This window comes from Anopheles arabiensis, chromosome 3 (assembly GCF_016920715.1).
Source record: "Anopheles arabiensis isolate DONGOLA chromosome 3, AaraD3, whole genome shotgun sequence".
Classification (NCBI taxonomy): Eukaryota; Metazoa; Arthropoda; class Insecta; order Diptera; family Culicidae; genus Anopheles; species Anopheles arabiensis.
In genome coordinates, this window is record NC_053518.1 from 57,669,735 (window position 1) to 57,958,092 (window position 288,358).

At 40.0% G+C, this 288,358-nt stretch overlaps 20 protein-coding genes, 1 long non-coding RNA gene and 1 pseudogene across 37 annotated transcripts; 13 read left to right on the forward strand and 9 right to left on the reverse strand.

The window, feature by feature from the left end:
- The first annotated feature begins 558 nt into the window (after positions 1-558).
- On the forward strand, positions 559-94,288 carry LOC120900458 (pleckstrin homology domain-containing family G member 5). Of its 6 annotated transcripts, none has more exons than XR_005739204.1 (16): positions 559-3,170; positions 71,859-71,948; positions 74,732-75,199; positions 76,938-77,029; positions 80,113-80,204; positions 80,284-80,567; positions 80,670-80,832; positions 80,971-81,065; positions 86,476-86,610; positions 86,735-87,061; positions 87,500-87,751; positions 88,682-88,753; positions 89,079-89,707; positions 90,888-90,995; positions 91,428-91,915; positions 91,947-94,288. XR_005739204.1 is itself a non-coding variant. In XM_040307490.1 (15 exons), the coding sequence occupies exons 1-15, from the start codon at positions 1,635-1,637 to the stop codon at positions 91,774-91,776; spliced, it is 4,692 nt and encodes a 1,563-aa protein (XP_040163424.1). In that variant the 5' UTR covers positions 559-1,634; the 3' UTR covers positions 91,777-94,288. The 6 variants fall into 6 exon arrangements, 4 of the variants coding, with proteins under 4 accessions (XP_040163424.1, XP_040163426.1, XP_040163425.1 ...); XR_005739205.1 differs by lacking the exon at positions 91,947-94,288 and adding an exon at positions 91,134-91,205 and having other exon boundaries at positions 91,428-91,540; XM_040307490.1 differs by having other exon boundaries at positions 91,428-94,288.
- Positions 12,229-14,961, reverse strand: LOC120900459 (protein snakeskin). 3 transcript variants are annotated; one of them, XM_040307494.1, is made up of 4 exons: positions 14,839-14,961; positions 14,545-14,728; positions 12,719-13,045; positions 12,229-12,629 (listed from the first exon to the last, which is right to left on the reverse strand). In XM_040307494.1, the coding sequence occupies exons 2-4, from the start codon at positions 14,593-14,595 to the stop codon at positions 12,534-12,536; spliced, it is 474 nt and encodes a 157-aa protein (XP_040163428.1). In that variant the 5' UTR covers positions 14,596-14,728; positions 14,839-14,961; the 3' UTR covers positions 12,229-12,533. The 3 variants fall into 3 exon arrangements, with proteins under 3 accessions (XP_040163428.1, XP_040163431.1, XP_040163430.1); XM_040307497.1 differs by having other exon boundaries at positions 14,545-14,721; positions 14,839-14,955; XM_040307496.1 differs by having other exon boundaries at positions 14,545-14,875.
- On the forward strand, positions 37,756-65,857 carry LOC120900460. Its single transcript, XR_005739206.1, has 3 exons — positions 37,756-37,781; positions 39,785-39,969; positions 65,765-65,857. It is a non-coding gene; the product is annotated as an uncharacterized LOC120900460 (long non-coding RNA).
- An 18,128-nt stretch (positions 94,289-112,416) lies between the features above and the next one.
- On the forward strand, positions 112,417-124,506 carry LOC120902984 (anoctamin-4). The gene is made up of 12 exons (XM_040312126.1): positions 112,417-114,976; positions 117,477-118,000; positions 118,460-118,859; positions 120,784-121,089; positions 121,153-122,106; positions 122,205-122,369; positions 122,436-122,749; positions 122,860-122,999; positions 123,085-123,290; positions 123,409-123,514; positions 123,577-123,945; positions 124,142-124,506. Exons 1-12 carry the CDS (start codon positions 114,380-114,382, stop codon positions 124,258-124,260), a joined length of 4,200 nt encoding a protein of 1,399 aa, XP_040168060.1. The 5' UTR covers positions 112,417-114,379; the 3' UTR covers positions 124,261-124,506.
- A 560-nt stretch (positions 124,507-125,066) lies between these two features.
- On the reverse strand, positions 125,067-126,647 carry LOC120902985 (tubulin polyglutamylase complex subunit 2). 2 transcript variants are annotated; one of them, XM_040312128.1, is made up of 4 exons: positions 126,179-126,647; positions 125,969-126,072; positions 125,740-125,907; positions 125,067-125,674 (listed from the first exon to the last, which is right to left on the reverse strand). In XM_040312128.1, exons 1-4 carry the CDS (start codon positions 126,202-126,204, stop codon positions 125,085-125,087), a joined length of 888 nt encoding a protein of 295 aa, XP_040168062.1. In that variant the 5' UTR covers positions 126,205-126,647; the 3' UTR covers positions 125,067-125,084. The 2 variants fall into 2 exon arrangements, with proteins under 2 accessions (XP_040168062.1, XP_040168061.1); XM_040312127.1 differs by having other exon boundaries at positions 125,969-126,647.
- Positions 126,648-129,398: 2,751 nt separating this feature from the next.
- LOC120900675 (alpha-endosulfine) lies at positions 129,399-132,071 on the forward strand. Of its 3 annotated transcripts, none has more exons than XM_040307994.1 (3): positions 129,399-129,622; positions 130,473-130,591; positions 130,674-132,071. In XM_040307994.1, exons 2-3 carry the CDS (start codon positions 130,520-130,522, stop codon positions 130,989-130,991), a joined length of 390 nt encoding a protein of 129 aa, XP_040163928.1. In that variant the 5' UTR covers positions 129,399-129,622; positions 130,473-130,519; the 3' UTR covers positions 130,992-132,071. The 3 variants fall into 3 exon arrangements, with proteins under 3 accessions (XP_040163928.1, XP_040163927.1, XP_040163929.1); XM_040307993.1 differs by lacking the exon at positions 129,399-129,622 and adding an exon at positions 129,710-129,831; XM_040307995.1 differs by lacking the exon at positions 129,399-129,622 and adding an exon at positions 130,175-130,295.
- A 309-nt stretch (positions 132,072-132,380) lies between these two features.
- Positions 132,381-133,647, reverse strand: LOC120900673 (viral IAP-associated factor homolog). Its single transcript, XM_040307991.1, has 2 exons — positions 133,252-133,647; positions 132,381-133,147 (listed from the first exon to the last, which is right to left on the reverse strand). Exons 1-2 carry the CDS (start codon positions 133,255-133,257, stop codon positions 132,455-132,457), a joined length of 699 nt encoding a protein of 232 aa, XP_040163925.1. The 5' UTR covers positions 133,258-133,647; the 3' UTR covers positions 132,381-132,454.
- Positions 133,648-133,759: 112 nt separating this feature from the next.
- Positions 133,760-135,119, forward strand: LOC120900674 (protein crossbronx homolog). Its single transcript, XM_040307992.1, has 4 exons — positions 133,760-134,054; positions 134,126-134,190; positions 134,285-134,388; positions 134,458-135,119. Exons 1-4 carry the CDS (start codon positions 133,987-133,989, stop codon positions 134,905-134,907), a joined length of 687 nt encoding a protein of 228 aa, XP_040163926.1. The 5' UTR covers positions 133,760-133,986; the 3' UTR covers positions 134,908-135,119.
- LOC120900672 lies at positions 134,976-137,785 on the reverse strand. Of its 2 annotated transcripts, XM_040307990.1 has the most exons (6): positions 137,257-137,785; positions 136,837-137,077; positions 136,499-136,774; positions 136,117-136,419; positions 135,611-135,775; positions 134,976-135,532 (listed from the first exon to the last, which is right to left on the reverse strand). In XM_040307990.1, exons 2-6 carry the CDS (start codon positions 136,960-136,962, stop codon positions 135,179-135,181), a joined length of 1,224 nt encoding a protein of 407 aa, XP_040163924.1. In that variant the 5' UTR covers positions 136,963-137,077; positions 137,257-137,785; the 3' UTR covers positions 134,976-135,178. The 2 variants fall into 2 exon arrangements, with proteins under 2 accessions (XP_040163924.1, XP_040163923.1); XM_040307989.1 differs by having other exon boundaries at positions 136,837-137,785.
- An 11,020-nt stretch (positions 137,786-148,805) lies between these two features.
- Positions 148,806-149,789, forward strand: LOC120901074. The gene has a single exon (XM_040308779.1). The coding sequence runs from the start codon at positions 148,806-148,808 to the stop codon at positions 149,787-149,789; it is 984 nt and encodes a 327-aa protein (XP_040164713.1).
- A 7,759-nt stretch (positions 149,790-157,548) lies between these two features.
- On the forward strand, positions 157,549-180,054 carry LOC120904686. 4 transcript variants are annotated; one of them, XM_040314900.1, is made up of 7 exons: positions 157,549-158,681; positions 170,238-171,016; positions 171,127-171,253; positions 174,239-174,359; positions 174,828-174,904; positions 175,889-176,270; positions 176,537-180,054. In XM_040314900.1, the coding sequence occupies exons 2-7, from the start codon at positions 170,459-170,461 to the stop codon at positions 178,026-178,028; spliced, it is 2,757 nt and encodes a 918-aa protein (XP_040170834.1). In that variant the 5' UTR covers positions 157,549-158,681; positions 170,238-170,458; the 3' UTR covers positions 178,029-180,054. The 4 variants fall into 4 exon arrangements, with proteins under 4 accessions (XP_040170834.1, XP_040170836.1, XP_040170835.1 ...); XM_040314902.1 differs by having other exon boundaries at positions 157,549-157,886; XM_040314901.1 differs by lacking the exon at positions 157,549-158,681 and adding an exon at positions 168,996-169,383.
- Positions 180,055-180,937: 883 nt separating this feature from the next.
- LOC120904687 (sodium- and chloride-dependent glycine transporter 2-like) lies at positions 180,938-183,800 on the reverse strand. Its single transcript, XM_040314904.1, has 7 exons — positions 183,675-183,800; positions 183,300-183,534; positions 182,801-183,224; positions 181,818-182,556; positions 181,522-181,731; positions 181,274-181,444; positions 180,938-181,191 (listed from the first exon to the last, which is right to left on the reverse strand). The coding sequence occupies exons 1-7, from the start codon at positions 183,702-183,704 to the stop codon at positions 181,090-181,092; spliced, it is 1,911 nt and encodes a 636-aa protein (XP_040170838.1). The 5' UTR covers positions 183,705-183,800; the 3' UTR covers positions 180,938-181,089.
- LOC120904688 (ankyrin repeat, SAM and basic leucine zipper domain-containing protein 1) lies at positions 183,687-194,532 on the forward strand. 3 transcript variants are annotated; one of them, XM_040314906.1, is made up of 6 exons: positions 183,687-183,808; positions 185,238-185,559; positions 192,825-192,929; positions 192,988-193,455; positions 193,534-194,021; positions 194,096-194,532. In XM_040314906.1, the coding sequence occupies exons 3-6, from the start codon at positions 192,843-192,845 to the stop codon at positions 194,433-194,435; spliced, it is 1,383 nt and encodes a 460-aa protein (XP_040170840.1). In that variant the 5' UTR covers positions 183,687-183,808; positions 185,238-185,559; positions 192,825-192,842; the 3' UTR covers positions 194,436-194,532. The 3 variants fall into 3 exon arrangements, with proteins under 3 accessions (XP_040170840.1, XP_040170841.1, XP_040170839.1); XM_040314907.1 differs by having other exon boundaries at positions 183,690-183,808; positions 185,218-185,559; XM_040314905.1 differs by lacking the exon at positions 185,238-185,559 and having other exon boundaries at positions 183,711-183,808.
- Positions 185,571-188,131, forward strand: LOC120904689 (uncharacterized protein K02A2.6-like). The gene is made up of 2 exons (XM_040314908.1): positions 185,571-187,900; positions 187,951-188,131. Exon 1 carries the CDS (start codon positions 186,487-186,489, stop codon positions 187,789-187,791), a length of 1,305 nt encoding a protein of 434 aa, XP_040170842.1. The 5' UTR covers positions 185,571-186,486; the 3' UTR covers positions 187,792-187,900; positions 187,951-188,131.
- A 47-nt stretch (positions 194,533-194,579) lies between the features above and the next one.
- Positions 194,580-195,680, reverse strand: LOC120904690 (exosome complex component RRP42). The gene is made up of 2 exons (XM_040314909.1): positions 195,523-195,680; positions 194,580-195,453 (listed from the first exon to the last, which is right to left on the reverse strand). Exons 1-2 carry the CDS (start codon positions 195,577-195,579, stop codon positions 194,599-194,601), a joined length of 912 nt encoding a protein of 303 aa, XP_040170843.1. The 5' UTR covers positions 195,580-195,680; the 3' UTR covers positions 194,580-194,598.
- A 2,404-nt stretch (positions 195,681-198,084) lies between these two features.
- LOC120901075 lies at positions 198,085-199,161 on the forward strand. Its single transcript, XM_040308780.1, has one exon. The coding sequence runs from the start codon at positions 198,085-198,087 to the stop codon at positions 199,159-199,161; it is 1,077 nt and encodes a 358-aa protein (XP_040164714.1).
- A 51-nt stretch (positions 199,162-199,212) lies between these two features.
- On the forward strand, positions 199,213-202,489 carry LOC120901076 (uncharacterized protein K02A2.6-like). The gene has a single exon (XM_040308782.1). It carries the CDS (start codon positions 199,286-199,288, stop codon positions 202,487-202,489), a length of 3,204 nt encoding a protein of 1,067 aa, XP_040164716.1. The 5' UTR covers positions 199,213-199,285.
- Positions 202,490-211,053: 8,564 nt separating this feature from the next.
- LOC120903521 lies at positions 211,054-212,809 on the forward strand. Its single transcript, XM_040313002.1, has 3 exons — positions 211,054-211,076; positions 211,191-211,498; positions 211,554-212,809. The coding sequence occupies exons 1-3, from the start codon at positions 211,072-211,074 to the stop codon at positions 212,522-212,524; spliced, it is 1,284 nt and encodes a 427-aa protein (XP_040168936.1). The 5' UTR covers positions 211,054-211,071; the 3' UTR covers positions 212,525-212,809.
- LOC120903520 (protein piccolo-like) lies at positions 212,787-215,912 on the reverse strand. The gene is made up of 13 exons (XM_040313001.1): positions 215,735-215,912; positions 215,244-215,354; positions 215,045-215,152; positions 214,932-214,985; positions 214,816-214,869; positions 214,643-214,756; positions 214,471-214,584; positions 214,299-214,412; positions 214,126-214,239; positions 213,953-214,066; positions 213,772-213,837; positions 213,534-213,590; positions 212,787-213,468 (listed from the first exon to the last, which is right to left on the reverse strand). The coding sequence occupies exons 2-13, from the start codon at positions 215,350-215,352 to the stop codon at positions 212,933-212,935; spliced, it is 1,554 nt and encodes a 517-aa protein (XP_040168935.1). The 5' UTR covers positions 215,353-215,354; positions 215,735-215,912; the 3' UTR covers positions 212,787-212,932.
- A 1,009-nt stretch (positions 215,913-216,921) lies between these two features.
- Positions 216,922-218,119, reverse strand: LOC120904573 (uncharacterized protein K02A2.6-like). Its single transcript, XM_040314664.1, has one exon. It carries the CDS (start codon positions 218,100-218,102, stop codon positions 216,933-216,935), a length of 1,170 nt encoding a protein of 389 aa, XP_040170598.1. The 5' UTR covers positions 218,103-218,119; the 3' UTR covers positions 216,922-216,932.
- A 21,479-nt stretch (positions 218,120-239,598) lies between these two features.
- Positions 239,599-241,757, forward strand: LOC120902953 (endochitinase A-like). Its single transcript, XM_040312053.1, has 4 exons — positions 239,599-239,826; positions 239,889-240,126; positions 240,233-240,324; positions 241,245-241,757. The coding sequence occupies exons 1-4, from the start codon at positions 239,788-239,790 to the stop codon at positions 241,425-241,427; spliced, it is 552 nt and encodes a 183-aa protein (XP_040167987.1). The 5' UTR covers positions 239,599-239,787; the 3' UTR covers positions 241,428-241,757.
- A 16,735-nt stretch (positions 241,758-258,492) lies between these two features.
- LOC120904499 lies at positions 258,493-262,394 on the reverse strand (annotated as a pseudogene).
- Between the last annotated feature and the right edge of the window lie 25,964 nt (positions 262,395-288,358).

Sequence of the window (288,358 nt, forward strand, 5' to 3'; positions counted from 1 at the left end):
TGTAAACTGTGAAATTGTCCAGCTCAACGCTTACCACCAGTGCCACTGTGGGTAGATTGTGTTATTGCGAAGGAATAAAAAAGGCAATCACAACAATCTATGCACGAGTTGAACAAATCATCGGATTGAATCAAACCTGATCACTTGACTGATCGGCCTGCAATGGGACCAGTGCGTAAGAGAGAAGTTCTCTGAGAGACCATGTCTCGTGACCGAAGCGCCCGGGAGAAGAACCCTGATCGTTCCGCAGCGTATTTGGTCGCTCTTCAATCACCGGGCCAAGATGTCATTGCGAGCTCAGAGCACAGCATACAACACATGCACAGATCCACGTTTACATTGTGGATCTAACACCGAGCTTGCCGTCGATGATCGATAATGTGCGTGCGTACCGCTACGTAAACAGCTGATTAATTAGCGGCACAGCGTCTCCAGCATTGACAATTGTTTCAATGTGCGTGTAGCAACCAGTGATCGCACACTGTCAACGCGCACACTGGCAAACCGGTTGCTGACTAAAGCCAGCGCGCACACTGGCAGTGCTGGTGATGCAGCGATCCGAACCATTGCATCGCTTACCCGCTAATGGTGCGAATGCTGTGACAGCCCAGCAATCTGCCGGACAGACGGATCGCAAGCGACGTGTATCGGGTCTGTTGGTGGTGACACTTTTACAGCTCGTTAAGCTATACATTGAGAACGCCTGTTATCGCGCTGGTAGGAAGAAAGAGTGTTGGCGCGACGGTACGGTGTCGTGCTAAACGTTGTCGTACTGATAAGGTGTAAAAACTATTCCCCGAGCATGCCTTACATACTGCCGCCCTTTACCTTACGGTACTGTATGCTGTGGAATGTGTACGCTCGGCCAGTGTGCCGCGCTGACAAGAGTTGTGCGCCAGTGCAGGTGCCAGTGTGAAATCGATGCCAGGAAAATAAAGTATTCCGAGGCAAAAGATATTGGTTATCAAACGAAGACGTAAAGTGCAAGTATCCAGCAATCTTTTTCGGTCTGAAAGAGCTCATTGTGTGCTTGTGTTGGTGCTCGAAAGTACACAGTTTGTGTATGCCAATTGTACTGTTTACTCCTTCGTGGCGGTGTAAAACAAACAAAGCGCTAAAATACGTATGGTTGAGTGAGACGACAACTCTCTATCGCAATGCAATGGAGATAGCCAAGGGATAAGGGCGTCCGGTGTGTCAAAGAGCTGGTTATATCAGCAGCAAGAAGAAGTCCCCCCAAAAAGTGTACACGAAAACATAAGTGGTTGCGTATGTGTGAGTGTGTAGATGACGACCTGACAAAGACTCTCAAGGTATCTACAACGCGTTGATGGCAAGAAACATTCTTCGTGTTACGCCACCCCTTTGCCGACAGCTTCTAGTTCCTTCTCCTGAACTGACCGTTGCATCTAACAAGAGCTAGATAATGGCTACACAACACTGTGTGTAGAAAAGGTTGACTAGTCCACGGTTTTTAATTGCTGCAAAGAAAAAGTGTTGCTGTTTGGTTGTGATCGAATGGGATGGAACTAACCGTGCCTTGCACTTGGGAAGCGTGAAATACTTTTATAACTCTTTGCTAAAGAATATACGTTGGGGTAGGTTTTAAGGGTCAGCAGCAAAGGAATCAGAGCATGTTAAAGATGATGAATCGCGCGAAAAAAAATAATCATCAAAGCAGCCAGCGCAGCAAGGACGCCAAGGCGGCCCGAAACGGAGTGGGCGCAGGTGCGAACGTGGGTCCGGCAAAACCATCTCTGGCGCAAATGGGACCGCAGCCAGCGGCAAGCGTTCCAGGTCAACCGACGGCCCCCAGTGCCAGTGTCAGTGGAGGTGGACGTACGAAAAAAGTGAAACAAACGTCCGCGAACAAAACTGCTGCTGCTTCTGTTGGTGGGACGGCACGGCGAGCACGTGCCACAGCAAAGGAAACGATGCCGTCGAAGGCTAACGAATCAACTCGGTCCGAGTCTAACGCCGACAATGGCGTTGGAGGCCTGGCCTCGGTGTCGGAGCAGCCGGTCGGACCCAAAATGGAACGATCGAATAGTTTCTTCCTGACGCGAAAGCTCTCAAGCCTGTATAGCAAGCTGAGCGGAAGCCGCGAAAACGTGTCCACCACCAACGCGGTCTCGCCCGTAACCGAGGCGTTGCCGTTTCAATTTGTGCGCAGTCGCAGCATGTCTTCGATACAGTTGAAGCGGGCGTACCGGCGCAGCCAGAATGAGTCCACTTTGCAGAATCTGCACGAGGATGCGATTTTGGAGCGATCGGAAAGCACAGAAGAAACGGCAGCAGTTGCGGGGCCGGAAGTGGCTACAGCCGTACCGGAAGTAACACCACCACCGATACCTCGGTTCGAGCGATCCAACAGCATTCTTGCTTCGATAAGACGCAAAATTAGCTTCCGCTCAGATAGACGCTCTTCGAATGTATCCAACTGGAGTGCATCGTTGCAAAATCTACGCCAAGAAGACTTTATGATCAGCTACGATGATCTAAGCTTTATAGATTACGATCAGTTCAATAGTTACGAAACAAATATTTTGAAAAGGCGGTCTAGCCGTGTACTGGAGCCTGGCACCAAAGGATCATTCATGGAGGATATATCTAGCTTAACAAATTGTGCTAAGAGCGTGCCGACCTCGGAGCATTTAGAAACAGTCCCAGTTACTGAAGCTACCAACGGTGGTGTCGTTAGGCGAAGAAGGAAAAATGACACTCTACTACGGACGACACTTATTCGGAAAAGTATGGATGTGGAGGGTAACCTCGATCGTGATAAGAACGTTTACCGCAATAGTCTGGATGCGGATAAGCTGATGTGTATTAGTAACGTGAATCGAAAATCGTTTCGTTGGAGTGCGGACGTTGAACGAGATGTTGTAGCGCTTGATCTGGAGAGTGCAGATTTTGCAGATGCCAAACCTCTAGCAAAATTGGTTACCGGTAGACAAACGCCGCCCCCTCCATATGATGTGTGTGACAGTGGTATGATCGACGGAAGTGAAAGTGTCAAATTGAGTGCGATATGCGATAGTGCGGGTAACACCAGAAGTAGTGTCGGCTATGTCAGTCGTAGTGAAAGTTTGAAACGATGCCGATCATATGGTGGTGAGGGAGGCTTTGCTTTCGAGGAAGGATTTGATCGTCCTGCTAAACAGATAGAGGTGAGTAAAAATCTTTTATCAAGCAATAAAATGACATACCTTAAATACTTTAAATTGTGTGCGATAAAATTCATACGAAGAATTGCAATTGTTTGTGCATAGAAATTGACTATTATGTAGTCTAGCTGATACATATAAAACTTGCTTGAGTACGAGAATTTTGAGCGGATTTATATGTGTTTTTGTAATGAGGGATTTGCGATACTGTTGCACACTTAACTTGTAATTTTGAATCACATATTATTATTGGCGTCTGTTCCCTCATCTACATCATGTTGGCATTATTAGCCTAAAATCAGAGTATCGAAAGAAAGCCCCTGAAAGGAAGCTGAAAGTGAAGACCGAGGGACAAGTGGCTACATTGCTGGATTAGTTTGGCCGGGTGGTCGATGTAACTGGCCAAACAGTGAAATAGTAGTTTGGAAATGTGAACGAACCTACCAAGAAGCAGCATGGAAACTTTCGCGTCCACTGGCTCCGCAGTGGCAAGCAGTGAAACTAAATCTAAATTCGATAATGTCAAGCAAATTTTGGCTGAATTTTTGTACATCCTCTTGCTGCGTCTCATCAAAATTTTCTGGATGAACATGGTACAAAAGCACTACTACATCAATTTTGTCGAAAAAACTGAGGAGAAATTGATAAAAAATCGAAGGTAGATCTTAAAACATACCTGCACGCATGTCGTTGTCCGCCATGGTGAAAATTAACCAGATTAAATCAACCTAGTAATTAACGAACTTAACAAAATACCCGTCGTAGGTTCGAGCCCCGAATGGACCGTGCCCCCATACGTAGGACTGACTATCTTGCCGATGGTAATCAATAAGTCACTGAAAGCCATGCCCACTAGTGGTACTGGTCAGCCTTGACCGACAACGGTTGTTGTGCCATAGAAGAAGAACTAACGAAAGTTGCTTTTGTTTGCTTAACTCAGATTAACGGTTTTTGCAGTCCGACAACCCTGTTTGGGATCAAATTTCCTATATTTGTATCGTTTCATGTTTAATCCTATTGGGACTAGAATCTTGCCTGATAGCGATATAAATACGCAAACCTAAGAATGAATCAACGTAAGCAGTGCGACTAAGACTAAAGTATTTTTATGTAAGCTATTGATAGATTGCAAGATGACTATTTTCGGAATGTCGTACTTGTGTGTGTTTTTAAATGAGAGTCCCATATCTATGGTGGGAAACGCGAACAGAACCTATTAGCTTCTTATCGTTACTTGAGCAGTTCTAGGTATAGTATGGTTGGGTTTTTGTTAGGGGTTGGGGTGGGGGTCTATTTGAGGCTTATATCCACGACGAGCATGTTGTTATAAGTTTTGTAAGTTGACGACCACAGGACCGTACCTACACTGAATCATAATTTTGAAATTATGAAATCAATAATTTGAGGGATATTATCATACATATAACAGAATTTGTTTTTTGTGAAGTTATCTCCTGTTTTTCTTTTTGGTAAACCATGTGCCATAGGTTCTATGAACTATTGCTTGTTTGAAATAACAATACCTAACAATAATGAAACACATGTCAAATATTAAACTAAGGATTACAGCAACGCCATCTATCAAAAGACGTGAGGAAAGTCATTCGTGAGGAAAGTGAAATATTTTCTTCTTAATTATGATGTGTAGTATAATGTGTAATTTTAATAAAAATTGTTTCAGCGTTCGCTAAATGACATCCTCAAAATTTTACTTTATACTCTGTTATTCAAAACAGCACAACAGAAAAACTCTTTTGGTGAACAATGCAACTTGCTGACTGTGCAAATTAAGGATGAGCGGCACAACCCGCACTTACCGGGTTGGAGCCATTTGTATATATTTCGAATTCGTTCGGGTCGACCCGTAAGGTGCAACTAGGTTCAGTACGTACAAGCAAGCATAAGCGATTCCGACTCGTTGGTGCAGCGAGTACAGGTCAGGCCAATGTAGGTTCAAGACGCGACGCTGTGACGGATTAAGACAAGTGGAGGCCCTATGCGGTCACACAAATGTAGGCTTGGCTGAAGCGTCTAGCAGGAAAATGTTCTCAACAAGAAAAGGATTGAGTAGCAATTTTACTTGCGAGCAGGGGGTGGGTTCCCTTTTTAAGGCCCCTCAAGACCACAAGACCCAACGCGACCGCTTAGTTTGCTTAGCGCACAATCCGCCACTGCCCCTATGGCTCGACCTGACCCTTACTCGCAGTACCAACGGGTTGGAGTCACTTATGCTTGCTCGCACTTAATGATCAATCGGGTCGACCCGAACTCGCTGCACCCACGGGGCGAATTTGGTTCTGGCTCCGACTTAACGTAACGTGGTGAAACCTATAGTTCATATTTATGTTAGGGGGACAGCGTAAGGTCGGTATCCTTGGTCATTTAGTACGTGGGGCAGAGTGAGTGCTCCTAAAGAGTTTGATAACAGTTTTGTTTAGAGCCTCCCTCATCTACCCAAATTCGCGTGAATAAACTCAGAGTTAATTATTAGGATTGGTGGATTAAATCTTTAACCAAGTCTTCAGAAGTTATAATAACAGATAACAGATAAGAAGAATAATGCACACTTATGTTAAACAGATTGATTAATCTGTCACGAATCCTGAACCTTAATATACAGTGGCGGTCACCTAAAGTCGGATGCCTCATATTTCAACCTTTTGTCTTACTTTGCGGCATTGTTTTTCTATTTTTGTTTTTGTTTTTATTAAGCAGTAATTAATATATTATTTAGATATATTAATTACTGCTTCCAATTGGTTGAACATTTTTGTTCCTGGCTTGGTTAGTGAGCATGTTTGAACATGTTATAACATGAATCGTATCTATCTTCATCAAGGTAATGATTGAGATTTCGTGCCATACGCGCTGATGCATCCACATAATTTTTTAGATACCTTACAAAGTTTAACGATTTTAAACGTTGAATAAAATAATCAAATAACAAATAAACATGAATATGTTTTCAGGATTTTATCAAACTGTGCGACATTTTCCGATTCAAATCTAATGATTTTGTTTTATGTATGCATCAAACATTCTAAATTAAAAATAAGATTTTAAGGATTCCTTGACCGTTTGCCTTAAACTTTGAACAAAATGTCACTTCCTTACTAGCAGTAAATGCACTTCCTGTATCAATGAACCGCAAAAACGGATGCTTTGAAGACTCTCCACATGGTTGTATCCAAATATTTCCTTAACACGTTCAGCCCGGTGCTGATTCTTAGAACACCATTCTTTTACTTGCCCACTGCTGTAGTATGTAATGTAGTATGTTTCTTTAGCAAAAGACCAATGGCAGGCCCCAGTGCATACTTCTACAAGATTTAATAACTTTAAAATTATTTATAAAAATAATACCTTCTTCAATACTACGCTGATATTTAAATTGGCTGATTCAGACCGTAGAGCGCTTGGCCTAGGTTATGTAATACGTAGATGACCATCCAAACTAGCCGATGGACCTTTAATAACTGAAATAAAATGATTTAGGAACCATACTGGTCAATATTGTCAAGCTTCGTGGTCATTTTGCTATGGAATGGAGACTGTCAGACTTTCAGTGAACCGCATTAACTCCATACCTTATATCACAATTATCAATTGTGTTCCGAGATTTTCAAAGAAATCGGTCTGATTTTTTGCATGTGCATAGCTAAAGAATGTTCTCAAAGACGCGAGAAGAAAGTTTTCCGATAGGTGGTCTAGGGAACTGTCCATGGTGCTGCAAAGTCAGATAAAAGGTGAAAATATGATGTGTCCGACTTTAGGTGACCGCCACTGTATGTTCGGTGAGCGATTACCATGGATCATCATGAATGTAATACCATGCTCGTGCGTATGTCCACGATGATCGTTCAAATGCTTTCTAGAGCTTCTACTGCAAATTCTCACCACTATTCAAAATATGTGGGCAGTTCTATCGGATGTACGCGATCTTCAGGTCTATGTCTCGATTTTGTTATCATTCTCGTTGGTGGAAATCGGCTACCAAGTCATAATATGCGTTATCATGATCGCTTGTTGAGGATAAAAAAGAGTGTTATCGCTATCTTGGATAACAGATGCTATTAAATGCAATACCGTTTTGAATCAAATTACGGACAGCTTTCCAACTCTGAACATTATTATGTTTTTCTTTAATATCTTCGTATTCAGCCCCTTGCCATGTCGATTTTCAATTTTCCATGGTTGGTATAATGCACTAGAATCATTAAAAAAGAATATGATATCTTGCAGGCGATCACTTCGGTCAAAATGAGCTCTGTTCGTGGCTGATTAGATGTAAACAACTATTCCTAAAACAAATTGCGAAGGAAGTATGAGGAAAGATTTTGTGAGAATAATTGGACAAAACACACAGGAAAATCATTACATAGGTTTCCAAATAACAAAAAAAGGGATGAGAAGTGGATAAAACATTACGCGTTGGAATTTTAGGAGGAAAACAAAAAGGAGGTCCAACAGTTTTTTGCTAGTGTCAAATTAGCTAATCATTAGAGAGATGATGCTAGCACCGACAAACCGACGTGACACTTCGAACAAAATTAGCTTCAAAAGTTGTCTCCTTATTTCAAATGAAAATACGTTAAACACTAGCGCCATCTCTATAATGATTCGCTTACTACACTGACACAGAGGAGAAACTGCTAAAACCCCTTTTTGTTTTTCTCCCCAACTTCCAACGAAGAATATTTTCCCCACTTCTCACATCATTTGCATTGATTTCCAAACCCATCAAATGATTTTTCTGGGTATTTTGTCCAATTATTTTCATAAAATCTTGCCTAACACTTCCTCCGCCATTTGTACTTGGAAATGATGTTTCCATCTAAACAGACGCGAACAGAGCTCATTTTGACAAAAGTGATTGCCTTCATTGCAAATGACAGTACTTTCGTGTGGGACAGTTTTGTAACGCAAGTGTCTCGTCGGTTTGTTGGTGGTGCTAGTGTGTAACGTATTTTCATTCCAAATTAGGGGACACATGTGGAAGCTTATTATGTTCGAAGTGTCACGTGGGTTCGTCGGTGCTGCTTGTGTTTTAGCCTAGTATGCTAATTTCACTAAAACAGAATTAAATATATTTATTTTATATGTTTAGCTCTTTAACAAGATTTTAGGTGTTCAATGATAGTATTGATACAATGCGGCTAGTTTCAATAGATGCATGCGCATTTTCTTGCTTTTTGCTATATGTTTAAAAGATATGATATCAATCGATAAGGGGTAATATTTTTCCCATTATAATTAGATAAACAATTTTTTTCTATGCATGTAGCTCTTATAATAACTAATGAACTTATTTTGCTCAAATTTCAGAATATTTTTGTTTTTATTTTAATTGTTTAATTTCGATGCATTTTCTGTATGTTCAAATACATCGAAAATCCTATTTGGTCTACTATTGACACAATTTTTCAAAATTGTTTGTCTGACTACTTTGAAATTTTCAAAATAGCTTCCTTAAACTCATTTATATCGTAAACTTGCCCGCATAGCTGAATAGTTTACGCAATTAGTCCGTAAAAATAATAATGAGGATTTACAAAGGTAGTATCAATTAACATGATTTGCTAAAAATTGGTCATTTACATAATGCTACATCAACTAAAACAGGTAAAAAACTAAAAATATATTTGATATGCGCGCAAAAAGTATTCGTATATTCGTAGGGTGGTATATGGGCCGGTCTGGTAGTACAGTTGTCAACTCGAACGACTTAACAACATGCCCGTCATGGATTCAAGCTCCGAATAGACCGTGCCCCCATACGCAGGACATCAACTAAAACAGGTAAAAAACTAAAAATATATTTGATATGCGCGCAAAAAGTATTCGTATATTCGTAGGGTGGTATATGGGCCGGTCTGGTAGTACAGTTGTCAACTCGAACGACTTAACAACATGCCCGTCATGGATTCAAGCTCCGAATAGACCGTGCCCCCATACGCAGGACTGACTATCTTGCTTATGGTATCAAAAATTAACTGAAAGCCCACTTCACTGTACTCACTAGGCAGGCAGGCCTTGACCGGCAGCGGTTGTTGTGCCAAAAGAAGAAGAAGAAGATATTCGGGGTTCGGCGTTATATGATCTGTTAATTTGTTTTCGGGTGATATGGTGTATTCGGCAAATGACAATTCTTTGTATTTTCTCTTGCTCTACTGACCTTGAAACATGTGGTACTTTTTAAGTAAAATTTCCCAGTACTGGGACTAAAAGTACTTGCAACATGCATGCAAGAATATATTTCCCAATTTCTTTTCTTATCAATTTGAATAATTTTTCTAGCTCAATTTTCAACATTGAAGCCTTTAGCGTCCGAGTATATTATTATACTCGTCCAGAGTAAATATTAGCTAGAAAAAACACGCAGCCTCGACTCAACACGGACTCTATAAGGGACATTGCTGTCCAAAAGGAATTCAAAGCCGCTTTAGACGAGTCTCTACTACCAGAAAACAGATATGAAACTACGAGCGAGAGGTGAAGCGATATGCGGGAACTCGAGCAAACCAGGAAGGTGTACGGACCGACACGAAAGTTTTACCAAGCGATAGCAGGTCACCAAAACAACGTTGTACCTAAGGTAACCTGCTATCGCAACAAGGATGGAGATCAGGTTAGTAGCCAGCCAGAGGTCCTCTCGTGGTGGGCTCAGTACTTTGATGAATTACTCAATGACCAGTTTAGCGAACAGCTAGAAGCACCACTAGCAGATAGTGTCATGCTACTGCCACCTAGCATAGAAGATACACGAAAGGCTATCCGTCTGTTGAAAAATAACAAGGCACCCGGAACCGACGGAATCACAACTGAACTGGTCAAGAATGGAGGTGCACGACTAGAAAACGAGATTCATCAAATTGTTACTGAGGTGTGAGATAGCGAATCAATGCCTTGTGATTGGAATCTCCGCATCATCTACCCCATATAGAAGAAGGGACTGCAACAACTACAGGGGTATTACGGTGTTGAATACCGCATATAAAATATTCTCGCTGATCTTTCAGGATAACCTTGTCCCGCACGTCGAAGAGATACTCGGAAACTATCAAAGAGGATTCCGAAACGGAAAATCAACCACTGATCAGATCTTCACCATGCGGCAGATCTTGGAGAAGATGGCTGAATACAGAAACGACACATACCATCTCTTCATAGACTTTAAAGCCGCATATGATAGCATAGCCAGGGTAAAACTGTACGACGCTATGAGCTCATTTGGAATTTCGGCCAAACTGATAAGGCTAGTTAGAATGACTATGACCAACGTCACATGCCAGGTGAGGGTGGATGGAAAACTCTCAGGACCTTTTGCTACCACCAAGGATTAGCGCCAGGGGGACGGGTTTGGCTCTGCAGGCGGCAGAGAACCTCGGATTGTAGATAAACGAGGCAAAGACCAAACTGATGGTGGCAACATCAGCGGGCCTACCAATCAATAATTAGAATCTACGTAGATGTGACGTGCACATAGGTGAACGCACTTTTGAAGTCGTTCCACAATTCACCTATCTTGGGTCAAAGGTCAGCAACGACAATAGCATGGAAGCTGAGTTGCGTGCAAGGATGCTTGCTACCAATCGGTCATTCTACAGCCTGAAAAATCAGTTCAAGCTAGGACTAGATAGCACCTATATAGTATCGGTTCTCACATACGCCTCTGGGACATGGACACTGTCCAAATTTGTCGAAACCCTCTTGGCCGCGTTCGAGAGGAAGATGCTCAGAAGAATACTTGGCCTCGTATGTGTGAAAGGACAATAGAGGAGTCGCTATAATGACGATCTATACGAGATGTAAGGCGACTTCACTATTGTGCAGCGTATCAAGCTCGCCAGGCTCCGGTGGGCTGGCCATGTTTTAGGCATGGAAACAGACGATACCTGCCCGTAAAGGCTTTTTAGGCTGTCCACAAGGACATAGGAGGCAAGGTAGACCTAAACTGAGGTGACAAGATTTCGTGGAGGCGTCCGCCATTAAGACCCCTATAACAGACTGGCGGACGAAGGCGCGAACACTTACAAATTTTGGAATTGGTCCGGAAGTCATATCGGTCCTGATACTGATCAGGAACCCAAAGCGGTCCTAGAACTCATCTCATAACGTTCACGATGCTGATGTTGAAAAGATATTGATCCTAGTTATCATCATAATCCTATGCCGGTTTCCTAAACTTATACAAACCGCACACAAATCCCGAAAATTGTCTTGTTCATTTATTGTTCCTGGAACTGATACTGAACCTCTATGCGTCCAGCAACTGATTGCGTACGCATTCTGATTATAGAACCATCTCGAAACCATACCAGTCTTTGTACTGATTCCAAACCTGCACCGGCCCTGGAACCGATAACAAACCCATCCCGGTTTTGTTACTGACACTGAACTCATGTAGGTCCTGGAATTAATACCAAATCCATACTGGTTTTGGAACTGATAACGAATCCATACCGGACCTTAGATACTTGACAAACTCATATCTGTCCTAGAATCGATCACAAACCCATACTGGACCTGGAACTGATATTAAATTTTTGCCGATCCTGCAACCGATCATGAACCCATTCCAATCCACAACCAGGATTCGGTTTTATTCCGGTCCTGAAATTGTGATTTGACATATCCTGGATTCATAACGAAACGTATACCTGTTCTGGTGCTGAATTGATTCTATAGCTCCTCAAACCGTTAACGGCAGTATATGTGCAGCAATTTTAGCTGGACATTATATGTAGGATTGAGTGCAGGAAGCGATCAAAACAAAAGATATGGCATTTTTACAAAGGAATTGTTTAATTAATTTATCATAGCTGGACATTATACGCATAATAAGTTATACGAGTGAGTAAAATTTCTTTCACAGCATTTACTCAATCAAAATTCCTTAGGATGAAACATATTTAGGGCTCAAAATGTTTTAGTTAAAAACAAAACGTAAGCTGCAGAAGAAAACGTTTATACCTATCAACAACACTTTTTACCTCAGTAAATTTGCCTGGACATTGACGAATGTGTGTAAAACTTTCATTATAAAAGAACTACAGTCAGGTTGTTATTTTTGTGGTTCGGTGGTAATTCCTACCTTTTCATTTATTTGTCATTTATAGGAATCATTTGAACATAATTGTTGCAAGGCTATTGTTGTTGTGGGATTGAACTTTTGCTTGAAAAGGGCGGATATTATGAGGAAGCATAGAGCTACGCTTCAATGCCTTAAGGTATACGTTCTCTTGTATAATAGTTACCAAAGTATATGAATCTAAGTAATTAAAATAAATTCCTTAGCCTCACTAATCGTACAAACACTACATTCTAAACAATGTCAGCAATGTTCACTTATGGTGTATTCTAAAATTAGGCATATTTAGTGTAATGAATGAAGGCAAGCACAGAATCTGCTAGATAGAGGGCACCGTTGATGACACACAAGGCACCTAATGCCAATCCAGCCTGAAATATAAAGCAAAAAGTGTTATCCTTGCGATTTGTCTAATCTCAATCTATTAGATCTCAATCCATTTATCTACTATTAGACTTACCGTTCTTTCGGAAGTGATGTTTTCAAAGTCGTGCTCCGCTAGATAACCGTGCCAGTAGTGTAGTGCAGTACCACCGACAGCAACCCACATGAACGTACCGACCACGTTCATGATCGTGTCGGAAAGCTCGTACTTATGTTTGGTGGTACCGAAACCAAAAGTAAGTAGCTGCACTCCGGTATAGATGATAAAGCCGACAAATACACCTGACGCGACGATTTCTGCATCTGGGCTCTTCTCCTCGTTAAGGTTCCAGGTACCACCGATACCGAGGAAATCTCCTCCATATCCCGTTCGGTAAATGATCAGTACTACAATGTTGATGACCTGCAAAATAGAATCGACAGATACACCTTAAGTAATGGATCTAACATGCACACTGGGTCTCCCCGTAGGGTATCATAAACATTGTGTCCAGCACTAATGTTGTTTGCGCAATTTAATTTGGGAATGCATTCTGCTTAGATTGTGTCCGGGGTTTTATGTTTCACGTTTCACGACCGAAGGTCGTTACTGGCAAAAAATAGCATTCTGTCGAGTGTTCGGATCCCTTCTTGTGTGTACGTAAAATCGTGCGTGCGAAATAATCTTACTCGGTCCACCGTACCGTAAAAATAGCTGTGAAGAAAAAAGTTAAGTGCAAAGCCGTAACAATGTAGTCCTTCCATTGAAATGCTATAAAGATGGAGAACGTATGTGCTATGCCCCATTATGATACAGGAAAAAATCAATGTTCTACCCTTTGTTAACCAATATTTGTTCTGGTGTCCATTGATGCACATCCATACAACTTTGCGTTTACGGTTCTCAACATTGGTTTAGATGTTCAATTTTCTTCAAAGCAACGGTTCGTAGATCGTTGGTATCATTTTATGGGGCGATAAGGTGGAAAAAAGCAACCCTCAATTGGTTACTGTGCTGTGTGCTTTATGCCAGTGTATGGTCCCATTCTTCCGGTATGAATGTTACGTCCGTTTTTTATTCCATGTTAAAAAAAAATGAAAATTTGGACTCAAACTTGAACAAAATCGAAATATTAACAGTGCAATAAAATTTTACTCACCGAAGAATAGATATAGCTAAACATATTAGAGGAATTGTGTTTGGACTGTGCCGTAACCTACCGTAAGAAGGTAGACAAGTGGAGTTGAATATTTTTGCCATGCCGTCATGAACGAACATTGCTAGTTGTTAGTGGTCACAATCCTTATCTTATCACTTGTGCGAACGCAGTGTTGGATACGATAACCCTTTTTTCCGAATTGACCTGCTAGTCATCAAAATGGCATAAGCTCACGCATATTTGATGATAGATCGTTTACTATAAACTATTACTGCTTTTCCCCAGGCAAATCCGAGCTTCGTAATACGACCATAATATTTGATAGGGTAACATAATGAATGTATTTTATAAATTATTCAAACAAAATATTTAAAAAATTTTTGACTAGCTTCGATAGAAACATTATCTATGTTTTAGCATATAAATCGTTTCACGGGGAGTGATAACATACAACACTTTTCTATGGCACTTTAAGTTAAATATGTATAGGGTGTGGTCTTTTTGTTGATTGTAAAATAGACCTTTTAAAACCAATATCTTGTGCATTAGCCAATTGTGAGACATGATTTTGATAAGGAAAATCTTACGTTCTTCTTTTTTTTCTATGATTTTTCTTGCGGCATTAATCACAGCAGAGTTTTAGATGATAGTTAAAAACGACACTTCTTTGAGCTTGTGCATTCCAAAAATACTGTCGTTATATAAACTAATTTATAAGACATTGTTCACTGATTTTAACCGTAACTAACTAATATATGCTCACCACTTTGAACACTTTTATAAAAATGGAACCAATCGTTTCCGCAGACACCATTTTGATGCGTGGGACAGTTGCGTATAGCAGCGAAGGACCACGATGACCACTTGTTGTTGCGACACCTGTAGCGTAACCTCAAATTAGCGGTTTGGCTGTTTAATCTTTTCACTGCTTATGCGAGGACTGGGATCTAAAGAACGATAGAAAAAGGATTCAATCTGTCACTATCAGGGTGTTGTGCGGTACGATGGTGGTAGAGGAAATCTTTTAGGATCGTCAATACGCCGTGCACGTACGCACCTTCTGACGAATGAAACGGTTGAATTGACTCTGCCCAGGGAACGATACTCATAACCGCATTTCTGTATTCACTATCGTTGTCACCAATACCACCTGCTTATCAGCGTAGTGGGTACGGTTTGTAGATTAGATAACGGAAAATATGCTCAGTTTCTAGGTAACTAACCAGCGACACCTTCCTTTACATGACCTCCAATGTGTCTGTATGTGTGGTGAAGCCACACGTTGTTGCAAGAGATAAGGTAAGTTAACCGTAGTGAGTAATATCCGCCCAGTGCAAGGTGTAGACAACTCGATACCAGTAAAGAAATATTTCAAAATACTTGGAATGTTTGCGGGTGAAATCTATTGGCATAATGATGCAGGTCATCAGTTATATATGATAGGTATTTTATGCTTCGTTGAAGTATTTTGAGAGGAGGTTTCACTGATGTGCTGAAAGTGACTAAATTGTGAGATTTTTGAACAACGAGAGAAAGTTAAAACAAAACTTCTAAACATAATTGAACAGCATCAAATAACTAAGTGATTGTAGAACATTTGGGCTCCAACATTATAGAAAACTTTAGTTATGGCTATTTACATCATCTGACAAGTTATTTAAAATTATCGTTTTTTGGTTGTATGATAAAAACCTTGAAGGATATATCAATTCAAGGTATATTTTGTAGGGATAGTTGTGATGACTAAGATACCATGCATTGCAACTGAGTATTATGATACGCATGATTCATTGTAGATGTCGTTGTATATAGCTCATAGCTGTCTTAGTATAATTGATATTAGGCTAAAGCAGCGGTCAACAAACTGTTTAGGTAAAGTGCCAAATTTACTAAATGATCGAGAGCCGCGGGCAGGTGGAAGATTTTTAAAAATCTTCTTCTTCTTCTTCTTTGGCTCAACAACCGTTGTCGGTCAAGGCCTGCCTTTACACCTCTTGTGGGTTTGGCTTTCAGTGACTAATTGATTTCCCCCCATAGCAGGATAGTCAATCCTACGTATGGCGGCACGGTCTATTTCGGGCTTGAACCCATGATGGGCATGTTGTTAAGTCGTACGAGTTGACGACTGTACTACGAGACCGGCCTAAAATAACTATTGTTTTAGCGTATTGTATTGTTTTAGCGAATGCCGAATATCTCTCGTCGTAAATCCCGTTCGCTTCGCACCAGGTCGTTTGTGATCGTCGCCAATCTGACATGTTTTGTTTCATTTTTATGTTACTTCATTTCGAGAGGGCCACATAAGACCCGTTGAATTTAACAAATAAATATCAAATATCAAATATCAAGTAAAGTCGCAAGCAAAACTTTAAATAAATTTACTGCCACCAGACTTTAGTTTATCTTCTTTACACAAAGTTTCGTATGCCACTTCCTCCATTCTTAAAGAATTATTGTCGTGTTGAAACAATGTGTTATTACATATGCGAATATTGAACACTAGTTCGACCATACTGATTGGTCCGTCATTGCACATTACGATAATTTAAGTTGAAAGATGCAACGGTATAAAATTTCATTGTAAAATTGTAATTTTTATACTGAATATTTAATAGACTAATAAAATAATTTTTATAGACTGAATAATTTTTATAGATTCTTCCCATCGTTCAAAATAAGTAGAATCCTTTCGCGGGCATGATTGCATGTTGCGGCGGGCCGGATTTTTCCGACCGCTGGTCTAAAAAGTTGCTCATCAATGATGCTAAAACACATTTTTAGCAGCATATTGAATAATACTAACTAATTTACCATATAATTTATTTGCATCGAAGAATACAAACAATTGTTTGGTTATTGCAGCGCGTAGCTACAACCATCCTGAATATAAATTAATTTTCGTTGACACCTGTGTGTACTATGCTCCATTTTAGATTAGCTACTCAACAAATAGCCGTGCACTTTCCATTGATAATGATAGATACTCAAAATGAACAATTACAACGAAAATAATTTGTTTCAGCGACTCAATACGTTACGATCGCTATGTAAAGTGTTTGATTTTGGATACGGTCGCCATGTAGTTTGATGATCATACAATCAGTGTTTCGGTGACATGTATGGAGGTAGAATAAAACTTTTGTCGAAGCGGACTTTTCAATACTTGATATTCCAGGGGATCATAGTAACCCAGAGGGGTTTCCCTTACTGGAAACGTTGGAGTTTAGAAGCCTTACCTTGGGTAGGTAGACATAACTAAACTCAGTATCAGATCAATTTTCAGTTTAATTTTCAATCATTTATTTTCTTCGGAAATTAATACAATTTAATGATCAATCAAAGTACGGCACTAACTACGCTACCGAGCAAAAACATTTACAAAACTAATAAATTGTACTAGGAATGCAAATGTTTTTGCTTTTATGCAAGATTTTCCTTGTAGCAAATCAAAACGGCCCGGTCTCTATTTAATAGACACGCTGGATCTTACAAATTAAATTTTATTCTTATCTATTCTATCCGGTTACTTGATACGTATTTATATCAGAAGCCTGACATATGCTGGCAGTATGTAAGTGTTATAACCAAGGAATAAGAAGTACCTCTTTTCTTTTCTTCTGTTTCTTGCAATCCTATAAACACATAACCGATTGTACATCAGGGTTTCATTGATTGTAATTGTTTCATTTAGTTTTATTGTCAATATTGACAATATTTGCCAAGCTGCCGATAGGCATAACATTTTCACCGGCTATTGTTACGGGGGTTGGTTGCAGGTAGCGATATGGTTTTGCTAGCTTGCATATTATTCGTATAACATTCTGGATAAGAAACATGAGCCCATTGAATGAAGATAGAGTGGAAAATTGTGCAAATTTAATCACGAATTCAAGAATGTAATCACTTAAGAATATTTGACAAGGGTCCTTTTTGGGAACGAAATATAAAATCGACCACACTGATGACCGCATCCCACCGAGAGCCCTTTCGGTCTAGCGATGGATTTACACTTCAAGGAGTATGGAGTATCGACGATTTTGTTGTTGCATGAATCGTTCAGCGCCAAGGAGCGTAGTATTTGTGGGCGTTAGAAATTTGTTGAATATTTATGTAAATCAACCGTACCCTTGGTCTGCAAAGGACATCCTCGCAAAGTTTATGTAGTGTCGGGACGAAGAAAAGGACATAATAAAGTGCTTCAATGTTATTGGTTGATTGTCGCAAACGTTTGCAGAGATAATTTTTTTTACAAAATAAAGCGCTGATCGTTCTGAGCAATGTAGACACAAAACGAAGTATCTTGTTCATAACAATACTTCTATATCAGCTTGGGAATATAAGGACAGATGATCGATTGTGTGCAATAAGCAGTAAACACCCTAGCGAATAAAGTCACCATATAGTGTTATTTCACAGGAGTAGGAGGAGTTTCATGACAGAAATCGTGCCATGGCAACAAGGCTAATAAACACCTTAAAATGTGTATACTCTCCCTGTTTTTCTTTATTTGCCTTTGCTAACGATTGAGCACGTTGTTGTGCCGTGGCTCGGCTAACGATAATTCTCCTGGTTACTTACTTCTCAGCTGCAGCTTTCCATCAATGTGCACACTAGTGATGGGTAAATTCAACACAAATCCGGAATCGCTTCCGAATGAATCCACCAAAATTGGAAGCGGTTCCGGAAGGTAGGTGCAAAACTCTGACCTCGGAGCCGTCTGGAGCCGTCCGGAGCCGTCCGGAACCGTCCAGAGCCGCTAGTCGGCAGCCGGAGCCGGTCGGAGCCGTCGGAACCGATGGAGCCGTCGGAGCCGTCGGAGCCGTCCGGAGCCGTTGGAGCCGTCGGAGCCGTTGGAGCCGTCGGAGCCGTCCGGAACCGTTGGAGCTGTCGGAGCCGTCCGGAACCGTTGGAGCTGTCGGAGCCGTCCGGAACCGTTGGAGCCGTCGGAGCCGTCCGGAGCCGACGGAGCCGGTTGTAGCCGTCCGGAGCCGGTTGGAGCCGTCGTAATCGTTGGAGCCGACGGAGCCGGTTGGAGCCGTTGGGGCCGTCGGTGCCGTTGGGTCCGACCGGCTCCAGCTGCCGACTAACGGCTCCGGACGGCTCCGAGGGCTCCGGGTGGAATCGACGGTTTGAATTATTCGGAATCGGAGCCGGAGTAGCAATGCTCGGAAGCGATTCCGAGCCGTGGGTGCGATTCCGGTGACCCATCACTAGTGCACACCCGTGATGCATCATTTGTCTCCACTCTCCACGCTTGAACACACAGCCAAACAAGGTCCGTAAGATGCCCCGCTCAAATACGAGCAGATTTTTAGCTTCCTCCGCTTGGATTGTCTAAGATTCATGTCCATAGAAAATCATTGAATTGCTTTGGGCGTTGCTACTTGGTTGGTTTATCGATAGAAGGTTGTGCCACGCGGTACATTTGGACACTCGAGAAACGCAGAACAAACCGGATGCGTTGAATAGATTCCAAGTGGGTTAGAAGGGGAAACAGTTGAGAGTCTTCCTACTACCGAAGCATATTCCAGCATCACATACTACCAAACATAACAAAATTAAATATAAAATATTATGTTAAAATCTTACTTACTTACTTACGCCTCCACACCGTCTTGCCACCTCAATTTGGGCATACCACGCCTCCTCTGTCCGTTTTCATGCGTACAACATGGCCAGCCCACCGGAGCCTGGCGAGCTTGATACGCTGCACGACAGTGAGCCATAAATCTCGTATAGATCGTCATTATAGCGGCTAGATTTGGATTATTGATTGGTAGGTTCGCTGATGTTGCCACCATCATTTTGGTCGTTGCCTCGTTTAGCTGAAATCCGAGGTTCTCTGACGCCTGCTCGATCCCTTGGAAGGCTTCTGTTACATAGGAGAGCTGCAAACCAATGTTATCTATGTCATCAGCGTATGCCAGGACCTGGGTTGAATTAAAGAAAATGGTTCCTTAAGTCTCCATAAAGGACAGGAATGCACCTTGTCAGATGAATGTCTCAGGGCGCTAGAGAGGGCCATCCGTGACTTGCGGTGAGTAAAATATCGTGTTTTCAGGAAAAAAAATCCTATGAAGTTGTATCAGCTTGATATACAGATGGTTTAAGCTACTATTTAAATATGTATACAGTATTCATGTCCGGTCTCGTGGAACAGTCGTCAACTACCACGACTTAACAACTTGCCTATCATGGATTCAAGCACCGAATGAACCGTGCCGCCATACGAAGGACTGATTATCCTGCTATGGGTAATCAATAAGTCACTGAAAGCCAACCCCACAAGTGGTACAGGCATGCCTTGGCAGACATCAACCACTTTTTTCTTTTTCTTCTTCTTCTATGATGTGAGATGTTATATCACGCAGTTTTGGTTTGAGACCAGCAACTTTTAGACCAAATTTTCCAACTTTTAATCCAAATTTTGAAATATTCTGATTTGTTTATTTGTAGTTCTTTAGATGTTTTTTAAGGAATCTGATTGTCCTCGCTTTTTGTTAGTTTCTGTTGAGTTTTTGCTGTTGATTATTTCGAGTTGGTTTCCTTATTGACAGGTGGTTTTTAGAACGATATTCTTTTTCGTTTATGAATTTGATAACTATAATAAGTGTTTTTGTCTCCTTTCTCTTTCATGATCTGCTAAAATTTGGTTCGTTTATTTATTTTTGTTTTTCTTCTTTTTGCGGAATACTTCTGGGACAGGTAAACACTCTGTGTGCTCCAGTGTCAGATTCATTACACATGCTTCATATGCTTCGAAATGGGCAATTAAGCTGATCTATCTACTCAATTTATACTTAGATTAAGAAAGCCGGTCTCGTAGTACAGTCGTCAACTCGTACGACTTAACAACATGCCCGTCATGGGTTCGATCCCCAAACCGACCGTGCCGCCATACGTAGGACTGACTATCCTGCTATGGGGGGGAATCAATTAGTCACTGAAAGCCAAGCCCACAAGTGGGTACAGGCAGGCCTTGACCGACATCGGTTGTTGAGCCAAAGAAGAAGAAGACTTAAGAACTTTAACACGGATCACTATTATCCATTGAATGAGAAATAAACAATAATAATAATAATATTTATGTCCTTCTTCTTCTTCTAATTGGCGTAACGTCCTACGTCATGCTACGACATGCCGGCCCTATACAACCACGCAGCCGAATATTCAATTCTTGCTACGGGGTGACGGTCCATTCTAGGCCTAAACCCATCACGAGCATGTTATTATGTCGTTCGGGTTGATGACTGTACCACGGGACCGCCCCATGCTTATTTCAATTGTCTTCGTTTTATGTAGCCTGAAATTACTATAATCGTGCCCAGAGATAAGACGTTTAATCGTTTTTATACTTTTTGGTGGGATTTTTAGTTTGTGGTGCCACATTTGGTTTGGAATCGGTAGAATTGTATCTATAGAGAATATTTTGCATGCCAAGACAGCAAAGCGGGTTGCACTTTGGGGCGGCTCGAACAAACCGCGGTCATAAGTCATTTTTGTACTATTTACGATGTATAGATATGTACATGAGGCACACCTGCCCTTGGCTGGGGAATTGCCCACGTTCATCACGTCGGTGCACTGTAGGATTGTAAGCATACATGTACGCGTATACAGTTGCCATCCTCGTCGAGCGACACGTTAGGAATGTGATGGTGGATGTGAACATCATTAGATGCGTGTGCGGCTGATCCTAACACAATGACGGCGGATCAATTGCAAATCAGAGGTGCTTGAGGTCAGATCATTCGAATAATAAAAAATGCTATCGCTTTATCCATAACGATATGTCATAACGAATTTTGTCTGAAATGGTCTATTTACTTCTAAAACATTATTTTAATCATTGGAAATCCAGATGGCGCCACTGCACAGCATTTTTTCAGGGGTTTTTACATGTTACAAATGTTTTGGCACACAATATAGAGACATTCGGCCCAATAAGAAGGCCGAACAAGGAGATCATAGCGCCATACTCAAGGTGTTGGTCTTCATACTCTTGATAAATACATTTATATTATATTTATATTTATATTACTTTATCTTGGTCGGCATTTTTAAAGAAAACTAAATAATGGAAGAAGTTTGTTTTATCCTATTGTAAATTTTCTGTGATTTAAAGTTAACGCAACGTTTTCAATTCCTCTTATTTCCGCTTTTAAGCCGTATGGTTCATTTGATATATCTTCGTCAATAGCGCTGAAATCTCCCGCGTTAGATACAAAACATGTTTTAAGGTCTCTGGACCTGTTGTTACAAAATGTCAGGTACATACACAATATTGCAGCTTTTCGAAAAGTACTTAAATCCCGAACACGCCGCAACGCCAAGTACAGGGCGTTCTGTTCTTTGTGTGGTAGTCAAGGTGAACGATTTTTGTATGGCGCACCGTGTAACGGCGCGCGCTCCATACATGTTTGAATGCATTTTTACATATGAGGTTTAATAATTTTTGACGGCATGTTGACTACAAAAAATAAGGTGTGGAGAAAAAATTGAAGAAGTACAGAAGTGTAAATTTTTCAATACCGAAGTTTAAAAATATGGTTTTAGTACGATTTTTCAGTTTCTAATAAAAAAAATGGTGCTAAAACAAGAAAGATATATTTTTATTTATTTTTCATTAATTCATTAGCCTCCCATTACAAATATTCACACCTAAATTCATTATGTGAAAATAGGACAAAAGTCGGAGGTAAAACGTAGCTTGGAAAGAAATTTCAACTTTGACCAGTCATAACTTCTGAAGTTGAAATGATAAGGATATACAGGCGTTCCCCGAGTTACGACCCCCTCGAGTTACGACGATTCGCAGATACGACGATTTCGATTTTGACAGTTGAAAAATGTCATTGAGACGAAATATATATTTTTTAATTTCTGTGCAGATAACCGTTACAAACATATTTCCTCAGATTCCACAACACCCCGATCTTGAATATCTATGTCGTGTAAACGGCTTTTGGAGGGAAATTAATACATTATCGTACATTATTTTTAATGAAATATACGATTTCATAGATTCCGACTCTTCAATTTCTGTTATAAACTTTATATTCACAGATATTCGACATACGACTATTTCAACTTACGCCTTGCTTTAGGACATTTTTTCTGTCCCAAATACAGTCGTATCTCGGGGGACACCTGTAATATTACAGTTTTTTCTTAACTAACTATTTAGCTTCGTAATAAACACGATATTTTTTCTTCCGAGAATTTGTTTTGGGACATCCGACCGCCCTTGCTCTTCTGTGGGTTGTAGCGCCGGATAAGTAAGTAAGTAAGTGTGCAGGGGGTGGTCTTAGAGCGGCCAGTGACTATTCTGAAAGATTGATTGAGTAATGTATTCAATTTGTTTTGCTTAGTTTTGTTAGAGATACTGCTTATAGAGATAATGTATTCTACAGCCACAACAACCACAACAAAAACCTACCAAAGAAGAAGATGATTCATGAAAAATGACCCATGTTTATAAAGTTTTTTTTATAAATTTCTTCAAATACTGTCAAAAATAAGAAACCGCGTTTTTTCATCCAAATAAGATGAGAATCGCGTAACTTGGGCATGTTATTGAGTCGTTCGAGTTGACGACTGTACCACGGGACCGCTCCATATACGTTGTATATAACTAATTATACCAAGGATTTACGAAGTGTTGTCTAAACATTACACATATGGGGACCATACTGGAACAACCCAAGTAACATTTTAAATCTTATCATAGTTTTAACGTTGTTGTTACGGTTATTCCATTCCGTTTGACGTTTGCGGTGAACGGTCGTGTTTAAGTTTGCTCCGTACAAATCAGATAATTTTTGCGTTATTGTGATTGCGCTTGTAGTATCACTAGTTTGAAAACTCTGAAAGTAGAGTATTAGCTGCAGTAGTATGCTGTAACACTTGATTAGTGGCATTAAAATCGGTCTGTTTCGGGTATAATTTCCTGTTTTTGTCGTGCTCTGCGTCGTGCTATTGCTCGTCAATTCACCATGACTCACTGCCGGATTTGCTCACTGGACACCGAGGAAGCAGTTATCATATGTGGCGGTGACTTGAACATCTCCCCGCCTCATCGAAATGATTAGTTAGATGAAGAACGAAATATCTCACCTACTAAATGAGTTGAAGAGAGAAATGATTGCAGAGATTGATCTACGAATACGCACAAACTATTCCGAATATCCTCACACACTCACTAGGAACCATGCCACTAACACTTCACAGTTCAACGAAAGATTGGCTTCCACTACTACACTGAACACTACGCCTGTACATCCCGTCAAAACTATTCACAACACCACGAGCTCTTCGGAAATGCCGCCTGGATGTTCTTATACACGCAATATCACTCACACTCTTTCATCTACTTCACCACGCGAACAAACACAACAAAGAATCGGTGTTGACAGTGCTGCTTCGGCTAATCATTCCTTTAAGCATCGAAACGCATTGCTTACGCATTGCAAATGTTGAGCCACGAGTATGGATGTTTATCACTCACATCGCACCGCACGTTACTGAAGAAGATATGACAATTTTTATTACCAATCGCCTTGAAAATAAAAATTGTATGGTAAAAAATACTTCCTCGTGATCGCGATCCTGCAACGCTTCGATTAATCTCAGTTAAAAAATTGCCTCTAGCCCTTGCACTCCTCTCTCAAACATAACAGAGACTGTGGACTCAACTGAGAACCCCTACGAATTCTCTTATAGCTGGTGCTATCTACCTCGCACCGGATCGTTGCAACAACACCCACACAATAAATGCTTTATGCTCCACTCTTCGGTGTGTGCGGGATAAATATACTGATGATACAATGATCCTTATGGGGGATTTCAATCAGTCTCAGCTCGTATGGAGCACATAAAATGAAAATGTTGCAGTTTTAAATACATCGGAATCCCGGATTAATCCTTCCTGTTCCGTTCTCCTCGATGAACTCAACTATGCAGGACTGTCCCAACTAAACTGCTACATGAATCCGCATGGTTCTATACTGGACCTTATTTTGGCTGATGATGGGATTCCTTACCACTTATTAAAGTTGGAGCTCGCTCTTGACCATTGGATCCAACCCGACTCCTACCACCCGGTGATTGCTCTCCGCATATTTTCTGAATCAAACCACGCTACAACACCACAACATACATCAAATATCCAGAGTCGGAACTTCCAAAAGACGACGTTGACTAGAGCCATATCACCAGAGACCCGGATCTCAACCAAAACATTTTGTTGTTTACAAACAAAATCACAAGCTTTTTCGATCAGTTTGTCCCTCGTTATCGGACCCCAACCAAGCCACCCTGGTCTAAATCACGGTTAAAAGACCTGAGAAAACAGAAAAAGGCTCCATAAAATGTTCCGTCAACATAAGAACGAGGTCAATAGAAGAATATTTATTAAAGCTGCCCGTCTGTACCAGACATTTAATCGCTGAGCCTACGCCAACTACGTAAGAAAAATAGAAAACCGATTTAAAAGGGATCCAAGAACGTTTTTTAGTTTTGCTCGACAAAAACGAGATAGTAACAGACTTCCATCAATGATGCTTCTGAATGGAAGATCGTACACCGGTAATGTTGAAATCAGTCAAGCATTTGCTGATTACTTTTCATCAACATACGTGATTAACTCGCCACCAGTCACCAATGCTATTACGTCCAACCATATACCTGATGCTGCCGACATTCCTCTTCCTGTTCTGTCTGAAGCTGACATTGCCTCAGCTATCAACGAGTTGAAGCTTTCATTCGCTGCTGGGCCTGACGCTATACCCAGAGCTATTTTCAAACGCTGCAGAGATGCTTTAACTCCTGTCTTGACCACATTGTTCAACAAGTCTTTGCAGCAGAAATGCTTCCCTCAAGCCTGGAAATCTTCATTCATGTTCCCGGTTTACAAAAATAGAAATAGAAATGATATATGTAATTACCGTGGTATTTATATGTTATGTGCAGTCAGCAAAAATTCGAGATCACCATTTCGAAACACCTATCAAGTGGTTTTAAAAATTTAATTTCCAATGATCAGCACGGCTTTCTACCCAACCGCTCAATTGAAACTAACCTTATCTCTTTATTGAGCACCTGCTATCCTGCAATGGACAACGGAAAACAGGTAGACGTAATCTACACCGACTTCAGTGCTGCCTTTGACTCCGTAAATCACTCAATGCTAATTTCAAAACTATCAAGCTACGGAGTAAATGGGGCGCTAGTTCATTGGCTCTCCTGTTATTTAAGTCAGGGGCCTCCAAACTTTTCAGCTCGCGGGCCGCAATGCTTAAAAAATAACTATGTTGAGGGCCATTTGACCCTACCTTTTGAAAAATTGTTTTATGCAGATGATATTATTATTATTATTTATTATGAAAATGTTCCTACCGATATCAGATCAAACCGATTGTTTTACTCTTCAAAACTGTTTAACTCGATTTAACTCATGGTGTAATTCAAATTGTATGCGTCTCAACATATCTAAATGCTCTGTTATATCCTACACTAGAAAAAGAACCCCCATTGTTTACGATTATAAAATTGATGATAGATCAGTGCCGCGTAAAAATGTGAGTTGCGATTTAGGCGTTCATTTAGATAGCAGACTAACGTTACAGAACCACTATGAAACAATACTTTCAAAAGCTTTCCGTTTGTTAGGATTCATTTTGCGTGTTGCGAAAGACTTCAAAGATCCATTCAGTATAAAAGCTCTGTATTGTGCAATTGTCCGTCCTACCTTAGAATTCGCTAGTATTATTTGGACTCCGACACAGCAATAATTAATAGATAGGCTAGAATCGGTTAAACGCAAGCTCACTCGTTCATTGTTTTATCGTCTCCCGTGGTCTCGTAATTCTGTTTGTCCCTCTTACCGTGCAAGGTGCCTGTTATTTGGACTAGAACCTCTGCAACATAGAAGAAAGACGGCACAGTGCTTATTTATACACAAACTTGTTAGCGGATCTTTAGACGCCCCGTCAATTCTGAGTAAATTGAACTTTCAGGCCCCCAGTAGAATGTTAAGAACCAGGACATTATTCAACATATAATTCAGATCGACTAATTTTGGATCTAACGATCCTTTATTAAAAATGATAAGTGCCTATAACTCGCTAGGAAACAATGTCAACTTGAACTGAAACTTAAACAATTTACGGACCTTTTTACATAGCTTAATATGACGCTTCCACAGTTTATGTTGTTTTTTTTATTTGGTTGATTGACAGTTAAACTTCTTGTGTTTTTCGATGCGTTTTTGTTAGCACTGTTCTTTAGCATTAACTATAAAAATAAGTATGTTATGTAAGCTTATGCCAGCTGGATAACTTTCGGAATAAATAATAATAATAATAATAATAATAATAATAATAATAATAATAATAAGCCTCCCTTTTTCATTTGAATGTCTTGTATGACCTAATAAGACTATAATATAACTCTCTTAAGACTGATAGGGCCCATCTACAGAACTCTGTTAAGACTACTTGTTAAAACCATTTCTAGACCTTTAAGATGTGAGGTGTAAATACATTATCAAAATAACAGCTTTTTGCTATGGGTATGCCGGTCTCGTAGTACAGTCGTCAACTCGTACGACTTAACAACATGCCCGTCATGGGTTCAATCCCCAAATAGACCGCGCCGCCATACGTAGGACTGACTATCCTGCTATGGGGGGGAATCAATTAGTCACTGAAAGCCAAGCCCACAAGTGGGTACAGGCAGGCCTTGACCGACATCGGTTGTTGAGCCAAAGAAAAAAAAAAAATGTTCTTGAGACGGCAATGAAGTAATGATTATGAAGTCATAATAATGGTTGAGAATTATTTGATAATTATGATGTTGTCTTCATTTTTTTCTGATTTTGAAATCGCTCTAGTATGAGCAGAAATCCATGCCAAGAAAATTTCACTGTTGAAATACAATATAATAATTTAAAAAATATCAAATGGCCCTAATAATCAGCAACTTTTTAGTATGAAAATAAATTATTTCAAAAATATAGTTTTCATTGAAACGCCCTCAATTTGCACAAAAAGCTTTTTTAAGGTCGTGGTATAATAAAAATGACGGGTAAAACATTTGGAAAATTGCCATTTTTCTATTTGCCTTGTAAAATATGAATTGGTTTATAAACATGACTGACTCATTTTGGATACACCAATCAATAATCTTATGCATTAAAATGGATTCCATTGGCTTAAGATCAAGAGGACTTTCTTGATCACAAGTTCAGTCGATTTGTAGTGCTGTATGTGTGGCTAAGAGAGTTTTAAACAGAACATAGCTTTAGTAAGCACTTGTGCAGACTAACAAGTTTCAGGACTCTCCACATACAGGTAGTGTCTGAGATACACGGATCCTGGTATATGCAAATTTACACAATCGTGGGTATCTGTATTTGACAGTTCTTTGCACAAATTTAATTGATTTTTTACAACATATTAACTGATGCAACATGATTGAATAGTAACTACCAATTGCAAGCAAAAGGAACTTACTTACTTACTTATCCGGCGCTACAAGCGCTTTGCGGTCTTGGCCTGCCTCAGGAGTGTCCGAAAGCGCTCACGGTCTCGCGTCTTCGCCTGCCAGTCCGTTATCCCGGCCTTAATGGCGGACGCCTCCACGCCATCTTGCCACCTCAATTTGGGCCTACCACGCCTCCTCTGTCCTTGTGGACGGCCTAAAAAGACTTTACGGGCTGGGTCGTCCGTTTCCATGCGTATAACATGGCCAGCCCACCGGAGCCTGGCTAGCTTTATACGCTGTACGACAGTGAGGTCGCCGTACATCTCGTATAGCTCGTCATTATAGCGGCTCCTCCATTGTCCTTCCACACATACAGGTCCAAGTATTCTTCTGAATATCTTCCTCTCCAACCCGAATCAGAGGGTTTCGTCAGATTTGGACAGTGTCCATGTCTCAGATGCGTATGTGAGTACTGGTATTATATAGGTACTATATAGTCCCAGCTTCGTCCGTCGCGACAGGTTCTTTGAGGTGAACTGCTTTTTCAGGCTGTAGAATGACCGGTTGGCAGCCAGCATCCTTGCGCGCAACTCGGCTTCCATGCTATTGTCGTGGCTGACCTTTGATCCCAGATAGGTGAATTGTGGGACGACTTCAAAAGTGCGTTCACCTATCTGCACGTCACGCCTACGTAGATTCTGATTATTTGTTGGCGGGCCCGCTGATGTTGCCACCATCACCAAGCAAAAGGAAAAGAAACTTAAATATACGCAATATGAAAACCGCTTCTTGACGATTTGCGTTAATAGCATATCTCAGATACAAACTGTATATATTGTTCCAAGTTCCCTTCATTCAAGACTTAATAATCATTTAATAAGATCAGTTGATCTTGATGTCCCAGTCTCAAATAACTAGTCTTAAAACATGCTTAAGAATACGTTTACTAGATAGTTAAAGCCAGGCATCTTTTAAGTCATATAAGACAGTCTTATAATCGCCTTCAGAACGTTTTAACGGTTTAACAATTTTAAAGACTGTTAAGCATCTTTAAAAGACATGTTAAATCTATGTGGCTTAGTACACTCATAGTAAAGCATTCTTTAGACATGTTTAAGTCTAAAAGCTATAGGAAATGTTTCTTGGGAATGGACATACCAATCTAATCTGATACGTTGAGCCTAAAAATGGAAATAAATAAATTATTAAATTAAATTAAATTAAATTAATTAATATCGTAATTAAATAAAATAAATTTAAATGTAACCTATTCCAAACTGAAAAATAAAAAAAAATATTTTTCATGGCATGATTGTATGTACACCATTGTTGAAATCTAAAAAGGCTTAACGTAATCGTCATCTAGGTATAGAGTATACGATTCGGTCGACGAATATTTCCGCTGTCACAGGCTGGAATTTCATTTCTCTTCGACTCATCAAAGTGAACATTATTTCCAATGGCAGTTCATTACAGCCGTTAATGGCTGAGTATTCATTAAACAGAACTTAGTCTGTTAATGGTAGAGTTTACTCACCTGTGCAAGGGTTCCTCAATATTGTTACCATTTGCATTAACACTGCTCGTAGTATTATAAACCTGGCTTAATCCGGTACAGGTAGAGCGTTGCGGATGTCTCCAAACCCTCTATTTTTGGCATTTTAAATGTATATTTCTACTGACAAAATATTTGCCAAAAGACTTTACGGCTAAAGCTTCGCGTCGAGGCCAAATCTAGACCGGCTCATTGTTTTCAAGGTCAAAGTTTACTGTCTGCCAACACCATCTTCAGTCAGCTTGAGCTACTGTATTAGCTTAACCGAACGTAAATATGTGCTTTACGTCCTTAGGATTCTCCTTTTAAGAGGATCCTTGCCTCAAAGCATTTACGATGTTCGTTCGTTTACCTCTTCGTTTTTAGTCGTATGGTGGAACGTGAAGGTGCTGGCTGTCAACGTCTTTTTTGTTTGTTGCCGTGTCGTCTTCTACTGATCATGACTCACTTTTACAAGGTTTTAGGCTGCGGATTTAAAATGAACAAACGGGAAGGTGAGCGCGAGGTGTACTGCTTGATCCGAAACTTCAACATACTTTCACTCGAGATTCTTGCGGGCTAGATATTAATTTTTCATACCTTACACTTCAACGTGGCCCATTACTCAAACCAATTCTCTCTTGGGAGGGCACTCACCAAACAATGCCCATACTGCTCATCCAAAGCATTACACCTATCCGTCCATGCCGTCGTCCTTGGCAAAAGCGATGGTTCCGTAAGAGGGGAGCACCATTCGCTACTGCCATCATTGTCACTTCATCTTATCAGAAAATATTCCGGAATCGAAAGGATGAGGACGCTGACGAAAAGACAACAACCCTCATGGCTTCAACATTTGTTTGCTTTTCGCCACGCCTCGTGCCTATCGCCCTTCCTATTTCTGTCTGCATCTTGATGTCACTCACCAAGGGTGATAATACGAACAATCTTGAACAAGAACGGCCTTTCGCATGCCGCTACATTTATATAGGGCACCATGCCTTAAATCCTGGTTCAAATGTTTTACACCTTAGATGTAAGGTTTCTACATAGGGTATTTTCTCTCAATTCAGGCAAGCTTTGTCGTAAGAGAGTGAATGGAGAAAGAGAAACAAAACTGATTTCTGGTTCGTTTTTTTTAGTTTGTATCGTGGAGATTTTAGTCACGGGAGAGTAAACTTTACCTTTACAGTTTTGTCATCGTATGTTTGGGAATTCTTTTTTCATCCCTTTTACATTGGAAACGCTAAGCCGTTAACAGTAACTGCTCCTTTGGGAAAAATAACTTATAATCGAGATTGTGTACCAAATCGCCATAAAACCTTTGATACGGTTTAGTTATTTTGATTGATTCCAACGATTGTTGCTAGGATTTTAATTGATGCACAAGAAAATGTTGGCAGTGTAATATCAATTGCTTTTTTTTTCCTTCTTGATTACATCGAGCTTTTAACTGTTTGCATCATAAATTAGAACAGTGCAAGGATATTTGTATTACCAAATTATTTTCAACTCTAATTGGTTATGGAAAATAAAAATGAAAAAGCATATATTTAAACAGTAATTGAATTTGATTTAAAGTTATTAAGATAAAAACATAATATTATCCACAAACCTACAAACGACTGTATTGTTATATGCCCTTGAACGGTTCGTGTTGAAAACATTTATTTGCCACGAATTTTCTTCACAATCACGCACATGTTTCAACCAATGTATAGTTTTTGTTTTGTCCTTTTAAATTATAGTTAAAGAAGGAGATTATTTTTACTTTTCCCTTAAGTGTATCGTGTTTAGTTTCGTTTGTAGTTGACAAGATCTAAATTTTTATACCACTTGATTTAGCGTCACCGAAGCTCAATTTAATGTGAACAATGCTTGAACTATAAACGTTTCATTCAGAAAGATGTCTTTTCGTGTTCTATTATTATTATGTGGATAATGGAATGGAATTTGGATAAGACAATGCGTAGTAATTATGTTATTTGCACCTTCCTGATTTTACACTTGAGTCTTCGTTTTGTACAAGCTCTGTTATTCTATTAAGGACGCAGGTGTTAGATTACGCTACGCTTGAACAAGTCAAAAATAAACAACATCATATTGATAGCTAAACATGGCAAGCACAGGGATAAAGCTCAAAGAGATCAGTTATGTCGCATAGCAAGAAATCCAACGCGAACGATTAGTGTTTGTTTATTTGCTTCGCTATACACATGAGCCATGAAATGAGTGGAGTCCTTTATGCGTACAGTTCCAAAGAGAGAAGAGACTGAAGTGTTTGCGTGATGGTGGTAAAATCTTGAAAACAGTCTTTACATAGCTTGGCGTGAGAAATAATTTAATTGCAGAACACGCTATGCGTAGGTGATAATTAATGATTAATGATTAATGAATCTTAATAATTATTTATTAATTGATTGATCTACTAAACCCAAATTACAAAATTCTTTTTGTGAATAAGTAAAACCTAATAGCTTAATTATGTTTCATCTTTTTTATTAATATTTCCAGCAGATCAGGTGGTCATAGTTGACTAATATAATCCGATTTATGATGATGATGATAATTTAAAAAAATAATAATAAAGAGACAAATACTATTATCATCCTAACCATTTAAAAAAGTTGTGGGACATGTTGGAGACCTCATTCCTTCGTTTGATCAGCGTTGCGACGGGAGCAAACTGGATATTCTTACACGAATTGTGTGTTAAACTGGCAACTAAGCCATCCTTGGCCGTTAATCTAACGAAAGGAGCGGTTTGATCCAAAATATCAAATAACCCATTTATCTGATCAGTGCATTTAATGATGACCAATAAAATAAGGAGAAGAAGTGGGTCACATTTTGTAGATGGGTCATGCTGCAGTTCTGTATTTTTTGATTTTATAAAATTGGGGCTCTTTACGTTTTAAGTAGATGGGCTGAAATTTCAGCCTGTCAGCTGTTTGCATTGTATAGCAGTTTTCGAGCAGCTATCTAAGTTGGTAAAATATACAGGTGGGCTTATCCCAAGGTGTACGAATTTAGAAGGCAGATTTTTATCGCTTCTGTTTATGAATGAAGATTTTAGGAGTGTTTTGTGTATTCGTCAACCCTCCAGAAAGCTTGTTTGAACAAATTTGGTTATAAAAACCACCTAGACTACATACACTTTGATTCTGGATTCCATCACCAGATCTCTATAATGCACCTTGGGATAAATGTAAACACCACCTTGTTTTGCCATTTTTCGAGCAGGTACTCGAATCTAATTCTAGCTTTGAGGCTAGAATAATGTAGACTGAAAATTGCAGGCTAGTTTTATGTGTGGTTTTGTATGGTTTACATGATTTCAGCCTGTAACTGTCAAACTCCATACTAAAAGCTGACTAGAATCGTGAAGGGCTGTGACAATTTTTGAGCAAGTTGTACTGATATGGCACATCAATTGATAATTTAAATTTTGATCAAAAGGAAAAAAAACAAAAGATTCAAAATAATTCCAAATTGTAATATTGAATCAGAATTATATCAATTAATAAATTAAGTTGCTTAAACCAGCAAGAACATGCAAAAATCAACAAAAACTAACTGTTTATTGGCTGGTCATCGCGTGATTCGATTTACACGGATGTTCAAGATACGCGGTTCGAGCTTATATCGGGGACAATATGTTTTTGGCAAAACATAAATACGAATAAATTGAGATAGAAAGAACGAAAGGACAATTCATTAGTTAACAATTAATTAATTTACAAAGCATATTTCATAACACGAACTACATAATCAAAATGTACTTATAAGTGAATTTATCCAGGAAAATTATTATTTTCTTTTTTTGATTTCTTTAATATTCAACCGATTCAAAGAACAAACCCAGAAATAAACTTTTTTTTATTAAATAGAATATTATCAAACAATATGTTTGCAGTCAGATGTTTGAAGAGCACAACATAGTGCACGGTGCTCGGTGAAGTAACAGAAATATACATGAGCTTTTTATGACGCACTTCAACGTTTGTCGGTCTGCTTACCCACCTGATATTTCGTTTCGTAGAACCGTCATTTGAGTTCTTACTCTCTCACCGTTGCAAAATCCTTCTGCTTTTGGTCCTTCTAAGTCCTGCTGATGCTGAACCTTGCTAATCTAGCGTTCTGCTGCAGGTAACGTAATGCTTTACTGCTGCTTTCAACCGTGCTACGAGTGGTTGGGGGAGTTTTGTATGGGAGTATTTTGAACGGTGTAATTTTTTCCGTGCAAAAAAACAACACGAATCAACATAGCAAGCATATCTTGTTGTTCCAAGCACGCGATAGTGCTCGACGCAGTGACCGGGTAAAGCTTTGGTAAAGGCCGATAGCAATACTGACCATCTTGAATAACATACCAGCATATCGGCCAACACCTGTGAAAACGAAAAGCTAGTACTAGTAAGGAGAACATACCAACTGGATAAAATCCTACGTACCTCATGGAGGAAAATTGGCGTTTTCCTCGCATAGAGTGAGTTGGATTTTTTTACGAGTTTTGTGAGTGTGTGTTTGTTCGCGTGAATTAAAATGGCTTGAAACTTTGATGAGGATAGTGGAGGTAGTGGTTCAGCTGGTAGTTGAAAAACAAGCTTACTATCTTCAAGACGTTGTTTCAGCTTCTGGGTTTTCTTGGCTTTCCGTCTGTTGGAGGTTAAGCTTTCCTCATCCACCGTTTGCTACTAATGGTTGAATCTGGAATGAGCTCTATTTTTGGACTTTCAGTTTAGATAATAAAACTGTCACAGTTGCTACTGTAACAAATCTTTACCAAGGGAATATAAGCGTATCTTATCGTTCGAGGTACTAGTATGATATAATTAAGATGCAGTCAAAAACAATTTTATTATTAATATAACGAAATATTTTTCTGTTAAAAATGTTAAAAATATAAAATAAGAAAAATGACCGTTCTGTTCTATTCTGAAGGATAAAATAAAACAATGGATTCGTTTGGCTTATTTGTATGTAACATCTGGAACTACCCATTCATACCTTCATGTTATTTTATAAGAACATGTTATCGAGAAATAATAGTAGGTTGGTATGTTTTTGAATCCCCACTGTGCTATTTAATTTTTTTTCAACAGCTTTTTTTATTACATATGTTCATATATAATATAAGAAAATATGTCATACATGTATCTATTTCATAATTAACAAATATACTCAGGCTCGTAGCGTAGTGTTGGCCGGCCACCATCAAGAACGCCAGGGGAGTAAATTCAATACATAACGTTTTCGCAGATTTTTTATGGATGTTTTTTATGGATGCCGATTTTATTTTGGATTTGACTCATGAGCGTTGCAAATAAATGCACATGATAAGGAAATAAATATAATATTTTTCAATCCCCTAAAATCTGTGTCATGGGATGCATGCGTTACGGTTTAAGAAAATATAGATAAGTGTATTAGATTTAAGCACGTATTGAAAGTTGTAGTGGAAAATTAAATACATTTTGAAGAACCAACAAAAGTTATCAGGAATTGTAATTAAGCAAAAACTCAAACTTGAGACGGTTATGATGCATGCAGGAGATAAAGATGCATGCAGGCAGGCTGAGAGGGTAATTGAGGTCAAAAAAGAGTGTGGTTCCTGATGTTGTTCAATGGTTTAAAAAATGTGCTTCTTGAGGTGAGCCCATGAGCGAGATTGTTTTTTTTTATAAATTGCTAACATGATCAGCCGTCTCCAATTACACTGTTCAAAATCAAGTAAAAAACGAAACTTATGGAAAAAGTCACCTCAGCACAGAAATAACAACAGTGGGGAGCGCCATGTTTGTATGTTTGCCAAGGACGCCAGGATACCACGCTACGTCTCTGAGTATATTTGCACCGTAAAGCTTTTTAAAAATGAAAAAAACTGATGTTGTATCCAACATTTTTTTATTAGTAATAAATCTTAGATAAAAAGTAACGTAGGTACAACATTTACATAGGAAACATATAAGTTTTTCTATAGTTATAGGCTCGAGGTTTTAGTAATCGTAAAAACTGTTAGTAGTAACAGCTCTTGACTCTCCTGAAGGTTGGGATTGTTTTCCAATACGTTAAATGCAATGAAATTAAGAGCCGATTATTTATTAGTTGTTTATTTCTTGTCTTTTCTGATTGCAGGTATGTTTTAAGTGACTGAAAAACAGTATTCCCCAGTTGCAGCGAGCACTTTAAAATCTTTAGTCCATGGGGATCAACAAGGTCAGCAGACCATTGAAAAAAGGATGGTGGAATGGAGTTTTCTAAAGGGTCAACTTCTTTATCAAAATTGTCATTGGAATGATATCTACTGATCATGTCGACGAATGGTTAACAAGATCAAGTAAAACGTTACTTAAATCTGATAATACGTGGAGTTTAAAATGGTAAATAGTAAAATGAAAATAATATGCACCTATTACCCCAACACAGATTTGAGAAGAACGGAAGTATATTTGAAATATGTTTAGTCTAATGGTTTCTTGGGACTCAAATCGAGAAAATCACGATTTCATACACATTTCTAATTCCATCAGAAAAGTTTCATGTTGATGCTGTGGAACTTTGAAAGTAATTAAAAAAAAACTATAGGATAATTTGGGAATGTGCTTTGCTAATGTCTTTTACAGGATGGTATGGTAAAGTGCAGACATAACACACATTAAGGTTATACTAGCATCGATACCGATTTCGGTGAATTTTGTCATTGGAAAAAATAATGATTTCTAAAAAAGCATGCTTAGAATAATTCACAATAAATGAAAGGCCAGTGCCGATAACGAGATGCGTCCTGATATTTCGTGAGCGAACTACAAAGTTTAATCAATGGTTCCCTTCAGTATGAATCAGATGGTTGGTTCATCCCTACACACTCCATGTTTGTGTGATATCACATAAAATAAAACTACCCCAACCTAAACCCTACTGTGCATACAACTTTATGCTGATCTCAGCTCATTGATGTGATGTTTCACCCGGCGAGTCTGTATGTTTTTTTTCTACCGAACCCTTCTTGAAAGCCTGACAGAAGCTTTGTAAGGTTCACTTGAATCGGCTACGATCGGGTGGGAAAGTGAGTGCTCGTGCGGAACGTTAAGTGTATAAAATCAATAATCAGACGAAGAGCAAGCAACCAGCAGGGAACACTTCTTGCACAAACGAGTTGTAGGGATTTTTTGAGAGCAGGAGAGAATTTCAGTAAGGGATGAAGGAAATATTTGATAGCAGGAGGGGTTACTACACCGGTTTTGAGGTAGTTTAAAAAGGAAGAGAAATTATTTTCATTCAATGTTATTTTCCGTACGTGAAGTTTACGTTGTAGTATGCTTTTTTACCATTCTAGATGGTTTGGCATTGATGATAGTCTTGTACTGTTTTTTCCTAATTGTTTGATACAACATTATTACACTTGTTATATACAGCTTTTTATAATAATGTATCGAATTAGTGCACCACGTGTTCTGATGAAAGTTGTCACAGTTAAAATCCTCCATTCTATTGTCATTTCACTCATTTCAAAATAGGTAAAAAATAGATGTTTCTTTGAAATATTTTTTAACTTCCACTTTTTAGCGCATCAAACATCAAACAAACCGAGTGAAGCGCCGCCTAATTTCCTTTTTTTTAAGTACTTCTATGAGCTCGAGAGCCGACCATGTTTTGGTCTGATCCTTCTGTCTACAACTCAAATCACATGGTACCAACACATGCAAAACCATCGAAAGCTTTACCGGTTGCCTGCTTTGTTCTCGCAAGAGCTTTTCATTCATTTCGCGTATCCTTTCACCTTCCTTGTGTTGACACCGCAGTCAGATGGTTTTCCCGAACTGCCATTTAGAGACAACGAATTCGTTCGGCGTAGTTCGTCTTACGTTCGGGTGTATGACGAAGGCGTTTGAGATTGGCTCTGAGCAGAAACCATCGCATACGATTGTACTTTCAGTCAGTTCCATTTTCACAGCCCAATCGGTAACATCTACTTGTCTGTATGTTTCATAGTGTGACACATAGACATAGACACACACACACACACACACACACACACACTTAGTTATATAGCCAGCTCTACTGGCAAATCTCCGTGACACAGGCTTTAATCGTTCACCCCTTTGCCTGTTCCGTTTTCAAAACAAAAGTTGCATCATGGTTGAACTGCTATAGTTACTGCAGTGATTTGTTCATGTTGCAGAAAACACGGACAAAGCGCTCGGAAAATGTCGTTGACATTGCAAATTATGACGAGTACGTGTAGAGGACACGTTAGAAGTACATTCGATGCCGTCTATAAAATTATTACACCGTTTCACAGATCTAATCCAGTGCAGTTTCAAGTTTAAACTAAATTCCCTTTAAGTGTTTGACTTACGATGTTTCAAAAATATGGTACAAAGATTAAATAAACAAACACGTAAATGGAAAGTCATTTACGTTTGTTTGGTTGTGTTTAGTTTCGGACTGTCCGCTAAAGAAAATATAAATAAATGAAGTGCGTAGTGGCGAAATCAATGTCGGAGTTATCAAACCACGGTCAAATCATTCAAAATTCTGTTTCTGTGTGTGAGTGTTGTGCCTCAGTTCCTCGATACCGAGAATGACAAAAGGTGTCCCTTGCCACACGTCACTGTTTTGGAATTAAACATGTTGGCTTCTCCTAGCATTCGCTTTTATGGTCGTGATGAATGAATGCAGTGCAGTTCATGAAGAAGAATCTTGTGGATAAATGTTGCATGAAAAAAAAGTGATAATAAGAAGTTTATTGTACATAGCCACACAATATTTAATAAATATCAATCCAATCAGGAAAAGAATTATTGTATAGTTATTATGGTTAATTTTAAGAGAAGATATTCAGGTCAGCATACATTCAAACAATATCCCAGCCAAATTGATGAGCAGTGTAATCGTAGCTCGACCCACAAACCTAACAAACAAACGCCTCCTAGACACGCTGCGACCCTTTGAAAATCAATATGGCATGCTTATAGCTTTGGCAAAACTTAACGTTGATCCGCAGCACGTGACAGTGGTAACACTTTGCTGTGGTGAGCGACACACATCAACGGAATCATTATGTTGAAAATTAAGGCTATACTAAAGCCAATCGTATCATTAATTATCGGTTCCTGCATATTTTGAAATAAAACTATCTCTGAAAGGCTATACCATGAAAAAATTGACATTTAGTTATCGTGGATTTGTTTTGCATTTTTTATTGAATAAAGAAAGCCGCTGCAGGTGTATATTGGATTACAACAAGCAAACAACGATACAAAATTAGGAATGTGTAGTTCATCGATCGTCTCTAAACCTGGGAGAAGCCGAACATTCGCGGTGTTATAGCCTTCGTTACGAAACGTTCGGTCAAGGGTCCAAATGACCACTAAAATCGAAAGACAAACCTGACTACAATAAACTTTCGTGTGCATTTTATTCAAGAAGGGTGAAATCAAACTTATGAAGGGTAAAAAACCCCGACGGCAAAAGCAAACGAAGTTTTCGGAAGTTAAATTTCCTCCTCCTTTCCCGTTCCAAATATTTTCTTGAGGTTAATGGTAGAAGAGTTTACGGTTCGAATGAATAGTAGCTATTTGTCATGTGTTTTAATGCTTTTTAAATGGGAAAGATTGTCCTATATGGGCTTTAGAAGATTCATCGCGGGCTTTGCATATCGATGGTATACAAAATCATTGGCCCAAAAACCTTTATGTATACAAATGTCTTGTTATGTACCTTTATGTCTTGTATTTTTATTGGATCACGATAAATGTGTTTTGATTAAGTGTTACAACTGTGCCAATTGTTGCCCATAAAACTCTCATAGATGATTCATTTATGTTATGGATACAGTTATGGATACAGTTATTCTATAAAATCAATATCTACTATTTTGTTGCATTACATCTTATTTTAAGATATACTTCATGTGGATGTTACTTAGACAAATATCGTATCAACTTATGTCAGATGTGTTACATTTATTACTCCTTAGATAACTTGATTTCTCAAACCAAAGCGTCTACTTAGAGTGTAAGTGTGGTTGGTGTCGTGTAAATTTACAAATCTATGCTTTGTGAATAGGCTATTGTTCGAAAAATAGCTTGTTTAAATAATAAATGTCAGTGAAAAAGCAATAAGGAATATCTGAATATTTAAGTGGAATGCTGCAAAGTGAAGGTAAGATTAAATATTATGTACTTGACTAGGACATGTGGAAGTTAGAGATTGGTTTTTGATGCAGTTTGAAGAATGGTTATAATAAATCTATTTCACCCAAAATTAAACTACAGCTTCAGAATGAAGTGTATCGTTAAGATATTAAAAAAAACATGATTATACATGTGCTTTCCGCTTGAAACTATTAGTTTATCATGGAAATACGCATTATGACATTTTAACGTATGAATAGAAACACTTTAATGGCATTCATGATGATCAGTTACTAAACAAAGGAAATCACATAAAAATAAACAGTTCGGCCAATATTGCTTAGTGAATATTGTAAAAAAAAAACAGAATCAACGGTATAACTTGTGCAATACCTATTTAATTTTTTTCCAATTGAACATAAAATGGTTGAAAAACTACAATAAACATACATCAACATACATACACAACATACAGATTTACTTTAACGTCATCCAACGACATTTTCTGGACCATTACTGGGATTAAATATTACTGTTAGCGCTACGTTCTACGGTGTGCTTAGAATCTAGACAAGAATTACGTTAGTTGAACATGAATACGGCTCAGGACTCACCTGATTCAGTGGGTAGCAAAAGCTATTGCAACTATAGCACCAACTGTACGTCATCCTCTCGTGTGAGCTATCATTTTGATGATTAATGTAGCAGAAAGATTTGAAAACAATTCTGCACATATAACAAATTTCTAGTCCTTTCTATTGCAAAATGTATTGCATAGTTTATGCAATGGTACTTCTCGTGGGAACGAATGGCAGAATATACTCTCATCCTTCAAGTACTGATGCTCACAAGCATATGCCTGGATGAGAGAATTATATTTTTTACTTTTATTCAATTGAACTTGTACCAGCTTGATGTAATTGTATGACATTTTTGCTTGGGAATACGATACATACACTGAGAACGAAATACGTCACAGTGGGAAATAATCCTGTGCTAGCACAGTAGTGCCGCTGGTAGCGTATTTGATAGTTGTGGATTTGATGTCTGGAAGGTATTTGTTTAAATTAACAAAAGCCAGCAGTTGGTTTCGCATCGTGGCTGAGACTAAGTAGCTAATCGAGATTGATATTTTTTTCAATTAAGAAGTACATACATTTTTATTACGTGTGCCTTAAACGTACTTTGGAACAATTCAATTATTCTCGAACTTAGCAAACAAGAACGAATATTTGTATTATCTCATCAATGATATTGCATTTAAGAGCATACAACATTGAGATGTAGCATATTGAAAGAATCTACGAAAGAAAAAACTGACATAATGTCACATCTTCTGTTCTCCCTTTGTTATAAATATCCAAGTTCGAAAACGGTCTACTCTACTGTTCTTTAGATGACTGTAGTGTCATTGATACAAATTGAATTTTTGTCGCTCTGCAAACGTCGATAATGTGTAGCGTCTCGGCAAATGATTTATCTTACACCAGGGAAAAATAGACGGAACACACACACATAGAACCCAATACAATCGTAATCTAATCGAGATTCTTGTGGCACGGACAACCACAATCATTGGCCACCGTATCGGAAGAGGCTCGTCTATAATTCTCTAGGTCGGAAATAAAACAGTTTTGTGATAGAACGGTGAACTTTTTTTAACCGTCACACGTACACGGAAATGTGTTCTCAGAAATGGACGAAGTATAAGAAGGTTGTTGGCTCTTTCCCTTAGACTCTTTCCCTATTTGTAGAATTCATTGTTCTTAGAAGACAAAAACACGCGTAAAATAAAAGAAGTATGTTTCTTATTCCTACTGCAGTTGCATGTGAGTGACATTGTGTCGATGAAACAGAAGTTTAGCTATGATCTTTGATGAATTACCACATACACATATTTTATACGTCTTCATTGGACGATTTTCTTTGAAGTAGAGGAATTATAAAGACGATTGTGAATTTAAAGAAATCCGCTTAACATCGAGTTCTTCAATGTTGGTTTTTAAAGTGTTTGTAAAGTAATCGATTTTGTGAGTGTTAATTAGTTATTGATAGTTAGTTAGAAATATGTTATTTTTCAAGCAATACGGGACAGCTGTGCCTTCCAAAAAAAGATAATTATTATTTTTTTACAATATTATTTTCACTGTCGAAGGCACAATAGCTGTAGATATGCTACGAAATACCGTTATGTTCCAATGCCATTGAAGTGTTCCACCGCAGCTGCAAAGCGTGTAAATAGTACAGTCTGCTCCCGAGTTACGCGGTTTGTGCGTTCCCGTGGAATCCGCGTAGCTCGAATATTAGCGTAAAACGAATTTCACGGTTTTCGGAGAAAATACAATTGATAACTCTGTAATTTTTATTTAATCTAGTACTTTTATACACTCTATCACTCATTTGATATGATTCATGCCGAACATTATGATAATTTTGGCCTTTTAGTGGATTAAATTTATTAACAAAAATGCAATTTATACTGCATTGGACAGTTCTTGAAGTACATTATATTGATTTGACGATTGATCTGTCAAATTTAGAAAACCGTGTATTTCCGAATTTTCGAGAACCGCGTGACTCGAGAACATACTGTATAGTTAAAAAGGAATTGTGTTGTGTGGCTAGTCTGTTACTGATGTTTTTGGTAGCCATTGAAACAATACCCGAAGAAAATTTTCTGTGATCCGATTAAGCGCCCGCATGGAACCTTAACTTTACTCAACAAATACCTTTTGATGATTTAACAACGGTCAAATGAACGCATAGTATTTACTCCAACCTTAATCAATACGTATTAGCCTCAGCTAGCTATTAGGTTAAGTAATCGTATGTAAGTGTAATATGAATAACTAAATCTGATTGAACCAAATTGGCCTACCGGTCCAGCAAGATAAGGAAATAATAACACGAATATGAAACAGGTTAAAAATGTTTAATGCCTTACCGCATAACAAAAATTCATTTTCGCACCACCATATTTTGATTCACCAAAACAACTACAAAAAATTTATATTTTTTGTTAATTTCAAATAAAAATAAATTATTACCCATAGCTTCTCTCCTTCAACGTAACTATTATTTAAAGAAAATAATGTGTTTGTTTTTTAATTATAATTTGCAGCCCTTTTGCCAAGTAGTATTCTAGTTTGATTTTTATACGCTAAATTTTCTCCCAATTTACACAATAATACCACCACAAAAAAGAAAGGCCCTAATTCAGGTCGAAGTCTATAAATAGATGGGTAAGACGAATGTTTCCATCATTCGATTGCCATTTGCTATTGTGGACGACCAGGCGTATCCATTGAATAGGTTGTTTTGTTCATGGATAGAACAAATATGCTTGTAGTGCTCGATGTCTATTAATGCAGTGGGGCTGTGCCTGCGTACGGTACGTTGTGGAGTGAATAGCGAAGGAGCATGCTGAGCAGGAAGAAAATAATTTATTTGACAATTTATGATCATCTTTGTGCCCAATTCCTCATTCATTGTCAAGTGTTTTTGAGGACTTCTTTTTCGTTAACAGATTTTGATGGTGTGTGTGGCAAAAATAGCCTTGAGTTTGGGGCTGAAACGCTTAGGCTATGTTGAAATTATTGTTTTGTTCGTGAACTTCGCGAATAGAATGACGGTAATATTAACAAATGTTTGGTAGAGTTTTCTTTATCAAACTTTCTCGAATACGACTAAAGTGTTCAAGTCTAGAAAAGTTTTTTTTGTGCTTTTACGGTATAGACGAAGGGCACGCATTAGATATCGAGAGTAGAATGGTAGACAGTATTCCAAGAAAATACACTTTCATTCGAGGGAAAGGCAAACCGAATGGTTGATTCAAGAATAGCTTGGGGAGAAAAGCCACTTGCTATTAGGTGAAAGCTGAAAAACATTCATACGATTGATTGTGTGATAGAAGTGTGGGAATCAAATTGTGGCACAAACGGCCTTAGCCTATAACCGCAAACACGGTAAGACGCGGAACAAAATGAGGTTTAGGGTTACGAAAAATTATATCGAATTGAATTCAGGCAGGCGTAAAAGCGGATCTGATGCGGGAAATAATTGACTTCAAGTCGTAAAGTCGAGCCACAGGATCGTCTTCAAGATGGTTCACTGAGTATATGTGAGTATGTTTTGGAAATAGGTTTAGCCGTGTAAGCATTAAGTCACAAAAGAAAAGAACACAATAAGAGCCGAGAATCGAATGGAGATTATTTTTGTAAGTTGGGTAGAGTCATTTAAATTGCACGATTAACATAGTCATGAAATTTGTAAAGAAGATGAAATTGACCTCGTAACAGCATTACTTAAGTTATCGAATTAAAATTGAATGATATGATTAAAACGATCTGAAGCATATTGTTGCATAAATCGTATGTACAGTTTGTAACTCGTATTACGTATGTGTAACCAATATAATCGTTTTTTTGTTTGTTTTTTCATTTAATCACCGGTCAATTATTCATCGCAATCACGACCTCAATGTGACAATACATTAGTGCTAGGGACATTACCGAAAAAGCATCGTATATTATTCATGACAAGGTACACTCTTAAAAGGATTCTTCATTACCATATGTGATGGAAAAGCATTTGTCGCAACGGTTAGTAAATGCCCAAAAATCTCATCACATCTCATCAACCTTTACGAGCCCCATTATTTATTAACACTATGATAATAAAACAAAATGTTAGTTATGTCACCTTTCGAACCAATTACTCCTTCATAGTTCTTTGAGTTCCACTGTGATAATGGAATTTTCATTCGTTAATACTTCAAACCATCCGTTACAAGTAAAGTTCAATAGACTTGTCGAAGAAAAATTGCCAAATGATCCTTAGATCATTTTCAGTAAAGCAATTGGATAATCTAAACTCTTCTTATTGAAGCATCAGAAAGAAGGTCATCTTTAATGCATCCAGTGAACACTGTAACATACGAAAGAAATTGGCGCCAAAACAGAACAACAAGCCATGTAACGTTCTATTTTTTCGATCATTTTTTTTTGCTCCAACTGCCCACTTCTGAACCTCGCTTAATTAACCAATAAAGTAAACATGTCACAAACCGTGTAGCCGCGAGCTTGTCTGGACAGATGGACGTGACGAAGCGAAAAAGAAACCGCTTGCTAAGAGCCTCCGGTTTCACTGCCGTACCATTATGGTGTAGGTCACGCCTTGCAAACATCCCTTGGATGTAGGGAATACAGTTACGTCAGCAGTAGTGGGGTTTTAGCGCTGCAAACATGGTCGTTCTATTTTGCGTTAGAAAAATTATTGATGCATGTGCCCTTCTTGTGTTGAAGTAAAAATCTGAGAAAGCAGAAAGTAGCCTGTAGGAAATACAAAATAAATACACTTTCTTAACTATGGTTTATGCTTATATTTATTTGAATGCAAACTTAATTTTTATCTCGAGTAAATAGTATATAATATAGATAATTATATTTTTTGTCATTTATCAGAAAGATGAAAGATTTTAAATAGAAGCATATTTTACTTTGGCATGAGGAGCAATGAATTGAGTGATGTTAAAGTTGGGCTAGATTAAAGCATAAAATCTCTTATTCAATTGTCGATTGCAAAATACTGTCAAAATGTTCTGTCCGACCACTGCTTGGTCAACCAAATGCTCTGCAGCAGTAATAATCATAATAGTTGCGGCCATTAGGAGTATAATAACAATAACTGTAAGAATAACAATCATTACGGTCATTATCGTCATCACGAAAGTTTGTAGCTGTTAGCGAGCATCCGGCACACAATCATTCATGCGTGGGAACCGGGGAAAACTCTGAAACGAAGTGTGGCGGGAAAAGTAAACCTGAGAATAGGACAACGAATGCATCATTTGGTGATTTGTTGGAGGACAATTCGCATCGAAAGTGTGTGACACGTTCCCAAGGGGCAGAACAAAACCATATAATCTGTACGAATCAGAATTCTCAGCATAGTGTTCGGCTAACGCAATGGTTGTCATTTCGACAGTGTCCGGACGTGAAACTGTACACTATTCCCGTTTTTATATACGAATAAATTTTATTTCGTTACCAAACAACTTTGGTGATGAGTGTTAGGCACAGCGCAAAATTTATATTTGCACACGGTATCTAACTCAAGGTAATGTGTGGCTTAAAGCTATTCGTTTGACATATGAAACGTTATGTTAATAAAGATATTTTTTAACTAATAACAATACTTTAATTTAATTGATGTGGTGGAATGGAAATGCCGCACAAGGATTTTCAATTGCTAACGGGAACCATGAGAATAGTTATGTTATGTCAATTTTTATTTTATGTCACAGCTGTTATTTGTTTTGTTTGGTGGTGGTCTCTAAAAACATACCTATTACTTAATTCTGACGGAAAAAATCATTTCATCAATACGAATTGCAGTCAAAATTGTATGAAGATGAGCATATTGCAACTGATGCACAACATACATTTGTCTGAAGTGTCAAATGTGGGTTTGCACCCGCCATAGTGCATTTTCCAGTACCACATTCAGTGATTCTGGAACTAAACCATGCAAATTAATGTTTAAACATGGTTGAATCGATTTTCATAGAATGAAACTGAAAATTTATATTTTCTTCCTGTAAATTTTTGTTTTAGATAATCTATCTACCAAGCGTAAGGAATTTCATACGTCAGGCATCTCAACATCTGCACAACTTTAAACAAAAAATGTGCTTCCCTTTGTTTTGATGTATAAAAAGAACATTAGTCATTAAGCAATACGGCAAAGCCGTCCCTCCTGAATAAAACAAAAAAAGAACATTAGTCACAAATATGGTTGCACATATGTTATCGGCGGCATAATAAAAGAATGTATTAGAACTCAGGAAGGATTGATTTTGAGAACAATGACCTTCTCGAACCCATTATATCCGGGGCATTTAATTTAGAGATTGAAATCATGGTGGCAAACTCTTCCATTTATTTATGCCACTTACCATGATTAGTTATATATATTCTCGAATTGATATATGATATATTTTCGAATTAGTTAGCTGCAGTATTCTTTGCTAGTGCAGGTAGAAACGAGAACACATAATTAATATTCACAAGTTAATCTGTTTCACGCTTTGGAAGCAACGCCTGATAGAAATAAAAAAATACAAATTACTTAAAATATACACTTCTTAATTTCTAATTTTATACTTACATTCATCCACATCTGCACTTTCGTTGCTGAAAACGTTAGTAGAGTAATACAGTAGGTGCAATATGTAAAATATAGCCTGAATGCTTCGATTGTGGTAATAATTACTGTTGTGTTAAATTTATAAAATCGATTTTTTTTTCAGTTTCATATCTATTGTTTTTTCTCCAGAAAATGTTTCTTTCTCATGATATTTTATTTTATTAAAATTGTTCGTTTTAATGTTCTACAATTTGATTTAATTCTTATGCAACACACTAACTCTGTTCGTGGTGATTCGCTAAAATCGTATTTCAGTTTTGTTCCAGAAAACTTTTACAGTGTGCAAAGTTTTCATTAAGTTATAATTGAAGTATGTCTTAAGCACATTAATTCGCTAACATACTAGAGTCAGTGATATCTAAAACTGTACTGTAGTGTTATTGCGAAGTTATTTCATAACAATGTTCACCATAACAATGTGTTTCATAACAAATTTCACCTGATATTTAATATGGTAATAATATGCGTAATATAATTATATGTTTTCGTATTTTTCTTTTGAGATGTTATTCAATTTAGCAGAAAGTTATGAACTTGTGTTGAACAGAAAGTTATGAACTTGTGTTGAACAACAAAAGAAGAATTGGAGATGCATGTACAGGAGATGACTTTTGCTTCTAGTTTTATTTTCTGTTCATTTTATCAGCAGCATTTTTCAATTTTAGGTGAAATTTTAAGAGTAGCTCATTTAATTTACAAACTGTCCAAGCTAACAGTGCAAGAACCCTTTAAGCGTAATGGCAGTTTTTCCGCTTAGTATTCGACATAAGATCATACATCCTGTGCTAAACCAAGTCGTTTAAACAGATTGAAGGTTACATGTCAGTCTGGGTCATTCAGTCGGAATGGTGGCACATTGAATGTCAGTGGTCGGATTTGTGGTTACGGTCAATTTCACCATCTTTCCAGAGTTCCTACGCTCAAAACGATACCCAAGCGCTCAACCTTGTCCAGCAGATTTCAGTAGTTTTTTTTTCTAGTAGCGGGTAAAAAGTTTAAACCGTATCATCAAGGAATGGAATGGAATGAAACAGGGATACCAATAGAAGTGAATTGTGCTGCCGCCCATTTCGATTCGTCATTCTGCTTGCTAGCTGTGCTATGCGGAATTGCTTTGCCTTTCGCTATCGGGATAAGGCAGAAAGGGTCAATCTTCTTGAGAATCTCTTAACGTCGGTCAATCGAGTACTTGAGCAAACGATGACAACATGCCGAAAGTGAATCACTTTTTCAAACGATTGAAAAATAAAAGACTAGAAGCGAAAGGCCGCTCACAGATAACTTCTCTTTAACAGGACTTAATGTAGGAGAAAGCCGAAAATGGAATTTGAATTTTATTTTAATTTATTTGTCAGTAGATTTCATACCCTACAAAACAAACTCGTTTAAAATATCAGCTGTGCTGTGTTGAAAGTGGTACTATCGGATGATTCAATTCAATAAACTTTTTTCCTGCCATTTTCTATGTTTTGCTTGCATTCAGTACGTGTTATGTATTTTAGCATTTAGATTATTTTGTTTAGGTTTTCTTCAATTTACAAGAATTGTGACAATTCCTAAATTAGGTACAGTCATCCCGAACTTGTGGTACAATTGTCAAGATCAACGCTCGAATAAATCGTGCTTCACTCCTCATATATTTCTCTTAAATTGCATGTATCATTATAATTTGAATAAGAGAATTATTTAAACTCTTAGCTGATGGCATAGAGAATATTCAATAGTTTTCGACAGCCTTACCGTATCCTTCACTTGTTGACACTTTTTGTGTGTTTATTAGTCAGTTAGATGTTTAGTAATTTTTTGTAATGGATTAGTTTTTTATGTTCAGTTGTAAATTTTTTTTTATTTGTAATAAATCTTCAATAAATCTTCTGTTTGGGATTTTTATTTAACGATAAATCAATTAGAAATAATATTGAAACTTTATATTTTCGTATCACAAGAATAATAATAAAAAAGGATGTGATTTAAAAAATGCAAAAAAATAATAAATAAATAGCATTCTCACATACTGATGACGTAAAGCATATTTTGGGAAAGTTAAAAAAAAACATAATGAAACAAATTTCATCGCAGATTTTAGTTCTATTCATGCATACTTTTTCTTCGGAAAATACAATTTGTGCGGTGCACCGACCAAAGGACCGACTCAATGCCGTATTCAAGTAGCCGTAGCCATTGTTTGCAGCATAATGACGGCCCGTTGCCGTAATGCGATGAATCCTGGCAGGTTTTTGCTCGCTCGCGTCTGACAAACGGTTTGTCACGCTCGGTTAATTATCCCGGTGTGGAATTATGGTGCCTAGCGGCAGCAGTGCACCATGCAAAGGCACACTTGTTTGCTTGCTCGTCGTCACCTTCGGATCTGTTTGAGGCATAATGAAACAATGCAAACTGTCTGAAACGGAATCGTAAGACGATAGCTCCCGAATAACGCCAGTAGCGTGGAATATTTTGACACGACCATTTCAGTGGCTGTCAACAACTAGGTTGAAAGGAAGCTGAACTAACATAAAGAGCAGTGGGAAGGATAGCCCATTAATTATCTGTGGCGAAAGGAAATTGGGAGCCGCCGGCGAACAATTAAAGGTGAAAAGAGAATATGATCCATTGCTTCACTGTTGCTGTACTTTTAAGCTACCAAGCATTTGCAGGCAAATCAAACGTTGGACCAGCATATTGTACGGTTGGTGCATAGAGAAACAATGAGGAGATTTTTTAAGGATAATCAGGAAATGATCCGCGTGAATATGACACGGAAATCAGGAACAAAAGACTCTTTTAAGGATGTATAGCTTAATTGTGTAGCTTAAAAGCACGGATATTTTTCATGAAAATGTACTTACTTGTCTAATTTAATGAAATTCTATTCGAATGTATATGTATGAATGTGTTTACTCAATTTATGACTATACTTTAAACCGTATTCGTGTACAAAATTTTAAAGCCAAAGTTACAATGTGGCAATAAAAAAATCGAGAAAGCCAAAATCGCGGGGCGTTTCACTACACTTTAGTACTGTCATTCGTTGAACGATGCATGACATTGCACAGTGTATTGTGTGTTGTACACTTGTACCTGAAGAGAAGTAACATAAATGCGAATAAAATAACACAAAGCACTATAGGAGCACTTGAGAACCACTTTCTTTGACAGTGGCTTTTTAGGTTTTAGGAAAGATGTGTCATACAGCCTGGTTTATCTACTTCATGCAAGGGACTTCTATTCGACTTTCTCATACCAATAGTTCGACACCGATCCAATGCCTATCCTGGGGCGCATCATACCTGAGCAAAAGGGGGAACTGCTTCGGTTCCGGTCGTTCATCAAAGACGGACGTTGGAAAGAGGAGAAATCTAATCAACTTTTTATGCTACCCAGCGCTCGCTCTTGCTTACCGAATACCGTAGATGACATTTTCGATGTCATCTGCTGGCCTTAGATTCTAGGAATTTCAGTTGCATCCGGCAGGATATTCTATCCCTAATGGGGTCACCATTTTGCTAGAGGAACTTCGATTTTCGTATGTGGTACGAGTAAGAATATAAGGATGAAAGAAAGAAAAAGGATGAAGGAAATGAAGAAAAACACAGTAAGAAACACGACATGATTAAAATAAAAAAAATATGAAAGGTTTAGCATAGAGTTGTATGTATGTTTAAAAAAACAATCAGAATTTGTTGGCAGACACAATTTCGTATTTCGTTGTCATGTTGTTAATGCAGCGATTAAACAATACAAAAACAAAGAAAAATATAAGTCCTTTCAATGTTATCAAAAAATAATCGCACATCGCTCGTCTGTTAAACTGGTATTACTAAAATATTTCTGTTGAATTAGAATTGAAAAACTGTATGGGAAAAACTGTGCACATAATGTTAAGGATGTATAGTCAAAATACACTCATCTTAAATCCACTTGCTTACTTCATATGAAACCCAAATTTTACACATACCCAATGTGTATGATGAAAATTTTCTTAAGCTGCCGCATAAAAGTACCTCAAAGAACGGGTTAAATATACTGGTTCACTTGTTATCATTGACGAAGCGGAACGAAAATTTGTGGCACGCGACTGTAAAGGGCACAGATTGGATTTGGGTTTCCAACCGCTCTTCAAAGCATCATAATGATAGCAAAAGTTAATTCCAAGCCGCACATTCTCAATACGCTTGAAATACCACTTGGTCGGTCATGAAACTTTGTAAAACCTTTCGCGGCTAAAGCCGTGCAAAGTTTTTTTTTATGAGAATCATTGGATTCGGTGTGGTACCACAATGTAGAGTCTTTAGACGATGATGGTGGTACTGGATTTTACGCAAAATGCACGGGCAAGTGGCAAAGTTCGGAGCACAACGTGCTGGAGTTGATGTCAGTAACTAAGTTAAAAAGTGTAAAATAGCTTTTGAAAGCGCGTAAAGTGTTAACCATGTTATGTTGTGAGTAATGTTGGAGAGGAAGATGTTTGTAATACCGCAATATATAAAACATTTTAATCATTTTAATGTAAAGTGCGATGCATTACAATTGAAACCTTTTTTATTAAGATGGAACGGCCCGGCCGTTGCTGAAGAATTTATATAAGTACGAAATCAAATTGTCCAATTTATTTTCCTTGCTCGCAGGCATAACGGTTAGCGCAATTAAGGTGTTTTTGATTGCAATTTTGAATTTCCTTACAGTCGGCTAGATAAACTAGTATTCAAGTACGTAGTTTATTTATCTAGGTATCATTTGTTGTACTACGAAATACACTTGTTATTCTTACTTGGCGCAAAAAGTCTTCCTGATAAAAAGGTCTGCCATTTTCGTGTTTGATTATCCGTGACTGATTGTAGTCGAAATGCTGATGTATCTAGGCTATTGTTTTTGTGTAAAAATATTTGATTTGAGATTTGATGCTGGTCTCTAATTTTCAAGACATAATCATCAAAAATTTTCGCTTAGTTGCCAGCAATTGATGCAGGCTTATGATTAGGTATTTTAAGGATCAGGTGTTTTTTCCTTTTCCAAATTCAAAAGAGCCTCACAATCTTATAAAATGTTCTATCAAATGTTTCAATAAAATGCACTGATAACATCCGATTTCGTCTTAAATTCTTCCTTACAAATTTAATCGATTGATTAACCGTCCCTAATATTTCCATAAGAATACCATGTATGATAATAATTTTGATTGATTGTACATTCTTTTCTATTTTGCGTTGTAAATGACTAATATAAGCATATGAACCATATGTTCGAGTAATTACTGCAACAAGCTAACTTACTGCTAGCTTTTGAAGTAAGTGCGTCATTTATCACGTAAAGAAAAAACACATTTGTAGTTTCAAACATACTGCTAGTGCAATTCATCATTTTTACTCCAGGGAATATGTTTACGAATGTAATAGTAAAAAAATATCCGATTGCGCTACACCTAATAATTTTATAATGTCTACATAAGCCTAGAATTATCGCTTAAATCCTTTCCGCCTTAGAAACCCGAAAAGATTTTAAGCTGGCATTTATCATCACAGGCATCACGATTGCCGAAGAAAAATTATTTGCAACCATAACTTGGTAATTACCAGGTAGTGAATTTTTTGTTTTTGCTATTGATAATAACTCACAAATTATTGAAGGTGTTGTGAATACAGTGACAATATGTAGCAGTTAGATCGGTGAGAGTATTCCTAATAGGTAAGCTGCATAATCATACTCACCGATATTTAGATACACTATCTACCTATCTACCAAATTTGATTCTAATCAATCTTGTAGTTATCGCGTGATTCAAGCATGTACATACGGACCGAAGTATTACTCATGTATTGAAACAACATTAAAATGCAATATAAATATGTTTAAATGTTGCAATATACTTATAGAGGTGTAATTTGTTTCGCGTCTAAACATGCGTTGCAAGTTTACTACTCCTCTGCATAAAATTTTAAAAGACCTCAGATTAAATCTTTTTGGATTGTTGCTCTTTTTCGATGAAACCTGAATTTTACATATGCTGTCTTTTATCTCATGTTTCATTAAAAGTTTTAATATGTATAAGCAATGGTTTTAAAAACCATTGCACTGCATCGAATTATGGTTTCATCACAGTTTTCCTAGAATGCACGATATCTTATGGTGGGTAGAATAACGAAAAAAGCAAGCAGCAAGCTAGCAAAAAAACCTCATTCATTTAGTGGAGCATAAAATCATCGTTCATAAGCTCCATGGTTCCTGGCAAGACATGGTATTCGAGAGTGGTTCAATCTGCTTTCCTTCTTCCTAACACCGGAACAATCTCTGTCATATGAGATGTAGTCAAGAGCTTTGTTGCTTGAGTAAAAAAGTTAAAAGGAGTGTGAATGACATTAGCTCCCATATCGATAAAATCTTGAAACCGTTAGATTAAGATCTTGAAAATCAATTTTACCTCCATTTGCTTCCATATAATAGATTACTGAAGGCTAATAACACCACTTCACGATTGATTGTTTATTAAATTTTCATTGTATGTTACTCGTAGGTCGCGCTTCTCCTTGTATGTTTAAGATTTTAAGCACAAGATCTTCTCTAACTATAGCCTTACAAATTCTCCTTTAGCAAGGAAATAGTCTGGCCCGTTTATGTTCATTAGAAATATACGTAAATGTGAGATTCATCTTATATTCAAGTAATAATATAAACTGCCCTTTAGTAGCTATGCTGAATTGCATTTGTTTAAGTGTAAAGAATGAATAAAAAATTAAGGAAATGCTTTTCTACTTCACTAGAAATAAAAATTGTTAGGATCTAAGGATCTTGTATTTGCTCAGTCAGAAATGAATGAATTTTTACATGAAAAGCCTGTTGATTTCCTAGGTGTAAAAAATCATTCTATTTCTGAACTATTTATAGAGTGTTGATTGTTCTAATAAAGTTGTTAAATACACTTTTTGCATAGTTTCATCCTGACATAAATTTTGCTCTAAAACGTTGGGTACATTGTCAAAATGTCTGTAGAGCAAAATAAACGTTAATCATATCATTAGTCATTTTTAATCAATAAAACGATAAATGATTTAAATTATCCACTACTGTAAAACAGCTCCTAAGCTTGTCAAATTAATAAAAAAAACGTATGGTCAAAATGTGTCAAAAACTACATTATAAACTACATTAGAAACATGGCATCAATCATTGCCAGGTTGCCGTGTTGAAAATGATTACGGTGCCATGAACAATTATTGTGGTCGAGAAGAGATAAGCCACTAACAATAGCCTCGTGCGCAATGTGTCGTGTAGCTCACATCGTAAAGAGACTTGAAAACTCTTGTAACACAATCTTTAATACGATTTTCATTGAGCATTTAGTGAAACAATTCATCCTGGTCTTTTTGGATCCCTGCACCAAAACAATATATTGATTTATTTAACAATATAAATGAAATGAAATGTCGCTTGCCAGCTGTAGGTGAATCGAAAACTCTCAGTAGTTTATGCTACCACCAAGGGTCTGCGTCAAGAAGATGGACTTGCTTGTCTCCTATTTAATTTTGCGCTAGAGAAATCCATCCAAGACACGAAAGTTAAGACTTAGGAAACCATAAGTCAACTCAAATCCTGTTGATATACTCATCAAGCCTACTAAGGGATCGGGGCGCCAGAGAACCTCGGAACCTAGTTTAACGACACCAAGAACACGTTTGATGGTAGCACCACCAGCGACTGTACTAACAAGTCCACTGACGTAGTAAAACGCACTTTTGATGTTTTTTTCACAATTTCATCTATCTTAGGTCGGCACTAACAACAGCATGGAAGCTGAATTACAGTGGAGCGCCGTTTATACGGGTACCTTTTATCCGGCTTTCCGTTTATCCGTGCTGTTGAGAAATGACAGCTCAATACAAAGGTGACATTGCGTTATGGAGGATATTCGAAAAAGCGGTTATAAGAGCACATTTTCATAACAAAACACACTATAATTCATGGCAAATTTCAAATTTTCTCGTTGGAAAAACATGAAGTTAATAAAAACTGGGTTATTTTTATCAGAAAATAAGAAAATTTTCCAAAACCTAATCAGGAATTGGTAATAAAATAATAATTTGACTCATTACCCGTGTTATTCGTGCGACGGTCGATCATAAACCTATATCGCACCTTTATCGCACCAGAACTCACATACGGCCAAGGACTCTGTAAAAATTTAACAAAACTGTCATAGTTGCGTTCAAGGAGAAGATGCTTAGAAGGGTACTTGACACCGTATGTTTAAAAAGGCTATGAAGTTGTACGAGCTGTACGGCGATCTCACTATTATGCTACGTATCGCTAGCTTCCGCTAGGCTAGTCATGTTATATACATTTATAAACGTATACAGTTGTATACATTGTTATATACGGACGACATAACCTGTAAAGATTTTTTTTTCGATTGTTCGCAAGGACAGAAGGGGTAGGGTAAATACAAATAGAGGTAGCAAGATGTCGTGGAGAATTCCGCCATTATTTGTGTATGTATTTGTATTTCAAATTTACTGATCAGCCTAAATCAGCCTAATAAGGGTCTTAAATTTAAGTTATAAAGTAACGAAATATATACATATACATATACAACACTGCCCTAGCTGCTAAGTTTCTTAACACCTCAAGCAGACTAAGACCGAAAAGCCGTTGTAGCGCCAGATACATTGGTAAATAACCAGCACTCATTGCATGTCTTGCATATGTTACTTACTGAGGTGACGTTAGTTGTATTAGAATTCAGAAGCCTCAATGTGTTCCTCGGACTAAGAGTGCATTCAGATGTATATACAGGGTTTTCCGATTGAATTAATAACGTTTCTCATTGATCGCAACCTCATTGAACTCGATGTCAATCTTTTTCGCGGCATCCATCCATACTGTACACATTGTTCCATTAGATGTCAACAATGGCTGCTTCAATGTGATACAATTCAAATGAAGACTGTTTCGTGCGGCTTGTAAGCAGTGTGTGTTGCGCCACAAATTTTCCTATTATTTTGTTGTTTATGTAGTTTTGAGCTCAGTTCATAAGCGGTGTACAATTCTCAATTGTTTCTTTCGTTTTATACCGGGCACAATGTTACCTGTGCAACATAGTTATTGTGACTTGGCGATTCAAAAGAGTTGTTTGTTTACGTATAGTTGAGCACTGTTAAATCAGGAAGTATACACTAAACGTTCTAACAAAAATTAGAATATGATGTAACCGAACATTTAATTACATTAACATACTCACTAAATATTACTCTACGTTGTTTACATTATCGATTTTTCCATTTTACTAACGAACCTTTTTGTTCAAATCAAAACCATTAAAAGTAAAATCGTTGTATTCTCGAATTGATGATTGAAAACAAAACGTTAAATGAAAAAACAACAACAAGAAAACAGTCCAAAAAGGAATTATTTTTTATTATTTTAATCATTTTTTAGTAAGTTGACATTCAATACGGAACTCTATTGGTGTACAACACTCTGCATTGACTCCTTATGGAGACAGATGTCGGTTGCTCGGTATGCAGTCTCTCGAAGCTCGACGCTCAAACACACAAAGCGTGTTCATAGCTTCAATCCTTCTTCCCCGCTGCACTGTAATGGGTCGGACTCACCAGTAGGCGACCAGTTTAGATTAGGGATTAGTATTTAAGACAACAATTTTTGTACATACTCGTTTTGAGCAAATAAAGTGTAACATTAACACTAACCATTACACTTCATATATGATAGCCATAACAAAATAAACAAAAAGTGCTTGACTCGCTCGAAAACATAAACAAAAATAGCCTGACATTCAAAGTGTTCAAAAGGACCAGGTTATGGAAGTTTTATAACAAGTCCTTAAAATTGTCTATGATCTGGCATTTTTGTTGCTATATTCCTGTTCCGCCCTGAAATAACGTTGTTGTTCTTTAACAATCGTCGTATAGCGATTTTATACTACAATTGTTTTTTCTCAAAATAATGTTACTCGCTTTCAGCAAGCATCAATTAAGCAGATTGTGGATAAAAATCAAGAACAAAAATAACTTGGATATATATGAGGTACTGGGTAATGGATATGTTTAATACTTTACTACATATAGAGTAAAATATACCTTACATACTATTTTACTCGATGTTCCAATTCCATGAGACATAAGTTATATTTTTAATGGTATGAATAGATGCACAATCTTATGAAGACATACCTATCGACAAAGCTACATAACACCTTGCCACTAAAGCTAGAATGATGGCTTTTGGAACAGCATAAATAATACTTCTGATTTTATTGCTACCTTGTTCAGTGCCTCAGAAACTTTTTCCGCTTATTACTTTTCATGGTTAGGGTTCCTCCAGGAAGTAGGCAATCGCGTTTGATCGAGTACCGAAATTGCCAAAGTTTTTTCCTCAACTTCGTAGCATCGAATTCACCACACCATCATTACCTGTACGATTCGCCTGTGGGATATAATTAACTATGTTCGATTTTCACAGGAAGCTTACTCGACAGTCTGGTGTTTTAACTTTGCTTTTCCGGTACATATTATCACGTCCGGTTGTATAGCCAATTTCTAGAAATTATAAATGACATAATTGAGCAAAATGGTACATTTTGATGAGCCAATGATTTACCAGGATGTTGTAAAGATTTAAATGCCTTTTACAATGCAATAATAGAGTAAGGTGATTACTCCGTACAGGTAAATGGAAGCATCAAATTATTACAAAGTGTGTGCACAGCTATTTTATATAAATACTCTCGTTTTCATTACAAGACCTTTTTTACACTGATGAATGAGTTTACGGGAATCTTTGAACATTATTGTAGTAATGCTTAACAAAAACTAGACGTTGAAAGTTTTTGAAGGAATTCAAAGTAACATGATTTACTTGGAACAAGCTTTAAGTAGAAACTAGTGTAAATAAGAAAATGAAAAGATAAATCAGAAGCAGGAATCAAGTGATATTTGGAAAAGAAAATTATCGCAATAGTTTTATAATGTAATCTTCTCAAACATTTACAATATATCGCCTTTGCGTTTATGTAAAGTGGTTCAATAAATTGATGATACCTTCAACTTTTTATTGAAAACATTTCAACCAGCTAGACCAAAAGTTTTTAAAATTCTCTTTCTGACCATCGAACAATAAAAAATGTTAAAGGAAATCTTACATTACCAGGATTAATTTAATTAAACAACTGATGATACATGCATGTTTCCGTGGCAAAACGTACAGCATTTGAAATTATTATTTTTTTATTATTATAAATCTTATAACCAGTAAATCGTGTCATACCGTAAGCAGTAGTCCTAATTAAGCGATTAATATTTTAAGCGCTTTTTGTACTGGTTTCCATAAGCTTTCTTTTTTATATATGTATCTGTAAGTCAAATTAAAACAACTATGCCAATATGATATTCGCTAAACTAACAAAATTTTTGAAATAATTGGAACTATAAGAACTCAAGTTGTCTTGTAAAATAAATCCTATGCCACTCCATCCATCCTATCAATTCAGTGAGCCTCTGTATAAGACATAAAACTTTCTCAAAATCATAAACAGCAATGGATCCTTGATTTCTCAGGATTAATAACACGACGCCCTAGATAAAGTTTACCCTAAGGTCATTTGAGGCAATTACGTTGTACGCCGAAGAGATACGCAATAGATCCTTGTTAGGATTGATGATCATCCGCTTGGGTCTGTTAGTAGTGCATCAAATTAATTTCTTCATTTCAGTGGTTCATAATTTAACGCGCACCACATGCATCCATGTTGAGAAGGAAATAGCGGAAGTACCATGGCAAGGTTGACTGTGGTTTAATTAAACTCTACTTGACCCTTGTGTATTGTCGTTTTATTAAGCACTTATTTCTTCTTCTTTATTTTTGCTGCCATGACTTACTTGATGTATATAGTGTAGCATTAACTTTAGTATAGAAAAGTGTAAAGAGATGAATGTAGTCGCAAGACTCAAAATATCTATAAACAAATCTTACTACTACTATAGAAAAGCGCATATTTTTTTGTAATGTAATGTTGTTGTAAGAATTGCAAAACAATCAAACACAAATTCAACAAAAAAAGTTTTGTCTTGCTATTTTGTTATTGGAATGACCAAATTAAAAAAATAGTGACAAAAATGTTTACTTATTTAATATTTTTTATAAAGCGTGTAATATTTATTTAATGATAAACTAGATAACTAGCTTCAATAAATTTTTCGATATAGCTATAATTTCCTCCAAAATGAGCTTTGAATTAAAGTATGCTACGTATATAGCTTATCTTCTTGTGCTTGAATTAAATTTTTCACAATAGAATCAATAATGCTTTCTATATGATCCATATGGCGATGAACCAACCATTAATCGCTTCGTGTTGCATTTGATTTTCGGAAATTGGCTATCACTCACAGGCTGTTGTTGATGAAGATGGATCAATATTTAAACCAGTTTGTTGGATGGCTTAGCATCTCGATTTTGCTCTTTTTTCTTCTACTTTATTTCTATTTCAATCTCATGCTACTTCTAACATCCTTTTTATATTCTGGGTTGTGAGAAATCTTTCACAAACTACATAAAATATGAGATCCACTTATGCTCAGTATTTTTTTTTATCAAAAGCCCAGAAGCTTTCTATAATATCGATGAATTTAGCTGAGGTGCAATTCTGAGATGAAATTTGTAAGCTTGCAAAATAAACCAGTCATTGATTGATGTAGACAAATTCACTTGATCAGCAACCACAAATTAGTTTTATTTGTATATACTTCCTATGTGTTGATGATGGTGATATGTTCGAGCGCTTACCTTAACTTCAAGCTTGTCTATGCTCGAATAAGGCAAGGGCCTTAAAACCCAAAAGCGAATTAGTTAACCCATGATGTCAAGTGGGAATAATAGCTGTATATTTACGTACGAATATCTCCATACGACTGTAACGTGTTTTACTACATCGTAGGCCAACGAAGATAGAGCTCATAGCTTAGCAAACCTGTGAACATTTCGCAAAATGATGACAATTTTCATTGGAGAATCCGATACGGAACTAAGGACAGTTGGTGTTTATTGAGATGGGAAAAGGAAGACCGTTGTGAAAGAGGACGAATTAATTGTCAACTTAGGTGCGACAAGATTCAAGCTCCTTCGAATCTAGATTTCTCTTCCCTTCGATGGGCGTTTCGGTAAACACCAGAAGACTTATTCTCCAGAAGTGTTAACATACATCCCTGATTACAAACTCCCAATTAAGACAGTTTGATTAAAACTAAACAAACTGTAGGACACCACCACCAAATAGAAAGCAGGTCGGCAGCACATTGCTCAATTATTATTTACTTTTTGTGAGTGTGACGTAATTAAGCTAACCTTTTCTTCTTCTTTGGCACAACAACCGTTGTCGTGGCTTTCATTGACTATGATTACACATAGCAGGATAGTCAGTCCTTCGAATGGGGGCACGGTCCATTTGGGGCTTGAATCCATGATGGGCAAGTTGTTAAGTCGTACGAGTTGACGACTGCACTACGAGACCGGCCAATAAAGCCAACTACATTGAGAAAATCGTCTTTTTACTACAGAAGTCATGTTTTTAAAAATGGAAACTTTTTACTGTAACTGTTCAAGATTTTTTTCATGCAAAATTTCGATAAAAAATGGCATTTTTTGTGGTTATGTTTATTTGTATATATAATTTAAAAAAAATAAATAAATTTTCACAAAATTGGACTTTGTGTTATCAGTTTTATAAGATAAATTTATGAGCGATATGTTGCATGTGAGCATTGAAACTAGCCTCATCCGAGCAGATTATATATTATAATGGTAATCAGAATGCGATAAAAGTTCTTCTATATTCTCAACGTATGAAAAACCAAATACATTATGTATGACGCTTATAAATGTTTTATTGCCTGCACCTCATCGTTTTCTTCAACCATACATACATCTTGCATACATACACCGAACTAACAAACAATATGTTATCGTATCTGTAAAGCATGAGCAATTGCATCTATGCATTTATGTGCACTCTTTTCTTACCCAGCCTAAGCAAGACTCACTTTACTAACGAGGGACAAAGAGGCGACAAGTAATCCGATTCCATAACAAGAACCCCTTCCGTCACGTTTACCCAATGCTTCCTTTATCCATTCAGTTTATTTTCTGTTGTTCATTTACAAAACAAATAATAGGGTACAAGGGTTCTCCCACCTTTCTAAGTACGCGTGTGTATAACAGACCATCGTTTCCTACCAACCTTTTGCTTTTTTTTGCAACCGTAGCTTCCTTTAACGGCTGTTTATCAATCTTTCTCTTTGAGCGGGTATTAAAACGGCAAATATTCGATCTCATGCAATACATCATATTTCCGTTCGTATTTGGCAATCAATCATCATTTCCCCACCTTCACTCAAGACTTACTGAATCCATAAAACGGTCCTCATAATCAATACTAATAAATCCGTTTGCGATATTTATTATTTACTTCCAAGAAGAACAACTGCCCAACTAGCATACGTATGAAAAAAACATATACAAGATTACTAGAGGGTATGATAATAATGTCACTATATTTTTAAATTCAGCCACCAAACCAGACAGTATGTTTCCAAGTTACGCGGTTCTCAACAAACACGAATTCTTAGATACGCGGTTTTCTATATTTGACAGATCAAATGTCAAATCAGTACAATTTTCTTGGACAATTGTCTAATGCTGTATAAATTGCTTTTTTGTTTAAAAAAGTAATTCGCTTGAAAGCTAGAAATATCAGAATTTTCAGTTTTTTACCATTTAGAAAAACATGAATTTGACTTACGCGGAACGGACACATAATCAGACTGTAAATTGTCTGATACCTTTGAAAAATTTAAAATACCGTAGTTTTTTTATTTACAGCAAAACGAGAGACTATTTCCTAGACTACGACCATGAACGCCTGCAAACATTGTACAATAAACTCTGAGGTAGTTTTGTCGTAATATATTAAAAAAACTGTGCAAAACATAAAACATATCAGCGTTGAAATTATATTATGCGTTGGGCGACCTAAGTGTGCAATCTGTGAATGTGATTTTTATGCTAAAGTTGATAAAAAATGTGTTAACAATTTTATATTTTCAGTTTTTATATTTCGTATTTAATATGGTTTGAGTCAGTCTGGTGATACAGTCGTCAACTCGTACGACATGCCGGTCATGGGTTCAAGCCTAGAATGGACCGTGCCTCTTACGTAGGACTGTAATCAGTAGTAAGTCACTGAAATCCTGGCCTACTAGTGGAACCCAGGACGAGCATGTTATGTTGTCAACCCATGCCTTCTACTTATATCAAAACACTCAACTGGAAACCAAATGAAGACGTATCATGAAGAATGCACTTCATCAAAATCAAAAACTATAGTTTTGGCGATGTCCGGTAAAAAGTAAGAGATAATGTAGGCTAGTTTTCAATAAAACAATAAATTTTACCGATATTTTCTTCATATGTCCAATAATCAGAAGCTGGGGCTGATTATAGTTTTATACAGCTGTGTCTAACTCATTTCATCAGAGGGCCGCAAGTGCAGATTTTCAGTGATTCGCGGTTGAGAATAGTTGAGAATAAAAAATATATCTCAATATTTATATAAAATACTGTTTAAAATCATTATTGTTGAACAAATTGACTTTTTGCACTCCTCGCTTCAAATCTGGAAACGTTTCTTCTTTAAAAATTTGCGATGTTATTTTTCATTGTGCTCTTTTATACTTGTTTAATATACTTTTAAAGTCACATGAAATTTCTTTTATCCTTATTATTAAAATAGGATATTTTTCATTTGTTCCGTTCTCACACGGCAGTTCTATTAGAAAATATCGCTCAACCCCACTTTTTCACTGAGGTAGGGGAAATCTTGCTGCCTGAAGCAATCCGAGCTATCCATCGCTGGATGAATAACAAAAATATTTGCCTGCCTTTTTGACAGTTCAAGAGAAAAATTGTAATAAATCGTGTTTAAACATTAGTTTTCCCTAATTTTCAAGTCCCAAATGTTCTGGTAGTATATTCATTTCTTATAACAAGAACCCGTTGTTTATGAATAATTTTGTTAAATTACGATAATTTTATTCGACTTTAAAGATTGGCAAATTTTTTTTTTGACACTTGAAGGGAAATGATTTGCGAATAAAGGAAAGGACTGTGTGAGCAAACCCATGAATTAGCTATGTATTGCAGGACTTCGGCATTTCGTTTATTTTAATCCTTAATCTAAATCCTTTTATCTTAAGCATAATCATTTCATTTTGGTTTTGATTTTTGGGGCGGTTGCAAAGTACAATAATTCGTCTTGTAGAATCTGAGATGCAAATAAATTCAACTTGGCTACAAACGCTTTCGATTAGTCGTACATATTGGATATTAACTTATTTTTATGGTAGCATGATTATGAAAAAAACAGAAGGGGCTCAAAATCGGATATCAAAGTTGTAACATACTAAGGCCGGAGCCGTGCAGATCCGTTCGGAGCAATTCGGAGCCGACTGAAGCCTTTACTCGGCAGTCAGAGGCATTAGCGGAATTTGGGGCAAGTGTGCCATACGGGGCAAGAGTGCCACCAAGCATTTTTCCTTAAAAAATTTAGTTTAATGATCAATTGTGTATACAGTTGGTTGCTTTCCAATGACTAAGTATTCTGAGCCTAATTTCATATAGACCAATGGATATTTCCCAATGTTTTGAACTTATTTATATTGAGTTTCAAAATAGAGCAGAATATTATAATTTTTTAATCCAGCCAAATAAGCTCTCAAAAATCATGCGAACAATCAACCGAGAAAATATTTACACCACCGTATAGCTGAGAAAACGTGTAATTTTTAACTAACCCCAGTTGAAAAAAACTTTTTTTTTGTCACTGAAGAATTCAATTTCAAAAAAGCTACAACTTTTGGTGCAAGTGTGCCATCTCTGTTTGGGGCAAGTGTGCCACCATCTTTCATAGGCGCGAGCTGTCAAAAATGTAAACATTGTTGTAGCGTGCTGCGGAATGGTGCGCTATTGTGAGCGGATTCCACGCCAGAAAAACAGAACAGTAACAAACCATATTGTGGTACAATTGGTGGTCAAAAAGGGTTCATTGGTGACTAAATACATGTAGGAATACATACACTAGTGGTACAAACGTAATAATTTCCAATTATCTAAGAAATACGGTTATTTTAACCAGGTGGCCGTCTTGCCCCATACTAGTGGCACTCTTGCCCCATAGCCCAAAAAAGAACGTCTTTTTGGATCCTTTTTAAAACACTTCAAAAATTGTTTTGTTTGCACTTTTTTCAAGCGAAACTCATTTATAAGTGAGGAAATAGATGTAAAATGGTTATGACATTTAAATCGGCTTTTGAAAAACATGTTTTAATGAGTTATAACTTGAAATGCTTAAGGTGGCACACTTGCCCCAAGTTCCGCTAATATTGGTAGGACCGACCGGAGCCATTTCTGACTGCAGACTAGCCGCTCCGTGCGACAACCGATGACTCCAACGGTTCCGAGTAACTCTAGACGGCTCTATAGGCTTCGGACGGCAACGAGCGAAATTGTTGGTTTGACAATCCATCACTAGTTGTTGTAAAGTATCCAAGTGTGTGTATCTTGTCAACCCTATTTCGGTTCTAGACAGTTGACGCAAATCTTTTTTTCCATATAGAATGTGAATCGAGTCTGCACAAAATTATGCTAATATTCAGAATATAATCGAAGCATAATACGAATGAGATTGCATTCGATATAATGTATCTTAAGGGTCTCGGTTGTTCTGTACGTACGTGTAGAATAAGTTTGTTTGATGTAATGGGAACATAATTGTTAATTTAGAAAAATATAGCAACACAATGATTATTCTTCTCTGTAAAATTGAATACACGACTCTGTTATTACTTCGACTAATAGTAATAACAGATTTTTGGTTTGCACTGCTGTCAGCACTTCCCAAAATACTCTCGCGGGCCGCCAGTTTGGCATACCTGGTTTAATATATCATCATAATCAAGCCATGCTTTACTCAATACATGTTTTGTTATCGAGTCATGTTGATATATTTTCATTCTATTTCTTTTTACAAACGTTATCGTCTCTATTAATTAAAGGAAAACTGCTCAATGAAGTTTTAATCAAATTCTCATCCTTCGTAAACCAGTAATTGCAAAAGAGATATCGATCGGTTGAATATTGATTATTCATTGCAGTTGTAGTTGTTAAACTGGACTAAGATTAGTGGTTATTGCTGTAGAAGTGTGAATGACGTTGAAATTATGTACTCGCACAGTGCATTTTTAATAGAGACTACTTATTTTTCAAGAGACATAAATCTCAAGTTTTTATGTAATATTAAAATAGGTAATTAAATTTCAAATTATAAAATGTTGTTTATATGTTATATCAAAACGATCAAGATACATTCATTATGCTAGGCTGGCAACAAAGCATCACAAATTTGACGTTCTGTTACATAGTGTGAGGGTGAAATAGTATTTACTGCATCAACAACCAATTTGCCAACCAAGAAGCTAAAACTGAAATGACCATGCTATTATAATACGATTTACTTCAATGGTTTGCCAGTTACGTATCATGTTTAAACTTTTCAGCTGGAAACAAGTGACCAAGGACAACACCTCTCTATCGGAATGAATACATTTCACACAGCAAGCCACCGGAAGCGAGTGAGCTATCGAATCGGGTACAGTTAGGCCCAAAATTCGCACAGGAAGTAGTGTCGTTTGCAAGGCAGCAAACTGAAGCGGGGTGAAATGAAATGGCTCAAACTCCTCTTGGGATGACACGCAAAAGTCCGAAACATTCGACACGTTGGGCAAATATGTTGGAATAATACACCCACACACTCCTTTCCAGTTTCCCACGTTGTATCCGTCACATTAATCAGGTGTGGTGTTTTGTACTGGGAAGGGCCATATCAAAGCAAGACCTTTCCACCAACGATGGATGAGAACGTGCAACGGAGCAACGAAAGTATCAAACAACGAAATCTGGTGCATAGTATCGAGCAGATATCGCCTATACGGGATGTCTATTCGATTCTTCCAGAGTCGAATGTGCATTCAACCGGTCAGTCCCAAACGCTTCATACGCAACCGTCTACATCATCTTCTCCTACGCATATATCAAATACATCACCCAGTGCAGCGACATCGCTGTCAACGTTACTCTCCCCTACTAAAATTAGTCAAGACGTGAATCTGCAGAGTACTTCGAAAAATGGAGCGCATCAAGAAACTTTCTCGAATTCGCTCGCTACCGCAACTCCCGCAGGCTTTAGCTTAATTTTGCCGCAAAACCTAAACAGAAGCTTTGATCAAACGGCTGCTCAATCACCGCCAAAGTATCAGATTTATCATCAGTTTAGCCGCATATCCAGCACTACGCAGCAGTTCATACAGCGACAACAGCAACAACAATTACAACAGCAAGAACAACAACAGCAGATATTTCATCCTCAAGCTCAGCCACTGCAATTGCAACAGTCTCCACAAACACAACCTGCCTCACCGGTTACCAACTATCAAACACCACTGTTTCGCAAAGCTAGTTATGGCTCATCACACTATGCACATTATTCAAACGTCGATCCGCTCACAGTGAACGCGGGTACCTTATCTGCTCGACCCAACAACACCTACCATCAATATCAGACTACTCACCAATGCTCCAAAACCGTGGACCAACGAAGCAATAATCCTTTTATACTCAACTTTAATAACATTTCCGGATGTTGCCTAAAGAACTCACCGACGTCCTCTAGCTCTCCGCCAGCCACTTCTCCAACTGACCGATCAATAACTTCCGCGCCCATCACTGGTAATCCACAATCCGTAACCAGTGGTAGTTCATCGTCAGCCATCACGGCGATTGTAACTTCCGGCACGAAACGGACACGATCTTTGCTGCTCAAATCGACCTCACCGTTACAGCAAACCACCCATAGTTCGCCATCGCATACTGTCTCTTCGCCACAGGGTCCACCCGTTCCACCGAGGCTATCACACATACATGCTATTGGTTCTGTTAGTCCAGCAAATACCGGTCCTACGTTTAGTAACCATCCGTCCATTGAACCAATATCAACTACAACAAGCAGTAACGCATCGTCAGAGGCAATAGTTATGTCTTCGATCGTTACCGGAACATGTTATGTAACGCCTCCAACTCCTGCACCGTTAATTCCCAGCGATAAACACCGGGAGTTACCTTCGATGACTTTCGGTAGCGTGACACCTATGGTCGTGTCGAACACTCTGCCCGATTCAACAACATTAACAGCATTAGGGCACAACAAAACGCCAACAGATGGGAACGAGAGTGGCTTGCTGACAAAGGAGATGATAGACAAAAGTGTGCGTAAAAAACGAGATGATTTTCTCAGGACAACTATGAAAATATGTTTGGTTGTATCTCCTCCGTCAAAGCTACAGGTAAGTGCTGTTGGTATCCACTTATTGAGTAAGAGACAGCAACATAATCATTGTTTAATTTAAACTGTCATTGCAACAATATCGCATTACACAAGACAAAAAAGTAACGTTTTATTCAAAATGACAAAGAAAGTATTATTTCTTTTCATATAGAATGAATTTTCTCTCAGCATCGATTGCATTCAAATTGGTCTTGACTTTATGACCATGCAGTAAAACTATAAAGATACCTTTCACTTAAATTCTATTCCTTGATTTGTATGCTTTTGTGATTTGAAAACCAGAACTCTAGTATGACAAACAATATAGTTTGTGCTGTGTTGTGTCCACGAAAACATTCTAGCTATTTCGATTATTATCTCCTATCGCTTACTAAATTTTAGATTTTATCTTGAGTTTGAACATTGCTTCCAATATTACTACAATTATTTTTTGCCCAATAATGACTAATTGGCCATATCATTTCGTCAGAATGTCAACTCGCATCACATTAGATCGCTAGGTTGTTGCGTTTTAACATTTAAACGAAGATTAACCTATCTAAAGCATTGAAGCAAGCTTCCACTTAACCAATTATAGTTACACCTGAATTATGCCTATTAGAATAAGAGATTTGTATAATATTGTTGTAAAAATTTCCAAGGTTTTACAAGGCCTATAAATGCTTTCTAAGCGTATTCATTGCTTCGCCACTCAATTGTACCTGTCTGTTACATCGTATATATATATATATATATATATATATATATATATATATATATATATATATATATATATATATATATATATATATATAGCTGGGACCAACCAGTGCATTTTCGATTATATATATCGATATATAATCGATATAATCGATATATATATATATATATATATATATATATATCCCAAAATCGAAATGAAAATGCACTGGTTGGTCCCAGGGTTTATTCGGTAGATGCGACGGATCCTACAAGGCTTAACGGGATCGATTACCAACAGTCCTCTCGCAGAAAGTCGAATTGTAACTGTCCTCTGGTAGCATGGACTGATCCGGTGGAAAGGAAGAAAAAGAAGTGAACAAATACCGGACGTCAATTTATATATAAGTTACTATTAATCGAGTTTTGCTAATGTTGTGACGTGTAGAAATGACGAAACGGAGATACTACTTGTATGCTAATCGCATCGTGACCAAATTATGAAGATGAAACATGTGATTTGTTTACATGTGGTTTTTAAACCTGACTTTCCGTGCCATCATAAATAAAGTACCATGCGTCTCCATTTCTAGTTTTTTGTTATTATACACTAGCTAACCCGGTAAATCTCTTTGTTCTTGAATAACTAAAATACAAATACGACTAACTACGTAATAATATATAAAAGTCAGGTGTACTGTATATATATATATATATATATATATATATATATATATATATATATATATATATATATATATATATATATATATATATATATATATATATATACTAGCTGGCAAGGATTGTATCGTGCCCGTCAGGATCCGATCATCGAGTGTAAACCGCCAGGAAACCTCACACCAAGTGTCAAAGTGCTGTATACAACACAACAACAATCCTTCTCTTTGTATTGAAGTTAGAAAATCTTTATTAAATTAAGTTTAGTGTAACATCTGAACAATTTCTAAGTCTTAAAACCTATTCTCATACCACCATAAGGTGTGTGCAAAGTTTCGTCGAAAATGATCCAGCCGTTTCGGAGTTTGCTCGCAACAAACACCGTGACACGAGATTTATATATATATATATATATATATATATATATATATATATATATATATATATATATATATATATATATATATATATATATATATATATATATATATATATAAGTCGGTTAACGTTATACATATTGAAAACATACACATATAGTGTACAACATTTATAACAACCAGAAATGAATGATTGTCATCAGTATTGTAGTGTAGATCAGTCATCAGTATTCATTATAACAATATTCAATATAATAACGAAATAAACTTTGTACCATATTATTTATTTCATGCATACCATACGCGTGTGCTTGGCGTTGTAATGTGCTGTTGTAATATTTGTTACATGCACAAGTATAACACATTTAGCAACACACATATTCTTACTAGCTGTACTTACAACTACACATCTACGAAACACATCTGAGCGTACATCTCTACATAAGCTCCCACAAATGGTATCTCTTTGCGTTACGTACATTATTATTTCACTTCTAACGAGCAATACGCTTTTCTTATTGAACGGTACATCTAGAATTATATTTACTCATCGCTTACCGCTGGCTTTTCTTTCTGATGATTTTCCACTTCTCAGTTCTCGACATCCCGCGGAGCAAGGTTGTCATTTTTCAATTTAAATTTATTTCTGGAAACATGCTCTCTTACTGAGCCGATCTGATGTTGAACTCCTAATGCTTCATCCTCTTCGGATGGCGTTGTGTTTCTACGCATCGTTTACCTTTCGTTTAGGGTGTCCCTGCTAAACTCTTGAAGCGACTACCCGTGGCCATATTCGAATGAGTTCTCTTTTCACATTCTTCCTGGTTCAGTTGCTTCCGTACCACATTTCATCGCACGATTAACAGAAGGCGAAGCATTTTAATGTTGAAAATCACAATGAATTTCATTAATAACACATTTTCGTAGTCAAACGGCGCTCGGCTGCCATAAATTGTTGCAGAGCCCTCCGGGCAGGACATCTGATCCGTCGTTACGTTGCTTTGTTCCCTTCACGCTCCTGGTTCAGCATTCCGGCGAGGATGCCAATGTTGACTTCCAGCACAAGCAGCACAAATATTGCGGAACAGACAGCTTCTTCAGACTGGCATCTCTTTCTTTCCACAGTTTTCCAACGTTACAGAAATCTAGACTATTTAGTTATTTATTCCGGCAACATGCTGATAATAGCTCTGCGTCAGCTGAGAATTACGGAAATCGATTATGTTTGCTTCACCGACTTTTGAACTAATGCTGAAAACTGGACAGCGAGAACAGTTCGTTTAATTTAAAATGGTAATCAAATCCGGAACCTCGCTGCAGTACTCGATCACAACCCACTTCATTGAATAATTTACAAACACGAATAATACTCATTATTTCTATTATTTAAATTATGGAATACTGCCATTAATGTTATAAAATACTAAAATCACTTTTTTGTTATTGCATTCCTGTACTACTTACTGCAATGATTCATTATGTGACCAAGCTCCTTGGTTCCATATGATTTTATGGTCGTTTCTTTTTTGCAAAACAGCTACATTCATGATGATAGTATTTCATCTTGTCGTACTTTTTACGGTAATTATCACAGGCATGGCTGCGTCTGCAGCGAATACTTTTTTGACCGGTCTTTGTTTGGTACGCATCGCTGAAAACTTTTTTTTGCTGAACATTTTGTCATTAAACTGACAAAGAAAAAGGAAAACCCAAACATTATATTTTACATTCGTGACAGATGATAGGGATAAAGTCGACGATCCTCTCGCTGTGAAATTCGTTTTCCTTAAACAAGATAAGATTGCTCATTTAGAGATGTTTTAGAGAGCCTCAATTAGCATCCGTCTTGGGATTGCTGTTTGCCCTTTGACATTTTTATACCATTTGCAAATGTTGAAACAGCCAACATGATCCATAAAAAAAGTTGAAGAGCTGCCTTGACTGTTTCATTTGCATATTGAAATGCATTGAAACCAGTTAAAATCAGGATCATGAAGTAATTTAACATTTTTACATGCAATTTGATGTATCATTTATACTCGTTTTTATTGAATAGAAACATTTGCACATAAGCTCTATATAATTTTCGAGCAATAATGCCAGACAATAAATGGCCAATATCATATAATTTGATTTGGCACTAATGAAAATTACTATTCCAACCTGCCAGCCTGTAAAACTTCATTGCGTATACACTTGGAGTTTCACAACTTATTTTGGCAGATAATGCTCCACAAAACATTTACGTTTTGAAGCAATTTATGCTAACGCAAGGTGAACGAACAAAGCAAGTGTGAGCAAAGGCCGCCAACCAGTGATTGATGACTACAGAAAATATTTGCAAAGTGTAGGGAATGATCTACATTATCTCTAATGTCTCTTGTTTGTTTTTGTTTTTGTTTTTCTTTTCCTGTATGTCTCCCACTCTCTACTACTTCTCATCTGTCATTGGAATTCCATCCTGTGCATGCCATTTGTGCTGGAACTTGGCTGGTCGGTTGGTCGTGCTGGCAGATGAAATCTTTGAGCCTTACCCACCTGGATGAAATCGAGCGTCAGGCAACGGCTCCAACAATTATAACAAACGATCCTCACGTAAGGAAGGTATGTATATAAAAAAAAATGATCTCAGTCTTACTTGTATAGTAGATTTCTTTTATGTAGGTTGTCATTATTATGTTTTCGTTTAAAAACGATACTTATAAAATATGTTATATGTATGTAACTAATAAATTAGCTCGAAATAGTAGTGCTATGTTCATAAAAAAGCTGAATTTGTTTGTTTGTTTGTTTGAAATAAAGCTTTATTCTGTTAATGTCAAAAGTGACATGTAGAAAATTTTGAGGACGAGATAGATTTGTACTTTATTATATTGCAAATATGGCAGATCTTTTTAAGATTAAAAAAACTCTTAAAAAAGTTTCTCTCATATTTATTTCAAAATTAGAAAACATGTGGAAGTTCTTTCCAAGACACACAAACAAACACACACGCGCGCGTTTTACTAAAATTGATTGGTTTTTATACAAAAGAATGTTTGACACCAATTTTACATAACATTCACCAGCAATACTTGCGTGACCATAATATTTAGACATCGTATGCTATTGGCAATGTATAGCTATAAATTGAACTCTATGTGATTCGACGTAACGCATCGTGGGTGTTTTGTAACACAATAACATTTGGTGCCAATGGCCCATCTTCTTCCATGATAATACATTAACGTGAACAAGCATTTTCTCTTTCAGATATTAATTATTCAATAGTCGCGTGGTCAACGGTTTCGAATAGACACACTCTTAACATCATGAAATTATGTCCTTTTGCGAAGAGCGATTATAGCTGGGAGTGTTTAGTAGTTGCTTTGCAGTGTTAAGTAAAACATATTTGTATGTTGCAATCACATTCCTTCATAATTTTAGCATTTTAAAGTAATTTGCTAATAAAACAATTTATACAAAAAATCTTCGAGAATTCGTTTTTGGTGTCTTATTATGGTATCCTATAAATATCCTATCAAGCTAAAATAAAATGCTTGATTTTGATTTTGATAATTTTGTCTTTGTTAAATATTAACCACAGACTTATTCAAATACTGCAGGCCTGACCTATATTATTTCCGGAACCTTGCATGTAACTAATTTTTACCAGTAAACATATATATCTGCAAATATAACCAACATAACATTTTCTTAAGTATGTTTTTTGAATAATTCGATTACAAGTTTGCATTTTTTGTTTTGTATTTGCTTTAACTGTACGAGCAAGTTAAATGGTCCTTTCCCCTAATTGAATTGTGATGAGTTATTTTTAAACACTCTTCAACCTTGATAAAATCGCCCTTCTTTCATACACGTTACAAAACCACAACGTAGCGCACACAAAGGTTGGCATTGAAGAGGTATTGTAGTATTTTCCAAACTACACACACATTCTTAGGATCTATTCTACCATTCTTTACTTCGCTTCGGAAGTTCAATGTGGTGTGTCCGGATGCAATGGTGTAGCTTCGCCTAATCACGCATTAATCAGTAATGATATTCAAGGACATTCTTCAGAGGTTGGAAGACTCGTAGCGATAGCTGGCACTTGTGAACGTTAAATCACATCAAAATAATCTTCACTCGACTCTGCATTCAACGAATAGTGTATCCAATTTCTTCTATATAAAAGTTTTTTTTTTTAACGGAAGTATTGCAGAAAATATATTTCAATTAAATTTATACACACTACAGCTTATATTTACTAGGCGTATTTGACTACTTATTAAAAGATAGTTGCACGTAGCTGCAAGGTAGATTAACATAATTGGTATTAGTAAAAGTAAGATAATAAAGCAAATTAATAGCGCATCCCTACTTGGTAAATTGATTGATAACATTCTTTCAGACACGTAAAGTGCCATTTAAATACTACTACTTTCAAACTACTGTTATGTCTGTTCGGACACCCAATGGTGATATAGGAAGATTCGTAATTGCATTTGGCTACTGTAATGTTGCATGTATGTTTTTTTGTTTTCTTTTGTTATATTAGAACAAATGAAACAAACAATTTTAAAAAACCACAACAGTTTTTTAATAACAGTTTAAAAGTATAACAGTTTTATTTTTATTAATGCGTTAAACTTGAATCTTTAATTTCCCATAGTGGTTTGAAATATATATATATATATATATATATATATATATATATATATATATATATATATATATATATATATATATATATATATATATATACATATCTGGCTTACTTTTAAATTAAAAAAGAGATTAAAATGTATTTATAAAATTAAATAGATATTTGTTGAATAGATAAAACAACATCAAATAAGGCTTATAATAAATTTACTAATGTATTTCATAAATTGTGACGATAGTTGTCGAAAAGGTTGAAGCTGGTGGCGTTCTAAATTTATATCGTTAAATGTTGAATGTTTATTAAACAGTAAATCAAATGTAAATGTAACATACACTTAGTATTTAAAAAAATATTAAATAATACTCTAAATCAACACAACGTAAATCTCTCTTCTCTTCTCTGTCTTTCTCTCTCTTTCTCTTTTTATCACTCGCTCTCTCCATTAACTATCTATCTCTCTCTTGTTTATACTGTTTGTTATTAATTTTGTAATTATTGAAATTGTTTCGGCTTTGCACACAAACATGTGAAATGTACTCGTTATGTTTTAACTCACAAATTGGTTTGGTTATGGGTTTTGTTTATTTGTGTATTATTGTACAAAATTTTCGATTTGCTCATTTTGTTAATTTAACCAATATACGTTTCTTATTGGATACTTTCTGCACTATTTGGCTGTGGCGATCCACTATCACTATCAATATCATTTGGTATCAATACTACGCTTGCTATTGCACAGAGTGATAATTCCGATACGTCTAACACTTCGATTGCATCCGCGAGTGGATCAGCTGGGTATGGCGGCAACACCGTGTCGGGTGGATCATCCACTCACGCCGTATCCCCGAAAGACGTTTGTCTAACAGTCACCTCGGGCAGTGCGTTGATCGACATCAGCAACAGTGATGGAGGATGCATTAATCCTGCCTACGACAATGGGGAGGGGTCCCAACGTCGCCAGGCGGGGAATAGTTTCACAGTCAGCGAGGTAGACGCTAGAATCGTTCAAAAACAAAACAGCACAGAAAAAGTTCACGAATGTCAGAGTTCTGGAACGTGCTGCATGCTTTCGTCACCTTCCTGCGTAAAGGCTGCGCTGGGCTATTCGACTAAACTAGGCGGAACCAGCTCAACATCTTCGCTCAAAAAGAAATCCTCCTCCTTTCTGCATCGGGAACGCAAGAAGCCGGTTCTCACTCGCAGCCAAGTGAGTACATTATGTGTTTGTGGTAGAGGATGTAAGGATTTCCAGGAATAAGAATTTCTTGGATTTTTTTAAAACTTTTGTTTACTTAATATTTTAAATCATGGATTATCTTCATAATATGTAAGGTTTTATTGAACTCATTTTGTATACGTGAAAGATGTTTTTATTCGTATTTTTTTGTAATCAGATTGAATCCCATACAGCAATCAAATGGTAGTACGTCCTTTTTATATCATTATATTTAAATATTTTGGATCATTTCATAATCATATTATATCATATCTTCTATTAATTATAAATATTATTACACAGAGTTTTCTAGCCAGCTCAGCACCATAGGCAAATAATTCAAATGCTTAAAATACTTTTAAGCAATAACAATGGCATTATTTCAGTAATAACAATGACATTTCGAATGATCCATAATTGGTTGTTTGGACGTACATTCGATATATTGTCGACAATGTAGAGAAATCCTATAAGCAGGCCACGTTATAGAAGTGTCCAATCATTTTGATGAAGTAAAATAGTGATTAATTTCATAATAATTTTGTAGCCGACTTCTTCTTTTCCAACACAATGGTCATGTTCAGACTTGGTCATGAAAGCCTAATACAGGCTTACTAGATTAATTATCAACCGAAGAGGGCGATCTCGTGGTACAGATTTATTAGGTATGATTTATCAACATGCCTGTAATGGGTTCAAGCCCAATATATACCGTACCCCCATACGTAGGACTGGCTAGCCTGCTATGGGTAATAAATAACTCATTGAAAGCCAAGCCCATTACTGGTACAGGCAGGCCTTGACCGACAACGGTTGTTGTGACAAAGAAAATGAAGAAGAAGAAGGATAGTCGGCATTTGCTGCAGGGTATGAACTTGGAAAGAATACCACCGAGACATGAAAAAATATAACTGAAATATATGCTTTCTATTATTGCATGAGTTTCATTCTAATCTTTAAAAACTTTAAACATTTTTTGGTATGCTTCAATAACAATTATAGCAAAGATATATGTCGTTAAAAATGAAGTCAAAACTCCTTACTCAAGTCTCTCTTTTGTATGATTCTAAAATATAATCAGTCATGATTAGTAATTGTAGATTAAGTAACGCTTTGAACATTATTCGTAATTTGAAAATAGTGTAAGTAGTCCAGAGTATTAAGTATTCACAAATGTTCTAATGTTTTGTTTTACCTAAAATTACACCTAGATTTCTAAACTTTTCTAGTGTTCTTATATTTAATAAAATATTTAATTAGAACATGTTCTTTTCCTATGTTAATAATTTCATATCATGGTTTTGTTACGTTTTCAGTAAGGTCTATTGGTTTGGTTTAAGTTTTTACAGACGGGAAATCATTTTAGAGATGCACAGTTATACCAGATTTTACAGTTATACTATCAGCTGTTGTAGTATCTATTTAAAAATACTTTTTTTTACTGAAAATTCACTGTCACAACTCTTATTTTGATTATTATTTTTTGCATTGAATACAAATAAAAATAAATTTCTCATTTTTCTTTTACCATGTCACATCACACAACAAAATAATCTGCAATGTTTGTCAACATCCGATGGATAATTCAATATACTCCGATGCTACTGAAATGGCTGGACGTGTCGATATCACTTTCACGTGCTTCATGGTTGATGGCACTTGAAACTTGTCTTAACATGATTATTTACATGGTACGGTGAATTATTCTGCCACGTAAATTTGATGATAGGTTTCAAGTTCCGAGTATTTCTCTGTTTGCTTTGAGAGCGACCAAAACGATCCAGGAGTGCTAATACCGGCTACGAAAGGAGTACGACTTGCGTAAGTATCCAAATTGTATGTCCTCTTTGATTCCGCGTATAAGGAAAGTGCAATGAGATATGAATTTCATTCAGAAAATTTGTTTGTATGTTGAATGTATGTTTGAAAGGTTGATGAATTTGTTACCTTTAGCTAATGATTGTATTTTTTAAGAAGTTAATGATTGTATTTATTATTCTACTTTTCTTGGCGTAAATAGTTTAAGTGTTGTGTCGGTCTATGCAGGCTTACGTATACTTATGCATAACATTTAATCACATAGTCAGTTTTTGTTTTGGATGTACGGTCCTGTTGAGAATCGAACACGCCTAGCGTTATAGGAGTAGTCAAGGCTATAGACTTTTCAAAGATACAAACTTCTAATAAAAAGAATGTATCCAAGAAACAATGATTTTATAGCTTGTGTAAAATAACATTGTCAACTTTACTTTGTTGACTTATCTTTACCAAATAATTAAGCATATACTAATAATTTAGCAATTGCATATTACACTGAATAGTAAATAAGGTGCATACATTTTACTACTTCACAAACATTTTCAATTATTTAAACTTCTCATTTGATTAATCAAATAAAAAAGATTTTATAATAAAGTTATAATTAAAATAATAAAACTACCCAGCTAAAATATATAAAACATTAAACATTATTATTTAATTACTAGTATGACAACTAAAAGCCGATCTCATGGTGCAGTCGTCAACTCGTACGACTTAACAACATGCCCGTCATGAGTTCAAGCCTCATATAGACCGTGCCGCTATACGTAAGACTGACTACCCCCTATGGGGGGTAATCCAAAAGTCACTGAAATCCAACCCCACAAGTGGTACAGACAGGCCTTTACCGACAACGGTTGTTGAGCCAAAAGAAGAAGAAGAATGACAACTAATAATTATACGTTTATGCGTACCTACAGTGGTGGTAGTGCCAAAAGTAGTGCAAGTTACGTATGAAAATTTTTAATTGAATAAGTTATGTATGTGAGTGTGCAATTTTCTTTGTTTTTTTTACACATGGTTTATAAGTTAAATAATGCCATTTCGTTAGGATGCGGCTAAAAAAACAATAGACTTTATTATGGTAGTGAAACACAAAAAACGAAAATTAATTCTTTAATTAATTGATTTTAATTTTAATTTAGTTTTAATTTTATTTAATTAAAACGAAATAACAATAATTAAGATATTTAATTGATGTACTAAAATCAATCGTGTAATGGCTATATTTTGTCAATTATTGGTCATTTACCATAGTACCATAGACAGAAAAAAAAGGACAGAAAATAGAAAAAATGTCCCTATAGTGGTTAAAGTTATGAAATCAACAAAAACAGATCATTTTGAAAAAAAAAATAGGAGAGGATGTTAATAGGATTTCACATAACCAGTTGAATGAAAAAACGAGGTCAAATCAGGCACACAGTTCCAGGGTTATGTTGACTACAGTCTTTATACAATGCTACAGCCATTATTGTTTGTCAATCAAACTAATACATTTTTGACGATTGAAGTTCGAAGAAATTCGTAATAATGACCGAAATCCTAGCTATTCATATCAAACAAGCTCAGTTTGATTCCTTTAATAATAACTATTTATCGGATTTTTTACTACTACCTCTATAGCAACAGAATACGACAACTATAAGAACCATACCACCATTGAAATGATATTTTTCTCAATGTTTTGTGTTAATGGTATAATGGTTATGTTTGGTGACATGTATGTACCACTACAAATTGTAGCAAAATTAGTACATTCACCCTAATTGTAAAAAGGTACCAAATGGTTTTTTGAGGTTTTTTTTGTAAAAAATTATCTGAATTATCAAGTAATGGCTGTGTGATATGTAACATGTGTTAATAAAGTAGTATATGTTTTAATTCTGATTTAATGTGTACTTTCTGTAAATTGCACATTAGCTCTAAGATTCCAAGGAAATCTCATGTCATGAAATGTACGTAAAAAAACAGTATGCAACAAAAAGCAGATCATAACACCGTATGGTACAAATTAAATGTGAACATAAAGTACATAAAACGCAAATGGTACCACGTGGCAGAACAAAAAGCAAATAAAATCCCAACGACTCTAAGGGAGAAATTTTTCAAGAATAAACAGGAATGTAGCTTCGAAAGCACTCGACTGGAATGTCTGGACCAGATTCAATATAAAGCAAGTACTCGCCCATCTGTATTGTGTCTTAGTTAAATAGACTTGGAAATTATAAAGTCTAATAAAAAGTTCCGTTATCTTCTGAACAAATCAATGAAAATAATCAAAGATTAACCGAACAAAATAACGCTACTAAAACGCGCCACTTCTGCAAACAATGCTTCAGATTCTGGATATCTTAAATTAAAATTATTCAAATAGATAAAGTAAATAATTTAAACAAAATAAATTTTAATATTGTTTTTGTATGATAAATATTAGCAGAATTTGGCGAAAATGTCCCAACCTGGCACCCTAAGGCTGCCAGTTGATACACTGCGGTTAACGAAGCTCAGTGTTCATTTCGAACTGCCTAGTTATTTCGAATAATTCGGTTTATCATGACTTATCATTACATTCTCAGCTGGTTAAAGTAAAGAGACACTCCCACCCCCAAATAAATAAGTTAAAGTGACCTCTCGTATAGTTCACTTCATTGAAATGACCCAATCGTTTTAGAAAAAAAAAACTTGTTATTAAACTCGACTCTATATTTTGTGTGAAATGTAAAGTAATAAACTGTTTTATCAATCTGAAACAAGCTTAACTAACAGATCAAAGATTCAGAACTATCCCCTGAATACGATTGTAGCAAATATAACGAAATATGAAAAGTGAGAAATATATCAAATTAACTCCTATAAAAAAGACAAACTACTCAAATGCGGATTAGTTATAAATTCTGAAAGTCTTTAGGTCGGCATAACCGCGGGGTAGGTTCGTCAACAAAGGAATGGAATCGTTCTCTTTTGAACTTATAAAAGTTATTGGAAACATTTCATTTAGAAGCGGATTCATTTTTAAAATTTCAGCAAAGTATGAAAAACTCATGAATATTTACTTATGCTGTTGTCATTATATTTTACAGGGAATGTTTACGTGCCTCACTTTCTAGACGGAGCTTGAGTTTTTCCCAAATTTATGTGACCGATAATGGATTTAATAATCCGCACGAAACAGGTAACATTAATGGGATATTAAATTTTCTCTGAAATTAAAAAAAAAAGTAATAATTTCGGTATGATTACGATATCCTTAGGCTTACGGTACACAGAACCACTCGATGCCAACATGGACATCTCGGCTTTGGCAGGTCGTACGCTAATTGTATCAGAACGTGATGGAGCGCCTAATCGGAGGACTGGCGGGCATCTAACACTGCAAAAGGCAGCTTCAGTGGGCAATCAACCGTCAATAATGTCGTCGAACAGTAAACTCTTTACATCCACCTCCACCGATGACAACTATGACCAAAGCCCTAAAGCATCGTCAGCTTCCGGAAAGCAATCGAAACAAAAATGGACAATACCATTCGGATCGAAGGTAGGCAATCAATTGATTAACAGTAAATTTATGACAACCAACGTTTTTTTTCTTCTATTTCTGTCTGATTCTCTGATTCTACTTTTGATTCGTTTTTTACAGGGACCACAAAAATCAAAGCTTTGCGAACTGCTGGACAGCTATAACAAAGAAATTCCTAAATCGACGTCTTCCTCCAGCAATTTCAATAACCCCGAGTATGTAGACGCTTTAGTTGGCCTTAGAAACTTACCTCAATGTTGGACGGATATCGTCAATTGCGCTGGTGAGTCGAAACATATAAGCAAACTCAGGTTTTTAACGTTTCCTAGTACAGCATCTAAATGCAAAATCATATTTATCTGATTTGTTTGTTTTTTTTTCTCTTAACGTTATGATTGCTTATTCTGGTTACTGTGCTAAGGGATGAGTGAGGCGGAAACAAAAATTCAATCCGCCATCTGGGAGCTGGTGACGACCGAAGTATACTACATTCTTGCCCTGCAAACGGTAACAGATGTAAGTACGGGGATTTTTTTTTGTGCGAAAAAGGTTGTGGGATTAAGTAAGTTGAACCCATCCTCCAAATTTATTTCCTTGGTCCACTAGATCACTGTGGAATTTTGGGTACATTAGTATGAGATAAGATTCTTTATGCCATCCAATAAGGGATTCTGATAAGGATAAACGCTCACGCAGTAGTTTCCCAAAACTCCCCAAATGGATCGCTTGAGAAAACTTTTGGCCTCTGGTCGAAAGGAAGGTTTCGCGAAGACTACGAGCAAATGAATAGGTTTAAGTTTTATTGCCCCATATTTCTGCTGGTAGCAGGTGTTGTGGTTATATTTCTTTTGCATAATCCTGCAAGGGTACCAGCATAAATTAAATCCGAGATCCTGCAAACAATAACGCTCAATCCACGTTATCTTTGATAATGGATAATCATCTAATTTTTTTTCTATGTAAGAAAAAGGAAAAATTGTTTCATAAAATTACATTCCGCAAAATACAACAGAAAAATTAATCAAATAATTACGTACCCTACCTCATGTACACTATACGTATAGCAATGCATTTCCTTTTCGTAGTGTTTTTACTGCTATAGTTCGGCCTTAAACCCTATTTTTGTGTAATAATAATTAAACAATTTGAAAAATGACTAACGACATTAAATCACATTTTGCAAGCTTTATACAAACAGCGCCTACCATAGCTATATGGACAGTCGTTTTTCGCAATTGTGTAATTTTTCAAAATGTTAAGACCAATGTTCATCACTTATTACAAAAAAAGGAATTTAGAGTCATACCATTACTATAAAGATAGCTCGAAAATAGGGTTTTAAAACTAACTAATGCATTTAAAAATCTTCCAAAAATACAAATAGAACATTTTAGGAAGGTTTACAGAAATACATTTTTTAAACGATTTTAAAAGTGTTTTTATTATTTTTGTTAGGTTTTATGAGTTTTATAAGGACAATATCAAAAACATTTTTTTAAATATTTTAACATTTTCTAACGCAATTTGTTTGTAGTTAATGATTGTTTTGAAAATACAAACCTAAGTATGTTAAAATATTTTGAAACAATTATTTTAAAATGTCATGAAAACCTTATCAATTTAATGAATAGCGGTTCAAAACTGATCCGATCAAACAAAAGCGGTACAAAATCCTCAACAACGACTTTTTAGCAGTATCCAAATGTTTGCTATTGTTACATGCATAGTTAAATAATGTAATCATAATCTTATTTTTTTTCCTCCCTTTACCATCGATGTTCTTTTTGACTGTTATTTATTCTTCTTCTTTGGCACAACAACTGTTGTCGGTTTAGGCCTATATGTATCACTAATGGGCTTGGCTTTCTGTGGCCTATTGATTACCATAGCAAGATAGTCAGTCTTATGTCTAGGGGTTTGGTACATTCGGGGCTTGAACCCATAACGGGCTTGTTGTTAAGTCGTACGAGTTGACGAGACCGGCCCATGCCCGCTATTTACAGTTATTATAAAAGATCCTATTTTTCGAAGTGACGTTATTGTTATACGACCCAAAGTTCGTTTTTTTGTAATAAGTCATGTAAAAATAATTTTGAAATTAAAAAAAAATGTATATGAACATGTGAATAAGTATTTTGTACAATTCATAATTCACTTCATATTTTTTAAAATATTGGAACACTGTGCATAACTGGGATAAAAGGTATGAAATGTATGCAGTCCACTGAAAGTCGGACAGTCTTCATTTCATATCAAAATGACCACGTAGCATGCCAATATTGGCCAATATGGTCCTAAAATCATTTGATATTAGTTGTTATAGGTATACATTAGATATAAGTGTAAACAATATAATTTATTAAATTTCATAATATTTTTCTCAAATTGGTTTTTGAATTCTTTATATTGCTGTTGTTATAGAATTATTAAGGTTTTGCTCCTCTTATGTCTTTTTCGGCTCTTTGTTGAATTGTTTATGTGATGTAAAATTGTCAAAATCTGCTCAAATACCTTGTGAAATTATCATGATTCCTACAAGAGTAAAAATGTATGGCTTACAGACAACAATAGATGCGTTAGAGCACTTTATGTGCACTGTCAAAAATTGATGCTTTAGCGAGAAAATTTGGTGGCAACGACGTGAACTTTCAACCTTGTAGTAATTTTAAGTAAATTGCAAAACGATAAAAAGACTGTCCATATAGTTATGATAGGCGCTTTACAACGCCGGAATGACTTGCCGGGTAAAATCCGGTCCGCGGGCCAAAAACGGCCCGCCGCAACATTCAATCCGGCCCGCGAAAGGATTTCCCTGATTTTAAAAGATGGACACTGATTGGCGCTGGATCTGGAAAACCTTCACCAGCTTCAAATTATCGTCACACTGACGGTCGATGCTGTACTTGTTGGTTCACAACAAGGTGCCGCACGGACTACTGCTCGTAAGGATGAATCGTGCTAGCTCAGCCTGCTCATTATGCTCCCGGATAGAGACTCTGGAACACATGTTTGCCCTATGCTCAAGGGTATCTAGTGCTTGGAGCATATTAATGTAGGCTATAGAAGCCATCGTTCTAAACCACGATCATAACTTCCTTCCTCTTACCTATTTTAATACACACTAGCATAAGTAAGAGGATTCCCATATTAAGTTTGTTTGCAAATTACATCATCCACATTTGCTGGAAACAACAATGCTGTGATTGATGAAGATATTCTTAAATGTTCTTTGTAAAACCTGTACCTATATTGTAAATTGTATTAAAGAAACAATTTTTATGAAAAAAAATGATAAGACAATATTTGTGTGCAAATTACTGAACAACTTTTGCAACTATCAATATCGTTATATGGATTAACGGACCAATCATAAAGGTCGAACTCAATGTCAAATGTCCCGTATGTAGGTCTGGATCCAGTAATTTTATCAGGAATCAGATAAGTTCGTTTCTTTTCTTTGAGAAAATGGAAGCTCTATTGAGACAATCCGGAGGCCGGTCTCGTAGTACAGTCGTCAACTCGTACGACTTAACAACATGCCCGTCATATGGGTTCAATCCCCAAACAGACCGTGCCGCCATACGTAGGATTGACTATCCTGCTATGGGGGGGAATCAATTAGTCACTGAAAGCCAAGCCCACAAGTGGGTACAGGCAGGCCTTGACCGACATCGGTTGTTGAGCCAGACAAAAAAAAAAAAAAATTGACGATCAGCCTGATCACGGTGTTCCAACGACAGTCGAATGGACTAGCGGGCAGCAAATCGAACAGCAAAATTACGGAATAATGTCAATTATTTTTAATCAATCAAGGTATGATCGAATTGTTGAAGCTTTTGATAGTTGAACAGCTCAAAAGCTCAAAACATATAAAAATGTAAAAAATTAAATGTTCTTGGTCGAAACTTCATCCGATTTTCCGACCTGCCGTTCGACTTGCCGTTCGAACACCGTAATCAGGCTGAATACTTCTCCTTTATTGAAAGTAGTCCCGTTTCAAGAGGGCCACATACGGTCCGTCGAATTTAATAAATAAATATGAAAATATCAAATTTGATAATAAATTCAACGTTCAACGCGGTTTTCTAAATTTGACACATTAAATGTCAAATCAGTACAATTTGCTTCAAGTTCGGTATAAATTGCATTGTAAATATTAGAATTTTCTGCACGAATCATATCAAATAAATGATAAAGTGTATAAAAGTCTAAGTTAATTAAAATTTCCGAGAAATCAATAGTATTTTAGTCACAAAACGTGAAATTCGACTTACGCGGATATTCAAGTTACACGGATTCGTCGGAAACGCAGAAACCGCGTAACTCGGGAACAAACTGTAATTACTTTATTTATACACTTATAGAACATACATAATAAATAAACTCACAATACACGTTAAAACAATACGATACGTGAGGGCCGCGCACCAGTCGCACTGAGCGCCCCTGCCGAGAACTCCTGCTTGATCGGCTCCCTAACACAATCTACCAGGTGCACAGCATAGATGGATGGCATTTACATATCAAGACTTATGTGACCTGCAGTTTGACACACTTTATTGAAACTGTATTATAAAAAAACACCTATATGTATAATCATCTTAAACCCACTGTTTTGTGTCACATTTATAAAAATCTATGTTATCTTTCCAATATTTAGCACTTCTTTCTTTATATTGGGCCACATTTCTATGTCAAGTATAGAGCAATAATTGGTATGCTCTTTGTCCCGTTCAAACATGTATGTCAAACATGTGTTTTATTCCCTATTCATCCTGTTTAATTCTAACGCCTCAGTGCCTTTTGCATGTAAAGGGTAGCTTTTTAACGAATATAAATTTCATAAATTTACCTACATGTATATCGAATCCCAAATGCTATCGGCAGAAATGGTACAAGTCACTACCAATATAGAATAATTTTGACACATTTCTGTGCGAGAACCTTTGTTAACCTTAAAAAGGTTTCAAGTGTGAACAAGCGGGTAACAAGCTGGCATTATATTTTCAAAACCCTGTTATCCCCATTTTTTTAGCCAAAGGGGCGAATTGTATTCATTTTGCTTTACGTAGGGCTAAAAGGCGAAAGAAAGGCGTATGACAAGTAAATGATTTTCAAAATCTTCTTTGGTGTTTGAGGTATCAGAAAAAGAAAAAAAACTAACGCAAAGAACATCGGATTCAGGACAATTACATGGCTTTTACGTTCCGCATATTTTAACGTGAAGCGTATATTGATTCTAATCGATACGTTTAGCACATGCTTCCAGGCATTGATTTATTGCCTCATTAAAGAGTGGTTCTGCACGGGTTTCCAGAAGTGCAGAAAGCGAAAGGCAATCGGTAAAACGGTGATGGAAAACATAAGATAGAAAAGGCAGAAAAGGCACACCTGGTTTCACAGATGCAGGAAACAACCATTCTCATCTATCGCCATCCGTGTACGTGTACAATTCTATGGTGTGACTCCTGATTGTTCCTGTTCGAGCAGACCGATGAGTCAGACACAAGCTACATGTTGCACGTTAGAATGTGTGAATAATTTATAGGTCGGAATCTTCTTTTGCGTCAAATTTAAATAGGTATGCAATTCAATCGGCACCATACTCGATCGATGAAACGAAATGGTTTGGTATCCGAAGAAATCCCTTCCCTATAGTCGATTACGATGTGTTTTATTAACTTTTATTAGGTAAACATTTTCTAAAACATCTAAAAATTGTAAACGTAATTTATAATACTTTATATAACAAACACGTTACAATTCCAAACTAAACAAAAAACCACAACAATAAACACATTTTGTAGGAAAGTTACAAAAATCTATACTTGGGAAACATCTTTCATGGGACTCATGTTTCAATACCAAGCAATAAACACACATAAAGTTGAAGTTATTGAATACAACATACACATATCTTTTGCAGCTATTTCTCGCTTGTTTAGAAGACATTCAATCGCAAAACATTCTTACTGATGTGGATCAAAACAAACTATTCTCGAACATACGAGACATCTGGGAGGCTAACCTACGCTTCTGGACACTGTACCTTCACCCAATGGTACGTACATATTTCTAAAATGTGAAAAATGATAGCAGCAATGCAGATTATAAAAGCAATAAAATTTAGTATTTTTTGCTGTATTTATTAAATGGAGCTTTTCAATTATTTTATCACTTTACAGGTAAAACACAGTCAGCGAACAAAAGACCCAATGAGCATATATTACTTCCAAAGGGGCTTTGTCGATTTCGCAACCATCTTCACGCCCTACACCAAGTACTGTGCTGAGCAGAGCACCTGCCAATTCTATTGCAAAGAGATGTACCACAATAATGCGCTATTCATGACCTACTGTGCCTGGTGCGAATCGCAGAAGATGTGCAATAGGTTGCGACTAGCCGACATTCTGGTACGTCCAATGCAACGACTAACCAAGTACGGACTGTTGCTGGCGGCTATCAAGAAACATATCAACGATGAAGCAGAAGGCGAAGCAATTGATGCAATGGTAAGCTTAACATTCCTCCAAGGAGCTCTCCTTCTGTAAACTTCTACAATTCTTTAAGGCAATCAGTATTTTTTTTCGATAACACTTGCAAAAGGCCTGATGCAATTTCTAATTTATTTAATCTAGTCTTACCAGCAATGATAAACTATATAGATTAAATCGAGTTTTCTCTATGAAATTGTTGTTGATGGATTAGTTCGAACGATTGTGCATTGTGTCGTTTGAAAACTACCCAAAAGGTTGTCTTCATTCTCATTCATTTTCTTCATCGTTTATGACTATCGGCATCAAAATGGCTTAGTAGTATCATGTAATTGCTGCTATCCTCATGCGAAGTTTATTTAAATTATGTAGCGTTCATGTGAAAAATATGCATTTTAGCATGAATTTAACATATTATTCGATTCTGATTGTTTTTCTAACCCTCTTAATGTTCAGATACATTCTGTAGAAGAGTTCGTCGCGGGAGTAAATTCTCATCTAACAACACGACAGGAAAGCGAACGTTTAAAAGGAATAAATGCCAGGATTGACTGTTACGAGGTAGTCGATTCAAACAACGAAACTCTGGATCGTTTGGTTAAACAGCACAGTATCATGTTCGACCTGTGTCAGCCGATGCGTGGCATCGACCATGGGCGAAAGGTGTTTGTGGAAGGTGACTTGAAATACAAAGATGGTACTGGAAAGGTAAGAGCACTATGTCAAAATTTCACAGACAAAAACAGTCGACGTGAAACAAATGTAATGTTAGCTTCTTAAATCGATCTTATAAAATATATGCGAAACTTTTCTATAGACATTTTAGAAAATGTCTATAGAAAAGTTTCGCATATATTTTGGTGTTTACTTTACTAGTCTGTTCATTCATGTTCTGTCAGTTGGTGCAAAATAATAAATAATGATAATACTTTCACACACATTTATCATTTCTCTGTTCCATTAGACGTAGGTACATGGAACACACTTGCAGCTTAATTATGTACAGCAATCATAATTATGCACACCAATCATTTATCTTCTCACTCAATATGTTCATCTCCCGTTGTAATAAATCGTTCCTTTGCTCTGCAAACACTCATAACATGAAATGAGATGTACATCCCACTTGCATTTTGCATTGTTGGCAACGGTAGAGGGTTCACTGAGGCACATTATTAATTTCTGTATGATTTGCTTTCCAATATCCACATGCAGGATTTCAGCTCTTTTAAATTATTCTACTGACTCCACTGCCCTTCAGATTGTTTGATTGCGTCGAGCTGCTGCGCTCGTGGGTTTAATCGACCTTAGTCAATAATGGATGGAGAACATGACTTAATTTTTATGTCAATTATTAATTTGAACGCTGTTTCAATCACCGAACGGAACAAGATTAAAACGGTTTTGCATGAATCAATTTAAAATTGAAAAATAATTAATACGTGGAAATCGAAAAGTTGCATTAGGAACGAAATACTCATTCTGATATAGAATGCTTAGTTATGGTTGTATGTATACTTAAACAATATAAATATATGTTGCCTTTGATTGCCAATTAGAAAACAATATGATTGAATTAGTGGAAAACTAGTTGCAAAGTGATAGTCGACGCTGATATTGATTTTCTTATCATTTCAGATGGATGTTCATTGCTTCCTCTTTACAGACTTTTTGCTAGTTTGTAAAAAAAATAAGAACGATAAACTAAAGGTAAGTTGTGTGTGTGGTAAACTAGGGATGCCAAACATTTCACAGCACTTACTTGACCCACTTATACAAGAAAAATATGTTTTTATATCTTAACGATTTTAAAACGTTAAGCACATGCATTAGAAACTTAATAGCACAGCGAGCATTCCAAATAATTTATTCAAGTTACGTATTATTTTCAAGAAATTATGTCTCCATGCACTATTTTACGTGTCTCATACAATTTTTGTTCCCATTGAATATATATATATATATATATATATATATATATTTTATATATTTTTATTTTTTATATTATATATATATATTTTTTTTCTTTAATCAGATCGTACGACAACCATACATGACGGACCGTTTGATGGTGCAGCTCAAAGATCAAGCGATTTACTGTTGCTATGTGAATGAACTAAACATGGTCGTAGCTGCATTCACGTTGCAAAGCGCCAAAGCTCAGCATTGGTACGATTCAATAACAAAAGTAAAACATATCTACAATCGTATGAAACAAGGGACGTTCGGTGACGTGAGACAGTATGGGAACATTATCAACATCAGCAACAGCTGCAACAACTCTACCAGCAATAGCAACATGAACATCAACAATGATAATATAAGCATTAAGAAGTCGCCTCTCAACAGCTCAATCGGCAGCCGTGTGAGCAGTTTGAACAATAGCCATAGCGGATCAGTCGATCTGAACGAATCGAAGCAGGTATCGATTGATTTCGAGAAAACCAATTCTCTGTCTAGCGATGAAGGTGCAGGCGTGGTCAATGCGGTGACAGGAAGTGGACTGGTGATGATGCATTCAAAATACGGAGCTGTCAGCAGCCGCAAACCGAAGAATACCGTTTGCACTATGCAAACAAAATCATCCAACTCATTGACCGTTCAACCGTATAGTGGACTGGGACAGAGCATGCCAAACTTAAATCTGAATTCAATCCAAAATAGGTCAGTACTTGATAGTATTTTTTACATCCTTCTATAACTCATATACTTTAAATATATAAATTCATTTTCGGTTTTTTAATATGCGAAGCATCGTAGGATGTAATATGTTCAGACCGCATGAAAAGGTTACTGTAGACTTCATAATATAGGAATATCATCCGTAGAACAATTATGTTTTTGTTCTGCAGCATACTTATTTCTATTTGCATCTTGAAACAATTCTTGTACCTCTTTCTGAGAAATAACTTCATCTTCTTCTTCATGGCGTGATCAATGTTTTTGGTCATGCTGGTCTAAGCTTTTCTTTATAGCATAGTGAATTAGTTAGTATACGAAATAAATAATCTTATAGGTGGTATTGCTGATATGTATTGGTACTGAATTTACCAGCGATAAAAGAGCACTATGCATTGCGTCTTCTAATCGAGAGAGGCTCAAGGCCTAGACACCGCGTAACATATGGACGAAGATTATTGCGATCCTACCAGGAGATTAGGCGACTTATTTAAAAATTAAAAAAAAGTTTTAAATACGCAATTTTCTCTCCTATTTGGCGTAATCGTCCCATGCGGACATGCCAGTCTATACAGGCTTTCGGGATGTTTTTTTACTATTAACACGTTTAGCCTGATGGCAGTCCCCAGGGCCAGTTAGTGAACTTTCCCGTATGTTGGTGGCAGGCCTTGGGAACTCCCATTTGTCTTTTGTTAGGGAAACAACAAACATTGCGAAAAACTGTATTCTACCCAAATATATAGCAGCGATGCGCAGGTAGAAAAATCGTAATTCTAAGAATTATTGTTGTTGACAACAATTTTATCGCAAATATTATATTATAGCAAAAATTTCAATTTTGCCTCATGCTTATATTGATTCAAATTAAACTGCTGGTTTGTAATGCCGGCGTAACGGAAAGTTGACGAAAATCAGCACCGGGCTAATCGTGTTAAACACGATCCCTGCTTTTCAATTACCCCATGCGAGATCAATGAAAAGAATCAATGAGCCCAATCATTTCCGGATAGTCAGTATGTTAGACCAACTACATTAGTTTGGACGAACGAAGAAGAAAGAATCTGATATATTGCGGTACATAGATAGATGAGATGTATTAATCTTCAATCATTAAAGAATGGCATTAGGTAACTTAAAAAAAATGTCTATCTAAAATTCATTCCAGCAATACTCTCTCGGTGCCTGGGACATCCAATAGTCAATCTCATTCTGGAATGGTACTGCTTTCTCCCAGCCAACGGGGTATTTCATATCCTCCTCCATCTCCTACTAGGTTAGTATATAAATAGAATCTTTCATTTGTTTCATTTAGAAAACTTTGTTTATTTATACAATGTTAGTTTTATGTTCCCATTATTATGTTTTTATATTATTTTTTTTTATTTCGATGGAATCGATTTTTTATTTCCAGATCCATAAGTCACTGTTGATGTAGTACTGTAGTAGTTCTGTTGCAGTTTGATAGCTTAGACTAGCACCTTTGGTTAGTATTTATTTGCAAATAATTCGACGTGTGCCTTTCTGTTCTCTTGTACTTTTATTTAACATTACAGTTTAATAGTATTTTCCTTTCTATTCATCGTACAACAACCAAACGTCAGTGTGTGTTGCAAACATATCATTCTAATACGTGTTTTTTTTCAATTCCGGTTTATCCCTGTTTCATTTCATGTGGCTCTGGTTCTTTGAACTTCAACTTATAAAGGGCAACGCTGCGTCGCGGGTTCGCATTCTCTACGTCAATCAAAAACCCACCGTTAATCAAAACACGCAACGTGTCCTCGCAGCAAAGTTTCGCGCTGTCACAACAACAAAGCTTCAACTCGGCTTCACTCGCGCAACACCAGCAGTGTCTGCCATCGCCATCTAACACCTCGCACGGCGCTCCTAACAATTCCGGAACAAATTCTGCTATCGAAGGATGTGCCGTTGCAAGCGGGCTCACGTTGTCTTCGGCGAATGTATCGTTTTTCAAACGTAAAAATAGCTTCCAAAGTGTACCGAACAACAGCGCCACGAGCAGTGTGGACCAAAGTTTGCCTAACGAAACCTAAGCAATCCGTGCCGCTTATTTTAAACAAACCCAGGCATACTGAAAGGCGAATTGATAAGTGCATCCGTGAAACGCCATTATCAACTGGTTCATTTCTCCCTACCTTATCTTTGTTGGCTGCTGCATCGCCAAGTGCAAACGTGCATCGTCAAGTAGACACTTGTAAGGAAGTTAGTAAATGATAACATTGGTTAGCTACAACAACCTAAAGACGTATTGATACCATTGAACTCATCCTGTATATACACTAGTACCATTTACATAGGTAATTTATTTGCCCTATTTGGATGCGCTCGATAAATGCAATTAAGAAGTGCATAAAGGAAATCTAACTATAATGCATTTTACGCCAATTGTACTTACCTACAAAGGCTGAAAATTTGTATAATTTTTGTTGTGAAAAGCAGTGGCACACATCAACAAAAAAAGGAAGAACAAAACAAAGCTGTGAATTTTAAGGTGAAATTACAACAGCCACTACCGCGCTTGGCAACGTGCATGATAGTGGTGACAGTCGTAATGAATCCTTTAAATCGGCCTTTTTTGGCGGATTTTTTCTCCGTTCCCTTTCGATATCCTTGGTGCTAACTTTATGCTTGTTTTTTAATTGTGCAAAATAATGAGTAATGGAAGAATATAAAAAATATTTATTAATTTATGTCATTCAATTATGAGCTTTTTATTAGTTGAAGCTGCCTGAATGATTAACAAGATGATATTTTTAATTGAATCCTTCTAGTCAGCATGACCTTCGGCAGAGTACAAAACGTACCGATTCATTTAAGTGCGACACACGTATGGTGTATATGGTTTTGTGCTAAAAAAAGTCAAATTTATGAAGTTTTGAAGATTTTTTAATTTCATTTCTTCATATTTGCTTAACATTATCTATACTTAACAACTTTATGAATTATTGTTAGTTTAGAAAATCTATTGTGTACATATTACGATTCAACGTATTTTATTGTGAACGAGAGGAATGTATTTTGAGGTAATAACGAATAAAAAAACTTAGTCCTGTTTGTAGCTTAAGTGACATCACAGATTGTCTTAATAATTTGACTAGTTTAGCTCAAACTTGCAATTAAAGAGGTTTAAATGCAATAGTTCAGTATACAAAAGAACCATTAAAATCTTAATCACTCTGCGTAATCATAAACTAGAAAGCAATACCAGTTTGCATGTCTAGATAACCGAGTGGTAGGTTTTATATTTGTTTGATGGGTAACTGCAATTTATCAGAGAGGACGGGCGGCATAGGGAGCAGGATAACTATGCTCCCTTTCAAATTGGCTCTACAACTGTTTTTTTAGTATGTCTTGGGACTGTGACTTATAGTGTGACTTATTACGAGTGATACAGTCTGGTCAATGTGGTTCGATCTATTCGAGATTTGAGCTTAGCTTAGATTTGAGCTGGCACGTTTGCTAAATGGTTTATAGACGACCGAATAGAGGAACAGGCCCAGAAAGAACATTATTAGTATGAAAATTGGTACACAAAACTATAAATAACTAATACAAATTATAATAAGTCAAGAATGTATCTGAAACACTTTTTTTAAGATAATCATAACTCACAGTAGTGGAACGAAAGACAATGGCAATGAATTTTAAATCTAGTTCAACTTTACCAGCAATGCGTTCTTTAGTATTTTCCCCAGTATAACAGGGTTAACCTATGTTTTCCGTGCGCAGGTCGCATTGGTACAAAATAGGAATAGTTGAAGACCACTTTTATCTTATCTTAGTTATTAGATGGTCGTTAATACCATATCGCAAATTTATTTCCAGCTTGCTTGATTTTTCTAATATTGAAATCATCTAACAATACAAAAAAATCCTCTAGTTTTTTTTTCCAAAAAGAAACTTAATATTTTAAATTTTGAAATATTAAAAGGCTCTCGTGAGTATCGTTCAGCACGCGCGTATTTGTATGGGTAACACTTATAGTATGAAGGCGGCATAGGCCAGAAGACCGAAATAATAATACTAACATTCCATTTCACCTGTGTAGTCTGGCTTTTGTGTGAAAAAAATAAAACGGCTCTAATTAGAAAGTATCATGCTGTACATTTTATAGAAGGATAAGGTTTTATGCAATGCTCGAAGAAATAGGTAGAAAATGAAAAGTTTTATTTTAATTTGTATGTTGAGAAAAAACTAGTTTGACAGTTATTTCAACAAAACACTTAATAGTATTCTAAAATTTTAAGAAACACAAGTTATTAACATTAAAAAAACCAGAATCTTCTTTTTCTTATTCTATTTGGCGTAACGTCCTACGCCGATATGTCGGCTCATATATATAGGCTTTCGAGACTTATTCAGTACCACGCAACCGGAAAGTCAGTCCTTGTTACGGAGGGTGGGTCCGTATGTGGTTAGAACCCATGATAGGCATGTTGATAAGTCATGCGAGTTGACGACTGTACTACGGGACTGCCACGTAGAAAATATATTAGAATGCATCAGTTAAACTGTGACTAATGGCAGTATCACATGTATGCTGAACAAATGTGTATTTTTTTTATTCTATATAACACGTACCATACGTTGTTGAACGTCAGCTTTTTTGATGACGAATGAAACATCTGTAAAATTAACTGCAAGAATCTTTTTTATATGGTAGTCGTTTCAGTAATATTCAAATTCAACCTATTCAGATTTTATTTCCAAACGGTTGGAAAGCTGTCTTAACGATGAGAGAGCGATGTCTTGACGCTTACATTGTTGGTTCAAATGAATCGCAGAAAAAGATCTAGAGCCAAAGCCTACATTAAATAAAAATTGATCTTCCTGTTTTTTCGATATATTTTATCAGCAATTGTAATTTTATTTTTGTATACCGTCTTTCCTCGAGTTACGCGACACTCGAGTTACGCGAATTCGAATTACGCGATTTTTTTTTTATTTTTGACAGTTCAAATGTGAGATTAGTACTATTTTCTCCATCAATTTTCATATGAAAAAATATTGCATTTTTCCATAAGTTTTAAATCACTAAAAAGACAGAAATAACCGAATTTTCCACACCAATTCACTCAAAATAAGTAATAAATTACATAAATGAACTAAATTAAATTTAAAAAAATATGATTAATCAGGTATATTTTGTCTGTAAAACGAGATACTCTACATACGCGAAAATCCGAGTTACGCGAATATCTCCGGAACGCATTATTCGCGTAACTCGTGGAAAGACTGTATTTGTTTAGATGAAATTTAGAAAAATGTGTTTAACATAACTATACCGCTCAAACTATGATTTTGCAACATTCAAGTTTTTTAGTCTTAAATGTAAAGTATTGATTTTTTCCTTGCTTTTACAACTGAGCTATAATTTTGTACTTAAATTTTACCATATAGTAAGATATCTTGCTTTAATTTTTTAGTACAAGCTCCAACTTCTAAGGCGATTACTACAGAAATTGTTCATCAAACCTAGTATAAATATTTTGGTTATTAGAGACGATTTCCAAGAAAGTTTAGAAAAAAGTAAACTTTTATAATTTCATCCGCTTGCATGGCTCCATTGCAAAATGCTGTATAATCGTGCCACTGCAAAGGTACAAAAAGTGCTTTAAAAAAAGAAAAATAATCGCCAATCTGAAACACGCTTAATGAAGTTTAGGACTAAAAGGGTAATAAATGGTGAGATGTGGAATATATAAACCAAAGAATTGTTTGAGACGAGTGGTACATGCTACCCCCAAGAAGTATTAGTAACATAGTGATCGGTTTTTGGAAATTAATACAAGTATCCTTCATCCTGGCTACGTTCTGCGAGCACAAGGTGGGTAAGCGTTTCTTTCTAAAACTGTCATTCCAATGCCATCGCAATGGAATATTGTTAGCATTTTAATAAGCGTGTCCCCACAGAGCACACAAATGTCTCTCGACCGGGCCATACGTTGGTACCGCGTTGCGATTTATTTGTGACGCTTTCGCGCCAAACGCATCAATGTACAGTTTTATAATGATACTCAACTAAATCATTCTAATAGGACTGGAATATATCAGTTTAACTGTAGTTTACAAAAAATGCAAACTTGAAAACATTATATACAAACACACGAATATACATGCAAACAGACATGATATATATATATATATATATATATATATATATATATATATATATATATATATATATATATATATATATATATATATATATATATATATATATATATATATATATATATACATAACTATATAGATATATATATACTTATACAAGTACGAAAAGAAGATTTGTCTTATTTAAGCATGTTTATGCTATATTTACAAAATTTGAATCACAAAATCAAACTATTTGAATGTTAGCAAATGATTCAAGCGAGAACGCGAAGTGTAAAAAATATCCAAAATCAAATAATTTGGAATTTTTGGACAATTCAAACGAATCGGGGTTTTTATTTTCATTTCCACTTTGATGGAAATTCCATACCACATAGCACATAATGCTGAACGCTACATGAACGGTTCTAAGCATGGTCAAAATGCTTTTTTAATACTAGATTAACATTATCAAACAATAGCAAAAGTTGAGCAGAAGATTGACAAATAATCAAAAATCAACGATTGCTTCACATTTCAAATCGGAACAATTTTCGATGACAGGTTATGTATTGTCAATGTTTTTAAATGATACAAGCTCAATCGTTTCAACTGATATTTTTAACTATTGAAATGCATCAGGCATTACTGGGTATAAGTTTGAGCTATGGAAAAATAAGCATTAAACTGTAAATCAAATTACAGGCAACATAATCATATGCTTGCAATATAGACATTAAATTTGAATTCCTTAATTGGAAGCAAATTTGCTAAATAAGCAAAACTGAACTCATTCAAAAAGCGGACCTAAAATATCAAACCATGGAATACAAATCAACATTAATAGAGAAACAAACATTGTGCAATCAAAGAACAAAAAATAAAATCAAAATACTAAGCAAAAGTGCAGTGTAAAATGTTAAGTGCAGTGAACGGAATACTAAAAAAGGACATCCATTGAAAAGGAAAGAAATAATAAAATATTGTAAGTAAGCGATTGCCTCACAGTCAAAAATTTATGTTTTAAAGACAGACATTACTTACTTACTTACTTACTTACTTACTTACTTACTTACTTACTTACTTACTTACTTACTTACTTACTTACTTACTTACTTACTTACTTACTTACTTACTTACTTACTTACTTACTTACTTACTTACTTACTTACTTTCTTACTTACTTACTTACTTACTTACTTACGCACTTACTTACGCACTTACTCACTTACTTGCGCCCACTTGCGCCCACACTGCCCACTTACCCACTCACTTACTCACTCACCTCACTTACTTACTACCCACTTGCACTCACTTGCTTGCACCCACTTGCACCCACTTGCTCACTCACGCGCGCCCACGCGCTCACTCACTTGCGCTCACTTGCACTTGCCCCACTCACTTTGCTTGCACCCACGCACCACTTGCTCACGCACTCACTCACGCACCCACTCACTTGCACACACTTACGCGCTTACTTACTTACTTACTTACTTCACTTACTTACTTACTTACTTACTTACTTACTTACTTACTTACTTACTTACTTACTTACTTACTTACTTACTTACTTACTTACTTACTTACTTACTTACTTACTTACTTACTTACTTACTTACTTACTTGCTTAAGCACTTAAACACTTAATTACTTACTTGCTTAAACACTTAAACACTTAATTACTTACTTACTTTAACACTTTATTACTTACTAATTTTCTTACTTAAACACATAATTACTTACTTGCCTAGGATAAATGTACCAATAGTGGTGCAATTTGTGGTGGTTCAGATGTATTTTCATGGATTTAAAGTGTCAGAAACGACAATTACTGAATATTTCAACACATAACAGTTGGAATATGTTTTATCTTCGCAATCAAAACCATTTTTACCCTGAAATACATCAAATTTACGAAAAAATACATATTTTTGTGACTGCTTCGTTGTACCTATAATGGTGGTATGGTTCCTATAGTCGTCGTATTGTGTTCCTATAGTGGTGGTAAACAAATATGCCTCAAAACAGTGTATAATATCAATATAACTTAGTTTTGAGGCTGTTTTCGTATGAATAGTATGGATTACTGCCATAATAATGATATCTTTCGTAATTTGATCGTAAAAAATGTATGAATTTGGTTGATGAAAATATTGACTGAAGTACTGAATAACACCTGTCGTCAACCACTACTCAGAAGAGTTTGCTCGATTTGAAGTCGATTTTTCACTCAGCCAGATAAGCGAATTTTGGCCTTTGTTTCACAAATTACTTACAGAAAACTAATTTTTGTTGCTTATTTTAATGAAAACAGTACGACATGTCAAAAATGTCGTCGAAAAAAATCTAAAATTAGCTGTTTTTATTGATTTTAGAACTAGGACCACTATAGGAACATGCCTGTTTTGTGTGCCTATATCGTAAAAAACATTTAAAAATACGTAAATATGGTCAAAATCCAATGAATTTGAATAAAACAATATAATTTGATAAGAATTATGCTAAAAAACTGATAATTGCGTTGTTATGTGGTCATTTAGAACGTTAACAAGAATATGAGTATCGTTATGAAATCCTAAGGATTTTGGAAAAATGTTGATACCTTTCACAAAATAATGGATTTTTCGGTCACTAAGAAACGGAATGGCCCAATTTCTTTTTTAAATCCTTTGTAAAAGGCTAGAGAACATTTCACACTATCATAAATAACTTAACTACTGTTAATTTATCGTATGAGACGCATTTTAGTGCAATACCACCACTATTGGTACTAGCACCACTATAGGTACGTTTACCCTACTTACTTTCAATTTTGTCCGCGTACAGTTTTTGTGCGGGCTAAGTCGTGGCGCATCGTCCTTCGGCATCGTCGTATAATTATCGTTCGTTTCACAGTTAGTGTCCAGGACGGAGATTCTGGTTCTGGCTAGAATCTACAATTTTCGCTTTGGATAAGTCAACAAATAAACTATAAATTATGTTATAATAAATATTAATACAGGGGATTTCAGTCACTTCCGCATGTAAACATTGTTATTCAAATGTAAACGTTGTTTTTCATGTATCATTTGAAAATTTTATAAAAAAAACTAGCTGGTCCGACAAGCTGAGTTATTCCGAAAAAACTTAAATATTACATTATTGCTTTTTTATTTGAGATAGTTGTATCGTGCTCGTATCCCCTCAGGATCCGATCATCGAGTGTAAACCGCCAGGCACCTTACACAAAGTGTCAAAGAGTTGTATACCACACAACAACAATCCTGCTCTTTGTATGGGATTTAGAAAATCATGAATAAACTAAGTTTAATGTAGCATCTGAACGATTTTTAAGTCTTAAAACCTATTCTCATACCATCAAGTTTCGTTGAAAATGATCCAGCCGTTTCGGAGGTTGCTCGCAACAAACACCGTGACACGAGATTTATATATATATATATATATATATATATATATATATATATATATATATATATATATATATATATATATATATATATATATATATATATATATATTTATTTTATGTATATATATATATATATATATATATATATATATATATATATATATATATATATATATATATATATATATATATATATATATATATAGATATATATATAGATATATATATATATATATATATACATAGATAGATATAGATAGATAGATAATTATTGATAATTAAGTTTCCAAACACTCACCATTCTCGATATATTCAACTCTTTTAAGAGGCGAAAGAACTCCGTAGGAGCCAAAGCCTCTCTAAACCATACTAACTAACTATTCAACTCTTCAACTTCAATTCATGAGATTCAGTACTTATGAATCTTTTTGATGTCCTTTTCCTGTCGTACGATGCCGTCTTCATTAAACCGTTATTTCGGTTATTTGCTGCGAAGTAGAGGTATGCCAAATGAACAAGAAACGTACGGCTCATTCGGTTCACTTTAAAAAATGAATGAACCGGTTCACAAAAGAAGAACGCTATGGTTCTTTTGAAAAATCAAAGTTAAAAAATTCATGAAAATAAGTGCAAACATTCATGATCATTTGCAATAATGAACAGCAACACCATCCAACATACACACTTTTAGAGACAAAACAATGGTCTATTTTAAACTATTTGTGTGATTTGCTTTAGAGGGTTAAATGATAAAGTGTTAATATTGGCTTGCTTTCATATGATCAGACAAACGAATTAATCTGTAGTTCTACCGATTTTCGAATAGTGTACTGGTTCACGGACTTTACAGGTATTGCTGTTTACAAAAGAACGAAAGAACCGAAATCACGTTCACAGCAATTAACGATTCGGTTCACTCATGTTCACTTAAAAGAACTGAAATGAACACCTCTAGTGCGAAGCCGGTGATTCGGAGCCGGCTTTATTTTACCCATTACTAATCTCTATTGTCCCGACCCTATTTCGTATTTCATTTAGCCGAAATGAAAGAAGTGTTTAAAGTAATAATTTTACTTTAAATTTCAGTTCAAATAAACTACTTCTAAACAACAGCAGAAAAAACCCGTTACAACATAACTGTGCGCAGTATATTCTTTTCGCTAAGCATATTCATTGGACGTAGTCCAATTATTTTGCTCTATAGTAGAACAGTACATGACAAATCATGTGTAGAACAGGACGAGCTCCTATTTTCCATATCTCGGCAGGTGTCTCTGAGACCTTGAGGCTGAGTTTGAAGGACTATCAGTCATACGGACCTTTATACGAATGATGTCCCAACTTATGTCGAATCACTTTTCGTTAGGGGCGCATCTACAACGAATAGACCTCACTCCAACTAAAGTATGCATCTGCGGGATGGGATCCACGATATGGACCATCTCTTATTGTCCTGTGATAGAGCTCGATACTGCTAGACCTTCCTTGCTCAAAGAAATCGAAAGAATCTGAAAACAGCCTGGTTATTCGTGATATTCTGGTGGCTAACGATCTACCATACATGTGGTTTATCAACCATTTCACGAGAGATTACGGCTTTTGTGTCCAGTATACGTCTAATGTTGTGGAGAGGCTGCTCGATTTTGCTTGTGTTGATTTGCCCAAGCTCGAGAGACTGATCTCACTATTTGACGAATCTTTTGACTGCTCAAACATTTTAACTCTTGACCATGCCGTCGATGATTTCTCTCAGTTTATGCGAATGGCACTGAATGAATGCGTCCCCATCAAAAAACCGTATCGAAGTCGGGCCTGCTGTTACCGCACACTACGTACACTGAAAATAGCGAAACGTGCTGCATATCGTAACTCGCGTGATCGAAGGAGTCCTGCTTTTCGGGTTTACTACAACAGCGTCCAAGCATTTTATCGACATTATAACAGCCCCCGCAGGTACCTGCGTAATATTAAAAAAGCTGCGCGTGCATCCTCAACGCTTCTGGAGCTACGCAAACAATAAGAGCAAATTTTTCGGCTTCCCAGGTTTGAGCTGCTACGTTTTAAGGACACTTTTGTTCCTGACAACATGCACCCCATGGTCCTTCATGCTGCACTTACTAACAAACCTGCCAATGCACTTCATCCCATGCTACCGGTCATTAATACCTCGTCAGTCACCCGCGTAATAGACCGCCTAAAGATGTCCTACACCGCTGGCCCTTATGGCATCCCGGCAGTGATCCTTAAAAAGTGCACTGCGTCGATTGCTCCGTTACTAGCAAAAATCTTTGCGGAATCGCTACGTTCATGCACCTTCCCTGTCTCTTGAAAGGTCTCATGGTTAACATCAATCCATAAGAAAGGCTGCAAGAATGAGGCTTCTAAGTATCGCGGCATTACATCGTTAAGGGCCGTTGCGAAAGTGCCGTTGCGAAAGATCTGGCATCCCTCAAGGCAGCAATCTGGCTATTTGTCCTTCACATAAATGATGTTTCCACAATCCTTCCTGGGTATAATAACCTGCTCTACGCGGACGACACCAAAATCTTTCGTCAAATCCAGGGACAAGATGACCATCGGATACTCCAGGCTTCACTGGAAGACTTTTATAACTGGTGCACGCGAAACTCCTTAACCATTTGTGTTGATAAGTGTGTTACCATTAACATCATCTGTTCGCGCTCTCCAGAGCATTTCGACTACACGCTAAACGGGCAAACTTTGCCGAGAGTCGATTGTGTCATGCACTTGGGTGTTCTCGTCGAAGCGAAACTCACGTTTGAGCAACACCTTGATCACGTTGTGACAAGATGTAGTCATTTGCTACGTTTGGTCGTTAACCCAATCTGCACCAAAACTCTGTATTGTACTCTTATTCGGTCAGTGCTGGAGTATGGCAGCGTTGTGTGGTGGCCCTCCTCTGCTCGGGAGGTTGCGCGCGTTTGGAGTCCATCCAGCGTAGGGCTACCCGTTTTGCGCTCCGTTCGTGGGGGAGCAATAATGACAATGACAACACGACAATGCGTTTTTTGCTTGGCTTACCCCAACTCGACGACCGGGCAAGACTGGCATTCATCGTTGGGCTTCTCAACGGTAGCATCGATTGTCCGGCTTTGCTCTCGTCGATACAGCTATACGTGCCTGCAAGAAACCTCCGCCCTCGGGCGATGCTGGCCATCCCGGAGACCAGTACCGCCTTCGCCACCCGAGACCCGTTCTTGCGCATATGTCTTGCTCTGAATGCGGCAGCTGATGCGTATGAACCCGGCATGACGATATCAAATGTGTTGAGTCGCATTAATTTGCTTCGAGCATCTCGTCAGAATGTTTAGCATCCTTGTGATTGTTGTGTAAAAGCGTGTGACTATGTAAAAAATATATGTTATATTCGTATTGTACTCCTACATATATCGAGTGGGCTTATGAGGTCCGTCGATCATTTAATAAATATACAAATATACAAACCAAACCACCCATTTCAACCAACCAAACAGCATCACCGGACTATCACAACCATAACCGACAGCAACAGAACATAACCCCACAACCAGTAATAGTATGAGATGAACCCACACACCAAACATCCATAGAACCCGACACCACACCTAAACTTGTTGCTATTACATTCAGCAGATTATAAGGCCTTTAGCCTTATCTAAATTTACAGGAAACAAAGGTCCTGAGAACAATATCTCATGATGTATTGAAAATATGACGGAAGCCGTTATTATGTCAATTTAAATTAAAAAATAACAGTGCGCACACAAAATTGTACAATAGGACAAAATTGAGCGCACACAAAATTGTGCTACAACACAATCCTGTGCGTACACAAAATTGTGAAGAGCACAAAATTGTGCGCACACAAAATCTCGCTTTAACTCAAAATTGTGCGGTGACTAGTGATGAGTCAAGTAGCACTGTGCCACCACGCACACACAGCACAGTAAAATGTGCGAGCACAATTGCACATTTTATAAAATTGTCGTGCCACATTTCGCACATTTTTTGTGTTCCGCACGATTTTTGTGCTCCGCACAGTTTCTATACTCCATTTTTCATGATAATTTTACTCTCCAACTCCGCACAGTTTGTGTGCTCCGCACAGTTATTGTGTGCTCCGCACAGTTTCTGTGCTCCGCACAGTTATTATGCGCGCACAATTACACCGCGCTCTGACACCAATCGAACAAGACACGACATTTGTTGTGAATTTGATCGGTTCGAGACGATGTTTGTCTTGTTTGTTCGAGATTTCGACGGGAAATCCTCACGTTTGTTCGACTCTGATTTGCTGGTTATACCAGCGGCACACGAAGCGTAAACTCAAAAAGTTCACGCTTGAATTGTATGGGAGAGCATAAACTTCCCGTCAAAAGATTATAGAGTTGTATGGCTTAAATCCAGTTTACGTCAAAGTTTACGCCTCGTGTGACGTCCGTATGATGTCTGTCCGTATGATCAAGGTGGAATATAGAGGAGGTGTCTTCTTAGCGTTTGGCATGTTGCCATTTTGAGATTCAGTTTGACAACAGCCGTCGATATTTGTGTACAGGCAGCAGCTGCATTATAACTTGTAAAATGCCGATTTATGGAGTGTGGATACAAAATACGTCTTTTAGTGCTAAACAAATGTTTATCAAACGAAAACAATTCATTTATCATATCCAAATACCAGTAACATTCGTCGCATTTGACAACTGCCGTCGATCCTGGTTTTGTGCTTTTTTCTAAAGCCTCGATGTCCAATTGTTCTACATGACGACACCTCCTTTCTACCCACTTTGCGTATGATGTTGTAACGGGTCGAAAACACTTCGAAGCAGTCGGCGCTGTTTTACCAGATCTACCGTTGTTTCTTCTTCACTGTTACTATCGTCACTTACGAAGTGGGAGAAAATCATTTCAAAGTTTTAAACAAGGATTGTTAGCTTGATAAACGATCGTGTCTTAAATAAATTTGTTTACGTTTTTTTATTTTGATTTTGAACATTTTGACACATCGACAAAGGCTTTCACACAGCTTTAACGAAAGAAAAAATTTAACGAAACTTGTGTATCACAAGAACGGTTTCAAAATGCATATCGATTTTCCGTTTGTCTTGACGCACTTGTCTTGTGTCATTTCCGTTTGTGTTTAATAATCAGGCCTAATAACTGTGCGGAGCACACAATAACTGTGCGGAGCACACAAACTGTGCGGAGCACACAATCTGTGCGGAGCACACAAACTGTGCGGAGCACACAAACTGTGCGGAGCACACAAACTGTGCAAACTGTGTGGTAGCTGTGCGGAGCACAAAAAGTGTGCAAAGCACACTAACTGTGCGATAACACAGTAACTGTGCAAAAATTGTGCGGGAACACAGCTACTGTGCGACCACACATTAAGTGTGGTACTACGCACACACAGCACAGTAGACTGTGCGTGGTACCACAGCACCACACAGTGAAAAGTGCTACTTGAACCTTCTGGTGACTGGTGACAAGTGTAGTTGTGTTACTGTTTAGCTCCTTGTGTTTTCCTGTAAAACGTGTGATATAAAGAGCTGAGCGCTCAAAAAAATTTCACAAGTGCTGTTAAATGTTTGCAAACTCTTTCGGTGTCACTGTTGATATTGTGTACGTTGTTTATTGTGCAAAATTACGGGTGGATTGTGTGGTCAACAGCGTTGTACGTTGAGACGTCGATCCTTCCCGGTGTAGATATTTGTTTGTGTTTGTGTCCGACCAAATTGTTGTGTGTGTGACACCGAAGAGTGTGTGTTTATTTTTGCTTGAAGACGCCTGCGTAGATATCAATGTAAGTATAAATAATTGATAATAGTTTCGCCCGTGATTTGTTTTTCGGCATGGAGTGTTTGAAATGCTCCGCCGTGATCGTAAACGGCGATGACCCGATCGTTTGTGCCGGGAGTTGTGGGTTTAGTTTTCACCGTCGGTGTATTACACCCACACTCAATAAGCCTGCGGTAAAACTTTTAAGTGAGAACCGCAATGTTGTATATATTTGTGACATCTGTTTGGATCAAAAAGCGGGCTTGGTTGATATGGAGATTGATGCAGCTAAATCGAATGATTTGCTTGCACAAACATTGAGGGATTTAGAGGTCAATGTGAGCGTGTGGATATCTAACGCTTTAGAGAGAGGAATCGAGACTCTCAAAACTGAGCTTTGCGCGCAAGTGGAGCGTAAGTTGGAGACAACATTGCGTGAAACGTTAAGTGCTATAGAAGCCTCAAAAATGTCTAAGGTGGCTTTGCGTGCAACTTCTGACACTATGAAAACCAGCGAAACAGTGCAAGAAATAAATTTAGAATCATGGGCGACAGTCACTAAAAAAAAGGAAGAGGACAAATAGTGGGGACAGTAATGTTCAAACTATTATTAATAGATTTGACGAGGGAAACAATAAAGTTACTCCCAAAATTAGGAAAAATGACGATATGAAGGAGTCCATGGGAAAAAATAAAAACAAAAATAAGAATAAAACACTGGTTATTGTTCCTAAGGTGGTTCAGTCTTGCGATACGACAAGAGCTGATCTACGCGCGAAATTGGATCCGAGGCGACAGCAAATATCGGAATTCCGTAATGGCAGGGACGGTCAAGTTTATGTTCAATGTTCTGCTCAGGCGAATTTAGATAATGTTAGAAATGAAGTAGAAGGCATTTTAGGAGACGGGTATTTGACTTCCTTGCCAATGGCACGAGTAAAAATTATTGGAATGAGTGAAAAATATTCTGAGTCCGACTTAGTAGATCTTTTGAAATCTCAAAATGAGTTAATTCCCTGGAAACAGGTGAAAGTAATTGGAATGTTTGAGAGTAAGATCTACAAGTACCAGAAACACAACGTGGTATTGGAAATCGACAATGAGACTGATAAATGTTTGGAAAAAATCGATAAAATCAATATTGGTTTTGATCGTTGTAAAATTTCTAGGAGCATACATGTTATGCGTTGTTTTAAATGTGGTCAGTTTAACCATAAGAGCACTGAATGCCAAAATAAGGAAGCTTGCTCAAAGTGCAGTGGTGAGCACCGAACGTCGGATTGCACCTCGTCCATCCTAAAGTGTGTGAATTGTGTTTTGGCTAACACATCTAGGAACCAGAAACTACAGGTACAACATGCGGCCAATAGCTATGAATGCCCGCTATTTAAAAAAAACAGGTAGAGAGACGAATGCAACTTTCTCAATAGCAGGGAGGGGTGGAATTAGGGCGGTTCAGAGAGATTTTATATTTCAATGTTGCCGGTCTTTCATCTAACTATGCTATGTTTCGTGAGACAGTAGAAAAAGTTCAACCTTTGTTGGTCTTGATCTCGGAAACTCACGTGACCGAGGAGGAAACATTTGAGCAATATTATATAAAAGGTTATAGGGTAGTGTCGTGTTTATCACATTCACGTCACACAGGAGGTGTTGCAGCTTATGCCAGAAGTGATATTGTCCTTAAAGTGATCTTAAACGAGTCATTAGAGGGCAATTGGTTTCTCGGTTTAGCGATTTCTCGGGGTATGACGGCAGGAAATTATAGCATATTGTATCACTCACCTAGTGCAAGTGATTCAAGGTTCGTAGACATTTTGGAAGAGTGGTTAGAAAGGTTTCTGGATTTTAGTAAAATGAACATTGTCGTCGGTGATTTCAATATTGACTGGGTGAATGTTGAAAAATCTGGGAAGCTAAAAAGCTTAATGAATTCAGTAAATATGATCCAAAAAGTCAACGAATTCACACGAATTGCTAGGCAGAGCAGAACATTGATTGATCAGGTTTACAGTAGTATTGACTCAATCAAAGTCACTACTGATCCGCTATTGAAAATATCGGATCATGAAACACTTGTTTTGACCATAAATGATGAGCATTGTAAAACGGTTCAACGTAAAGTTAAATGCTGGAATAGGTACTCGAAACTTGCTCTTTGCAACAATGTGTCACAAGGCTTACATTATGTCGCGTCCAACTTGGATGAAGCAGCTGACTTGTTATGGAACACGTTGAAAAATGCAATGAACACCTTGGTGGAAGAAAAGACAATTGTTTCAAGAGAAACTAGTAGGTGGTATACTTTGGATCTTGCACGTATTAAACGGAAAAGAGACAAAGCGTACAAACAATTTATTAGAACTAACACAGATTATGATTGGACTGAGTATACTACACTCAGAAATTTATACAGTAGAAATCTTAAAAACTCACGCAAAAATTACTATAGCAGTGAGATAAATAAGCACAAGGGAGATAGCAGAGAATTGTGGAAAGTGCTAAAAAGCATGTTAAGGCCAGATGAAGCACATGTTTCTATTGTTAAATTTGACGGTTTGATCGAATCTGAAGACTCCATCATCTGTAACAGGTTTAACTCGTTTTTTGTCAACAGTGTTTTGGATATAAATCAAAACATTGATGATGTTAATGAGCCTTATTATTTGTCGCATAGAGAATCTCCACGAAACCATTTCAGATTTCAAAAATAACTCTTAGTCAGCTAAAGATTATTTGTTTCAACCTGAAAAAAACCACAGGTATAGGGAACGTGAGTTCAACAACCATACAGGATTGCTTTCATGTGATAGGAGATGACCTTTTGATAGTGATAAATGAATCTCTAGAGAGTGGAATTTTCCCAAAAACATGGAAGGAATCATTGATAATACCTATTCCTAAGGTGAGTGGAGCTGCCAATGCGGAGGATTTTCGTCCTATCAACATGTTGCATGTGCTCGAAAAGGTGCTGGAGACAGTAGTTAAGGAGCAATTGGTTCAGTTTCTGAATGGAAGCGAGCTGTTGATCCGAGAGCAATCAGGATATCGGCAAGGACACTCTTGTGAGACTGCTCTGAATCTTGTACTGGCGAGGTGGAGGGTGTTGATGGATCGGAGAGAATCGATAGTTGCTGTTTTCTTGGATCTAAAACGGGCATTTGAAACAATATCTAGGCCATTATTGCTTTGTACCTTAAGGCGTTTTGGTATTGTGGGAGGGAGCTCAGTTGGTTCGAAAGTTATTTAAAAGACAGAACTCAGAGAACTTTATTTGGTAACTCTGTATCAGAGCCTATAGAAAATACCCTTGGAGTTCCGCAAGGAAGTGTTCTTGGACCAATTTTGTTTATCATGTATATCAATGACATGAAACAGGTTTTGAAGGCTTGTGAGATCAATCTTTTTGCTGACGATACTGTTCTGTTTATCTCGCACAAAGATGTCAAGCAAGCAGAGTCTCTGATTAATATCGATTTAAACGCTTTGGATGGATGGCTGAAGCACAAAAAGCTGGCATTAAACATTAATAAGACTTGTTACATGGTGATGTCTGCGGGTGTATTGGACGAACCTCCATCTATTGTCCATCGGAACGAATCGAAAGAGTTAGACAGGCTAAATACTTAGGGGTAATCCTAGATGACAGGTTAAAGTTCCTCGCTCACATTGACTGGGTCATCGCTAAAGTGGCTAAGAAGTGTGGAGTAATAAGTAGATTGGCGAAGGATCTCGACTTCTTTGGGAAAGTTCACCTCTACAAATCATTGGTATCGCCGCACTTTGACTTTTGCTCGTCCATTCTTTTTCTTGGCAATAAGGGGCAAATTAAAAGGCTTCAAACGTTGCAAAATCGCATCATGAGGTTAGTACTAGGGTGCGGTCGACGTACGCCGACCACTGTTATGCTAGATATTCTTCAATGGATGTCGGTAGAGCAGAGGATTGTATACCAGACCATGATCTTTATTTTTAAAATGTTAAAAGGCCTGTTGCCTGGGTATCTGGGGGAGAGCATAATTCGGGGGTACGACGTATACCGGCACTGCACACGCAGGGCTAATGAGCCGAGGGTACCCAACTTGCAGTCACAAAGTGCCAGAAACTCTTTGTTCTTCAAAGGTATTCAACGGTACAACAGATTACCCGGAGAAATAAAGAATGCCAGAAACTTATTTGATTTCAAACGTAAGTGCGTCATTTATGTTAAGCAAACTGTGTAACGTGAAATATGTGTAGATGTCCTATGTCACTATGTAATGTGTAACTACAGTTGTCATCACGATCTTGATGATGATGATAAGATTTTTTCTTTATATATGAAAATTTAAATTAAAAAAAAATATATAAGAAAGAGACAACACAGGTTTGAGACACGCGCGCGTTGAAGTGGACATTCGGAATCTATTTGCCAACCATTGGCACTAGTGGAACTGGCCATATGCATGTTGCAGTTGTGTTCCGATAAGTAGTGCGCCGGATCCACTAGTTGGTTCTTGGCGAGCTACGTAAGGGACACATTAAATTCTCCTGCTTCGGAAGGTAGTGCCCTGGAGCCAGCCGTTGGTGCCAGAGACCCTGGAGTCAGCGGTTGGCACTAGTGGAACTGGCCATATGCATGTCGCAGTTGTGTCCTGATAAGTGGTGCGCCGGATCCATGAATTGGTTCTTGGCGGACTACGTAAAGGATGCTAGGGAATATTCGATGGAGTATGACCCGTTTTTTCTTGATGAAACTATGTTGGTCATCTTGGGTGTGTGTATGACTCGGACGGTTCCTCTGAGAGTTTTCCGAAGCCACCACTTGCTCGTTTTTTATTTCATAACAACTATTAGAGTAGAATTATCTTATAGATACTTTCGTCCTTCTCAAACCTGTGTTGGGGTAAGAGGTGGGACTTATCATCATCATCATCATCATCACTAGCGGTGACACAAAAATTCTACCACCATTTTATTGAGTGTGCATTTGTGCTCGCACACTTCACTGTGCTGTACGTGCGTGGTAGCACGGTGCTACTTGACCCATCACTACCTGCTAGTGATGGGCGTTTCGGAGCGCACCAATGGCTCCGGAGCCGGCTCCGCACCAAAGGCTCCGAAGCTGGCTCTGCACCAACGACTCCGGAGCCGGCTCTGCTCAGGAGCCGGCTCCGCACCAAGGGCTCCGTAGCCGGCTCCGGACTAACGGCTCTGCACTCACGGCTCCGTTCCAACGGCTGCGGAGCCAGCTTCAGGCCCACCGTTCCGGGGCCGGCGACGAATCAACGGCTCCAGACCAACGGCTCCGAACTAACGGTTCAATAGAGACATCATTGTAATAATAATATCATTGTAATGATAGCGTAATAAAAAAAACGAATATATCTTCTCGCACGTGTGGAAACCAATACACGATGTGATTGCAGTATTGACTTGCATGACGTTGTGTAGCATTCGTTGGTCTTGCCTTTCTTAACAATATTCAAAAGTCATCGATGTTTTTTTTTGATAAATTCTTTTAAACATGACCTACTCCGCTATTTACGGATTTTCTCGATTGAAACTTCATTGAAAAAGTTATTTTGGTCCTTTGTGTTAAAACCGGCTCCGGAGCCGTTGGAGCGGAGCCGTTGGTGCGGAGTCGGCTCCGGAGCCGTCGGAGCGGAGCCGGCCCCGGAGCCGTGGGTGCGGAGTAGTGATGGGTAAATTCAACAAAAATCCGGAATCGCTTCCAAATGACTCCGCCAAAATTGGAAGCGGTTCCGGAAGGTAGGTGCAAAACTCCGACCTCGGAGTCGTCTGGAGCCGTTCGGAACCGTTCGGAGCCGTCCGGAGCCGTCCGGAGCCGCTAGTCGGCAGCCGGAGCCGTCCGAAGCCGTCGGAGCCGTCCGGAGCCGTCGGAGCCGTTGGAGCCGTTGGAGCCTTTGGGTTTGTCAGAGCCGTCGGAGCCGTCCGGAGCCGTCGGAGCCGCTAGTCGGCAGCCGGAGCCGTCCGGAGCCGTCGGAGCCGTCCGGAGCCGTCCTGAGCCGGCGGAGCCGTCGGAGCCGTTGGAGCCGTTGGAGCCGTCCGGAGCCGTCGGAGCCGTCGGAGTAGTTGTATTAGTCGGAAGCATTCTGAAGCGCATTAATTTCCAGAAATTAGTGATAATTTTATTGTAAAAAACAGCTTACGAGTAAATTTTTCGTCGTTTATTGATATGAAGTTTTTTTGTGTGTTTTTTTTTCAAAAATAAAGCCAAAAATAATTGTTTGCTCCGTATATATATATATAGGAAAAAAAAATGAATAAAATTAGGAGGTCAAGGAGCAATAGAACTATGACGGGAGGTGGGTTTGATAAAATACGAATCAACGAGGCAGACGAGTGTAATTATGGCAGTTTTGCACGGTTGTTTACATCGACTAACGTGTATGGTTTAGGCCGCACTTGTTTTTTACCGAATAACATGATGGCACATGGACAAGACAAAGAATATAACTATCAATCATCCGTCCATCTTTTATGAAAATAATGATCAATAATAGTTTGAATTCATAGTTTTTCCCTATATATACGGAGCAAACAATTGTTTTTGACTTTATTGTTTAAAAAAAATACAAAAAAACTTCAGAGCAATAAATGAAGAAGACTATTTTTTTTACTCGTAAGCTGTTTTTTAAAATGAAATCATCGCTGATATCGGGAAATTAAAGCGCTTCAGAAGACTTCCGACTATTACAACGACTCCGACGGCTCGAACTGGCTCCGTCGGCTTCGACGGCACCGACGGCCCCAACGTCTCCTACCGTTTCCGTTGGCTCCAACGACTACAACGGCTCCGTCGGCTCCAACGACTACGACGGTTCCGACCGGCTCCGGACGGCTCCGTCGGCTCCGGACGGCTCCAACCGGCTCCGTCGGCTCCAACTGCTACGACGGCTCCGACCGGCTCCAGCTTCCGACTAGCGGCTCCGACGGATCCAACGGTTCCGACGGCTCCGGACGGCTCCGACGGCTCCAACGATTCCGGACAGCTCCAACGGCTCCAAAGGCTCCAACGGCCCCGACGGCTCCGGACGGCTCCGGACGGCTCCGACGGCTCCAGCTGCCGACTAGCGGCTCCGGACGGCTCCGACGGCTCCGGACGGCTCCGACGGCTCCGGACGGCTCCGACGGCTCCGGACGGCTCCGGACGGCTCCGACGGCTCCGAACGGCTCCGGACGGCACCGGGCGGCTCCGACGGCTCCGGGCGGAATCGACGATTTGAATTTTTCGGAATCGGAGCCGGAGTAGCAATGCTCGGAAGCGATTCCGAGCCGTGGGTGCGATTCCGGTTACCCATCACTAGTGCGGAGCCGGCTCCGAAATTGTTTGGAGCCGGTCGGAGCCGGCTCCGACTTTGGAGCCGTTTTGCCCATCACTATTACCTGCCATACATTTTAACAACATTCACAATGTTTCAATAGAATATTATTGACCAGCTATAAACTTTACGCTGTTGAGTCGACTGTACGCCCTTACTAATGATTTCGTCGTTTTGTCAATTTTATTTCAAAATTTTATACGTTTGCTGTTTACTTCCACTCGAACACCAAGTGTGTGCAACTCAGTAATTTTACACTATCCCTGTTATAATTTATTTTTAATCTGTTCTTATTATTTGTGGTTACACACATATTTCCACTACCGTTAACACGTGTCCTTTGCCGTCGTCGATGGGTAGGTCGCTGCAATTCATCATTAGTTTCAACACTCAGTACGCAGCCCACAAGCCGACAGATTGGATGTGTTTCGTGTCCTAGAGAATATGTTTGAAATAGGTTCATTCATTAGCAAGGGTTAAATAGTTATTTACTTTGACATGCGCTAACGACAGAAGTGTTCTCTAATATTTGTGAAAAGCTATCAGTTTTTAATAAAACTTTGACATGTGTAATTAATTACCAGTAACAAGGAACATAAATCTTTTGAAGAATGAAATCAGTTTGATTAACAGTGTAAAGCGTTGGTAATATCTAAAGGTGTCGAAATAAACGTGTCAAGTGGTGGTTGAAACTATGAAAAAATATTCTTTATTCAACAAGAACAAAATTGTTTCATGAGTTATATGAACCACATTCGGCCATCAATCGTAAGGATAAACCTGTGAGTCCTACTAGAAAAGAAAATCACATACATTATTTATTCACGATCGAACAAAATCGATAACGTTGCTGCTCAGGACCTTTCTTTAGGACCACCTGCTGTGCCTGTAACGGACAACATTGATGATGCGTGTTATCATCATGAAAACATGGGGTCCGTTCACGAAGGCATACACGGCACAGTGGAACCCATCAAAACAAAACATTGTGGTACACAGTTAAAAGATGCGTGGCAATCGCGTGTTGACAATTCTACACACCATCAGTTCGTTCCATTGGTATGCGTAGCCCTTTCCGTATTGGTGTCACTATTACAGGACTGACCATCCTTAGGAGCAAGCTACTTTCTACCGATCCGGTGAATGTGGCCTTTTTCGATTTTTCCCGGTGACGAAAGCACGTGTCGTCAGTTACGGCTAGCGAGCGCGGTTGGCCGATATGGCAATATTGATTCTAAATCAGCGACTGGAACGGTTCCGGAGAAAGTTGTTGGAGAACGAGGGAGATCCATTACGACACAGAGTAATGTTTCCGTGCCGACATGCAACCCAACACATTTATGGAACCACAACGAACAAGAGTATCCTCAGTTGGATGACGGTGGTCAAGCTAGACGAACGGCATTGTTCGTGAAGTGTTCCAAATGCATTCTGGATCATCGAAAGGGGCTTATCATTGGCTTCAGAATCGCAAGTGTTAATGAAATCCACAACATACCGCCACTATATTTATGTACTATATAATGTGCCAATTGTGTATTGCAACTGTGAAGAAGAATGTGTATTTACGAATGTTTTAGTTGATTTGAATGTTATTTAAATAAGCTAAATATTAGTTTCAACCTAATGAACGAACAAACTAAAAGTCAAGTCAATGCAATTTTTCTATGCGTGGGATTCGAAAAAAATCATAAAAATCAAGCAAAACATCATGACGTGCACTAACAAAAGAAATTGCAGATTACCGTTCATCGATCGATACATGGTAAATGTTTTATGAAGTAAATGCATTTGCTCCGCCCCGATGCGTGAATAACGAGGGCAAATAGATGTGATTGGAAAGAAAAGTAAAAGCAAGTTGTATGTGCAGTGTATCGCCAGTGTGATAAGCCGTTTTTCCAGATCAGTTTTCTGTTAATCATTTCGTACAGTGGAAACGAGTGTCATCATAGCTGCACGCAATCAATCGCATGCAGCTAGAATAGTAAAAGAAGTGAAAAACAACAATTTATTGAGACTGCTATTTCTGCGATGCACGAACTAAGATCACACAGCTGTAGGAATTCCCGTGCTTTAAGTTACAACTTTAAGAAAACTACAGTCGAATGTAACGAAACGTCATACATAAGACAACATTTTAGTTGTTCCAGTTGTCATGTAGCTATAGAATCAAGTATAGACAAACAACAAACCTGCAGATGTACCGATAATCAAACGAGCTATGATACACAAAATGGTTTACCTTTGCACGTGCGTAACTCAGTCTTAGATTCCACGCGAAGAGGATCGCTTCCTTTATACCACTGTCAGACAACTAATCATATGGCTACTACAAACAATGAAGAGGCCACCGACGGTTTTAATCATTTTGCTGTAACTGTTGATAATAGTGATAGCTTTGAAGTGTTAATGCCAAACTGTGTTGAGCAGAAAAAAGAACATCCGTCCCGTGAAACCACCGTAGCGGAACAGCAAACGAGAGGCCCACGTACTGTACATTCCAGTCCTGTGGGAAACACTCGCTATCGGCGATACAGCCAGGACTCGTGCGTCCCGGCCTTCGAACGATTATCCGTTGCAAGATACGCCAAAAATGCTACGCTTAGCGATAGCTGCCACAATATTAGGGTAAGAAACATTCTTGAAGCATAAGAAATATAGAGCTTTTTTTTACTTTTTACACCAACGGTTCTTACTTATTTATACTCCGTATGGGCATATAACCCTGTCTCGCATTGCATGCAGTGTACATTCACCATTACTGTACTTTTATTAACCAAGATATTATTCAGTTTTATTAACCAAGGTATTGCACAAAACAGTATATTTCGGTTTTGGTATTAAACAATGTTAATGGGTATTTTTTTATTGAGTCATGAACACAAGCATTAGGAGTTTAATCCACTGAAGTCACGTTTATACTTTATATACAAATTGCATAAGACATACAATAGTTTAAAAATATTTTTTCTAGAACATAGATAAAAAAATGCCAAACTGTGTTGAGCAGAAAAGGAACAGCTTTTAATGGTGCTTTTTATGGCGAATCTCGAAACGTGAAAATGTCTATACACATTTCAAACAATCAGAAAATATATGAAAAACGCAATAATTATTGCTCGATAATCGAAATAATAAGTAGTTATTTAGATTTGTTAGTAATGTTAAACCACGTTACAAACAGTATTTTACATTTTGACTAAACAAAAACTATAGAAACTCAGTTTTGGTGGCGAGATACATGGTTCAAAGGCAACAGATACCGCGTTCAGGGATAGGTACATGCATAATAACGGATCCCAAGCGCCAAATGATGTCCGAGACTGTACGATGGATTCTTGTTTGATTGGACCTACTGCCATTTTGGACCATTCGTTAACTCGTATGACTTAACAACATGCCCGTCATAGGTTCAAACCCCGTGTGGACCAAACTACCATGTGTTACACATGATGTGTAGTATTGACCATCGTCTTATGGGTAAACGAATAAAGGCATTCCGTGTAACCAGACATATTGAGACAATTTCACGCCGTGAAGCGAAATATTTGCGAAAATATTTGCCGTGAAACTGATTGTTTTGTATGATTGTTTGTGCCTGTTTTGAGATTGTTTTGTGCCGTTATAGAACGCTATGGAATGTAGAATTTTAATTTGGTTGTTGGTAGAGAAACTAACCGCCAATCAACTTCGCCAAATAAGTAGCATGCAGAGCATGACGCCTGTGCTCTTATGTTGATCTTGATGATGAACTTGCAACATGAACATGATGATGAACATGAACATTTTAATGATAATAGTAACGATGATAATATTCCGCAAGTATTTGCTACATTTAATGACACAAATTATTATAGTTTACATTGTTCTTCATTCCCAGTTTAAGCTCCGTTTTTTCTCAAAATTTTAACCTAAACATAGAATACTGCGTTCCTTAACTATATATACTACAATTGCATTGATAAGTATTGTGATTAACGTTTGATTTGCTCTATGATAAACGTCACAAACTTCCGTGACATTTGAATATGAACGAGGAATGGTAAAAAACATGTTTAACAAAATGCATATACGTTTGTAATTCTTCTTCGTGGCGTAACAACCTACGCGGTCATGGTGGCCTCTACAAGCTTTTGGGACTTATTAGTTAATCACGCAGTCAGTCAGTCCCTTGCAACGGAATGTCGGGTCCATATGAGTTTTGAACTCACGTTGGGCATGTTATCAAGCCATGCGAACTGACGACTGTACCAAAGGACCGACCAATTACAGAATCGATTGATATTAAGGTCTGATTTCCCAATAATAAATTATTATGTTATATCATACGCGTAAATAAGAGTCCAATGATAGAGAGACTATAAGTAATGTGTTTGTTTTTTTTTTTGTTTTCAGAAGGAACGAGGTTATTGCTGTAAAATAATAAATTAAAGTACATTTTATTTGGAAATGGTACCGACCAATTGCCCTCTATTCTTATGTATTACTATTATTACATTTTCAAATCTCAGCCAATTCAGAATCTATAAGGATATGCAACGTGGAGAACATTTAAAAATTTATAGTCGTGTACATCGATTTAATGTTGTCGTGTATAAGATTCGTGACAATCTGTTACGGATTGTTAATGATCCTTTGTACACTAAACTATACTGATTAAGATATTTTTTCAATTTTTTATGTAGTGTAATGTGGCGCGTCCAAACAAAATTCAATACTATACAACCACTTTCAATGAATACATCTTTAAAGTAAAATATCTTAGAATTATTATTTGTTAATTACTTTAAATTGCCAACACAAAATTACTGTAATCAGAGCCGCTTTTCTTTGTTCGAAGGTAATATGAGTACAAAGTATTGTAAACCGTTTTTCATTTAATTCCTAGCATGGCTATTGATTTCGATTGCTTTGTTGGCCGAGTCCGTCAACATTCGATTGCCACAAAATCGATCTCACTGAAACGTAACGATAAAATTCCACCTTCTTACTTGAGAACTTTCCGGAGCTACGCTATGAAACGGGCAATACGCTGACCCGATTTCAATCGAATATGCACCAATAATTTCACGTGTGAGCCGTACTTACTCTGTCTACTTACCATTTCCATTATTTTCCCTTCCCGCAGCAGATGTCCCAACAACATCATGCATCCATGCGACATAGCACGGACAATTTAAGATCTATTAATAACCACCAGGGCTCCATTACCACAGGACTTCTACACAAACGCGAAGGGAGTGAAATGGCAGCGGTTGGTACTGGAACCGGTGTAGGTTCTGATCTGACCAATCACGGAAAGACAAAATATTTCATGCATCGCATGACTGCCCAAGACTTGGGAAGCGGTCTTGAACCGTCTTCCTCTCAGGACAGTACAGCCTCGCCGAGCTCGACAATTCCACCGAAGTCGCTTGAAGTTGTAGTAGAAGCTGACCCTGCCACCATCAACGGGTATGGGGGAATGGTCAACGGAGGTGTATCGTCTGCCAGTCCGAAAGATAAAACCTTCATTGATAAATTACCTCCCTTGGAAGACATTATGGAAAGCCCCTTGCTTAAGACACCGGTCGAGAAGTGGCTCCAGACCGAGGATCGACTGTCCCGTGAGGAGGTCGCTCCACCATATGGTACAGAGGAGCACAGTCGTAGGTAATTCCACGGTTTGTTGTTTTTCAATTGAATGTTCCAAAAGTGCACTCAATGTGTTCAGTGGCCAGTTTTTCCAAGAAAGCTATAGGCAAGCACATACAAGTTAAACAATCATAATGAACGTTACGCTCGATCTAACACACAAGAACGAAGGATGATCTCAAAACCAATGGTTGATAATCATGCTGATATAAATGGTATAAATAACGTCAGATTTCAATCATCATAAAGTCGAATAATCAACCGTTGGATATTGGGGGACCAGGGCCAGGAGTTTTTCTTTGCTAATTGATGTTTCATGTGTTTTTTTTTTTATTTGTAATTAGCTCTCTGTATGATCTGTTGCTTTTCTTGATTTATACTTTGTTGGCTTGTCTGTGATAATAAAATAAATAACACGACTAATTGGCAATGTTATTGATGTGTTGTCGTATTAACAATGTTGCATTACATATTCAGTCCCGATCTTTACAGCAATCTATTTGGTCCAAAAATAAATGCCAGTGAAAACATACCTGGTACCCCGATGGATACGCCAGACATTGTATCAGAATTCAATAAAAGTTTTAACTCCAGCACAACGAGCATCATCAACGAGCGACGACGATCGTCCTCCAAGCTGCTCGGGCTGACCAGTGACCGTGATCCAACCTCAGTGGGTGGAATAGGAACGGGAACGCACAGCTCCTTAAGCGATCAACCGACTGGTGGAACCACTCAAGGTGGCCAAGGTTTCGGTGGAACGAGCGTGGATAAAAATAGTTCCCTTGGAAAAGGAAGCCTACGAAATCTGCTCAAGTTACGCAAGGCTTCCGACCAGTCACAAGATACGCGCCGCTCCAGTCAGCAGGATAAAGAGGTAATTTTATCGTGAGCTCTAACAATCGCTCGTGATCAGACGTCATATGTGTGTCGCAAATGATTACTTGAAATTTATCATAACTGCTGCCCTTAAAGCAATAGAAATATCCCTCACCCAACCATAGGATGCGGAAAGGTGGAATTCTATTATTAGTATCCGAGCATTGCGTTCCGCACGAAAAGTGCACACCGGGTTGTTCTCAGTCTTGGCTACGACTTGGATTGGTTTTTTACCTTTCGCAATACTGTAGAAGTGATAAAAATAGAAGAAAAAAAACTAATATCCTTTAAGCAAAAAAAGGAGAAATATCTTATTGAACTTAACAATACATTAAAAAAGGCTTTATTTCCTTACTATAATAGCCAAAATCAAGGTCCAGCTATATCTCAACTGTAGTCTAGATCTAGAATGTTTTAGATTCGACTCGCGAGAACTTGTTAATCTTTCAAATTTAAATGACGAAATAACAATAGCCCCTCCATGTATTTTGTGAAGAGATATGACTCTAGATAGTCGAAGTCTATCTCAGAAAGAATAACCCTCTGTATGCTTTTTAAAATAACTGTTTGAACAGCATAGGAGCATACAAGCTTTTTTCGTAAAATAGAAGAAGAAGAATGTTTTATGTTTTGCAATAAGATCAAAAATTCCTTACTGATTGATTTTTTCTTAATTTATTTTTTATTATTTTAGTATATCAATTATTATATTACTTAAGTATATAGGACTGGATGAAAGGTTATGGAAGTTTCAATTAGTATCCATCAGAACAGAAATTTGATTCAAAAAGAAGAGAAATCAATATCATTTTTGATTATACTAAAGGTGAAATTCTAAATTTATCATGATAAACTTATCCCGTGAAACCGTTGTGCAAAACATTTAATCAGATACTTTAGTTGGAAGTGTAATGAGAAGTATCGATTTTAGCTGCTAAACAAAAAAAACTCAATGAAAAAGCAAACTCACAGTGACAGATAAGTAAAGAATTAACAGAAAAGTTTGGAACAATTAGCATATCAAATTCGTCTATGATGAGAACTTCCGATGTATTAAAAAACATGAGCAACAAATTCTGCAACAAAATCAAACCATATTTATGAAAATTCTTGATGTGGCGTCATAAGCTACATTATAACTAAGCTCCAGCTACAGTCACTAAAAACTAAAAAATAACACAATGAGGCAGAACTCCGACAACACACTGATGATTCTCTCGATTTTTTGGAAAGCTTCTTTATATGAAATGTCATAAAATGTTTCAAAATATTTGAAATGTCGTTACAAACATCTGGATTACTAAGGGTTAGGTCTTCGATAAAAGCATATAAAGCAGTCAGTATGATGTACAGCTCTGAAACTCTACAGTACAGTTGGTTGTTATATTGAAAAGAGATAAAACCATTCCATCGAAAATGGAGAATTTGTGAAAACTTAAATCATGTAAATCATGTAGAATATGCCATATTTTTTCTCTAAAGAAGTATTATATTGATGCAATTTTTTAACGATGACACGTATATTCATTCCATTAATGCTCATTATGTGTTTAAAATAAATGTTTTATGTCTTAAAAACACAAATTTATCAAAAGTGCTGCCTTCATGGTATAAAACATATTGTTATAACATTTTGAATTTAATAATTCTCAATTAAAAGGGTAGTCCCAAAACTATTGCAAATGAATATTATGGTGCATTTATTTCGTTTAGTATGATCTCGAACACTCCTCGCCAAGATTAATATCAGAAAGAAGGTAGTCTCCTGAGATACGCAGTACTTATACGCAGATTCGACCTTTTTCGGTCCCCAATAATAGTGTATCTCGAGGAGCGCCTGTACTTTCAGAATCAATTATGATATGAATATCAATTTTAGGAAACTAGGAACAATATCGCAATTCTGATTATTGTTTTTGCAGGGACTGGATCCCGAGTCTCTTATGTTCCGTGATGGACGGCGAAAGATTGACATGGTACTGTGCTACGAGGAAGATGATCAAGGTGTTATGACCGAGTTGGAAGCTCTGAAACGACACCAGCGCAAACTGTTTCAGGAAAATCTCATCCGCGAGGGGTTGGAATTCGAGGTGGAGGACAAAGCACAAGCCTTCGATGGCAAAACATACTTTGTCAAAATTCACATACCCTGGCGTACGGAATCCCGTTATGCAGAGGTGATGAATTTAAAGCTACCTGTAAAAAGATTTATTACAATCAGCGTAAAGGTCAGTATGAGCTGAGATGGGAATCACGAAATTGGGCTGAATGATTTTGTTTTTATACCACAGGAAGAGGAAACTGCACTTCGCCGCCAACAAAATAAAATTCTAAACTACTGGAACAGGTTCATGTCTATGACCGAGTACAACCACGAACGTATCGAGAAGGAGCCTTCCTTTTACTCTGCAACGGCCAACGGAAACCCGGAGGAACAGTTCATCGTGAAGGATCGTTGCACATCCTATACCAGCGCTCAGCGCAGTCTGATAGTTATGCAAATCCTGATGAGAACAAGGTTTGACGAAACGGAGAAAGTAAACAATGTTGGCATTCGTCGGCTGCTGAACGATGGTACCTACCTCGCCTGTTTCCCTTTGCACGAGGGTCGCTATGATAAAGACCATTCGTCCGGTGCGCTATTCGATCGACGGCTTCTTTACCTCGAATGGGCAAGACCGATCAAGTGGTACAAGAAACAGCCCCTTTGCCTTGTGCGAAAATATTTCGGCGACAAAATTGCCCTCTATTTCAGCTGGCTCGGTTTCTACACCAAAATGCTATACGCACCGGCCATAGTTGGGCTGTTCTGTTTTCTGTACGGTCTTGCCACGATGGACTCTAGTGATAACATTCCAACAAAAGAGATATGCGACGAAAACGGACCGGGAAAAACCATGTTATGCCCGTTGTGCGATCGAGCATGCAGCTATCAGCAGCTTCATGAGTCTTGCTTTTTCGCACAGCTCACCTATCTCTTTGACAATCCGTCCACCGTGTTCTTTGCGATCTTCATGTCGTTTTGGGCAACCACTTTTCTGGAGTTGTGGAAGCGAAAGCAATCAGTGTTGGTGTGGGAGTGGGATCTTCAGAATATTGAAAATGAGGAAGATATGCGACCAGAGTTTGAGACTACCGTCAAGACGTTTCGCATAAATCCGGTCACCCGAGAAAAAGAACCTTACATGCCGACGTGGACCCGAGCAGTCCGCTTTGTAGCTACATCTAGTGCTGTTTTGTTCATGGTATGTATCATGCGTGACCGTGTGAAGACCCTTTGAGTTGGTATGGAGTGATTGAATTTCTATTTGTATTTCATAAATCTTTTTGCACATTGTCGCAGATTTCGGTAGTTCTTGGAGCTGTTCTTGGAACCATCATTTACAGAATTTCGCTCGTTTCGGTCATCTACAGCGGTGGGGGATCATTTTTTCGAACGCATGCCAAACTGTTTACTACCATGACTGCGGCGTTAATCAATCTTATCATCATCATGTTGCTCACACGTGTAAGTGCATCATATTTCTACTATCCAGCTAAGATCACTTACTCTTACGATCTTCAAACTGAACAGATATACCATAAATTAGCCCTGTATCTAACCAATATGGAAAATCCGCGCACTCAAACAGAATATGAAGACTCCTATACGGTGAAAATATTCGTGTTTGAGTTCATGAACTTCTACAGTTCATTGATCTATATAGCATTCTTCAAGGGGCGCTTCTATGACTATCCCGGCGATGATGTGGCCAGAAAAAGTGAATTTCTTCGGCTGAAGGGCGATATTTGTGATCCAGCTGGATGTCTCAGTGAGCTTTGTATTCAGCTAGCTATAATTATGGTCGGCAAACAGTGCTGGAACAACTTTATGGAATATTTTTTCCCGTAAGTATAGACTTTATGGACTTCATACAAATGGAGTTCACATTTACTAGTACGTGCCTTCCAACAGTGTTCTGATAAGTTAGCCTCTCCACTCCTTTACCATCCGTTAGTGCCTTTTACAATTGGTGGCGTCGGCGAAAGCACAAGCAGCTTACAAAGGATGAAACCCATTTGCACATGGCATGGGAACAGGACTATCATTTGCAAGATCCAGGAAAATTAGCTTTGTTTGACGAGTATTTGGAAATGAGTACGTAGTGCAGAGCTTGCTTGAAGCTTTCAAACGAAACTGTATCCTTCGTGTATCATGCTTTTTTGTGTATATTTCTTTTCAGTCGTTCAATACGGATTTGTTACACTTTTCGTAGCTGCTTTTCCATTGGCGCCCTTATTTGCACTACTTAACAATATTGCTGAAATTAGGCTAGACGCATACAAAATGGTAACACAATCCCGGCGCCCACTCGCAGAGCGCGTCGAAGACATTGGGGCTTGGTATGGTATATTGAAAATAATAACGTATACAGCTGTCGTGTCAAATGTAAGTATTGCATTTCAAACCCAAATATGGGAGAATAAATTCTTCATTCTCCTCAAAAGCTTAGGAGAATAGCAAATATTTTAGTTATTATTTCGTTTAATGTTTATTTCTATAACAGGCATTTGTTATTGCTTACACTAGTGACTTTATCCCACGAATGGTCTATAAGTACGTGTACTCACCACAATTTTCGTTGCATGGATATATTGAGCACTCGCTTTCAAGTAAGTAACAAATACAAAAAAGTATCACAAATAAAAGCTACAGGTCTGATTTCTTTGGGCAGCATTCAATACCTCCGACTACAAAGAGGAATGGGGTACTAAGACGGAGTCGGACCCGGACACTTGCCAATATAGAGGGTATCGTAATGGGCCAGATGCTGACGAGCAGTACGGGCTTAGTCCACACTACTGGCACGTGTTTGCAGCGCGTTTGGCGTTCGTTGTTATATTTGAGCATATTGTATTCGTTCTAACTGGTATTATGCAATTCATCATACCGGATATACCAATCGAAGTAAAGACACAAATCCAACGTGAACAACTCCTTGCGAAAGAAGCCAAATATCAGCACGGATTGAAGAAATCTCGTGAAACCGATTATGAAGAAATTCTACATACACTTCGCGAACAAAGTAATAACAGCAGACAAGGTAATTGAACGTGATGAACATGAATGTGTGAACATTTTTTCGTATACCAGCATATTTTAGAAATTGTATTATTTTGTTATAGGTTCTCGTGATCCTCATTACCACTGATGTAATTTAAATTTTTGCTTGGATTTTGCTTTCTTTTTACTGTGTTTGGATAAAACTGGTAAATAATTCAATACCATCTGTCATACAGGAATGCGGGGCAGCTGGGCACGCCGTCTAAGCAGACTCAGCGATGGACTTGACGCTCATGTTGAAGTTCCCAACCGGCCAAGGCACTCATTAGAATCGACTGTTTGGGAAGTTACCTAGCATTAGCTGCTGCCCCTGTTCGTCTGACTCAGGCAGATTGACGAATGGATGACATGATAATGAGAAACGCACTTTAGTTGCAAGATAAAAGTTTTCAACACTACTTACACGTAAATCAACACTATTTACACTGAATCAATCAATACGTAAATCGTATCACGTAGTAGTACGAAACGATTACATTAAAAACAAATGAATTCATTTGGCGATTTTTTGTGCAACAATTCATAGATTTTATAGGTAAAAGCTTATAGGCATCGTCCATGAAACAAAATTACTTTAATTAAACATATAGGTTTTTATTTTGATAACAGTATCATTTTATTTATTATTCTTATGACGAAAAGTATCGAACCACTGCGCAAAAACGTGTTCAAAAATTCATCTCCATCCGAGACTGAAATCTGTGAAGGTGCTTTATTTCTACTTATATGCTTATATGCGTACTTAAAGTCAATGATTAAATTTGAACGAGTTTTCATATGTAACAATAGTTTTTTTTTACTTTTTTTTAATGCAAGCAAGAGAATAATGTAACTTGTAAGATAAAAAGCGTACAACAACCGGATGATATTTGGACGTATTGAAAAAACACATTGCTTACGGAAATCATATCTTGATCTCTATCGAACGGTTCATTAACATCGAAAATCGATCGTCAAGCATTGGTTCCACATCGTCATTCACTACATCACATATTCTGACAGCGTGAACTTGTTTGTAAAAATTGTAAATTGATTTAGACAAATATATAAAACTCGAAGTACAGTTACAGCGTTGTGGCAATGCAAATAGTAGTGAAAATATACCCGTATACAAAGTATCTAATTATTCAAACGCATTTTCTGTGTCTGACGCGAGCAGCGAAGCTTTGTCCGAAACACAGCCGGATCTAGTACATTATATGGAGGATTCTCATTAATGCAAACTATATTTTTAAGCCTGCGATTATCGTTTTTCTCTAAAAGATGCGGTGCTAGTAGCAGAAACAGTTGCTCAGTCCAAGCAGGCAAACCACAGCTGGAGAAGCACAATTCCCAGTACGGTAGCCCCAGATGAGCAATGCTCATTCGCAAGTACTCTGTGAACGATTCTGCAAGAAATTGCCAACGTAACGAATTTGTCTCGAGGAGAAATATTTTTGGGCTTGAACTTTCCGGAGTTTCGTACACAAGACACACCTTGGCCAGGTTTGCAATCGTGCTGAGCTCAAAAATTTTGCTTCTTGAATTAAGATTAAGGTGATCGAGGTTTCCCGAGCTAAGATCAACGTAATTCGATTGCCGGATGATGGGTGGAACTGTGAGAGTCGTATTTGGACTAACGGTTAGGATGGTGTCAATGTTGTCCCTTACCAAAGTTATTTGTATTAAATGTGGAAAGTGTATGTGACCAACACGTCTTACATCGTTGGCTGGAAGTAAAGAAAAGAATTGGTTAATTAATTCTGCTGGATTATAAATAATCTTCAAGACTCACGCGAATATTGGTAGCTCCAGTAAAAATTGAATCCATCCGTAGAAAGATAAAATCGCTTCATGTCGTCCGGAAGATAAACATTGTGCCTCGATTCCCATGCTGTAACTTGAGCCTTTTCGCATGGCAGCCGTTTCTCGAGCGTCACGTTGGTTATTCTTGGAATATTATCTATAATGAAAATAAATGAGGTATAACGAACGCAACCTCTTTTCCATGACCAGTGACTTACTCAACACTTTTGCTAATCCCAAGGAAAGATTTTCGTAAAACATATCTTCCGTATCATTTCCGATTTTAAGACCGGCCATTATGAAAGAAATCGACCTAAGGACACTAATAAACAGTGGAAATGTGAACGTTGCTAAGGTAACCAACGAACTTAAAAGGTATCGCAATGTGCGTGACATCCAAACCACAGAATACATACTGATACACACACCTTATTTGGAAATCGGAATATTCCATTCCAAACACTGTAGTCTGAAGTGATTATTAAGTCTTTGCATACGATTCTAATAAAACAATTCTCCGGAACTTTAGAGCGATCAGCATTTTCCTGTTTATTTTTATTTTTCTTTTGTTAACGAATTGTAAATTGAAATTTTGAACATTTGCAATTTCTCGTACTTATTACTTGAGTGCAAATAATAAAGTAGTTATTTCCTTGATAATCGCATTTCGAACTTCATCGGTTTCGAAAATGACCCACAGAGCAAGACGAGAGTTTTTGACGTTCGAAAATAGCTGCATCTCACTCATTTTCTCTAGCTGTCGTTTACTAGTTTACAGTGCTTGTTTGAGGTGAGCTATTGTGCTCTCCCTCTCCCACTTCGCTTTAAGCACTTCGTCAACCTTTGTCCATATGCTTTTCGTTGTGTAGGTGTGTATACAGTGAACCCTCTCTTATTTGACACCTCTCCAATTTGAAAAACCTCTCTTATTTGAACATTTTGCACAGTCCCTTGATTTCCAGTACATTTTTGTTCCTCTAATTTGGAAAACCTCTGAAATCTGTGTCCCTCTTATTTGAGTATGGTGTTGCCATGGTTATTGAAAGATGTATGCTCAAATTAGCGATTCTGTTCGCAGTTTCCTATAGCAACAGTTAAGGCTGCATACTAAATGTTCTGTCTCTTTCTTGTCTTGTATGGACCTTTCATTCACCTTCAACCTCTGTAATTTGAAAACCCCTCTTATTCGACAGTCCCATCACCTCTCAAATAAGAGAGGGTTCACTGTATTGTCGCTCGATTTGTCGTGCTGTCTCTTTCGCTCATGAGGAAGCGTGAAAAAATGTTAACAAACTCAGCGATGATGTGAATTAGATATGCACAATTTTGTTGATATTTTGCACTGAAATTGACTACAGTTTAGTGCAAATGCTTTTAAATTAATGAGTAAGGAACGTAGGAATGCTGCGCAACGCCGTTTAAACACCAGATTAACAACGGGTGCTATTCTTCACCTTGCAGATGAACAAAATGTGATGCTGTGCGACAAGAGGAACGCTGTATGAGATGACCTGCATTTTTATGTTGTATTAGTTCGGAATTGTTACATGGTACGCTTATCCGGATGTGTTTGTTTGTTAAAGTGCAACCAACCTTCCACCGGTATCGTCATGGCGGAACAAATCCGGCGCTGTGGCCCCACCTAAGAGAGTTTTTGGTGTGCCAGGAGAATCGCAATGACTGCAAACATCGGTTTCCCACGTCGTCATTTACCGGCATTCACATCGACGGAAAGTAAGAAAGACACCAATAAGCGGAGAACCACAGGTAGCTTCCGATATGTTTTGTAAGGGCTGCACTCTGTGTTCCGTGAAATGAAGGTATCCACAAAGGTATACAAATATGTGCATACTTTTGGTTACATGTTTACCTCATCTTCCTTTTAGACGGACTGCTTACGGTTGAGCTCATCTGTTCGCGATATTCAAGTGTTGCTGGTCTACCAAATTCAGCACTCGAGCTTGCTGTGCGCATTCTGCGCACAGCGTCGTACGTCATTTAGGAGCGCCACAAATGTGGTCCCTAATTTTTTAAAAAGATACGTAACACGCTTTGCGAACTACGTTTTGGTAGAATTCGATTTATTCCTTTTTCTTTTAAGCCGCGGAACGGTGAGTTCGGGAGAGACGCGAAAATTAGTGTTGTTCGTTCGAGAGTTGCCGGAGAAGAAGTGTTGGGTAAGCCGGACGGATATGCGCGTGTCGGTGTTGAAACGTTTAGGACGAGAGAGAACGTGTATGGAGCAAGCCACCGTTTTTATAGCTGCGGTGCAGCATGCTACCACTGTTTGTCCTGCTCTAGCTTTGTGTGCAGTCCCTGCCTAACTAGCCCGTTAAACATTTTCTGTCGGTAGTTCTAGGTGTGCGCACCAGATGGCGCTCTGGTCGCTACAGTCATGTGGCATTCAAGCAACCTTTTGACAACGCATGCGTCCGCTGTTCAATTACTGGAAATATCCGTCAAAATATCCGATTATATCCTACAATGGTTAATCCTTTTTTCGATACAACATGATCGAGCAAACCGGAAAGTCCAATTCGTTTGACAAAAAAAGCGCGTAGAGAAATCATGTAATGAGAACTCCGGACACATGCGCACCTGCTGCACCCACTGGATGAAATCGATTCCGATTGGCAAGCACTCGACTCCGGAAAATGAATCCTTTGTCCGACCACTAGTTTTAACATGTTCAGAGTATTTGATATGTTAATACTAATGGTGGGATGCGAACTGAACTTGGTGGTGGGACTAAGTGGGTGGCAAAGATAGGTGTGAAAGGAGGCAGCCAACAAACTGGAGAACGGTTGACACACTTTTTGCATGTCAACTTGATACTCTTCTGCGTCTTGTTTAAAGACGAAAATTGTGCTGGCAATTTAAATTGAAATATACAATAAATAGTAACATTTTACAAAAATGTCCTTTAACTTGTCATTTGTGGAAAATGAAAGATTTGACAAACTTGAAATGAACTTGAGGCAAGGTAGGTAATTTTTATCCGATGACATTGCTCGGAAAATGACAATGCAATAGCACATATTACTTTCATACATAAAGTGGAGTATCATGCATGATCTTGAAAAATGTTCATTTTTTCTTATTTAAGTTTCACCTATACCTATGCTTGTTTTATGGCACACAAATGGCCTCGTCACAACTGGCACATAATAAATACATGACTAAAGGCACCGTTTAAGGATCAATGCCGGCTTTCCCCGATTCCCTCAGCGTTAAGATCACCCGCAAATGAATACTGTACATAAAAAAGCCACCACCGGATCAGCTGATGCAATAGCGGAACATGTATGAGCAAGTGAGATGGCGGATCGCAGATGCTAATATAGGGCACACACATGAAATGCAGGACCATGAGAGGTAAATGTGGTAGTGGGGGAGGTAGTGAACTGTATTTATTTTTTTGGTCCTTTAATTTTTTTTCTTTGTCCACCAACACAATCGCACACCAGCGCGAGCTTTTTGGCAGCCATCTTGAACCCTCAAAAACCCTCGCTCGAAACGTCAACAACCGTCACAACTACTTACAAAAAGCATCGCCAGTGAGGGAAAATCGCACCGATTTGGAGCGTTAGCGAGCTCGCGAAAACTGGTTTTTGGTTTGCGGGAAGCCTCGCTCGAAACGTCAAAAACCGTCACAACTATTTTCGGTGTCCGTTCGAGGCCGCATAAAAAAACGCATAGCAAGAGAACTAGAACAAAAGTGCGAAAAAAAAAATTACGCGACGGGAAACACACAGCGTATTGCGATATTATTCTATAGAACCCGATCACAGTTGGTAATATTCCACCTTGTATGATTAACAAAACTGCCGTGCGAAGAAAATAATCATCTACATTGTACATACGATCTCAATGTAAGTAGAGTGCACGGTAAATACTCAACATCTGTATGTGGAAGAAAACAAGCTTACGGCATCCATATCGTTCGCGTCGTCCATTGCCGTTTCGTATGCGTCCTGCATGTCCGTCCAGTGTGTGTGTGCGGTTAAAACATGTTGAAGGATATTTCTAGGCAGAGCTGACTGTTCGAAGCGTTCTGATTGGATAAAACTTTTTTTTATGTGTAATGTAATTTTGTTATCTTAGCTGTGGTATTAATCTTTAATAAATAACACCAAATAAGAGGAGTATCTTCAGTGCCCAGGAAAAAAGCAACATTAAATGCTAAGTTTGTGCACCTCGCCATGCTCATCTGCTGAGAAAAACCTACGCAGTAAAGATGTGTGGTTGTTCAATAATCAATCAAAAATGTTGAGATCAAACGAACACAATGCTCACACCAGTTTGCATTTTGGAATATATGATTAGAAGGGTAGTTTAGTTGAAACAAGCTCATACGTGCACAGTTTGCCCTGACTGCACAGCAGCTAATTGAAGCGTACAACACTGACATAAAGCTACCGTTCCAAGGATATCCATTCTCAATGCCCTTCAGTAGTCGATTGCCGAGTGTCGAATGGATACAATTCACTGTTTAGTTTTGGTCAAATACAGGGTTCGATGAAAAACAAACTTTTTTGTCGAGAGGTTAGATGTTAGAAACATGTAAAATTTTATCCTGCACATGTTCAAACATGTTATAATGGGTGTTTGCTTGGTTTATTTTTCCTATTGGAAAATAGATTATTTCTTCCTTTCATAAGCAGCCGCGTATAGTGCAGGTTGTCACATGCATGTTTATAATAATGCGTGCTTGTTTTTCAGCTCTCACAGATTGTAACAGAAGCATTGTTCAGGGCATCACAAGCATCATGAGCGCTGAAGAAAGCACAGAACAGCAGACCGCTATTGCTGAGGTAGCAGAAGATCAGCAATCTGAGGATGTAAGTAATTCTATAAAAAAAAATGTCGTTGTTTGCAAAACATGACCACCCGTCTTTCACCACTTGGCAATACCTATTACAGACCCCTCAGGAGCAACAACAGTCGGTCAGTGAGCTGGAAAAGCAGGAAGAGGAAAAGATGAAGGCCAAGTACGGCTCAAACGTTGGTATGGGCGGTCCGCGCGGATTGGGCGGCCATTCTGCGTTTCTGCAGAAGCGTCTACAGAAAGGTCAAAAATATTTCGACTCCGGCGATTACCAGATGGCCAAACAAAAGGGCGGCGGTGTAAAGCAGGTGTTTGCGAACAAAGTTCCAACCGGTGAAGCGATACCGACTCCCGAAACGGTGCCGGTGCGAAAAACGTCCATCATTCAGACCTGCAACAAGTTTCAAAGTTAAAGTTTCAGCAATGTTTCCAGTGATCTTGTGCGAATGAGTGATCGTGGGTAGAACGTGGGGGAGCGGATGTTGTACGGTGAAGGGGAAGAGCTGCCGGTCAGTTGTGGATGGGTTGACGGAATGGAGCGTCACAAGGCTGAGTTTTGAGAAGAGATTTGGCTAGAAGAAAAAAATTGCTGTACATGAACGTACACAATGTCACAAGCGAATGCTCTATAACACACTACTACGTCCGTGGTGTTTCTTTTTCTATTGTAAGGAATTGTTGTAATTTCATTCTTTCCCGGTGTCTTGAGTTTTACCGCGATTCAAATTCTATCGGACCCGTTTGTATCTATCACCAGTGTTGAACGAAAGGAAAGCATCTTATTAGGACCGAACCGTCGTCAAACTTAATCTAGTGCAGCTAGTACCACTAAAAAAAAGTGCATTGATTTAATTACGGTCAAAATCTAAAAATCGATGATTGAAAGTTAAAAAACAAAAGTTCATATATGTTCTCCCTTAACTGTACGATTACGCTCCCCCGCCTTTGCTGCGTTATTGGTAAATATATCTTTAATAATTGGTAATGTACTTGTAATCCTCAGTGAATAGTTCACGGGAATGTTGAAGCAGAATAACATGTGCGACATACTGTTGTAGGATTGAGGACCGAATGTTAGCTGAAAGTTCTAACCCCGACGGTGTACGTATGCTATTAGGTGTAATGTGTGTTTAGGTAAGCTAGCGAGAGAGAGAGAGAGAGAGAGAGAGAGAACGTCGTGCCAGGATCCACCAATATACATCTCCGTCATACGCAATTCACCTCCCCACGAACCCGCCCCCCCCTTTCCCACTCTGTTTCCATCCTCAGAATAACACTTGGAGCTCCACATCATACTAGCTTTCTAAGTGCTACGCATAGGAAGCAACAATGTTCGATCAAAATGGATAAAATCAGCAACGATTATATGTTCATAGGCGTACGCATTTTTAACATAAATGCACGGGGTCGTTTTTGTAGGGAATGGATTGGATTGAAACACACTCACAAATAAAAAAAACTGATGGTAACAGGTATTTTGTTAAGCAATCTGACTTTATCGATGCATTGTTAATGGAGAAAAATACATAGATATGTTGGAGGTAATGTTCCATATTAAGTTTGTTAAAATGATTTTGTTGTTTCTATTGACAGCGTCTTTACAGCAGATTCTGTAATGGCGCTGGGTGCAGTCAGATGGATCTGAATGAACGATTATTTCTTCTACCTTTAGTCCAAACGAAATGTAATTCCTATGCATATGTGAATTGGTAACTTTGTCTTGGAGGAGATAAATGTGTTTACTTAATGTTTTGCTGTGGTTCTATTTTGTGATATCAATAGAAAAACCACACGTATTCGCATTCAATAAATAGCAGACGTTTTTATTAAATTTTGTAGAAAAATGCCGACATCTTACAAGACGCGTGGTCTCCTCCTACCAATCATTGTTGTTCGATAGTTCCGCAAACAGTTTGTCTTTGATCTTTTTCGACTCCCGTGGGTCCTCCTTGATATTACTCTCAATTGCTTTGGCCTGTCCGAGCATATACTCCAGCTCGTCGCACGTTAGATTAGGTCCACCAAGCTCGACGGCCCCAATGAACTGTTTCTTCAGCTGGCCCTCGTAGTACACGAAGATGGTCGGCACATTTCGTTCCGGATAGTTGGCAATGCACGTGGTGGCGATTGCACGTACAAACTTCGTCATCGGAAAAGCCGCGGCCAGCTGTGTCAAATGTTGGTTAATGAGCGCACAGAACGGGATACCACGGCTGTACAGGTGCAGCACAACGTAGATGCCTTCTCCCGCCTTCGTCACTTCCTCAACGTAGTCCTGGCCCGAAATTTCCCGCACCGTGCCGAATCGTGCCCTGCTGGCGGCCGCTTGCATTTCCGCGATGCGTTTCTGCCGATACTGCTGCAGTACCGCCTCGTCCTCCGAGTCCTCCAACTCATCTAGCTCATCGAGATCGAGCTTCGACAAGTCTTTTCCATTCTGCTTCTCCGCGATGGTGCTTTCGATCATGCCAATGATTTCATCTTCGGTGATTTCTTTCTCCTTGGGCTTCTGCGGTATGATGCCCTTTGCTCGCAAGATATCATTCCACTCGGTATCTTCGTTAGGATCCTACAAGTAAACCAACAGATGCAGCAAATGAGGTCAATGATCATCCAATGCACGTAGCCCCTTAACTTTACTACCATAAATGGTCAGGAGTTTAGTACACTTGCCTGCATTGTGAGATGGGAAAAGTGAGCAAATATACGCTGCTACGAGGGAAAGTCCTTTAGGTTTGATGAGCAGCTGTTTCCCCTCTTGCTACGACGGTACGATTTTACACTTGTAGAAATAAAGGTATATTTTAGTGGACTCTTTTCTCTACGAGAACGCAACGATGCATGCGGCCTGCACACGATATTATGAGTCAACCAACGTGATTTTGACGTGAGGTTATTTATCTTTTTTTAATGTCGGCGAACTTACATCGATTCTTGTTGCTTGCTCTAAGCAATTATTTGATTCACAAAACATGAAATAATCATACAGAAATCAAATGCTTAACAATACGGATGCCAGTAATCGATTTAGATATCCGATAAAGGGGAAAAAATGTCTGTTATTTCCAATGTTTGTCATCCACGCGATCACAATGTTGCATTTCCGTATGAATCAGACGTGTATTTGTATGTGTGAGAGGGGGTGGGTAGATTTTATAGCAAAGAAACGTCATAGCCTGCTTTAGCCATTTAACAACCAAATGTTTGTTTTGATCGTAGTTTTGAATCGCGATAGATTGCTCCCAAATATCTATTATGAACTAACATAGTACAATGAGAGTTTACAGTTAAGGGAACGAAAGTACAAACTAATCGTCTGTTTACTTTGCCGTTTGTGATTGCCAGTGCAGTCAGTTGATCGTTTTACAGGAAAGGACGGGCGCGCACCACCTGCGTATTACCAGCGCGATGACTCTCGACGCAAACGATAAGCTATTAGAATCAGTCCTGCAAGAGTACAAAATTTTAGCGGAATAGTTAGTATTCTCTCTACTGTTGTTACATTGACAGTGTTCAGGTAATCTCAATTCCGCTTTTCCCATTCCAGTGAACGACTGCAGAGTGAAGATCTTGGTGGTATTTACGTAACTCCATCGTACGAAAATCCCTTCCGTAAGTAGTGACAACTTCCGCCTGTAGCTTTACAAATCGTCGCAGCACTAGACGTTGATTTTTGATTATATATATTCGAACACTATATTTCCAGTTTGGTTTGGCGTAATTTTTGTACGAAGTGGAATGTACAAAAACGGCGTGTTTCGTTTCACAATATCCCTTCCCAACCGATTTCCCAATGATAGTACAGTTCCGGTAAGTAGCACAAACACGAAACCATGCTAAACAGCATTAGACCACTTGCTGTTCCTTCAAAACTTGTAGGTGGTAGCTTTCCAAAGTGATGTGTTCCATCCAATGGTCAATCCCAGCGATGGAGTGCTCAACCTATCGGACGCATTTCCCAAGTGGCAATCAGGGGACAGTCATATATGGCAAATGCTGAAGTTTGTACAGTTTATCTTACAAAATCTCGATGATCATACGATACCGTCGGAGCACGTGGTTAACAACGAGGCATACCAATTGCTGATGGAGAATCGTGCCGAATTTCTGCTGCGTGTAGAGCAATGCGTAGACGATAGCCAACGGAAGCTGTACGACCTGCCAGCACAGCCGGATCGGTTCTACATTTGCTTCGATCGGTTCAACCCCGACGTCCATGGGCCGGTGCTGCAGTCGATGAAAGAAGACAAACCAACCGAGGTGACGACACCTCCTTCCTCTGGTCTGTCTTGGGTACGGAAGGGTTTTTATCAACCGCTCAGCAAATAATCCTAACCCGTCGGCACAACGCAACCGTCGGCAGGTCAGACCAGCGTGCAAATTCGAAGAAAGCGTAGTTAAATAATTTTATTGTTTTATTCCAACGTTTAATACACTCGGCGAGTCACAGAAAAGTTTGGTAAACTACTTACTAATACTTGTGAATGCTGCAATGAACGTGCTAATAAAATGCGTAACGCACTACGAAGATTTTAACATAACCCTAACGCTCGGCAATGATTGATGTGCTACGATATATTTTACGCAACCGTATGCGCCTTTACGTTCGACTGTACTTGCCGAGATGCAATCGTTTGGCGCGTCGGTTAGCGATAGTGCGTCTTATCATATCGATGATCGCCACTCCAAGGACGGAGAAGAACAAAATTGCAGCACCGACGGCTACGTTACGGAATCCTGGATACGCCTGTCCAAAGTCTAGCTCGCTGATATGGATGTGAATGTTTTCTGGTTTCGCTACAATTCCCTTTGCCGGCTGCTGGCCTTTATCGACGATACTGTTACCTTCATTGAGAGCGGGCAGAAGCGGCGATAGTACCGGTGGCTGCGTATCGTACAAGTTCACGGGCAGTGCATACTCTACATGCGTCTCGGTTAGCTTGGTTTCAATCATCTAAAGAAATGAATTAATTGAATATTTTTTAGTTTTCGTCCTAATTCGCGTTAATTGTGGAATATTCAGCAATCATACCGCAGCTTCTATCGACGATAGTGATTTCGACCACCCGTAACCCTCCTCATCGGTGTACACGGTAACCAATTTGGCGCGGAATTCACGATAGTCCCGGCCTTCGGATCCAATGACAGTGACATTGATAGTGGAGTAAGGACTCATGTAACGGATAGCGTTGATAGTCTGCAGCGAAAGTATTAATCATAAGCTCCAATTATTATTTCTAGATCACATGCAATCAACAACTTTTCGTACAATCTATTTAACATGTAGTATGGTGAGCGTATGAGTTTTACCCCCATTTGTAACATCGTTTCCCTGTATGAATATGACTATTGGTTCGATTGTACAACCAGAGTAAATATTCGATATTATCAATTCTATAACGGTATGCCAGACTGTAGTAAAACGTTCAGCTTTTTACTACCTTTGCTGGTACATCCCTCGTAGATAAGGAGATAAACAGACGAAGAAACATATGACGAACATACACATGTACATTATCAGCCATGTTTTTAACCTACCTTAAAAATTCTGCTGTAGTAAGTTTCGCCCGCGACTAGCTTGTAGGATTCCGTTTTACCGCGGTACACCGACAGCGGAATGCCGTGTGTAACGGTTGCCGGTAGGACGTACTCGATGCGTGTATCCGCCAGATAAGAAATATCCTGATCAACGTACTTGTAGGCGGGTTCTCGATTCTTCAACGTTCCATAGGCCAGAATCGGTGCACCGAGGTGGGTAGAGTTTCGCCACTTTTTGTACACCAGATCGCGCAGCTCATATCGTTCGGGGAATTTCTCCGCCAGCAGCAGAATTGACCCTTCCTGTGGAAGAAGAAAAAAAGAACGACATGATCGGTTGGTACATAATGCTTCGAGATATCGGCTCTTTCACAACACTCACCACGGCACCGTTATCAGTAGTGCAGGATTTGGTCGTTACGTCATAGCTGCAGTACTCGGCGAAATCTTCGTCACCAGCGCCCTTGCCCAAGTAGCGACTGGACAATCCTAACTCGGCTAGATTTCCAAAGTTTCCGACTGGTATCCACAGCAACACTTCCGTAGTTTCATTGCCACACAAGTTCTCGACTGTACGGTCGCTATACTCATTGCTGAGCGATTTCACGCCGATGCTGAGCAGGGATGAGTTGGTTCCACAAATTTCGCCTAGTAAGGACTGGAGAACCCACCGGTAGGGATGTACGAAATTATGTTTTGAGACAAACACTGCATGCTTACCTTAACGTTGACCTCTAGTCTGCTATTGATCAAGAATCGACTGTTCTCATTGGAGGACGTTGCAAAACCGACGACACAGAGAAGCACCGTAGCGGTCAGCGGGTACAGAGCGTTACCTAAAGCCATCGTGAGTGCGGACGGATAGATTTCAACGGAGCCGCTCGCGTTCCGTGTATCGCAATGAACGGATTCTCCGGACTGACTGACTGACTGAGTTCGGCTTCGCGAATCGATACGCGTACTACATAGAAACAAATACACCCCACCGTGAAATAAAACCACCCTCTGCTGTAGCTTTAATTCGTGTACGATGGGCAGGTGATAAATGGCGCAACGTTATCTATTCGCCGCGCACGAACGGATCTGGCAAACTTTCTTACGACAAACCGAAAAAATCCGCAGCAAATGATATTGACCTACCGGAGGCGTTATCGTCAAATGACGAACGATTAATCCTAGGGCACTGATAACTCGATACCAGTGCTTCACCAGCACACACAGCGTAATGGTACGGAATGTACACGAGTCAGAATCCCCGAACCGATCAACGAAGAGCTGCAAGGGCTGAGTCTGCTGTGATTTATTTTCGTGCCTTCGTAGGAAAGTTATGTTTTCTTGGTGCCATTAATCGAGTTAGAACGCAGGAACATCACCTGTCGCGCCCTTTCTCAGTGTCACTGTCTGAAGTGCCCATACGACGCCCTCCTTTTCAGAAGCTCCGTACTGATAAATGTTGCGAAATCCAATCAGAATGTCCACTTGAAATCTTATGCCACCAATCGTGTCGAATGTGTGCCGTACGCCAGTTTTTAAGGATTAGCGCCGCGAGTGCTCCAGCCACTTGATTGATGTACCAATTCTTTACAATTGTTCTGCTACCCACCCGAGAGGTGGCGTCCACTAGACAGCTTCTAAGATTGGCAAAACTTGATCGTTTACTGTGATGCAATGCTGCTTACACGTAGAAGCAAAGCAACACCCAACCAGTAAATCACACAGAAATTTGAAATGGAAATCCATTGCAGCATTTTTCCATGTCGTTTATTGAAACACTTCTGCGGCGTTGGACGTTCCAACGATCCCGGAATGCTTTATGAGCATCTTCGGGGTTTTTTTTAAAACTAAGCCCATTGGCCGGCGGCTAGCTTATCAGCCTTCACGTGAAGCGCAGCGGGAACGAGATCAGTAATACAATTATCACCCTTGACGATTGCCGGGTGACGGTGATGAGTTATAAAACTGGTGGGTCAATACTGTCCGAAACCCCGCGCCAATTTAATCAGCCGTCGGAACTAAGTGACGTACAATCGATAAGCACGCGGCCGGCCAGCAAGCAAATGTGGCAGGCGGCAACAATTATGAGGCTGACTGGCAACGCACTTCCTCCCGGGCGGCGGTAGGAAAGGTATAATTCGGCTATTGAGTCTTCCTCGTGAACAAATCTTGCCGCAACTTCTTTTCATCGAGTAAGCAACACGAGAGATAACCAGTTTAAAGCAACCACACATGTCTACGGGGTGTTTTTACCCCCCCCCCCTCAAAGAAGCAAGACCTGATAATGGAAGCATGCATTCAGCCAAAAATAATGTTTCGCGTCACACGTTTCGCTACATGCGGGAGTATCTGCAGCAACCAGACATACAGATGATTGATGATCTCGTGTGACTATGAGCACGGTGCCTATGTCCCTACTGGTTCCGATTAAGGGACCATGCTTGTATGTTATGGGAATTTGATCAAAATATAGCTTTGCGCCGTTCCACCATGTCTATTCCAGCAGTAACAAGAAATTAATTAGTTTTCTATTTGCCGTAAACGACCCACGGGGACATGCCTCCGGCGGCCCTATACAGGCTTTGGAGATTTTATTCAATACCACGCAGCCGAATAGTTTAGCCCTTGCGCTACGGAGGGACGGTACAATTCTAGTTTTGAAACCACAACGGGTATGTTGTTAAGTTGTATGAGTTGACGACTGTGCCACGGGATCGTCCCCAAATTTACTCTACTCTAGTAAAAACGGTCGCCGAATTTATAGCTCCAACAGCCGGTTTAACTGACCGTGTCTTGTCCAATCAATCATTGGCGTATAATCATATAATATCAATATTGATTTTTTCTTCTCATTTTTGGTTTGTTAAAACATCAATTATTCTTGTAGTACACTATTTTAATCACACAATTGAATTTTAAAAATATTGTAAAAACAAAGCGCTACAGTGACGGTTAGTGCAAGCTTCAGTTGATAGCCCAGATGAAAAAAAATTGCACACGCAACCCTTTTGATTACGGTTCTTAAAATGCCTATATAGGCTAGGTACTTGGGGACGTAATCGCTATTATTATCCGCTGTCATATTTATAACCAAAACTACACCTTTACTTTTATAACGACTTACCCGGGTACCCTGAATAAAAAGCGTATATCTTTGTCTACAATTGTCGTTAGTCAATATGCCTTTTACTACATGCTAACTAATTTTTAATTTATTTCAATTTGTATCCCTTACATAACTACCTGCCCGAGTACACTACAGATATTCTCCGAAATACGCTTGTTAATAAATATTAACGATCGATTCGATCATGCAGCCTGGTTTCCAATGTTTATCGGTAGAGGACGCCACCGAAAGGATGCGTTCGCAGCGATTTGGTTTTATCGCCCGAAATATCCAAAATAAAATAAAATATATAGACAGCTTAAAAACGTTTGTTTTTATTATTATTGTAGTAAGCAGACGTGCCGACCCCTGGCCTTGCCGTGGCAGTTGCGCTGTCGGTCTAGTGATGGGTCAATCTGATTCAAATTCCTGAATCTGAATGAATCTTTGGAATGATTCTAAAGACGTCTGTTCTTACTGAAGGTTTTATTACAACAGCTTTAGTTAATATATCCGCATGCTGTTCAGCAGTACTTATCGGTTCAATCTTAACATTACCAGCAGCAACATGGTCTTTAATGAAATGATGTTTAATATCCAAGTGCTTTATCCTTTTGGAATCAGCATTCTTAACCAGATCAATACAGCCACGGTTGTCTTCGTATATAATAACTGGATCCGATGGTGTTTTGCATTGCAAATCTTCCAAAATACCAGTCAACCAGATTCCTTCGGAAACAGCAGCACTTAGCGTTACATATTGAGACTCACTAGATGACTGAGGAGACTGTCGACTGCTTCCGGCTTGCCCAAGATACTGTTGAACCATATACCTTAAACAAGAAACCAGTTACGGACTTGCGATCTTCTTCATCAGACGCCCAGTCAGCATCGACATATCCTTCGAGTGGTCTACTTCCTGGATTTTTCTTATATTGAAGTCCTATAGTAGCGGTTCCTTTTGTTAGCAGAATCGCAATGAAGTAACGCAGCACACTTGAGGGGTAGAGTTCAGAACGCAGAGAGAGAGTTTATTCAACCTAGCAACATACTTTATACCCTACCTCCTGTCACTTAACACTATATTCATGCCAGGTAGCATCACGCCTGACAGTGGTAAACCATTATTCCACACCTTTAAGGTATCTCATGATACGCTTAAGAGTTTGCCAATGGTCTTCCGTTGGTGATTGTTGAAATCGTTCCATGTAAGGTCGCACACATAGCATTTGATACATCAAACTGCCTAGCGACTCTTGATATGGCTGTGCAGTATGATTTTCTTTTCAACTCAACTGAAGTCCTTTCTCCATCGGGGTCTTCGCTGGATTACATTCCGACATTCCAAATTTTTCTAAAAATTTGTTTGCAGCTGCCTCCTGTGACAGCTTCAGTTCGCCACGATTACGGTTGTACTCCACCCACTTAGTTTTTAGCGGTTTCACACCGGCTGGACACACCGTCAGCTTCCACACATCGTTGACCTTCATGGAGTTTAGTTCGTCTTGTACCGCTTGGTACCATCGGTCACGATCCTCACGAGCATTAATGTTGTTATACATTTCTGGAACGTCTGAAGAGAACGGAGGGCCAACAGCACAAGCACTAAATCCGGTTATATAGTCAAGGAACTTACCGGGAAATCGGCACACCCGTTCGCTGCGCCTCCTAGACTGTTTGCCACTAGGACCGGAAGACAAGTCCAGATCTAGATGCGAAGGGAGCGCAGTATCGTCTGCTTCCGCTGCATCTTCATCATCATTATACGATTGGACACCATCGCAGTCAAGTGATTCAGTCGAAGAGTTCTCCCCATATTGTTCATCAGGATCTTCTTCTTCTTCCGGATGTACATTAACAGCATCCTCGATCACTTCTTCCTCGATTACTTCTTCCCCCTCTTGCTCGTAGGTGAGCGGTACAATTAATTTTCCGTTATTTTCTGCATCATTCGTCCATGGAAAATATGTTTCGTTAAACTTCACAATCAAGAGCAATAAAGATTTGTTTGGAATCCTTGTCCCATAGCTGATAGCCGTTTGGTGCGTATCGGACCATGAATAACAGTCGACTTTTTGCATCAAGCTTCATTTTTTGTTAATTCGGTACTCATACAAATGCTTGACATCGACACGAGTCTTTTCCAGACGTGGTTTTTTTTCCATACCATAGTTCAGCAAGCTTAACGTTCTTTGATATCGCAGACGTTGAACTTCGATTTGAGATGAACACAGCTGCTAGCACAGCTTCACTCCATAATGACTTGGGCGCATTCGATCCAATCAACATAGTACGTATATTTTCGATAAGAGTTCGGTTGAACCGTTCTACGACCCTGTTCTGTTGCGGTGAGTAGGCTACTGTTAGCTCCACCTGAATTCCCATCGCCTTGTAGTACTTCTGTTGATTATTCGAAAAATACTCACGTCCCTGGTCTACAGTGAGTTTTGAAATTTTCGTACCAAACATCGCAGTCGCCATTGCTGAAAACTCTGAATTTTTCAAAGACCTCTGATTTCTTTCGAAGCAAATACACCAAAGCAAAATGGGACTGATCGTCTATGAACGAGACGAAGTAGCGATGACTTTCCCACGATTGTGTGTCGATCGGTCCACATACGTCAGAGTGGATACGCTCCAACGGACGGGTTGCTCTGTCTCTGGCACCATTGAACGGCTCCCGACAGTGTCTACCTGTTATGAACTGCTTATATTTTATTTAAACACTTAGAACGTACATAAAAAATTTTATGTTTGTAACTTTTACTACTTTATTACACGTATTACAACATATAAAATAAATAATAAAACACAATAAACAAACGATTAACACTTTAAAATAACAAGTGCGGTGGCCGCGCACCAGCCGCACCGAGCGCTCCTGCCGAGAGGTCCTGCTCGATCGGCTCGCAAACACACTCTAATTGTGCGCTCGGCACACACTAAGCCTTGCGCTGCTTAGTGTGTGCGACAGTGTGCGTGTACACTGTCGTCCTCCTGGACGTTGACCGGTGGCAGCGCAACTGCCACGGCTAGTCCAGGGGTCGGCACGGCTGCCCACAACACTACCCAAGACACACACGTCACAGAACCTGAGCTTTTCCGGTTTGAAGCTCACGCCCAGGGCAAGGTCTTAACATATCATAGTAGACATGGCTGCTAGTAGACATAGTAGACTGATGTGACCGAAACGACGGTGCCAAAGATCAGCGTAGTCCACTTCAGCCATACTTGCATTAGCCCGTTCAATTTTCAATTCAATAGCATATAGATTTCCTCGCTGTTTTCCTTACTTACCTACTTATCCGGTGCTACAACCGCTTTGCGATCTTGGCCTGCCTCAGAAGTGTCCGAAACCGCTCATGGTCTCGCGCCTTTGTCTGCCAATCCGTTATCCCGGCCTTAATGGCGGACGCCTCCACGCCATCTTGCCACCTCAATTTGGGCCTATCACTCCTCCTCTGTGCTTGCGGATGGCCTAAAAAGACTTTACGCGCTGGGTCGTCCGTATCCATGCGTACAACATGGCCAGCCCACCGGAGCCTGACGAGCTTGATACGCTGCACGACAGTAAGGTCGCCGTACATCTCGTATAGCTCGTCATTATAGCGGCTCGTCCATTCCACACATACGGGGCCAAGTATCCTTCTGAGCATGTTCTTCTCGAACGCGGCTAAGAGGGTTTCTTCAGATTTGGACAGTTTCCATGTCTCAGAGGAGTATGTGAGTACCGGAACTATATAGGTACTATATAGTCCCAGTTTCGTCCGTCGCGACAGGTTCGTTTAGGGCAAACTGATTTTTCAGGCTGTAGAATGACCGGTTGGCAGCCAGCATCCTTGCGCGCAACTCAGCTTCCATGCTATTGTCGTTGCTGACCTTTGACCCAAGATAGGTGAATTGTGGGACAACTTCAAAAGTGCGTTCACCTATCCGCACGTCACGCCTACGTAGATTCTGATTATTTATTGGTAGGATGTTGCCACCATCAGTTTGGTCTTTGCCTCGTTTTTCTGCAATACGAGGCTCTCTGCCGCTCGATCCCTTGGTAGGCTTCTGCTACATAGAAGAACCGCAGACCAATGATGTCTATATCATCAGCGTATGCCAGGATCTGGGGTGACTTATAGAATATGGTTCCGATGGTCTCCACCCTCGAGTCACGGATGGCCCTCTCTAGCGCCAGGTTGAATAGGAGACAAGCAAGCCCGTTCCCCTGACGCAGATCCTTGGTGGTAGCAAAAGGTCCTGAGAGTTTTCCATCCACCCTCACTTGGCAAGTGACGTTGGTCATAGACATTCTAACTAGCCTCATCAGTTTGGCCGGGATTCCAAAAGAGCTCATAGCGTCGTACAGTTTTACCCTGGCTATGCTATCATATGCAGCTTTGAAGTCTATGAAGAGATGGTATGTGTCGTGTCTGTATTCAGCCATCTTCTCCAAGATCTGCCGCATGGTGAAGATCTGATCAGTGGTAGATTTTCCGTTTCGGAATCCTCTTTGATAGTTTCCGTCTATCTCTTCGACGTGCGGGACAAGGCGATCCTGAAGGATCAGGGAGAATATTTTATAGGCAGTATTCAACACCGTAATAACCCTGTAGTTGTTGCAGTCCAACCTGTCTCCCTATCTTGTATATGGGGTAGATGATGCCGAGATTCCAATCACGAGGCATCGATTCGCTATCTCATACCTCAATAACATTTTGATGAATCTCGTTTTCTAGTCGTGCACCTCCATTCTTGACCAGTTCAGTAATTCAGTAATTGAGTAATTCATCAAAGTACTGAGCCCACCGCGAGAGGACCTCTGGCTGGTTACTGACCAGATCTCCATCCTTGTTGCGACAGCAGGTAACCTTCGGTGACCTGCTATCCCTAGGTAAAACTTTCGTGTCGGTCCGTACGCCTCTCTGGTTTACTCTAACAAAGCATGCTTCTTGGAGCGGTGAACTCGTTTCTCTTCGCGTCTGAGCCGTGAGTATTCCTCTGCGCATACCCGCGTTCTATGCCGTTGCTGCATTGCTCGGTATGCAGTATTCTTACGTTCGGTCACTTGTCTGCAATCATCGTCGAACCAGCCAGATTTGGTGTTGCCACGACGTGGTGGGAGTATATTTCTTTACTGTTTTTTTTTTTTGTTTTTAGAGCGTTCCACCTCTCGCTCGTAGTTTCATAACTGTTTTCTGGTAGTAGAGAGTCGTCTAAAGCGGCTTTGAATTCCTCTCTAATGTCTCTTAGAGAGTCCGTGTTGAGCCGAGGCTGCGTGTTTTCTCCGCCCCCATTGGCGCGGGGGCGGGCGATTCTACAACGTATCACTAAGCCAACCAAGTAATGATCGGAATCGATATTGGCTCCTCGATATGTTCTGACATTTAACAGGCTCGACTGTCGTCGGCGGCTTATTAACACGTGGTCGATCTGGTTGAAGAATTCTCCACGCAAGTGCGCCCATGTAATCTTGTGGATTTTCTTGCGCGGAAATTTGGTACTTCGTACAACCAGATTGTTCGCTGCGGCAAATTGGACCAATCTACTACCATTATCGTTACTGTGCTCATGCAGACTGTGACAGCCAGTGTATTGGCGGTACATTGGCTCCCTACCGACTTTTGCGTTGAAGTCCCCCAGGATGATTTTGAGGTCATTTTGAGGACCGAGCACGCAGTGGCGGTCGTGGCAGCTGTAATATATGTCGTAGCAATGCTTACCACGCCTGTTCTGCACACCGTTCCCTAGCCACCGAATCTCTTGTAGAGCTACGAGGTCCATGCTCAGTGTGGCTAGGGCACCATCAAGTTTTTTCAAGGCTCCGGCTTCGCTTAGAGTGCGTACGTTCCATGAGCCCATTTTAAGAGTAGTCCTGGGGCATTGCGTAGGGACGGTATCGTTGGTTCCGTTTCGATGATTCCTGGTGCTTTCCGTAGTCTATAAATCGATGGGACTGGGTGACTGTCCCCGCGCCCACGTGACCGTTTTGTTTAGCGTCGGGACCCCCCCCCACCCGACGTTCAGGCACCCAGTTTCCCGGAATACCCACCCCCCTCCTGGTTTGCCATATGCCAGCATCCGCCCAAGGGGTTGGGTCAAGCCCGTGTACCCAAGCTTGGATATGTGGTGGCACACGTTACCACTCTGCGCGACGAGGACGTGTCGGAATAGGAGTTGGATGGGAGAGCCTGTATTATCCATCGAGGGGCTTCGGATTCCATCCCATTGCAGAGCTATGGGAAAGTGCTGTTTCCAGTTGCAATTATTTTGCCATTGATTTTAATTATCACATTCGTTTTTGAAATATTACCTACACGCCAGCCTTCGTTTGCTTTTTCACAGACATGAGGTTTTCTCTTAAAGTCGGCACATACAGAACGTTTTCTGCGCTCATCAGAACGCCAGTGTTGCTCATTCCGTTTATAACGCCGCTTTTTTGGCCACGAGAGATTCTCCATTCTTCGCTACATCAATGGAAACTGTTTCAATGACTGTCTCAAGTTGTTCACCAAAAAAAACCAACGAAAACTTTTTCGAATTTACTATGTGGTCACTAGCTCCTGAATCCAGCAGGAATTGAAGCTGATCACCGGTTTGTATTCTACGTCCGATTACATCCGCCATGAACACAACTTGTCTTGATTCACTGGCAATGTTGGCTTTCGTTTCAATTCGGCAGTTCTTTTTCATATACTCTTTCGTTCCACAGTTATGACATTTTCCGTTGAATTTTTCAAAACCGTTCCTATTTCGATTTTTTTCCCAGCGAATGCAGTAAGCTTCTCCTCAGAATTTTCGATTCTATCCAAGCACTTGCATTCGTCGCCTAGCAACCGCGTCTTCATTAACACTTTAAGCGCCGTGTCATATAAATTCGCATGACGGTTTTGGTCACCGTTCGGCTTTGCATCTGCCGCTCACTGATTCTCTTGAGAACGAATGAGGTAGGAAAGGGAGAACGAGAACGACATGTGCTACGCCGCTTATCGCAATGAAACAAAAGAGTGATAACAGTTTCACGAGAAATTATCGCTCTCATTGCTCTCTTGCCATGCGCGCTACGTGCTCACTCAAAAACTGTGACGTCAGGCCTGCGGTCAAAGTGTTAACTCATACGTTAATTGTGATGCAGGTTTCTAATGCCGGTTTTGTAATACCGTCATCAGGGGATCGTAGGACTCCGGAAGCGTTAAACTCAAAACCAAACAGACGTCACTTTCTTCAAGTTTTGATCCGGCCATTCGAAGCTGCCGAACCAGATCCTCAAATTGCTAAAGGTGGGCGCGCAACGATGTCCCTTCCTTCAACTTCAGACGAGCGATCTGGTTCCTTAAGACCATTTGCCTTCCCGAGGATTTCTTGGCGAATGTATTCTTCAGTGCTTCCCACATTTTCTTCGTTGTGGATTTTTCTCGAATACATCTCAAGTTTCCTTTAAAAATGAAGCTCACCAGTAGAGACATTGCCTTCGCGTCCATTTCCTCGAACTTGGCCACTTCACTGGTCACTGAAGGAACGTCAAAAACACTTCGACCCGAAACTTCCACGTGTCGTAGCCTGTTCCGGAAAACTGCGGTATTCCGTGAACCGCCACTTCGTTGTGCTTGTCGCCCATAACCTAAAGACGTCTGTTCTTACTGAAGGTTTTATTACAACTAACTAATCCGTTATGCGTTCATAGACTACTGTGATCTACATATAAGTTTGACAATTACACGATTGCTAGATTACAACAGATTATATGAATCTGAATCTCGATTGGAAAGATTCATGAATTTCAAAAGATTCATGTATCTCAAAAGATCTCCATTTTAGCATATCTACTATACAGAACTTACAGAGCTGATAGTGTGTATTATAAACACTATCAGCTCTATTGTAACACACTTCGGAAAGCCAAATCACACAATTGCAACATATTTATTATACAGGGTTTCGAATCATATAAGGGAATAGCTCAACCACTTAGGGGAATGTTGCAAATCGGTAGGGGAATATTGCATGCAAGCTGTGGATGTTTGCAATCACTAAGGGGAGTGTTGTTATCGATAAGGGGAATTTTGCAAGCGTACTGTGGAGCTGTCGTCAGACGGTGGGTGCCGGTGTAAAAAGCTTCGAATTGATACCGATGATGAGTTTTAAAAAGAAATTATAGCGAATTTTATAGCATCGCTTATAGCAATTTTGCTTCAGGCCTTAGATTTAAGTCACTAAATTCGTTATTTAATTTGATTCCAATTAAAAATTATAATTTTGTGCCTTTTAAAATAGTTTTTATTTATTAGTTTGTAGCGACCAGAGCGCCATCTGGTGCGCACATATAGAACTACCGACATAAAATGTTTAACGGGCTAGTTAGGCAGGGACTGCGCATAAAGCTAGAGCAGGACAAACAGTGGTAGCATGCTGCACCGCTGCTATAAAAACGGTGGCTTGCTCCATACACGCTCTCTCTCGTCCTAAACGTTTCCACATCGACACGCGCATATCCGTCCGGCTTACCCAACACTTCTTCTCCGGCAACTCTTGAACGAACAACACTAATTTTCGCGTCTCTCCCGAACTCACCGTTCCGCGGCTTAAAAGAAAAAAATAAATCGAATTCTACTAAAATGTAGTTCGCGAAGCGTGTTGCGTATCTCTTTAAAAAATTAGGGACCACTTTTGTGGCGCCCCTAAAACTGGTGACCCCGACGTGATCCGCAACCGACGCCGCGAATTCGTACGTGAGTGGGTGTGTGTACAACGCATCGCAAACTTGTACCGCGTTGAACGTGTTAAAACGTGCCACCGGCATCGGAGATCGACGCAGAGAAGACAACGCGTGTGTGTGTGTGCCTACGACCGGGAGTGCTACCAGCGTTAGAGGTACCGGCAACGCGGCTGGCCTCCTCCCCCCTTTCCCTGCAAAGTGCGCAACGAGCGCCCTTTCATCATTCACAGGACGTTGAGTGCGGGCCGACGAAAAAACGCAGCAACGCCGTGTTAGTGCGCCCGTAGCTACACGGAGCGTTCCTGCATTCAGCGAACAAAAGAACCCCCGCACACGCGCGCCGCCTCGAAGCGAGACAAGCGCACACACACCATCATCGGCGCAGCAGAAATTTTCCACCGAGCTTTCGACGGCTGACGCAATCGACGCAATTCCTGGAAGCGGATCGACGACAATCTCCGCTGGTGGTCTCCTCGACGCCGGTCACCGCCTCGCAAGCTGTTTCTACACCTCGTGCTACTGGGAATTTTCCGTTTGTGTGTGCTTCCATCTACGGGTGCGATCAAGAAGGAAGACACCAACGTCGAGTTGCGCACGCAAATAATCCAGCCGTAGCAGTAGTGACACATCGCCGCCATCACGATTTTTTTCGCTCGAAGGCAAACCCGCTTGGATCCAGCTGACAAGAAGAACGACGCCGCCATTTTCTGTGCACCATTTCATCGCAAGTGAGGAAACGACATTTTCTCCACCCGAGAAGGAAGACGACGCACGCGGCTTCTGAAGCGTTTTCATACCGATCGACCGCAACGACGACACCCTGGTTACGTGAACAATTAAGGTAAGATCCACCCTTTTATTCACTACTAACCCCGACGCGGAAAGATGCAGCGCAGCCCGCAACAAGGTGCAGCGCCGGTCGCCAGCCCTGCAGTTGCCCTCAGCCCTGCGGTGGCCGCCAGTCCTGCGGTGTTCGCCAGCCCCGCAGCTGGACCCCCCACACCGAGTCCATACTTAATCGATATGACCCCTCTCGCTCGTGACGCCTCTACCGACCTTCCGGAGTTCCAAGTCGAGACCGTGAACGCCATGCGTCTCAAGCCGCCCGAATTGGATACTGCTGACATCCATACGTTCTTCTACGCCTTGGAGAACTGGTTCGACGCCTGGAATATTTCTCCGCACCATCATGTTAGACGTTTTAACATCCTGAAAACACAGATCCCTACGCGAATTCTTCCCGAGTTGCGTCCCATTCTCGACAGCGTACCAAATACCGATCGCTACGAATCCGCGAAGAAAGCCATCATACAACATTTCGAAGAGTCCCAGCGAAGCCGCCTACACCGTTTGCTATCCGAAATGAGCCTCGGCGACCGTAAGCCTTCACAACTGCTAGCCGAGATGCGGCGAACAGCAAACGGTGCAATGACCGACTCCATGTTGATCGATCTTTGGATCGGTCGGCTGCCGCCCTACGTTCAGTCCGCCGTGATCGCGTCCTCTCAAAACGCCGACGAGAAAGTTAAGGTAGCCGATTCAGTGGTCGACTCTTTCGCCTTGTACAATCGCTCCGGTCCGTACCAAACCATCGCCGAGGTGCGGAATGAGGAGGTCAACCGCCTTTCACGACAGGTAGCCGAGCTGAGTCAACGCTTAGAAACTCTAATGAACCAGAACCAAGCTCGTGAACGCTCACGGGCCCGCTCACGCTCTCGCAATCGCAACACGAACCAGGCTACTAATCCTAACACTAACGGCTATTGTTTCTACCACGACCGATACGGACAGCAAGCGCGTAACTGCCGCGCTCCGTGCTCGTTTAACAGCCGTCCTCAAAATAACGGTACTCCTACTACTTCTGCATGACGGAACGCGGGAGACGTCCAGCTTCTAGTCGATTCGATATCATCGGCCAGTCATCGCCTTATTATCAAAGACTATAAAACTAACCAACCCTTCCTTATCGACACCGGCGCCGACGTCTCCGTAATACCTCGACAGCACAGCTCCGTTCCTTGCAAACCATCGACCATGAAACTATTTGCTGCTAACAGTACGCCTATCCAAGTGTATGGAGAGTCACTCTACACGTTGGATCTTGGTCTTAGACGCGCCTTTCTGTGGAACTTCGTGATCGCAGATGTGGGTACCGCAATAATAGGAGCCGATTTCCTGCAGCATTTTCACCTTTTAGTGGACCTGCGCGACAAATGCCTCGTAGACGTCTTAACCAACTTACGAACGCCGGGTGTTCCTGATCTACATCCTGGGGAGCCAACCGTAAAGGTGTGCGATTCCACCTCGCCAATCGCCACCTTGTTGAGGGAATTCCCTGGGTTGACTGCACGGACCGCGCCCGGAACGCTCCTGCAATCCGACGTCATGCACCGCATAGAGACTACTGGACAACCGACCTTCGCCCGTCCGCGTAGATTGTCCCCCGAAAAATATGCTGCAGCTCGCGCCGAGTTCGAGTCTCTCGTACAGCTAGGAGTGTGCCGACCATCTAACAGCAGCTGGGCCAGTCCTCTGCACATGACGAAAAAAGCAGACGGGACGTGGCGACCCTGTGGCGACTACAGGGCCCTCAACGCGAAAACAATTCCAGATCGTTACCCACTACCTTTCTTGCAGGATTTTACTATGCATTTGCAGGGAAAAACCATCTTTTCTAAGGTTGACCTGCACAAGGCATATCACCAAATCCCGATACATCCCGAAGATATACCGAAGACGGCGATCACAACTCCCTTCGGATTGTTCGAGTTCACCACGATGCCCTTCGGCCTACGAAACGCTGCGCAGACTTTTCAGCGACTCATTCACGATGTCCTCCGAGGTCTCGACTTCGTGTTCCCATACATAGACGATATGATTGTCGCCTCGTCGTCAGAGGAAGAACACCACGAACACCTGCGCCAGCTGTTTCAGCGTCTCGAACAACACCACCTGGCCATCAATCCGGCCAAATGCGAATTCAACCGAAGAGAAATTGCCTTTCTTGGCCACTTGGTCAACGCAGAAGGGATACGTCCTCTCCCAGAACGGGTACGAGCGATCAGCGAGTTGAGTAAACCAGCGACGATAATGGAGCTGAAGAAATTCCTCGCGATGATCAATTATTATCGACGCTTCTTGCCACATGCCCTGACGACACAAAGCATCCTACTTGAGATGACACCGGGGAACAAGAAGAAGGACAAGACACCGCTAAAGTGGAGGCCCGAATCTAGTGAAGCATTCGACCGATGTAAAGAGCAGCTACAACAAGCCGCGCTTTTAGCTCACCCTGCCTTAAACGCAGAGTTGTCACTCTGGACAGACGCGTCCGACTTCGCCGCTGGAGCCGTTCTCCACCAACGTATCGACGGCCAACTCCAGCCCTTAGGATTTTTCTCCAAAAAGTTTGAGAAGGCACAGCTCAACTACTCAACATACGACCGCGAGTTGACCGCTATTTATCTGGCTGTACGACACTTTCGGTATCAGTTAGAGGGTCGTGAATTCTGCATCTACACGGACCACAAACCTTTAACTTTCGCTTTTCGCCAGACTCTTGACAGCTCCTCGCCGCGTCGAGCCAGACAACTCGACTTCATTGGACAATTCTCCACCAACATTCGCCACGTATCGGGAGAAGAAAACATCACCGCCGACCTACTCTCACGAATCGAAATTGTAAACACATCACCTGCAATCGATTTTGAACGTCTCGCCGAAGAGCAAACAAACGACCCTGAGCTCGCCGATATACTCAGCGGTAAAACACGAACCGACCTTTTCCTTCAAAAAACGCCGATACCAGGAAGCACCCAATCGCTATACGCCGACTGCCCTGGTGGAATAATTCGACCGTACATCACAAGATCATTCCGGAATCAGCTTCTACACGCCGTACACGACCTTAGCCATCCTGGAGCGAGAGCCACTGCCAAATTAATGACAGAGCGATTTGTTTGGCTGGATATCAAAAGGGACGCTCAGGAATTCGCCAGAAACTGCTTGGCATGCCAACGCGCTAAGATAGGCAGACACACGAAAAGCCCGCTCGTACCGTACCCGGCAACGCAAGACAGGTTCAGCCATATAAACATCGATATCATCGGGCCATTTCCAATTAGCAACGGTAACCGATACTGCCTAACGATCATAGACCGATATACCCGCTGGCCGGAAGCTATACCGATTCCAGACATCACCGCGACTACGGTTGTATCAGCACTGCTGTACCATTGGATTGCACGATTCGGAGTTCCGTCTCACGTGACAACCGATCAGGGACGACAATTCGAGTCCTCCCTGTTCAAGGAGTTGACGCGAGCTCTTGGAACAAAACACATTCGAACGACCGCGTATCACCCGCAGGCAAACGGGTTGATCGAGAGATGGCATCGCACTCTCAAAGCTGCAATTTGCTGTAAAGATACATCGAAGTGGAGCGAACATCTCCCACTCATACTGCTCGGATTACGCACTACATTCAAGAACGACATTAATGCGTCGCCTGCAGAACTCGTGTACGGAACGACCCTCACCATTCCCGCCGAATTTCTCGTCGAAAAACCGCAACCAGCACTGGTCAACCAGTCCGACTTTGCCAAGTCACTCCGAGAAGCGATGAGCAAAATTCGACCTTCTAACACCGCCTGGCACACCAACCGAACATCGTTTGTGCACTCCGACTTGAACAAATGCTCGCATGTGTTTGTGCGCAATGACACCGTCCGTCCCGCGTTAACCACACCTTATCACGGCCCATACCAAGTACTTACTCGAAATTCAAAGTCTTTTCAGATCCTACTAAACGGACACCCATCGCTTGTGTCCGTCGACCGCCTAAAGCCAGCATATACAACCGAAGGAATAATCTCGTCAGCCCCGCAACAACCGTCACCCGACCAACTGCTGACGAGCCAACGACACGCTACTCCGGTGGCCCAACCACCGTCGACGCAACAATCGACGATGAGCCAGCGTCTCACAACTCCGATGCCCGGACCGTCGACGCTCGACCAGCTGCCATCGTCCAACCAGTCGTCGCTGCCAGATCAGCAGCCAACGGCCACACAGTCGCCTTCGACCATACAGCTGCCGTCAACAAACCAACCGCCGATAGCCCGGAACCGCGCCACACGAACATCACCCACGCCGTCGCTACAACCAGCCAGAGCAACCACCAGCTTCGCCCCACCACCGCCTATCTTACGCAAGGATCAAAACGTATCGACCGGTGTTACCAGATCTCAACGAAGAGTAGTAATTCCTCTGCGATACCGATAACACCGATCTAGGAGGGGAATCCTGTAGCGACCAGAGCGCCATCTGGTGCGCACATCTAGAACTACCGACATAAAATGTTTAACGGGCTAGTTAGGCAGGGACTGCGCATAAAGCTAGAGCAGGACAAACAGTGATAGCATGCTGCACCGCTGCTATAAAAACGGTGGCTTGCTCCATACACGCTCTCTCGTCCTAAACGTTTCCACATCGACACGCGCATATCCGTCCGGCTTACCCAACACTTCTTCTCCGGCAACTCTTGAACGAACAACACTAATTTTCGCGTCTCTCCCGAACTCACCGTTCCGCGGCTTAAAAGAAAAAAATAAATCGAATTCTACTAAAATGTAGTTCGCGAAGCGTGTTGCGTGTCTCTTTAAAAATTAGGGACCACTTTTGTGGCGCCCCTAAAAGTTTATAATTTATTTTATATTTGATAATTGACGAGTGAAACCAATAAAATTTGCACAAAGAACTCTCAAATTTAGAGTATCGCATATAACAAAATATCAGTGTATATCAAGTATGGCGAATACCTGGAAATTCCTGTATTTCATTATGTATGGGAGTTTGACCTTTCCCAACCAAAACGTGTTTCTTGGCGGCTTCAAACGATTCCGGACTGTTCGGAATGGTTTTCTAACGGCTTCGACCATGCCTCCGATTGCAGATTCGCTCTGCCAGCACAATGGGTTTTTGCCGGGATAAAATTCAAAAAATCAACTTTGTAATAACACAATTCCAAAGAATAGGTTTCAATCTTCAGGGTTAAACTAAGAAACATCCCAAATATGAGCTCTTTATCTCTACTGGTTCTCTAAAATAGATCTCTCAAAGCAGACTTGAAAAGTCGAAAAACGCAGAAAAATCTTCACTTTTTCGGAAAATTGAACCTTTGTAACTTTTTTAAATATGAACCGATTTTGATAAATTTAGGCAATTTGAAAAAAAAATTAGTCGGCTTTATGAACACATTAAAGTTTTGAGTAAAGTTACTTATATGCTAAAATATGTGATAAAAACTGAGGAAACCTCCTGAAAATTTTCACCCTTACAATTTTTGACTAGATACCATTATGGATATATATATATATATATATATATATATATATATATATAGCATATATATATACATATATATATATAGCCATATATAACAATATTTAATATATAACAAATTTTATTGAAGTTTTTTCACAACTTTTCCTAAAACAGGTCCATGCGGAACTAGGCGGCTCCATAGGTGCCTAGTGTAGTGAATTTCGTGTATTATACACAAATATATTCTTCGTACTTTTGATAACCTTTAATTTCCATATATTAAGCTCTGTATCTTAGTTTTCGTTCATGTCCCAAGCGCCACATTTTAAGCTTAAACGACTGGAAAATCAAATATCCATAAAAAAATATAGCTCCATAGCTTCATTACTTTGCTCAATAGATGGCATTTTATAACTCATCATCATATAGCTATCCTTTTCTTACAATGTGCTTCGCCTAGCTTCATCTAATCATGACCTATATAGCCTTCTAACTTTCTAAGTAAAAATCTATATGATTGATCGTGTGGTCAGATACGTGGGTATCCACACCAACGACCATTATTCAAATCTCACTCGATTCAGTGCTGGTGGTTTCTGTTGGAGTTTAGTATTTAAACAATCGTATCGCCGTTCTAGGTCTAGCGATGCATAACTTCAATGCGAAACCATACAACAGTACAGAGGGAATGAAAAATCTCCTCCTCCAAGCGAGGTAAGCGCTCCACTGGTATCCCGCAAACAGATGGAGCCACCAGCTTTTTGCTATTTTTAGAATGCATGAGTCGTTTGCCGTCTACTAAACGACTGTGAAGCTTGGGATCACTCCCTTTCTTTACTTCACAACCCTACCAGCATTAAACGGCTTTGAAGGCATTTAAGGCCTTAATCGCCTTAGAAGGCGAATAAAGATTTCAACCGAAACTTTCACGGCTATAACGGGTTCTCTTCGAAATCTTTCAACTTTTTGTTCCAACGAGAACAGATAGCTTGCCGCCATCTTAGCTTGTTTATATACTGGTTTTGGACCCTTACTAATGTAACTGCCAAATAGAGCAGTGACAATGCTTTTGGTTCCGAACAGAGAAAGCGTGTGTTCAAATCCTGATTTTTATGATATATTTTCTGTGTTTATTTTTTTTTTTTAATTAATATTTTCTTGCTATAATAAATATAAAAAAAATTATGTGAAGCAAAATTCAAATAATACCTTTTAAAAAAACCTAATAGTTACACTATGTTCACCCTTCATTATCAGGATGGGAGAAATATGTAGCTCATTTCTCCTTTTATTAGAGTTATCGAAATGAGTTTGATATACAGTGGAGCGCCGTTTATCCGGGTACCTTTTATCCGGCTATCCGTTAATCCGTGCTGCTGAGAAATGACAGTTCAATACAAAGGTGACATTGCGTTATGAGGAGGATATTTGAAAAAGCATCACAAAAAACGCTATAATTCATGGTAAATTTCAAATTTTCTCCTTGGAAAAACATGAAGTTAATGAAAACTGGGTTATTTTTATCAAAAAATAAGATAATTTTAAATGGATTAATCAGGAATTGGTGATAAAATATATCATTTGACTAATTATCCGTGTTATTCGCATAACCGGGCCAGGTCACGTCCCGAGGAGCCCGGATAAACGGCGCTCCACTGTATTAACACCTTTCAACGGGTTGGTCTTTAACTACCGAATAATAATGCAAACCATCTTTAATAAAGTGATATAGCTCAGAGCTTAACGCAAGAGAACATAACACGTAAATCGTGTTATCGAATCTCACGCTCATATCTGGGAAGACTACAAACAGTGCAGTGCTGAAGACGCTTGTAAGGCTGGAAATAGACGACCCGAGATCATCGCGGTACCGCGAAAATCGCGTATGACTTGAACTGTCAATTCTGTTATAAAATCTGACAGATAGGCGAGATAATCGCGGTTCGTGTATGGAACCATCCGAGGTCTGGTGACGATTGAATGTGCCAAGAGCAAATATTTTTCTATCAATTTGCGAATCTAATTATTTATTTCACATAGTTTGTGCAAAATAAAATACAAAACTCATTTCTCGACACGAGTTTTCACACAAATCGCCAGAAAAAGTAAAAATAATCGGTTCGCGCTACCGCGAAAATCTCAGCAATACCGAAGTTGGGTATCTCTGCGAAACAGCAGGCGTGATTGGAGGCGCGGAAGATTTGACAGCTCTACTGTTATACAACTGTTATAAACAATGCGCGAATTTCGCGGTACCGCGACGATCTCGGTTCGTCTATTTCCAGCCTAAGGTTTTCTTTTGACAGTTCCCAATTGACATTTTCGAGCACAAATAATCGGGAATTCGAGCAAATTCCCTTAAACTGGAGCCTTAAACTTCCCTTAAACTGCACCAGTTTAAGGGAATTCAGAAAAAAGCCTTTAAAATCAACTGTGATGCAGCTTTTCCGTTGTTTTCTTCTAGATTCGCTCGGAAATGATGTTTCCTATCGTTATAGTTGGTCATGTAGCCATTTTATACTTAAATAATATAATTTTTTTATAAAATAACGTCACACAAAATTCGTTTTTGTTTTTCATGAAAAAATAAAACTACGAATGTAAAATGAGCTCGATGGCATCGTCAATCCATAGAAGAAAGTCTAATTTACGAACTCACCAAATCTTAGCGCTTTCAACACACTTGATAACACACAAATCCACAATTTCAGGCGTATCGAGTACTAATCGAGCAGATATGGAAAAACAAATTCGAGCAAATGTCACTTGGGTTGCAATTTCAAATTTCAAATCAAAAGCAAAATTTTCATTGACATATTTCAAAAGCATTTAATTACTCTTAAATGCTCTGCTGATCGCTTTCAATTCGCCGGCAATTACAAGGCGATTAGAAGGCATTTAACGGAAATTTACAGGTAGAGAATCCAAGCCTCTCTCGATTCCTTTCCTTAAGACCGATCAATCATATAAGGCAGTGGTATGTAAGTTAGCCTTAATGTTTGTTTAACCCAAATTAACCCACTACACAAATAAACAAAAAACAAACAAATTTCATAAATGTAATATAAAGATTATCGAAAATTTCAACAATATTCGAGTACAAGATACTACTCGAAACATCGCAATGTTTAGCGGGTAGCTCGCATACTGCTCGAATTTGTTTTGCTAAATGGGCTGTTAATCCGTGCCACTGGGCATTATAAACCAAATGACAATGTAACACGGATTTGATAAGTAATGTCAAAAAGTGCTAAATGGAGTTGCCTTGCATTTTATCCATCTGGATGACATACCTCAATTTTTTTCTAGAAGCCTTGGCAGACGGATGTGTGTCGAACTTTCTTCACAAATTACAAAAGAAATCTATAAATTACACCAGCAAAACTGTTCCCCAAATTACTGTAAACCTTTCATAGTGCGTTCGAAACCCTTCGAAATTGTTATCCTGAGTGGCACCATCCGCACGGACAGGGTCCGATTTGCATTGATCCATTTTTCACAGACAGCCATTGTGAAAAAGTGAAGCTGGAAGGCTGGTGACGACGAGCAGCATCGATTAGCAGGGCACATAACACACCAGCTGCGATCGGGCTGTGTGGACTGCGGCCGAGTGAGATACAATCAACTGATGTGTGGATTTAGGTAATAATAATTTCGCTTGCTAAGTGTTTAAACTACCCCGAAAAGGCTCGTAATCAATCGTCGTGTGGACTGAAAAGTGCAAAAGTGTAAGTGTGTGCGTGTGTGCATGTGTGAATCGCATTTGGCTGGTATAGTGGTAGTGGTGTAAAGAAGAAGGGCCGTGCTGCCAGTATTCTACTATGTGACGTTTGAGCGATCGATTAGCGTTTCCAGCAGTGTGATTTTTGATTTCATTTTTGCTACCATCCTCAACCAAATATAACAACTAGTTTCCCCCAACACGGGCATACATTTAACAGTGGAAAGTGTGAGAATTGTGTGCACCATTTGTCGTATGCAAATACATATATATTATGTTGAATACATTCACGCAGTTTGGCTTTGAGCTCTGATATTCCCATGTACCAATTTGGTAAAATGTTTGCCGTGCAATGTTTAGTTCGCTAACGGAGTGAGCGAGGAAAAATATGGTTCGTCCAGTAGCTGCTAGTTGTGGTTTTAGTTTAACATCGACGATACTATCGGCAACTGTTACCCGAGCCTGAGGAGAGGGTTATAGGCGCGTGAAAGAGTTACAGTGCTAGTGTGGTGGAGTAAATCTAGCACGAAGGTGCAAAGAAGCAATACACTGACGCGAGACAAGAAACGTTTATTTATATATTTATAAATGAGATAGAAGTGCTTGGGAAGCAACCAGCTGATCGGCACTTAAGTTGCGCTTGGAGTTACAGTTGGGCGGTTTTCGTTACGTGCACCGTCAGAGTCAAAACCGGATGTTGATTGCATCTATAGAAGGTTAGTTCGATCATCTTGCTTTTTGAACTTCTTTCGACAGCATTTTCGTTTTATATTAAAATCGTTCTATTATACTTTGCTCTTTCCAATTTAATCAGCATGGAAAGAAATCCATGTTAATTGTCAAAAAAATGTACCAAAAAAAACAAGTTTAATCGAAAGTAAAACATTGGCCTGTTCAAATGAGAGTGTTGAACTTAGGTCATGATTTTGACCGCAGCTTCAAAACATTCCGTCACAGCAGTACAACTCAAATATTTTCATCGATCACTCTATTCCGTGTTGGTATTGGTACTGGCAATACATGCTAGTGCAATATCTATGGGCATGCGCAGCAGCAGTATTGTAAAGAGTTTCCATTCTTTGATATTGCTGCAGAACATAGCTGAACGGCTCGGTAGCAATGATAATCTATGAAACAGCCACAACGTATGCACAAAAGAGACTACTTCTTTTTACCTTCACTGTTCGTCCACACTGACCAAAACTTCCCAATCCCCAGACACAGTAGAGTTTTCACTTTCGCACTGCAAAGCATAAGGTCGCCAAGCATTATGTGATTGGCACTGGGGGAAAACCGACATTTAATAGCGGGGATCTCCTCGCGTCTGTATTATTTACCATATTGTTTTCCCACCATTTGCGCGATATAGTGATTCTAGTCTACCAACAAACGATGATTCATGATCCGGAAGTGAGGAATTGTGTGACAGAGTCATTTTGATAAGTGAAAAAGTGAATTATTCTTTATTCTTTTTAGAATCGTATCGTCTATGATTAAGTAGATACAAACAGATTGTCCAGTTTTTCTACATTTCGGTCCAGTTTCTACGATGAACAACGTTATTTTTTTTATTTGTGCATTAAAAAGCAAACTGAAATGTTCTGTAATTCTCAAGCAACAAATATCACATAATTTTCATTGTAACCCCTCAAACACGTTATCTATTACTATTTGCAATTATCATTGACGTTAAAGAGATAGAAAATATGTTTTATTTTTTTTAGTCCATCTTTGGCGTATAAAAAAAATCCCACTATTTTACAAAATTACTTCCCGCATATGGATTTGGTTGCACGAATGAACTGAATAAATGTGTTGCATATTATTTCTGGCTTAAAATAAACTCAATCAACAACATCAAATGTGTTTCGAAGAAATCGGCCAATAGGGGCACCTTCTGAGAAAATAAATAAACAAAAGGTCTATTGTCATATCATATTGTCTTTCGGTCCTTTGATAGTATGCATGGTCGAGAAGTCAGATCGTATGCCTTAAATTCCAGCCGAATCAAGAAATCGGTGGTGTACGCCGGCCGAGTGATAAGCTCCTCCGCCGACTGTCCGAAGCGACCGAATCACATTATAAGGCATGCGTTATCTTTTGCTATGTGTCGCTTCGTCTTGTTGGGCGCACAATAATATTAGCTTTTTATACCAACCAACGGTGACGTCACTACGACTACTGCCTTTGTCTGTTTTTGCCCGGTGCGCTGAATTATCAGTGCATGGTAACAGATCTTGCCTTGATATCGTTTCAAATGATAGTTGTTAGGAGCAATACCAGCAGCACCAAGAGATTGGAATGTATTTTTTATTGAGGAAAGATATTCGACTTGAATTTACTTTCCTACAAAAAACTATTCATGTTTTTAGACCTCATGATGCTAGCTTTCAATTCTCGTCAGAAATGATAGCATATTATGCAAAATTATAATGAATAAAGCAATTTATGTAGCAATAGATTAGAAGCATACATAAAGTTAAAGAGCATTAGCAAGCGGCACGATGCATATTCTAATCATGTATGCGGAACTATACCGACTTACACACGCAACGCACATGTGGCCAACCAATATTGTTGCATAACTGTTGTTTTGCATCGTGTGTATAAATAAAGGACGTATGTTTTCTTCCCAAGTTTGAACTATGACGAAAGCGTCAAACAGTTACACCCTCCCGTAAACAGAGCTAGTATGTGTGTTTAGCAATCGACCCGTGAAGTTTTTTTTAGTTTGTTTTGGTTTCGCTTTTAAAGACGCCAGATTTTAAATTTTGCTTCCGAAGTCTAAGACGAAGTGCATTTACTTTCGTCAGACACACAGACGAAGTTATATGTATGCGTGAGCTTTGTTCTATATAAATGCTGTTAATTTGGACCATATAATTATTGATGAGTTATGATAAAAAATCAAGGATTTTAAACTAGCTAGTCTCATAAATTAGCAGAAGATCCCTTTATTTATTTTACACTAATATTGATGTTTGTTTATATGGCACGAGAATAACGTATCTTTATGTGACCTTTACCCTCCGCACCTATTTGTGTAACGGTTATTCTTTTTTATGATATAACTCGTTCATTGCAGGACACCATGTAGCATGAAGCCATACATTCATGTCTTTGCTATGACATAAACACATTGCCATTATAAAAGTATATAAATCAGTATTTAAATAAGTATATCAACGATGCAAGATAAACAGAAAAATTTTGTACATAATGTATTTCTATAGTATTAAAAGTAATTTGCAATTTATTTGAATTACCTTGTTCAAGTACAGAATATTAAATATGTGACCGCTGACTAATTCTCAATGATGTTAACGTGTTTTCATTTTATTTGAATCGGAATAACAAAAAAAGAGAAATTTGGAATGTGTTCTCAATAAACGTAAAATGCCGCAACATATCCACGGACACAAGCATAAGCGAGGCCTAAACTGATTACAGTTGTTGCAACAACTAAGAACAAAATGAAGTTCGTGATTGTCTCAGTGATAAGACAACATGCCAAACAGTAGAAATAGCTTGTTTTTTGTTTTGGTGATAGCAAGAGTAGATAAAAGGACCAGCCCATTCCTACTGTTAATATGTATGTGAACTGATATGTATGTGTTTTGACGAGTTTGTGTTTGTGGACTTTTTTACCGTATGGTGTGTTAATAAAACACGATTGTTTGTTGTGTAATTGTTAAAATAGAATGTTAATAGAATGTGTCTTTCAATTGTTAAAATAGAATGCATTATCCAGAAAAATACTGCTTGCTTAATTGGTTAGCCAGCAGTACAACCGCTATACGAATATAATTAGCCATGATTATGCCCCGATAATCGACATTCTATTCAACTTGAAAATAAATACTACACTTAGTTGCTTTATATAAAAAGATATAAATGGTATAATTAAAATACACAATTTTACTACTTACATAACTTACATATACAACTACATACTTAGTTTTATAATGATAATGAAATGAATTAAAGGCTTTTTTCGTCTACGTAAGAAATGCAAGACCACCTAGTTTAGACCTTGATGAAGCATAGACTACAAGACACGATTCTATTGTCTAAAATAAAAATATCAGTTCAATATTCATTTATTGCCATTCGATTTATTGTAAGAACATGCTGTTATAATGAACACTACCTCATAATCCCAAATCTACCAAAACCACTTACAGAACATACAGCATTTTGATGTCGTATTAGGATTTTTTTATGTTGACCTGTATTCTGTGTGTATGTGTTTAGGCCAAGTCATTCAGCATATCAGCTGATTATTGTCCTACTTTCATGGTTCCATTCATATATCTTCCGTGTGCTAATCTTTTCCGAAGGTTTTTTTATTTGCTGCTAGATAAGCATAAAAAAAGTTATTATTGCATAAACGCCTTGTATAGTACAGACAACGAGACCGAAAAAGATCGTAAACTTAAGAAGAAAGTTTTTTTTTTGTGTTTTGGTCAACATTGTTTCAATTACATCATAAGAAGTAAAATATCTATTAGGAGGATTTTTACCACAAACAATTGTTATGAATAAAGTGCGCCTTTTTAATTCAAAGACTACCACAATTATTTTTTAGAAACGTTGCCGTACCGTTTTTTGAACTGTTTGTTTAGCTTGGCAAACAGCTGTAAACAGTATGTGCGATGAATGTTTGTGGCATTGCGTCAAATGGATCAATTTATATCCTATATCACACTAAGTGTTGATAATTTGATTTGATTTTGATTTAGTTATGATTTAGAAATTTCCACCAGCGTGGAAATTTTATTGCAAGATTAGTATTCCACAAACATTGATTGTACAGGTAGAGGATAAAGCTGGTTCTCTAGTTATGTTCGACGAACTATGCCGTAATAAAATCCGGTGCGCAATTGGGCCGAAATCGTGCGTAAATCAGCATGAATCACATAAATGTTGAACGGTACATCGATCAATAAATAGCGAAATTGTCATGAATATCACATGCTATGTACAAATATTGTTATGCCTTTCAGTCGAAGTCGAGTCCACCCAAATCAGTTCGATTGAAGTGTCACTTATGAAGGCATACATACTTCAAGGTGAAGAGAAGTATTTTTGAGCATGTGGAAGAATATAGAATTTTTATTTGTATGAATCAGTTGTGTCTACTTCATACCACGTTAAATTACATGCAAAGAAACAATCAGCGACAGTTATTCTAATACTAATGCTCCGAAGTGATACTACTGATGAATAATTTAGATATTCGGTAATTATATAACCGAAAGTCAATACAAACTTTGCGCGATCTCGCAAAATGTCCGTTGCGGATTCAAATTTCCAATGAACTGAATTCACCCAATGAAAGGACATACTCCCCCAATGATTGACTACAACACCAATATTATTCTTTTTCTTTGGCACAACAACCGTTGTGGGTTGAGGCCTGTCTGTACCACCAGTAGGCTTGGCTTTGGTCAGTCCTACGTATGAGGGTACGGTCCATTTTAGGCTTGAACCCACCACGGGCATGTTGTTAAGTCGTGCGAGTTGACGACTGTACCAAAATATGAAGGCAAAAATAAGAAGACAGAACAAGATAAAAATAACTCAGAAACCAGCGATGAATGACTTCGAATTAAAAGGGTAATCTGATCTAAGGCGATTTTGACACACACAAACACAGTTGTTGTTTGTTATCTTCCAACTCAGCAATAATAACATCATCACTAAACCTCACTAAACATGCCGAGTTCTGCTTACTGTAACCCCTAGGTACTTAAAACAATAAGATGACTAGGTCCACAGAAACGATTACGTTGGTGGCCGGTTGTTGTTTTCCGCGTGTTTCTAAGTAAGTCTCTAAACTAATGTTGACAGTAATATGTATCCTGTTTTCCCGGTCATTGCCCATAATCTAATTACGCTTAGTTTGCACGGAAGGCCATATTTCCGCAAAGAACTTGACATTGAACGGGTTCGAGAACTCACAATAGACGCAAAGAGGTTTACGACACTAAATACGCAACAAATGGTTATTCCCATTGTAAATTTAGTAATTTTAGCAAGCTACTATATACGTAGTACAAAAACATTACGTCATGAAATATACATGACATATACAATGATCGTAATTTTATACCCACCCCATAGAACAGTGCTGTCCAACCCTTTTAGGATCGCGGATCATTTGGCTTTGAAAATACATTTGCCGCGGCCTATATCTATTGAGGGATTACATTTTACAGACTCAGTTTAATATTTTTAATCAAAAATATATTTAAATCTTGTTCTATACGTGCCTGTTGAAAATGTAATCTTGATTGTGGGGAGAAATTGCATGATAGTATAATAAGATTTTTATTTTTTAAAGTAAATTCTTTTGCGGGCCACGTCTGTTAGAGCCAGGGACCACAGGTTGGGGACCACTGCCCTAGAACACCGAATAGACGATCTGAATCCATAACGATCCGAATAGGAATCGACTCACTTTACCCGGCTTATCGAATATACAGTAATGTATATCTTATAAATTCAACGTTCTTATTCTTCTTCTTCTTTGACAAAACAACCGTTGTCGGTCAAGGCCTGCCTGTACCCAGTACTAGTGAAGTGAGCTTGGCTTTCTTTGACTTATTGTTACCATAGCAGGTTAGTCAGTCCTACGTATGGGGGCACGGTCTATTCGGAGCTTGATCCCATGACGGTCATGTTGTTAAGTCGTACGAGTTGACGACTGTACCATCAGACCGGACCAAAACGTTATTATTTCAAATTTCACTGCGGTCATACAAAATACCTTATGTAAAAATGTTTTTTTACATTTCACCTTATTCCGCAATAACATTTTGGTAAGATGATTGTAGTTATTTTATATAAAAATAGTTTCTGGTCCTGAATCAGCTGTTCATGTCGCACCATTTTTAAAGTTTTTATCCAAGGGAAGGCAGCCTGCAGTAGACCTGTTTTGGATATGTACCAAAATTAAAATCTACGGTTAATATTTTAATAAAATTACATGCAGTTAGTCCCGGGCCGGGTAGATATCATCCAATGAATAAAAAAGATCTTGGCTGTTTGAAATGCCTATAAATGAATGGTTGGATAGCTGCCGAGTGCAATTATGTCGCCAAAATTTCTGATAGGTATTCATTCGTATCTTTTTTGTTTGTCCCTCCCTTGATTCGTGTGGGTTTGACGTCAAGCTCGAAGGAAAAGAACAAGTTTGATTAAGCATCCTAAATAAGACAATTTTAGTTAACACAATTTAAAAAAAAAACTTTAATCATATACATAAGTAACTAAAACTCCGTATGTGAGCTGCTTTGTTCTATAAGTATATATAACTAATATAAGGATAAAATGTTAGGAGTGTAAATGATTATTCGATTTATGAGTTCATGGAATTGCATGCATTTTTCGCATGTGATTTTTTTTTTGTTTTGTTTTTATATAGCCCTTCAAATCAACCTTTTCAAATAATAAAAGAAAAATGTTAAGCTCATTTTAAACACCTCGTATCAATTCTTAAGTTTTAGTTTAAACTGGTTGTTCATGGTGGCTTAAAAAAGTCTTAAGGTTTATTATTCCGTGGATCTTTATCGTTATGGTATTGCTGAAGTTGTTACAAATGATCATTTTATAGCCGTACTTAATCCTGACTCCTATACACTCTTACATGATACACTCTTCCAACTATGCTTAAAAACTATGCTTGCTACTATGAACTCATGAAAATGTATTTAAAATTCGTTCTATTAATGAATGGACGCGGCACCATCTGCAATGCTTGGCATAAACGTGAAACTTTAAAGTTAAACACAGTATGAGGATCTCAATGAACGGTTTCCTGAATTTATTGTGGTAATTATGAATATACGACAAAAATGCTATAAAAATGGAGCAAGGTTAAAAAAGACAATTTTCTGATCACAGAAACGATTTGAGAAGAGCGACTTAGTATAATATTCTTTTCAATTTAATAACTAAGAAAAATTTAATAAGGATACAAATAAAATCCTTAAATCGGAAACAAAGAGAATAATGGGGGCTTTCACGATTCTAGTTAGTTTTTTGTATGGAGTTTGACAGTTGGAGGCTGAAATCATGTAAACAATCCATACAAAACCACACAAAAAACTAGCCTGCGATTTTCAGTCTAGAAAATTTTAGCCTAAAAGCTAGAATTAGATTCGAGTATCTGCTCGAAAACACAGGTTTGTTTACATTTATCCCAAGGTGCATTAAAGAGATCAGGTGGTGGAATCTGGAATCAAAGTGTATGTAGTCTAGGTGATCTCATAGCATTTTTTCATAACTAATTTTGAACATCACACTTTTGACAGAACGAGTGAAAACTTTTGTTCAAACAAGCTTTTTTGAGGCTTGACGAATACTCAAAACACTCTTAACATCTTCATTCATAAACAGAAGCGATAAAAATCAGCCTTCTAAATTCATACACCTTGGGATAAGCCCACCTGTATATTATACTCAATTAGATAGCTGCTCGAAAACTGCTATACAATGCAAACAGCTGACAGGCTGAAATTTCAGCCTACGAATTTCAAACGGAAAGGGCTCCAATGTTGGTAAAATAACTTTGCAAACTTAGATAGAGTATGTAAAGTTTTATTCACTTTAGATTTAGGCATTCACAATAAACGTTATATGTAGTATTCAAATTTCTGTAATTGCGTGAAATATAAACAATTTTAGTGTATTCTTAAAAAGGATAAAAAATCCTTAAAAAGGATTGTGTAGTTAGACAGACACATTTACTGTATTCTCCAACAATACAGAATGCTAACAAAGTGCCACATTCGATCGAAGAATAACGTCCTGGGATTTCCTTGGTAACTAAGAACAACATGTGTGTCATTTGCAAACCGTGGGGACTGCTTTGTCAGATGCGTTCTATTTTAATTTATTTTTCTTCTTATGTTTAGTGCACGAACACGAATTGTGCTCGAACAATATGCGTGCTCGAGAAACCTTTAATCGGTTCAATCCAACCAAGCTCGCTGCCACATCGAGAGGATTTAATATTGCTTTAATGAATCACACTTCTTGTTGACCGGGTTTAACTATTGTTGAATAGTTTAAAAATAAATCGCCAAGTATTAAATTATCTGATACGTCATAATAGTGATTACGTGACTAATAACTCAATATTCGAAATTTCAGTAACATTATTATTGTTGTTTTTATAATTTCGATTTTAATCATTGTGTAAAACATGTGATGCGTCTATTTCTACATTCATGTGATGTTCAGTTTAGTTGTCAATTTCAGACAATTTTTCCGAATGCCAATTAAACTTTACTTACTTAAACTTTAGTGTTTTAGTAATATGTTTTACTAATTGTATAATTTATTGTATGTATACATTTGTTCAGAGTCGAATGTAAAAGAGGAAAAAAAGCCATTGCCTCTTGAAACAGCACTCTAACGGTTGTTAGTTTTACAAGTTCTTTTCTGCGTCAGCACTCCTGCCTCAGAATCCCCACTTCATCTTTGAATTATTATCAGTGCTAACCACCTAATAACGTCGTATTATAAGGAAGCTAGCCGCTTACATGCAAGTGTTCGCGCACGATTGAGTTGTGCGGTGTGATTCGCACGCGGTACCTCGTGCGCACATTTACTACCTTTCCGGTCGCGCCAATCATGATGACGATTAGCTGGCGGGTCGTACTGTGTGCCCGATCCGGTTCTCCCACCCAATTCCCACCACCTTGTCGTGTCATGCAAACGTCTCGTGTTCGTACTGTTGGTCTGACGGGTCTTCTGGGCAGTGGCGCATTGCTGTCTATGTTTGTTTTGATCGCTTACCTTCGTTGTAATGATGAACATAGACTGACTAGCTGATGGTGTGTTTTTACTGTGAACGCAACCGTAGGTGGCTCGACCGATCAGCTGATTTAAGTCGAACGGTGGGCATATGGTGCGATACAATGAGAACTTTTGTACGCTTATGGCTGTGTATGTATGGGTGCCGCACAGTGGTAGTGGAATTGCGACACGCATATGCGGTGGAAGATAATTCAACAAAGGAGAGTGGAGAATGAAGTTTCAAAACATAGCATGTAGCTACATGGCGTACCTTCTTATCGGTAAAAACCAATACAGTGTACTGTCTAGATGTAGTTTTGGACACAGCTTTTACTGTATTGAGACTCGGTAATTGAATTTCTGGTGGGACCAGACGGTGGTAACGTCTTCGTTTTACATTTATATGCCATCTAACGGTTCAAAGCGACACCCCGAATCATCCTTGAACCTCCCGCGAGTGAGTAACAATCAACTTCCGCAACCAACGTCTAGGAGCCGGTTTCTTTGTTAATCTAGCGATTGAAACCGTCTCGCGACACGTGTTGCTGTCTCGAACGACTTGAACATTAAATTTGTAACCCAAACTGTTGGCTTTGCTCCGTGTGCTCCGGACTCTACCGTGCTGTGCTCAGTCCTCTGTATTTGCAACGTATTCAACCTCGTGCTGTTTGACATTAGTCTCCCACAGATCAAATGAGAGTCTTCGACGCTATTTCACTTTCGTACAGTCCCGAGACGCGCTGCCGTTGACATCGATGACACTTTCGTTGACTTGATGTTGATGAAGGTGGCGGCTGCTGTTGAAACGCGGCGTGTGTGTCCTCAGGTCTCTAAAAGGACGTGCGCGTGCATTGAGAGTCTTGTGGCGGTGGCAAATGTTTGATCACCGGCCTCTCTTGCTCAGCCCATTGGCGGCGTGTTGTGGAGAAATCCCAAAATAGTACCGTGTACGATGCTAGGGATTCACTACGTTGTGCACAGCTGTGACACAAATGCGTATATGTGTGTGTGTGTTTTGTGATCCAATTTTAATCATCAACCACCAAACCTAAACCAAATCACAACCACACGGTGGTGATCTACTCCCGCTCTCGGTGCCCTGGCGGTGAGATAGATTTCATGTCGGATAAAGAAAACTGTACCAGCATGGCAGGAGCGAGTAGAGAGATTTAACAAAGCCACGCTCCCTCAGATCGAGACGGCGCATGTGATCGACCCTAGGGTGCAGCTAGTCGAGTCTCCCGACCAGTCCGTATCAGCATGTTAGTATGATGAGTTCGGTGATGTTGTCTGAGGTTAAGTTGCAAAGCGCTTAACGCTACCCAATCCTGAATTAAAACGATCGTGTTTGGAGCAAAACTTCTTACTGTGGATTCTTGAACAAAGGTGTAACGAAGCGGTGGACATTTAGAACACGGGTCATCGGCATCTTGGAAGCGCTCCCAGCTAAACGAATTTAGTGTCGTCCGCGTGTGGTGCATTGCGTTTTCGATAGTGTCGGCTGTGTGCGTGCCAGTGAGTGTAATGTCAAAGGGTAGGGTCGTTCGTCGCCATCGCTGTAGTTTGAACGGTTTCGGATTACGAATCGAATGCAACATACGACAAACTTACGTAAGTGTTGACTGATGTACGCAAATGCATTGGGGGATGCTTTTATCACGCCGTTTGCAAGTGTGTCGTGTTGGTTTAAAATTCGTTGCTGCCGGGTCCGGGTTCATCGAAAGCTAAATAGTGGCCAAAATTTGCTCGCAGCCATCTAATTCCTGGTGGTAGCTAAATGTGCTGTGCAGGCACATAAGCGAGGCTTATGTTTCAAGTGTCGATTGTACCATTTGCCTTGCCTGCCACCTGCACCGTATTTATAGGACGTTCTGTGATGATTCAAACGTCCTCAAAGTTTATATTGTTGTGACAGTGAGACATTCTTCGTTTTGTTTTCATTGTCAGAAGCGATCGTCATTAATTACCCAGCCGCTTGTTCTTATCTATCTATTTATTGTTTGGATCATCCACGTGTGAAACGTTGGCGATGAAAGAGGTTGTTGCATTCTGTTTTGTCCTCGGTGTCAGTAATAAGGGAATAGTTGTGGAGCGTGGATAGATTGCAATAGGAGATAGTTAGCTGTTTATTGGCCAAAGGCCAGACAATCGATCAGAGACGGTACACAGAATTTGTTAAACATCGTGGCGGTGTGCCATAAAGGTGAAGATAATTATATAAACCGTTATTCCAGAGCGTTTATTACAATCAATTTAAGATTATGCTACGTGATGCAGAAACTTTGCTGAAACATTCGCAAATAATGCTAGTACTATAATTTGAGTTAAAATTCAATGTTTCATCGCAAACCTTGCTTTCTTGATTGTTTCAAAGGATTTATTTTGCACAATAATTCATATGTTTTGACACATTAAATTTTATGTGAAAAATAGCTAATTGTTTGTCCATTTGTTTTCTTTCGCAGCTTTTGGTCCAAACAGTATCAATAACAATAACAAACGCACAACATAGTAATCCTTTATAGCTGAAATAAAATTGATTAGGTTGGCTGTTCAAGTAAACTATCTAGTTGATAGTAGGCTGAGCGTTGTTACTTGCATCCCTCGCAAAATCGATCCACCTGTTAGAAATACGGCGGCGGTAATAGCATCCACCGACCAAGAATACGATTTGCGATATAGGGGTATGGTATATTTTCTGGGTGATTGGGGCATGGGAGATATTGAACGTACTACGGCGCAACATGTCCCTACAAATTTGCAGCAACTCAATTTCCACAACCATACCAGTAGCCAGCAGCATCAGCAGCAGCAGCAGCAGCAGCAAACACAGCAGCAACATGAACAACATCTTCAGCAGTCGCGATCTGTACAGTACAACAATGTTACCCAACATCTTCAACAGCAGCATTTGCAGTCGCCGCAGCACCAGTCCCATCGCTATGAACGATCGAATGCTGGCGGTAGTTTCAATGTAACGAAGAGTGAGAATATCTCTACCTACTTGAAAGAAGTCCAGCAGCAGCAACGCGCTCAGCAGGTTGATGTTCGACAAAACAACGTCAAGGTCGCCAACGGTGGCTTCCAACAACAACTACTGCGCACCGGATCTGGACATCATCATGAGCAGGAACAGCTGCCGAAACAGCATACCTTGCACTTTCATCACCAGCAGCAACAACACACGCACCACGATGTCGAAAGCGATGAGGACGAAATCGCATTATATCCTCTCAATAATCAGGTAAGTAAAAGATTAGTAAAAGACGGAGATCATGTTAGTTGGAAAGCGACATATTTCGACCTATTTGGGTGCAAACATCTCACAATGCATTTATCATTCATTTTTTGCAGGTTGGCGGTCACACGAGGCTTTTGTTGCTAAACCAGAGCACTGTGATTAAACCCCTTAACCTTCGCGAACTTGAGTTCTATCAAAACATTCCCAGCGATATACAGCAGTTCGTTCCAAAGTACAGAGGTGAGTGTATGATTCATTTTTGATTGGTGATCAGGATCATCTTTCTGATTTTTCTTTGCTTCGTGGAATGCTCGCTTGTTGAGGAGCGACGTGCTATTTTTATAATCGTTAATATTCACTTGTGTCCACTGGCTGGCGCCGTCCCGGAATGTGAAAGTCGACATCGCGTGTCTTTCATAGCAAAAATAAAGTAAAGTGAAGAAGGCTACCAGCAGAAAATGTAAAGAATTGATCAGTTTTTCACTCTGCTCGTAGATCCTTGCTTTAGCTTGAAATTTGAAACGTGTTTTCATTCCTTGTGAGAGATTGTTTTCCTTACATGTATGTGGCCTCTATGGAGTACAGTGTTTAGCGCTAGTCCAGCTTGTGCTGAAAGGGTAATGGAAAAGAAAAAGAGTGATCATTTTTACATCTTTTGTTTTGTTGTTGTTTAATTTTCAATAACATTCAAAGAATTGATTTGGACATGATAGCCTTTTTTAGGATAGTGAGGATGAACATGCTACAACACACTGTATCCCCTATTTTTATAATCATTATTATCTTCACTAATTTTTATGTGAGTTTAATTTTGTATATGTGTTAGTGTGAGTTAATATTTGACTTGCATTCATAGGTTTTTTTATGATACTTTTATGATCCTATGGGAAGCAAAAATAGTTGACTACAAGATATCATTGGTGAAATAAACTTCTTATCGGTCTTATTTGATTTTCTTCTACACTTAATATTTACCTAACGAATGCGAAGCTCTTGAGATGCGATGGAAGGTATAGATACAGAATGAATCTTTTCCATTTCGTTTTCCGTTCAGTGGAATTTTCCTACAATGTACGATCGGTTGACAACAGAAACATATTGACCGTGCATCTCGAACACTCAGAAGTGTGCCCTCACTGGTGTGCTTCATTAGTGTGGCTATTAGTAATGGTTAAGGCGTCACAGTCGCCGATAAATGAGCAGTCCGTTACTTTCGAAGCAGTCTCTCACTCTCCAGCCATCCAGCACCAGCTCTCGCGTCGTTAAATTTTGGTGGGATAGAAAATTATTGCTTTTCTCCTGGTAACAGCGGACGTGCAATAGCATTGGTCATTCTACCAAATTCTTTTCGTTTTATAGTTTTAAATGTCGTTCTTCTAAATATAATAACACCACAAACATCTTGTTCCTTGCTTAATTACTTTGGTAGTATTTTTATTATTTTTAATTATTGTATTAAACATATCTGGTAATAAATTGGTTCCATTGCTGAAAAAAACAGATGGGATAGAGCACGCTCGAAGAAGATCAGATTCGATAAAAATACTTTAAATTCCATAGCTAAACCAACTCAAACCGTTAGCACTGGGGTACGCATCGCCTCTGAATGGAAGAGAATTTCATTGGCACAGTTTTTATCCGAGTCCATCCATCAGTTTGGACCCGACATAGCTAAGAGCTGTGGAGGACGTAGCGTGCTGTGGCAAAAAAATATTCTTATTATAGCGTCGATAGTTGATTTTTTGTGAATGTGTGTTTGCGCCTTAGCAAGTCTTCTGCACTTGACAAGGTTTAGGGAACGTTGGAGTGTTTCCTCTTTAGCGCAGCGTAGGGTTTGTAAATCGATAGAGCATCTTAAACGTCTACGCATACTGACAGCAAACGAAACACACATTCTTTTTGCCCATGTGTCACTGGACCTTAAAACATGACTATGTTCGTGAATTATAATACAGCAGGCATGGCTTATGGATATTATATTATTATTGCAAATCAAGTCGTTTTTGATCGACTTGGAACACTATCTGTTTCCTGCTTTATTTTAAGGCGGATGTAAATTGATGTTGCTCTTAAGGCTGGACAAAAATGCTTTTACCATTCTGATGGTTCGTCACTTATCGTTCGTGCTCTATAGCATCTGTTATTATTTCGATAACCGGATCATTTTATTACCAGATATGTTCAATCAAACTAACCCAAAATACTATCAAAGTAAGCAACAAGCGTGTATTCGAAGTTAATATAAGTATAAGAACAACTTATAATTAATTAAATTCGACTTTAAAAGTCGAAAAACATTAGAAAAAACTTAAAATTATTTTAAATAAAAAAATCACCAAAAACGTTAAACGCGCAACTAAGTATTAGAAAATAATGTGTGCGGGTAAATGGCGTTGTAGCGAAACTCCTTCCGCTGTCCACAACAACAGTATAGATACAGAATGAGGTCATAAGAATGGTAATACGCATCAACCCTCACATGCAGATCTCATTGCTACTGTTGTGCTTCTTACGATTTCATGTTGCAACATCATAAAATATTGTGTTTCCAGTAAAGAAAACTCATGCGCATACGTAACTTTATTTGTACTACGTAACTATTTACTTTATCATGTCACTAGTGTTGTCCTTGCTATTGGATAGGATGGGAATCGAACGTTAGACGAGTTCTTGCAAAAGGTAGCGCGACTGTACAATAGAGCTCTGGTCCACCAACTGCTATTATTGATTACAGTCTTAATTAATCTAAAAATCCGTGAAGAGATGGAGGGAAAATAACCATTCATTTTATAGTTTTGTTTTGAATTACATTCCATAGCGATGGTATTTTGTTTGTTTTTTTTTTACAAAAGTAAGTTACACAAAATTACATGTTTCGGTCGATACTACACTACACTATTTCAATTTTTTGGCAAATGGTTAAAAATGGTTCTCGTTATGAGGGGTGCAATGTATAGTTTTCAATATTTGTAATACATCACCGGGCGTCTCCATGTCATGCTTTGGTTGAAATTTTAAATGCAGTCAGATATCATTGATATTTTTAATTGTGTTACTTTAAAAAACGTCTCAATTGTTACGAAACATATAAAACAATAAATACAATGTTTTTTTTGTTCCAAACATTAGCGTATCGATCTGCTGCAAACAATTTAAATTTTCCATTGCTTTTTTTCAATGGTAAGCTTAATGAATAATTATTTTGTGTTTTATTTGTCTTTACAGGTGTGATGCAAGCAACTACTATGGGTGGTTCTAAACTGGAGAAACGTTATTCACCCAGCTTCCGTGACGACCCTGTTCGAAAGACTGCAGCATCAAAAAGGAAGCGCGAAGAAGTGCTACGGTTAGTAGAGAAAGGAATTAATTTAGTCAAACTCTCCTCATTTGAATGCTTTTTAGCTAGAGCCTTGCTTTCAGATAGCGAATTCTGCGTATGATGCTGTCATATTGAAAGCGGCAATTACGGCTATGTTATGGTTCTATCTCGCATTTACACTCTAATGGGTACGAAAAAGGTCTGTGCGATCCAATAGATCCGAGGTTTTTACCTATCTTTATAGTTCATTTGCTGCCAATTAGTTGATTGGTGTGCTTCAGAACATGTTTTCTATCCAGCCTTGTTTGGGGGTTTTGGATATCCGAAGAGTCAAACCTTCCATGCGACGGCCGTTGGTAAAAGTGTAGTAATGCGTCTGTACGATTGCTTAAGAACATGAAAAGCAGAGGTTCATTCGCCAATCATACCCTAATTGTACGTCTCAAGTAATGTCCAGTTCTAATCACGGTTTTTTCTCTACTTCTCTACTTGCAGGATGAAAATACATAAAAATGGAATACCTTCCGAAGTGTTAAAAAGTATTGCACAGATAGACAACTCTAATAAACAATGTTAGTATAGCATTCGCCCAAAAGTGCATCAAAATCAAGCATAGAAGATTTTTAATCGCGTAAAGCGATGTGGGGAAGATGCAGTGCATCTTACCATGTACTTGGTTTTTATTGATTTTTGCCCTTTTACATTAAAACGCAAATCATCATTTTACGTCGAAATCATTGCGACATTTTGTGTTTTCTTTATGATGAATTGCCATACGAATTAGAAACAAGGCATCAATACAAAGGTCATCCATTCATTTAGATTTTATCCATATGGTTTTGCATAGTAATTCCTCATAACCGTATATCAAAACCTTTTCTGGAGCTTTTTAAGTTAAACATTATGCAGATAAGATCATGTCAATCTATTTGATGTGAAACTGATAATGTTATTTACTTCAGTTGTGCTTTTTGTTTAATCATATCTGCGGTGTGCAGAAATACAGATCATTGCAACAGCACATTAAAACACGGTAGAGAATTTCACGTCTACGTTCAAGCGAGAACTATCAAACCCATCTCATGGTTTTATTTCCATGGTAAAATATGTTTATTACAAAACGTTATTTTACTTAGGTTGTCACCAATCCACGTTGTAACAATCCACAAAACCATTAGAGAATTGTGTGTTTGCGATAAGGAATTCAAAGACGTGTTTTTGTTTGTTTCGTCGACCATCAATTGTTTCGTAGAGATATGGTGCATTTCCTTTGAATAAAATTAGATCAAACAACGGAGAGAATCGTCCCATTGTTCAAATTTTTCAGGAAGCACGAGTCATCAACAAGAACACTGTCATCATCACCGTCAACGTCATGAAAATCTCACTTCGATTTTATTTAGCTTTGCTGTCATCGTTGCCTGCCATCGTTGCCTTCTACGACCGGCTCTGTGTGCCCTGTGGCGCTGTTTTGCAGCAATAAATCGGTCTAATCGCAACGTTATGCTTTTTTCTCTTTTTCTTTTCATTTGCTATCATGATTCCAATGGGAACAGATTTTCTAATGCTGGAAAACATAACTTCCGCTTACCGGAACCCATGTATACTGGATCTCAAAATGGGCACACGACAACATGGTGATGACGCATCGGCGGAAAAACGAAGCAAGCAGATGGCCAAATGTGCGGCTAGCACATCCGCCTCACTTGGCGTCAGGCTGTGCGGTATGCAGGTTTACCAAGCAAATCTTGATCATTACATGAAACGAGACAAGTACTGGGGCCGTGAACTTACTGAAGACGGTTTCAAAGGAGCGCTTCATAACTTTTTCCACAACGGATACCGGTTACGGACGAAGGTCATTGCAAAGGTGCTTGGCAAGTTGGAGCAGTTGCGTCGTGTTATCGAGAAACAATCGAGCTATCGCTTCTACTCGTGGTAAGTATATACGCGTGCGTTCTTTTGTTCGGAATAGGAATAAAAAAAGTTGAATTTATTTATTGTACATTACAGACATAAACCCAAAAATGTTCAAAAAAATTGGATAAGAATTTTGATTCATCATTGTGTTAACATTTTAAATTGTAGTACTTTTAATAACAACTTGTTAAATTGTGATTGTAGTTGAACGTCAATAACAATTTTAAATACGCAGACGAATAATACAAGTAAAAATGTGTATTTTTTCGACTTTTTCTTCGCAGCTCCCTTCTAATCGTTTACGAAGGATACGAAGAGGTTCCGGTGCCAAATGCCGGTGACTATCATTTGCTTGAAACGGAATCAAACTCATGCTGCTATGATGCGGACGCTTCAAACAGCTCGATTGAGCAGTACCTGTTGTCCTCTTCTAACGAGGAATCTCCGATACCGTCAAACATCACCTCATCTGTAAATAAACGCCGTACATCAACGTCCATGGCCACCGCAATAGCAGCAATGGCCGCGGCAACCAAGGCTACCACACTCACCACTGCAGCAACCTCCAACCCGATGCGGCCACCACCGGTGATAGCTGCTCGTGATGATGATAGCACACAAAGGAGCATTTTCACCGAGCATCATTTCCGCAGCGTTGTAACGGACGATGATAACAACCGGGAAAGGCGAATCGATAGTACCGCCTGTTCGCGAGAAGCTCATGCATCCGAAACAAAAATCGTGCCCTTTGTTCCGATATCGGAAGAAACGATCTATCCCGGTGGACCAACGGACGATGGTTCGACCTCGCCAAGCGATGCCATTCCAATGCCGTCAGGGGTTGCGGGCGCGGCACAAACTCTCACCAGTTCCAGTCCACACTCTATGGATTCGTGGATGAACTACAGCAGCAATAGTAATAGCAGCAGCGATGATTATGCTTCGTCGTTTGTGGTACCGAACCATCTGCAAAGTTCCTCTGCAGTTCAACCAGAAGCTGGGTCCGAATTTGAAGATAGCTTCGGTGGCGATGGTGTATGCGACCGAATTGAGGGAAGGCACCACAGTACGGCAAGTTCCGGAGTTGTGGACTTTAGTACCAGTATTAAGTTCGGCCACAGCAAACTCGTTGAGCAGAGCAGCAATATTAGCAATAATAATAGCGCACCGATTGGAAACAAGACGAGAGAAAACAACGGTGCAAGGATCGATAGGACTGATGCGGGGAGCAGCGTTGTAGATATTGGAAGCAATTTCGAGGAAGGACATCATGACAACTCTGACGCCGGATATCACGAAGATGAAGAGGTGGACGATGACGATGAGGAGGAGGGCGAAGTGGACGATGAGGAGGAACGTCAACTGATGAGACAGAAACTGCTGGCAGGGAACAGTTCCAAACGATTGCGTGGTAAGGATAGTTGCTGCTCCGCCGGATCTGTTGGTGCCGTTGGTGCTAACAGCATTATCGCTAGCAGTAGGCCCAGCGACGGCCCAAGTTTAGTTCCATTGCGCCGGAAACTAAGCTCTAAATCTAAGTCTGGTTCATTGGGAGGAGTTGCAGGCAGCAGTACGGGTCCGGGTTCCTCAGGAGGAACGTTGGCGGATGTACGAATGATTGATTTCGCGCACACGACGTTCGAAATTAAGAACGGCGGTGCATCGTTATGTAGTAGTGCAAATGTTAAGGTGCACCACGGTCCGGACAGTGGGTTCCTCCGTGGGCTCGACAGCCTCAAACGTATACTATCGGAAATATGTGAGGAATACTATTGAAGCGAAGCAACTCGGAGAGACGTGAAGTGGAAGGCACATAGTGCTGGAATGACTGTGTATAGATAGTGTAGTGAAAGAAGGCGGTGAGACGCACGAGCTGTGACTCAATGTTATGTACGTGCAATTTGCAATTGAAAATCGCCAGGATCGTGCGTCGTCGTTCGTGAATTCCGGACTCACAATAGTGTGATGTTTTAGCTTACATTTTCGATTTGTTTTACATTTGAATTTCTTAAAGTCCTCAATGCCCGGGTTCGAGTGTCATTTGCTCCTTCCTATCTATTGTTTACGATTCGTTCTTGGGTATTCTTTCATTTAAGTGAAGACTTAAATCTCATTGTCCTTGTTTCACACCTCACAGTGTAGTGCAGGATGAAAAATTAGCTGTTTCGTCGAATTCACCCGAACGACATCGGTTGGTTAGGTTAGGGCTAGGGCGATTTTCATAGTTTCAGCCCCAAAGCTCGGACGAAGTGAACAGAACAGAATTTACAACAAGCAATTATAGCTAGAAGGAACGATTGATGACACCGGCAAGCTATACGATAACGTCACGGTTTGACGAGCCTACATATTCGTTGCGATTAAAGTAGAAAGGAACAAAACAATGGTGATTTTGAAAAGGGATAATTGTGATACTAAAAGCATTTGTCGATCCCACTCAACAAAGCCATCCCCTTTTTAGTTAACGTTCGTTCCAAAACGCTCAACATCTTTCGTATGTTTTAAATGTTATGTATCGTACGTCTCGTAGGCATAGTCGTGTGTGTATTTAAGTGAAGATAAAGGTGGTTCAAAAATATGAAAGTACAATTTTTTTATTTTTTTTCTTTCTCACTTTCCTTACTTTTGTTTACCGCTTTGCATCGCACGCTCGTTTCATTTGCTTTAGATCTGACTTTTTAACTTTTTAACAATTTACCACGCGATTGGGTTACCAACAATCGAGCCCATGCTTGCTAGCGCATTCAGTTTCATTTTGTTGTATTAACACTTATGTAGATGGACGTAAACATAACGTATGTTAATAATTGACTTCAGTTTGAATTGAACAACTCCTGGACCACATGCATAACCTGTAGTTGAACGTTAGACTGTTTTATATTGAAAGAACGTGCTTTTTTATTACACAATATATAACATCTGTGGTACAATCACCAATGATTGATTTTGATTCTCCGGCATCAATTCATTCATCCAACGGTCGACGATGGGTTATGTTAATGTCAGACGGGAAAAGTAATGATCCCTTAAATTGTTGAAAGAGTTTGATCAACGTACAACAACAAAAGGAAAAGAATAGTTGTATAAAACGCAACATAAATTGTTGTTTAATTTGTCCCGATGCTGAGGACTGTCCGACATAACAACTCGGTCACGCTATCTATGTCACAATTAGCCATCCTTTTGCCCATTAGTCAGTATTACAATATCTGCTGAGCATATGGTACGCCGCAATGAACAAATATCGTACACGACACGCTCTAACATAGAATTTGATAAAACTGTCTTTGTTATGAAGCAGCATAACAATAGATTTGCACAAATTAAATTGCGCACTTGCAATAACGGAGCGAGAAGAAACGGGTAGACGTTTGAAGAAAATAATACAAATATTAGCTATTCTTATATTCGCTATACCTGTACCAATACACTTCCATTGTACGGTTTAATGTGCGTATGAAGAATGCAATGGGTAATTTTTAATTTACATCTTTTGCTCTCGCTAACCAGATACTTAAAAAAAACAGTGATGCAAATCTTCGCCTCAGTCATTCTTAGGATGCTGACAGTTGTACACAACCTAAAATGCATTTGTTGCCACTAGTTGGTATCTACTTTGTATCATTGGTATTTGTCTCCTCACCCGTCGATACTCTTCTCCGCCCTTCGTAATTTGGAAAGAATGTGTAATTAGATGTCTCATAGCCAAGAATAATTAAATAATCGGTCATTTTAATCACACTTGTACATTAAAAGGAAAAGAAAAAAAACAAACAAACAGACGCAGAACGTTACAACAGAAGGAAAGCTATCAACAGTTGCTGCACAACCAGAAAACAGGAACAAAAACGCCTAAATGAAAAAGTTTGTAAGGATGGAATATTAAGCGCCGAGTAGAGCCGTTTTAGAGTATCCATGTTGCTGCTGTTCTTGTATTTGGATAATTGTTACCATCTCGACAAAATATTAGCAATTGGTACTAGATCTTAGCTGGAACCGATCTCTTAGAATTCCATTGCGCAGAGCTATTGCTGCTTTCGGTTATGGCGTAGATTGAGAACGTTTCCGAAAAGATTTGTAAAACAAATAAATCAAAACAATTTAATCAAATCGAACATTTTACAGTTGAAAAGAATTGGAATATCAGAAAGTGTTCATGACACTTATGGCTCTTCAACGGACAATTTTAATCTTTGCCGTTTTTTCACCCATTGGTATAATATAACTCCTTTGAGTTTATGTAGCGTATTACTTTTGACACGAGCGTTAAATAGCCAGCATTTTAGCAGTTTGAAGTGTTGTTTCCTCCATAGCATACGATAAAAGCTTTGAAAATTAGTGAAGAAACAAAAAAGCAACACGTCTGCACATATTTATTGAAAAAAATAACGACGAAAACAAAAACAACTGCAACAAGTGTGTGATCATTTAATGTTAATTTACTGCTAAAAGTGGAGTATTGCTGAGAATGAAGCGAAGACGTAAGTAACGTATTTATTTCTAACAAAAATGAACGACGATAAGCAAAAAGAAAACAAAAAAAAAGAAGCGAAACAAGAATCAGTGGAGAAGGAAGAGTGTGTTGTGTAAACGAATTAGAAAAGAATACCCGTGTCCCAGGGTAGCAGGGAAATGAAATTGAGAGCATAAAATAAAAAAAATAATAAAAAAAAAAACAAAACAAATATGTAGCGTGTACCATATATTAATTTAAAAGACCTGAATAAAGATTTAAATTTTTGAAATTCTTCTGTCGTGTACATCTACGAACATGATGATGTGACCACAAACACTATAAAAAATCAACTTCAATGTGTTGTTTGAAACAGTTACGTTTTTACAACTCTATTCCATTACTATTTTCATACGCCATTTCCGAGGCTAACCGGGGCTGTGAAGGTTTCCATTCGGGAGAGGGTTGTAGCAGCTTTCGAATAGTCTGAAACGATATGCAACAACTTCAATGCTCTGGAGCTACATAGAACATACGGTGCAAAAGGGTGCAGAGGTGTCAAGTTTACCTGCCATGCAAACGGTGACGAACTGGTGGACATATTTTTAACAGCTACAATAACTGCAATTCCAAAAGGAGCCAGTGCAATGATCCAACCAAACACGTCAGCCCAGTTCGGGTAGATGTACCGGCCGTACGCTACGGGTTTGTATTGTAGCCAGTTAAAGCAAAGAATAAACTGAATGAAGAAAAAAACACCATCGTTTATACAATATTTTGCGATTGATGCAAAGTGACATTAATGCGTATTATTACCAGCAACATTGCTGGTGTTATGTACTTCCAAACCGTCACCCAAAACCGGTGGAACCATTTTGATCGTTTCCCCAGCATTTCTTCGATGTTGGAGATGAATCGTTCACAGCCGTAAACCCATCCGACCAAAATGCATTCAGCGATGGCTATTAGCAACACGGACCAGTTTGCCGCGTACTTGTCGAACAGCTGGAACCAGTACATTCCACTCTAGTGCGAAAAAGAATAAAATCAAACGTGAGTAGATCGTTCACGGTGCATCTCACAGCGCCCAACCGTTGGCGCTTGGGTATTACATTTGTCACAAATATTAATCCTCCAAGATACCCAACGATGCTGACTCCGGCCACTACGGCTATTTTTCTTCGGCGCAGGACAGGAAAGGTGTCCAACACGGCCGTCACCACCGTTTCCATCAGCGTGAACTGTGAGTCAAGTCCTAGCGTTAGCAGCATGAAAAAGAATAACACGGACCACAGTCTAGGCATCTGCAGCTTTCCGACGAGCTCCGGAAACACAACAAACGCCAAACCGGCACCCTGATCGATGACACTGTCCACGCTAGTGTCCAGCTCGTGCGCCAGGAAGCCTATTATGGCGAATATGACAAAGCCGGCAAAGAATGAGGTGAGTATGTTGGAAATGGCTACTACGATCGCGTCCCGATAGCAATTGTTGTCGAAGCGGTTGTACGACGCCAACGTCAGCAGTCCGCCCCAGGCTGGGCTGAGGGCGAAGAAAATCTGCACCGCTGCGTCTCCCCAGATCTGGGCGGTGCGTAGCTTGTCCCAGTCCGGACGAACGTAATACAGGATGCCATCGTACGCACCGGGCAGGGTAAGGCCGCGAATGAAAAGTGCCGCCAGCACGACGTACGGGAAGAGGGCCGTGAAATATACTACCTTTCCGGAACTTTTGACACCTCGCGATAAGCAAAGGAACACTATGGCCCAGGCTACTAGCAGGCAGATGGCTAACCGTTGATTGATCATCCCAGTCTCCTCGATGCCGGCAGATATTTGAAGAAAGTAATTCCTTGAATCAGTGAGTAGAGAATCAATTATTGTCCACGGTTAGCACCTAGTTGTTCAACAATGTCCATCAGGTGTGAAATGGAAACCATGCCATTGACTAACAACAGCGGTAATAACGTTTTAAATACATCTACGTACCATATACCTTATAGACAGCAGTTAAAAAGGCGATTGAAAGGCGAATGACAGTGTTAAGTCGGCTTAATGAAGCAGATGTAATAAAAGCACTGTATCGAATCACTTACTTGAAAAATTCTTCCGCCGGAGGTTTGCGTGGCGTCCGAAGCGTTACATTAAGCAACCGATACTGTTCTCTCGACATACAGTTGGCCATATAGTACGATCGATTCGTAGCTAAGCAGTTGTCCTCCTCCTCGTACGAGAAGCAATTCACCGTGGCCCACTCGTGCTGGCATCCTCGCCACGGTAGTGGATCTTCGAACGACACCACCATGTAGAAAACGGTCCAGGCGATAATTACATTGTAGTACAGCATCACCATTCCCGATACCAGTATCATGCCATACCCAATGCCTTCCGAAATAGGGGCGAGTCGCTTGAAAAGTATGGCCGGACCCAAACCCACGTACTGTGCTAGCGATAACTCCATGAACATAAGCGGCAGCCCAGCAATCACTAGCATCACGGTGAACGGTATCAGAAAGGCCCCTGGAAGCAGCAGCAGTAAGCAGCGCGTAAGTATCAACGAACACACGTTACAACGAAACTACACGTAACACTTACCTCCTCCATTGCTGTAGCAAAGGTATGGAAATCGCCATACATTTCCCAAACCGACTGAGTAGCCCAGTAGGGACAGGAGGAAATCGTACCGCCCTGTCCAGGAGCCACGTTTTGCGAGCGCCTCATCATTCATCGGTTGATCGTTGCAGAAATCGTATTCGGATGCGTACGCGAGCTGTCTACGACGTTCAACGCGCTTTAACCACACGTCCACGGTGAGCTTTGTACTACAGTCCTTGGACACAGATAAGCGACGCAACGGAGTAACAGTATCATTAATTATGGTAATTAAGAATTGCTCTCATATCAGCCACCTGTCTGCACCTAGTTACAGTGTGACCATAAACAAGATATTCATCTGATAAATGTTCTTACTTCAATCTCATCTGGGCTGCTAGTATCCATTGGACCGTAGTACCGTAGCACCGATTTCAACGACACTGCAATTTCCGCTCTGAGGCTCAACTGGGAAATGGTTCTTGGCTATGGAAGTAATATCTAACCCACCGGTCAGTAGTCAACATTGTTACCATACGTCGCGAAGTTATGAGAATTTTTGCAAATTAACTTACTGCGAAGGTCGAACAATGCGACACGGTGCAATGTCGGACGATTTGCTTTACGATCGAGGTTGATCATACGTAATAACTGTGTAGTGAATATTTAGTTTACCTTATTAAAAGTTCGTATCAAGCCTCTGTCCAATACTAAGTAAGACAGTATTTATTTTTTACTTCGTATGTGACAATGGCAACTTTTAAAAATGTAAACTCAAAACTTACTATATAGTTATTACGAATCATCAAGCTCGGTCAGTTTGATAAAAAGCGTTTATTGAAATTTCCAACGACATGAAAAGATAATATTTTTTTTTTTATTCAGAAAGAACGGCTTCGGCCGTATTGCTTAAATGAAAAGATAATATAACACGATTAAATATTCAGCAAACACAATACGGCCTTTTTGGACCGTTACTTCTGAATAAAAAAAATTCAGCAACAATTTGTACGATCAAATAAATTTTCACGATAGTCTCCACTATGTATGAATCCATTTTTTTTTTTTTAATTTGTAAGAGGCGGTCTATTCGATAGTCGAATTTTATAAGACTGGATTCGATCGATTCTCTTTTACTTGATCTTTCTGTTCTTTTCAAGGTGAGGGATTGTCTTGAATGTTGTCTTAACTCTCTACAGATCGACATAACTGCGTTGTTTGGTACGCCAAAAGAAGGCAAAACATGTGTAATACTAGGTAATTTTCCCGTGCTATAGGGCTACCCAAAATGATATGAATTAGTGATGGGAAAAATGAAGTTTTTGTCGGAATCGATTTCGGCTAGCTCCGCAGTTTTCTGGAATCGATTCCGGATAGTAGGTCCGGAATCAGTTTCCGGAATCGATTCCGGAATCGGCTCCGGAATCGGAATCGACTCCGGAATCGGCTCCGGAATAGGAATCGGTTCCGGGATCGACTCCGGTATCGGCTCCGGAATCGGCTCCGGAATCGGCTCCGGAATCGACTCCGGAATCGACTCCGGAATCGGCTCCGGAATCGGAATCGATTCCAGCATCGGAATCGGCTCCGGAATTGATTCCGAACACGGAATCGGAATCAGATAGGTCCGATTCCGAGCTCCCACCACTAATATGAATGTAGTAAAATGACTATGGTTATGTTTCGAGCTGAGAGAAAACACACGTCTTATTCGTTTGAATGCAGTAACGGAAGAGAGATTTTCTTTATTCCTAATTTGACAATATAATTCTATTTCCATTCATTCCATTATAAAATTCGTTCTACGTTTTCATCATTAAGTCTAGTTCTCATGATGATCATTTTGCCAACAACACAAGTTCCCTTGCCTATCTTTCTATATCTTTCATAGTGAAGGACTTAATCCTATTAACATTATTAGCTTATTTATTCTAGTTCTAGGCGACGGTCCCGTGGTACAGACGTCAACTTGAACGACTCAATAGCATGTCCGTCATGGGTTCAAGCCTAGAATAGTCCGTCCCCCCGTGGCAAGGATTTAACTATCCGGCTGCGTGGTAATGAACTCAGTCTCGAAAGCCTGTATAGGCCGGCATGTCCGCGTAGGACGTTACGCCAAATAGAAGAAGATTCTAATTCTAGCTAATGGTGTTTTGTTGATAGATCCACGATCATTTCCTCTGTTGAACAATAGACGCTGCTTATTTGTCCTTTCTTAATTTGATCCTTGGTGAAATGATAGCGCGTTGCAATATGCTTTAGGGTAAGAGTACCAATTATGGACATAGTTTGTCCATCAATACGCACTTTTCGCGGCTGTATTAATTCGCCTTTTACCCAATCTCACGTTTCTCAATGGATTTTGGAAGTGTGTAAAACCTGCACATATTTTTTAATTTGATTCAATTCGAAAAAATCAAATTACTCATACTTCTTAATGTACCAAGTGTTCGGATTGTTTATTTATGTGTTAAAGAACATAAAAGTGGCGACGAGAAATATTTTCCTCATCAGTGTGTAGAACCTGCGTTGTAAAAAAAAAAAAAACTGCTCCTTCTCTAACTGAAAAAAACGTGCAGTGCAGTGAAATTGTTTAATAATTAAAAAAAAACCTATTCAGTGAGTGTAAAAGAAAAAAAGTACATAAAAAGGATCATCAGAACGTGTGTAGTAGGATAGCTGAGCTCAGTAGCTTGATTGAAAAGTTCGTGTACAGTTAGGTTTTATTTTTTTTTCTGTCGAGGACAATTTTTTTTCTCTCTCTCTGCAAATAATTTATAAAATGAATACCAGTGGTGATGAAGAAAGGCGCTCTAGTGCGGGTTTTAATGTGCAACCGACTCACCAGCTACAAAATGGTTCTGGAGAACCATCAGTGCAGCAACCTCCATTACAAACGCCGCCATCGGTGTCGATGGATAGTTCGTCGATGATGCAGATCTTGAAATTAATGCAGCAACAAATGGCGCAGTAGCAGAACATTTTGGCGCAGTTAATGCAGCAGCAAGGGTCAGGCCAAAGTTCATCCACATCACCGGAACAAATCTTGGATTCGTTGTGCAGCCACATTAAAGAATTTTAATACGATGCTGAGGCTGGAACGACATTTGCCGCATGGTACAACCGCTATGAGGACCTGTTCGAAAGAGATGCTGCCCGGTTGAGCGACGAAGCAAAAGTGCGCCTTCTCATGCGCAAGCTAGGAACTCTTGAACATGACCGGTATGTAAATTTCATCTTGCCAAAGTTCTCACGAGATTTTTCATTACCAGAGACGGTCGCAAAGCTGACAGATTTGTTCGGAACAAAGGAGTCCCTGTTACATCGACGGTTCAAATGCTTAAACACGGTGAAGGGGAAGACGGAAGATTATCTAGCGTACGCATGTCGCGTCAACCGGGGTGTAGTCAACTTTGAGCTAAGCAAGTTGACGGAGGAACAGCTTAAATGCCTTGTATTTGTTTGCGGGTTGAAAGATGATAAGGATGTGGAAATTCGTCAAAGACTGTTAGCGCGGATCGAGGAACGTCCTGAAACCACCCTGGAGCATATTACAACCGAATGTCAACGCATAATCAACTTAAGACACGACAGCGCAATGATCGAAAGAGAGAACACCGAACAAGTCTATGCAGTGAAGCATAAGGAAACACAGTTCCAGCATTATCGAAGCAACCTGCCAGAGATGCCATACGATTCGAAACCCCCTAGCAGATCGTATTGGCTATGTGGAGGACTACACTGGTCTCGAGACTGTACGTACCGTACTCACAAATGTACCGATTGTGGAAGAATAGGCCACAAAGAAGGATTTTGCAAAACGTACAACAATTATCGTCGGAACTATAACCAAGCGAATTTCAATCGTCAGCAAGCAAATACTAGAACGGTCTCAGTCAATGTGCACAGCGTTCAGGAGAGAAGGAAGTATGTACCTCTCAGCATCAATGGCATTCACCTCCGGCTACAGCTCGACACCGCTTCTGACATATCAGTCATTGGCAAAAATACCTGGAAACTAATCGGAGCACCCCCCCTTTCCCCGCCAACAGTCGATGCCAAAACAGCATCGGGAGCAGTGTTGTCTATAATCGGCGAATTCAATGCCAACATCACCATCAAAGAAGAGCAGCGTGTCGAGACGGTTTATGTTTCGCAAGCGGACTTAAAGCTGTTGGGAACCGACCTAATCGAGGCTTTTTCCTTATGGTCAGTGCCTGTTGACCAGATATGCAACGCCATTCAATCATCAACGAATAAGGAGCTACGACTACGTTATCCCAAGCTGTTTGGAGAGGGCATGGGCCTATGTACAAAGGGAAACGTTACTCTGCAGCTGAAAGAAAAGTGTCGTCCAGTTTTCTGCCCTAAACGTCCAGTTGCGTACGCTATGCTGGATGCAGTCGACAAGGAACTGGACCGGCTGGAGAAGCTAGGAGTCATCACACCGGTCGATTTCTCTGACTGGGCCGCACCAATTGTCGTCGTGCGGTAAGCAAACGGTCAGATAAGGATCTGCGGAGATTACTCGACCGGTCTCAATGGAGCCTTGCACCCCCAGGAGTACCCGCTTCCACTACCAGCAGATATTTTCGCCAGGCTAGGTAATTGCACTCATTTTACACAAATAGATTTATCGGATGCTTTCCTTCAGGTCGAAATTGCTGAGCAGAGTCGGAAGTTTCTAACCATCAACACGCATAAAGGGCTTTACTCCTACAACCGACTATCACCGGGCATCAAGGTAGCTCCTGCGGCTTTTCAACAGTTGATGGACAAAATGCTCATTGGATTGCGGGGAGTTTCCAGTTACATGGATGATATCATTATCGGAGGTAGGAATCAGAAAGAACATGATGATATTTTAAATGAAACGCTCGCTAGAATTCAAGATTATGGTTTCACAATTCGCGTAGAAAAATGTTTTTTTAATGAGAAGCAAATACGGTATCTAGGGCACATAATCGATAATCAAGGCATCAGACCAGATCCGGAAAAAGTTAAAGCTATAACCAATTTGCCAGCACCATCAGATGTCAGTGAAGTAAGGTCATTCCTCGGAGCAATCAATTATTGCTTTATTCCAAATCTACGAAATTTGCGGTACCCACTGGATGCATTACTAAAAGAAGGGAGAGAATTTGCGTGGACTGCAGAATGCCAGAAAGTTTTTGAAAATTTCAAATCAGTATTGTCTTCAAACCTATTATTAACCCATTATGATCCGCGACTTGAGATAGTGGTATCAGCTGATGCGTCTTCCGTTGGTCTGGGAGCAACTCTAAGTCACAAATTTTCTGATGGCAGTATGAAGGTTGTACAACATGCATCACGATCTCTTACAAAAGCCGAGCAAAGATACAGTCAAATCGACCGGGAAGGGCTAGCTATCATTTTCGCAGTGACCAAATTTCATAAGATGATATTTGGTCGGCATTTCCGTCTTCAGACAGATCACAGGCCTCTTCTAAGAATATTTGGAAACAAGAAAGGTATTCCTGTTTACACTGCAAACAGGTTACAGCGTTTTGCCCTTACGCTTTTAATGTACGATTTTGAAATCGAATATGTAACCACGGAGAAATTTGGAAATGCCGACATCCTATCAAGATTGATAAACGAGGACAGCAAGCCAGATGAAGACTATATAATCGCCAATTTGGAGCTAGAGAAGGATATAAAATCAGTAGTCATCAGCACTCATCCCTACCAATCAATTTTACGGAAGTAGCCAAACAAACGGGAAAAGATTCAATTTTATCAAAGGTACTACATTTTACACAAAACGGTTGGCCACATAATACTATTTATACAGGAGAATTAGCAAGTTTTTATGCAACAAGGGAAGCGTTATCAGCAGTGGAGGAGTGTCTATTATTTGGCGAGAGAGTCATAATTCCAAACAGCCTTCAGGAACGATGCCTCCGACAGTTCCATCGTGGCCATCCTGGCATTCAAAGAATGAAATCGTTAGCTCGTAGCTACGTATATTGGCCATCCAACGATAAAGACATAAGCGAATGCGTAGCCTCTTGTGAGAGGTGTTAAGCTGTTTCAAAGTCACCTGCTCATTCAACTCCTATTCCTTGGCCTAAACCTTCATCACCATGGCAGCGTGTGCATATCGATTACGCTGGCCCTCTGGAAGGGGACTATTTTTTAATTGTCGTGGATGCATACTCAAAATGGCCAGAGATTGTAAAAACATCAAGCATTACGGCATCGGCGACTATAGTAATTCTACGAGGAATATTTTCACGTTTTGGAAATCCAGTCACGCTTGTAAGTGACAATGACACGCAGTTTACTAGCGAGATTTTTGCTGATTTTTGCGCTCACAATGGCATAGAACATCTGAGAACAGCACCATTTCATCCTCAGTCAAATGGCCAGGCTGAGAGGTTTGTAGACACGTTCAAGAGATCGATGAAAAAGATTAGTGCAGAAGATACATCACTTGCGGAGGCATTGGACATATTTTTACAAACATATCGATCGACTCCAAATCCGTCCACAGAAGAAAAGAAATCACCAGCTGAGCTCATGTTAGGTCGTAAAATGCAAACAACTTTGGATCTGCTTCGTCCTACCTTAAATCCATTTAAACACAGTGTACCTGAGAAGGTGAGAGAGTTGTCCTGCAGAGAGTTAGTGTACGTCAAGACATACAGCAGAAACATTTGGAAATGGGAGCCAGCAGTCATAACCGGAAGATGTGGCAACGTTATGTATGAAGTTGTAACCGGTGATCAACGTACACTTCGAAGGCATGTAAATCAAATGCGTAGGCATAACGGAAATCGTCATCAGCAGAGCCGCTTTTCGAAACCCTTAGCTCTGGATGTATTTCTGGATTCATGGAATGTAATGCACGAGCCACCACCGTTGCTTGACGATCAGTGCACTCCATCACCTGTTCAGGCGCCACCGTTATCGTTATCATTGGCTCCAACAACGTCTTTTCCATCACCGAGTTGTTTGTCACCATCGTCATCGTCGACTCCACCATCGTCTACAATACCGCCTGAGTCTGCTATCACATCGTCTGCGTCCTCGCCATCGTCATCGTCCAATTCGGGTTCAGTCTACACTTCCTGTTCACCTACATCACCTGAAGAGTCTCCAACAGATGAACTAGATGACCACAAGGAAGAAGAGCAGCTGGTACAAGTACCACGTAGGTCTTCTAGAAATATAAGACCCTCACGTTGGTTGGACCAGTACCAGCTATATTAACAGGGGGAGATGTTGTGGACGGAATCAAAGTTGCGCAACATTGTGCTCTGGGCCGCTCGCTACGTGCGACGGGTTTCAGACGCTAGAGCTGTCAACAACCACGTGCAGGTAAAGGGCGCAGCCCTCGCGATCCTTCCGAGGACCGAGGTCGGGACGACGACCTCGGGGTGACCGTTGACATACACTTCACTGCAGGCCATCCGCGATAAGAGGTGCGAGCACGAGCATTAGGGACTAGCGGGCGTATAGGGTTTTTCTGTATGTAAAGTTTTAATGCGTTGTACATCATTATGGTAATATAGTGTTTTAAGTACTTTTTATCCTGGTGTTCGGATTGTTTATTTATGTGTTAAAGAACATAAAATATAGACTCACCCAGAAAAACCGACGACGAAACTTTAGAAACGATAATACTAGAAGCAGAATCAATGATCAACACTAGACCCCTTACTTATATTCCTCTTGAGTCAGCAGACCACGAAGCGTTGACTCCAAATCACTTTTTGCTGGGGAGCATTAAACAGGCAGCTGGGGACAATTCATCAGGCATTAAACAGATAGAAGTACACCCTACCGATATCAAAAGCACATTGAGGAGCAGCTGGAAGCTGACACAACATTTGTTGGATAGTTTCTGGAGAAGGTGGTTGAGGGAATATCTGCCCGTTATAACACGACAAGATAAATGGTTCACTGATATAAAAGATATCGAAGAAGGCGATGTGGTATTTGTAATAGAAAGTGGTAATAGAAATACGTGGAGGAGGGGGCTTGTAACAAAGGTGATAAAGGGAAAAGACGATCATGTTCGACAAGCATGGGTAAAAACCAGCACCGGGTTGGTGAGAAGGCCTGCAGTTAAGCTGGCATTGATAGACGTACAACACTAAAATAGGAGTGAACGCAAGCAGTTCACGGGCGGGGGGATGTTGCTACAGATTTGCTATTTGGGTAACGGTCAGGCGAAATAGAAAACGCATCGAGCGAAACGCACTAAGCGAAATGGGCAACGCAGGAGAGAAAACGCACTGTTGTTTCGCCCGTCCGAGTGAAAAAAGGAAGAGAGGAGTTTCCGGAAAAGAGACGATCTTTTGGAGATAGGAAAGAGCAACGTGGGCAGCATCAATTTTTAAAGCGTCACCAATAAACAAAAGTGTGCTATTACAAAGGTGTTTAAAGTTTTCCATCTCTACAACCTATATAGCCTTCTAACTTTCTGAGCAAAAATCTATATGAATGGTCGTGTGGTCAGATACGTGGGTATCAACACCAACGACCATTACTCAAATCTCGCTTGCTTCAGTGCTGGTGGTTTCCGTTGGAGTTTAGTATTTAAACAATCGTATCGCCGTTCTAGTTCTAGCGATGCACAACTTCAATGTGAAACCATACAACAGTACAGAGGAAATGAGAAAGCTTTCCTCCAAGCGAGGAAGCTCAACTGGTTGGGTATCCCAAAAACAGATGGCGCCACCAGCATTTTTGCTATTTTTAGAATGCATGAGTCGTTTGCCGTCTGCTAAACGAAGTCTTTCTATATTCCGTTTAGGTAGAGTGCTTGAGTCGTTTAGAAGCCGTTTAGTGGTCGTTTAGTGGATTTGTGGCACTTGGGAACGCTTTTTCGCATGCGATTTTATCGGACGCCCTGTCAAATTTTTGTATGGGATTTGACAGATAACGTCAGACGACGAAATCGCACGTCCGACGTTATCTGTCAAATCCCATACAAATCTCGTCCGATAAAATCGCATCCGATGAGCGTTGCCACCGCCCTCATCCAGACTGATCCGGACTGATCTAGACTGATCCGGACTGATGTGGACTGATCCGGACTGATCCGGACTGATCTGGACTGATCCGAATTGATCCGAATTGAACCGGACTGATTTGGACTGTTATGGATTGATCCGGACTGATCCGGACTGATCCGGAGTCAAATCCGTTTCTGATCCGGAGTTGGAGTCATAGTTTGCGCACCGGAGTCGGAGTTGATCCACGACTCCGCTTCGGATTACCCATCACTAGCCACCTGAATTGACAAAATCTAAAAAAGTGACAAAAGCTCACATCTCGAAAAAAAATGTCAACGTTTTGTCACTCCCGTGGCCTTGCGCCTACATGTTCAAAGTTTGTAAACAAACTTCAGAACACGCTTCTTTAAATGATTAAACGGTGCTGCGCGGTGCAGAAGATATAAGAAAGTAACGCATAATTTGCTGCTCGCATGCATGTGATACACTTCGTTTTCTGTTTAAACTCAGAAATACAAATTCACTTCGCTTGATTCAATAGTTCGCTGAAAGCTTCATCATGTATCGTCCGGCCGGTTATGATGATTCCGATGAGGATGATTTCGATGATTTTGGATACATGAGTAGCTCATATCCGAAGCAAAAAGTAAGCACACACAAATCATAATCTTTCAGCCGTATACATTTTAATGGTTTTTTTATAGCAAAATACAGCGTTTATGCAGGAGGTCAAACCACCAGAGGAAGACTATGATACCCTCCTGTATTACGCCATCCTCGATGGGCAACTAGATGAAACGAAACGTATTATCAGGCAGGATACATATTTGCGTGGCGGTGGAATGCTACGGCAAGGATGGCCAGCTATGTTTTATGCGTGTTTCGAAGCGCAGCTACCTATAGTGGAGTATTTCCTGCGAGATGAAAAGATGGATGTGAATCGCCAGTACAACCTGCAGACGGCACTCATGATCGCATGCAGCTCGTCGCAATCGTCCGAGCGTGTGTATCAAGTTGTGCGGTTGCTGCTGGATTACGGTGCCATTATCGGAATGTTGGATCAATACGGTTGTTCGCCACTCATGCTTGCCTGCAAGGCAGGCCACCTGGACGTGGTGAAAGAAATCGTTGGCGAGTCATCATTGCTTTCGACCGATAATGAAGGTAACACGGTACGTGTGGCACATACACTTGTCCAACGTTAAAAAGTAACTAAACACCATCTTTTTGACATCTGATCGTTCATGCAGGCGTTATTTTATGCGGTGAACAATAATCACTTGGAGATAGTGAAAATTCTGCTCCGTGCCGGCGCTCAAACACACACCGTCAACAGGCAGGGCTTTACTCCGAGACAGTGTGCAATCAACCAGAACTATTTGGACATTGCCGAGCTGTTTCCGTCCGAGGAGAAACCGTACGTGATGCCGGCAAAGTACCTGTGCTACAGCGACTATCATAACTTCATGCGTGGCGAACGGGCTGACGATCCACCCGGTTATTTCCCCGACCTGGGACTGATGCTGTTCGGTATGAATAGTGAAGGTTCGCTTCGGCTTTTCGCTGATGCGAATATGAATTTGTTCGAGTTTCTTACCGTAACCGATGAACGGCTGCTCGAGCTTGGCATGAAATATCCGATTGAGCGAAAGCGCGTACTGCTTGGGCTTTACGACTTTCATCTGCATAAATGGTCTCGGAATAGTTTATGGACGATGGAAAAACAGCGTATTCTGGAGTGAGTATTGTGTTTCGCTACCATTCGTTGACAAGCTTGCTAGTAATGAGTGTACTTATTCCTTCTGTTTTCAGCTTCTACGATATCATGGAAGTACTGGCCAACATTCTTAAACATCTTACTGTCATGCAAGCATCCTTGCTGTTTACAAAGAGGCTCACAGAAGCGTACGACTCACAAGCATTCAGCAGCGCCGAGCAAAGTTCCAATCTCAAGCAACAGCTTGTTGAGCTACATTCAACGGTTAAGGATTTTGCAGCTTATATTAACACCATCCATGAAGTAACCGCCCCAAAACCAGTGCTTTACATTATGCCTTCCAGTAAGGGTCGGCAACGTAATGGTAAATTGTTAAAAATGTGTAGCTGTCTATTTGTTGGTGGAATGTTGGTCTACCTGAAATTAAGGTGGTGAAGAAGCACAGCATGGAAAGTATGTTTAGAACTAGCGATAATATCAAACATCTTTGTGGCACTTTGTGAAATGAATTAAACCATCTATAAAAACATGATTATATGTTAATGTGCATTATTCGTATGATTAATTAATTATTTCTTGTTTTCTTCGTTGCAAAGATTTATTTCAAAAACCCGTAAATTTCACGCTTGCCCAATCCCTTCGAATTTCTAGTTTCATCCTCATGCAGTGCTTTCATCAATGCTTTGTTGAGGGAGGCGCCTACGGTGGTTGCCGTGTCGAAGCACTTTTTCAGCGTTTCCAAGCGTATTGATCCTTCCCCGGAGGTACGCACCGTAGTTATGGACTGTTTGGTGGTTGTATTCCCATCAGGGCGGCAGGAAACCCCCACCGCTACGCTTGCTACGCTACATTCTTCCTCTTCGGCCGACGGATCCACGACGCACTGGTCTCCGATCTTGCACACCGTTACTAGGATGGGCGCAGTCGTAACGTCTAATCGCTCACAGTCGTACGGATCGTCGGTCAGAATCAAGTCCATCGAGCCGCCATCATGCATTGCTGTTGAAACACGCGGTATCCTAGTATTGAACAATGCGCCCTTCACGGCTAGCGAGACGGCGTCGAATAAATTTCCACCACACTCTAGAATCAACACATCGACGTACAGTTTCCAGCATTGGTGGCCCGCCATAATGCACAGGCCAGCCAAATCGAACCCCTTTTGAGATTCGTATGCTTTGGACAGGGTGTTCGAAATTTCCGTCGCTAGTTGTTCACCACCTCGGCCTTCGAATTCAGGAGTTGCGTTTGCCGAGCAATCGATGAAAAAGTCCACCTTTCCCTCGTTGGGTCGATCAGGATTAGGCGTATCAATTTCTGCCTTTACTCCTACCAGTATGTCCGTGTTAGCCAGACGCAGTCTCGCGGATCCGGCTGCATGGACGACTATCTCTGATTCGAGTTCCATCGGCCGATAGTCGCGATTCGTTCGCCCATCGTTCCTCATGTTTTTCTATGAACGACACGAACTTGATAATTAATCCACATTACTTCCGATATACATGATTGAGAAATAGTTTACCTGTATACCATGCAGAATATATGTTTTTTCCGCTTCACTTAAAAGGACATTTGCCATTGTGGATGTTTTATAAATGATTTCAAATCAAATTATCTTCAACAAACTCAGCACAAACAACAATCGATTGTTTACGAATTCCAGCGGCATGTGGTTGTCAATTAAAGAAAAACATTCGATGTGACATGCGGTATGGTACGAGACCAGAGTGACCAGAAATACCGATTTATCTGTATTCCTACCGATTTTTTATATGCCTACCGATTCACAGATGACCGCCCTAAAACTACCGATTTTCCATTTATCCTACCGAAAATCACAGATATTTGATTTTTCAGTCGTTTAAGCTTAATCTGTGGCGCTTGGGATGCTATTTCAAGGATTGTTAACCACATTTGTTACTTAACGCGCTGATGCACGTTTGTTTGCCTGGCACTTTTTATCCGTTAAAATTTAATGTTCATAAGTAGAAAATGTCAGTTGCGTGGATTCCGAAAATTTCTCGTCAAAGAAAGTCATTTAAATTTGAATTTGAATCTCGCTGTCGGCGGTTAAAGCTTACCCGACAGACAAAGAGAATAAAATTTTCAGGCGAGGGGAAGGTAGAAACACACGGTGGGGGTCCGGCCCAAGATCGGATCCGAAGTCCGTTGTTTTGGGCTGATAATTAATGAATGGCGGATGGAGCGCTACCACAGGGAGAATGCGCTCTCTTGCTCATTCTTCTTCTTCATTTGGCACAACAGTCGCTGCCGGTCAAGGCCTGCCTGTACCAACTAGTGAAGTGGGCTTGGCTTTCAGTGACTTATTGGTACCATAGCAGGATAGTCAGTCCTACGTATGGGGGCACGGTCTATTCGGAGCTTGATCCCACGACGGGCATGTTATTAAGTCGTGCGAGTTGACGACTGTACCACCAGACCGGCGCTCTCTTGCATGCCTTTAAAATACACGAGGCGCTCTCACTGAAAAGAACGCCCGCTCGCGCTGTTTCATTGTATTTTCCTCATACCCCTTCCTTTCCGTTTCTTCCCGAACAAGCTGCACTAGTGCGAGCGAGACACTGTTGTAGAGTACAAGATAGGCTGCCGGCCCCTGGGAACGAAGAGATGAGTGCCGCTCGGGTGGAGGGCATAGCATCCCCTACAGACAAAGAGAGCGAAATTTACAGGCGAGGGGCATGTAGAAACAGCCCTACTAGCAATGAGAATGTAAAAGTGTGCGTCTTTCAGGCGAGGGGCATGTAGAAGCAGGGGGAGACGGTTGGAAATACGCGGAATTACGCGGCGGCGAGAGCGTGTTTTGCTTTCTACACAGTTTTCGCACTCACACAATCACACATGTGTGAATGTGTGCGTTCACTTTCAGCCAGCGCGCTCAGTTTGGTTTTCTCGCAGCGGCTTGCTGGTGTCGGTGTCTCGCTCGCACTAGTGCAGCGAGTGTTCCTCGTGCGTTCCCTTTCTTGCTACCACACAAAATCGTCAGTACAGTTCAAGCCTTCGCAGTGTGAGGCCGCGCGCGTTTTAGCCTAAGTCCCGGGCGCTCGATGTAATTTGAAGTGAAGTGTTGAAGTGTTATTTATTTCAATTCACATTATTACGGCCTCGGCCGTATTTTCAATTGAAGAAGTGTTGTGCGCATTGAAATAAAGCTGCGATAATCTTTCATAATTCAACATGAATATGTAAATTATATTGCTTTATTTCAATGCTTTTTTTACAGTATTCAACATGAACAACATACAGGCAGTAAAGCGGGTGCTTGAAGTGACGATTTTTTTTAAATTATTTATAATAAAAAATATGTGTGGTTTTGTGGCAAGATTGTGGTTAGCAATGTGTGGAACTGTGCCTTAAGTTTCAATAAAGTGTTAAAATATCAAACGAGTTTGATGTGTTTAAGTTTTATTTCGATGCATGCGATTTTATTACGCTGCAAATCAAAGTGAACGAAAGCGCACAGCGCACAACGCGCAACGTAAGAAACGAGGGGGAGGGGGTGTCCAGCGCTACGCGCAAACCGAAAAGAACGCACGGGAGGGGGTGTTCAGCGCAGCGCGTAAGTGCGGCAACAGCGCAGCGCAAACCGAAAGAAACGCGAGAGAGCAAGAACAGCTGATCCGCGCATCCAGCGCAGCGCGAGAGGAAAGAAACGGGAGGAAGGGGGTATCAGCTGATCAGCTGTTTTGTATCGCGAGAGCGCCCCGTGTAATTTGAAGGCATGCGAGAGAGCGCTGCGCGCGCTCACTCTCAATTCGGAAAAAAATCGCTTCCCTTCGACTATGGCGGCCAATACAAAATCGACCGAACCCCTTCCCCCTGTTTCTACATGCCCCTCGCCTGTAAATTTCGCTCTCTTTGTCCGTCGGGTCGTGGGTGCAAGGAAGAGAGCGTTCGGGGCTCTCTCCTACGAACCGTGACGGAGTACGGACGTTGCTGGTATTGCGAAGACATAGTAATTGTAATTGTACGGATAAGTTAAATATAAAGAGTGAAAGTACAACGATACAACATTGGCGACGAGAGTTAGAAGAACCTGTGCAAACGTCGAAAGTGAAAACGCACAATGAATACCAGTGGTGCAGAGAATCTGCATACGAACAATGGTGAGGGGGAGAGGCCATCGCGCAGCGGCCATCGCGGTGACACGGGAAGCGTCGATCCAACGGAATCTGGCCCCGGCTGGATTCACGAGCTGTTTCGCCAACAGCACAAGATGATGCTGGAGCAGCAACAAGCATTTATGAAGCAGCAGGAAAAGCTGATAGGCGAGATTTGGCAGACAGCGCAGCTTAAGCAGACCGTGAATGGGTCAGAGCAGCTTAGCGATGTGCTGGCGGGCCAGGTGAAAGATTTTCACTTCGATCCGGAGAGCACGACGTTCGCCGGATGGTTCTCGCGTTATGAAGATCTGTTCGAGAGGGACGCCAGTAAGCTGGAGGATGACGCGAAGGTGCGGCTGCTGCTGAGGAAGCTGGGGCAATCAGAGCATGAGCGGTACACGAGCTACGTACTGCCACGTAAGCCGAAAGACTTCAAATTCGCGGAAACTGTAAGTACGCTGAAATCGCTGTTTGGTTCTCGTGAGTCAGAGGTCAGCAAGCGGTTTAAGTGCTTGCAGTTGCAGAAAAGTGGCTTGGAAGATTACGTGACGTTCGGTTGCCGCGTAAATAAGAGTGTCGTTGAAGCAGAGCTTGCGGGGCTGACAGAGGAGCAGTTTAAATGTTTTTTGTTTGTGTGCGGGCTGAAGGATGACAGAGATGCCGATGTAAGGTTGCGGTTGCTCAGCAGAATAGAGGACAACGAAGTTACCACACTAACGCAGTTAGTCGAATTGTGCCAAAAGATGGTGACATTGAAAAAGGACACCGTGATGATAGAGAGCGAGAAACAAATAAACGTCGTGACTGACGGGAAGTATAATCGCAACGGTCCAAAGTGGCAAATGAACCGCGGTAACGGAGGACGTGATATGCAACCGGCTAAGTCCACTACAAAATGTTGGCTTTGTGGTGTGGGCACTATGCTCAAAAGTGCACGTATAGAAATTACAAGTGCAGGCAGTGTCAAAAATATGGTCATAAGGAAGGGCACTGTGGGGCAGCGGCACGTTTTATCGCATCGAAAACCCACAGCAAAGTGAGAACAGTCCTCGTGAACATGGTCAACAGTAAGGGTAAAGGTCACGTGAACGTGATATTGAATGGTGAGCCAATGAAAATGATGGTGGACACGGGCGCTGATATTTCGATTATATCAATCGAGCAATGGAGGACCATAGGACAGCCTCCATTGTGCCCGCCATCCGTGAAGGCAAAACGGCTTCGGGTAGCCAACTGAAAATCCTAGGAGAATTTTGTGCTCATGTGGCTTTGAAGCAGCAAGTTAAACGATGTACGATGAGAGTCACTGAGGAGCCGCTGATGTTACTAGGTGCTGATTTGATGGAAGTTTTTGGATTGTGGGATGTTCCATTGGCGTCGGTGTGCAATCGTGTGTGTGTAGCAACGATTAGTCTAGAGGCAGTAAAAAGGGATTTTGAAGGATTATTTTCCCACGAGTTGGGGCACTGCATGAAAGCAAAAGTGAGGATGGAGCTGAAAAAGGATGCAGTCCCTGTATTTCGTCCAAAGCGTCCTGTTTCATATGCGATGCGCCCCGCTGTAGACGAGGAGCTAGACCGGCTGGAAAAAGAAGGTATAATAACCCGTGTTAATTTTTCAGCTTGGGCTGCGCCTATAGTGGTAGTGCGCAAGGCGAGTGGAAGCATTCGTATATGTGGCGACTACTCAACGGGGTTGAATGATGCACTCCAGCCTCACCAGTATCCGATCCCGCTGCCGGAGGATATTTTTTCAACGTTGACAAATTCGGCCATGTTTAGCCAGATAGACCTCACCGATGCGTTCCTACAGGTTGAAGTGGAACAAGAGTGCAGAGAGCTGCTAACGGTTAACACACACAGAGGGTTATATGCTTATAACCGACTTCCGCCTGGGGTGAAGGTCGCACCAGGAGCCTTCCAGCAGTTAATGGAGACCATGCTAGCTGGGTTAAAGGATGTGGCGGTGTACCTAGATGACATCGTGATTGGCGGAACGGATGAACACACCCACATGGGAAACCTTCGCGCGGTGCTCGCGAAGTTGCAGGAATATGGGTTCAAAATAAAGCCTGAAAAGTGTAACTTTTTCCAAAAGCATATTAAGTATCTTGGTCATATTTTAGATCGTGATGGACAACGCCCGGATCCTGCCAAGATTGAAGCGATTGTGAAGATGCCTTCCCCGAAGAATCCTGCTGAAGTACGCTCATTCCTAGGAGCGATAAACTATTATGGGAAGTTTGTGCCGCAAATGAGGAATCTTCGTTACCCGCTTGATGAGCTATTAAAAAAAGATGGGCAATGGTATTGGAGTCCAGAATGTCAGATTGCATTTGACACGTTTAAGCGGTTGTTAAGCTCAGACCTCCTTCTGACTTATTATGACCCAAAGAAACCGATAATAGTGGCAGCTGATGCGTCGTCAGTGGGAGTAGGAGCCACTATTAGCCACAGAATGCCAGATGGCACGATAAAAATAGTTCAGCATGCATCACGCGCTCTTACTAAAACTGAAACAAACTATAGTCAGCCAGATCGTGAAGGATTAGCAATAATTTATGCGGTGACTAAGTTTCATCGAATGATCTTTGGGCGGCGTTTCACGCTCCAAACGGATCATGCACCCTTGCTGCGTATTTTTGGCTCGCGCACTGGAATACCAGTGTATACCGCGAATAGATTGGAACGCTGGGCGTTGACGCTGCTGCTGTATGATTTCAGCATTGAATACGTATCTACGGAGAAATTTGGTAATGCTGACGTGTTGTCGCGCTTGATTGCAAATCATGAGAAACCGGATGCAGAATATGTTATTGCTAGCATCGAAACAGAGAGGGATTTGCAAGCCATGATTGGCTGCGTAACGCAAATAATGCCATTGACATTAGAAGAAGTGCTGAATGAAACCAACGAAGACCCGGTATTAAGAAATGTTAGAGACTATGTGATCAAAGGATGGCCTAGTAAGAAAGTAGAGAACCAAGAGTTGCGAAATTTCCAAAGCAGGAGTGAATCCCTGTCCATCGTAAACGGATGTTTACTTTTTGGTGAGCGGTTGGTAATACCAGGGCCACAGAGAGAAAGATGTTTACAACAACTACATAGAGGCCATCCTGGTATGGATAAGATGAAAGCGCTGGCAAGGAGCTATGTTTATTGGCCCGGAATAGATCGAGAGATAGAGGGAAAAGTTAGAAGGTGCCACCGGTGTGCAGCGGTTGCAAGGTCACCAGCGCATAGCACACCCATCTCGTGGCCAGAATCGACTGCTCCGTGGCAGCGAATACATGTTGATTATGCTGGCCCTATTGATGGAATGTATTATTTGCTAGTCATCGATTCTTATTCTAAATGGCCGGAGATAGTGGCAACAGCAACGATTTCAGCAAGAGCAACAATTAGGATTTTAAGTGAAATTTTTAGCCGTTTTGGAATGCCTAATGTTTTAGTAAGCGACAACGGGTCGCAGTTTGTAAGCACGGAATTTGAGCTATTTTGTACGTTAAACGGCATTGAGCATTTGCGAACAGCCCCCTTCCATCCGCAATCCAACGGGCAAGCGGAAAGATTTGTGGATACATTTAAACGGGCACTTAAGAAAATGGAGGGGGAAGGTGGTACAGTGCAAGAAGCAATAGATATTTTCTTAATGACGTATCGAAGCATACCGCATAAGCTTTTGGAACGGAATCAATCGCCAGCAGAAGTGATGATAAGGCGTAAAATGCGTACATGCATGGAGCTTTTGCGACCGTCTATGGGTTTGGGCAAAGACGTTAAACATAGGATGCGATTAAGAAAATATGAATGTAATGATCTCGTTTACGCAAAACAGTATTTTAGAAACAAATGGAAATGGGTATCCGGAACAGTCAGGAAGCGTTTAGGCTCGGTTATGTACGAGATTGTTACCACAGAAAATAGACATTTACGATCCCACATTAATCAGTTGCGTTCGCGAGTGAGTGATAAACAATCAAGTCCGTTTAACGTTGATGAGTCACGTTCGTACCGTATGTTAGACGTGTTGTTGGATGCTTGGGGTATGAACTCGAATGAATCGGGAGCTAGCAGGCAGGGAAACGCTGAAATGAACACGGATATAGCTAGGGCACAATATACGGAATCGCCATCGTTGGCTATATCGTCATCACCCCCATCATCCTCATCGTCTTCACCGCTACTGTCGTCGTCAGCGGTGCAATCCGAGAGTCCCTCGTCATCGTTCTCAGAAGAGCTAAGATCGGCAACATCTCCGGGGTTCGCTACAGCAGATAGCGGTTCATCAACGCTGGTACAGCCTCTACGACGTTCTACGAGGATTCGTAAACCGCCTCAGTGGATTGAGCAATACCGCCGGTACTAAATAGGGGGAGATGTTGTAGAGTACAAGATAGGTTGCCGGCCCCTGGGAACGAAGAGATGAGTGCCGCTCGGGTGGAGGGCATAGCATCGTGGGTGCAAGGAAGAGAGCGTTCGGGGCTCTCTCCTACGAACCGTGACGGAGTACGGACGTTGCTGGTATTGCGAAGACATAGTAATTGTAATTGTACGGATAAGTTAAATATAAAGAGTGAAAGTACAACGATACAACAGACACCGATACCACCATGCCGCTGCGAGAAAACCAAACTGAGTGCGCAGGCTGAAAGTGAACGCACACATTCACACATGTGTAATTGTGTGAGTGCAAAAACTGTGTGGAAACCAAAACACGCTCGCGGCTCTGCGTAATTCCGTGTATTTCCAACCGTCTCCCCCTGCTTCTACATGCCCCTCGTCTGAAAGTCGCACACTTTTTCATTCTCTTTGCTAACAGGATAATCATTAAAATACAGTAGAACGTCGATTATCCGTGGGCAGATTAACCGGCGGGCGGCTTAACCGTGCGCATAAATGTAACAGCAGTTCAAACGTACGGAGAAAATTTTCAGCGATAGTCAAGTGGACAACTAGTTTTTTGTGCAGCTCTGTAGTGTCCAGTTGTATTTTCGAAATTCATTTTTGTTCATGAACAGTTGTAAAAGCTATAGTTATTGATTAAAATAATCAGCCTTACCGGCGAACTCGTTCATTCCTGGGAACGTTCGCCGCGACGCTCATTTTCACTCATTTCATAGCCCTCTAGATAAAAAATTAGAAAACCGTATAGATTTTGTACTGGCCAACCTAGCGGTACAACCCTGTCCACTCATGAGCGACGAATGTTTCTCGTCGAACGAGTTAGCCGGTACGGCTGAATATTCTACTAACGATTAACCGATTGATTCAAAGTAAATTAATCATAAAACAAGTGAATTTTATAATTTGTATATGAATTTGACATTTCTAGGACCATTATCCGCAAATCGATTAATCGGCTCTTCTGTATCAATCACTTTATTCTAATATAAATAATATACAGTAGAACGTCGATTATCCGGGGGCGGATTAACCGGCGGGCGGCTTACCCGGCGCTCTAGCACCAATCGAACACGACATCGAACATGAAAAATTGTATGGGATTTGACATGTTTGTCTTGTTTGTTTGTTTGTGTCTGACAGTGCACCTCCATATGATTACATATTACATGTATATGGGTTTGTTCGTGTCGGATGTCGTGTTCGATTGCTGCTAGAGCGCCGCCTTAACCGTGCGCATAAATGTGACAGCTGTTCAAACGTACAGTGAACATTTGCTGCGATAGTCAAGTGGGCAACCAGTTTTTTGTGCAGCTCTTTAGTGTCTAGTGGTGTTTTCGAAATTTATTTTTGTTCATGAACAGTTGTTCATGAACAACAACCTATAGTTATTGATTAAAATAATATTCTACTAACGATTTATCGATTGATTCAAGGAGAATTAATACTAAAACTAGTGGATCATTTAATTTTTAATAGAATTTGACATTTCTTAGACCATTATCCGCGCAAATCGATTAACCGGCAAATGCCCAGTCCCGAGCTGCCCGGATAATCGACGTTCCACTGTTTATGCTACAAGACTGTTGTGTGTGTCGGGTCGCAGCCTATGATCGAGTGCGAACCCTCGGTAGCCCGATCGCTCCCGAAGCCCTTAACGGCCCTTCGGACGTCGGATGCTGTCAGTTCCACGACAGCATCGAGTCGCGGTTACACTGCACTGTTTCTGTGCACAACACAGATGCGTAAATTTTATAGATCGTCAACATATATGTTTATACAACAAGCAAAACAATTGAAAAATGTATATAACTTTTGAAAGAAACGTAAGTAAAACTTAGAAAAAGACTATTCATCCACTTAAAACATGCGGCAAGGCCAGTTGGAGTGTTGGAGTTAGGCTCGTGTCTGTGCTCCATCGGATGCGATTTTATCGGAAGGCCTGTCAAAATTTTATATGAGATTTGACAGATAACGTCGGACGTGCGATTTCGTCGTACGACGGAATCAAAAATTTTTGATTTCGTCGGACGCCGCATCCGATTTTATCTGTCAAACTAAATGTGTGTTGTTTTGTAGGAACAATCTCAACTTAATTTTTCATAATCGTTTTAATATTAAAATCATCCCAATAATCGCAATATTATACGAAAAAGCGTTTGTGCTCCATCGCATGCGATTTTATCGTACGTGCTCTGTCAGACACGTGCTTTACTGCACATTTTTGATAAAAAAAAAATTGATAGGATTTTTAAAATTCTAATTTTACAACGATATGTTATAAAACATTATTATGAACCTATAAGACAGTTTTCATTCAAATCTTACAACAAATTCAAAAGATATACTCTTTTAATCACATAAAACATCATTCTTCCATGCAAATTGTATGGCCTACCCGGGTAGGCGGTTGTACGATTACGTAAAGTTTTTTGGTCGTACACAAGACGGTTAAATGGTTGCGTTCTCAACAGTGCTCCTGCCGAAATCTGCCAATATAATCTGGCCACATTGGACCGCAGGGCAAAAGCTCGCTCGAAGGGTCAATAACCGTCGCAAAACGTCAAAAACGACCGTCGCCAGCGCCTCGAAATCGTTGCGAGTTTCGCTCGCTGGCGACGTCGGTTTGCAGTACATGCGACGCCGGTTTTGACGTTTTGCGACGGTTTTGCGACGGTGGCCGCCAAAAGCTCGCCTTGCCCTGTGGGCAAAGTGACCAGAAATAGCGATGTATATATATTTGGGTTTGAAGGAAAAAATCTCAATTTTTTGTAATCATTGAACGATGAAACTCAGCCAAACAATCAAATCAATCTAAATAATCCAGCGAAAATCAAATTACAGCACGTACGATAAAATCGTATCCAATGGAGCACTGCAGTGGCCCTAAGCGGTCGCGTAGAGCCCCAAGAAAAAGAACTTGCCACCACTGAGAAAAAAGAATGAGCATCTTAGTTATTTTTTGGTTTAGAATTCCTAGTACCATTTTCAGATCAACACTTCAGAAAGACCTTCATTTGTGTAACCGCTGAACCAAATCTAATCCATATCCTGAGTAAAGGATGCATATTCTTTTGAAATGGAACTTTAATTTTGCGCATTAGTACACCCCCCCATCACGCTTAACACTTCTTTCGCTTTTACTTCTTTCAACTCGAGTTAAGTTTCGAGTTTTAACCTACCGAAAACTACCGATAAAATTTTGATGTGCCTACCAAAAACCACCAAAATAATCTGGCCACACTGTACGAGACTTTCGACGAAATGTCATTATGTCATGACTAACTAGGGGGGAACTCAGGCGGCGCTCTGGCATCAATCGAACATGACCGTTCAAATAGACATAGAGCGACAACGGCTCGCGCGATAAAAACCCAGTCATTTGACCAAGTCAACCTACATGCTTTGTTATGCTTTGCTTTGTTAAAAAACATAAAACTAAGTTCAAATGTCTGTAAAATTGTTTTCTGCATTTTGAACGGATCAGGCTCGTAAATAAACTGGATAATTCGTTTGTTTCGGATGAAGTAGAAATGTCGGGCGAGACAAGTAGCTCTTTTTGCAAAATTAAGCTACAGTGGAGCGCCGTTTATCCGGGTACCTTTTATCCGGCTGTCCGTTATGAGGAGGATATTTGAAAAAGCGGTTAAAAGAGCACATTGCCATAACAAAAGACCCGATAATTCAAGGCAAATTTCAAATATTCTTGTGGAAAAAGCATGAAGGTAATAAAAACTGGGTTATTTTTATCAAAAAATAAGATAATTTTCCAAAAATAAATCAGGAATTGGTGATAAAATATATTATTTGACACATTATCCGTGTTATTCGCTTATCCGGGCGAGGTCAAGTCCCGAGAAGCCCGGATAAACGGCGCTCCACTGTACTTTTTGCCGAGCGAGACGTTGTCGTTCTACCCAGTCAAACAGATCGGACTTAAATTACCCTTATCTTACCGCTAAATTACCAGTAATTTAGGAGTAATTTAGTGGAAAATTAGCAGTAGTTAATTTACCCATTAGAGCAGTTTTGACAAATCCTATTCTTTCCTCTATTTTGTTTTTATTTTTTTCGGCCTAATTGTAAATAAAAAAAACGAAATGTATTACAGTAGAACGTCGATTATCCGGGGGCGGATTAACCGGCGGGCGGCTTAACCGTGCGCATAAATGTGACAGCTGTTTAAACGTACAGCGAACATTTGCAGCGATAGTCAAGTGAGCAACCAGATTTTTGTGTAGTTCTGAGGTGTCTAAGGGTATTTTCGAAATTCATTTTTGTTCATGAACAGTTGTTAAACCTGTAGTTATTGATTAAAATAATATTTTAACATCGATTAATCGATTTATTCAAGTTGGCTTAATCATAAAACTAATCAAAAACTAGTAATATAATAATTTTTATAAGAAAATGACATTTCTTGGACCATTGTCCGTGCAAATCGATTAACCGGCAACCGTCCGGTCCGGTTAGCTGCCCGGATAATCGACGTTCTACTGTATATTACAGTTTAATGGTTATATTTAATCATTTTCCTTAACTTATACAAACGATTACAATGTATTTTTAGCACTAATAAAAAAGCACTAATAAACGTAATTTCTAGGCAGATTTTTACATTTTACAGTTTTAAACACACCGCCGACGTCTTCTTCCGCTAAAAGATCATTAATACAATACTTTTTTGTTCTTATTTATATCTTTTCACTGACAACAAACGACAACACTTCGTACCGCTAAATTGTTCTTAAGGGAGGTGGCAACGCTCATCGGATGCGATTTATATGGGATTTGACAGATAACGTCGGACGACGAAATCGCACGTCCGACGTTATCTGTCAAATCCCATATAAATCGCGTCCGATAAAATCGCATCCGATGAGCGTTGCCACCGCCCTTAAATTACTATCCGGCATTGCGAATAAATGAACACATTTTAACAGTCGTTTAAAGTTCATTTTGGTTTAACCGAGTTCATTTACTGTTCATTCCTGTTAAAATAAACGATCGTCAAAACAGTTAACGACTGCTCGATATAATTAAACGACTGTTAATTTGTATCGCATACGCTCTTGACAGTCGTTTGTTTAACGACGGCATAGGACCAGTCGTTAAAATTAACAAATGAACTCAATGCGATCGCGATGCCAAATTCTAGCAATTTTTAACGACTCTGGTTAATTTTTAATGACTGTTAATTTTAAACCAATTCTTTCGCGATGCCAGCTACTGTTATGACAGACACAAAACTCAAATGGGTAAATTAACAGAAGGCTGTCTGACTGGGTATGCCTATTAGAACGGTGAAAACCAACCCAAGCGAAATTTTTTGGGGATAATGAACATAAACTCATGCCATCTCTTTCTATTCATCAGCTCTACTCTCTCACACACATCGATGAACTTTTAGACATCTCTTTGTTCATTGTGCTATATTTGAAGGGTTTAAAACTGATAGATAACGATTCATGTTCATGAACTAGTAATGGTCAAATAGTAATGGTGTAATGTTTGCACCATGGTCGACATGAGTTCAATTCCATTTTTATTGTTTTCATTGATGATTTAAAGTTTTGATTTCTTTTTAAAACATGCAGCTCCAGTAACTTCAGACCCCTTTACTAATTGTTAGAAATGCGTGTTTAATAGTCAATCTATTATTTGTATTGTTTTATTTATTTCTTTTAATTCATTTAGTATCAGTACCCCTTCATACAACAAAACAAGCAAATAGCACGATCATGAATAATAATATGGTGGCGCAACTGGCAAAGTGATTCGAAGTAGAATCAGCGATGTGGTTGGTAGCATCCCAAGTGCCACAAATCCACTAAACGACCACTAAACGGCTTCTAAACGATTCAAGTTCTCTACCTAGACGGAATATAGAAAGACTTCGTTTAGCAGACGGCAAACGACTCATGCATTCATAAAAATAGCAAAAAAGCTGGTGGCGCTCTCTGTTGGTGGGATACCCCTGTAGTGAACTTGTCATCACTTAGTGCCGTTCCTGACTAAAGACGGATTGTATTTGCACTTTTATATAAACTCACTTTATTTTTGCCACTTTACTTAAACTTAATAGCGTGGTTGGCTTCTATTGATTTGCGAACTAAATTTTGCGCGGCGGACTGGACTGCGTGATTTTACTGATACAACAACTCACTTCTAGCTACGCGCGAGCTTCCTTTAATACGAAATAATTACATTGCGCTTATGGGCATATTTAGCTTATCCGCTCCGTTATGCATGATTACAATTTATTATCCTGCTCTATCTATCGCATTATGCGTACGTGACTTTTTGCGTACATTAGGTAACATCGTCCTTCCATGTGTATTATCCTACTGCGCAATTGGATGAACTCTATTAAAATTTCCCTATTTATCTAGTTGGTTCGGATTAGAACATATTGCACTTTTATGTCTAATATTTGTGTGCATCTAATTACAGTAATTTATGTTCTGATAATGTTCAATCTAAAATTTTATACTTGTAAAAACTATTTCTTTTGAGTGTGTTGGTGAATACGATCACGCCACTTATCATGCTATTTCATTCTATCATTAGCTGTTTCATTCTAGCCTTAGTGCGGTTTGTGTCTAGGATGTAATGAATTTACTGCAGATTATTATAGCGGATGTTATACTAATAATTGTGTCTTTGCTATTCTAATCTAATTCTAATTTGCTAAGTCTAATAGTGTCGGGTGTCGAACCTATGCTACACCCCAACCAGTTGAGCTTCATCGCTTGGAGGAGAGCTTTCTCATTTCCTCTGTACTGTTGTATGGTTTCGCATTGAAGTTGTGCATCGCTAGAACTAGAACGGCGATACGATTGTGTAAATACTAAACTCCAATGTATACCACAAGCACTGAAGCAAATGAGATTTGAGTAATGGTCGTTGGTGTTGATACCCACGTATCTGACCACACAACCATTCATATAGATTTTTGCTCAGAAAGTTAGAAGGCTATATAGGTCATGATAAGATAAAACTTGTCGAAACACATTGCAAGAAAAGGATAGCAATATAATGATCAGTTTTAATTAATACGCCATCTATTGATCAAATCAATGAAGCTGTGGAGCTTTAATTTTTTTTCTATGGATATTCAATTATCCAGTCGTTTAAGCTTAATCTGTGGCGCTTGGGTATAGCCTTCAAATCTTCGTTTGAATCCAATAACTGGCTGCCACGTAAGTTTTTTTTTCTTCTTTCTTCGTGCTACGCCTGAGTAAAACCACATACAATTTCTGCGAGATTTCGTTTAAACATCAAGGCATACTAGATTTTGCTATGGAACAAACCGTCAAATTGTGTGTCGATGTATTGGTGAGAAAGAACACCATAAGCACACCTGATATACACACTCAATTTGGTAGTGAGCTATAAATAAAAAGATAAATATAAATATTCTATTTTTTAAATTATAAACTTTCTTTGCACAACTTGAAAATGTATGTAATGTAACAATTAACTTATGAACCGCAACAAAAATAAGAAAACACATCAAAACGTCATTCGATAATCTGCACTCAATCAAGTGCGGATTACCGAGCGTATACTGTACTTAATGAAAAATGTATACACCAGCAGCACCGAAGCTGTCAAAACACAGATTTGTGAGCCTTTCTGTCTGAAACAGTGTCGAAATCCAACAAAATCATACACTTTTCAGAGCTTTGTGCAAAGTGCGATAGGTGACGCTACTGAGAAACTTGGCAGCAAAGGAAGAGGGAGAATATGTTTGGAAGAGAAGAAGGAAAAAATCAAAACATTTTTCGTAGCGTCTTTTGCATGTTTGTGGTTCGCAGCTTCGTGGCGTCTTTCGCAGCATTTTAGCAACCTTGTACGCATTTGTGTTGATATTTAAGTTAGTTTTCTTTATGAAAATGGACTCAAAAAACTCTCGGTTATAAACAAATTGTGTGGCAAAATCGCCATTTGCAGGCTCTGCGTAAGTCTGGCGTTTTATACCGAAGAGCCGCAAAACTGTTAAAGCAGTATAAAGAATCGGTGGAAGATATTGTGAATGTGGTATCGCCATCAGAACTACAAGGTAAGTATTCTAATGTAACAGCTATTAAGTTTACAGTTCTATAATTAGCATTTCTTGTTGGCTTTGTAGCAGCGTCGACTTCACCGGAGCTGTTCGATGGCGAGAATACCGATATGGCATCATCAGTTGATCCCGAACTCATGCTTTTTCAAGAAACTCAGGATTTGGAACTGAACCTAAGTGAATCGGAAGATGAAGCATCGATGGACGACGATCAGGACATAGCATCTGAGGACGATGAAAACGATCCTGACTACACCAAAATGACAAGCGAAGAGGGCTTACGGTATTGGGCGCTAGCTCGATCAGAATCGCACGCATCTTTAAAAAGTTTGTTAAAATATCTTCGAGCCAACACAAATCTCCGTGTGCCTAAAGATCCAAGGACATTGCTGCGGACACGACGAAATCCTGCTATCCTTTCGTCTATAGGAAATGGCAAATTTTGCTATAATGGAATACGTCACTGCTTGACAAGTGAAATGCGGTAAGTAAATCTACATTGCTTATGAATACGAATATATGCATTTGTTTAGAAGGCTCTCGAAAAGCTGATGTGAGAATACTAAGTAATAATTTAAATAACCTTCTCTTTTAAAAGAAAACATACTGCAGTGCCACAGACGCTTCAGTACGATCTTAACATCGATGGCCTTCCTCTTCATACGCGATCTAAAACACAGTTCTGGCCAATTTTGTTGAAGATTGTTGACCAGCCGGATTGGCCAGTGATGATCGTGGCTATCTATTGCGGACCAACAAAACCGGAAAGTAATGAGCTTTATCTGCGGCAGCTAGTCGATGAGATAAATTTATTATCGAGCACTGGACTGATGGTGGGAGAAAATGCCATCACGTTAAAATTACGAGCCATCATCGCAGATACACCAGCACGAGCTTTCATTAAAGGTAAAATATAAGCATTTATGACAGGTAAAATTTTCTAAATGTTGTTTCTTTGCAGGTGTCCAAGGTCATACTGGAAGACACTCCTGTTTAAAATGTTGCTGTGAAGGAGAATCGGTGTCACAACGAATGGTCTTTTTGGATACGTCTGCGGCAAAGCGCACTCACAAAGGATTTTTAGATGGAGATTATATTCTGCATTGTACGGGGTCTACGCCGTTGATTGATTTGGACGAATTTGACATCATTCTGGATATGATTGTTGTTGATCGTCTCCATCAAATAGACATTGGTCTTACAAAAAAACTACTTCACATTTGGTACATGGGAGTGTTAAAAGAATGGAAAAGATGGAATCGCCAGCAACGTGAAGAATTTAAACAAAGACTCCTAAAACAAAAACTCCCCTTTGAAACGAACCAAAAAATGCGCCCGATTGACGACCTAGCATATTGGAAAGGATCAGATTGCAAAACGTTTCTCCATTACGTGGCTCCCGTAGTATTGGAAGGATTGTTGAGTGAGCAGGAATATAAGCATTTTATGCTTTATTTCTGTGCTATAACGATATTTTCATCAACCGAACATAAAGAACACTGGAAAGCTGCTGGTACTATGCTAAAAACTTTTGTAGAAACATTTGCCGATGTATATCATAAAAAAGCTGTTACGTCCAATGTACATAGTCTAATCCACCTCGAAGAAGAAGTAGAGCGGTTTGGTCCTCTGGACTATCACTCAACATATGCATATGAACGCAAGCTAGGAAATATAAAAAACAGGCTCATTAGAACTAACTATAGATGTTTAGAACAGGCAATTCGTAGAATATCGGAATTTGAAAATTTTACAGGAGCTCAACAAAACGATCAACCATTTCGTCAGCCGTTTTATACGCAAAGAGGGCAAACTATTACTATGAATGTGAGGAAAAATTTAAAGCTGCGAAATGATGATGTCAACGATTTGTTTATGACCAACAAAAACGTAATTTTAAAATTTGTTTCCAGTAAGACAAGAGCAGGATAAGTTGATGATAGTTGGAAAAATGTTTTCCCGTATTTTCGAATATTTTGACGAGCACATTTCTTCCACAAAGCTACATATATACTCTGTTTATAAAGATGATTTGAAAAATGACGAGGTTTTATTAGAATGCTCCGATGTCAAACTTAAATTTGCTAGAACTATCAAAGAAGCTGATGGAAATATGGTATTATTTCCATTATTAAATACACTCAATGACTAATACAAAATAACTTGATGAGTGAATAATAAAAACTATTATAACTTGTTAACAAAACATCGATTTCATTTATTTTGTACTGCATTGTATTGTATATATAAGAGTTCTAAGATATCACATGAATTAAGAGGCGAAATTCAATGAAGTGTAAAGTCAAAGGCTTTTAAACCTCAATTAAACATAAAGATTCCTCAACGATTTGTTTGGTTGCATTCCTGCCGGCTTAGATAGTATGTAGCGTATCTCAATTTAAGGATGAAGAAATCTGCAACTTCACGGTCCCCTACTTTGGAAAGTTCAGTACTTCCTACAGTTTTAAACAAGTCTATTATTCCTTTATAATTTGACAGAGTGTACATTGCTCTTTTTCCTCTTCCACTCCATGTCAGAAGGCAAAGAAATTTGGGTGTAAATAACGCTTTGAGCAGTTTCGACATCCTTTTTGTACTTATTGGAACGTTAATGTACCTTTGAACCCATGCAACAAACGTATTTTTATACTGATCATCGTTTTTAAGTCGCTCGTCAAGTTCAGTCAATGCTTCGCCACTGTCGATGGTATCAAACTCGAAATTTTCCAACACTTTTGGATCAACATTCGTTTGATTGGTCTGTGACGAGATTTGATTATACAGTGAAGCAAAAGTCGCTTCCATTCCGGCCATGCGTCGAAACATTGGTTCCATGAAACTATCCCTTTGTTCCTGGAGTACGCTAGTAACTTCATCTAAAATCACAAATAAAAAACAAATTACCATATATTCAAGTCACCCTTCGGACCCATATAAGTACCACGAATAAGCTGTCGTAATATGTTCTTGGTGATTAAGAATGGAGTATCGTCGGGATCTGAAATAAAGATGGAAGAACAAACCAAATATTAAAAATAAAACAAATATATATAACACATGCCTTATTTGGTTTTTTTGTTTCTACGCTCTGAATATGTTTGCTCATAATAAGTTGTATTGGCTGCTGTACAACAAGTTGATTAGGTCTATGAACTAAATTTTAATTCTTTTTCACTCACCAAGCAAACCACCAGATAGTTCGGTATTAACCATCGGTTGTTCTTGCAGACTCGGTTTGCTCGGACCTGTAAAATGAGATAGATTACCACAATTATAATTAAAACATGTTTCAATTTGCTTACCCCCCCCCCCCCCCCCCCCAATTACAAAGCGTACGAAATTGGTTAAAATAAAACTTACTCGGCGTAGCTCCAGCAGTCTTTGAAAAAATAGTTTGCTGTGTTTGTGTGACGGGACCTGGTTTTCCAGCAGACTTTTTAACATCTAATGGCTGTTGTACAGGTTTGCTAGTACCTGCAAAAAAGATAACGATTATTTCAAAAGGTTGAGGGAAGGGTGTTCATGAATCTCACTTGGAGTAGCTCCAGCAGTCTTTAAAAAAATAGTTTGCTGTGTATGTGTAACGGGATGTGGCTTTCCAGCAGACTTTTTAACATCTAATGGCTGTTGTACAGGTTTGCTAGTACCTGCAAAAAAGATAACGATTATTTCAAAAGGTTGAGGGAAGGGTGTTCATGAATCTCACTTGGAGTAGCTCCAGCAGTCTTTAAAAAAATAGTTTGCTGTGTATGTGTAACGGGATGTGGCTTTCCAGCAGACTTTTTAACATCTAATGGCTGTTGTACAGGTTTGCTAGTACCTGCAAAAAAGATAACGATTATTAAAAAGGTTGAGGGAAGGGTGTTCATGAATCTCACTTGGAGTAGCTCCAGCAGTCTTTAAAAAAATAGTTTGCTGTGTTTGTGTAACGGGATGTGGCTTTCCAGCAGACTTTTTAACATCTAATGGCTGTTGTACAGGTTTGCTAGTACCTGCAAAAAAGATAACGATTATTAAAAAGGTTGAGGGAAGGGTGTTCATGAATCTCACTTGGAGTAGCTCCAGCAGTCTTTAAAAAAATAGTTTGCTGTGTATGTGTGACGGGATCTGGTTTTCCAGCAGACTTTTTAACATCTAATGGCTGTTGTACAGGTTTGCTAGTACCTGCGAAAAAGATAACGATTATTTCAAAAGGTTGAGGGAAGGGTGTTCATGAATCTCACATGGAGTAGCTCCAGCAGTTTTTAAAAAAATAGTTTGCTGTGTTTGTGTGGAGCCTGTAAGAAAAAAAAAGTACTGTTAATAACGAAGTAACATAAAGGATCTTGAAATAACTCACTCGGATTAGCATCTAATGGTTTCGCACATACAGTTTGATCCAGATTGACAGCACCTGCATGGAAACGATAAAATTACTCATGAACGTAAGAACGAATTCTCCATTACACTCACCACAAATAGTGCCACGAATTTCTAGTTTTTGTCCATTTGGAAAAACAATATAATTCTTCATTGTCCCAGATGGTTGCTCTTTTTGCTGCTTTTTAGCGTTTCCAGAATCTGTATAAAAGCAACATCGAAGCAACATAACGCAAATTAATTACAAAGTTTAAGAATGGTGAAAATCGAACTATAACATTTAAATACATACCAAGTGTTGTTTCTTCTTCTTCTTCAAAATTTCTTAGCATGCTTAAGGGCCGCTTACCAGGATTCCCATTTTCGTCTACGATGCTTACGTTTTTGTTTTTGTTTTCCATATCTGTGAACAATAATGAAACATTACCATCGCATCATGAAAGTGGTAAACACAATATTAATTTCTATATGTAGCAATGTAACACACTCGTATTCGATCCAGACCAATAGATAAATGAGAACGCCGACTGTAGCGAAAGGCCCTACTTGATGTCGTCGATGAATCGAATACCAGCAGCGCCACGGTAAGTTTAATTAAAAAAAGTCTAACCTCTCTCTCTTCTCTCACACAGGCCAAGTATCAAAAGAGTACGAGAGTACACGATGGCATACGAATACACACAACACGCAATGGCACACAACGGGAGCACACGGTGGAATACCAATACACAACAACAACACGAAATGAAATGGTACACAAGTGTGGGGGACAATATCACCTACTTTTTTTTAGCCAAACGATCCACAGTCAAATAGGGCTTCTTTCACCCACATTTTTGACAGCAAGCGCTCCCCCGCCCTTCGTTATGAATGTCAATTTGGACTGTTTTTCCACACTCACTCCACACTCACAGTGAGGGCTCAGATGACACTCGGGTGAGCCTGAATTTTGACACTGGTGCTGCTGGTGTAGGATTTGACTTGTTCGATTTGTTCGAAGTCGTGATCGATTGGTGCTAAAGCGTCGGGTCAGGTCGCAGCCAGACACAAAAAAAACACCGTATAGGTTATATCGTAATGGTGCAATTATGTCGCTGCCAGTCACACCGAAAAACCACCGTATCCGTTCGAATAGACATAAAGCGACAACGTCGCGCGTGACGACGTCTGCACCAGTTGAAGGGAATTTAGAAAAAAGTCCCTTAAAATCAACTGTCATGGGGCTTTTTCGTTGCTGTCTTCTAGATTCGCTCAGAAATGATGTTTCCTTTCGTAGTAGTCGGTCATGTAGGCATTTTATAATTAAATAATACCGATTTTTTTTATAAAATAATGTCACACAAAATTAGCTTTTGTTTTTCATCAAAAACCAAAGCTATGATGTAAGATGAGTTCGGCGGTGTCATCCATCGATAGACGAAAGTGTAATTTACGAACACACCAAAATTTGGCGCTTTCAACACACTTGATCACACACAAATCCACAATTTCAGGCGCATCGAGTACTTATCGAGCAAATGTAACTTGGCTTCCCATCACGTAGGTTGCTTGGGTCAAATTGAGCTACTTTGATCTACGTGGAGTAGAATTTTGAGCTACTTTTTGTCGCGCGTGACCGTCCAAATAGACATACAGCGCCAACGTCGCGCGCGACGACTTTGCGCGTGAAAAAAGTAGCTCAATTTTGCAAACGGAGCTACTCGTCGCGCGCGACAATTTTGCTTCATCCTAAATGTTAAGGTCTGTCGTCATGCATTCAAAATAAGAGGTGGACGAATGCACGCGAATAAGGTAACACATATAAAAACGTTTATTCACTATCCTATGTGGAGGCGCGCCGGAGAGAGAGTGATCTTTTGGGGATCACGTCATAAGCCCGAACCTAACGGCATCTCACGAGATGCGTGCACTCATCAGTGAGAGCCGTGATACATACAGGTTGGCTCACTAAGGCAAACTATTCACCATAACATCTCCCTCCTTAAAACGTTCGGTACACATCGAACCGACTGGGCGGTCTTCTGTTGCGAGAAGAGCGACGTGGTTCATGTACCGAATCGATTGTTTGATCCGTTCTGCGGGATGTAGCTCTTCTTCGTGGACATTTGATGAGTGTTGGACGACTGCTCTCAATATTAAAATTACTAGATGGTACAACACAGGACGACACAGGCGCTGGCGGTGAGGACGGTTTATGAGCTTCTAGCTGGCCCGATGATGCAGGTACTGGTGACGGATTAAAGTGCCAAGCATCGAATAACAGATCCAAAGGTAGTGGTGAATGGGCCCGTGTTGTGTCCTTAAACGAACTGTCGCTGATACGCCGACGTAGCTGATTAATGTGTCGACGGAACGTCTTCCCCTCAGCAGTCCGAACCAGGTACATGTATCTGCCTTGCCGATCGACCACCGTAGCAGTGACCCATTTCCAATCGTTCAGGTGGTACTCCTTAGCGTAGATCAGCTCACCGGGATTCAGCTCACGAACTCGTAGACCAGCACTCGATTGTGAAGCTTGACGTGGCGGCAATAACAGCTCTAGCAAGGTCCTGGGACGCCTGCCTAGCATAATCTCGGCAGGAGTTTTCGAATTATTCAGCTGAGCGTTCGGGGTGGCCCGATAGGTCTGCAAGAAGGTGTCCAGAGCTTCTCGTAACGTGAGACCATCGGCTGACATCTTCCTCAAAGCGCGCTTAAAGGTGTCGATAAACCTTTCAGCCTGCCCGTTGGATTGCGGGTGATACGGCGCTGTCCTGATGTGCTCAACCCCATTTTGCCTACAAAAAGATTCAAAATCTGTGCTAGTGAATTGTGGACCATTATCCGACACAAGTGTTACTGGGTTGCCAAAACGAGCAAATATGTTACGCAGTATACTTATCGTTGCCGTTGTTGTTGTACTGCTCGTTGGAATCACTTCTGGCCACTTCGAGAACGAATCGACAATCACCAGGTACCATTCCCCGTTGAGTGGTCCCGCGTAGTCGACATGAATGCGGTACCACGGACCTGGTACTTCTGGCCAGCTGGTCGACTTGATGTGAGTTGGAGACTTAGCTGCTATCTGGCATGAATGACACGAGTCCACCCAATCGACAATGTCATGGTCCATTGATGGCCAATAAAAATAACTTCTGGCCATGGCTTTCATCCTATTTATTCCTGGGTGCCCGAGATGAACCTGTTTCAAGCAGGTGCGTTGCAATACTTTGGGGATTACCACCCTCTCTCTAAATAGGAGACACCCGTCGATTGCTGTAAGCGAATCTTTTCTGTCATGGAAGCGCGACAGTTCTCCTTCATAAGCTGCATTATTTGGCCATCCATGTTGAACGTATTGAAGGACTTTGGATAATAATCTGTCGGCTTTGGTTTCTCTGCTTATGTCGATAAAATTAACTGGAACATACTGAATAGCGCTAGTTACCAATGATTTAACTTCCGCCTCTAATGTAACACATGCTATCACTTAATCTTCATCTGGCTTGGCGTGTGTGTTTATCAGGCGGGAAAGAAGGTCATCGTTGCCAAACTGATCGGTGCGAACGTATTCTATTTCAAAATCATATGCCAGTAGGGTAAGAGCGAAACGTTGCAACCGATTGGCTGTAAAATTGGGGTTCCCTTTTTTCGACCCAAATATTCGCAAAAGCGGCCGATGATCTGTTTGTAATAAAAACTTTCTGCCGAATATCATCTTATGAAATTTTTTTATCGCAAAAATTATGGCCAAGCCCTCGCGATCAATCTGGCTGTATGCTTTTTCTGCCGCTGTGCGGGCGCGCGAGGCATGCTGGACCACCCGAATAGATCCGTCAGGATACTTATGGCTTATTGTCGCCCCGAGGCCAACTGATGATGCGTCGGCAGATACGATGATTGCTTGTTTAGGATCGTAATGGGTTAGTAGTAAATCGGAAGCCAATATCGTCTTGAAGCTCTCAAAAGCTTTTCTGCATTCCGACGTCCAGCGAAATTCGACTCCGGCCTTTAACAAATCGTCCAATGGATAGCGCAAATTTCTCATGTTGGGTACAAACCGACCGTAATAGTTTATGGCCCCTAAAAACGATCTTACTTCGGTTAAATTGGTTGGCTCCGGTAACTTGCGAATAGCTTCAACCTTCTGCGCATCAGGCCGTAATCCATGGCTGTCGATAATGTGGCCCAAATATTTAATTTGGTTAACCCTGAAGTGGCATTTTTCCGCTCGCAGTGTGAACCCGTAGTTCTGAATCCGATTCAAAACTTCTACTACGGTTGCGTCGTGCTCCGCTTCGGATGGACCTCCGATGATGATGTCATCCAAGTACACTGAAACGCCTTGGATACCGGATAGCATTATGTCCATCAATTGCTGAAAGGCTGTAGGAGCTATCTTAATGCCAGGTGGAAGTCGGTTGTACGTATAGAGCCCTCGATGCGTATTTATGGTCAAGAATTGACGGTATTCTGGATCAATTTCCACTTGCAAAAATGCATCTGACAGGTCTATTTTGCTAAAGACCTTGCAATTTGCCAGCCTTGCAAAAATGTCCTCTGGTACAGGTAACGGGTAGTCGTGGGGGAATAACGCAGCATTAAGTCCCGTCGAATAGTCGCCGCAAATACGAACAAGTCCGTTGGCTTTGCGCACGATGACCACTGGAGCTGCCCATTCTGCAGTAGTTACAGGAGTGATGACATTCATCTCCTCAAGACGGTCGAGCTCACGACTCACGGTTTCCTCCATCGCGTAAGCTACTGGGCGGCTAGGTCTAAAAACAGGACGAACATTATCTCGCAAGGTAAATTTTATACTCGCCTTTGTACAGAGTCCTGTTCCCGTAAACACCTTGGGAAAAAGCTGCTGGAACGATTGCTGTCCTGCTACTGCAACGTGATTGCAGAACGCATCCATCGGCACCGACCAGAGGGAGAAAACATCAATCAAATCGGCTCCCAGTAGTAGTAGGTTTGCTGCTCCGCATACGCTGAGTGTCGCCTGCCTCGTCTGGCTACCAACACTAACAGCACAGCTGAATTCACCATCCAATACCAGTGTAGCTCCCGATGCAGTTTTAGCTGTGACGGATGACGGTGTTAACGGCGGGCTGCCAATTTTTCTCCACGTACGGCGGTCGATGACACTGATATCCGAAGCTGTGTCTAGCTGCAATCGAACAGCTGTTCCGTTGAGAGCGATGGACACGAATCTGCGGCGCTCTCGTATGCTTCGGACGTTGACCGTTACTACACGAGTGTTGATATTCCGTTGCCGAACATTGAACCGCTTCTTCCTGCTCGCTGTGTTGCTGTGCCCCTCACGATGACCATATCTTGCACAGTCGAGACACTTGTGCGAACGGTAAGTGCACTCACGCACCCAGTGCATGTCACCACACAACCAACAGGGCTTCGCTGGCTTGCTTGTTGATGAACACACAGCATACTTTGCACGGAACGGTCGTTTGGTACGGTACGGCGTGAACCGCTTGTAATTAGTTTGCTGCGCTGCTTTCTCGTGCGATCTCTTCTCTCCGCTGTGTACTGCGAAAACACGTTCACTCGTCTCTCCGGCAATCATAGCGCTGTCTCCTTTCACACTTGTAATACGCTGACACTCTGCGGATAATTGTTCAAGCGTAACGTCGTTCCGCTATGCGCGCAAGGAGTCTAGTTCGCAGGTCATTGTCAGCCTCATCTTTGAGCCCACACACCAGCATTAGGCACTTGAAGGTCTCTTCGTTCATGCTCGCAAACTGGAACTCGACGCATGCTCGGTTTACCCGACAGGAGAACGCGATCAAATCTTCCGTGCGCTTTTTACAAATCTGGAGGCATCTGTAGCGTTTACTAAGGAGAGATTCTCTACACCCAAAAAGTGCTGTCAGCTTATCGACGGTTTCCTCAAACGATAAATCACGTGGTGAGCGGGGTAAAATATAGCTTATATAACGGGCGTGTTCTGGTGTTCCCAACTTACGCACTAAAAGCCTTACCTTAGCTCATCGCCTAGCCCCGAAGCGTCTTTGGCAAACAGGTCCTCGTAGCGTTTGAACCAAGCTTCGAACGTAACGCCAGATTCAGCTTCATACCGGAACTCTGCTATGCTATTGGCCAAAGCATCGAGTATAAGTTCTGGGTTACTAGGACCGGCGGGCTGGTACTGCTGTGCGGGTTGTAGCTGGGCTGGCGGCGCGGATTGCTGCTGTTGCAACATTTGTGAAATTAACTGTTGCTGTTGCTTCAATTGCTGTTGCAGCAAGTGCAAGGTTTGGTGCAGGACGGCGTTATCCAGAGGTTGTTGACCCATCTGGCCATTTTGTACGGATGGCAATGGTGCTGACTGCGATGGCGCTGGTTGCGATGGCGATGGTCCTAACTGCACTGGCCTCGGTGTTAACTGCCCTTGCTGACTCACGTAGCCGCGCGATCCAGGTTGAACATGGGACGGCGGGTCGTACACGGAAGGAACCTCACCGGTTTGTTGGGCCGTCATTGCACGGTAATCGATACGGCCTAACGATGATCGTCGCTGGTCTTCATCCATCGGGACTTCCATCGCTCCATCTCCGCTGTTCATCCTGCGCCGCTTCGACGTGATGTTGGAGTTTTTTTTTTTTAAACACTCTTACACGTTAAAACACAGACTTCTACTTTACAGACACTAAACTTTTAAAACAAATTCTCGTCGCCACTGTTAAGGTCTGTCGTCATGCATTTAAAATAAGAGGTGGACGAATGCACGCGAATAAGTTAACACATATAAAAACGTTTATTCACTATCCTATGTGGAGGCGCGCCGGAGAGAGAGTGATCCTTCGGGGATCACGTCATAAGCCCGAACCTAACGGCATCTCACGAGATATACAGATGATACATACAGGTTGGCTCACTAAGGCAAACTATTCACCATAACACTAAATAATCGAATTATCTAGTTTTTTAAAAGCCAGATTAATGCCAAACGCAAAAAATAGATTTGAACACATTGTAACCTATTGTAACATTGTAACCTATCTGTTTTCAAATCAAAAACAAGTTGGTTGACTGAGTCAAATGAGCTACTTTGATCTACACCGAGTGAAATTTTGAGCTATTTATCCTCGCGCGCGACGTTGTCGCTCTATGTCTATTTGGACGGTGACGTTACCGCTCTAAGTTTATTTGAACGGTAACGAAAAAATTGACAACTGAAATATAACACATTGTGACACTCCTCTTTTCGGTCGACCGATTTCTGGCCACTCGGCATACAGTAGAACGTCGATTATCCGGGGGTGGATTAACCGGCGGGTTTTTGTGCAGCTTTGTAGTGTCAAGTGGTAATTTCGAAATTCAGTTTGTTCAAGAACAGTTGTTAAACCTAACATATAGTTATTGACTGAAATAATATTCTACTTACAATTAATCGATGAATGCAAGGTTAATTAATCATAAAACTAATGGATTTTATATTTTTTATATGAATCTAACATTTCTTGGACCACTATCCGTGCAAATCGATTAACCTGCAACCGTCTGGTCCCGAGCTGCCCGGATAATCGACGTTCTACTGTACTTCTGCAGTGCCACACTTGTTCTTTTTCTTTTTCTTGTTATATTTTAGATATCTAAGGAGATTTCTCTTTCTTTTAAGATTTTCATTAATATTTCTGTTCTTAAGTTGCTGCATGCATTTGTTAAATCACGGAATATTATCCCTGTAATCTTTTCTTTTTTATTTGTTGTAAAAATTTCATTTAACCATTTAAGACACATTATACTTAACTATTGCTGTAATTGTAATCGCGCATATATTTATCTGTCAAACGGGTCGGTTTGATATATTTATCTGTAAAAATTTTTTTTATATATCTCGGACATATAATCTTGAAAATTTATGCGCAATCTTGGCGCAATCTGAAATTGTATGGAAATCACGTTTATAGCTCAGGGTTGGCTACGCGAAATGACATATGTTTTGATAAAACGAATATATGCGCAATCTGAGATTGCGCATCGTGTATTAATACGGTTATACCGATATTGAAAAATAGTTTAACGATTTTGAAAACAAAACTTTTTGTATTGAACTGGCTTTTCAGTCTTGAATTCACCCGTGCAGCCTTCAGCATACATTTAACGTGATTGAAATTTCCAGTTTCAATATTGAAGTGGCTTGGAAAACCCTGTAACAACATGCCCGTCATGGGTTCAATCCCCAAATAGACCGCGCTGCCATACGTAGGACTGACTATCCTGCTATGATGTTAAGTGGTGTCATCGGACGTCATTCGAAAGAATCCACTAAGTCATACACACACCCAAGACGACCGACGTAGTTTCATCAAGAAAAAACTGATCAACTCCATCGAACACATCAGGACATAACTGCGACATGCATATGGCCAGTTCCACTGGTGCCAACACCGGCCCCAGGGCACTACCTTCCGAAGCAGGAGAATCTAATGTATCCCTTACGTAGCTGCCAAAAACCAACTAATGGATCCGGCGCACTACTTATCAGAACACAACTGCAACATGCATCATGGTTTGATACACAATCCTCTGCTCTACAGACATCCATTGAAGAATATCTAGCATAACAACAGACGGCGTACGTCGGCCACACCCCAAAGCTAATCGCAAAATACGATTTTGAAATCTCTGATGCCTTTTAATTTGTCCTTTATTGCCAAGAAATAAAATCGACGAGCAAAAATCTAAGTGTTGTGAAATCAGTGACTTGTAGAGGTTAACTATCTAAAAAAAAAAAAAAAAAAAACTAAGTTAATCAGAGACTCTGCTTGCTTGATGTCTTTGTGCGAGATAAACAAAACATTATCATCGGCAAAAAGATTGATCTCACAAGACTTCATAACCTGTTTCATGTCATTGATATACATTATAAACAAAATTGGTCCAAGAACACTTCCTTGCGGAACTCCAAGGGTATTTTCTATAGGCTCTGATATAGAGTTTCGAAAAACTGTTCTCTGAGTTCTGTCTTTTAAATAATTTTCAAACCAATTGAGCTCTTTCCCCACAATACCAAAACGCCTTAAGGTCAACTGCAATAACGGTCTTGATATAATCTCAAATGCTAGTTTAAGATCCAAAAAAAACGGCAACTATCGATTCCTTTCAATCCATCAACACCTTCCACCTCGCCAGTACAAGATTCAAAGCAGATTCACCTGTCCCTGTCGATATCCTGATTGTTCACTAATCAACAGGTCATTTCGAGTTAGAAACTGGACCAATTGCTCCTTAACCACCAACTCCAGCACCTTTTCGAGTACATGCAACATATTGATGGGACGAAACTCCTCCGCACTGGCAGCTCCGCTCACTTTAGTTATAGGTATTACCAATGATTCCTTCCATGTCTCCGGAAAAATACCCTCCTCCAGCGACTGATTGATCACTATTGTTATATACTTAGTAGCCAGACTACGATGTGTTCAGATTAATAGCTTTATTCCAACTGACCATTCTATAAGGTTATAAATGTATACTACGATCGTACAATAACTATTCTATATGGTTGTACATGTGTACTGTGATATCCAACAACTATAAAAAGAGACTCTCCTATCACATGGAAGCAATCTTGAATAGCATTAGAATTAATTAGAGGACAGGCTGAAACTGTTGTGGGCAGCCGTGCGTGCCGACCTCTGGACTTGCCGTGGCAGTTGCGCTGCCACCGGTCAGCGTCCAGGGGGACGACAGTGTGTACACGCATACTGTCGCACACACTAAGCGCGCGAGGCTTAGTGTGTGCCGAGCGCCATACAGGCAGAGTGTGCACGAAGGCCGATCGAGCAGGAGCTCTCGGCAGGGGCGCTCGGTGCGGCTGGCGCGCGGCCTACGTTTTAAAGTGTTGTACGTTTCATCAATATTTATTATGTATGTTTTAATATATGTGAATAAAGTTTTAAGTGTATAAATAAGGTGCAAATAGTCCAGTTCATAACAGAAACAAACTGTTTTTAATTTTTCTTTTGTAATTTTCTGAAATTTGAATTGGTTTCCTGGAGCATCATTACAAAACAAAGAATCAGGCGCTCTGGCATTAGCAATGTTTTAATTTATATCTAAAACACTGTTTGCAAAAAACATTTTAAATTTCTGGCATATTTTTGGATCTTCCGATTCTACCAACTCATTAAATTTTACAACAGAAACGCGTGATTCCTCTGGCCTTAGTAAATTTTTAAGAACTTCCCACAACTCCTTGTTATTTCCTTTATGCTTAGATATCTCACCACTAAAGTAATTACTACGAGTAGTTTTGAGATTCCTGCTGTATGTATTCCTTAGTGTAGTGTATTCAGTCCAATCGTAGCCTGAGTTTTATCTGATAAAATGTTGGTATGCTTCGTTTCTTTTCCGTTTGGCACGGCTAAGTTTCAAAGTATACCACCTACTTATCACTCTTGACAAGATTGTCTTCTCTTCAACCAAGGTGCCCATAGCTTTATTCAAAGTGTTCCATAACAAGTCTGCAGCTTCGTTGAAGCTCGGTGCTTCTTGCCTTAAACCTTGTGACAGATTTTTTTATTTATTATTTAATATTATTATTATTATTATTTTTGTTATTATTATTATTATTATTGTTATTATTATTATTATTATTATTATTATTGTTATTTATTTATTTAATAATTTGTTGGCCTCTACCCAAGCTCTCGACCACGCTGGTTTTCGCTGGTCTTTTCGGGGATAATTCGTTAACGAATTATCCCCGAAAAGTCCAGCGAAATACAGATCATTTTCGGGGATAGTGAACACACGTGAAGGATGAACCCATGCAAAAAAGAGCTAAAAATAGAAATGAACATTCGGATTCATTCCCTTCCCTCATATTCCAATTCATGCTCATGCTTCCTCCTTGATGCTACCAACAACATCGCTAATTCTACTTCGAATCACTTTGCCAGTTGCGCCACCATATTATTATTCATGATCGTGCTATTTGCTTGTTTTGTTGTATGAAGGGGTACTGATACTAAATGAATTAAAAGAAATAAATAAAACAATACAAATAATAGATTGACTATTAAACACGCATTTCTAACAATTAGTAAAGGGGTCTGAAGTTACTGGAGCTGCATGTTTTAAAAAGAAATCAAAACTTTAAATCATCAATGAAAACAATAAAAATGGAATTGAACTCATGTCGACCATGGTGCAAACATTACACCATTACTATTTGACCATTACTAGTTCATGAACATGAATCGTTATCTATTAGTTTTAAACCCTTCAAATATAGCACAATGAACAAAGAGATGTTTAAAAGTTCATCGATGCGTGTGAGAGAGTAGAGCTGATGAATAGAAAGAGATGGCATGAGTTTATGTTCATTATCCCCGAAAAATTTCGCTTGGGTAGGGTTTTGCAAATGTGTTCTTATAATCTAGAGAAACATATGGGATGAGGAGTCACGAAGACGGGAGCGGAATTGGGAAACTGGGACGTTGAAGTCGAATAGGTGATACGAGTCGTTAAATGCAGAAAGAGCGTGCAAGAAAGGGTCATTCTGGCCATGACGAGTTTGGTGGGAAGGAATAAGGAGCGGGGGTCGGTCACGAAGACGACGTGGGGGGGCATAGATAGGAATCGAGGATTGGAGGGCGGGAACATCCAAGTCGTTGGAAAGGAGGCAGGCAATGAAATATGACTGGATGTGATAGTTGCGCGTTCTCAATGACTCTAGCCCGAACAAACGGCATCGGATAGGATACGAAGGAATTCGATCCGATCGTCCAAGAAAACGACGGATAGCGACACGAGTGAATTTCCGCTGAATTCGTTCGATCCTATCGATCAGTGTTAGGCCAGCAGGCCACCAAACTACCGACGCATTCTCAAGTATCGGGTGGACCCAAGTACACCCAGCAGTACAGGGACTTTAAACACATAGGATCAGTAATTTCAAAGGAATGAGATACAAATAATAAGACCGAGTATTTTATTGGCCTTGTGGTGATCTTGGGTTTGACATCCCTGATTTGCGCGACGAAACAATCGCGCGCGACGAAACAATCAATCGAGTTCGACACCTCAGCGCGAATAGTAAAAATATAAGCGAATTTTGGTTTGTAAGAGGATACACATGATGAAAGCAGAACGCTCGGACACATCATATCACTTGTTCCACCACTGAAAGAAACAAAATACGCAGAATCGTACAGCCTTATTAAGGGTGATTTCAATGTGTTCTTGGAACGAGAGTTTCTCGTCGATCCACACTCCAAGGTCTTTTGTGACAGTAACTCTGTTAAATACAGTGTCACAAATAACGTAATCATGCTCGATCCTATTGGACGAGCGGCCATATGAAATCACACAACATTTATCTGGAGACATAGTAAGACCGTTAGAGTTACACCAAACATTAAAACAATCGATGTAATCCTGTAGACGTGCACAATCAGTTAACGAAGACAGTGGTAGGAAAATTTTAATGTCGTCAGCGTAAAGCAAACAATCATCAGGAGGAAGAACATTAACACAATCGTTGATAAGCAGTAAGAAAAGTAGGGGACTAAGTACGCTGCTTTGGGGTACCCCTGAAGAGGCAATAAAAGGCTCCGAAAAACTAAAAACTGAAAAACTATCGACTCTGACCTTATAAGATCTACCGTAAAGGTAAGATTTAAGCCAGGATAGAAGGGGATCAAAAATTCCGAGTTTCTCTAGCTTTGAAAGTAAACAGGCTAGCGATATAGAGTCAAAAGCTGCTTTAAAGTCGGTCTATGTAGTATCCATTTGAGAGCCACGCTCCCAAAGATCAAGGATACAAGGCACATTAGGTTAGTAGAGGTTGAACGTTTTGGCATGAATCTGTGCTGATGTTCTGAAATTTCATTTGTAACACACGAACGAATATGAGTGAACAATTGACCCCGATAGTTAGCACATCAAAAACGATCACCCTTTTTGTGGATTAGAATGAGCCAGGCTTTTTTCCACAGTGACGGAAAATAGCCATCCTGTATTGATCTATTATATAATCGGCAAAGTAGAGGAGCGAAAAATGTAGAACATTTCTTAAATAATGCTGATGGTATCCCATCAGGACCGGAAAAAAATGAGTTTGGATAGGGCAACCAACACAGAATCGACATGAATTGGGACATTATTACACGAAATCACATTCGACGGTGTATGAACAAGACAATCAGAAACATTAACTGGACTGCTGCTGGGGTCGACAAAAACACTAGAAAAATGTTTGGCAAAAAGTTTTCTCGAGTCTTCGGGAGTAGAAGCGAACTCATTATTAAGGGATAGGTTGGAAGGGATGCCATTCTGTTTCTGACGCGATTTACAGAAACGCCAGAAAGACCGCGGGTTCGATCTAAATTGGACTTGAAGCCGGGCTACAAATGATGAGTAACACCATCGATTATAGGATCGGTATGCATTTGTAGCGTAATTATGGATACGTAAGGTGTAATGGTTGCGGTTATTTTGAAAATTTCGGCGGGAACGACGTGCATCGGCTCTAAGCGATCTGAGCGTCCTATTTGGGTAAGGTGATTGCAAAGAGCAAATATCGAGTACCTATTCCAGCATTTAAATTTTGGTTGAATCGTTTCTCAACGTTCCACGCTTGTATTCAAAACAAGTGTTTCATGATCCGATATTTTTAATAACCTGATCGATCAATGTTCTGCTCTGTCTAGTGATTCGTGTGAATTCATTGACTTTTTGTTTCATATTTACTAAGCTTTTCAACTTCGCAGATATTTCAACATTCAATCAGTCAATATTGAAATCGCCGACGATAATGTAAAGTTTACTAAAATTCAAGAACCTATCTAACCATTCTTCCAAAATACCTACAAACCTTGAGTCACTCGCACTTGGCGAAGGATCCAATATCCCGTAATTGCCTGCTGTCATTCCCTTGGAAACTGCAACACCAAAAAAAAAAAATTACCCTCCAATGATTAATTAAAAATCACCTTTAGGACAATTTCGCTCGTGGCATAAACAGCTACACCTCTTGTATGGCGTGAGTGGGACAAACACGACACAACCCTATAACCATTAATATGAAACTGCTGAAATGCTTCTTCCTCAATCACATGAGTTTCAGAGATTAAGACCAACAACGGTTGAACTTTCTCTACTGTATTACGAAACATGACGTAGTTGAACGAAATATCGGCAAAAGTTTCGCCGTCGTTGTTGCGGCTTCTATCTCCTCGATAGTGTCAAAACGGTGTCCCCGAAGTGGCCGTTTTAGCTTGTTGAACAGCCAGAAGTTGGCTGGTGCCAAATCAGGCGAATACGGCGGTTGCGGAACAATATGAGAGCCAGTTTTTGCGAAAAAAAAATCTCTCAAAATGATGGGCGTATGGGAGGGCACATTATCGTGGTGCAAAAACCAGCTGTTGTTTTTCTACAAATAGTATAGTTGTTGTAACCGTTGTAGGGTTCCGCCGAACTGTCAGCCAAGCGCATCGCGGATAGGACAAAAATAGTTTAAATAGGGAACGAACGGCAGTTTCTGCCCCTTTCAGTAAAACGAAGTCACCGAGAGAACAAGCCACAAAACGCCTAAAATAAAAACTAATTTTTTGACACCACGTCTAAGCCTAAAAAATTCGGTTTCTTTGTTAGTTTCTAACAATAGTATAGTATAGTTTATTGTGGAAGTAATTGGCCGAGCGAAGTGGCCTTATTACTTAATACTACCCTATAACTTAAATCTAGCAATACATAGCTTATCAGTAACCGAACAAAATTACCGAACATTACATAACGCACAGTACAGTAAACAGTTTAAAAATGAATTAGTCACGTGATGCCAGTCAAAATTATCATAATTAGCGTTAAATTTAAGAGCCATCGCAGTCATGTGATCATTTTCACTATAAGCACGTCTAGCCAGTTGAGTTTTAAGTAGTCGATAGTTACGAAATGTTCTAGAGGATACATTTAAGTTAATTCTAGCTAGTAATTCGGGTGCGTCAGTCTCACCTACAATTAGCTTAGACATAAATTTCTGCTGAGCTACTTCTCTTCTCTTTTCAAGCGTCTCTAACCCAAACAAGAGACTTGTACAACATTAACAGGTTGGCTGATAAGTCCCCGATCTGACACATAGATGGCGCCGCTAGTATTAAATGCATATTTTTTATATAATACCAACTTTCAAATGATTCGTGTCAAAATTTGACGTCTAAAAACATACAGACATTTACCCCGTGTCGCAATCTTGATCCTCGTCCGTCTTGTGAAACTAGGTGTTTACTGTTTGGGTTAGAGACGCTTGAAAAGAGAAGAGAAGTAGCTCAGCAGAAATTTATGTCTAAGCCAATTGTAGGTGAAACTGACGCACCCGAACTACTAGCTAGAATTAACTTAAATGTATCCTCTAGAACATTTCGTAACTATCGACTACTTAAAACTCAACTGGCTAGACGTGCTTATAGTGAAAATGATCCCATGACTGCGATGGCTCTTAAATTTAACGCTAATTATGATAATTTTGACTGGCATCACGTGACTCATTCATTTTTAAACTGTTTACTGTACTGTGCGTTATGTAATGTTCGGTAATTTTGTTCGGTTACTGATAAGCTATGTATTGCTAGATTTAAGTTATAGGGTAGTATTAAGTAATAAGGCCACTTCGCTCGGCCAATTACTTCCACAATAAACTATACTATACTATTGTTAGAAACTAACAAAGAAACCGAATTTTTTAGGCTTAGACGTGGTGTCAAAAAATTAGTTTTTATTTTAGGCGTTTTGTGGCTTGTTCTCTCGGTGACTTCGTTTTACTGAAAGGGGCAGAAACTGCCGTTCGTTCCCTATTTAAACTATTTTTGTCCTATCCGCGATGCGCTTGGCTGACAGTTCGGCGGAACCCTACAACGGCTACAACAACTATACTATTTGTAGAAAAACAACAGCTGGTTTTTGCACCACGATAATGTGCCCTCCCATACGCCCATCATTTTGAGAGATTTTTTTTTCGCAAAAACTGGCTCCCATATTGTTCCGCAACCGCCGTATTCGCCTGATTTGGCACCAGCCAACTTCTGGCTGTTCAACAAGCTAAAACGGCCACTTCGGGAACACCGTTTTGACACTATCGAGGAGATAGAAGCCGCAATGACGGCGGAATTAAAGTACATCTCTACATACGCGTTTTCCACCTGCTTCGAGGAGTGGGAGAAGAGGTGAAAGAGGTGCATTGCATCGAAAGGGGAGAAGAGGCGAAAGAGGTGCATTGCATCGTAAGGGGAGAAGAGGTGGAAGAGGTGCATTGCATCGGACGGGGATTACTTCGAAGGTGACGACCTATATTTGGCCGAATAAACAAACCATTTAAGAAAAAAAAAAACGCAAAGTCACCTTAGTTTTTGGACACAGTGGTACATATAGGTTATTTTAAAGAAAAAGAGGAAATATACATCCCTCTACCATTGAGATGCATGAAATGCATGCGGCTCGGTTATATCAAAGCAAAATTTTTTGGGAAAAAATAGCCGATATTCAAAGAATTCGAAATCAAAAGAATTCAAACGATAAATAGAATCACATTAAGAGAAGCTCGAAAAATACGCAGAGACGCAGTGCCTGCAATTCCCAGGACATACTTAAAATAATCTTTCGCGAACACAATAGCTAGAAACAATAGGGAACATACCAACACAATAACTAATAACCAACCAGAACCTGAAAACGAAGAAGAACAAAACAATCAAAGAATAATCATAGAAAAAGTTACACAGACTCCAAAGAATCAAAAATCAATACAAACGATCGAACAAAACGAAACGAATCACATAACAACAAAATACATTGCGAACAGAACATAATCAATAACGGAAAAGAGAACGTAAGCGTGAGCCGTCGAGTGTGTGTGTGTACATTCGAGAACCCATTTTTTGCTCTTTCCTGGAACCCACATGTTCTACATTTTTCTGATTTCAAGCAACCAAAGTAGAACGGGAAGTAGAAGGCTACTTCATATTCTATTTTTCTTACTACTTTGGAGCGTTTTGAATCGCTTGAGAAGGGGCATCCTTCGTGAAGTAAACCCCTTTGCCCTCCAACAACAGCCGAGATCATAAACGTTCCACATCAAACACGATCACATCGGATAAAAAGGGCCAGAACGAATCTTTTGTTCCCGAATATACCGAGCACCTCAAGCACCGAGGTTTCTCAACACTCTGCCAGCACAATACCCACACTGTCACAAATGATGGTGTCATTTATTGAGGCTATGAATCTTCCAATGCCCTTAAAAGGATTAGCGTTGTGGGCAGCCGTGCCGACCCCTGGACTTGCCGTGGCAGTTGCGCTGCCACCGGTCAACGTCCAGGGGGACGACAGTGTGTCACGCACACTGTCGCACACACTAAGCAGCGCAAGGCTTAGTGTGTGCCGAGCGCACAGTTAGAGTGTGTGGAACAGCCGATAGAGCAGGAGCTCTCGGCAGGGCACGTGGCCCGTTTACTGTGGTTGTATAGTGTTTAATATGTTTTATCTGTAAATATAAAACGTTCTGTTTGTGCCGTGTAGTACTTCAATACCGTCTTTATGATTCATTTTGCTCGGACACAAAAATTAGTGACATGTGCAATTACGTTTCTGAAAAAATTGATTAACAATGGTTGTCTCAATGGCCAAGCGTCGTGGGTATGATGGTTAGAATGGAAGAATAAATAAAATGACCAGCATACTCCAATGGAACTGTAGAAGTTTTCTTGGTAAACTAGACTTTTTTCATATACTAGTCGGTGAAAACAATTGTTTGAAATGTTTGATGTTTTCACCCTCTATGAAATTTGGCTATCTTGGGATATAAGCATAACTATCCTGGGATATAATATTATACGTCAAGACCGACAATCAAGGGGTGGTGGAGTGTTAATCGCAATTAAAAGGAGGCACACATTTTCCCGAATAACAACCCCCCTAACAGGGCAATTCTAGGTCGCAATCAAGGAAAAAATAGGCGGTCTTAACGTTACACTTGCATCAATATATAACCCGCCGATAGCCAGGGAAGGAAAAACACAGATTGAACAGCTCAAAAAGGAACTAGGAAATCTAGTAGCGGCCCTGCCTAAACCGTATTGTATACTAGGAGATTTCAATTCCCATGACTTGTCCTGAGGAGGTGAAAAGCATGATATGCGTTCCGCTATTATACAACAACTTTGCGACGATGAGAATTTAAAAATCCTAAACTCTGGGGAGCCAACTAGGGTTTCATCGCATATGACACGACCAAGCGCATTGGATCTATCTCTATGCTCGTCCTCACTAGGCTTCGATTTTAACATAGAATGGAAAGTTATTCTAGACCCAATGAACAGCAATCACTACCGAACTTAATTTTCCTTACTACTGGCAATTCCTTACTACCCAGTTCGGTTCTTTTCCTGTTATAGGTAACATAACACGAAACATTGACTGGGACAGATACAGCGAACTAGTGGCTGCTTCTCTTTCTCTTGTCGAAGATAATTTATCTCCTGTAGAGGTAAAGGAACTCTGTTCTTTGAAATACCTTCGAAGTTTTTTTATTTAACAAGTTTCTCTTTTATACGACCGTTATCGTCAATGAATGATTTGCGACTAACTTATAATGAAACGATCGTTCCTAAATCTATTAAAGACTACTTCGATTACACGCGGCTACTTCGTTTACCTGAGGAGTACAAAAGCTCGTTGCGTGTATAAACGAGTGCGCTCTTGGGGCCCAAACAAGGAGCGCCCATCAAGTACGAGTACTCTAAAACCTCCTACTCCTTGGTGGGACAAGAAATGTCATGCAGCGCTAACGAAAAGAAACGTATTCCTAGACTACAGAAGCAAAGGTTCTAAACACTTATATGACGAATATAGACGTTTAGAAAAGTTATGCAAGAACCTGCTGAAAGCAAAAAAAAAACAAGAATATTGGCGTAAATACGGCAAGATTCCGGAACCTCCAGTTTCACTTAGTTCGCTTTGGAAGATGGCTAAGAGGATGCGAAATGGCAAAATATCAAATGTGGACGAACATTTTTTCTGGCAATTGGCTTGAGAAGCTTGCTCATAAATTCTGCACCGACTTCGACCGATTTACCTTTCAACAGAAAGGGGGATCGTTCCTTGTGAGGTTCGGTTGATTTGGGATGTTTTGAAAGAAAGCTCTTAACGCTTTTGCTTATCATTCAAATCTGTTTTGGATCCAGCTTGAGCCGCCTTTATATACCAAAAAATTCACAATTTTCTGCCCGATACTAAACCAAAAATTCTTTACCTTTCCTCCCACTCCCATTCCCGTTTCTGCGGTCCATTCTGCGGTCTTATGACATGATAAGGTGGCTGTGACTTAAGTCGATGAGGATGGTAGGATAAGCGTTTGTGAACGATTCGATTTTAATGCCTTTCAAGTATGGTTAAAGAGCAAGGAATCTGTTGGTGTCTATTGTTTGTTGTGGTAGTTGTAGATTTTTACGGTTCGCACCTCTTGCAATAGAAACTCTTTTCCTTGATCATTCGCAATCGTAAGTTGCACTCGACGACTGGTGTCTTGTTCTACCGTTAGAGTTTGGGTCCACGTCATTGTTAGTGGATCTTGCCGGCCTTGTAGACCTAACTTGTTTGCCAAATCTTCCTCCATGAGTGTTAGTGACGATCCAGCGTCCAAGGAAGCAAACATTTTCATAGCCACTGACCCATTACGTACGGTTATCGGAACGATCTGGTAGTAGATACGTACGTCGTTATAGTGATAGTATATTGGCTGAGGCACTTCGTGTAACAGAGGATGGTGCCGCCGAATACATCCCTGTACACTACATACTTTAGACAATGGGCATTTTCTTTTGACATGCTCGCTGGAGAGGAGACATGTGAAACACAGATGGTGTTGTATTGTGAATGTAATTCGGTCACTAATGTTTTTCTGTTGAAAATTGTCACACTCTGGCAACGTATGTTGTCGTTTGCACAAGCGACATTGAGCAATGTTCAATTGCTGGGCATTTCCTGGTGGTTTGCGATTCGAATACTTGTGAACATTTACCTTGATCGCTCTGTTCTTTTTGGCAGACATTCCAATGCCTTAGATATTTGGCGCATGGAATCGTTGAGCTGGTCAAGCGTTATTTAGGAATTATCTGCCTCTAGATTGGCTTTGATTTTTTTCTCCTAAAATATTTATATTCGTCACTAGGTTATCGAGAGCATCAGAAAGCTCCATTATCTTCATTTGACCTTCGACTTTTATTTTAACCACATCTTTCAACAACTCTTTGTATGCTTGGTCCGCTCTTCTAAATTGTTCTTCTAAATGAGCCATGATGGCCGGAAAGTTCTGTATTGTTCTGAAATACCATAGCGAGCTCTAGTATGGCTTGATCTGGTGTGCTTTTCTTTTTTTCTTGTTGGTATTGGATCTTCATATCTTGGCATTTTATGCTCAACCATTCTTCTTCTGCAGTTGGTAGCGCCGCTAGTTTGGCGCAGGCCAGGGGAAAGTATCGATCACATTCTTCACATTTAACAAACGGATCACTATCACTATCACCGTTTGGTTCGGTACAGAGGCGACATGCGCCGTTATTGTTCTCAACAAAATAATTATTCTTTTTGGTAGCCATTTTCACGCTTATTCACTCGGGACCACAGCGTACTTTAATGACACGGATGGCTGGACACTCTGGCCAGAAGCAAGGACTTAGCTTTTTTCCAATACGTTCCAATGATGATGATGTGACGGCGTCACGGATAGGCTGGACGCTTCGGTTCCCTGAGCACACCCTGGGCTCGATCCTTCCGGTGCGGCTGGACACTCGGGACCACGGCGCACTTGATAACACGGAGCACGGTAGCTACTCGGCTCGTCCACTCCGGCCTAACAACGACGCGACGACACTATCTTACTGTGAGGCTCTCCTCTCTGGAGCCACCAATGTTCTGCCCGATACTAAACCAAAAATTCTTTAACTTTCCTCCCACTTCCATACCCGTTTGTCCCCAACTCCCATCGCTCTCTCGTTTTCCATTGTTACTCCCGGCGACACCTGTTGGCACCGGCGATTCCAAGAATTCCTTATCGATCACGCTTCGTGTGGGCGGTACCGGTGCTGCGCGTGCAGGTGTGTAGCGACGTACATCGGGGGGTGTGGCTGGCGTTTTGTGGGAATGCACCGATCTTCTTTCTTTTATTTTTTATTTATTGCTTTGCATGCACTTCGCACGCAACACCATGGTAGAGCTATCACTAGTCCTTCTCTCCAGCAAAAACTCAGCACCAGGTCTGGACCTGATTAGGACGCAACTACTCCAAAACCTGCCGAACGTAGGTAGGAAAAGTTTATAGAATATTTTCAATAATATGATTGCATTCAATAGCGTCCCAGCGGAGTGGAGGGATGTGAAAGTAGTCACCATCTTGAAACCGGGTAAACCGGCATCAAACCATGAGTCGTATAGATATCATAACTATCACGTCTAAGAAAACTATTAGAAACAATGATTGTTATGCATTTAGAGAAATGGTTAGAATCAAACGGCATGCTCCCAGGTACCCAATCGCTAGCAGAGACGCCGATGTAATTCAGAGAAGCTTACAAACCACATTGAACAACTTATCAGTGTGGTCTGAAAACCTAGGTATAAAGTATCTTAGTATAAACTAAGATGGTTATCTTTTCCTATTTTGGTGATACCGTAAAAAACAGAGATGAAAGACTATACAAACCTGATATCGTTATATCTTTGGATGGACAAATGATCGAAATTTCCAACGATTTCGAAAACCTAGGCGTTTGGTTCAACTTCAAACTAAACTGGAGTAAACACATACATCATACTTACTTATGCGGTGCTACAACCGCTTTGCCGTCTAGACCCGCCTCAAGAGTCTCCGTAACCTCTTACGGTCTCGCGCCTTCGTCTGCCAGTCCGTTATCCCGGCCTTGATGGCGGACGCCTCCACGCCATCTTGCCACCTAAATTTGGGTCTACCACGCCTCCTCTGTCCTTGTGGACGGCCTAAAAAGACTTTACGGGCTGGGTCGTCCGTTTCCATGCGTACAACATGGCCAGCCCACCGGAGCCTGGCGAGCTTGCTACGCTGCACGACAGTGAGGTCGCCGTACATCTCGTATAGTCATTATAGCGGCTCCTCCATTGTCCTTCCACACATACGAGGCCAAGTATCCTTCGGAGCATCTTCCTCTCTAACGCTGCTCATAGGATTTTCTCAGATTTGGACAGTGTCCATGTCTCAGAGGCGTATGTGAGTACCGGTACTATATAGGTATTTTATAGTCCCAGCTTCGTCCGTCGCGACAGGTTCTTTGACGTGAACTGCTTTTTCAGGCTGTAGAATGAACGGTTGGCAACCAGCATCCTTGCGCGCAACTCAGCTTCCATGCTATTGTCGTTGCTGACCTTTGACCCAAGATAGGTGAATTCTGGAACGACTTCAAAAGTGCGTTCACCTATCTGTACATCACGCCTACGTAGATTCTGATTGTTTGTTGGTAGGCCCACTGATGTTGCCACCATCAGTTTGGTCTTTGCCTCGTTTATCTGCAATCCGAGGTTCTCTGCCGCCTGCTCGATCCCTTGGTAGGCTTCTGCTACATAGGAGAGCCGCAGACCAATGATGTCTATATCATCAGCGTATGCCAGGATCTGGGTTGACTTATAGAAGATGGTTCCCGTAGTCTCCACCCTCGAGTCACGGATGGCCCTCTCTAGTGCCAGGTTGAATAAGAGACAAGCAAGCCCGTCCCCCTGGCGCACACCTTTGGTGGTAGCAAAAGGTCCTGAGAGTTTTTCATCCACCCTCACCTGGCATGTAACGTTGGTCATAGTCATTCTAACTAGCCTTATCAGTTTGGGCGGGATTCCAAAAGAGCTCATAGCGTCGTACAGTTTTACCCTGGCTATGCTATCGTATGCGGCTTTGAAATCTATGAAGAGATGGTATGTGTCATTTCTTTATTCAGCCATCTTCTCCAAGATCTGCCGCATGGTGAAGATCTGATCAGTGGTAGATTTTCCGTTTCGGAATCCTCTTTGATAGTTTTCGACTATTTCTTCGACGTGCGGGACAAGGCGATCCTGAAGGATCAGGGAGAATATTTTATAGGCGGTATTCAACACCGTAACACCTATAGTTGTAGCAGTCCAACCTATCTCCCTTCTTGTATATGGGGTAGATGATGCCGAGATTCCAATCACAAGGCATCGATTCGTTAACCCATACCACAGTAACAATTTGATGAATCTCGTTTTCTAGTGGTGCACCTCTGTGGTGATCATACCACATACCGCGTACCCGTAAGGCGCTACGTTTTTGTGTTCAGCACTGTCAGCGCCGGCAGTGCAATCACGACGTTGTACTAGCGTCCGCTAGATGGCACCAGAAATGATAGGGAGTAGCAGGACGACAACGTAGGGACCGAACATCCACGAACCATAGGAGAGCAGGGATAAACGATCACACCGATAGGAGAGCAGGGATAAACGATCGCACCGATAGGAGAGCAGGGATAAACGATCGCACCGATAGGAGAGCAGGGAGGAGATCGTCTTTCTCTTATCATTCCGACCGCCAAACTGTACGCTCGTGAGGTTCTTCCGTTCCGTTTATCTGTGCGTGATTATAGTGCGTAATAATAAAGTTGGTATACGACAAAGACCCAACACCTCCATTCTTGACCAGTTCGGCTGCGATTCCGTCGGTTCCGGGTGCCTTGTTATTTTTCAGCCGACGGATAGCCTTTGATGTTTCTTCTATGCTAGGTTTCAGTAGCATGATGATACAGATACATCTGCTTTTATATCTGTCACTAATGTCACGCTCCTAATCCAAAATGTCAGCAACAACGCCAACAAGTTCTCCTGTATCACAGGTCGGTTTTCGGTCGTCGTGATACGGTTGTGTTGGATCATGGTTCTCCAGTGATGAAGTATTCGTCGCCTTCCTTCCATCTATTCCTCTCTATCTCTCTTTTTTACATTTGGTGTCAGAAGTGGGATCACTGTGTGGAGTGAAACTACGGCTAGATGATAGCTACTTGTATGCGGCTACAAATGACAGCTACAGATTTCCTTTGTTCTAGAACTGTCAGCTTGTCGGCGCTCGTAACCCGATGTATGCGGGTTACGAGCGGCTACACAGTGACATATCTGTTATCGCTCATGTTTATACCATACATTGAAGTGTTGGAAAGTGACATTGAAAAATAAAATTTATTTTTAAATTGCATAATTATTTCAAAAATTTAAATTTAATATGAAAGAAAATGTTATAACATAATTTAAAATTATAAACAGTGAGTCTCGGTAGGTAAAACGAGTAAAGGTAGGTTGGAAACACAATTATTGAAAAAATATCTTGTTTTTGTTGGGCACACATTTGGGGCTGTAAGTTTCTACAATTACATTCACTTTATTATCTTAATCGTGCGCAGGAGAACAGTATTGTCGCGGTATCCGGAGTATTAAGAAAGAGAGCTTATCCGATCGGATGCTCCTTTTTATACCTTCTCTCTCTCTCGCTCGCCTATTCCTTCTCGAGCACCTATCCTTTCTCACGCACCTACGCACTCTCGCGAGGCTACGCATTTCTCGCGCTCATTATGCGTGTCCTGCCCAACTCTCCCGTTATCTTCTAAGCTCTCTAACTATCTACTTGAGACCCTCATTAACCCTTAATATCGCAGACCTCAAGTGATGAGAAAAAGCTGTCCTTCCCAATTCACTTAATTTGAACAGGCGAACACCACAGGGCTATTATTATCAGTTTTCTAGGAACATCCAAGCAGACATATTTGGTACGTCGGTCAAAGATACCATCGAAAGATTAATTCGACATGGAAGCAATAATTGGATCATATAAAAATAAAAAAAACGTAAGTTTATTTGTTCTCCCAAATAAATAATCATTATAGTCCTATAATTGCTTTGTTTTTAGCCAATACAAGCAACGGAAAAGGTATTGCACCTGATCCAGCTGGTTGGAACCTATCCATGCCTGTGGAAGGATTCTGAGCGGCAGTACAAAAACCAGGAAATAAGCCACCAGGCTTGGCGAGAAATTGGAGCAGCGCTAAACGAAAAACTAGAGGACGCCCAGGAAAAATGGAAAAACCTTATGAATACCTACAGATGCACCAAAAAAGAAATCGCTCGAAGCCAAACAACGGGTTCCGGTAAGTAAAATTCACTTTTTTATTAAACTTATTTAGTATTCACAGAGTACAAACCAGGCTGTTTTCAAAAATAATATTTTATTTGTGTTTTGGTGCTGCTTTTTAGGCGCCAGCAAAATCTTGCAGGATGTGTGGTACGGCTACGAAGCCATGTCGTTTCTGCATGACACGGTTGTTCCGCGTCGAACGCTAAATAGTGTAAGTAAAAAAGTGTGTGTGTAGAATGGTAATGGTTGCCGGCTGAATTTTACATTAAGTTATTCTACGAGGCTGTGGTAGAGAAAACGGAAGTGGATCGTTTAATTTCAAATGCCGCGCCAAGTGCAATCGCATGCTTTGCAACACTCTAGTCGGTCTCAAAGCAATATGTCGAAGAGGTAACATTGAAGTAGTGGATCCAACGTTAGATTCTTCAGATGTAGATGCCATGTTTCTAGAGCGTGCAAGAAGTGTTGAATTATAGTTCCAAAGTAGATGTCTGCGTTTGAAATTGTGCAGATGTATTGTTGCAAGGACAACTTTTTCCGCTACATCTGGTTCCAATTCCATTGGTTTTGCCAAAACTCTCCACACCTTTGCATCAATACCAAAACCGTTTTCAACTGTTCGACGAGCGCGTGAATGTCTGTAATTGAACAAACGTTCAATTGAGTTTGCTGCATGCCTTCCGCTGAAAGGTCGAAGGCAATATTCTTTAAATGCAAAGGCTTGATCACCCAAAAAGAAATATGGCACCTCGATGTTATAGGGAATTTGCAAAATTTCAGGAGCAGGTATATTTAACTCCCGTCGCTCCAGCCTTTCATATATAGCACTGTTTGCTAAGACACCTCCATCTGAGATACGCCCTTGACAACCGACATCAGCAAAAATAAAGTTGCAATGTGCGTCCACTATACCCAACAGCACGATGCTAAAGTTTTGTTTGTAGTTGAAAAATTGGCTTACAGTATTTGCAGGCTGTTTTAACGTTACATGTTTTCCATCAATGGACCCTATTACGTGGGGAAAATTCCATTTTTCTTCAAAGACTTTTGAGATCTTGAGCCATTCTGTAGCATTAGACGGTAACTGAAACGAAATAAAATTAAAATAAATTTTATTATATATTTTTACAGGCAAATCTGGTAAAAACCCCTACGGCGTCAACCTCCAACGCTTGCTCTACAACCACCTCCACAGCTGCCCCTACAGCTACCTCTACCTCCATTGCTGCCCCTACAGCTACCTCCACCTCCACTGCTGCCCCTACAGCTACCTCCACCTCCACTGCTGCCTCAACGGAGCTACCTCCGACGTAGACAGTGGTATGCTTCAGGGCCGAACGCCTTCCAAAGGTCAAAAGAGGAAGCTCGACCGTTCAACACGATCACAGCAAATTACAGATTGTTTAGAGACTGTTAAAGCCTTGGTAAACCCAGCTACTACTTCTGCAGCGTCCTGTTCCAAAGCCAGAGCTTTGGGTAGCTTAGTAGAAGCACAAGTTGCCACTTACGAGCAAAGTCACCCACAGTTCTGTGCAAAGCTTATTCAGGCTGTGACAACAACAATGAACGAGCAAATTGAAATTTTTTATGAAGATCAACTTGTGGAACATAATGATCATGCCTACTTCTAATTACCCAAGTGCCTATTTGTTAGCTGTTTTACTTTGACAGTAAATTCTATGAACTTTTGGTACAAGAAAAATAAAAATTAAGAATTTTGATGAAATAATTTTCATAACAGTACTATTTAGCCTTTAACGCATGAATTTGTGTTAATAAAATATAAATGTTTTATATTGTTTGCTTAAAACGTATCTTTCGCAGTTTGTATATTTAATTGAGAGTTGGCCACTGAAGCGTTTGGACGTGTTTCTGCGTTGCTCCTGTGTACTGTCTGTTTTTGGTGTGATTTTGGTTTGAAATCGTTCGTTTTTGAGTTTGTGAAGCTGTTCCTGTCGCAAGTTTTGCTGTGTTGCTGTGTTGAAGCATTTTGTTCCTGCATCGTACGAGAATTTCTACGAGAACGCGTACCTGAATTGTATTTCTACGTGATTTCTGTTTCATTGGCGACTGCGGTTCAGTGTTATTGACCCTGCTTAATACACTCAGAGAGTAATTCGCACCAGCTCATCAATCAGTGTCCTCTCCGTTCACTCTCACTGCTCACCTAAGTAATCGATACTCTCTCTCATAATGGACTGTGCAATCTGCTCTACTACTATCAACAAAGATCCGGTTGTTTGTATTGGCAATCTTCCTTTTTCGGAGTGCAATTCTGCCTTTCATCCGGAATGCATTAAACTTGCCGACACTTGTGTTAAGGAGATGGCACGCAATCGTGGTCTCTGCTGGATGTGCGAGAAATGCCGTGACTCGAGATCAGATTTTTTCTCATCAATTTCGTGCTTGATGAATACACTGAAAGATGAGCTGAAAAATGCAATACGGAGTGAGCTTGATCAAAGGATATCTCAGCTCACTAAAGTATGTGTCCTTTAAGATTGGCATTGGCGAGCTCGTTTTCTTTCCTTCAACTTGGCCATGCGGATTTGTTTACCGCCAGTTTGAATTTCACCAACGTATACAGAAACAATTCACACCAACACTCCCAGTATCTTGCTTTCCTGCTTCAAACAATTCAACTGCTAGAAGTTTCTCAACTACTAATTCTATGCATAATGATGTCAACTGCATAAATGTGATCCCACCAACACACACAACACAACATAGTCCATCACCGAGCCATCATCTTAAAAATGCAAACTCACCTGAAACTCACCTGACTCAAAATAATTCCTCCGGTTCGACTTTTTTAAGCCAACATTCAGTCATTCAACTTTACCTATGGAGCCAGTACTAAACACATTCAATATATTTTATCAAAACGTGAGAGGCTTACGTACTAAAACCTCTGAATGTTTTGCTAATACTGCAATCGCCGACTGGGATGTTATCGTTCTTACGGAAACGTGGCTAGATGACAGCTTTCCATCTGAGCTTTTGTTTGATAACAACCGCTTTAATACATTCCGTACGGATTGTTCTGCAGCAAACAGTAACAAATGTAAAGGTGGTGGTGTCCTCGTTGCGATCAATGCAAATTATGCTTCCTCTCTGTGCTCGACAAACACATCTACAATTGAATGCCTTTGGGTTCGAGTAAAAGTTCTTAATGTTTCGCTAATCATCGGATCATTTTATTTGCCTCCTGATCAATCAGCCAACATGGACACCATAAATGCATTCTGTAATTCATTGCACTTAACGAGAGAGAAATATAAGAATGACTTTTTTATTCTGTTTGGGGACTTCAATCAACCTAATCTTAAGTGGGATATCAACGGCAAATTTCCGACACTGAATCTTATGCTTACCCGACTATCCCCTACCAGTCAAGCTCTACTCGATGAACTAAGCTTTGAAGGTCTTCGCCAACTTAACACTGTTCTAAACCACAATAATAATATGTTAGATCTAGTGTTTGCGAACGACAAAGTTACTGATTACATGAGGCCAATCGAATTATGCATCGAAAGTATTGTTGAACCTGATGGACATCATCCAGCTTTACTTACATACTTCACGCTCCCGCAATACAGTGTACCGTCATCTCAACCCCCACGTCAAGCAGATTTCAATTTTAGACGAACTAATTTCACTGATCTCGTTTCTGCACTTAACCAAATCAACTGGGACTCTATCGCTGATTATGACGACATCAACGACAGTGTGGCTGAATTTTCTTCTCAAATGAATGAACTGTTTGAATAATTCATCCCAGGGTTTAATGTTCGCGCTGATCCACCATGGACCAATTCTGCACTACGTTTGGCTAAACGTCGAAGATCACGGGCCCTTAAAAAACTGTATCGACTAAAAAACAGCACTAATCAAATAAATTTTGCTCGCGCCTCAAAAATATATAAGCAGCTGAACCGAACCGCCTACTCCAACTACGTCAGGAAAATTGAAATCAATATCAAAAGACATCCCACATCATTCTAGAAATTTGCTAAAGATAAAGAATCCTGTGGACGACTTCCTTCCTCGATGCAGTTTGAGGGAAACACCATTACCGGAGACGAAGAGTTTTGCAATGCATTTGCCTCATATTTCTCTTCTGTGTACACCAACAATTCCTCGGTACCGTCTAACTCAACATCGGCTTTATCCTTCATAAATGATGAGGTTAATTTATGCACACCACTAATCAACGATGATGAGGTGGAATCTGCTATTTCGTTGTTGAAGCTTTCCTACGCACCTGGGCCTGACAATATTCCCAGCGCAATTCTCATTAATTGCAAGGCTGCTCTCATTCCCATACTGACCAAACTATTCAACAAATCCTTGCAATCGAAATGCTTCCCGCGTCTTTGGAAATCATCGTGGATGTTTCCTGTTTATAAAAAATCTGACAAAAGTAATGTGTGCAATTATAGAGGAATTTCAAAGTTATGTGCGTGCAGTAAACTGTTTGAAAAGATAATGTCTCGTCATATGCTCCAAGCCTTTTCACCATTAATTTCTAATGTTCAACATGCCGAAACGATCGATTGAGACCAATCTAATATACTTACTTAACTTTTGCCACTCCTATATTGACAAGGGCTTACAGGTTGACGTCATTTATACTGACTTCTGCGCTGCTTTTGACAAGGTCAACCACTTTCTATTGCTATCTAAATTATCAAAGTATGGTGTTCACACAAATGTTGTTGAGTGGTTAAGAAGTTATTTAACTGATCGTTGCATTAATGTTAAGATAGGAACTAGTTTATCTGCCAAATTCCATAATTTATCTGGTGTTCCTTAAGGGAGTATATTAGGACCTTTACTATTTATTATATTTATTAACGATGTCGTGTTTGCTATTCCTCATGTTAAATTGTTATTATATGCTATATATGTTATTTTCTGCATGGTGTTTTAATAATGAAATGTTACTTAATGTTAGCAAATGTAGTTGTATAACATTCTCAAAGAAAAAAAATCCTATTATTTATAACTACAAAATCAATGAAGACAGCGTTCCACGTTTTTCTCAGGTTCGGGACTTGGGAGTTATTTTAGACAGTAAGCTTAGTTTATCTAGCCATTATCAAACTAAAGCTCTTAAACTGTTAGGATTTGTCTTACGTGTCTCGGCCGACTTTAAAGATCCTTTCAGTTTAAAAACATTATACTGTTCTTTAGTCCGTCCCATCCTGGAATTGGCCAGTGTAGTATGGTGTCCCCATCAAATCACATACATATATAAAATTGAAAAAAATCAGAAAAAAATCACACGTGTTATGTTTCATCGTCTACCCTGGTCAAACCAAATTCCATGTCCTTCGTATAATGTTCGGTGTTTACTATTTGGCTTAGAGACTTTACAGCATAGGAGAACTACGGCTCAGATAACTTTTATGCATAAATTATTAATTGGAGATTTTGATGCACCTGACATTTTAAATTTTATTTGCTTTTCTACTCCCTCTAGAGGTCTTAGAAATAGAGAGCTACTAAGAAGCCCTTTTAGATCGACTGGTTTTGGTGCCAATGATCCACTGCTCAAAATGATTGATGTGTATAATAGGTTAGGGTTATCAGCAGATTTCAATCAATCCGTTAGTCAGCTGCGTCAGCATATTCAAGTTAGTTCTAGGGCCATACTTTAAACTTGTACTCTGTAAGCATTAAGTTATTTAGGCATACTGCCCGATAACTTTGATTTAAATAAATAAATAAATAATAAATAAATAATTGGGTGATGATTACTGGGCAGTTCGGTGGAGACATTTAGGGTTCCCCAAGACGATAGCTTAGGCCGGTTTCGTAATACAGGCGGTGCTCGAGATATACGGTACCTCTTATTCGCGGATTCGGAGATACGCGGTTTTCAAAATTTGACAGTTCTTTGAGCAAATTGTACTGATTTTATACATCAATTTTAAATGGCCAAATAATTTTTAAATTCTGGTTGAATGTTGAAAGAGCATTTCAAAAAGTTTGAAACTGTTATATTCAGTCTGAATCATAGCAAATAATTAATGAAGTGGCTTAGGCCCGTGTCTGTGCTCCATCGCATGCGATTTTATCGCATGTACTGTCAAACGCTTTTTCGTATAATATTGCGATTGTTTGGATGATTTTAATGATATAACGATTATGAAAAATTAAGTTGAGATTGTTCATACAAAACACCACACATTTAGTTTGACAGATAAAATCGGATGCGGCGTCCGACGAAATCAAAATTTTTTGAATCCGTCGTATGACGAAATCGCACGTCCGACGTTATCTGTCAAATTTCATATAAAATTTTGACAGGCCTTCCGATAAAATCGCATCCGATGGAGCACAGACACGGACCTTAAACAACATCCTAGTTGCAAAATTACACGATAATAAGGGGTATTTTGGATGCAAATCACGAGATTCGACAAACGCGGAAAATTGAGAAAATTGAAAATTTGAGTTGTTCCATAAGCAATGTTATTAATAATACGTTTGGTAAGTACACTTTCAAAATTATATAATTTCATGAAATATACTAATTTTGCTTAAATTTTCTCTCTGCTGGTATTATTTTCTATGAATGAAATATGATTAAAAGAGAGCAAATATGATGGAAAAATAGAACATAATGCATATTTCAATAATATGCAACACATTTGAAACGTTCGATTTTTTAGTAACAAAGATGAAATGATGAGATGAACACAAAAACATGGTTTAAAAATATTTGTTTATGAATAATTCCTGCTTTTATTTTCATATTTTATAAAAATCATCAGAAAAGTCCAAGAAGTATATAATTACTAATTAATTTAATATGGTGCAATATTGAAGGCAACCAATGGAATAACCGGTACCATGCGTAAAATAAAATATTTTATAAATATTAAATGAAGCTTTAAAATTCTAATTTCTTTATCAACGTTAATAAGGCTAATGCCTTTATCATTACACCAAATTAAAAATTTATTAATAAGTATCACACCATAAGTTATGAAAGTTTTAAAATTAAAAAGTATCACTTCTCATACAAAATGTATGGGATACCCTTTTATACCGGTCGTAGAGATAAGGTTTATCAAAAGTAAATATATAAAAATATTAAGGTTTTTCTTTTAAATAAGTTCATCATGTTCCCTTCATAAGAATACAATTTCCTAAAGATACGTGAAATTAAGTAGTTACTGTTTTTAATTAAAAAGTTATTTCAGTATAAAAATGAAAATATTACTCGAATATCCCATCGTAGAGTTAAAGATACATTAGATGTATTGAATACTATGGGACTTTCGAAATATTCCTATTAAACAAATACACTTCATCATAGATGGATATATCGGATCGAATACAATCCATCTTGGATGGATATATGTGATATATCACGTCGGAATATTTACACTCATCTGTTCAGTTCAATTTCTATTTACAACTAACAATAATAAATACATGGGAGTAGCTTATGATATAGTTGTTATAGTATACATATAATAAAGGTATATAGTTTTAGAGTAACAGTAAATTAGTATACTTTTCAATTAGTTTACGTATTCTTTCAACGCAAGTTCTGGCGGTGTGAAAGAAGAAATGCGCTGTGTGTGCTGTGTGCGCGAGTAGCTGTGTGCGGTAGTGCGCTGTGTGCGCGAGTAGCTGTGTGCGGTAGTGCGCTGTGTGCGCGAGTTTGCTGTGTGCAAAAGGTTCAGCGCTGTGTGCGCGAGTTGCTGTGTGCGTTAGTGCGCTGTGTGCGCGAGTGCTGTGTGCAAAAAGAAATGCGCTGTGTGCGCGAGTAGCTGTGTGCGTTAGTGCGCTGTGTGCGCGGGTTTGCTGTGTGCAAAAGGTTTAGCGCTGTGTGCGCGAGAGTGCCGCAAACCGTGCCGCATCTGACGTGTGTTTTCGAAGACGACAATTGTGAAATTGAAATGGAGAGTGTACCAAAAACGGCTTGACTTGTTTGTAAGTGGTAGACAATCGTGTTTTTCAAATCGAGGATTGCTAGTAGACTGTGGACAGTTGTTAATTGGAATGGAAAACCCTGTAATTTGTTCATTTGAGACCACTATTTCGCCAACTTCAATCGGAGACACCTTTTTCAACCATTTCTCGCGTTTGTTTAATTGTGGTAAATATTCTCTAATCCACCGTGTCCAGTAATGTTGCGCTATTAATTGAATCCTTTTCCAGCTCCTTCTGGTAGCTGCCCAGCAAGCAGGTAAGACGGCCATTTGGGGAACTTGAGGTTTAGCTAGTTTACAGTAGAACGTCGTTATCCGGGGACGGATTAACCGGCGGGCGGCTTAACCGTGCGCATAAATCTGACAGCTGATCATACGTACAGCGAAAGTTTGCAGCGATAATCAATTGGGTAACCAGTTTCTTGTGCAGCTCGGTAGTGTCTAGGGGTATTTTCGAAATTCATTTTTGTTCATTAACAGTTGTTAAACCTACAGGTACACCTACATCAAACCTACAGTTATTGATTGAAATAATATTCTACTAACGATTAATCGATTGATTCTAGGTGAATTAATAATAAAACTAGTGAATTATTATTATCTTGGACCATTATCCGTGCAAATCGATTAACCGGCAACCGTCCGGTCCCGAGCTGCCCGGATAATCGACGCTCTACTGTATTTTTGTAACTCTGACAGGTTGCTATTACCATTTTAAGTACTGCTCTCCTATCTATTACATAGAAACGTTGCCTCAGAAACGTGGCCAGTGCTGTTTCGAACTTCTTGTAGTATAATCGTTCATGGTAGAGCCGTACAATTACATAGGTGATTTCATTTTTCTTTGGTAATATGATGGGATTTTTGCCTTTTCTTCGATAAATGATAAACCAGTTAGCCTTCCTTTCATTCGCAACAAACCATCTGCATCTAGCATAGGATTCAAAATTCTTATGGGGCTTTTCTTTGATATTTCCTTTCCAAACTTTAATAACATTATATCTTCATTATACGTTTCCATTTGAGCCTTTTTATGAGAAAATTTTCTGCCCTATCTAATTGTTTTTTAGTTACTTCCAACAACATTTTATATTTCTGCCCAAGCCCAATGGCTAATTCTCGTTTCAATTCAACCCAACTTCAAGGCCAATGTGAATTTATGACTGTAAAATCTATTAGGTCAGTAGAGTGCGTTATAAACATCGGTCTGATATCTACTAGAGTAGTAAAATCGTAGTCGGTTGTTGTGAAATTCCTTTGCTTTAAAAATAAAGGACCAGATATCCATATGGAATCCCCTTTTATTCTTTTAGTTGCTTCATCTGCAGGATTGTCTTTGGACGCAACCCAAGTGCCACAAATCCACTTAACGACCACTAAACGGCTTCTAAACGACTCAAGTTCTCTACCTAAACGGAATATAGAAAGACTTCGTTTAGCAGACGGCAAACGACTCATGCATTCTAAAAATAGCAAAAGCTGGTGGCGCCATCTGTTTGTGGGATACCCAACCAGTTGAGCTTCATCGCTTGCAGCAGAGCTTTCTCATTTCCTCTGTACTGTTGTATGGTTTCGCATTGAAGTTATGCATCGCTAGAACTAGAACGGCGATACGATTGTTTAAATACTAAACTCCAACTGAAACCACCAGCACTGAAGCAAGTGAGATTTGAGTAATAGTCGTTGGTGTTGATACCCACGTATCTGACCACACGACCATTCATATAGATTTTTGCTCAGAAAGTTAGAAGGCTATATAGGTCATGATAAGATGAAACTTGTCGAAACACATTGCAAGAAAAGGATAGCAATATAATGATGAGTTGTAATACGCCATCTATTGATCAAACCAATGAAGCTGTGGAGCTTTCATTTTTTTTCTATGGATATTCAATTTTCCAGTCGTTTAAGCTTAATCTGTGGCGCTTGGGAATCCAATGCCATTCGCTCGCGTGAGTTTTGCAGAGGATTTCGCTAACTCTAAAGACTACAAACTGCTTGTACCTCCTTGGTTCCAAACATATCCAGCTTAGCACGGTTCTTGAGTCGGACCAAAAATAAATATTATCAATATTGAGTCTTAACTCCGATCGGATAGTATCGGCTAGTCTTCCCCCCATTACCGCTACCTGCAGCTCAAGTCGAGGTATTGTTAAAATTTTAAGTGGCACTACCCTCGATTTTCCCGCAGCCAATTGCATATCTACTCCTTCCTTATGGACTGTGCGAATATACATGTATGTGACAAATGCTTGTTCAGACGCATCAACAAATGAGTGAAGTTCTCTTGTGATTGGCTCTCCTGCTTGTGAATAATATATCTGTAGTTCCCATGTTTTTAATTCCTTCAACCTGTGCAACCAGTTTTGCCATTTTTTATTTAGAACAGGATGAATATTTTGATCTCAATCTATCTTCAACTTCCATACTTCTTGCATTAGTATTTTGGGCTCTATAGTATAACTGGTAAGGAGCCCCATTGGATCATAAATTTTCATTGTTTTTGCAAGCATTTCTCGTTTGCTGACTGAATGGGCAGGAATGATCAGATCATTCAATATAAACTTGAATACATCCTTTTCTTTTTCCCAGTACTGCCCTAAAATTTTATCAAAATTTGAGGTGCCTTCGCTTATTTTTAAAACAGATTGGGTTGAAACACGTTCACAAGGAATTTGGTTGGTTAAGTGACTAGAATTGTATATGAAATTTCGAATAAAAACATCTGTCATCTGTTCGAATTCTAATGCGGTGAAACATTTCTTGAATATCGCCAGAGACTCCAATGCTGCCTTCTCTAAATCTTAACAGGATACCAATGGGTTGAGGGACTGCATCAGGTCCTGTCAGCAGCTGAAAATTTAGAGAGATCCCCATGTTCCGAGCCGCGGCGTCAAAGACCAACCTTGGCATTGGGTTTAATTTGTTTAAGTTCATTACTGCGAAATGTGGTATATAGTTCAGATTCCTGTTGTGTATTCGTTATTCCGTGTTAACTTCTTTAGCGTATCCCTTTTGGCAGTATAACGAAATTTCGTTGTGGTACCATCAGTTTTTTAGATTTACATCTTATTCAAGTATTTCAAGGGGGAGTATTTTTCATCAAGTTCAATGCCCTTTCTTCATGTTTTGAGGTTATTATATTTGGGCTAGGTTGAACACCCGGAACACATAAGGTTGAAGACATTAGGCGCAGCCTAATTACAGCTGTTTGCGACAGTGTGTGTGGTATTGTTTCGGGATTTAAAGTATGATCGGTGTGTTGATGGTTTGTTTAATGTTTAGGAGAACGTCTAACGATAATCAATTTTTTTTTAATTAGAACATGTTTGCGGCTTCAATGACCTTTTAAGCATCATGTAAGATAGTTTATAATGATGATAAAAGAATTTTTTTGAATGTGCTAAATTTTTTCTCGAGTTTTTGGGTCTCCACAGAGACACACACATACACACAAACATACTTACAGCGCGATTAATGTGACCTCTATCATGCCGTGATCCCCCAAACAGCCCAGTGCTGTGGATGAGGATGCGCTACAAGATAGTCAAGCCAGCAATTCTTCAAACCCCAAAACTGTTTCATTCTGATGCGATTTTCACCCGCTGTGGCTTTAAAGTCCATGCATGTTTGATTACTGCAACCTGAGAGACAACAAAACTCAATTGCATTTTCGAGCACGAATATCCGGAAATTCGAGTAAAGTTTCATAAAATAGAGCCTTAAACTTCCCTTAAATTGCACCAGTGTTAGGGAATTTAGAAAAAGTCCTTTAAAATAATCTGTGGTGCGATGTTTCAGTTTCTTTCTTCTAGATTCGCTCGGGAATTATTTTTCCTATCGTTATAGTTGGTCATGTAGCCATTTTATACTTAAATAATACCGATTAAAAAAAAATACCGTCGAACAAAATTAGCTTTCGTTTTTCATCCAAAACCAAAGCTATGAATGTAAAATGAGTTCAACGGCCTTGGAATGCGTTCGGTTCGATAAGTTCATGGTCTTTGATCGATTGCATTCCGTGCATTTGTCGCGCCAGTACGGTTGATCCGGCAGCAACAAAGTCCAGACAAAATTTTCCCCGGTACGGATGGCAATCCAAGCCCTTGCTACGACGGACAGTTCATACGTGGTTAGAACCCACGACGGGCATGATGCACCAATTTTCGGCCAATGATGCACCAATGCAGGAAGAGGAAGACGTAAATTTGTTGGATTTATTTCGTTGATTTCGATATAATAAAAAAAACCGTTAAAATATTTGGTCACCTTTCTTCTAAAAAAAATCAATTTATTACAGCCGTTGCCGTCAAATTTTGGCCGTAAGTCATGTATTTTTGTCTCGTAGGCGTCAATTTTTGACAGTGTGCATCAATTTTTGTCTCGTAGGCGTCAATTTTTGACAGTGTGCATCAATTTTTGTCAGTGCACATCAATTTTTGTCTTAAAAGCACCAAATCTTGTCTCATGGTCATAAATTTTTGTCTCTTGGTATTTTTTCGTTATTTTAATATTTTAATAATTGCAGAATGGACAGCACAATAAAAGCAGTTATACAATGCAAAGGAATTAATTCAGGAATTCTATTTATTTCACATAGTTTTACGTCCTTTTTATAATAATATAAAGACAATTTAGAGAAGATTAATCTTCGATTATTTCTTCATTTTGGCATTGTGGCAAATAGTCAAATAAATTCCTAAAATAGTTCTCGCAATCCGTACGGGTTATCATTGTACTGCCATTTTCAATTAAGGAGTACAAACTATCTTCATTTTCTGGGTTCCTTCGTTTAACGATATTCTTCCATTTAGAGAACATATTCTCTATAGGGTTCAAAAATGGCGAATACGGTGGCAGAAACATTATTTTGAATCCTGTATGTGTTTTGACCAGCTCTTTAACCCTTGCAGAATGATGGAACCTAACGTTGTCCATAATTAATACGCCGGTTGTTATATTTTTTTCCTCTAATTTTTGAAAAAGATCTTCCAAAAATGCCACGAAAGAGTCTGTGTTGAACGGAAAAGGTTGTGAGGAATAACTGATGATTTCATGTTTGTTGATCGCACAACAAATTGAAATATTTTTCGATCGGATATAGGGTACTCTTTGCACTGCTGGTCGGCCGACTAAAGCCCTACCGTATCCTAATCGCATAGATACATTAAAGCCCACCTCGTCAATGAATATCATATTTGATTCAGGAATTGTCGCTAAATTAGCCATAAAGTCAAGTGCATAAGATTTCCGAATGCTTAATGTAGAATTAAAATTTCGCCTCTCTGGTATTTGTGATGTACGTTTAAAAGAAAAATTGAAATTTTTGATTGACCTCTGAATGGTGGACGTGCTAACAATCACATTACATCCATTTTTATGTCTGCGTTTAATTTCTTTTAACGACAAACAGCAATCCTCGTCTAACCATTGCCTTATTTTGTTTTGGACGTCTTCATTCACTTTTGATGTTGATGGATAACCTCGTTTTTGAATTGGCACATTCCCTGTTTCCCTATATTTTTTAAGAATTGCATTCACTGTTGTACGCTGTATTCCTACAATTCTCCTATTTCTTTTGGTAGTTTTCTGCTATTGTGCAAGGAGCACACTCGCTCTCGATCTGCGTTTGTCGTTAGATGATTTTTTTTACTCATGTTTTGTCGAACATAAAAAACTAATTTTGGAATCCAGGAAGTTTACTTTGTTGAAGTTCTGCAAAAACATACAAATGTTACTTTATCACGTTTTATGACGACATAACAACAGTTTAACTTACGAAATAAACACAAAAGCTGGGGAAGCTTGCAGTGATTTTATAGCTTTATGTATTCTGAAACATCCAAACTAAATTTTTCATGCACGTTGCCAGTTGTATTGTTTTGGAATAATCTGAATTTTGCTTTAATTGCTAGGTCCATAAATAACTGCAGGTTGATCCCGCGTACTTTGACAAATCTGGATTTGACAATTAGGGAACCACAGATTTATAAAAAGCTATTTCCCTCATAGCAGTCTCCAGAGGTATCCCCGTTCATGATGGCGACCAAAATCAGATACATAAACCTACCTGTTGTCTATTTATCCACCTTGCTCAAATGACGCTTTCAGATACAGCACACGTAATTCAATTATTATTTATTATTAATTAATTAATTAATTAATCTTCAACGGGCCCTATGGCCTAATTAAGATGTAACAGTTCATTTAAAAAAAAAAAAAAAAAAAAAAAAACATAACAAAACATGATTTGCAGCGCAATTCACTGCGGCCATGGCAAAAGCCGGAGACGTTCCTTGAAGCACTGAGTTGAGATGTCGAAGCAATCCGAGACAGTGTTGAAGACAGCCGACATGCGGAACATAGGGTCAGACCGACCAGCGCTGGAACGGGGTTGAGCGAGCCGTAGAGTTTCTCTAGACCTAAGTGTTCGGGATGGTGCATATATATCGACTCGATGCAACAAAGGCGATGAGTCGATAGAGCCATTTAGCAATCCAGCGATGAAAGAACACTGTGCATTGCGTCTTCTAACCGAAAGAGGTTCAAGGCCTAGAAGACGGCACCGCGCAGCATACGGAGGAAGATTATTGCGATCCTGCCAGGGAAGTAGGCGTAGGGCATATCTCGTGAGCTTACGTTGAATCGCCTCAAGTCGAGCAATTGAAGAAGCGGTAGTTGGGCTCCAGACTACGCACGAATATTCCAGAACCGAACGAACGATACAGTTGTAGACAGCTTTGATGCACATGGGGTTGCGGAATTCATTAGTTGTCCGGATAACCACGCCAAGTAATTGATTTCCTCTAGCTACAACGTCATCAATATGCTGTTGCGTGCGTTGAAAGTTCAAACTAGAGTCAAGCAGAACGCCCAGGTCTTTGGCATGATTTTGTCGATTAATTGCAGTGCCGTCTATGAAGTAGTTACCAGTGACTGGGCTCCTGCATCGACTAAAAGACACACAGTAGCATTTCTCGATGCAGATAGTCAGTCCATTACGCTTGCACCACGAACAGAAAATTTCGATGCAGTCTTGCAGGAATGTACAATCACCTGTGTTGTGAATAGGCGCAAAAATTTTTGCATCGTCGGCAAACAGACTGATACTGTCGGGAGGTAGAGCGAGGGTAACATCGTTGATGAACAATATGAAGAGAAGCGGGCCAATATTGCTTCCTTGTGGCACACCCGAGCTGCTGACTATTTATTTGGACATGTGCTTATCAATTTTCACGATGTATGTGCGATTAATTAGGTAAGACTTAAGCCACTGTATGAGCGAGCTGGGAAGTCCTAGTTTATCGAGTTTAGCGAGAAGAATTTCGTGCGGAAGAGAGTCGAATGCTGCTTTCAGATCTGTATAAATTGCATCGACTTGAGCTCCGGCATCAATTTGACTAGTGCAATAGGTTACAAATTCAACCAGGTTCGTGGTAGTCGACTTTTTTGGCACGAATCCATGTTGATACGGGAATAGGAACCATCCAAGATTTCCTCCATGTTTTGGGAAAGTAGCCATTGGCTAGCGATGCATTGAACAATTTTGCAAGGATAGGTGCTACTGTCGTTTGACAGCGTTTCAGCACGGTAGAAGGAATTCCGTCGGGTCCAGGAGCGAAGGAAGGCTTTAGTTGCGCTAGGGCAGATAAAATGATCTCACTGTCGATGAAAGGAGTGCTCATGTTAATTGCGCCAGCCGGAGTGTTGACGAGAGCAGCATCAATGGTATCGGTATCATTCATGGCCGGTGAAAAGCAATCTGCGAAGCGATCCGCGAAGAAATTGCACATTTCATTAGTGTTGGTTGCTCCTTTGTACGTAATGGATTTCGGTGTATGCGTGGATTTTGTTTTGCTGTTGTAGAAGCGCCAAAACGAGTCAGGCCACCTGCAGAGGTTACGTTGAATTTTACTCAAATATCTGCCATATCGAAACCTGTTATAGCTACAGTATAAAGAGTGCGTTTCAAAGTAGATCGAGCAAGATCTTTGGCAGCGGCGAGTTTGGTAGTGACGATAAGCAGCTCTTTTTACACGTTTGAGTCGTTTGAGTGTGCGGTCCGCCCATGGGGGGTTAGGTTTAGAACGCTGAACTGGGACGCATACAACAAAGGCTTGCAGCATGAAGGACGAGAATGAACATACTGCTTCGTCAAGTGAAATAAAATTGGAACAATGAAAGCTATTGTTAAACATTGATATCATGTCGTTCAGTTTCACATAGTCAGCTTTAGCAAAGTTATAACGATAAAATGCGGTTGTCGTCGAGTTTTGTCGCGTCGTCGAATTGCGTCGGGTCGACGAGTTAATACGTATATTGAAGTCAAACGCCGGATGGTAGGAGTCAAGAGGTACAAGCGGAACAACACTTGGAAAGACAGGCGAACACAATTTAGCTGCAGCATTGTTAGCGTAGAGCAGGTCAAGCATGCGTCCGTGCGAATTATTGATGTGATTAAGTTGCACTAATCCGTTAAATTTAAATCCATCCACAAAGGTGTTGTTGGCCAGTGAGCGCGCAGTTGGTTCATAGTGCGTGATTGATGAGTATGCTGGCGAGGACGAAGGATCAGCTGTGGACCAGCTTATGCTAGGCTGATTGAAATCGCCAATAACAAACAGCAGATCCGAAGGCTTCAGTGTGAGAGTGAAGCTGCTGATACAATCATTTAGAGAGCGAAGAGTCGATATCTCGGAGCTAAGCTGCGGTGGAATGTATACTACCATGACGTACAGATGTGCGTTATTGTAGGCGACGCGCACACAAATATACTCGAGAGAACGATCACGGGAAGGTACTCGTATGCGTTAGAAACGGCTAGCAAAACACCACCACCGCGAGAGTTAGAGCCGCTGAGAGAGCGATCACAGCGGTAAACAGAGAAGTTGTTGTTGAAGAGAAGAGCAGATGGAATGTTGTCAACAAGCAAAGTTTCCGTGAGGGCGATGAGATCGAAGTCAGCCTCCGATACAGCTAAGTGAAATTCTTTTGTTTTAGTACGCAAACCTCTAACGTTTTGATAATAGCAGCTTAAATACTCAGCGGTAGCGTTGTCATTGTGGCGGTTGGATAAAGCGGGTATACGGTAAGTCAATTGAGCTGCGTTGTCAGAGCATGAGGCTTGGCGTGTTTGTTGCGTGCAATGAGCGGAACTTCGTCTAGTTGAGAAAAAAGCGATCGATTGTGGACTGGTGTAGGTGCGGAGATGAAGCACGGTGGTTTTGGGGCGGTCCAGAAACAAGTGTTGAGTTGGGTGCTTCCAAGGTATCATTCACCGGGGGGTGACACTGTTGTGATGATGTTGTTTCAGGACCAGGTGGAGTAGACGTGCGTGCGGCTAAACGGTGAGTCGTTGTTGGTGTGCGTGTGGTGTAGCGGTGATCAGTACTAGTAGCTGGTGTGCGTGTTGTAAAGCGGTTTCGAGTGGCTATAGGAGATGAGGTTTGGTGGTCGTGTTGACGGGATTGAAAAAACTCACGTACACCGATACCGACGGGCCAGGTGGATGGTGTGAGTGCCGCATCTCGAAGGATAGCCGGGACCCTCACTTTGAATGAAAGCCAATTCATGCTGTCCACACTAAACCCTCTTCTCAGCAGGCAATACGCTATAACGTCATCGGTGGCTAAGCGACGCTTTACAGAAGCGACCACTTGTTCCACAGTGACGGCCGTTGATAAGCGGGATAGGCGGATCCAGATCCTATCTGTGAATGGCTCACGAGGTGCAGCTTGAAGCGGTGATGATAACGGATAGGTTCCCACCAGTTCATGCGGTTGTGTAGGTGCCGGCTGGACGGCAATCGTGGTGTTGGTGTATGCGTTTGGCGATGACGCGGCACAAAGGATGTTGCCGCGACTGTTTACAATTTTGTTTACACCAGGAGATGCCGAATCCTCGATTATGCGCCTCCGCTTTCTACCAGTAGCTGGTCGAGGATCAGAGTTCCGATTGTGAGGCGTGGATGCAGTTTGAAGGAGGGTAAAACCACTGCGAACTTCGGCGACAATAGGCTCAACGAGCTTGCCAATAGCTGCTACAGCTGAGTTGAGGGCGGCTTGGAAACCGACCTGGGCGCCTATTTCTTTTACCGAACGGCAGCGCGGATTTTTAAGCATGTTAGTGCAGCCAATGCAGCTCCAGTGCAGGTCGACATTGGACAATACTGCGTCAATCAGCTCGGGGGGCAATTTGCAACAGCCGCGGTGGAACGTAGCGTCACAATATGCACAACTGATGATGCAGCCGGTGGCCTCTAGCGGTTCAGCACACGAGAAGCAAATAGCCACCATCGCGAAATCACGCGTAATCACAGCACAACACTGCTAAGCCGAGCAGGAAAAAACAGCAGGAAACCACAGTTGTGATGCAACTAAACAATTCGCCAAGACGAAGCGATGATGTTAAACATTTTAATAGTCCGTAGAATAGGCAACAATGCGATGCGACGCAGAAACACAAGAATCTTTATGCCTGCCCGTTCGATTGGGGATGAAACGGGGCAGACGTAATGTGATGCACACCATTACTCAAACAGAACTCTGAAAACTCACCGCTGGTGAATTGTGTGCCATTGTCGCTCACCAGTGTCGTTGCCATACCGAAACGCGCGAACAACCCTCTCAAGATGCTAACGGTTATGCGGGCTGTGATACTAGCCGTCCGGATGATCTCTGGCCACTTAGTATGCGCATCGACTACTACCAAAAAATAGTCTCCATCTATTGGGCCCGCGTAGTCCACATGGACACGCTCCCATGGCGTTGTTGTCTTCGGCCACGGCAAAGGATCAGCATGAGCAGGAGATTTTGCTCCCAGAGCACATGAATGGCTATGACTGACGAGATCGATGATGTCTTCATTTAACGACGGCCAAAACACATAGCTACGCGCAATCGCCTTCATGCGCTGGATACCAGGATGTCCTCGATGAAGCTGGGACAGACATTGCTTGCGTAGTTTCTCTGGTATTAACACTCTCTCTCCGACCAAAATACATCCTTCCACCGTTGAATAGTCTTCCTTCCTGCTGTGATAACGAGATGAATCTGCGCCAAGGGCAATGTTACGTGGCCACCCGTTTTTTATGTAGTAATGCAACTTCTTTGCTATAGGATCACGATTCGTTTCTCGAGCGACCTCTCTAAAACTCAAGGGAAACGTAACTAAAGCGCTTGTTGCAATAGACTTTACATCCATCTCTAGTGCAACAGAAGCGATTACACAATCCTCATCCGGTTTATCATGCTTGTTAATTAGCCTGGAGAGTACATCGGCATTTCCGAATGATTCGGTGCATACATATTCAATGCCGAAATCGTATGACAATAGCGTGAGCGCAAAACGCTGCAAGCGGTTGGCAGTGTAGACTGGGATCCCTTTTTTCGACCCAAAGATCCGCAGTAGTGGACGATGATCTGTCTGAAGCTGGAAACGCCTTCCAAATATCATCTTGTGGAATTTCGTTACCGCGAAGATGATTGCCAGTCCTTCACGATCTATTTGACTATATCCTTCTTCTGTTTTTGTAAGTGCTCTAGAGGCGTGTTGAACCACACTAATGGTATCATTGGGAAACATGTGGCTAATAGTGGCACCAATACCTATTGATGATGCATCTGCCGATACTATTATTTTATGCCTTGGATCATAATGCGTTAACAACAAGTCCGATGATAGCAAGGATTTAAATCATTCAAACGCTTTTTTACAATCGGCGGTCCATCGAAACTGTGCATTTGTCTTCAATAAGTTATCCAGTGGATATCGCAACTCTCTCATGTTTGGGACAAATCTGGCATAATAATTTATGGCTCCTAGAAAGGATCGGACGCCGCTCACATCTGTTGGTTCTGGAAGCCTTTATATGACATCGATCTTCGCTGGATCGGGGCGCGATCCGTGGGTGTCGATGATGTAACCCAAATATCTTAGTTGCTGAACCTTAAAAGCGCATTTTTCCGATCGAATGCTGAATCCATACTCTTGAATTCTTTTCAAAACTGCCATTAAATTCGCTTCATGCTCTTGTTCAGTGGCTCCTCCGACAATGATGTCGTCCATGTAACATGACACTCCTTTTACACCAGCCAGCATTGTGTCGATAAGCTGCTGGAACGCTGCTGGAGCAATCTTAATACCAGGCGGCAATCTATTGTAGGTGAATAAACCTCGATGCGTATTGATGGTGAGTAAAGATCGGTAGGCAGGGTCGATTTCTACCTGTAAGAAAGCATCGTATAGATCAATTTTGCTAAATATTTTGCATTGCGATAGTCTAGCGAAGATATCTTCAGGTAGTGGTAAAGGATACTCATGTTGCTGCAACGCGTCGTTTAGTCCAGTTGAGTAGTCCCCGCAAAGCCGAATGCTGCCGTTTGCCTTGCGGACGACGACGATAGGTGCTGCCCATTCAGAGTAATTCATTGGAGATATTATGCTCATCTGCTCTAGTCGATCGAGTTCCTTGTCGACTAACTCCTGTACTGCATAAGCTACCGGTCGCTTTGGGCAAAATACTGGACGAACGTTTTCCTTCAGCTGCAGTTTTACACTAGCCTTTGTGCACAGACCCATGCCGTTGAAGGCCTCTTGGAATCTCCGCTCAACCGTCTTAGAGTAATCCTCAGATGAAATATGCCTACAAAAAGCATCCATGGGGGTAGAACAAAGTGCGAACAGGTCTATTAAGTCTGTTCCGAGCAATAGTATGTCTGCCTGTGCTACTCTTAAAGTAGCCACATGAGTTACGCTTCCGATGGTAACATTCGCCTCAAACTCTCCTAACAGAAAGATTCCGCTTCCTGATGCTGTTCTTGCGCTAACTGTTCGTTTTAGTTCAGGCTTTCCAAGACGTTGCCATACGTTTCGATTAATGATCGTTATATCAGATCCTGTGTCGAACTGCAATCGAGTGCTTACATTATTTATAAAAATATTGATATATTTTCGCCTTTGCTGAACATTCGTTGTATTCACCAAAACCACTCGTGATGAAAACTTGTTTCTGTATATTGGACTATCTGAATAACGTTTCGGTTTTGGACAGTAACCGTCTCTATGACCCTTTTTCTTACAGACACGACACACATTCGACTTAAAAGGACAATCACGCGCCCAATGATTTTTTCCACAAAGCCAGCAATTTCTTCCAGGTAGGGTTTGAGGACGCTTATATTCGTGCCTTCTGCTCTGGAAATTTTGGCGCTCAGAAAACTTTGGTTCGTCAGTTTTCTTCTGCACGGCGAAAACTCGCTCGGTTGCTGCTTTTTCGATCATAGCACTGTCTTCTTTTAGGTTCAAGATACGCTGGCAGTCTGCTGTTAAACTTTCCAGTGTTGTGTCGTTTCGGTCGTCGATCTTTCCATGTAGACGTGTTCGAATCTCGACGTCTTCTTCGTCCCGCAGTCCGCATACGTATATCAGACACTTGAATTGTTCCTCAGTTAATTTTCCAATTTCAAAATCTACACAGGCTCGATTCACACGACAAGAATATGCCAGATAATCTTCGCTACGTCGTTTCATTAGGTTCAAGCATTTATAACGCCTATGCAACAACGACTCTTTCACTCCGAATAACGATGACAGCTTTTTTATCGTTTCGCTGAACGAAAAATCACGACAACTCTTTGGCTATATGAAATTGGCATATCTTTCATATTCTGCTGCGCCCAGTTTTCTTATGAGGAGCCGCACTTTTGCGCTATCATCCAACCTTGAAGCATCTCGTTCAAACAAATCCTCATATCGAGCAAACCACGAAGCAAAGGTCATTTTTGCTTCCTCCTCGTAGTGGAACTCCTTTATGCGGTGCGATAAAGAATCGAGTATTTGCTCTGCAAAAGGTGCGGAAGTTAATACATTTTCTGGGGGCTTTGCAATTGCCGATTTATTTTGCATTAATGTGAGTTGGCTTATCTGTTTCTGCATTAAAATGATCAGTTGCATCATTTGCTCCGATGACGCTGCTTGGTGCGATGACGTTGCTTGGTGCGATGACGCTGCTTGGTGCGATGACGCTGCTTGGTGCGATGACCCTTCAACAAAATTCTGCGATGGCGCTGGATTCTGGTATGCTGAGGGCATTGCACTTTGTAGATTTGGTGGCACTGCTACTAATGATGGCTGCTGCGGCTGTTGCGGCATACTTGCTGCACCGGGAACGCTGTACCAATTTTGCGATGCTTGACGCTGCTCTTCCGATGGGGGCTGATCTCTTGGGCTGTTCATTCTTCTCCGCTTCCGTAACGAAGGAATTGTTGCAGTACGCACAGAACACCCGATAAAACAAATTAAATACGACCCGAGATACGGTACGATCACGCGACGCACATACACACGCGCGACGCTAGCACGAGAGTTATAGCAATGACTGACACACGCATAACACGTAAACTTTACTCAAAAACTCCCAAAAGTCTATTTAGTTTTTCTCGTCGCCACTGTTGTGTTCGGATGGCCGAGAGTATGTACAGTTTATATTTACACCGAACACGTAATAAACAATACACAATACTTTATTATACGATCAGCCCTTGTGTTCCCGACGGTGTCCCACGAGCGTCTGGCGCTCTCTCGTCTGCTAACCGCTCATCAGTCACTCAGTGGCTGCATACGTCCTTAACGCCGAATAAAGGGAGCCTTCCACTTCGTGACCACAACAGTGGGTTGAAATTAATTTTATGGAAATCATTAGTGCTCTGTACATATTTTATATTTTTTCCCGTTTAAAATATATGTGTGAGGATAATTGTGCGTAATCAACATAATTTTCTATGGATGGGTTACGTTTTTGAGCTGCTTATTTGTCTAAAAAACAAGTGTCTTCAATTAAATTTCATTAGGTGTAGCTGTGCGATACGTATATACTGGTGAGTTGCTCACTCAAAAGCAATCAGCTGCATTGATCTACGTATCTCAAATTTAGTAAAAAATGTTGAAGCATTTTCCTTAAAAAAAACCAATAGATTTCTATTGAAATTTAATGTTAGTACAATTAAATAACCCTAGCTACGCGTCAAACCAGGTAAACTCATGTAAATATATTAAGAGGAAAAATTTCATGAACAAGCGACAAAAATTGGTGACCATGTGACAAAAATTGGTGCCTTCGAGACAAAAATTGATGCGCACTGACAAAAATTGACGCATTCGAGACAAACATTGATGCACACTGTCAAAAATTGACGCCTTCGAGACAAAAATTGATGCACACTGTCAAAAATTGGTGACTTCGAGCAAGAATAATGTATTTAGAAGGTTGATTTTTATCGCTTTTGCTGGGCGACTTTGTGGGGGACATCTGTCATTCTCTGCATACAAATTTCATTATCCCGCACCAGCCCTCCCCGATTTTTATACCGGAGCCCCCGGAAGAGATATGTCAAGTCGAGAAATGTAATTTTGCTCTGAACAACTTCACCTTGTCATTTATAACACCTTAACTTCGAGCCAAAATTTGACGGCAACGGCTGTATTGATAGCGGAGCATCTTGTTGCATTATTGCACAACGATATCTCCAACCATGTATATGTAACCATGTATGTATATGTATATTCGGTGTAAATATAAACTGTACATACTCTCGGCCATCCGAACACAACAGTGGCGACGAGAAAAACTAAATAGACTTTTGGGAGTTTTTGAGTAAAGTTTACGTGTTATGCGTGTGTCAGTCATTGCTATAACTCTCGTGCTAGCGTCGCGCGTGTGTATGTGCGTCGCGTGATCGTACCGTATCTCGGGTCGTATTTAATTTGTTTTATCGGGTGTTCTGTGCGTACTGCAACAATTCCTTCGTTACGGAAGCGGAGAAGAATGAACAGCCCAAGAGATCAGCCCCCATCGGAAGAGCAGCGTCAAGCATCGCAAAATTGGTACAGCGTTCCCGGTGCAGCAAGTATGCCGCAACAGCCGCAGCAGCCATCATTAGTAGCAGTGCCACCAAATCTACAAAGTGCAATGCCCTCAGCATACCAGAATCCAGCGCCATCGCAGAATTTTGTTGAAGGGTCATCGCACCAAGCAGCGTCATCGCACCAAGCAGCGTCATCGCACCAAGCAACGTCATCGCACCAAGCAGCGTCATCGGAGCAAATGATGCAACTGATCATTTTAATGCAGAAACAGATAAGCCAACTCACATTAATGCAAAATAAATCGGCAATTGCAAAGCCCCCAGAAAATGTATTAACTTCCGCACCTTTTGCAGAGCAAATACTCGATTCTTTATCGCACCGCATAAAGGAGTTCCACTACGAGGAGGAAGCAAAAAATGACCTTTGCTTCGTGGTTTGCTCGATATGAGGATTTGTTTGAACGAGATGCTTCAAGGTTGGATGATAGCGCAAAAGTGCGGCTCCTCATAAGAAAACTGGGCGCAGCAGAATATGAAAGATATGCCAATTTCATATAGCCAAAGAGTTGTCGTGATTTTTCGTTCAGCGAAACGATAAAAAAGCTGTCATCGTTATTCGGAGTGAAAGAGTCGTTGTTGCATAGGCGTTATAAATGCTTGAACCTAATGAAACGACGTAGCGAAGATTATCTGGCATATTCTTGTCGTGTGAATCGAGCCTGTGTAGATTTTGAAATTGGAAAATTAACTGAGGAACAATTCAAGTGTCTGATATACGTATGCGGACTGCGGGACGAAGAAGACGTCGAGATTCGAGCACGTCTACTTGGAAAGATCAACGACCGAAACGACACAACACTGGAAAGTTTAACAGCAGACTGCCAGCGTATCTTGAACCTAAAAGAAGACAGTGCTATAATCGAAAAAGCAGCAACCGAGCGAGTTTCATATATATATGATATAGCGAGTTCATATATATATGATATACATACATGGTTACATATAACATGTAAGAAAGCATCGGATATATCAATTTTGCTAAATATTTTGCATTGCGATAGTCTAGCGAAGATATCTTCAGGTAATGGTAAAGGATACTCATGTTGCTGCAACGCGTCGTTTAGTCCAGTTGAGTAGTCCCCGCAAAGCCGAATGCTGCCGTTTGCCTTACGGACGACGACGATAGGTGCTGCCCGTTCAGAGTAATTCATTGGAGATATTATGCTCATCTGCTCTAGTCGATCGAGTTCCTTGTCGACTAACTCCTGTACTGCATAAGCTACCGGTCGCTTTGGGCAAAATACTGGACGAACGTTTTCCTTCAGCTGCAGTTTTACACTAGCCTTTGTGCACATACCCATGCCGTTGAAGGCCTCTTGGAATATATATATATATATATATATATATATATATATATATATATATATATATATATATATATATATATATATATATATATATATATATATATATATATCTGCTCGCAGCGCTGTGCTGATGTCGGTGTCTCGCTTGCACTGCTGCACCGAAAGTTCCTCTGTGTGCTTTCGTTCTTGTTACCACACGAAATCGTCAGTACAGCTCAAGGATCGGCAGCGAGCGGTCGCACGTGTGTCAGCTTTAGTCCTGGACGATTGGTGTTATGATTTTGTAAAGTGTTCAAGTGTTGTGCGAATTCAAATGAAGCTGTGCGAATGATTCGTAATGCATGTTATGTACATCGCGCAGCTTCATTTCGTACCTTTTTTACAGAAATCAACGCGTACAAAAGGATCTACGTAGATATTCGGCCATTTCAACGTTTGCATCGATGGAGCGATAAATTTTATTTTAGTCAAATATTGTGTATCAACTTACGTAAATGTGTGAAATCGTGTAAAGTTAAAATGTAAATGTTTCAATAAAGTGATGAAAATAAATAATCTACGCGTGTTTGTGTTTTTGTTTAGCTTTAGATAACAAAAAAAATACGCAGCGAGTGTGAGCGATCGCTGAACGAAAGAAACGCTCACAGCGCAACACGAAAGAAACAAACACAAGCACACGAAAGGAACCGTGGTACCCGTTTCCGCCCCCTTTTTTAAGCCTAGGAAATCTTCCATCGGCTTAACTCTAGGTTTTTACGCACACCATGATAAAAATTACCCGCTCTTTGCCCGTAGGGAATTGTTTGCCAGGCCACACGATCGGTGTTGTGCCTTCCAAAATCTAGAGAAAGAAAACATGCTTTCTTGCTTTGGCACACTGGAAAGTTTTCCAATAGCTTCGGTTTTGCTGGTTGGGATTTCCCTCTCGAGGCCTAGACGCAGAAGGACATAAGTTGAAAATATTTCCAACCTACATGTTTATATCCCGATCCTGAAGGCTGATTCATTTCATTTAATTTCCTCGAATATATGTCACGTAGAGATCTCCACCGCTTTTTTACTTCATTTTCTGAAAATGGATATCACAAAATAAATAATTTATTATTTTTACTATACTCTTTTCAATTTTAGATTCTTATCCACTGGAACAAATTTTCGGGTTCTGTCATTTGTTTTTAGGATCTGTCATAATGCAATAGCTAAAATAGTGTATAAAACATAAGATGCTATTTGGAAGATGATGAAAGACGAATTCATGCCTGTTCCAACAACTGAAAAATTTCAACAAGTTAGCAGAGAGTTCAGAAATGAGAGTGAGCAAAAATTCAATTTTCCCAACATCGTCGGATGCATCGATGGCAAGCATAAGATGATCAAAGCACCGGCTTATAGCGGATCAGATTACTTTAACTACAAAAAGTACTTTTCGTTTCATCTACAAGCTGTGGCTGATGCACATGGAAAATTTATATTAGTTACGAGATGGCGGTGTCTACTGACGGAGCTTCAAATGACTCCTGATCATGTAACAATTATTGTACAAGGCTGCTGTTTGCTGCATAATATTTGCTCAAATTTATAATATACCACGCAAAATCCTAGTTTGGACAAATCCAACTGATATTACCGTAAACATAAATAGTCATCATCATCCCTCACGCGATGCTTATAGGATGAGGGAGATTTTTAATAATTATTTCTTTGAAAACGGTGTTTAAAATTCATCTTAAATTGGATATGTATGTAGATTTAAGTAAACCTATAACATAAAATAAGTTCGAACAATAAAAGCATTTAATTTCCCCTAATAGTCACAATTCATTCACAACTCTAGAATGCAAATTTAATAAGCTTTCAATTAAATTTTACTGGTGTAGGCTGTATGCTGGATACTGGCGTTCATTCCATATCCTAAAAAAGCAGGTAAATAGTAAGCACCTATCCCAATGGTTGAAGATGCGAATATACCTTTATTGTACTGGTACTCAAATGTACATTTGAAACACGGGCAAATCTTTCAAGAAAAATCCTCTGACGAAATGGAGGATCCGATACATCAATATGCTGCTACACTGGGTATTCAAAATCAAACACTTCTTCGGAATTCACATCGCAATCCGACTGCTCTTTCTACTTAGCGATGCATTTTTAACTTAAATTATAGTACTGTTTTTTATCCTTTTTTACTTCCCTTCAAGAAAGAACAGAGAAAACAAAATTCGAGTATGAGGCACTTCTCCGGTCTCGATATACGGTTTACGAAGTCAGTGTCGTTTCTCGGGACAGGTATGCAAGCATCCGAACACTGGTAAATATCTGCCTTGGTGACATCACACCAACGCCAGTATACTCTTCTAAAATTTTTGTAAGTGACAGCAGTGGACAAATTAGAAGTGTCCGATTTCGAACACCCATGGAACGACCTTTTTGCATTGTCGCTTCGAATGCCAGCACGCGTCATACCATCGCGAGTCATCAGTGGTATACTGTCCGAAGACCAACGCGGAACCCGCAGCCAATTGCACAGTAGTATAGTTACAGGATAGTTTGGGATTCAATACACAACGGAGGCCCGCTCGGCTACCGATAACCAGCGTTGAAGTAACAGAACGGCACCGTCACCAGAGCGGGTCATCAGCTATAAGGCAATCTCGATGTTGATAAGTGTTGCTTCGTTTGACTCGTTTGCTGGCGTTGCTTTTAAACCGGCTTCAAGGACAGAGGAAGTGTTGGCTCAAAATACTTGGGTGGTAATATGACATCGAAAAGTCCGGACCGGGTGCGATTCTAGACACTCTTGCACTACATCAAGATAACCTTGCGACTGCAACGCAGGAAAAGCTCATTATGTTTCACTATGCACGATATTCGTAACAACTTAAATATTTTCAGATGTAACATACATTTTATGTTGATTTGACGATCTGTAACATGCATACCAGTCGAGTTCAATACAGCCGCAATTGATTTCCATGCTTGTTGTCTCATTTATTGATTTTTATATTTTTTATGGCTACTGGCCCCAAACACTTATTTTGCTCTACAAGTGATATTAATTTTTCTTCATCCATCCTGTATGGCAATCGACTCAATTTTCGAATCATAACATTATCTCACTCCAAAAATGATGACATTAGTTTGACAGACGCATCACGACGTCTACTTTGTCGCTGCGTCGTGCGTTGTTAACGCATGCGTCCGTCATATCCCATACATTTTAGCAAAATCGCCACGCATTGCATCGGAACAAACACCGTTCTCTAGGCGATAGCGGTCAGTCTTGACATGCTGTTAGATTCAAATAAAAGGAATGCGCAGCTTAGGCGGCGCTCTGGGACCAATCTAACGAAACAAACAAACACGACTCTGTTCGATAAGTGCTCTGTCAGCTGTTCGATGTTTTGTAGACCTGTCATGATGCACTGCAATACGCCTATCTTTTCATCTAAAAAATAATGCATTTTCATAGTTTAAATTGTAGAAATTAAAAAAATCGAATTTGTTTATACCTCACACATACACCTTGACATCCTCACACATACACCTTTTCTTTATGTACATCTTGTTTGTGCGATCACACCTAGGTTTAAGTATCTCAGGCAATACTGTCAAATTGAGATGTCATTCATGATTGAGCGCAAAGTGGGTAGAAAGGAGGTGTCGTCCAAGGTGGAATATAGAGGAGGTGTCTTCTTAGCGTTTGGCATGTTGCCATTTTGAAATTCAGTTTGACAACAGCCGTCGATTTTTGTTTACAGGCAGCAGCTGCATGATAACGTGTAAAATGCCGATTTATGGGGTGTGGATGCAAAATACAATTTATTATTGCTAAAAAAATGTTAATTAAACGAAAACAATACATTTATCCTATCCAAATACCAGCAACATTCGTCCCATTTGACAACTGCCGTCGATCCTGGTTTTGTGCTTTTTTCTAAAGCCTCGATGCCCAATTGTTCTACATGACGACACCTCTTTTCTACCCACTTTGGTGTCGTCATACAGAACAATTGGGCATCGAGGCTTTAGAAAAAAACACAAAACCAGGATCGACGGCAGTTGTCAAATGCGACGAATGTTGCTGGTATTTGGATATGATAAATGAATTGTTTTCGTTTAATAAACATTTGTTTAGCATTAAAAATTTGTATTTTGCATCCACACTCCATAAATCGGCATTTTACACGTTATAATGCAACTGCTGCCTGTAAACAAATATCGATGGCTGTTGTCAAACTGAATCTCAAAATGGCAACATGCCAAACGCCAAGAAGACACCTCCTCTATATTCCACCTTGATTGAGCGCTAAAACTGAAAACTCGAAATTCTTCAGCCTTCAGTTAATTCTTAATTTCTTCCGAAATTAAGAGAGATTACAATTCAGAAGTGGGATACACCGTTTGTGCCGAAAAATGCTTTAAAAGAGGAACTTCTTTGTGTTTTGGAAGTTGCTAACATCGAAGTGCCTCCGAAAGCAACTTTACCACAACTACGCATGTTGTACGAGCAAAGTGTAACGTAAAACAAAATGGAGGAACAATCAACTCAGAATTTCATTCCTCAAAGAGTGTGTGCAGATGAAGACGAAGTGACGAACAATGGAAACCACGTTGCAGCAGCCGTCATCTTGATGAAAGACAAAGCTGCTCCGACATCTTCCACGCAAGGTGCTTCATTCGACGCAACTTCTCATCAATTGGAATTAATGGCGCTACGAGCAAAAATTATGAAAATGGAACAGCGGCAGACGTTTACGGATGGTCGATGGGTTCATCCCGAGGAGTTGAAACATTTGATACCGGAATTTTCTGACGGCCTCGGTATCAATAAGTGTGTAGCGACCAGAGTTCCATCTGGTGCATACACCTAGAACCACGACCAAAAATGTTCGACGGGCGAACTAGAGCGAGACAACCAGTGACAGCACGCTTCACCGCCTCGATTATCCGGTGGCTTGCTACACACATTCTCTTCTCCGGCAACTCTCGATCGAGCAACAGCAATTTTCGCGTCTCTCCCGAACTCACTTAGTAAAAGTACTTAGTAAAAAACGAATAAACCGAACTCTAGTAAAACGTAAAACGTAGTTCGCAAAGCGTGTTGCGTATCCTTCTTTAAAAAAATAGGGACCACATTTGTGGCACCCTTTTTATTCACTACTAACCCCGACGCGAAAAGATGCAGCGTAGCCCGCATCAAGGTGCAGCGTCGGTCGCCAGCCCTGCAGTTGCCATCAGCCCTGCGGTGGCCGCCAGTCCTGCGGTGGTCGCCAGCCCCGCAGCTGGACTCCCCACACCGAGTCCATACTTAATCGATATAACCCATCTCGCTCGTGACGCCTCTACCGACTTTCCGGAGTTCCAAGTCGAGACCGTGAACGCCATGCGTCTCAAGCCGCCCGAATTGGATACTGCTGACATCCATACGTTCTTCTACGCCTTGGAGAACTGGTTCGACGCCTGGAATATTTCTCCGCACCATCATGTTAGACGTTTTAACATCCTGAAAACACAGATCCCTACGCGAATTCTTCCCGAGTTGCGTCCCATTCTCGACAGCGTACCAAATACCGACCGCTATGAATCCGCGAAGAAGGCCATCATACAACATTTTCAAGAGTCCCAGCGAAGCCGCCTACACCGTTAGCTATCCAAAATGAGCCTCGGCGACCGCAAGCCTTCACAACTGCTAGCCGAAATGCGGCGAACAGCAAACGGTGCAATGACCGACTCCATGTTGATCGATCTTTGGATCGGTCGGCTGCCGCCCTACGTTCAGTCCGCCGTGATCGCGTCCTCTGAAAACGCCGACGAGAAAGTTAAGGTAGCCGATTCAGTGTTCGACTCTTTCGCCTTGTATAATCGCACCGGTCCGTACCAAACCATCGCCGAGGTACGGAATGAGGAGGTCAACCGCCTTTCACGACAGGTAGCCGAGCTGAGTCAACGCTTAGAAACTCTAATGAAGCAGAACCAAGCTTGTGAACGCTCACGGGCCCGCTCACGCTCTCGCAATCGCAACACGAACCAGGCTACTAATCCTAACACTAACGGCTATTGTTTCTAATACGACCGATACGGACAGCAAGCGCGTAACTGCCGCGCTCCGTGCTCGTTTAACAGCCGTCCTCAAAATAATGGCACTCCTATTACTTCTGCATGACGGAACGCGGGAGACGTCCAGCTTCTAGTCGATTCGATATCATCGGCCAGTCATAGCCTTATTATCAAAGACTATAAACGCTAACAGTACGCCTATCCAAGTGTATGGAGAGTCACTCTACACATTGGATCTTGGTCTTCGACGCGCCTTTCTGTGGAACTTCTTGATCGCAGACGTGGGTACCGCAATATTAGGAGCCGATTTCCTCCAGCATTTTCACCTTTTATTGGACCTGCGCGACAAATGCCTCGTAGACGCCTTAACCAACTTACGAACGCCGGGTGTTCCTGATCCACATCCTGGGGAGCCAACCGTAAAGGTGTGCGATTCGACCTCGCCAATCGCCACCTTGTTGAGGGAGTTCCCTGGGTTGACTGCACGGACCGCGCTCGGAACGATCTTGCAATCCGACGTCACGCACCGCATAGAGACTACTGGACAACCGACCTTCGCCCGTCCGCGTAGGTTATCCCCCGAAAAATATGCTGCAGCTCGCGCCGAGTTCGAGTCTCTCGTACAACTACGAGTGTGCCGACCATCTAACAGCAGCTGGGCCAGTCCTCTGCACAAGACGAAAAAAGCAGACGGGACGACAGGGTCGCCTGTGGCGACTACAGGGCCCTCAACGCGAAAACAATTCCCGACCGTTACCCACTTCCTTTCTTGCAGGATTTTACTATGCATTTGCAGGGTGTCGCCCGGCCTCCGTCGTGCACCGACCAGCCGCAATGGTGACTGGTCCTGGCGATGCCATCGGCTTCCGTGCGGCAAATATATGCCCGCTGCCTTCCCGTGCTGTCGAAGCGGATGGACGAAGCGGACCCGCCGACCACGGTCTTGCACCAAGTGCCTCCCTCCCGCAGCGTCTTCACCGACAGATATTCGCGCCTCACGGCTGCCTTCCAGCTAGTTGCCCCAAGCTTGCGGGGGCCTATGCGGACGGAAGGGGAATCCTGCCAATGTCGAACACCTTGGTCAGTTGACACGAGGGAACGAGCCCGGGTAGTAAAGGAGAGGATGATGACCACGCTTTCTCGCCAAGTAGTGCCCAGTCAAGATTTGCCGCACGGAAGCCGACGGCATCGCCAGGACCAGTCACCTTCGCAGCTGGTCGGTGCACGACGGAGGCCGGGCGACATTGGTGGCTCCAGAGAGGACTAGCAACCGCTAGATACTACAACGTGAGGCGTACAGATACGGACTGTATCAAAGCGCAAGGGTGCTTCGAGGAAGTCGGACCGGTGGACGTTCGAGCAGGTTTTCCGGAAGGCGGAAGAACGCGCCAAGTGATCGCGTTATCTGGCCTGCGGACAAGTACCATCGCGTGAACCGACTGGTGGCAACTCGGCAGCAACAGGCAGCGACGTGAGACGATTGGCTCAATCTGGTTCAGCAGAATTGGACCAAATGGTGCAGTGTGATGACTGCGACACCTGGTTCCACTTGGGCTGTGCAAAGCTATCCAAGCTACCGACGGAAAGCGAGCCATTTTTGTGTGTTGAATGCGATAAGCGCCCAATGGAAGAAGTTCCGGGGCCTTCGAAGGCAAACGAACCGGTAGCGGGAACAAAGATAGCGCCCGAGCAATCGCTAATATTGTAGCTTGTGGAAGCATTGAAAATGATGCAGAGTGAGCCAAAAACCACCACCACGCCAGCTGTAAAAAAAGACGAACTGGTCGAACTTCCTGTGTAAGACGGAAGGCCGAGAGATTGGCTGTTCTTTAAGCAAACCCTGACGGAAACTACCAAACAAGGTAGATTTACTGAGCTGGAGAATCTCCCCTGAATCCAACGATATGTGCGAGGCGAAGCCGCGAAATGCATAAGACCACTGCTACTCGATTCGAAAAATGTGGCTGCGATAATCGATAGGCTAGAAGAAAGCTTCGGTAGACCTGAACTGGTGTACAGGGAATTGTTGAAGGATGTGATGAAGGTACGTGTTGATCATGCAACAAAAATACCGGAATTATCAAACGCCATTGATAATCTGGTTACTAACATGATCGTACTAAAATGTACGTCATACCTAAACGACGCTAGATTGATCGATGATATAGTAGCGAAATTAGACATGACGTACCAAGAAAAATGGCTTGATTACAAAGACAGCGTGAGAGAGGACGTTACATTGGAAGATGTAAATGACTGGCTAAAGACAGCGGCGCGAAAAATTCGCCGCATAACCTCGCTACCTGGCCGTGAAAGGGTATTGATGCACGGAGATGACACAAAAAACTGCCCAATTAACCGAGAGAGCATTCGGAAGCAGAGGAAATTGTGTTTAGATTGCAAGGGCGATCATTGGCTACTAGATTGTTCCATATTTTGCGAACGAGATATTGGTACAAAATGGACGATCGTTAGAAAGGCAGGTATTTGCCACGGTTGCTTAAAGTACACAAATCATCAAATAAGAGATTGTCGACTATGGAAGGGTTGCGGGGTGAAGGGTTGCACCCAAAGCCACCACTCAATTATGCATGACACGAGAAGAGAGGTACAACACGTTCCCGAACAAGGTGTCCATCACCACGGAGCAGCACCAAAAAAGTGTATCTATTACCAGATAGTACCAGTAACGTTGCGAAACGGCTCGACCAAAATCAAGACATACGCGTTTCTCGATGCCGGATCGTCAGTGACACTATTAGAAGAAAGTATGGCGAAACGGATGAAACTCAAAGGTGTGCGAGATGCACTCACTATGAAATGGACAGGGGACATTGAGAGCTGTGAGAGTTTCAGTAGAAGAGTAAAACTCAGAATACAAGGAAGCTCGGAACAGGAGTACTCGATGGAAGACGTGCGTACCGTCAAGCGTTTAAACCTCCCCGTGCAATCACTAGACGCAGCGAGGTTAACAAAGGAATATAGTCACCTCCTAGATGCTCCGATCGAAAGCTATAGCTACGCTCGTCCAATGATTTTAATTGGGTTGAACAATAGCCACCTGATACTACCGACTGCCTGGAAGGCGGGACTACCGAACGAACCAGTCGCGATCAAGACGAAGCTTGGATGGGTCGTGTTCGGGAAAGAAGGAGTAGAAGCTTCAAACCATCCGGAACGATTGATGATTTTGAAGGAAGAAGATTGTATGGACGAGATGTTGCAAAAATACTTCTGGACTGAAGATTTCGGAGCAAAAACTACGGTGAAGCTCGTTAGCAATGAGGAAGAGGAGAGAGCGGACCGTATAATAAGAGAGACAATGGTGTTTAAGGATGGCAGATATGAAATCGGTCTCTTGTGGAGGTTGAATGAAGTCAACTTTCCTGACAGTTTTTCGAATGCGATGGGTAGACTTAAGAGTCTAGAGCGACAATTGGACAAACAACCTGCCCTTAAGGAATGGGCCTTACAAACGTTCAAAGACTACGAGAAAAAAGGTTACATTCAGAAGCTTACGCCGTCAGAATTATTGAAGATTGATTCAAAGATTTACTATCTCCCGCACTTCATCGTCAGCAACAAAAACAAGCCGAATTCGAAGCCACGATTGGTGTTTGACGCCGCCGCTAAGATTGAAGGAGTATCGCTAAACTCTCAGCTTCTAGCAGGTCCGGATGCAACGACGTCGCTATTCGGTATACTCGTGAGATTCAGAGAAGGAAAGATTGCTGTAGCAGGTGACATAAAAGAAATGTTTCACCAGGTTATGGTGAGACAGGATGATCAGCAATCGCAAAGGATACTATGGCGTGGATGTGATGAGCGGAAGGCGCCTGATGTATTTGTCGGGCATACAACGCGATCGTAAAACAACATTACGTCGACGATTATATCGACAGCTTTGCGACAGAAAGCGAAGCAATACAAACCAGTCAACAAGTAGTTGCGGTTCATGATCGAGCTGGATTCCATATCCGCAATTATATTAGCAATTCGCGTCAGCTACTTCAGGAATTACCAGAAGAAAGAAGGCAAACAAAGGGTGCAGAGCTTTTCTTTGAAGAGAAGAGTGGCTCATATGAAAAAGTGCTAAGATTTTTTTGGAAAACTCCTAGCGATACGCTGGCCTATAAGATAAAGTTTTCAAACCTGCGCACCGATATATTGGAATCCAACCGAAATCCAACAAAAATGGAAGTTCTCAGCTTTGTTATGAGCATTTATGACCCTCTGGGGCTAATAAGTCATATTGCTATTCATGGCAGAATCCTACTTAGGTCAATCCATCTTGCAGTAAACGGCTGGGATGAAGAGATACCAGACGATCTAAAGGAAGACTGGGGCAAGTGGATAAAACTAATCGAGAAAGCAAATCAGCTAGAGGTGCCACGATGCATCAGGCCGGCAGGTGCAATCTTCAGTGAACTACACACGTTCGTAGATGCATCTACCGAGGCATTTGCTGCCTGCGTATATATAAGAAGCTTCGATGGAACAAACACCGTCACCCATTTACTACCAGGAAAGGCTCGGGTGGCGCCCATTACGCAATTGTCGATTCCACGCCTGGAATTGCAAGCGGCAGTTTTGGGGGCACGGTTGGCCAACACGGTTAAGCAAGAGCTAAGGGTGGAGGTAACAAGAATGTATTACTGGAGCGATTCGCAGACGACGCTTGCGTGGATTAAAAATAGGAGGCGACGATACCATCCGTTTGTCACCCATCGAGTTAGTGAAATTCTCGAAACGACGGCCATGAATCAGTGGCGCTGGGTACCAACTAGAGAAAATCCAGCAGACGCAGCGACGAAGCTTACAAACAACCAAGAAATGCGGTTGTCAGGACCAGCATTCTTGACAAAAGGTGAGGATGAATGGCCTATGAGCAGGGCTGAACTGGCCACGGAAGAAGAAGTGGTTAACTGCCATTCGGAAAATATTGACCCTTTAAACATAGAACATTACTCCGAATGGAAAAAGCTCGTTCGTCACGGTCTAATGCTAAGAAAATTTTCGCAGTACGTTGCAGACAGGAAGAAATTCACTAAAGTTATTCGAATGAGTTACGTAGAAGCAGTTGAAGACTCTGCAAAGCGGAGTGTATTCCATCGACTGCAAGATTGCCAATTACCATGCCACAAAAGCACCGTTTGACGAAACTCATCGTGCGCGATCGCCACGAAAGGTGTATGCATCAAGTAGACAATGTGGTAATAGCAGAGCTAAGGCAAGAGTTTTGGGTTATCAACATAAGGGCGGCGCTTAATAACGTCAAGCAGTGCTGCCAATGGTGCATCTTACACTCCTGTAAGCCGGTGGCACCCATGATGGCACCAGTACCAGACTGCCGAGTAAAACCGTACACCCCGCCATTTACTCACTGCGGAGTCGATTATTTCGGACCGTTCGAAGTAGCAGTCCGCCGATCAACTGAGAAACGGTGCGGAGTGATTTTCGTGTGTATCTCCACACGTGCCATACATTTGGAGGTAGCACCGAAACTCGACACAGACAGCTTTCTCATGTGCCTTAAAAATTTCCAACACAGGTTAGTCACATGTATAGTGACAATGGCACTAACTTCGTTGGTGCGGAGAAGGAACTTCGCAACCTAGCGAAGGAAATCAACGATAGAAAGAGAAGCAGCCAGTGAGTTCCAGATAGAATGGCACTTTAATCCTCCTGTAGCGCCTGCAAGATAGGCAAAACGCGCACAGAATAATTATAGCTAGCTAGGTTTAAATTATACACATATACACTTACACACATACAAATAGTTAGATTTTAATTATGCATATATACACTTACACACATACAGCTACAATTAAGGTTACACGTAGGATAGAATAGAATAGCATAAGATAGGAAATAGGAAATAGTAAAATAGGCGATAATTAGGATTAGCCAATGAGGAATAGGATTAAGGAATTTTGGCGCGAACGAGTGAGTATAAATAAAGGATAAGTTGAGGTTTAGGATTATTAACAAAAGTCCGATCTACGAGGAAACGCTGCCCGAGTTAACATAGAAGAAATAAACTCCAAGTAACTACACAAATTCAAGCCATATTATTCTTTTGGGTAGTTAAAAGATTTCATATCACTACATGGCGACCGTGACAGGTGTGAAACTGTGATGCGAGAAAAAAAAAACTCGCGTAAATACGAAGTTAATTCGCGAGTGCGTAATATTCCTTCCGGTCAGAAGAGTATTCTAGTATCTGCGTTGATGTTTAGCGTGAAAGAGTGAGAGAGTAAAGACGAGAGTGAAGCGCAACGCTACAATTGTACGATAATTCGAACTATCGTTATTCAAACGCAGTGATAAAATATAAGGGTTTCCTGAAAAATCACGGAAATTGCACAAAAACTCCTGTCGGGTATCGTTAACGAACCAAGGTGCAGTGAAAGAGAGAGTGTATCCCGGTTATAAAAAAAGTGGCCAGGAAAAGTTAAATGAATGCTAACAAACATTCGGTGTTAAAAAACAAAAAAAAAGCAGCGATAGTTAACGGGACCGTGCGTAAAGTGATCTTAGTGCAGTGACCTCGATCGGACAAGATTATCGCACGTACGAGTAAGCCACATTTCGTACCATCGGCGATCAGCATCACAGTTTGAACCGGCATGACCTTTGCGACATGTGACCAAGTGTCGTTTGAACGAGAGAGACATAACGTTGTTGCGAGAAGAAGGAAAAACGGAGCAGCCGATATCAAACGGCAATACAGCGTGCGGTGAAGAAGCGACGGCGAAGCAGTGAACTGTGAGAGAGCGAGCAGCGATTTGCAGTGGATAGGAGCGACGGTGCAGCAGTGAGCTGTGAGAGAACAAGCAGCGATTTGCAGTGGATAAAGCGAGAAAACGCTATACTTATCGATCGGGCAGCGGTACACGGAGTAAGGATCAAGCGAAAAAAAAGGGAGAAAGTAAGGTAGGCTACACACTCAATATAGTTGTAATTTACTCATTTAAATATTTTTTTTTGTAATTGCTCAATTAAATTCTTTTTTATGAAACGTACAATATTACCATTTTCCATTACAATATGCACATACTATTGGGGGAGTTACCATTGGTTAAAAAAAAAAGTAATGTTACCATTATCTGGGTATCAAAAAAAAAAAAAAAAATTATTAAAAAAAAAATATATAATATATATATACATAATTAATATATATATAGCAATAACATCTCGATCACATCTCATTCAATGCTCTTAAAAATTAATCAAAATACTATAAGGCTTAAAAAATATTGAAAAAAATTATCGTGTGATAGAAAGTTTCGCAGATGTTTGCTTCATCATTACAGCGGTTCCGCTAAATTTTGTTTTGATAAGATCAAGTATTACCTAGATTCAATTCAGGAAACTGAACCCGTTTCAGAGCTAAAACGAATTTTGAAGGAAGCGAGTGACATATACGCCAATATCCAATCGCGCATACAATTTCATCAAACAAACAAAATTCAAGTTAAGTTTAAAACTTTGGCAAAACTAGCTATTGTGTTCAACCGTTGGAATCAAAACAAAATGGAAACTTTCGATATCAAAACAGCCACCGCTTTGGTGCAAATATACAGTTATGTACACATGCGCTACGCGCTATGATACAGGTGCTGAGTAAGAAAACGGTCGCAAGCGAGCCATCGATGTTACTCCACGCGCGGAGTCAGGTTCCAACGGGAACTCCACTGGAAGCAGGTTTCCACGACCTGGTGTGGTGTCGTATGTTCAGACGGACCGAGGCAACATGATCATCATAAACGTGGACGACAACGTGACCGACAAACCTGGCAGCACCGAAAACACCAGCCTAGCTAAATAGTACCGAATTTAGAAGTTAGCTTTAGTCTTAGTTTAGCAGTTCGCAAATAAAGATCCCCAGTAATATTTTTTAAAACTTACTCCGGGCTATCGTAAACATAATTGGCGCAGTCGGCTAGGCCCAATTCACGTTCAGTGACAAGTGTTCAAGTATAGTGCAGTGAAATAACGGAAATAAATCTGTGTATCGCCCGGACTTTGCTCCATCGCCCGATCCGTGGTTGACTCGTGACGATCGCGTGAATTTCATTATTTCATAAAGTGTAAGAACAAGTGCACGAACGGTTGGTTTCAACTATTTAGAATTGGAAGAGAACATTCGAACAAAAGCTAACGGCAAGACTCCCCAGCCAGCGTTACTGGGTAAACTAATCAACGCAGGACAATCGCTGACCCAACCCGTGGACAACGAGCGACCAAGGAAGAAAAGGAAGGACAATCGCTGACCCAACCCGTGGACAACGAGCGACCAAAGAAGAAAAGGAAGGACAAAGCAAAGGACAGGTAACGGAAAACCCTAATTTCCCGACACGTGGATAAAAAAGGTGAGTTACATCCTAAAGCATAAGTTCCCCACTCTTATAATAAAAAGGCGGTAGGCAACAAACAATTTTTATAATTGAATGCCAAAATATACCCCTTTCCCAAAAGTTCGTTCTTTGAAATTCACTAGGGACAAGAAAATACCAGTGAAAATGGAACAAAATATACACGCATTGATTGAATCTATGCGCTTGTTAGAGGAACGCGTTAACACACTCCAAGCGGAAAATGATAGTTTACAACGCTTCCAACAACAACAACAGCCAACGACCTCGAGTCGCAGTGCTGACTATTTTCGAATCCCGGATCCAATTAGGGTCATTCCCGGATTCGACGGAAACAAAAACAGTTAATCGGTTGGTTAACAACAGTTAAAAAAACACTAGACCTCTTCAAAAACAATGTGGCACCAGAAATATTTAGTGTCTACGAACAGACCGTAATTAATAAGATAGAGGGCAAAGCACGTGATACTATTTGTGTGAACGGAAACCCTACTACTTTTGATGAAGTCGCAGATATTTTGCAGAACGTTTATGGCGAACGAAACAACATCGCAACGTATCAAACACAACTGTGGAACCTAAAACAAAACGAATCTTTGAGCCTTCACTATAGAAAAACAAAAGAAATTTTGATCAATATGAAATCAGTAGCAAGACAGAATACGGTATACGCTTCACATTGGGAGGCAATTAACCTGTTTTTAGAACAAGAATGCCTCGCTGCGTTCATAAATGGTCTGAGCAAAACATATTTTGGATATGCACAAACCGCACAACCAGAAGACTTGGAATCAGCTTACGCCTTTCTATGCAGATTCCAAAACGCCGAAAGAACTAAATCAAACACCAATAATGGGTTCGAAAAACATCCTAGTGTCGACAAAAATGTAAAAAGGGATAATAAATTTTCACAACCTAAACACCTTGAAAATAGACCATTCAATAACATGAAACCATCTTCAGATCGTACAAAAATTGTTCCCATGGATGTCGATCAATCCTTACGGTCCAATATGAGAAATGAGAGAAAATTTTCTCGCATACAGCCGAAGAAGATGACGGAAAAACAATATCAGAAGAATCCGATTCAGACGAAGAAACCGATAATGAAGAAGATGTAAATTTTCAAATTACTGCAAACTTAAACCCACCGAGTTAAACGCAATTAACGGACTACCCTTTTACACAACAAAATTAAATGGTTCAAACATCAAACTTTTAGTAGACAGCGGAGCGAACAAAAACTTTTAAATCCAGAATTAGTTCCACTAACTCAAAGAGTGAAATGCGAAACAATCACCATAAAAAATAAAAATGGTAAGTTCAAATCACAAGAATGCACATTCATAACTATTCTAGATAAAAAATTAAAATTTTACCTTTTCAAATGTCACAATTATTTTGACGGAATACTCGGATATGAATCACTCTCCGATATGGAAACACTAATTGATACAAAAATCATAAACTTATTCTACCCGATCGTACAATCGACTTAGAAATAAGAACATTAGAACCCCCTTCAATTACATTAAATGCTAATAATTCTCAAATTATAAAGCTTCCTGTTTCTCAAACAAAAGGAAACATTTTTCTTCCAAAAGACATTCAAATAAAAGATGCAATAATTCCTTCAGGCGTTTATAAAGCAAAACAAGGATATGCTAAAGTTCTTGCCAGGAATTACGGCGACACATTAACATTTCATTGGACTAAACCAGCAAAAACATATGAATTAGACAAAATGATCGAAATAAATCACATGAGCACACACCCATATAATGATCATTCGCCAAGTTACATAGCAAATCTCGAAAATTTAATTCGCACCGATCATTTAAACAAAGAAGAAAAACATAAACTTTTCGAAATTCTTAAACAAAATCTAGGCATCATCCATCAAGAAAAAGAAAAACTTTCATGCACCACCGCTATTAGACATCGAATAAAAACTAAAGACGATATACCCATTCACACAAAAACTTATTGATACCCCAATATTCATAAAGCAGAAGTGAATAGGCAAATCGAAGAAATGATTGCTGACGGTATTATCCAACATTCTATATCCCCATGGACATCCCCAATCTGGATAGTCCCTAAAAAATCAGATGCAAGTGGAAAGGAGAAATGGCGCATCGTGGTTGACTATAGAAAATTGAATGAAAAAACGATCGATGATCGATACCCTATTCCCAATATAGAAGAAATTTTGGACAAGTTAGGTAGAAGCATGTACTTCACTACACTTGATTTAAAATCCGGCTTTCATCAAATTGAAGTTGATAAAAGGATAGACCAAAAACAGCTTTTAGCACAGAAAAAGGACACTTCGAGTTTATACGAAAGCCCTTTGGCTTGAAAAACGCACCTGCTACTTTTCAACGGGCCATGAATAATATATTAGGTGACCTTGTAGGAAGAAACTGTCTCGTATATCTAGATGATATTATTATTTTTGGTAAATCACTCCAACAACATTTGGACAATTTGAATAAAGTGTTGAAAAAATTAATTGAATCAAATTTAAAGGTTAAATTAGACAAATGTGAATTTTTAAGAAAAGAGTGTGAATTCTTAGGACACATCGTAACTCAAGATGGCATCAAACCCAATCCAAACAAAAGAGAAAAAAATATTGCATTGGCCCATACCAAAAACAACAACCCACATTAAAGGCTTCTTAGGAATCCTTGGTTATTACAGAAAATTCATAAAAGATTTTTCAAAACTGACCAAACCTCTCACAAAATGTCTTAAGAAAGGTTCTAAAATAACACATAATGACGAATTTATAAATTGTTTCAATGATTGTAAACAAATGCTCACTACTGATCCAATTTTAAAATATCCTGATTTTAGCAGAAAATTCATTTTAGAAACAGACGCAAGTGACTTCGCCCTTGGCGCTGTACTTTCACAAAAATTCGAAGATGGTAAGGAACACCCAATCGCTTACGCTTCTAGAACGCTTAACGAAACAGAGTGCAACTATTCAGCTACCGAAAAAGAGCTACTCGCCATTGTTTGGGCAACCAAGCATTTCCGACCGTACATTTTCGGAACAGTTTTTGAAATAAGAACTGACCACAAACCTCTTGTTTGGCTAAGACAGAAAAATGATTTAAATAGAAGACTTCTTCATTGGAAACTGGCCTTGGAAGAATTCGAATTTGAAATTAAGTATAAAAAAGGTACTCTTAATGGAAATGCAGATGCACTATCCCGCATAACGGAAAACCCTGCTTTAACACCCGAATTAAATGCAAATACTGCCTCTAACAATACTGACACTATGACGCAACACTCAGCAGATACTAATGATGACGAATTCATCCCAGCAACTGAAAAACCACTAAATGAATTTAGAAATTAAATAATACTAGAAGAAAATAATAATGATTCTCGAGAAGCAATTACACTTTTCGGAAATTATCATAGAATAACAATAAAAACACCCCTTTTTGGACCAGCTATGTTGATCAACATAATCAAAGAATATGCATCTCCAAAATGTGTTACTGGCATTTGTTGCAGCGAAAAAATCTTACAAAACTTACAAATTATCTACAAAAACTATTTCTCTCGCGCAAAATCGATCAAACTATTTTGGACAAAAACAATTTTAGAAGATGTAACTGATGAAATTGACCAAGATTTGATTATTGAACGACAACATAATGCAAACCATAGAGGAATTATTGAGACCAAACTACATATTGCTAGAAAATATTATTTTCCAAACATGAAAACTAAAATTACTAAATTTATTAACATTTGCAAAATATGTCAAAAAGCTAAATATGAAAGACGCCCATATAAACAAAAATATCAAATTACTGCCACTCCTAAAAAACCTTTGGAAATCGTTCATATGGACATCTTTATAATTAGTGATAAACATTTTCTAACCCTTTGCGATAAGTTCTCAAGACTAACCATGGCGATTCCTTTACAATCAAGAAACGCTATACATATACTAAAAGCACTAACTCAATTCTTCGCTAACGTTGGAAGACATTGTTTGCTTGTGATGGACCAAGAATGTTCGTTTAAATCCACCACAATCAAACAATTTCTTGAAGAAAATAATATAGAATCTCATTATACAAGTGTTGGTCAATCCTCTTCAAATGGAACAATTGAAATTGTCCATAGAACAATAAGAGAATTGCACAACATAATCTCACTACGAGATTCTACAAAAAATCTATCAACTACTTCAAAAATTAATTTGGCAGTCTCAATTTACAATGATTCTATACACTCTCAAACAAACATATCCCCTAAAGAACTATTTTTCGGCTTCAAAAACGAAGATCCTATCTCTGAGGACCTTCAAGAAAGAATTAAACAAAAGAGGAACTTTATAGAGTGTATGCCACAAAACAAAAAGAAAAAAAATCCAAATACATAGAAAAATTAAACAAAACACGAGAAGAACCAGAACTATTCAAAGACAATGACACGATCTTCGAAAGGAAAAGAAATAACTTAAAACACGAAGAAAGGTATCGTGAAACGAAAGTTTTCGATAACCTAGTTACAAATATTTTAGACCGAAGTGGAAGAAAAATTCATGAATCAAAATTGAAAAGGAAACGAAAAACCTAACATACCATTTAAATTCTTTCTCATCCTTACAGAAATCACAGCTGAATATTATAAAAACTAAAAATGGATTTAGAAATTTGGAATGATTCTTTTCCTCATAATAGTTTTGACTAATTCAAAACTTATAACAGCAACAATTTACAGAGAAATTCCTAGAGAAGATAGAATAGTCGCAATAAAAATAGGAACGGCCAAAATAAAAATTGGATATCATAGAGTAATACATACAATAAATCTGGAAAAAATAGAAACTTAACTATATTCAGAATTTAGCCAATAATATTAGCCTAACCAACCATCTTAAGGACACCTCAGACTATAAAATCCTATCAGCTTATAAGAAATTAGGAAATATAAGACCAAGAAAACAAAAGAGAGGCATAATAAATGGTTTAGGAACAATTATAAAAATAATCGCAGGAAATCCAGATCAAGAAGATTTGAACATAATTAACAGCAACTTAAAACATTTAGAAAATTCAGAAAACAAAACCATATCCAACATTAACGCTCAAGTTAGAATTAATTCCGAAATAGAAAAATCAGTGAACAAAATTACACAAACTCTTAAAAAAATCGAAAATCAAATGAATAATCAGATAAAAGTCGTAAAAACTGAAATAGAACAAGTAAATTTTATCCTGAACATTGATAACATTGTACAACTGCTAGAGGACATAGAAGAACAGATCAGCTTTGCTCGTTCTAACATAATAAACAAAAATATTCTATCGTCAAACGAAACGGAATATATATGGCAAACATGAAAAGATCAGAAAATATTTCTAATTTTTAAAGAGGAAATTTCACAATATGTTTCATGCATAGTTACAGCAATAGGTAAAAAAATATTTCTTGTAGTAAAAATACCGATAGTAGAGCGAAAAGATTATGACCTCTTACGAATAGAAACTCTAAACGTAAACAACACCCGAGTAGAGACGGATGTAAAATTTGTAACCAAGCATAAAAACACCATTTTCAATGTTAACGAGGAGTGCACGATTTGCAACAACCCACAACCGCTAAACGACAAGTGTATCTCAAATATCATCAGAAATCATCCATCTAAATGTACCACCACCACGAGCTCCGAGCATACGATAATACGAGAAATGAAACCAGGAGTCATTCTAATCGATACCACCCTTGGAGTGCCAGTCATCGATTCATGTTCAAACAGCCAAATAATAGCAGTACCCACACTAATTGAAACCGGCAATTGCACCGTAAAAACCTTAAATAGCACATTTACTGCGCATATTGATGTGTTAGACCAAGAAGACTACTTCCTACACTTAACTGGCAGCAAAACAGAAATAACTCTAAACAAGCCAAGTATACAAGATCTGCACACAATGCATATTAGTAACATACATCAACTCCATACAATAACACTCCGCTTACGCACGCATACAATTGCAGGAGGGATATTAATTGTTGTTCTAACAGGCTTTCTTATAACTGCATTTTGCATCTACAAACACAAAACCAAACATGCAGAGAAGAAAATGTCTACCGAAGCTATTCACAACATCATCCCACTGCAAACGTCGGTAAGTCGATCGAGGACGCTCGACGTGTAAGGAGGGAGGAGTTATGTACACATGCGCTACGCGCTATGATACAGGTGCTGAGTAAGAAAACGGTCGCAAGCGAGCCATCGATGTTACTCCACGCGCGGAGTCAGGTTCCAACGGGAACTCCACTGGAAGCAGGTTTCCACGACCTGGTGTGGTGTCGTATGTTCAGACGGACCGAGGCAACATGATCATCATAAACGTGGACGACAACGTGACCGGCAAACCTGGCAGCACCGAAAACACCAGCCTAGCTAAATAGTACCTGTTACGTTCGCAATTATTAAATTCGTAACGGACGTGTCAAATTGTAAATTCGCGTGGTGCGCGATCACCTTAATCTAGAAACCGGGAACGCTACGTGTAAAAGCGGAATAAAAATGCGTCACATACACTAACATGCGGCACTCACGCGTACGTACACTTATGTACTATTATCCTCGGAAAGGATAAACTAACACCCTAAAATTGTATGGGCTTCCGGGGGTATAAAAGGGACCGAACTTTTAATAAACATCCATTCGGATTTTGCAACTCTTAGAAACCTCGTCTTTTTTTTTTGATTTTGCATATTCGGATCAAGAAAGAAATCTCTCATCCCTCTTCACCCCCTTCTGCGGCATAGGCTCCTCAAATTACTTGAGAGAGCAACTAGCGGGAAGGTTTATTATTGGTGTTGAACGGTTGAGAAGATCGCTGTTACCCGAGCGGGTTTGATTTACAAGGCCGCATCCTTCGCGTGGCCCACAGATCCGTTCGCCGTCGTAACATTTGGTGGCTCCAGAGAGGAATCTTCCTCATATTTGTATGGTAGAGAGATTTGCCCGTGGTATGAAAGCTTCCGCAAATTCTCTAGCCTTCTACATTCTCACCGAAGAGAAATTGCTTCGCTCCTAGACGAACCTATCCTCGCTTCAGAGGAAGCACTTACACTAGGAGGAAGACAGCATCGCTTCCGATAGGATTGCTTCCGCTCTCCACCTACGCTTTTGCACTCACGCATACGGCTCCACTAACACGTGTGCAGCTCCAGAGAGCTGCGTATGCGATAGCATGAGAGAGCACTAAGCGAGAGCTCCAAGGGAGAGCCCTTGCGCACCGTTAAACCAGTGCGACATCGCACACCCACACCACTGATAAAAATCTGTGCACTATACACGCACACGAACTCATCGGCACGATTAGCTACGTCATGACTACGAAAAGAAACCTTACTCCGTTCGTCGATAACGACAATGGTAGCTGCCGCTTATGCAGCCGGATTGATGATCCCAATATGGTCCAATGCGACGAATGCGATCGCTGGTTCCATATGGCATGTGCCAAACTGAACCGGTTGCCTAAAGCAGACGAACCATTCTTGTGCATAAAATGCACAAAAGACTATGCTAAGATTAAGGCTCCAGCGTCGACTGGCTCAGACCAAAACACGGCAATTGCAGCCCTAATCGAAGCGCTTAAAGGTAGCAGCTTAGATACAAACACATATCTCAAACGCTTGACCTTTGATCAGCTACCTGATTTCGATGGCAAGGCCAAAGAATGGTTGAAATTCAAGCGTGCGTATGAGGAAACGACTAAGCAGGCTAAATATACAAATGTTGAAAACATGACCCGGTTTCAACACGCCCTTAAGGGAGAGGCGTATAAATGCGTGCACCGTCTATTTCTCGAGCCAGATAACGTGCCGGAAATAATTACGAAGCTCGAAGAGCAATTCGGCAGAGCAGAACTCGTGTACGACGAGCTGCTTAAAGACGTGCAAAACATACGTGTTGAAAATCAGCACAAAATACCTGATTTGTCCGACGCGATTCAGGACATGATCACTAACATAAAGGCAATAAATATGCCTATGTATTTACAAGACCATCGCCTCGTAAATGAGTTGGCTTGTAAACTGCCTACTGATAGGCATCTAAAATGGATCGAATATAAATCCACCAATATCAAACCGGGTGTTCTTCCATCGCTGGAAGATTTTGGCAAATGGTTGCTGCCTCAAGCAAAGGTACTTAAAGAATTGCCAAAACGGCCAGAAAGGCCAAAACACTCGATGAACGTTCACCAGTCTTCAGCGCCCAACACAAAAAGACCGTTCAATCACAACTACTTTGGTAACGCACAAAACAATTCACCGGCCACTAACACATACGCAAGAAATGCAATAGATTACACCGCACAGAATTGCACAGCCGCACGAGAACGCGGCCCACATCCATGCGAAGAAACGCATCACCGTTTGCACTTCACAGCCGATGCGGAGGAGAATTGTCATCAAGAACAAAAAATACTTTACCAAATTGTTCCGGTCGTGTTACGCAACGAAGATAAAACGCTGAAAACATTTGCATTGTTAGATTCAGGGTCATCATTTACGTTGATCGAGGAAGAAACAGCTAATCAGCTTCAGTTAGAAGGGCCGACTGAGCCG

Excerpts from the sequence above, each read along its gene's own strand:
- LOC120900458 (XM_040307490.1), top strand. The coding sequence starts at position 1,635 with ATGTTAAAGATGATGAATCGCGCGAAAAAAAATAATCATCAAAGCAGC. Across the intron at positions 80,568-80,669 it reads CAATACCATTCGGATCGAAG|GGACCACAAAAATCAAAGCT; the intron begins GTAGGCAATCAA and ends CGTTTTTTACAG. Across the intron at positions 81,066-86,475 it reads CCCTGCAAACGGTAACAGAT|CTATTTCTCGCTTGTTTAGA; the intron begins GTAAGTACGGGG and ends TATCTTTTGCAG.
- LOC120900459 (XM_040307494.1), bottom strand. The coding sequence starts at position 14,595 with ATGGTGTCTGCGGAAACGATTGGTTCCATTTTTATAAAAGTGTTCAAA. Across the intron at positions 13,046-14,544 it reads TTATAAAAGTGTTCAAAGTG|GTCATCAACATTGTAGTACT; the intron begins GTGAGCATATAT and ends TCTATTTTGCAG. Across the intron at positions 12,630-12,718 it reads ACATCACTTCCGAAAGAACG|GCTGGATTGGCATTAGGTGC; the intron begins GTAAGTCTAATA and ends TTTATATTTCAG.
- LOC120902984 (XM_040312126.1), top strand. The coding sequence starts at position 114,380 with ATGCACGAACTAAGATCACACAGCTGTAGGAATTCCCGTGCTTTAAGT. Across the intron at positions 121,090-121,152 it reads TTATTACAATCAGCGTAAAG|GAAGAGGAAACTGCACTTCG; the intron begins GTCAGTATGAGC and ends TTTATACCACAG. Across the intron at positions 123,515-123,576 it reads TATTGAGCACTCGCTTTCAA|CATTCAATACCTCCGACTAC; the intron begins GTAAGTAACAAA and ends TTCTTTGGGCAG.
- LOC120902985 (XM_040312127.1), bottom strand. The coding sequence starts at position 126,164 with ATGTATTCTGTGGTTTGGATGTCACGCACATTGCGATACCTTTTAAGT. Across the intron at positions 125,908-125,968 it reads GGGATTAGCAAAAGTGTTGA|ATAATATTCCAAGAATAACC; the intron begins GTAAGTCACTGG and ends TTTTCATTATAG. Across the intron at positions 125,675-125,739 it reads CTGGAGCTACCAATATTCGC|CCAACGATGTAAGACGTGTT; the intron begins GTGAGTCTTGAA and ends CTTTACTTCCAG.
- LOC120900675 (XM_040307993.1), top strand. Across the intron at positions 130,592-130,673 it reads AAGATCAGCAATCTGAGGAT|ACCCCTCAGGAGCAACAACA; the intron begins GTAAGTAATTCT and ends TACCTATTACAG.
- LOC120900674 (XM_040307992.1), top strand. The coding sequence starts at position 133,987 with ATGACTCTCGACGCAAACGATAAGCTATTAGAATCAGTCCTGCAAGAG. Across the intron at positions 134,055-134,125 it reads TACAAAATTTTAGCGGAATA|TGAACGACTGCAGAGTGAAG; the intron begins GTTAGTATTCTC and ends TTCCCATTCCAG. Across the intron at positions 134,389-134,457 it reads CCAATGATAGTACAGTTCCG|GTGGTAGCTTTCCAAAGTGA; the intron begins GTAAGTAGCACA and ends CAAAACTTGTAG.
- LOC120900672 (XM_040307990.1), bottom strand. The coding sequence starts at position 136,962 with ATGGCTTTAGGTAACGCTCTGTACCCGCTGACCGCTACGGTGCTTCTC. Across the intron at positions 136,420-136,498 it reads CTACTGATAACGGTGCCGTG|GAAGGGTCAATTCTGCTGCT; the intron begins GTGAGTGTTGTG and ends CTTCTTCCACAG. Across the intron at positions 135,533-135,610 it reads TATCGTCGATAGAAGCTGCG|ATGATTGAAACCAAGCTAAC; the intron begins GTATGATTGCTG and ends TCATTTCTTTAG.
- LOC120901074 (XM_040308779.1), top strand. The coding sequence starts at position 148,806 with ATGCAGCGCAGCCCGCAACAAGGTGCAGCGCCGGTCGCCAGCCCTGCA.
- LOC120904686 (XM_040314900.1), top strand. The coding sequence starts at position 170,459 with ATGGTATATTTTCTGGGTGATTGGGGCATGGGAGATATTGAACGTACT. Across the intron at positions 171,254-174,238 it reads GTTCGTTCCAAAGTACAGAG|GTGTGATGCAAGCAACTACT; the intron begins GTGAGTGTATGA and ends TTGTCTTTACAG. Across the intron at positions 176,271-176,536 it reads AGCTATCGCTTCTACTCGTG|CTCCCTTCTAATCGTTTACG; the intron begins GTAAGTATATAC and ends TTTTCTTCGCAG.
- LOC120904687 (XM_040314904.1), bottom strand. The coding sequence starts at position 183,704 with ATGGATACTAGCAGCCCAGATGAGATTGAA. Across the intron at positions 182,557-182,800 it reads CCGGCGGAAGAATTTTTCAA|GAATTACTTTCTTCAAATAT; the intron begins GTAAGTGATTCG and ends CACTGATTCAAG. Across the intron at positions 181,192-181,273 it reads CGTCACCGTTTGCATGGCAG|ACTATTCGAAAGCTGCTACA; the intron begins GTAAACTTGACA and ends ATATCGTTTCAG.
- LOC120904688 (XM_040314905.1), top strand. The coding sequence starts at position 183,785 with ATGGAAGTAATATCTAACCCACCG. Across the intron at positions 183,809-192,824 it reads AAGTAATATCTAACCCACCG|TTCGCTGAAAGCTTCATCAT; the intron begins GTCAGTAGTCAA and ends TTGATTCAATAG. Across the intron at positions 192,930-192,987 it reads GCTCATATCCGAAGCAAAAA|CAAAATACAGCGTTTATGCA; the intron begins GTAAGCACACAC and ends GTTTTTTTATAG.
- LOC120904689 (XM_040314908.1), top strand. The coding sequence starts at position 186,487 with ATGCGCAAGCTAGGAACTCTTGAACATGACCGGTATGTAAATTTCATC.
- LOC120904690 (XM_040314909.1), bottom strand. The coding sequence starts at position 195,579 with ATGGCAAATGTCCTTTTAAGTGAAGCGGAAAAAACATATATTCTGCAT. Across the intron at positions 195,454-195,522 it reads ATATTCTGCATGGTATACAG|AAAAACATGAGGAACGATGG; the intron begins GTAAACTATTTC and ends TGTCGTTCATAG.
- LOC120901075 (XM_040308780.1), top strand. The coding sequence starts at position 198,085 with ATGAATACCAGTGGTGCAGAGAATCTGCATACGAACAATGGTGAGGGG.
- LOC120901076 (XM_040308782.1), top strand. The coding sequence starts at position 199,286 with ATGGAGGACCATAGGACAGCCTCCATTGTGCCCGCCATCCGTGAAGGC.
- LOC120903521 (XM_040313002.1), top strand. Across the intron at positions 211,499-211,553 it reads AGCACGAGCTTTCATTAAAG|GTGTCCAAGGTCATACTGGA; the intron begins GTAAAATATAAG and ends GTTTCTTTGCAG.
- LOC120903520 (XM_040313001.1), bottom strand. The coding sequence starts at position 215,352 with ATGGAAAACAAAAACAAAAACGTAAGCATCGTAGACGAAAATGGGAAT. Across the intron at positions 214,757-214,815 it reads AACTGCTGGAGCTACTCCAT|GTACTAGCAAACCTGTACAA; the intron begins GTGAGATTCATG and ends TCTTTTTCGCAG. Across the intron at positions 213,591-213,771 it reads ACTATCTGGTGGTTTGCTTG|ATCCCGACGATACTCCATTC; the intron begins GTGAGTGAAAAA and ends TCTTTATTTCAG.
- LOC120904573 (XM_040314664.1), bottom strand. The coding sequence starts at position 218,102 with ATGAAAGCCATGGCCAGAAGTTATTTTTATTGGCCATCAATGGACCAT.
- LOC120902953 (XM_040312053.1), top strand. The coding sequence starts at position 239,788 with ATGGAAGCAATAATTGGATCATATAAAAATAAAAAAAAC. Across the intron at positions 240,127-240,232 it reads AAGCCAAACAACGGGTTCCG|GCGCCAGCAAAATCTTGCAG; the intron begins GTAAGTAAAATT and ends GCTGCTTTTTAG. Across the intron at positions 240,325-241,244 it reads CGCGTCGAACGCTAAATAGT|GCAAATCTGGTAAAAACCCC; the intron begins GTAAGTAAAAAA and ends ATATTTTTACAG.